At 43.6% G+C, this 288,358-nt stretch overlaps 3 protein-coding genes and 1 long non-coding RNA gene across 4 annotated transcripts; 1 reads left to right on the top strand and 3 right to left on the bottom strand.

The window, feature by feature from the left end:
- Nucleotides 1-68,243: 68,243 nt before the first annotated feature.
- Nucleotides 68,244-176,289, bottom strand: ANO6 (anoctamin 6). The gene is made up of 20 exons (XM_044986778.1): nucleotides 175,990-176,289; nucleotides 127,343-127,422; nucleotides 116,369-116,497; nucleotides 103,853-103,918; nucleotides 102,165-102,443; nucleotides 101,164-101,277; nucleotides 99,890-100,005; nucleotides 99,370-99,504; nucleotides 97,523-97,628; nucleotides 96,801-96,861; nucleotides 93,409-93,554; nucleotides 91,272-91,349; nucleotides 87,865-88,090; nucleotides 86,860-87,029; nucleotides 85,898-85,995; nucleotides 81,944-82,074; nucleotides 80,911-81,116; nucleotides 73,955-74,157; nucleotides 73,418-73,523; nucleotides 68,244-70,433 (listed from the first exon to the last, which is right to left on the bottom strand). The coding sequence occupies exons 1-20, from the start codon at nucleotides 176,063-176,065 to the stop codon at nucleotides 70,227-70,229; spliced, it is 2,733 nt and encodes a 910-aa protein (XP_044842713.1). The 5' UTR covers nucleotides 176,066-176,289; the 3' UTR covers nucleotides 68,244-70,226.
- A 32,180-nt stretch (nucleotides 176,290-208,469) lies between these two features.
- Nucleotides 208,470-213,255, bottom strand: LOC123374736. The gene is made up of 3 exons (XR_006581185.1): nucleotides 213,191-213,255; nucleotides 212,310-212,474; nucleotides 208,470-208,994 (listed from the first exon to the last, which is right to left on the bottom strand). It is a non-coding gene; the product is annotated as an uncharacterized LOC123374736 (long non-coding RNA).
- A 22,908-nt stretch (nucleotides 213,256-236,163) lies between these two features.
- DBX2 (developing brain homeobox 2) lies at nucleotides 236,164-261,963 on the top strand. Its single transcript, XM_044984625.1, has 4 exons — nucleotides 236,164-236,819; nucleotides 252,231-252,326; nucleotides 256,897-257,084; nucleotides 259,825-261,963. Exons 1-4 carry the CDS (start codon nucleotides 236,504-236,506, stop codon nucleotides 260,152-260,154), a joined length of 930 nt encoding a protein of 309 aa, XP_044840560.1. The 5' UTR covers nucleotides 236,164-236,503; the 3' UTR covers nucleotides 260,155-261,963.
- A 7,870-nt stretch (nucleotides 261,964-269,833) lies between these two features.
- On the bottom strand, nucleotides 269,834-277,382 carry LOC123361277 (prolactin-like). Its single transcript, XM_045001362.1, has 5 exons — nucleotides 277,103-277,382; nucleotides 276,829-277,013; nucleotides 276,268-276,375; nucleotides 272,401-272,580; nucleotides 269,834-270,343 (listed from the first exon to the last, which is right to left on the bottom strand). The coding sequence occupies exons 1-5, from the start codon at nucleotides 277,119-277,121 to the stop codon at nucleotides 270,149-270,151; spliced, it is 687 nt and encodes a 228-aa protein (XP_044857297.1). The 5' UTR covers nucleotides 277,122-277,382; the 3' UTR covers nucleotides 269,834-270,148.
- Nucleotides 277,383-288,358: the final 10,976 nt, after the last annotated feature.

The following is a 288,358-nucleotide window of genomic DNA, read 5'->3' as shown; positions in this document are numbered from 1 at the left end:
TTGTTATCATTCATATGTGTATTATGTAAGCAGAGTCTGAATGAGCTCTCCCATGACATCTAGTGGTGAGCTGTGGAAAAGGACTTCATTTGCATGGACACACCCACCCTGCCTAGGTGCTCAGCATGATGAGATTGCTTGCCCAAATGATCACTTGTGACTGGTGTTGGATCCCCAGTCTCCTTATTATTGGGGCAAGAGTAATAAAGGGTAGTTATCCTTGTTGTGTGAACCAAGGGGAGCAGAACTGTTCCTGGTATACCCCCAATGGAGGAACTCACCCTCAACGAAATAGCACTCACTAGGCAGGGGCCATGGGTTCCAAAGCCCAATGAGTTGAGAAAGAGTGGGTGTTTAACTCTCTTGCTTGTCTATCATGATATACAGTAAAAGAGCTAATTTTGACTTCATGGGGAGTCTTGTTGCATGCTGTAGAGCTGACATCACTGATATCTAGGTATTAGATCTATTCTGGGACAGTGTCTCTATTGCAAGAGACTGCCTAGTGTGCACCAACAGTGACCCCCACTAACAGCTGAAATCATTGAGAGCTGTGTTAAGTGAGGGGCCCTGAAGATATCTTGGCAAGTGTGCAGCTGGTGAAGAGATGTGGTAAGCAGCTAGCAGTGTGGCTGGTAGAGAGACATAGCAAGTGGCCAGCAGGGTGGCTGGCGGAGAGGTGGCAAGTGGCCAGCAGGCAGGCTGGTGGAGAGGGCCAGAGCAGAGCCCTGCAGAGAGGTGTGGCAATCGTCTGGTGGGGTGATGAGTGAGTGCCCGAGCAGTGGAGCATATAAAGTGCTTCCTTATCCCCTGCCCCTTCCACACAGGGTGGGCAGTGAACTCTGTGGATGAACCTCTGAACTCTGGGCTTGCACTGGCCAAGGACAGCAACTGTGAGAAGGGTACAGAGAAGGGACAAGCACGTTAAAGGGACTTTTGGGTTGCTAGACTTAAGAACCCGAGGGGAAAAGGACACTGTCCAATTTACTTTTTTTTTGTCCAATCTTTTGTTCCTGGTTTATGTTTATGAATCCTAGTTGCAGTGTTTTCCCAAATTAATGCTGAGTTACTTCCCTCCTTTTACTAAAAGTTTTTACTACACTCAGACTCTGTGCTTGCGAGAGGGGAAGTGTTGCCTCTTAGAGGCACTCAAGGGGTGGTGTGTAATTGTCCTAGATCACTGGGTGGGGGCTCGAGCTGTCTTTGTGTTGTATCAGTGAAAAGGAACCCCTAGACACTGTACCCGTCACTTGTTGCTGCTGGCTCCACCTGGCAGAAAGGTTACAATTATATAAAATAAAAAACACAAAAAACGATGCAAAAGAATGTTAAGGTTAAGTCAAGCAATTAAGGTTACCTGTACAATCTTAATTGGGCCCTTGTGCATCTGCATTATGACACAATCTTTAATTACATGATCACATACTAATTTTTTGATGGGACCCCGCCTTAATCACTGCACAAGATGGATGGTGCTCAGTTAATGAGCATATTCAATATTCTCTTTTATCCTCATTGCTCAATGTGTAGCCTTCACAGCTTATTTACTGCATACCATTCAAACCCTGCTGCAGAGATGACTCGTGCCTGCTGATATTGGTGGGGGGAGCACAATGTAAAAGGGGAGCCACATGACTGCACCACTTGTTGCCTCTGGGAAGAACATTAGCCCCACCTCCCTGGGCCAGAGCAGTGAATCCCGCTGGCTCCTGGGGAGCTGGGGCCATAGGAGTGGGAGCACACGTCTCTGGGCAAGGCTGGGGCTGTCCCTGGCCTGAGGAGACTCACAGCATCACAGTGTCTCTCTGACCTCCAGTGCCCTCACGGATACCTCAGCAGAGGAGGCACAAAGTGCAGGCAATGCCCCTAGCTCATGTTGAGCAGGGAACCTGCTCCCAGCGCCTTCACTAGTGACCCCCTCACCTATGCCCGGCCCGGGGCCGCTGTGCTCTCCCCGCCAGAGTTACCTTCAGGGAGGACTCTGTCCTTCTCCTGCTGCACTTCCTCCCTCTTTCCCCCCGGCACATTTCTGGCTCACTTGGCCCCTGTCCCCAGCAGCCAGGCCCAGTCAGGGAGTGGAGGGGGCAGGACGGAGCTGCTTCTCACACCAGGTGAGGGTGGCCACTCAGGGTCGCTACCTCTGTGCAGCATGGCGGCTGCCTGAGAGAGCGCAGGTGGGGAGGCGGTGGTGGCCTGCCCACTCTGCTCCCCACCTAAGCCCAGCTGCTGGGAATAGGGGCCAAGCGAGCTGGACCCCCCCCCCAGCATATTTCCAGCTCGCTTAGCTGCTGTCCCCTGCAGCTGGGTCTGGGCGGGGAGCAGAGAGGGTGGGCTACTGCCACCTCCGCAGCTGGGCTCTCGCAGGCAGTCGTGCTGTGCCGTGCTGTACAGAGGCACCAACCCTGATCAGAGTCAGCCGGTGTGAGAAGTGGCTCCATACCACTATCCACCCAGGCCAGGCCTGACTGCTGGAAGGAGGGGCCAAACAGGCTGGAAATGTGCCAGCAGGGAACAGAGTCCCCACCCCGCCCAACAGGCCAAGCAGAGCAAGCTCTGTGAGGGCAGTTCAGTGCTGTGAATACAGAATTATAAATTTCTTCATGGGCTTTCCTATAGCAATCATCCTATTGTATCTGAGCGCCTCATAAACCTTTATTTATTTACTTTCACTACACGCATTTGAGTTGAGGGGGTGGTATTATCCCCATTTTCCAGATGAGAAACTGAAGCACAGAGAGATTAAAGTCTAAAGTTTCTACTATTTTTAGTGCCCAATTTGAGGCACCTAGGGTCTGATTTTTTTCAGAGCAATTAGCATTATATAGCACTTTACATATTCAGTGCACAGCCCCCAGTGACTTCAGTTGCAGCTCTGAGTGCTAAAAATTTCTGCAAATCCGACCCCCAGGTCTCAAGTCAGGAAACACGCAGTTAGTGGCTACCTCTGAAATAGTGTTTTAAATGTATTGCCTAGCATTGGACAAAGGAACTCTGTGCCAGAGGTGAAGGTAGAATCCAGTTCTCCAGGGCAGCATTCAACTTTCTTAACCTTGAGACCATTTTTTCTTCTCCAGCCATTCCCCGCATCATTCACTACACACCTTTTAGCTGCTGATACAGAACAAGCAGGGTTCCTACAAACAACAATCTTCTTCACCAATCAACCCTGATTCATCCCCGGTAAAGGTCATCTTGTGCCGTACATGAGGCTAGGGTCCTATGGAAAAATAGTAGCTGATCATGTAGTTAAAGGCATAGAAAATTTCAGCCCAAACAATTAGTTTGAAAAAGCAACTGAGAACAATATCTTATAATGGGAAGCACTGGGTTGTAAGGTGGGTCTGAATGAGCTCTACCCTTACATCCAGTGATGAACTGGGGGGAAAGACCTCAGGAGCAGATTTTATTTGCATAGACACACCTACTATGTTTTGGGGATGTGTGTTACCACAGTGATCAATTTTGAGTGTTTTGGATTTGACCCTTCCCCTTTGGTATTTAAAGCAAACTAGACCCATTTGAGAGTTCTGGTTCTGTCTCAGCGATTGCTAGAGCTGAGCTCACTGATCTCAGAGGGCTGAATCTTAGTCCTGGCGTGGATAGTGTTTTGGTGAAGAGACAAAGGAGGAGAGGTAGCAGCAGAGAGGTTCCCCATTACACGGTGAAATGATTGACAAGCTGAAATCACTCAGAACTCTCACTGCAAAGTGGTGGCAGTCGTGATGGAGGCAGCTGTGAGTAGTGGTAGTGATGACAATGGTGGTAGTGATAAACAGCGTCAGACTGCTGAGTGGAGACAGAGGCATCAGCCAACCACCTTCTCCCCTCAGGGGTGGGAGGTGAATCCACCCAAATGCACCCCAGACTCTGGGGACGTTGGTGACCTCAGACAACAAGTTGTGAGTGGGGTTCAGTGATGGGAAAAGGGGAGCGGTGTGTTAGAGACATTGATCCCTTGGACTTTCCCACCACCACGTGCGAAAAAGATTCTATACAGCCTAAGACAATGTGGGGCCTGTGTTTTTCTTATTGGTTTTTTACTTTCAAATGGTTTTTGCAGTGTTTTCCCCAAATTAATACTTTTTTTTCTTCTTTTATTAAAAGTTGTCTTTTCTTATACACAGACTCAGTGCTTGCGCATGGGGAAGTATTGCCTCTTAGAGGTGCCCGGGGGGTGTTTAGTTTTCCTAAATTAGTGGTGGGGTCTCAAGCTGGCTCTGTTTTGTATTGTCAAGAGGAACTTCTACATATTGAACCCAGCCCTTGTTGCTGCATATACTACCTAGAAGAAGGATTACAAGTATAAACAGCACTACCAGATCAATCTATAATATGGATGGTAAAAACATACCGCTAAAAACTTAACATATATGCCAGTATATTATGATAACATTACCAGTAGTAATAGATGCTTTTCCTTCAGTACATATAATAATGAAGTCTCTCAGCTAATTTATTTCTCTGTTGAAAATCAGAGAAAATAAATCCAAGTAAGAAGTTATTTGCTTATGTATAAGTGATATAGTGATAACCTCTACTTTGATCATTTTATTTTGCAATCAGTATCAGATATGGCAGATTTAAGATACTTACTGTAGATTGCTGCTCAGCTTTTATTAAATAGGTCTGATGTGAGCAAGATACATACCACAATATTATCAATCTTGCTCTTTAGCTAAAGTTCAGTATGTACTAGTTATAGTGAATCATTTATAGGTAGGTATCTGATGAGATAATGCAGAGTATAAGTGTCATTTCCTTGGCTTGGCTCAATGAAACTCCAGGAGTGCGGTATCAGAACTTACATTATATGCTTCTAATTTTAGAACATGCAGAAAAGAGGTCCAAGTCCTTCCAGGTGTTGAGTCCTTTCAGGTGTGTATACCCTGCAGCTAGGAGTGAGCCGCCCAGTCCTGGTAGACAGACTCGTGATAGCAGGGCTCGAGCTAGCCCACTAAAAATAGCAGCATAAACAGGGTGGCTCTGCTGGAGACTTGGGCTAGCCACTTGAGCTCAGGCCCAGGGGGTCAGGTGGGCTTGAGAGCCCAAGCTGCAATATCCACACTGATATTATTAAGCACACTAGCTGAAGCCCCATTAGTGTGAGTCTGTCTAGCGGGGCTGGGAGGCTTGCTTCCAGTTGCAGTGTAGACATATCCTTTGACTCCAGTTGAAGCCAGAGGCTTGAAGAATCAGATCAAGAATTATCTAACAAGCGGTACAAAATGGTATTTTTTTACATTTTTTGAAGTTTTCAGTCATTTTGTTCATTTATTTCTCAGTCAGACTCCACTTAGAGGCTGCTAGAAAGCATGCTAATAGGAGTTCAAAAATACAGGGTTGAAGATATTATATAGTAGGGTATTATCAGAATAGTTTATGTGTAGATAGCAAGTAGATCCCTTTCATTTGACCTCTTCTGTCTGACCTAGTGATCTTGCTTGTGTTCATGAGGTTAACCCCACTACACTGATTCAAATAGAATTGTCAATGTGATCACATTCTTCTTTTCACTTGTGTGTGTCGTATTATAACAGAATAAAGGAAATCAATTTCTCATGGTGGCACAGAATCTATTGGACATTGTGAAGCTACAAAAACCAGCATCTTGAAACCACATTTTATCCTCTTGTAACCAAATGAAAAATTAGAGGGCAACAAGATATTCTTAGTAAGGTACCAGAAAAGGAACTAGAATATTAAATGGAAGATTTGTCTTTTTAACTAGGTGTTTCTCCCATATTTCAGTATCCTTTATCTTTAAAAATTCTAACAGCTTTCCTAGCCCAAAGGAACAACTTTTTGAATAGCTGTTTTTCATAGTGTTCCATTGCAAAACCACATCTACCCTCAGCAGAAGCAGATTACCTAGAATTTATAATGTAATATTGTTTCTCTGAGTCATTGTAATGAATCGACATTAGTTCATCATCACTTTCACTCAGCACCAGTACATTATCCAAATGGTGTTAGGTAGCTTGCATATCTGAATGTTGAAGTCTTATAAATGTTAGCTGCTGCTCTGATTTAGAACTTGAAGGGACAAAATGGTCTTTTTAATGAGCATTTGTTTATTAAAAGAGTGATAAAATCTTAGGCAAAGCTTTACAACAAGATCAGGATAACTGAAACGCAGTGAAAAGTTGTAAATAAAATCTATCTTAAGTTTTGCTTGAGTGCCTATTACTGTACTGTCTCAGCTGTGGTCAGATTCTAATAGCCAATACTAATATCACATCCATTCCACTAGAACATAAATAAAAGGGCTTGATGTTTGAATTAGTGTCTGGAATCATAGATCAGGTGCCACCAGTAACCCACCATTCAGTCGGTCTCATTCCCTTAATTTAAATCTTTATGGCCTAACGTCACATCACTGTCGACTATTTTCTACATTTTTAGTTTATATTGTAAACGTCAATGCCTAGCTCTTGGCTTTTGTTACTCTAGGCAAAGTGAAAAAGCACGTGCCTTGCAGTCTATAGCCATTAATGCAATTTCTGTCTCTAAACATTTTTCTTCCCTTGATAATCATCTGATTTCTCTGTTTGATAGAGCCAACTCTGCTCCCATGGTTGTCATGCCCTTTTGCTGCTGAACATAATTGCAACCTGCATTTAAAGACTCTTGCCATTGTGACAATTCATACATCAATAACTACATTTGTGGCTTTACATTAAAGATTATGCAGCCACAAACCCTATATATTGTATTATATTAAAGAATTTTGGATATCTCAGCATACGACTGGAAAATTCTTCCCAGCTTGCACTCAAGACATGGTAGATAAAAATCAATATGATTTTTTTTAAATCAAGAAAATTGGATTTTTAAAATTTAAATACATTTTTCTTTTAAAAAATAATTTCAATTTAATCTAATCAACTATTCTTTATTTAAATGATTTTAATAGATACAAATAATATTCTGCATCAATGAGCCATCTTCAAATTTTTTTGAGTTAAAAGGTGCTGCTTTTTTAATTACACACAGAATCAGGGAGAAAACATCTAACAGTTGAGGTCACCTCATGCTTTATAAACATGCCACAATGTCAAGCATTGCATTAAGTATCTATATATTTTGATCTTTAGAATGGCACAAATACCGGTATGTATAGTTTTCCAAATGTAAGTACTTTCAATTTGTTTTATGAGGAAAAGCTTGTGCCATAATTACTTTTATTTTAGTTTAGCTAGTAGGTGCGGAAAGAATATTTTCTTCATTTGGACTACTTCATTCAAAGGTGAGAAATTGATTAGGAGTTTAAAAAGCTGGAAAGCTTCATTTTCCTTTTTCAGTCAATGATTAAAAACCAGATAGTAAAGGAAGAGATTATTAATTCTAAAAACTTGAAGGAGATGGAGCAAGATTTTTAAAGGTATTTAGGTGCCTAAAGATGCAGCTAACTGCTTTATAGGATTATCAAGGGTGTCTAAATAGGTTAGGCCCCTAACTCCCATTGGATGCTTTTGAAAAATCTTACTGGGCATCTTTTTACCCACCTAAATTCCTTTGGAATAGGTATGGCCCATGGTAACCAGAAACAATCTGTCAATTGACTAACTATAGCTAAGAAGAGCCATACTGGATCAGACTAGTGGTCCATCTAGCCCAATATCCAGGCTCCAACAGTGGCCAGTACCAGGGTTTTAGGGGGAATCTACAGAACATGGCAATTTGAAGAGATCTACCCTGTCTTCCGGCAGCCAGAGGTTTAGGGTCACCCTGAGCATGAGATTACATCCATGACCATCTTGGCTAATAGCCACTGATGGACCTATGCTATGGACTTATCTAATTCTTTTTGAACCCAGGTATACATTTAACCATCACCAGGGCCGGCTTTAGGCCTATTCCACCAATTCCCCCAAATCGGGCCCCGCGCCTCAGAGGGGCCCTGCACCCAGTGAGAATCCCTTCCCTGGCTAGATGTGCCTTTTTAATTTTTACTCACCTGGTGGCACTTCAGGTCTTCAGCGGCACTTCGGTGGCGGGTCCTTCAGTGCCACAGAAGACCTGGAGCGAGTGAAGGACCCACCGCTGAAGTGCCGCTGAAGACTCAGAGCACCGCCCGGTGAGTACAAGCCCCATGTGGTGTTTTACATGTGTGGGTTTTTTGTGTTTTTTTAAAAAGTCATCCCTGCCGGGGCCCCGTCAAAACTGTTCGAATTGGGCCCTGTACTTCCTAAAGCCGGCCCTGACCATCACAACATCCCGTGGCAATGAATTCCACAGATTAATTATGCGCTGGGTGAAAAAGTACTTCCTCTTGTTTGTATTAAACCCACTGCTTAATAATTTCATTGGATGACCCCTGTTTTTTGTACTGTGGGAAAGGGTAAAAAACACTTCTCTATGCACTTTTCCCAAACCATTCATGAGTTTATAGACCTCTTTCATATTCCCTGTTAATCGTCTCTTTTCTAAGATGAACAGCCCTCAGAGTCTCTCCTCATATGGAAGCAGTTCCATATGTTGATCATCTTTGTTGCCCTTCTCTGAACCTTTTCCAATTCCACTATATCCTTTTTGAGATGGGATGACCAGACCAGGACACAGATTTCAAGGTGTGGGTGCACCATGGATTTATATAATGGCATTATAATATTTTCAGTCTTATGTTCTATCCCTTTCCTAATAGTTCCTAATGTTCTGTTAGCCTCTTGGACTGTTGCTGGGCATTGAGCTGAAGTTGTCAAAGAACTATCTGCGATGATTTCTTTCTTAAATGGTAACAGCTAATTTAGAACCCTTCATTATATATGTGTGGTGGGATTATTTTTTCCAATATGCATTATTTGGCAGTTATCAATGTTGAATTTCATCTGTCATTTTGTTGCCTAGTCACCCAGATTTGTGAGATCCCCATAACAGCAAATATTTCCTCTATTTAATAAATCAATTTTAAATACAAAACATTTTGATAAACTTATTTTTTCTTATGTATGCAGCACACTTAAGATTGTTTTTATTAGTTAAATAAAACTATTTAAAAATGCTTTAAAAATTTTAAAATTTCCATCCAAATGCAGCTTGAAACACATCCCAAGTAAAAAAGAGCATTTAGTAAATAAAAGCCTTATTCCCCATTTCTTAACATAATGAAAAAAGTAATAAAGAATCTGAATAAATGTATGTTAAGCTATATAATTACCTAAATAAATGTGTATAGTAGATATAGTGTATCCTCCTAGTTAGCAGAACAAAGTACCAGATTTAGTATGAAGACTATATTTGGTTTCAAATCAACATGTTTTAATAGTTGTACCAACCAATGAGAATGAGCCTTTCATTAGAAAGTAACTAAAAAAGTGCAAATGCAACACAAGATTCAATTGACTTAAATGAAGGTTTCCTATTTGCGGATTTAAATCATGATTAAAATCAGTGATTTAAATAAATCCACCCTGACCCAAGAGACAACATTTTAACAAATGTTTTAGGCAATTTTTATTATAAATCTGTACGACTTCCTGAGTTTAGAAAAAAAATTGGGCTTTGGAAATGGTTTCAATCATGCTAGGAAATATCTGACAGCAATACTTTCAGAAGGGGTCAGCAGTTTTGGGTGCCCAATTTGGGATACTCTGAACTTGTTTATTTCAGAAGTGCTGAAGGCCCACAGCTCCCATTTGAGTCAGGTAGCTGGGGGTGCTCAGCACTTCTGAAAATCAGGGTTTGTCTATTTGGTGAGTTTGTGCCTGGCAAGCCAGAATGTGAATCCACAGAGTGCAGTAGGCTGATGCACCAAGTGGCCATGTCAACTCTGCTGCTGTGCACTAAAAGTTCCATATGGTGCTTTGATCTACTGGAATAGTAATAACTGTTTAAAATATTATGCAACATAAAATAATTTTGAATGTGGATGTTATGTTACGATTTTTGTTGTATTTTTAGTGTTTTATGTAACTACTTGTGAAATAGTATCAGAATGCTGGAAATGAAGATTTGTAGGTTCTCTGCCTGGCTCTAAGAACAAAATAGTCTCATAGTTAGATATAGCATAGCCAAGAGTTATGATACTCCTGTTTGGGTCATCTGCAGGAACTGAATGTAGGACCTCAGGATCAAAAAGTACAAGCCTTCATCATTTGAGCTAGAGGACCAGATTTAATAGCATGGAGAGAAGGCAGGTGTAGAAGGGGACAAAGACATATATTGTGTTAATGTGGGTACACAAATATATAATTTGGTATATTTCTTCTTAAAGGCTGTGTGGCAAAATAAATGAGAGTTGGGTCTGTTTAGCTTAGAGTTGGGTGTTCTATTTGTAGCTCTGCCTAAAGTGATATTGCAGACACACTTATATTTCTTATTTGTAAACAGGTGAAGGATAATTGCCTCTCATAAGTGGAGATATAAAGCCTTGGTTAATAATAAAGTTTGTGAAATATGCAGAAATACTAATTACAATCAGTAGCTGAACTGGCATGAGTGCTGATGGATTCTGACTTTACATGTTAGCCAGTAGTCCAGGGGAATATATGTTATCTTGTAGATGAGCCTGACATTTTCCAGTTCTGTAGGAATGCATAACATGCCTATCAAATGTGAGATATGTGACACTAGGCAGGTCTGCAATGCCACTGGCCTACTTAGGGATCTGCAGGGTTTGGAATTCTCTGTTGGAGTCAGTTATTTCCTTCTGCACTGAGGGAGGAAGGGCTGAGGGGACAGCAAAGAAACTCTTGCGTTATTAGGATAAGTTGTTTTACAATCTCTGTGGAAGGGAATGATCTGGGCCCACCAAAGGACGACCCAGATTCCCACAATCTAGTAGTTATTACAACCCTGATGACCACACTGCGTTATTAAAGTGCCACATTTCCAGTAGTATTGGCTGCTGCTGATCCTCCCTCACTAAACGTGACTTGTTACTGTCAGAGGCAAGATCTTACTCAAAGAGAAAAAGAAATGACCTGCTAATTTTTAGACTGAACCAAAGGCAGTTCAGGCAGCAGTTCAAACCCTCTCTGTGGTTAGTGCAATGAGATATTGAAAAACTGCTTCACTTGTGTGTCTTCAATGGGATTTCAGCTGCTCCTTGCATTTTTTATTTCCTCTCTTGCTTTTTTCCCCATCTCCCTGACAGTGTTCTTTTCTCCCACTGAACCTGGCTTTCTATCAAGTTTCTCTCAGGGCCTGCTTCCCCTGTCTCTTCTCCTCACAGGGATCCAGTTGCTGCTGTTTGGTTATTCTCTCCAGAACTCTCCTATCTAATCTGAAGATCACTCAAGTCAACAGAGAGTCTCCCATTGACATCGGTGGTCTTTAGATTGGGTCCTAAATGACCAAATCCAACTTCCATGGAACCTTCTGACCTAACACTTTGTCGCATACCCTTTTACAAAGGGATAGTGCAGAAAGAGTCTATCAGCTGTTTAAATACCAGAAGAGAGGAAAAGAATCATTCCTTGTGCGGTTAGTGTATCTTTCTGAGACCAAAATGAAAACTGACGTTCTTCCTGTCCCCCGCTCTCATCCAGTTAATATTGCTATATGTTGATTTGCCTGCCTGGCTTAGCTCAATTTGTTTAGCCCCATAATCTACTTTGGGAAGAGTGTGCCTGACTAATTTTTATGTGCTCTCCATAGTCATTCTGTGGCATATACAAAGATATTGAGGCGTTACCATTTTTCACTTAGCTTCAAGAGGGTGATGCTAGTCAGCTATTATACCTGGGATCTTCGTTTCCATAGTTTATTCTTAATTGCATCTTTCTTTAGGACACAGAAAAAAGTAATACAAGTAAAATTCACAGACACTGTACAAATACTCTCTTTCCTCATTGCTAGCAAGGAACGATTTCAAAATCATTATCCTAGATAAGACACTTGGGCAGACAACCTGCTGGACTCCTTCCAAGAAACACTGAGACATCCATCATAACACCAGAGTGTAATTACTTTAATTATGTATTCTAATTAATCTGAAAACAGTCCAGACATTAAAGAAGTTCTCATCTGGCTATTTTTTATCGACACAATGCTCAGGACTGCCTATAGAATTGGATGTCCTTGATTTACCTGATTAAACAATGGGCTAATCAAGTCTTGCCTTTCTAAAAATACTTCCTGAGTATTGCAATGTGGAGGTGGTGAACTCCATCTCTTGAGGTTTTCTTATCCATGTTGTCCTCAAAGTTTTTTCTTTACCTGGCCACAGTACTGGTACACAGTGTATAATGTCAATATTTTACACATATCTTTCTTTAGAAACTGATTTCTGCTGGAAAATGTCCTAAAATGGAAGAGACTTTTTTTATTCAAGTGTACAGTACCTTGTTATGAACCGAGATCCAATCTAAATCCAGCTTTGGACACTTGCAAGATTTGTGTAAGACCATACCCTTTTCAGTAAACAGGAAAAGACGGTTACTCACCATAGTAACTGTTGTTCTTCGAGATGTTTTGCTCCTATCCATTCCAGTTAGGTGTGCGCGCCGCGCGTGCACGGCATCTCGGAACTTTTTTACCCTAGCAACTCCGGCGGGCCGGCTGGCACCCCCTGGAGTGGCGCCGCTATGGCACCCGTTATATACCCCAGCCGGCCCGTCCGCTCCTCAGTTCCTTCTTGCCGGCTACTCCGACAGTGGGGAAGGAGGGCGGGTCTGGAATGGATAGGAGCAACACATCTCGAAGAACAACAGTTACTACGGTGAGTAACCGTCTTTTCTTCTTCGAGTGATTGCTCCTATGCATTCCAGTTAGGTGATTCCCAAGCCTTACCTAGGCGGTGGGGTCGGAGTGAGACGTGGCGGAGTGTAATACCGCGGAGCCGAAGGCTGCGTCATCTCGAGACTGCTGCACCAACGCGTAGTGGGAGGCGAAGGTGTGGACCGAAGACCAGGTGGCCGCTCGACAGATGTCCTGGATGGGAACATGGGCCAGGAAGGCAGCCGACGAGGCGTGCGGTCTCGTGGAGTGAGCGGTGAGGCGGCATGGTGGCACGCGAGCAAGCTCGTAGCAGGTCCGGATACACGCTGTGACCCAGGAGGAAATCCGTTGAGAGGATATCGGCTCACCTTTCATGCGGTCCGCAACCGCTACGAACAGCTGGGGCGTGCGCCGGAAGGGCTTAGTCCGCTCGATGTAGAAAGCGAGCGCCCTGCGGACGTCGAGGGTGTGCAGCTGCTGCTCCCGAGGCGAGGTATGCGGCTTCGGGAAGAACACCGGGAGGAAGATCTCCTGGTTGAGGTGGAAGGCTGACACCACCTTTGGGAGGAAGGCCGGATGTGGTCAGAGCTGCACCTTGTCCCCGTGGAAGACGGTGTATGGCGGACTAAGCATCAGAGCGCGTAGCTCAGAGACTCGTCTCGCTGATGTAATGGCGACGAGGAAGGCCATCTTCCAGGAGAGGTAGAGCAAGGAGCACGTGGCTAAGGGCTCGAACGGAGGACCCATCAGCTTGGCCAGCACGAGGTTCAAATCCCAGGTCAGGGCAGGACGCCGCACCGGTGGATACAAGCGGTCCAAGCCTTTAAGGAAGCGGGAAACCATCTGGTTAGAGAAGATGGACCGACCTTCCACGGATGGACGAAAGGCGGAGACTGCTGCCAGGTGAACTCTCAAGGAGGAGACCGCAAGACCTTGTTCCTTAAGGTACCAGAGGTAGTCCAGGATGGTCGGGACAGGGACTACAAAGGGATTGAGGCCTCGCTGGTCACACCAGAGCACGAACCGCTTCCATTTCGCCAGATAGGTGGAGTGAGTGGAAGGCTTCCTGCTCTCTAGGAGGACTTGCTGAACTGCCGCTGAACAGTCCCTCTCTGCGTGGGTCAACCACTCAGGTACCAAGCTGTAAGATGGAGGGACTGGAGGCTCGGATGGTGGAGCCTGCCGAAGTCCTGAGTAATGAGGTCCGGCCACAACGGGAGGGGGATGGGATCCCGAACGGAGAGCTCTAGCAGCAGGGAGTACCAATGCTGCCTCGGCCAGGCCGGAGCTACGAGAATGAAAGTGGCTCTGTCCCTCCGAAGCTTCTGTAATACTCGATGGACGAGCGGGAACAGAGGGAAGGCATAGAGGAGGTGATCCTTCCAGGAATACAGGAAGGCATCCGACAGGGATCCCGGCGCGTGACCCCGGAACGAGCAGAACAGGTGGCACTTCCTGTTTGCCTTCGATGCGAATAGGTCTACTTGGGGAAACCCCCACCTGCGGAAGATTGTGTGCACGACGTCGGGACGGAGAGACCACTTGTGGGAGAAGAAAGACCTGCTGAGATGGTCGGCCAGCGTGTTCTGTACTCCCGGAAGAAAGGACGCTTCTAGGTGAATAGAGTGGGTCACGCAGAAGTCCCACAGGAGCATCGCTTCCTTGCAGAGGAGGGAGGAGCGGGCTCCGCCATGCTTGTTCACGTAGAACATTGCTGTTGTATTGTCCGTGAACACTGTCACACAGCGGCCTTGCAGGTGGGTGCAGAAGGTGCGACAGGCCAGACGGATCGCTCGCAGCTCGCGGACATTGATGTGCAGAGTGAGCTCCTGGGGCGACCACAGGCCCTGGGTGTGAAGGTCGCCCAGGTGAGCTCCCCAACCGAGCGCTGAGGCATCCGTGGTCAGAGTGGCGGACGGGCGAGGAGGATGGAACGGGACTCCCGCACAGACAATCTCCGGGTTGAGCCACCAGGTGAGGGACTCGAGTGTTGGCCTGGAGACTGTGACCACCATATCGATGGGATCTCGATGCGGCCGGTACACCGACGCGAGCCAAGTCTGGAATGGGCGGAGATGAAGCCGCGCGTACGCGGTGACGTAGGTGCATGATGCCATGTGGCCCAGGAGGCGGAGGCAGGAGCGCACCGTCGTGGTCGGGAAGGAGATGAGGTCCCGGATGAGGGAGACCATCGTCTGGTGTCGAGATCGAGGTAGGCAAGCCCGGGCTAGCGAGGAGTCGAGGACCGCTCCAATGAACTCTACCCGCTGCGACGGGGTCAAGGTGGACTTCTCGGTGTTGATGAGAAGACCGAGTCGTCGGAAGAGGGACAGTATGCCTGTCAACTGGCCCATCACCAGTTGTTGAGACTGTCCGCGAACTAGCCAGTCGTCGAGATACAGGTAGACATGTATCCGACGACAGCAGAGGGCTGCGGCAACCACCGCCATGCATTTGGTAAATACCCTCGGTGCGGTGGAGAGCCCGAATGGCAACACAGCGAACTGGTAGTGTGTGTTGTTGACCACAAACCGGAGGTAACGTCGATGAGGAGGATAAATCGCGACATGGAAGTAGGTGTCCTTCATGTCGAGGGCGGCAAACCAGTCTCCCGGATCCAGAGAGGGAATGGTGGTCCCCAAGGTGACCATGCGAAACTTGGGCTTGAGCAGGTACTTGTTCAGCTCGCGAAGGTCCAGGATAGGACGTAGCCCCCCTTTCGCTTTGGGGATGAGAAAATAACGGGAGTAGAATCCCCTGCCCCGCCTGTCTTGAGGCACTGCTTCTATGGCACCCACGCTCAACAGAGTCTGAACCTCTTGTAAGAGGACTTGCTCGTGAGAGGGGTCCCTGAAGAGGGACGGGGAGGGTGGGTGGGAAGGTGGGGGCGAAACAAATTGAAGGCGGTATCCCGACTGGACTGTTTGAAGCACCCAGTTGTCTGTTGTTAATTGGGACCACGCCGAAAAGAAATGGGAAAGGCGGTTGTAAATTAAAGGGGAAGGATCCGGTAGGGAGAGTGATGGGCCGTCCTCGAGCGTCCCATCAAAAGGCCTGCTTGGCCCCCTGAGGGGCCTTGGAAGAGGCCTGGCCCTGGCTACGCCGATTGCCGGAAGGACGACGGCGATTTTGAGCCGGTCGCCGGCTATTGTACGGTCGATAGCGCTGCTGGTAGAAGGGCCGGGAGGGTTGCTGCCGGAAAGACCTGCACTGTGTCGCCGGCGTGTGCATCCCCAGGGTGCGGATGGCAACGCGACTGTCCTTTAGGGTCTGGATCTGGGAATCCGTCTTCTCGGAGAAGAGACCCTGCATGTCAAAGGGCAGGTCCTGCAGTGTATATTGCACCTCCGGTGGCAGGGTGGAGGACTGCAGCCAGGCGATGCGCCGCATCGACACGCCGGAGGCCAAGGTCCGAGCTCCGGAATCCGCAGCGTCGAGGGCAGCCGTGATGGAGGACCTAGATGATTTCCTTCCCTCCTCCAACATCGTCGCGAACTCCTGGCGGGAGGCTGATGGCAGGAGCTCCGTGAACTTCGCCAGGGACGTCAGGATGTCATAGACGTACCTGGCGAGGAGGACCATCTGGTTGGCGATGCGCATCTGTAGGCCGCCTGCCAAGTAGACCTTGCGGCCTAGCAGGTCCATGCGCCGGGCGTCTTTGGACTTAGGCGCAGGGGCAGGTTGACCGTGCCTCTCGCGGTCGTTAACCGATTGCACGACCAACGAGTCCGGGGTCGGGTGGGTATAAAGATACTCATAGCCCGTCGGGGGAACTGAGTATTTACGCTCAACCCCGCGGGCCGTGGGAGGGATGGATGCGGGTGTTTGCCAGAGCGTGGTGGCGTTTTTCTGGATTGTCTTCACAAAGGGCAACGCTACGCGCACGGGAGCGTCCGCGCCAACCACGTTGGTAATGGGGTCCTCGTCCTCCTGGACCTCCGCTACTGGGAGATCCATGGCCGTCGCCACCCGGCGAAGCAGGTCCTGGTGGGCCTTCAGGTCAATGGGCGGCGGCTCCTTGGCTGAAGCACCGGCCACCGCCTCGTCTGGGGAGGACGATGATGACAAGCCCTGCACGACGGCCTCCGCCGCAGGGGCTGCTGACTGCGCCTCGGCTGGGTCGTGCTGCATGGAGGACTGGTGGTCCGGCGGAACGGAGGGCTCGCGTCGAGGTGAAGGGGCCGGCCGGCTAACCGTTGCCTCGGGGACCCTGCGCTCGGAGGCCAAGTGTCTCGGGGGAAACGGTACGCCCTGCGTTTCATACTGGGCCCAGGGAACCCAGTAGCCCCACCGTTGAGCCCCCTGATGTTCGCCGTGTGGGGTCGGTGGCAGGTGAGCGTTGCTGTCAGCGCCGGAGGCCACCGATGCTGGGCGGGATGGCCAAGGAGGCGCTGAGGCGCTGACGGATTGTACCGCCGAAGGCGGCAGTCTGTCCGCAGACGGTGCCGAGGAATGGTGCCTGTCCATCCGGTACCGGGACAGTGACCGAGACCGTCGGCCACCGCGGTGCCGGGAGCTCGACCGGTGCCGGGAGCTCGACCGGGAGCGGGATCCGCAGTGCCGGGAATGGCTGCGGGAGTTGCGGTGCCGGGAACGGTGCCGGGACGGAGACCTCCGGCGGTGCCGACGCGACGGCGATCGGGACCTGGATCGGTGCCGGGAGTGCGACCGGTACCGGGATGACGAATGGTACCGGGACTCCGACCGGCGTCGGGATGGCGACCGGTACCGGGACGGCGAGCGGTGCCGAGATCGGGATCGACGGGATGGCGACCTTCGTCGGGACCGGGAGCGTGACCGGGACCGGGAGCGTCGTTTGTGTCGGCGGTCCGTGGAGGGCGGCCGGATCATCATCGCCGGCTTTCCTATGGACGCGACAGCCCACACCGGCGGTGCCGGGGGCCGGAGGCTCGGTGCCTCTACGAGCTGTATCAGCTCATGCGCCGCGGAGAATGTCTCCGGCGTCGACGGTAGTCGTGGCTCAACCGCGGACGGTGCCGGGGAGCGTGGCGGTGCCGGACTCGACGGCCCTTGCGGCGCCGGAGTCAACGGGCCGGTGCCCGCCTGGTGCACGGCCACCGCGGGAGTCGCCGGTGGCGCAATAGTTTTGGCTGAGTCCTCAGCGCGGGACTGAGCGATCGCCTTCGCCAGCCTGCGCTTCCTAGCAGGCGAAAGGGAGCGGTGCCGGGACTTCGCAGTTGCTGGCTGAGGCTGCGGTGCCGCGGTGCCGGAGTGGCTTGGAGCAGCCGGTGCGCTCTGCACTGATGAGGCTCTCGGTGCCGGCGCGGCCGGTGCCGGGGGCTGCAGCGACGCCTCCATGAGGAGCTGCTTAAGTCTATTGTCCCGCTCCTTACGCGTTCTCGGCTTGAAGGCGGAACAGATCGGACACTTGTCTGTCCGGTGACCTTCGCCGAGGCAACGAAGACAGGCGTCGTGCGGGTCCCCGATCGGCATAGACCTCTGGCAGATTGTGCAGGGCTTAAAGCCCGGTGCCTTGGGCATGAGCCCGCACCGGGGGAGGAAAGGGAGGGGAAACCCCCCTAACCTTATCACTAAAACCTAACTAACTAACTAACTATAACAACTATCTACACGTACTATGAACGAACTATATACAAAAAACCTTTAGCGAGAGCTAGGGTAGTGGAGGACGGAGAGCACTCCACAGTTCCAACTGGCCGTCACGGGCGGTCAGAAGGAACTGAGGAACGGACGGGCCGGCTGGGGTATATAACGGGCGCCATAGCGGCGCCACTCCAGGGGGCGCCAGCCGGCCCGCCGGAGTTGCTAGGGTAAAAAAAGTTCCGAGATGCCGTGCACGCGCGGCGCGCACACCTAACTGGAATGCATAGGAGCAATCACTCGAAGAAGAACAAATATTCTCTTTAGGATGACAGGGGGCACTGAAAATCAAGTTATCTTTCTCTGAAATTCCCTCCATGAGAGAGAGAATGTATTGTAGTCACATGCATGTTGAGCATTATTTCTGACAGTCTCACTTTCAGGGTTCTCATTAATTTTGATTTTCTTCTTTATCTTAGATAAATCATTATATATTATATGCATTATTTGTTTCAATACTTGTCTTCATCTCTCCCAAAGGAATTTTTCACCCAAATCAAGTTATACATATCTAGGTTCCTTTGGAAAGGGACCCAACTGCTCTCTTTTGAGTTAAGGGCAGGTAAGACCATTCCCCTCTCCTGATCCCAAGGGTATTCTGGGAGCCAGGAATTCCATTCTGTTTAGGGTCTTATATCATGCCTATTTCTGTGGTGTCTGAGCAACTACTAGAGTTAAAAAGTTTCTAATGTCAGCCAAATGAAGTTTCTTGTACACTTTCCCCCTATGTGTGAATCAGGAACAAATCAGTGAATTTTTCATTTGGACCAGAAAGTGGTGTGGTTTGCAATCATTCTGGGCCAGATTCTCCGCTTTGTCAAGCTTATGTTCAGTGCAGCAAAGAGGATCAATTAGAGAGATAGAGAGAGAGAGTGTGTCATGGTGCGCTGATCATCTGTCTGCTTCTTGTGCATGTTACAGCAGCAGTCTGAACTAGAATACGTCCTTCTACATCAGGGACACTAGCAGTGTAGTATGCGGATTCTTGTACTACAGTGTCCACATTATGGTCCTGATCTTGCAGTTTTGGTCTACATGGGCTGACCCATGTCTCTCTGCAGAGATCCAGTGAAGACTATGAAGTTCTGCCTGCGTGGATCAGTTTGCAGGGCCGTATAACTCTTCTGTGGATAGAGAGAGGACATAGTTCTCTGCTTCTATTAATTTTGCACCTTCACAAACACTAAAGTAATTATGACTTTAATCCCTTCTTTCTACTGCATTCTCACTCATACCTTTGCTTGACCCCTCTCCCCTGATACCCTGGTCTATTCCAATGCTTAATTACTTTAACTGTTACACTTTGCCTTCCTTAGTTTTAGGCCATTACTCTTTGTTTTGTCATTTTTTGGTAATGTGAATAATCCTCTTCCTTTGAAAGTATTTATACAACATGATCTTTTCTCCCCTGAGTCTTCTCATTGGAAGTCTGTAGAATTTGAGCTCCTTCAGTCTAACCTCCTATTTGATACATCATTCACTAGATAATTATTTTTTGCTGTGTGTGTATTCTTTAGCTTTTCAATGCCCTTCTTAAGCTATGGGTCCAAACTGGGTGGGGTCACAGTGATTTTCCGAGCTCCAGTATTCTATAACCCAGCATCACTTTTATGATGTTAGTTTAAATTCAGTCACCCCTCTTGAACTCTCTCTACATATCTCCAAATGAGGACAAGGAGGAAGGAAAAGGGAGCATCCATTAACCCATCTGCCCTTAGCTAATGTAAAGTTTATATAAAATATACAATTGATTATAGCCATCATGCACCTCTCAGATCCTCAATAATGTATTAAGATTGAGAAATGTAAATGTATATATTTAAGAGTTTTTGGACTGAGCCTTATCTCACCTACATTGGCTAACTCTGTTGATTTAGGTGGATTTATGCCAAATATGCAGTAGTGTTAAACAGAATTAAGCCCTTTGTTTCATAAATAAAACTATTCTTCCAAAGTATAATTAGATAGAAAGCTGATCTCTTGTGAGTAGATAGGACTTTTGGTGAGGATACAGTGAAACTCTAAAAAAATCAGAAGCACTGATATCCCCCCCATGTGCTGGATTTTTCCCAACAGGGAAATTTGCAAAAACTTTTGAAATGTCTTCATTGATAATGACAATATGGATACCCAGTTATTCTGCCTCTTTGATAAGTTTGGATGAATAAACTCTGGCCAGAAGATGAACAATAATTTCTGATGTACACGTGTATTTACAGCAAGTGCTAAACTAATGTCTCTGCTGGGTATCCTGGGGCATTGTGTCTTATCTATGTTTATTTTTGGGCCCTGATCCTGTAATCGGCTCCATGTGGACACAGGACTCCACCTACATGGAGCTCACTGCAGGATCAGAACTTTAGACTGTAAGCTCCACAGGGCAGGGACTGTGGTCATGTGTGCTGGGTACACTGCTGAGCATATCACCTGCCCTTAACAAAATAAACGTTCAATAGTATCAGGTATCTTAGTTACCTTGAATCAGTCAGGACTTTTAAAATCCCTCTTGGTCCAAGTGCAATATACCTAGGTAATCAAGAAGCAGCCAATTACATTTCCAAAAGGCATGAATAAAGCTTGTTTAAAAATGTTTTATATATACATATACACGCACTCAATGAGCAATATTAAGTATCTCTGGAAGAAAAGAAAACTTGAAGCAATTATTTTTCTAGTATCCTTGTTTATCTCAGGACATTTGTGCTGCATTACCTTCTTTTAATATAGTAAGTGATAATTACACCCCTTGGGTACATCTTGGTGGCTGCCTAAAAGACATCTAGAGTTGTTTTCTTATTACTATGAAAAGTATTGGAAATGAGAGGCTATATATTCTTTAATATCAGGAGCACAAAAGGACACATGAAGAAACCTCCATCTTTTAAAAATGCTAAGTGCCTCTGAGATATGCTAAATACTAAAAATGAATGGTTCACCCCCCCCATTACTATACCTCCCTGTTTATTACTTTTATTATTTTTTTCACCTCTGCTTTTTAATCAACTTTATGCACTAGGAAATCTAGTACAGATGAGAAATACCCTGTTGAATACCCCAAATGTTTATGATCTGGCATAGAGATGCAAGCATTTCAAAATTTCCCACCATAGTGTTCAGTGACTTCAGTGGAGCCAGGATTTCACCTTAAGAGACTAACTTGTCTACAGAAATTACTCTGATAAAAGCCCCTGCCAAATAAAAGAATGTAATTAAAATTGTTTCCTAGCAAAATGTGGTTACATATTGTTTGGAATGTGTATGCTTCTGTATATGGGGTGAAATGTACCCCGATGTGGCTGGCCAGCACTAGGCTGAGATGCCCACTTACACCCTATTTTCAATGGTACTTAAATGGTGCATAGGCCTTTTGCTGGCACCTGCACGGGATGAATTTCATCCAGTGTAATAAAATGGCACATTCAGTCTATCTTAAGTTACAGGAGATCAGTAGCCAGCTTACGTCTGTCTTTCTAGAAAAGCGAGAAAGTTTTATTACTGAACAACAACTGAAGCATTCTTTACTTATTTGCAGGTCCGGCTCCAGGTTTTTTGCTGCCCCAAGCAAAAAAAAAAAAAAGGGCTGGAATGCCGCCCCTTGAAAAGGGCTGCCTCAAGCACATGCTTGGAATGCTGATCCCTAGAGCTGGCCCTGCTTATTTGCTAGTTTATTTAAATCCAGACTTAACGTGGAGAAATAGACAGTGGTATTTACTAAAGATCAAGGCCCCATGGATTCTGTGGCACGATGTGACCAAACTCCACAGCAACCACTTCTTAATTCTATGGTGACATTAATTTATTCTATCACCTTGAAGCAGGCTTCACTCGCTCCTCTCCTGCTCTTCCCTGCCCCTCCCCCCCCCAGCCCTGGTTCATAGTTAAAAATACTTGCTGACATAACATTGGTTGATTTTTCCACCACGATTATTTCTGAAGACGGGTTTTTCGTCATGGTCTCTTGGCAGCCCAGCTGCACTTCTCTGGCTTTGGTTCCCATGATATTGTTCAGGAGACCACTACCCCCTCAGAGCCTCTTTCTCTCCATGTGCACCTGGGAAGAGGGAAGCTTGTAGCTACCTTCACCAGCTCTTCAGCGCAGCTCCCAGGCTTTGGCTGCTGCATTGTTCTCCAGGCTATCTAGCTTGCCAGCCTACACATTTGTCTCCCCAAATCCCTGGCCACAAGCTGGATTCTAGCTCTTACTCCTCATTAAAATGGAGCAGTGCAGGGAGCATAGCTAAATGGTACAGGGCCAGGAGCATTCAGAGTAATCCAGTTTGTGACGGGATGGATCACAGAACCCCCCTTGGGAGCTGTCACCCGATGTGCTAAGACTACTACTACCCCTGCTTTCCCTGCCAGCTCGGGACTCCAGCACCCTGTCTTGCTGAGCCAGACACTCCTGTCTGCTCCAACAAAGACCCAGGGTCTGAATTACTTGCCCCAAAGCTGCAGGTTTACCTGAAAGCAGCTAACAGAAGTGTTCCTGTTTTTAACACTCAGATGCCCAACTCCCAATGGAATCTAAACCCAAATAAATCCGCTTTACCCTGCATAAAGCTTATGCAGGGTAAACTCATAAATTGTTCACCCTCTATAACACCGATAGAGAGAGATACACAGTTGTTTGCTCCCCCAGGTATTAATACATATTCTGACTTAATTAATAAGTAAAAAGTGATTTTATTAAATACAGAAAGTAGGATTTAAGTGGTTTCAAGCAGTAACAGACAGAACAAAGTAAGTTACTAAGCAAAATAAAATAAAATGCGCAAATCTATGTCTAATCAAACTGAATACAGATAATCTCACCCTCAGAGATGCTTCAGTAAGTTTTTCCCTCAGACTGGACACCTTCCAGGCCTGGGCACAATTCTTTCCCCTGGTACAGCTCTTGTTCCAGCTCAGGTGGTAGCTAGGGCATTCTTCATGATCGCGTCTTTCCTCACTTTGTTCTGTTCCACCCCTTTATATATCTTTTGCATAAGGCGGGAATCCTTTGTCCCTCTGGGTTTCCACCCCTCCCTCACTGGAAAAGCACCAGGTTAAAGATGGATTCCAGTTCATGTGACATGATCACATGTCACTGTAAGACCCCAAGCCTTCATTCCCCCCAGCCTGACTCAAAGGAAGGCTTGCCTGCAAACAGAGCCATCCAGTCAATTGTCCTGGTTGATGGGAGCCATTAAGATTCCAAACCACCATTAATGGCCCACACTTTGCATAATTACAAGAGGCCCTCAAGTTATATTTCATATTTCTAGTTTCAGATACAGGAGTGATACATTTATACAAATAGGATGACCACATTCAGTAGACAATAAGCTTTGTAATGATACCTTACAAGAGACCTTTTGCATGAAGCCTATTCCCGTTACATTATATTCACTCGTTATCAATGTTTTATAAAATCATATAGACTGCAACGTCACACCATTAACTCCCCCTGGTGGGGAAAGCTGCAGAGTAAGAGGCAGCTGCAGACTTGCAATGAGACCAAATATAAAATGGCAGATGCAGGGTGACAGCAACATTGGGAAATCCATGGCAGAAATGCTGGATTCTATGGCATCTTGGGAAAATATAGAATTGTTTAGTCCACGGGACCCTAACTGAGATGAACAGGCTGGTCACACCCCTCAGAACTATTTTTTCAGTCCCTCTGCAGACATGGGCATATAACATCACATTGGTTTACACTCAATTCACGTTGGAGGTTTCCTCTGCTACTATAAGGGCTAAAAACATAACCTTTTAAAAATGAAAGGTCTGATTCTGGTGCACAGTTCTGCAGCAAGGGGGCCTGGGTGGGAAAGGATTCTTTGGCAAATTGCATGGCCCTGACTGTGTGGAAGTCTTGTGGCCCTGCACATGATTAATTAGATTATGGAGTCAAGATTTCTGTGAGTTTGTTCTTACTCTTTAACAGGTTGCATACATCTCCAGCCTATCAGGGAAAAACCACCTTATGTGCACAAACCTTGAGAATTCAAAGAATAATGCACATATAATATGACAATCCATTATCTGCTTGCCACATAATTCTATGTTTTAGAAACTTACCCCCTGCACATAGCTTTCAGAGTCTGAAAGCCAAGAAAAAGCAGATGCAGTGCAAAACACAACCTACTGTTAAGTGAAGAAAAAATCAAATGTGAAAATAAAAAATTATGCTCAGTGAGCTGATGAACACAATTTTTAAAAGTTGGCTGAAGAAAGTATGTGATGTTGACTTCAGTATAAAGACATATTGAAATTGGAGAGCTGAAATAAGTGCAAATGAACAACTGTCTAGAAGCTAATTGCGCCTGTTTCCATATAATTCACAGTGATAACATTCACAATAGTTACTTCATCACAGAAATATTCCAGAAAAGAGGAAGAGTTCTGTGAAACTGAAAGAAGGATTTTGCCCTAAATCTCTCAAAGAGCCTTGGGCCTCCGTGCTCTCCTGTTAGGGAAAAACAATAGGGGATTGGAAATGCCACTTATTTGAATTCACTCTTTCCATAAAGGGTGGAATTTGCCCCATGAAACAGCAGGGCACTTGGCCCCCAAACTCTGTGGATCTTAGATGAGCTAACAGAAGAAAAGGTCTATCCACAAAGAGGTTCCTTGCCTCTACATAGCCACGTGCCTATCCCAGTACCTGCAAATGGTACACAGCTACCTGGCTACCTGCCTCCTCTTGACAGTATGGTTCCTGCAATCGGTATCCATGCTGCTAGGGACTCCCTATACTGCCTGCTGTTCCCAGAGTCCCTTGGAGTGTGTGGGTGGCACTCTTAGTGATGCATTGTAAGTTGGCAGGTGAGGGGAAAAGAAGGAAAAGGTAGCGCATGATGACACCCACAGGCCTGGATCAACATGAAGCACCCACACAGGGACTACACAGGAACTGGGGAACATGGTGTTGAGCTGGCACTCTCTGTCCCTTGAGCCTGGATTCTGGGTTTGAGGTTGCCTCCTATCACAAATGTGGAGGAGTGTCTCTTGGGTCTCTTGGGCTTAACAATGGAATTAGATCACAAAGAATACTGTGGAAATCAAATACCTGATAAAAATGCAAGTGACATTAGCAGATTGTCTGAAAAGAGCAAAATGACTTTCTAAGATTAATGGACTAAAAATGACAGCGAAAATAATCATATTTAGTCAAAAGCATATATCAAAATATGTTTTCTTTAGAAATCAATAGCAATTAATCCATAACCACAGTGACAGTATAAACTTAATAAAATCCAGAGCACCAAAAACATGGTAAGAGTAAAGTGTTAAAATATTAGTCAAGCGAATACAGCAGAAACATTAAGAACAAGATTTAAAAAATGATAAAATCAAGAAGAGAGTATGCAGGCAAGGGTTCAAACAAAGCATTTTCTCTAGTTCAAACCACATTTTGTGGGATATAATTTTGACCACAATCCAATTTTATGCATCTGGCAAAAAAACTTTGAGTGTTTTTTCTTTAAAGAAGAAGCACAGTGGCAGAAAGGAACCAGTTCTGATCAGGGCTCACTGGAGGGGCCTTCAGAAATGTTAAGGTCATAAGGGCCTGTGTGTCTGGTTCACCTCTTGTATCCCCTCTCACACCTACACTATAAAATGTGTAGGACAGGTACCATCTTCTTGGAGTCAGTGACCTAGGGCATTGGACTGTTACTCAGGAGACTTGGGTTCTGTTCCCAGCTCTACCATGGGTTTATTTTGGACAAGTTACTTTCCCTCCATGGGCCTCGGTTTCCTGATTTGTAAAATGGGAATAATGATGTTGACCTCCTTGGTAAAATGCTTTGAGATCTATGGATGAAAAACACTGTGTAAGAATTAAGTTTTATTATTATTGTTCGTTACTAGTTTGCACAGTGCTCCCCTGATTCTAATACTACCATAATAGAAATAAGAAACAACAACAGAAGGAATCCTGATGATCATCTTGTCAGACCTCCTAAATATCACAAGCCATAAAATTTCACCATTGAGTTTGATCAGAAGAACAGTAGACCTATTTTTCATTTATGTCTTTGTTTTAAGAACAAAGGCCCTATAAGTGGGTGTTGGGAAATTATTTCTTAGCTCTGAAGATAGAACCCAATATGCAGCAGGTGACGTGAGTGAGAGCAGCATGTCACATTTCAAGCTGACTACCTTTCTCACTGTATTTGCCAGTGGGTATGTAGGTTTTGATATACAGCAAGGAAAATAGCGCTATGTAAACGTAGCTCCCTTTCACTTCTTCTTTCTCCAGCTGGTCAGCCACAGTCTAACTGTTCCTTCTTTTTATTTCTCAGCACAACCAGGACCACTACAAAGCTTTTACCCTTCAGGGAGTAACTCCTCCAGTCATTTGAATCAGAAACGTAAGGAGGTCTGAGGCCTCCTCTGCCCCCTGCTGGAGGCATTAGTGCCCTGACACCTCCTTGCTTAAAAAAAATCCACTCAGCCTGGGCTACCAATGAGACTTAGGCTTTGGCTACACTTACACTTCAAAGCGCTGCCGCGGCAGCGCTTTGAAGCGCTAAGTGTAGTCAAAGCGCCAGCGCTGGGAGAAAGCTCTCCCAGCGCTGTCCGTACTCCACCTCCCTGTGGGGAATAACGGACAGCGCTGGGAGCCGCGCTCCCAGCGCTGGGGCTTTGACTGCACTGGCGCTTTGCAGCGCCGCAATTTGCAGCGCTGGAGAGGGTGTGTTTTCACACCCTGCTGCAGCGCTGCAAATTTGTAAGTGTAGCCAAGACTTTTGTTTTTGAGGCCTAGAAGGGAATGGAGGAGATGTGGACTAGTAGGGAGGTGGCAGTCCAGTTAAGAAGGCTTGCCTGGTTTCCTCTAGTGCTGAGTGAGCATGGGATGAGAGAAGAGCTGCTTAGTGCTACCCCAGGACCCTGGGGCCTTTGCTTAAGCACTGTGACAAGGCAGTCACCATTTGTGTTTGTTTATAGTTTAAAGGCACAGACAGCCAAATCTTGCATTTGTTTATTGTTAACCATTTAAGCCTGACACTGAACTCATAGCACAGGTTGATTTGCTCCAGCCTGGGTGCCACAAGGGGCAGGGAGGCTATCCTTTTTTTAACACCCCCCCCCCCCCAAAAAAGTCCAACCAAAAACCATAGCCTCTTCGTTTCATAAAAACACGATTTTAAGTATTACTAACAGGAAAGAAGGAATTTTGCCACCACCCCTTTTCCCGTCCAATAAACTGACCTCTTCAGGGTTATAGCTGCTAACTAAGGTTGACAACTATTTAATCGCACAAACCCAAACACCCTTGCCCTACCCCTTCCCTGTGGCCACACACCTGCCATGCCCCTTCTCCAAGGCCCTGACCCCTGCTCATTCCATCCCAGGGCTGGCTCTACAGTTTTCGCTGCCCCAAGCAGTGCGCCAAATTGCTGCCGTGGGCGGCAGGGGCAGTCCATGTGCCCTTAGGGCGGCAGGCGCGTTTCTGCGGCGGCGGCAATTCGGCGGCAGCTTCTATGTTTAGCTGAAGCCACCACGGACAGCTAAACATAGAAGCTGCTGCCGAATTGCTGCCCCCGCGGAAACGCACGTGCCGCCCTAAGGGACTGGCCCCACCGTCCGCAGCAGCAATTCGGCGCGCTGCTTGGGGGCAAAACAACAGGGACTGCCGCCCCTTGCAGATTGCTGCCCCAAGCACCAGCTTGGAATGATGGTGCCTGGAGCCGGCCCTGTTCCATCCCCCCTCCCTCCATTGCTCATTCTGCCCCACCCTCACTCATTTTCACTGGGCTGGAGCCGGGGGTTGGGGTGTGTGTGGGGGGTGCAGACTTTTGGCTGGGGGATGGGGCCAAGGGGTTTGAAGTATGGGAGAGTGCTCCGGGCTGAGCCTGGGGCAGAGGGTTGGAATTCAAGAGGGGGTGAGGGGTGCGGGCTCTGGGAGGGAGTTTGGGTGCAGGAGGGGGCTCAGGACTGGGGTAGGGGGTTGGGGTGCGGGCTCCAGCTGGGCGGCGTTTATCTCAGGAGGCTCCTGGAAGCAACTGGCATGTCTGGCTCCTATGTGCAGAGGTGGCCAGGCGGTTCTGTGAGCTGCCACTGCCTGCAGGCACTGTCCCCACAGCTCCCATTGACCGCGGTTCCTGGCCAATGGGAGCTGCGGAGCCAGTGCTCGGGGCGGGCAGTGCGCAGAGACCCCTGGCCAACCCTGCGCCTAGGAGCCAGAGAGATGTGTTGCGGTTGCTTCCGGGAGCCATGTGGAACCAGGGCAGGTAGGGAGCCTGCCTTAGCCCTGCTGCACTGCCAACCGGACTTTTAGCGGTCTATTAAAATCTCCCAGATTGCTTTCAGTAGCGAAGAGGAGATCAAGGCTGATTCCAGAAGATTCCTGGCCAATCCGGGAGGGTTGGCAACTCTACAGCTGACTGAAGTTATAACTGGAACAAAAGGAAGTGTCTGTCTGTGCAAAGGCAAAACTTTGGCTAGAGAAAAGCAGACAGACGCAGTCTGTAGCTATTCAGCAATTGGAATCCTGCTTGGTACTTTATAAAGCAAACACTTGCGCTTATCAAAATTATTATTGGTTAAGGTGTGAGTATGGATGTTTCTTTTTTCTGGAGGGAGGTGGGGAGGGAAGATTAATAAATGGCTTTGGGCCTATTTGGTGCCACAGATGTGGTGAGCAAATGCATGTGAGCTGAAATCCCCTTGATTTAAAAGGGAAGGAGCTGTTGCCAGGGAATTTTTCCACAACAGCCCCAAGATTTTAGCATACACTCTCCCACCCTAGTCTGCAACAGCCAGATCTCTCAATCTCCAGGGCAAACCACTAAGTCTTATATCTTCTCCCAGGCTTTTGAGGAAGGAGGGGTGAGTTGATGTTTGGGATGAGAGTATTGTGGCCTCCCATGACCAATCTCCCCAGTATTTTTGGGTTGCATGTGGAGAGGAGACAGTTTTTTGGGAAAGTTGTGTTTTGTTCCTGATTTTGGAAGGTCCTAAAAAACCTTGTTGCATCCAGAGAACATTTTCCTCAAACTTGAGTTTGAGCAGAATTCACTTCTTGGATCCTGGGTATCTTATCTTGGTTTATGGCTTGGGAAGATAAAATTTATACTTCCTTAGTCTTGGCCTATGAATTTTCAGTCCAAAAAAAGCTTTAATGTCTTTAAGTTTAACTTATTTTTTGGAACACATTAGTAAGGTAAATCAATTTCTGCTTGTTCTCTGATATTGCTCTATCTCAGTTTCTTTTAGATTATTTTATAACCCTTTTATTCAATTATTTTCAGATCTGGGTAAAAGGAGTACGCCTTTGAGTAATAAGACAGACTATTTCTCATTCTTGATACTTGCATTTCCTCCAGTATTTGGGAGGTTATTTAACTTTCCTCTGATTTAAATCTTTGACACCTTTGTTTGTTTTTTATGACAGAGAGATCCAGTACATTATGCTTTCTTAGCTACCCAAGTTTGCCTGATAATAGCTGTAGGTTTTCAGGATTGTCACCAATAAAGTTCAAAAGGAGAAAATTATGTAGATGTAGCTAGCATATGAAAAATAATCACATTCCCTAGAATCCCCTTGAACAAATTTTCTCAGCATCTTTTACAGAGCATACTTTAAACATACAGCCACATTATCAGTGCCAGAATGGTAAGAGTACATTTGTGGTTGTTTGGGGCCAGATTCTCAGTTGATATAAGTTGACTTATTTTTCACTGACTTAAATTGTTCCTATGCATTCATACCATTTTTATTTAATGGAATTATAGAAGTTGCCTGGCTCCTAATCTGTTAATTCAGAGGACATTTCTATCTGAGCAAAAAATTGTACTTTGTATTAGGGATGGAAATATTTCTGGAATGCATCACCTTTGAATATTTAATCATTTTAATAATGAATACCAAATGCACCAATTTCCCTTCTCTTCCTTTTTTGGAGAGTAATTATTTTTGCAGTTAGTTAAGCTTGAGAAGCACACACCTTTCTTTATACTTTGAAAGACTGATGATACAAAGAATCAAAAGAAGAGGAAAAGATTACAAGGAATGGTGGTGTTTAGAGAAAGGTTAATGAGGTCAATTGTGCTTGCTGTAGATGTGTTTTAAAAGCCCTAGCTCAGGCCTAATCAAAGTTTAAAGACTACCTAGGAAGATAAGCAGTTCTAACCAAGTGTCCATTGATTTTTACCTGAGTAGTTCAACTGTCAAAGTGGGTTAAAATCATCATGCCAACTGTTTCCAGCATTGTACTTCTAAGTGCAAGAGCTAGAAGTGTAAGTGTAGAAAGGATCACAGGATATGTTCAGTAGTGCAACTTTTTTGACATACTGTGGACTTCCCCATTTAGATATTCCTATGCAGGGGCTGGGCACATTCCAGTTCTTAGGCTTCTGGGGCACAGGATTATTGAACCTTAATACCTTCCATGTGCCTCCTCCTAAAACTGGACTGGCATGGAGAGCACATACTGCACCATGTAGAAGCATGAATGAGAAATCACTACTGAGTGTACGTCCCTAGTGCCATGGAAGCTGCCCTATCTTCAGTTCAGTGTGAGCTGTGGCTAAAACACACAACGAAGCCAGAAATGAGTGCAGGTCTGTTGGCTGTGTGGCCAGCTCCCTTATCTTTCCTATGGCAGAGTGGAGTAAGGTGTTCTGTCTTTGCAAATGGTTAAAAATAGTGTTTTAATTTTGGTGACTCTTTGATTTGCTTCCCTGGGCTAAACTGTATTATCTACATATTGGGGGCTGGGAAGAGACCTGTATAGTCTATACCTCTCCTTTGTAATTGTTCATACTCTTATCACATAAATGGGAAACTCTCCAACACAGAAACTGCTCATTTACCATTTTCTGTTACGTCTACAACTTGGCATGCTCAGAGAAAATTCTCAAGAATTGATCCATGATCAGCATGTTAGAGAATTCTTCCAAGCTTTTATTTTCAGACTATTAAATAAATAAATAAATAAATGAAAATTCAATCTTGCATAGCTTTTCTTTAAGGGCATCCACTTGAGAAAACGTGAATTCATGGAAACCCTGCTGTTAGATCTCTTCATTTACATCAAAGTAGATGTACATCTTATACTCTTTTTTACATGAAGTCACGAGACCTACTCTGGCACTGGCCAAAGTAGCCATCTACAACACCAGGAGGAGGATGCTGGATGGGGAGGTGCTCTGTGACTCTGGGGCCTATTTCCATTCCTCCCTTCTCTTACGTATCCGAGTAGAGTTCCTTTGGGCAGTGTCTGCAGGCTCCTTAAACTGCTTTGAGGAGCAGTGGGCACTGTCCAGCATTCTCTGCTCAGTGTCCCCTCTGGATCCCTAGTTTTGAACCTATGATCCCCACTCCCGACCCTGTTATTCCTTACTTGTCCCACGTCATCAGTTGAGTCCTGGGTCCAGTGGTTCCTTCCACAAGGCTGGGGGAGGGACCTTTAGACATGGGCGGGCTTGTGTCCACCTACCTCCCGGAATTTCAATAAGGATCATTTCCTCCATGGATCATTTCCTACTGGTCTCCTCTTTCCCAGTGGGTAAGGAATCAAGGATAGAATCTCAGACCTTCTGAGAATCACAAGTCTCTTCCATTTGGGCTTTGCAACAGCCAGACCTCAGATAGCAGGCACATAGCGTGTATTTCAGTTCTCCTCCACTGTCTGCTGGCTTTGCAGGAGTGGCAGGGTGGAGCTGCCTCGGCTCAGAGCAGCTGCTTAACTCCATTCTTATTGGTGGGGATTAAGAGTGGGGTCACAAAAACCAAAAACAATGTGATATACATAACTCACCAATACAGCACAAATTTGCAAATTGCTAATCTCAATGTACTCTTCATGGACAATCTCCAGAGCAAGAATTAGTCACAGAAGAAATTGTCAAACAAGAGATATACCTGAGAATTTTGCAATTTGTTTGCGGACAGTTCACAAAAGAAAAAAGTGAATAGTTATCATAAATTATTGAGGTTGAATTATTGGCCCAATGCTAATAAATAACACAGGGACAGAAGAATTACTGTCTTTTGACATACCAGAGGTCCTGTCTAGTCTGTATCCTGTCTCTGACTGTGGCTAGCACCTGATGCTTTAAAGGGCGGTGCAATAAATCCTATAATTAATATTATTTAGCTATCTGCCCACAATAGTAGTTCTTAACTTCAGGCAGTTTATGCTTGGCTTATGCCCTGCATCATAACACCAAACATCTCAAAAGGCTTTTATTTGCCTCCTCCCCTACTATGACCCTGTTTAAAAAAAAATCAGAATAAAAACTAACTTCTAGAATTTACTTATATATTGTGCTTTTTTTTTTTAAGTGAATCAAGGTATTGACTTGGCAGTCCCAGAGAATGAAGTCCTGTATTTAACCAAATAACTGATACAGCATAGGCAATGGCAAAGGAAACCTCCCCCTACTGCCGTGCTGTGTATTTTAAAGTAGTCCTTAAAGGATCAGCTTTGGGAGGGGAGGTTGGTTCGGCTTCCATGATCGCTTTTTCTTTGGCTGCTCAGACTGCTATCTCCTGTGAGATTCATCACCAAATGTCATGGTAGATTTTTGTGATATAGCTACCTGTTTACTATTAGCTGTATTGAGATCAACATTTAATTTCACATACAGGTTCTCTGCCAAACACACACAGGTTGCCAAGCATTAACAACTTTCAGGCACTACTGTGCAGATTCATTTTTCCTTGCTATTTGAAAAACTTTATTAACTTTTTATTATGCACGCATGTGACCTTTTCTCCTGATATAATTCAATTCTCACGTTAGTATTTCATGATAATAAATCTATAAACTCCATGAATTCTCTGAAACGGGACTTGTCACCAGATGATTTGAACATTCTGAACATGTTTTTCTTAATGATCAGTTATTATCATGTGAATTGAGTACTTTATTTTGTGGGTTTATGGTTGTTTCTGTAAATAAATGTTTGAGCACTGGTTAGCTATTCAACTAATACCATGAGTAGACACTGTGGACTGATGGACCATTACAAATAACTGTTTATAGAGAAGATTAATAAGACAAATGTGCTCACTAACCTAAATCCTGATACTCTCCCATTTTATTGAGTGCCCGACCATTTTCATTTTCACTGCAAAGTTAAGGAATTAGTTCTCTTGCTGTAATACATATATATATAAAAAACTTAAAGATATTCTTTACTGTTGAGAACCTATTTTAATGACTGCAAAAACAAATACATATAAATGAACAGAATGTTGCTTGTGCATTTCAGTGATTTCTCTTGTTATGGATGACCTTGATGACTTTTCTTATTTTCTCTAGTCCTTCTTCTATTTTCTGTCTCCTTGGGATTTTTGTGCCTTGTTCTCCTATTCTTCTGTTCTTTGAGTACTTTCAGATTATTTCACTCTTCTTGGGCTGTTTCCTTACTTCTTAAAGATGTCTGGTTCTTAACTCTTTCCGTTGGTGTTCTTTCTTGTGTCTCTTGTAGCATCTTTCCTGTCTCAATGCAACAATCTTAATTAATGAGCAGGTTTTCCTTAATAGATGAAGCACTCATGTCTTTGGAATATACATAATCTTGTTTTAGAACATTGAGTTTTGTTTCCCAACTTACTAGGTAAAGGTGTATTTACTTTCAGCCATTTTGTACTGCTAATGTATCCTGCCAGTATTTCATATTGAGTAATACATGAATGGCAGGCCAAGCCATTCCTTTTGTTTTCCTAAAATTAGATAGGAATTCACATAACTCGTGACTCATTAATAAGAATGGGCTAGATTGATACATGTACACGCCTCCATTTATATGGGTGGAGCAAGCAAGATTGGAGCATCTGGGGTGAGAGCATGGAAGAAGGACAGAGGTGAGTCTGGTGCATGCTATCCCACTTTGGAATCTATGGAAATCCCTCTGTAACTACTGGAGAGTGCATGTTGGGGGAGAGGTAGAGGCACCAATATCTGCACCATGTTCCCTAGACACCTGTTGAATATCCACTGAGGGTGAAATCCTGGTGCCTTTGAGGTCACTGTGAGTTTTGCCATTGACTTTAATGGGACCAGGATTTCACCCCAAGAATTCCTTTCAGAAGTTAATGTTAATGTAGAAGTAGTATTAACCCCCCTGCCACCCCCAATAGCTTCTGCAGCCATGGTGAATTAAAACTGTTCCTGCTAGGCCTTAATGCAAGGGGAGAGGGACAGGATTTGTCTACGCCTCCCCCCTCTTTTAAAGAGCAATCTGTAATTCCTCAGTTCTGTTCCTGCCAAAAGCTCTCCCCAGCCAATATATGACAATAGAGTTAAAAACTGTCCAAATTTTCTCACTAAAATGTTCCCATTTATAAGTTTCAAAAATCGGTAGGTATGGAAATACTGTAAAAAGTCTCAAAGTGATGAAATTTCTGAAAGATAGTTGGATTTAAGGTGAGAATTCATAAAAATGTCTTTAGTTAGGCATAACTGAAAAACTTACAGCTATCCATGACATACATTTATATTGATTTGATTTTTTTAATTAGGAATTTTTTTTCTTTGCATTGTGAAAACCTCTTTGAGCAAAGCATTAATCAGTTGTTTTTGCCTCTAGACAACTACTTGACTGTATTGAATCTGTAGAATTCTTCATAATACAATGCAGCATATCACAGAAAACATTTAGATGTTAAACTGATAATCATTATTAAATGTCAAATACATATCTGAGATAAGACCCTCCAGACTGGGGTTTGGCACTGTGGCCTTTAAATCACCCCAGGGCCTTTAAATCACCCCAGAGCTCTCAGCTGCAGACGTGGCTGGGAGCCCTGGGGCTCAGGGGTGAATTAAAGGGCCTGGGGCTCTGGCCGCTGTGGAGCTCCAGGCCCTTTACATCACCACGGGAGCCCAGCTGCTGGAGCTCCGGCAGGGATTTAAAGGGCCTGGGGATCCCCACAGCGGCCAGAGCTCTGGGCCCTTTAGAGCCCCACCTGAGCCCGGCTGCTGGAGCTCCAGCAGGGATTTAAAGGGCCCGGGGCTCCCTGCAGCGGCAGGAGCACTGGGCCCTTTAAATCCCTGCCTGAACCCGGCTGCCAGAGCTCTGGCGGTACTTAAAAGGGCCCGGGGCTCCACGCAGCGGCTGGAGCCCCGGGCCCTTTAAATCACCACCGTAGAAGCTGGTCCAGTCTGGCATGGTGTACTGGCTCTTGCCGGTATGCTGTACTGGACCGTACCGGCTTACTTTCACCTCTGGGTAAAACACTGCATAATTAGCTTATGGTACAGATTTCCACAAATATCACTGAAGCTAAACGTTTAGGAGGATTCAAACAAGGAGAACTTCTTTGTATGGATATTGAGAATATCCACAACTACATTGGATAGGACTTTATGGCACGAACTGACCACTAGCTGACAGATTAGGGGAAAAGAACCCATGTGTGTAGAATATTTCATGAGTGTCCATTACCGTGTTCCTTGCTCCTTCCTCTAACATGTCTGCATAATGGGATACTGAAGTAGATAGACCACAGTTCTGAACAGGAATAGCAGTTCCTGTGTACCTGGTTTTAACCATGGTTTCTGAAACAATGCTAAATACAGTTATTTGCATTTACAGTAAAACTGTGTTCAGCACCAGTTCAGTTTCACGAATTGCTGACACCTGTTGTCAGGAACAGGTAATTTTCAGGGTTGATAATTCTAGAGAAACTGAACTCTGGCTGGGAACTTAACTGAAGAGGAGTAAATTCATCCTTAGGATAAACCCATTGACTTCAGCGAAGTTACACCAGAGATTAATTTGACCTTAATCTGTTTTGCTGTAGTTCTGTCAGTGGAGCTGCATCTGCTGGCAGCATTGCTGCTGCTTTGGCTGTTCTATCTGTCTTTGTTCAAAGCAATAACAGGAATTAGATGGGGGTCAGAGAAGGGTGACGAAAATGATCAGAGCCACGGGAAAACTCTCTGTGGAGAGAGATTGGAAAGACTGGGATTGTTTACCTTAGGAAGCAGATTAATAAGAGGGGACATGATAAAAGCACATGAAATAAGAAATGGTCTAAAGCTGGGATTCTCAAACTTCATTGCGCCATGACTCACTTCTCACAACAAAAATTACGATGTGACCCCAGGACGGGGGACCAAATCTGAAGCCCGAGCCCCACCACCCTGGGAAGGGTGTGTGTGTGTCAAAGCTGAAGCCCAAGGTGGGGGAACTGTAACCTGAGCCTGGTCGCCCAGGGCTGAAGCTGAAGCCTGAGCCCCTCTGCCCCGGGCTGAAATCCCTGGGCTTTGGCCCCGGGCAGTGGGGCTTGGGCTACGGCTTCAGCCCCAGGCCCCAGCAAGTCTAACGTCAGCCCTGGTAACCCCATTAAAATGGAGTTGAGACCCACTTTGGGGTCTAAATCCTCAGTTTGAGAACCGGTGGCAGTTGGTTTCAACCTGTGGTCCTCAGACCCCTGGGGGGTCACAGACTATGTCCAAGATTTCCAAAGGGGTCTGCACCATTGAAGATCTGGGCCTCGGGGCCTTGGCTTGTGTTCTGAGTGATGCTGCTATTTTTTTCATTAATTTTAACTTCTCTCCTTTCTTCCTAAGAGATTCTTTGAATTTTAGAAGTTTATTCATGTACAGGGACTTACACAGATAACTCCTGTTAGCTGTCACTAATGGGAACTTTGCACTTAAATCCCTTGTGTGTTGAGGCGATAACATACCCTTTAGTCTTTCAAAGCAAACTCTAATTTATGATCATTCAACGGAGGAGTAAATACAAAACTTCTCCAATTAACTAAAAGTATGCAGTGTAGAACCCTAGACACCCAGCTATATTATGCTCATCAATCACTAATGTAAGTGACTAGGTAGAGAGCCCTTACGAAGGGGAATCTGTTGTTAACATTATAGATGTAACCTACAGACCTTCAAAAAAGATATTAACAATCTTCTTCAAAAAAGAATAACTTGCAGGTGTGCAAACTGCTCCCTGTTTTCCTTGTGTCATGAAAACGCAGTCCGTACTTTCAAGATCAGAAGATTCAGTTGCAAACGTTCCCAGGGTACTTTTCAGACAGACTGTGGTCATGTCTGAATCTTGCAGTTTGCAGGTGTGTGAGCTCCCTGTGGACACTATATACGGTTACTGCATCTTTAAAGCCTGGCACTTGCTGGACACAGAGTACAAAAAGACTTGTTAGGTGGACAAACATGGGTGAGGTAATACCTTTTATTGGACTAAGGGTACGTCTACACTACCCTCCGGATTGGCGGGTAGAGCATCTAGTGTAGACGCGATAAAATTGATCCCCAATCGCTCTGCCATCAACTCTGGAACTGCACTGCGGCGAGAGGCAGAAGGGGAGTCAACAAGGGAGCGGCAGCGGTTGACTCGCCACCGTCCTCACGGCCAGGTAAATCTACCTAAGATACACTGACTTCAGCTACGCTATTTGCATAGCTGAAGTTGCATATCTTAGGGTACGTCTACACTACGGGACTATTCCGAATTTGCATAAACCGGTTTTGTAAAACAGATTGTATAAAATCAAGTGCGCGCGGCCACACTAAACACATTAAATCGGTGGTGTGTGTCCACGGTCCGAGGCTAGCATCGACTTCTGGAGTGTTGCACTGTGGGTAGCTATTCCGTAGCTATCCCATAGTTCCCGCAGCCTCTTCCACCCCTTGGAATTTCCGGGTTGAGATCCCAGTGCCTGATGGGGCAAAAATCATTGTCGCGGGTGGTTCTGGGTAAATGTCGTCAGTCACTCCTTCCTCTGGGAAAGCAACGGCAGACAAGCATTTCGCACCTTTTTTCCCTGGATTGCCCTGGCAGATGCCATAGCATGGCAATCATGGAGCCTGTTTTGCCTTTTGTGACTGTCACCGTACGTGTTCTAGATGCCGCTGACAGAGGCGATTCAGCAGCGCTACACAGCAGCATGCTTTTGCTTTTGCATGACAGCAGAGATGGTTACCAGCCATACTGCACCATCTACCAATCCATAAATTGGTAAAAAGATGATCATGGCTACCAGTCGTTTTGCACCATTTGCTGCTGTCATAAGTGCCCCTGGCTGCTCTTAGCCAGGGGCGCAAAAGCCAAAATTGGGAATGACTCCCTGAGTCAATCCCTCCTTTTTGGTATCTAAAAATAGAATCAGTCCTGCCTAGAATATGGGCAAGTGTACTAGAGAACCACTGTATCAGAGAGCACAGCTGCTCTGTATCAGAGAGCACAGCTGCTCTGCATCAGATCCTGCAGAAATTATGAGCTGTATGCTATTCACAGGAGATGCTCCTGCAACAACCCCACCTGTTGAGTCCGTTCTTCCCCCAGCCTTCCTGGGCTACCGTAGCATTGTCCCCCCACTTGTGTGATGAAGTAATAAAGAATGCAGGAATAAGACACAGTGACTTGTTAGTGAGAAATGAGTGGAAGGCAGCCTCCAGCTGCTATGATAGTCCAGACAGGACAGTAAGGAGTGTGGAGGAGAGGAGCCCAGCATCCCTCTGCTAGTCCAGGGGCAATTGAATCTTTTTTTTACACATGAAGGGTGGGGGCTGACGGAGCTCAGCCCCCTGTTGCTATGATGACGATGGTTATCAGCCATACTGTACCATCTACCAGGAAAAATTAGGGCCAGGCGCCCTTGATCGACCTGACGGATGCTAGTCAGCATGGTTACCAGCCCTTTTGCACTGCCCCATGTGCCAATAGGCTGATGATGAGGATGGGTACCAGTCGTTTTGCACCATCAGCCACCCATGGCGGGGGGGGGGAGCAAGGATGTTGGTGTTCAGTGCTGCAGCATCGCGTCTATCTGCAGCATTCAGTAAAGATAGGGTGACATGTAAAAGAGTCAAGAGAGGATTGTTTTCCCTTTCACTTCTGGGGGTGGGTGGGGGGGTGCGTAAATTGCCGAGCTATGCCCTGACCCACCGCGGACACTGTGTTTGACCCTAGAAGCATTTGGAGCTCAGCCAAGAATGCAAATGCTTTTCAGAGAGACTGCAGGAACTGTGGGATAGCTTGAGTCCTCCAGTCCATGAGCGTCCATTTGATTCCTTGGCTTTCCGTTACGCTTGTCACGCAGCAGTGTGCTGAGTCCCTGCTATGGCGTCTGTCTGGAGATTTTTTAAAAATGTTTTTTAATTCGTCTTCTGTAACGGAGCGCTGATAGAACAGATTTGCCTGCCCTTACAGCGATCACGTCCGCATGGTCCATGCGGGAGCTCTTTCTTTATTTTGATTTTTAACTGCATTGCCACACGTGTTGATCGGTGCTCCACGCTGGGCAAACAGGAAATATTCAAAAGTTCGCGGGGCTTTTCCTGTCTACCTGGCCACTGCATCCGAGTTCAGATTGCTGTCCAGAGCAGTCAGTGGTGCACTGTGGGATACTGCCCGGAGGCCAATACCGTCGATCTGCGGCCACACTAACCCTAATCCGATATGGTAATACCGATATTAGCGCTACTCCTCTCATTAGGGAGGAGTACAGAAACTGGTTTAAAGAGCCCTTTATACCGATATAAAGGGCCTCTTAGTGTGGACGGGTGTGGCGTTAAATCGGTTTAATGCTCCTAAAACCGGTTTAAACGCGTAGTGTAGACCAGGCCTTAGGTTGACACCCCTCCACCTCCCATTGTAGACCTAGCCTAACTTCTGCTGGTGAGAGAGACAAGTTTCCAGCTACACAGAGCTCTTGTTCAGGTCTGGGAAAGGTACTCAGAGCATCCCAGCTAAACACAAGGTGGAACAGATACTTTAGCATAAGTAGTTAGCACATATTGTAAGGGACCATTCAAGGTAGAATGGCCTGTTAACACCTCTGCAGTCATAGGACATGGGACATAAAGAAGAGGCTGGTGGGTTACAGAATGTAAATTCAGTGTTAGGTGGAAGCAGTTGCAACTGGAATTATTTGGAGACTGAAATGGGTCTGGATGCAGCTTGTAAACAGGGACTCTCACCATGTTAACTTGGGGCTTGGCTACACTTGAAAGTTGCAGCGCTGGGAGTTACAGCGCTGGTCGTGCAGCTGTGTAGGGACAGCGCTGGTGTGTGGCCACACTCACAGCTACCAGCGCTGGTGTGTGGCCACATTTGCAGCATTTGCAGCGCTGTTGGGAGTGATGCATTATGGGCAGCTATCCCAGCGTTCAAGTGGCAGCAACGTGCTTTTCAAAAGAGGGGGGTGGGGGGTGGTGTAGTGTGACAGGGAGCGGGGGAGAGAGAGAGAGTGGATTTTTGGAGCCAACACTGTGTGTTTAGCTTCCTGCCTTGAAAAATCACAAAATGTTCGTGACCCCTTAGTCTTAACTCTTAATTGCAAACAGCCTGCATCCAAACGGACTCCCCGCTGTTTCTCTGTCAAGCAAACACTCACTCCCTGCCTGCCTCATTATCTCATTTGATTGTTCACAGCCAGGTACAGATTGATCAAAGCAAACAGGAGCTGTGTTATAAGCAGCTCCGGGATCAACGGAGCTCCAGAGCTCCGAGTTCACAACAAAACAAAGAGAGGCTGCATAACAAAGAGAGTAATTTATAAAAGCATTCTGGGATATCTGCTAATACCCTGGAGGCCAATAACAGCGCTGGTGCGTGTCCACACTTGACGAGCAGCGCTGGATCACCAGCGCTGCAATCGTTACACCCCAACCAGACCAGGTGTACAGCCAGCGCTGCAGCCAGGGAGTTGCAGCGCTGGATGTGCCTTGCAGGTGTGGACGGTTACTAATTGCAGTGCTGGAAAGCCTCCACCAGCGCTGCAACTTTCAAGTGTAGCCAAGCCCTTGATTTTGTTTTTACTTTATTCTCTTGTTGCTCTCCTGATCAAATTAGTCATTTTAGTTAAAATGAATTGCACAATTGGTTGATTGGATATTGGGAGGCATAACAGCTCTACTGCTTTATTTTAATTGGCTAGATAATTTTAATTTATTATAGAAGTAACTATTTGGACTGTGACCTCAAATGTTTGTGCACACACTTCATTGAAAGCAAGGGTATCGTTCCATTGACTTCATGGTGGCAGGGCTGGCCTTACCATGAGGCAAATTGAGGTGGCCGCCTCAGGTGCCAGATTGTGGGAGGGACGCCACTAGGACCCAGAGCAGGGGTGGGCAAACTTTTTGGCCCAAGGGCCACATTGGAGTTGCACAACTGTATGGAGGGCCGGGTAGGGAAGGCTGTGCCTCCCCAAACAGCCTGGCCCCCACTATCCGCCCCCTCCCACTTCCCGCCCCCTGAGTGCCCCCCTCAAAACCTCCAACCCATCCAGCTCCTCCTGCTCCTCCCCTGACCGTGACTTTCGGAAATGTGCATGAAATAGTGGTTGGCTTTGCAGAAAAGAGGTTTCCCTAACTGTAGAGGGGCAATAGATTGCACACATATTCCCATTTTGGCACCAGACCACCTTGTGACAGAGTACATCAATAGGAAAGGGTATTTCTCCATGGTGTTGCAGGGGCTTGTGGTGTTTCACTGACATCATTGTGGAGTGGTCTGGGAAGGTGCATGACACATGCATTTGCTGGAACATTGTCCTGTATAGAAAGCTAGAAGTGGGGACTATCTTTCCAGACCAGAAGATTACAGTGGGGAATGTTGAAATGCCCATAGTGATCCTGGGAGACCCAGTATACCCCTTACAGCTGTGGCTCATGAAACCTTACACAGGAAACCTGGACAGAAGTAAGGAGCGGTTCAACAACAGGCTGAATAGGTGCTGGATGACAGTGGAATGTGCCTTTAGCAGATTAAGGGTGTGCTGGTGATGCCTTTATGGCAGGTTAGACCTCAATGAGGATAATATTCCCATTGTCATAGCCATGTGTTGTATGTTGCATAATCTTTGTGAAGCTAAGGGTGAAAGGTTTGCTCAGGGGTGGAGTATTGAGGCAGACCACTTGGCTGCTGATTTTGAGCAGCCAGATACCAGGGCTATCAGAGGGGCCCAGAGGGGGGCAATTCGAATCAGGGAGCCTTTGAGGCTACACTTTGAAAATGAGAACCAGTAATTTATATCACTATGATTGGCACTGCAATGTTATGTTACATGTAGTTTTCCTAGGAAGCAATGGTGATATCTGGGGCCTTACATTCCAGTAAGCAAATGATTAAACTGTCTGCTATCTCAATTTGTAGAAAACAAATAATGATGAGTTACCATTCAAAAACGTTTCTTTTATTGCACAAGAACCAACGTACACCCACAAAGATGCTTGGTGGGAAAGGAGGTACCAGGGAAGGGAAGGGCAGACTTTGAGAGCTGTGTGTAGGTCCAGCTATTATTTTGAAAGTTATCTGAGGAGGTGGAGTGACTTTCTGGGGAAACCGAGAAGTCCCAGAAAGTGGAAAGGACTGTGCAGGTCGAGTTTGGGGGGGCGTGAAAAAGATTTCTGAATGTGCTGCAGGGGAGGGCGGGAATGCATCTGCTTAGCCTGTAGCATTATTAAGGACTTCAGCATCTGCATTTGGTCCTCTGTGACTTTAATCATCTGCTCAGTAGCATCCTGATTTTCCTTTCTCTCTTGCCTTTTGGCTTCCTTCCATTCCTTCTGCTCCTTTTTCTCTGCATTGGAGCAGTGCAGTATGTCCAAGAACCTCTTCTTCACTCCATCTTGGGCACTTTCTTATCTGGCGGAGACACTCGGCTGGTGTGTGTCGGGTGTTCCTGAAGGCCACATCTGCCGAAGCAGAAGGACCAATGCACAGAAGCACGATTGTTATGTGTTCATGCACAGCATTGAAATGTTTCAGTAAACTACACTTTTTGTAACATAACAATCACTTTCTCACTGGCCCTGCCAGCTTTGAACATTTCTATACCCTGAACCCACCTCTGCACTATACAAACCACAGCCACTTACCAGGCGTCTCCTGTCCTGTTTCTTATTCACCAGAAAGCAACTGCTGAGATTGGCTAGACACCTCTGGAGTAGAGAACAGTTCCTGGCTGCCTGCCCGCCCCACCAGGTGACCTGGCCATGGGCTCCACATCATCGTCTAACTCCACCTCTTCATCAATTACTTCGTCCTCCGGGTTAGGTCGTCTTTACTCTGCCTCCAGATCCACCAAAATATTCATGGAGCTCTTGGCGGTGGAGGTGGGGTCGCCACCGAGGACAGCATCCAGCTCCTTATAGAACTGGCAGGTCTTAGGTGCAGCACTGGAGCGATGGTTTGCCTCCCTTGCCTTATGGTACGCCTGCCTCAGCTCCTTTATCTTCACTCTGCACTGTTGCATGTCCCAATCATAGTCCTTTTCGCACAAGCCTCGAGAAATCTGCCCATAGGTATCACAATTCCTACGGCTCAAGCACAGCTGGGACTACACAGCCTCTTTTCCCCATATACTGAGCAGATCCAGCAGCTCCGCAATGGTCCAAGCGGGAGAGCGTTTGCTGTGATAACCTGCCATGGTCACCTGGGAAGATATGATGAGACCTCTCCATGCCGAGCCAACAGAAAATGGAATTTCAAAAATTCTGGGGGCTTCAAAGTGGTAGGGGTGGATGGTTGTTTACCTGACTGCAGGGCAATGGAGGTCAAATTGCTGACCAGAGCAGTCACGATGGTCATTGTGGGACACCTCCTGAATCCCAATTAAAGTGACAAAATCAAGCATGGTGTCTACACTGGCACTTTGTTGACAAAAAGCCTTATGTCTCTCATTGGGCTGGTTTTATTTTGTCACCAAAATGGGGCCTTTTTGCTGTCAAAAGTCACATCGCAGTGTGTATGCATCCACTGTTTTGTCAACAAAAGCTGCCTTTTGGGGACAAAACTTTGTAGAGTAGACAAGGCCTAAAATCAGAATCAGGGCTGCTGTTTTTCCATTTTGTTAAGCTGGAAGCTGTTAGTTGCTACCAGTATGCATGTCTTTGCTCTATAGGCAATCACAGAAAGTGTTAAAGCTGATGAGCACACTAACCATCCCCCCCATTCACGCAATTAAGCCCCTTTTTCAGAGTAAGCTGAAACAATAGCATCCACCATCCAAGGCACTGGGCCACATGGGAAGGCTTAAGCAAGAACTAACTCATAGAGAATAAGAGAGCGGTTGCCCTGGGGACTGATTGCAAATAAATACAGGGAGTGGGTCGTGGATTTGTTGGAGCTGTGTGTGGTGTTTGTGCCTTCTGTGTTTAGGGAAACAGAACTCTGTGTACATGCTTTGTAAATAAACAGGATTGTACCAAAGAATATAACTGACTCATATAATCAATTTCTTCTCCTGATGGAAAACTACCGGCAAGGCCCCGAATATTGGCTAAATGTTCACAAGTGTCTCTTTGCCTTATGGACCTGGTCTTCCCATATGTGTAGGAGTGTTCATTACTTGCATAAGTAAACATTTGTAGTACTGCAATGGCCCTGACTCTACAAACATTTGTGTTTAACTTTGCATTTGGAATCTGATTGCTAAATGAAAGAGGCACTCCCTCTACAGGACACTGTATAAAGTGAAAACCCTTTTTTTAGGAATAAGCATTCATGTTTCTTATTGGCAGGAAATTTGTGTCACCATGGTATTACTGCAGGTAGTAGGAAGCGCAATATATTCTTTTAATACTACTACAGTTTTTACTGTTACTGAAGGCGTTCTAAATGTAATCCAGTACTTTAAAAAGACACAGTATTGAACATAAAGATATGTTTTGCGTCAAACTACTTTACACTTTCCCCATTTTGTTTGTAATTTTAAAAACTGCTATACAATAACCAAAATGTCAGATGTATAATAACATATTATGAAATATTTTACACCATTTCAAAATTATTTTATTCACATTTTTAGAAAATAGCAAAATATATTTTCCATTTTACTTATTTGTAATTGCTGAAAATGTGCTCTCACCTAGAGTGACCAGACAGCAAGTGTGAAAAATCAGGACGGGGGTAGAGGGTAATAGGAGCCTATATAAGAAAAAGTCCCCAAAATCAGGACTGTCCCTATAAAATCGGGACAGCTGGTCACCCTACTCTCACCTTTGGTAGGTAACTAAGGTCACATCTGTACAGCTGCGCTGGTGCAGCACATCTGGTGACAATGTTCTATGCTAGGGGTTCTCAAACTGGGGGTTGTGACCCCTCAGGGGGTTACAAGGTTATTACATGGGGGGTCACGAACTAGCCTCTACTCCCAAACCCTGAGTGTTTTTAATTTATAAGGGGGGGAGGGGCACACTCGTTGGTTTGCTGTGTGAAAGGGGTCACAATACAAAAATTTGAGACCCACTGCTCTATGTTGATGGGAGAGAGCTCACCCACTGGCATAAGAAAACCACCTCCATGACGGGCAGAAGCTGTGTCGCTATGACATAGCGCTGTGCACACAAGCACTTATGTCTGTGTAACTTATGTCGCTCGGGGGGGGGTGATTCACACCCCTGAGCGACATCAGTTATGCTGATTTAGGCTACAGTGTAGACATAGCCTAAGTCTAGTCCAATCTCTCCCATCCAGTGCCACAGAGAAACTACACAACTCATAGCCCATGATCACATGATCAACACCCATTATCTAGGAATCCTCATATTGCAGTAAGCAATATACAGATTAACCAAGATTAGGCAAAGAAACACTGAGAATTTGGGAGCCATGAAGGGTGTCAAAGATGAAAACAGAAGAGTGTTGATGGAAGATGGCAAAATCATTAGAAGATAGCAGCAGTTTTATAAGAAACTGCTCAATAAAAAGAATCTGAGGAAACTGTTGAGGGAAGTGTGTGTAAGCAACAACCTCACAATTTCTTAGCATGGTGAGTTGTCAGGCAGCACTAAAGAGGATGAAACATGGCAGTGGGATTGGATGGTGTAACAGTTGAGGCATTTAAAGCATTAGGCCATAAGGGAGTCGTGGTGATGATGATAAACTTCTTCCACTTAATCTTGAATTGGAAAAATACCCAACAAATGGATGAAGAGCACATTGGTCCCAATCTTCAAAAGTAAAGGGGATGTTCAAGAATGCAGTAAATACAAACCCATCAAGTCAATGAGTCACATGATGGATGAAATGGGTGGAAAGAATTATGGAGAAAAGATTTCATGAGGAACCAGAACCCCAAGTAAATGACAATCAATTCAGGTTTATGCCAGGAAGGTCAACCATAAATGCAGTATTTGCAGCCTGAATGTTGCAGAGCAGAAGTACAGGGAGAAACACAAGGAATTGTGTTTGGTGTTTGTGGACTTGAAGAAGGCTTATCACAGAGTTCCTAGAGGATTGATATGATGATGTCTGTGGTCATGCAATCTGCTGGAGACATCATAGACATTTACAAGTGTAGCACAATAGCAGTGAGAAGCAGCTTCAGCTACAATGAGCCAATTATTATGCAGATAGGCCTGCATCAAGGATCAGTCTTAAACCAATGCTATTTGTGATTGTAATGGACATGAGAGTCCATGCAGCATGCTTTTCACTGATGACATTATATTGTGTCATGAAGATAAATACGCACTGGAAAAGGATATAGAACAATCGAGGGCTGCATTAGAAAAAAATGGTTTACAAATCAGTCAACCTAAGATGAATTACATGTAATGCTTCTTTGAGAGGGACAATGAGAAGCCAGTAGTTCTAAATAGTATAGAGTTAAAGTCTGTGGAACAATTCAAATACCTCAGTTGAGTGTCAAACTATAATGGGGATGTGGATGTTAGGAGCTGTATGAAGAGCACTTGGTGCAAATACATGGAGCTGATGGGAATTCTCTGTGTTAAGGATATGCCAAGTAAACTGAAGAACAAAGTGTATAAGACCATGATTAGGCAAACCATGACAAATGGGTCAGGATGCTGGCCAATGAAGAACAGAAAACAACAACTACATCAGAGTGCCAAAATGAGAATGCTCTGGTGATGCTGGGTAAAACAAGAGCTGATATGCTGTGCAGTAAAATAGTATGAGCCATGATGCAGGTAACTTTTATCATGGAAAAGCTGTGGAAGCATCAACTGAGAGAGTTGGATCATGTGAAATGACGAGGAGTGGGATGTGTTGGTCAGAGAGTACAAGATCTAGTAGTTATGGGACAAAGACCACAAGGAAGACCCAGAAAAAGATGGTTTGAGATGCTGAAGGAGGACATGAACAAGGTCAGCGTCTGTTTGGAAGATACGTTCAACAGGAATGCTTGGAGATGAAGAACAAGAACTGCTGACCCCGACTAATGGGGCAAGGTGAAGACAAAGAAGATTATATTGCAGTGATCTCTCTGTCTCCACTCAGGTCCATTCTAAATTCTTTGATTCCTTTATCTTCCCTCAGAAAATGAAGGATACCACTAGCAGCTGGAGGTGCCCCATAATTCTGGAGGTCCAGGAAGCAATCCAGAAGACAAGGGCTAGCTAAGCTTTTGGAAATGCTGGTTTCCCAGTAGACTTCTTTCAACACCTATCTGAAACATTTGCCTCTCTGTGTGTATATTAATCTGTGCATGTTAATAAAATCCTAAAAGGAGATGTTCTACTTCCCATCCTGCAAACTGCCCATATTTCATTACTGCTAAAACCCAAATTAATATGCCAGTTACTGCCCACTGTCTATGATAAATACCAACAGTAAAATATTGGCAAAATATCTGCACAGAAACTGAAGAAAGTTCTACCAACCATTAAACATACCAATCAGATGGGCTTCATTAAACCACCTGCAACATTTGATAACCTAATCTTAATCTCTCAGGCCTGCATTGCACCTGTCTCTGTAGATACAGAGGCATTTGACAGTCCCAGTCTATGCTCTCCTCTCCATAGGGTTGGATTTGTCCCCAAAACCTCTATATGCAACTTAACCTATGGATACTTACTTGTATTTGGGACACAAGACAGCAGATACTGAGACCCCATTCTCATTGGGTATCTCTCTATTCACTGATCATGAAAAAGGAGATGGTGCTTTTTTCCATCCTCATACTGAGCATGGAAATGGCTGAGCAGATTTTCCTCAATCTTCCCAACAGAGATAAAAACAAACATACTTCAACTCTTCAACTGACCCCAACTATGGAAAATTCAGCCAAAAGGAGATGAAAACAGTCTTACAATGGAAACTCTTTTTGCACCTATAATAGTCAATCCAGTCACATATTTGGACACTGAATGGTCTCATGAACTGCATAATGTTAATTAGCTTTGTTTGAGTGAGATTAATATAAGAAAAATCATATTTTTAAGATTATGGGGCTCTAGTCAAATTGTGTGAAGGAAAATTATGGAAAATTGGAAGTTGGCATTCTACCAGGATATACTGCATGTATTATGAACTTGTCCAAAAGTCAAAATTTTATTATTACAGTAACTATTTTGGCTGAAAAAATGTATTAACTTTACATTTCATTTCTTTGGAAGTATCTATAGATAAAAATGATTTTATATTTAGGTATTGCCTTTCACATGTTTCTATGGGAGTAAATGTTTTTGCTTTTTCTTTGATTTTTAAAAAATAACTATCATAGTTAAGAAATTGCTATTTTACTCTGAAAGGTGCTTGATATACAGTGTTAGCAGATTGAACTAGCTGATGTTGCTGCTTTGAAGAGAATTACACAGAGGCATTTTAAACGGTTTAAAAAAACTTCTTGGAAATGGCGGCCACAAAGTTAATTATGTGTTTAAACAGAAGGAACAGATTTCTGGAAACCCAAGAGTGCTTTTGAAAACCAAAAGCGGTGCAGAGATTCAGTCCTCAAGTGCAGGAAATTGTGATGTGGCAAATAAGTAAAGAATTTGGGTACAAGGGTGGGAAGAGAATATCTATTTTATAAATGCATAAAGACAACATCACTCTAATGTACTAATTGTACTGTAATAACAGTACTTTGGCCCTGTCTTGAAGCGTACTCAAGTTATATTGCTATTATGGTGTAATACATGTCCTACCTTGTGTTACTGCATACTTGAAATATCTAATAGATTGTCATTGGTGGTGTTTTAGTTCTTTACATCTGAAGACCATTGGCGAGATCTTCAGTTAGGGCTTGTCTTCATTATGGGAAGATTGATGCTGCTGCAATCAATGCAGCAGGGGTCAATTTAGTGGGTCTAGTGAAGACCTGCTAAATCGATGGCAGAGCACTCTCCGGTCGACCCTGGTACTCCAGTTCTCTGAGAAGAGTAAGGGAAGTTGACCGGAGAGCGTCTCCCATTGACGCTGCGTAGTGAAGACAGATTTGTGTCCATTTATTCTTTTGCATAGAGACTGTCTGGTTTGGCCAATGCACATGGCAGAGGGGCATTGCTGGCACATGATGGCATATATCGCATTGGTAGATGTGCAGGTGAATGAGTCTCTGATGGTGTGGCTGATGTGGTTAGGTCCTATGATGGTGTCACTTGAATAGATATGTGGACAGAGTTGGCATCGGGCTTTGTTGCAAGGATAGGTTCCTGGGTTAGTGCTTTTGTTCTGTGGTGTGTGGTTACTGGTGAGTATTTGCAACAGGTTGCGGGGCTGTCTGAAAGCAAGGACAGGTCTGTCTCCCAAGATCTGTGAGAGTGAGGGATCATCTTTCAGGATAGGTTATAGATCTTTGATGATGCGCTGGAGTGGTTTTCATAGAATCATAGAATCATAGACTTTAAGGTCAGAAGGGACCATTATGATCATCTAGTCTGACCTCCTACACAATGCAGGCACCACAGAATCTCACTCACCCACTCCTGTGTCAAACCTGAGTCTGAGCCATTGTAGTCCTCAAATCATAGTTGGGGACTGAAGGTAACAGCTAGTGGCGTTCTGTTATTTTCTTTGTTGGGCTGGTCTTGTAGCAGTAGTCACCTTTCCTTTTAATCTAAGCTATGTTGACTCCAGCTACATTATTCACATAGCTGGAGTAGCGTAATTTAGGTTGACTTACCCCAATAGTGAAGACAAGCCCTTGGTGTAAATAGGCATGGCTATTTGTAAGTCAACTTAGCTCCCTTATACCTGCTGAGAATATGACCCTGTGGTGTATTTAAACGATACAAGATTTATAATCGAAGGTAAAATACAAATTTAAGAGGTTTCCCAACATATTTTTGTTGTCTGCAGTGACTGTTTCTCTTTTTCATTATTACTGTATATATTTCACTTGGGCTTTGCCTTTTAATCTAGTTGGTCTCCCCGAAACTGCTCACATGAGCACATTCTACCACAGAAAGAGACATCTGCTTTTGCATGTATTAATAATATGCTGTTGTATAAATGATTAATATAAGACACCACAGGCCTTGAGTTACGATGTGGTAATTCACACTTAGCTCTTAGATGGCTCTCAGCCTCCAACCTTTTGATTCACAATGCACTAGGCATGATTTATTACACTGTAATTCACACTCTGTTGTTTCTAATTGCTAAAATTTAGTGTCTGGCATGTACAGAATGGATGATACAGTTGATTAGAATGTGCAGATCAGATCTTGCACCCAAAGGGTACAGTTGAAGTAATTCTCCAGATTGGTTAATTATGCAACATTTGAGATGACAACTGAAAGACAAAACAGTGAAGCAGAGTGTAAGGGCTCAATCCTTCAAGGTGCTAAGCACTCAGGACCTGATCCAGCAAAGCCCTTAAACATGTGCGTAAGTTTGATCATGTTTAAAGTTAAGCACATGCTCAAGTACTTGTTGGATCAGGACCAGAGTGCTTAGTATCTTGCAGGATCGAACCCAAAGGAAACCTGTACAACCCTTTCAAAGATGTGTCTGGGAGCTTAAATTCATAACTTTGTTAGACATTAAAAATCACAACCGTAATAAAGACACTGGATTTATGGCTTATTACAACAATCCGTAACCCAGTAACTCCCCTTTTTGTCCTATGACTACAGGGGTGTTGATGGGCACCTTCACCTTGAATAGTACCTTAGACTATGTGCTAACTACTTATACTTCTGCTAAATCACTCATTCCATCTTGTTTTTAGCTGTGATGACACTCTCCCTATCTTTCCCAGACCTGAAGAAGAGCTCTGTATAGCTCAGAAACTTGTATCTCTCTCTCACCAACAGAAGTTAGTCCAATAAAATATATTACCTCACCCACCTTGTCTCTCAAACCCTAACACCCTGGTAAACACATGCAGGTTGAGCATCTGTGTTTATGGGGTCTGACTAACAGAAAGTCAGTAGGATAGGACTGTGCAGCTTTTGAGGTCAAAGGTGTTATTTTCCTATTTATAACCATGGTGAAGGGTGAGAGAAAAGACCATTGTGTGCAGAAAAGACCAAGCCCTTGCTCCTTCTAAATAGAGGAGACAATTACAGTTATTAACTGGCTATGGATATTGAAAATATCAATTGAAAATTGAAAAAAACCCCAGAAAAATACTGCAGATTCCTAAAAAGATAGGTCAGATTGGTTGAGAATTAACTAGCCTCAGAACTCCATGTTTAAGAGCTATCATAATTTCCCTGAATGATCTGTAAGTAGCAGTGTAGACAAAGCCTTAATCTGACACATAGCTGCATGCATTCTGTCCATGCCAAACTGAGGATCTGAATCCTGCAGTGAACTGCTCTCTGGATGTGAGCAGAAGAATCACCTTAAATTGTGATGCATTCTCTGAACCTGAACTACAGAACATTTCTTTTTACAAATAACAGGAAAACAGGGCAGAGGGTCAGAGGGTGAGATGCAAATCACACAGCCAAGTTCCACTTAATCAGCATGACAATCACACTTATTTGTATACATTGTCCTTCACAGAGGTTGTTCTCACACTGATCCTTAATAAAGGGGATAAACAGCTGATGAGAATAACAGCCAGAGGAGATATTTCTAGTCTGCTATTGTTCTTTTACTTGGCCAGTCTCTTTGCAGCCTAAGGGGATAAATAGAGAGACTGTACAGGGGATTAACATACTTTCTTTCCAGCACTACTGATATGCCAAGGTGATGACTCTATTGGCATTGTTTCATTTGAAAGGTTTATTTCACTCAGACTTTCTGAAATCCACCACAAAAGCAAAAACTCAAGAGTTCTGGGGCTCAGTTTCTTCTTCCTTCCCCACGGGAACGAACTAGGCAAAGATTACCTGCTTGGTCACTGAAAGATCATTCAGGATCTAGCCACCCTGTGGGCATTGTGGCACTAGATGTAGCCCTTAAGTCCTGTAAGTGCTGCTTAAAACAAACCAACCAAAGCTCTACCTCACATTTCCTGCTTAGCTCTGCCTAGGGACCAGGAAACCACAGTCAAGATGCATGTGAATATTATGTGCCCTTACAAGCTCTCGATGGATACGAATATGGCAGAGCCACTTTTCAACATACTGTGGGTAATAAGATTGATTTCAGCTTCACTATAAATTGGCTAGTAAAAAAGATAGATGTTCTTGCCCTTCCAATTAACTTTGGGGGTGGTGGTGGTGGAATAGAACAAATACAGCACTTTTTCCCACATATTTCATCCTTGAAGGGAGATCTCTGTTTGATACCCAAACAATTAAACAATGGTGGATGACAAAGCCTGGGGAATTTCTGATCTTATAGAAACTACTTTTCAGCTCAGTTTCTCAGCGTAGCCCATGCCAGCGCAAGACAGAAAATTGACCTCCTGGGCCCCCAACGCTCTCAGCTTTTTATCTGAATGAAGTCTCATATTCCCTAGAAAAGATGAGAATCCTTCCCATCAACAGAATCTGTGTGTTATCTGTCCACAAGGTAACGAGATGCAAGTGCTCTATTACTACTTTATAGAAATGTCTGTGTGCTGATTGTCCCATTCAGGCTGCCACTGAGTTCCTGATCTGCAAAGACACACTTCACGCATGCTTAATTTATGCTGATGGAACTACTCACTGCTTAAAGTTAAAGGGTTGTTTTGGTGAACGAGTGCCTATGGTATTTATGGCACAGTGTTGAAACCAAACAGAAACCAAACACGATTTGTTTGAATTCCGCTCTGCAAACTGCAGTCACTGAGTTTTGCAGAACTCTTTGCTCTTTTTATATTCACTGAAATATCATAGGTACTTTTGGAAGAACAGTGGGGAAAATTGCAAATGGTTTCACTAGAAAAAGACAGTGACTTTCAGGTGGTTGGCATGTATAAAACTTGAAGACTCCTGTGTGGGGAAAATTATGTGTGGATAGCAAGTATAGCCCCCATGTACTCCAGGCTGCTAAATTTAGAAATATTGAATAGATTTAGTGATTTTCTAATCACATTCGACCTTTGATAGTTTGAAAAACTGTGACCAAATTTAAGTTTTCACTCTAATCTTAGACATATAATTGAGGATAAATTATTAGACAACCTGGATTTAAAGGAGTCTTCTGACCCTGTTGCTTGACATTCTTGGGAAATAAATTAATTCTTTGAGCCTCACAGCTGAAAATTTCTAACCCTGCCAATATCAGAGGATCAAACTAGTTTATTTATAGGGCACTCTGACCTTTCCAGTTGTAATACAGTTTAAGGCCAGGTAACAGGAATTAATGAAACCTCTGTGTACAGCAAGACCCTAAATTAGGGGATTCTGTATTCACTGAGCTGTGGGATTCATTCACATGGTTTAATTATAATTAAAGATGGACCAAAGAGGTAGCATCAGATTAGGTTGAATTATTATTATTTGTGTTGCAGTACTAGAAACCCCGGTCATGGATCAGGACCCCATTGTGCAAGGGGCTGTACAAACACAGAACAAAAAGACAGTCCCTGCCCCAATGAGTCCACAATCTAAATATAAAATGAGGTACCAAAGGTGATACAGCAGCCAGGAGGAGCACAAGGAACCAGCTGAATAAACCAATAATGTTTTAAGAGTTTGGGTCCAGGTTTGAGGCTGAATCAAAGCTAGTGCCTGGGTTCAGATTTGGTGGTGCTGAATGGCAGAAATATCACAAGAGCTGCTAACATTGTGAGACTTCCACCATCTTGGGTCAATGTTTTGCAACAGCAGCTGGTCTTACGAGATTTTGCCTGCCCCTGAATTAGACGTGCTAAATCTAGGCACTTCCTGGTTTTGAATCAGAACTGGAACCAAAACTATGGAGTTCAGAGCTGAATATTCTAACTCAACCCAACTATTTTAGACTGGATTTGAGTTCTGGTTTTGGACATCTTTTTCTTAGAAAACATGACTGAGTATAATGTAAACTATAGTGTAAACTTTGGTGGATACTTATGAAGCGGTCTCCTGGACAGGAGAAGAGGGAAGTTAGCGATGACTTGTCAGATTCTTTGATTTAGCTGGACAATGGAAAGAGAAGTGGGATACCTTTAACCACTTTTAATAGTCCTTTAAAGAGAATGGTAGACAAGAACCATAGCTTCTCCATAGATCAAATGACAGCTGGGACTATCCCACCTAGTTTGTTCTAATTATTACCCCTCTCTAAAAATGTGGTTGATTTTTAATCTGCTCCAAATTTTTCCTTCCTTGACAAGTTATCGTTGAGCTGTTAGGAACATCTGGAAAAGGAAAGCTCTTATCCTGAGCCTTCTGTCTGCCATCTTGGAGGAAGGAAGGAGCTGCTAGTGGCACATCACTTTTGAAAACTGAAGTCTCTGTGGTTAATGAATCCATCCATCTTCTCTGGTGACCAATCCCGGAGTTGTTTTCAACTTCAGACTCTCAGCTCTGTCCTTTTTCACTTGCTACTATCCTGGCCTTTGTTTATTTGTATTCCTATAACACATCTGAACTCTAGCTCTGGATCATGACTCCATTGTGCCAGGTGTTGTACAAACATAGAACAAAATGACAGTCTCTGACCCCAGGCACTTACTTACACTCTTTACTTGTTAAAGTACCATAATTACAAGGTAAAAGACATTACACAGTGCCCAGCAGACTGTATATGCTAAATGCAGGACATTAGTCTTAACCTCGGCTTCATCATCAATACATTTAGTATTTATTTCAAAGTTATATTTGATCCAAGATTTATTAAGGATTTAATATTGACTAGATGAGCTTTTTCTTCTCAGTGTATTTTGTTGTGTGTCATTAATGAGAATGTATATATTGGTGTTATAAACATATACACAAAAAAAATGAACAGTACCATCCCCCAGCCCCGAAGCCCCCTTGCTTTTCGGTGAAATGTTCCAATTCTAATAGTCGAAGGCAGCCCACACAGTGTAACTTCTTATCACAATTGCAAGGTCTGTTTCTGTCTATGCCATGTGGTGTGCCGAGTCTTCATTTATTTACTCTAATTTAAGGTTTCGCATGCCTGTAATACATTTTAACATTTTCAGAAGGTCTCTTTCTATAAGGCTATAATATATAACTAAACTATTGTACGTAAAGTAAATAAAGTTTTAAAATTTTTTAAGAAACTTCATTTAAAATTAAATTAAAATACAGAGCGCCCCCCCCGCCCCCGGATTGGTGGCCAGGACCCAGGCAGTGTGAGTGCCACTGAAAATGAACTTGCGTGCCGCCTTCGGCACGCGTGCTATAGGTTGCCTACCCCTGGTCTATGCCATTTGATTGTGAGCATTTTGGGGTAGGGATCCAGTTTTTGTTTGACACTGACCTTCAGTTGTTCAGTGTCACACATATATACAGAGCTAGAGTCTCATTTATGATCTGCAGTAGCCTCTCCTTTGCCCCATCCTGCGCTCTGTCAGGAGGAGCTTGTATGTAGAGAAGAATCTGACCTACGGTGTGGGTATAAAGGTTAAGGCTAGGATTCTGACATGGAGGTCATGGCGTAAATGGTAACCGTCAATTTTAATGATGTCTGTGACCCCTGCAGCAGCTATAGGCCTGGCTTCTACTTCAGGCATTGTGATCTGACCCACGTGGTCACAGCACCACTCAGGTTTGGTATGTCTCTCCCTCAATATAATCCCAACTATACATATAAAATGATGGGGTCTAAATTAGCTGTTACCACTCAAGAAAGAGATCTTGGAGTCGTTGTGGTTAGTTCTCTGAAAACATCCACTCAGTGTGCAGCAGCAGTAAAAAAAGCTAACAGAATGTTGGGAATTATTAAGAAAGGGATGGATAATAAGACAGAAAATATCATATTACCTCTATATAAATCCATAATATGCCCACAGCTTGAATACTGCATGCAGGTGTGGTTGCCCCATCTCAAAAAAAAAAAAAAAAATATATATATATATATTGCAATTGGAAAAGGTTCAGAACAGGGCAACAAAAATGATTAGGGGTATGGAACAGCTTCCTTTTGAGGAAAGATTAATAAGATTGAAACTTTTCAGCTTGGAAAATCGATGACTAAGGGGGGATATGATAGAGCTCCATAAAATCATGACTGGTGTGGAGAAAGTATATAAGGAAGTGTTATTTACTCCTTCTCATAATACAAGAACGAGGGGTCACCAAATGAAATTAATAAGCAGCAGGTTTAAAACACACAAAAAGAAGTACTTTTTCACACAACACATAGTCAACCTGTGGCACTCTTTGCCAGAGGATGTTGTGAAGGCCACGACTATAATAGGTTTTTAAAAAAAACTAGATACAATCATGGAGGATAGGTCCATCAATGGCTATTAGCCAGGATGGGCAGGTGTCCCTACCCTCTGTTTGCCAGAAGCTGGGAATGGGTGACAGGGGATGGATCACTTGCTGATTACCTGTTCTGTTCATTCCCTGGGGCACCTGGCATTGGCCACTGGTGGAAAACAGGATACTGGGGTAGATGGACCTTTGGGCTGACCCAGTATGGTCATTCTTATGTCCTTTTGAGATGGAAGAGCTGCAACCTAACATACAGGGTCACAATGCTCAGAGCGGAGAGCTGGGTCCAGCCCTGTGGGATAGGAGCGGCTATTGTGGGGTATATGCATGATGGGCTTACTCCAGCCCTACCCCTGGGGCGTCTCCTCCTCACTGGGGTGGGTTTGCTCACTAGCCACCGTCCCCTCCCCCAGCCTCTTCTCCACATTAGTGTGTGTTCATTCTCCATCCTCAGGACCTCCCCTCCTCTCTGGGGTGGGCTTGCTTACCAGGACTTTTGGGGCTGCCTCTCCTTGCTGGAGAGGGCCCTTTCTTCTACAATCCCCCACTCCTCCCCACCGCCCTGGGCCATGACCTTTCATAGAATCATAGAATCATAGACTATCAGGGTTGGAAGGGACCTCAGGAGGTCATCTAGTCCAACTCCCATTTTCCTGACTATGGGTACAAATTGAGTACAAATTTGCATAACAAAATTGTCTTAATATTAATGGATTAAGAACAGTAGTGGGATATATTTTCAAAAGGGCAAAGTTGCATGTGCATGTCATCAGTGAAGGGTTTGCTTTCCTTCAGACAATTTTTGGTCCACAACAGTGTTCATAACCATGCTATTTGAATTAATTTGACAAGATATGATCATGAGACAAACGCTAGCAAATTATTTACAACAATAGCTAGAGAGACAAGGCGAGTGAGGGAATATCTTTTATTGGACCAACTTCTGTTGGTGGAAGGGACAAGGTTTCGAGCTTGTAGCTCCTCTTCCCATACTACTTCTTCAGCGCTCTGTGTAGGCTGAAGCCATGTCCCTTTCTCCAATAAAAGATATTACCTCACCCGCCCTGTCTCTCAAGTATCCTGGGCTACAACACTGCAAACAAAAATAATTAGGTAAGGCTGAATCGGACCTTTAACAAACACTTTGCACTCTCAGGCCCCATCACATAAAGTCCAGTCCTGAGACACAGCAGGTCCCCTTATTCAATTATGTTTAGATGGTTAACAATGCCTCAGTGAGCTAGAAAGAGGATTTAAGCACCCCTGACTGCCAAAGGCAAGCTGAAAAACTAGTGAAGTCTTTGATTTAGTAGCAAAACCTGTTTTCATTACTCAGCTTGGAGTCCTGAGGACAACCCAAATTCCTGCAACACTGAGCTTTCAATAAGACACTGTTTACTCCACTGTGCTGTCAATAAGGTGTTATTACTTTAATTGCAAGATACGAAAGGATTTTCTAGTTGCTCCAATTAGGGATGGTGAGTGTCTTATTCTTTTCCTTGCAGCTCACTGGGAACAAACCAGGGAAAGAGAGAAACAGAAGGAAATTTGATGAAACTATTCTCTGGGTTTATGCCTTTCAATTAAAGCATTTAAGATTTAAAGTTGCATGAGGTCTCTTATCTTTAAAAAAATGCTCCTGGTGTAGAACAGTATATAACATGCAACATTATGGAAAACATGGGTTATGCTATAACAGCCTGTGTGTGTGTTTAAAACAAACCATTAAAAGTATAAAAAGCAAGACACATTTTTGTCAGTTAGGGAAAAAGAAATCTCCTAGTTCCTCTGTCATTAAAGGAAAATTACAGTGAATTGTTATGGGGCCATAATCTGCCATTAATCCAGAAGCACAGGTCTTTGAGATGTAGATCAGTGGCAGGATATGGCTTTTACATAGCTAACTAAGTAGTTACTAATTAACAACAGCTATGGAAAGAATTTTCAGTTTAGTTCTTAAAAATACCTGCCACCAGGCTATGGCTCCATAACTGTGACTGGAGCTGCTCTTCCATTGGTGACCAGTGCCCCATTACTGATACTTCTCAGCAGAAATTCTTGTCTGATCTAGTTTGTGACACAGACTTTTAAAAGACACAATAATTAAACATGTCAATCTCGGGACTTTCTCACATTCGCCAATGCTGCTGAGGTACATTTCCTGTCACAGATTCCACCAGCAGGCTGTCAAAATGGCAACTTCCTGTTAGACTCTTGCTTATTCCTTTTAAAACTACATTTAAGGCCCAGTTCTACACACTTGTAGCCATGTATATAATTTTCCCATTCCTTTAAATTGCACACATGACTAATAGGGCTTGTCTACACAAAAATACTAATCTGGATTAAGATAGGGTGAATAGTTCAAGCACTAAGAACAGGAGTACTTGTGGCACCTTAAAGACTAACAAATTTATTTTAGCATGAGCTTTCGTGCACTGATATCCACACATGGAGTTATTTGGGAATAACTATTGCACTTTAAATTCACATTCTACTTTAATCTGAATTAATTTCCATGTGTAGACAAGCGTTTGCAGCAGTGAAGGATCAGCAACTAGAGTCTTTAAAAATCGAGTAGGACTTGGTCAGCAGATTAATCAAGTAAAACACACATGTGGGAATGAAGCTTTCTAAACGTTTCATTCATTAATTCAGTAAAAAGATCCATGGGCAATGGGACACATTGGGCATACTAACTGTGGGAGGAGAGGGATTTCCCAGGTAGAAGAGGTAAAGATTTGCTCCTTCTCAGTGACCAGAGACTCCCTCTTCTCCTCGCCGCAAAAGATGCTGTCTAAACTGCTTCCAGCCCCACAGACCCCAAGGAATTAGCAAATCCCTGTACCATCCACATGCGGATTAGTACATTTCCTACCCATTGACTGCTGGGCTGTAGATATTTGTCACTAACTTTCACTAGTGTTGCACTGGAGATGAACAGAAAAAAGTCCCCACAATTTTACAATGGCTTATTTGTAGATGACTCAGTGTGATTCAGTTCAGTCTGGGCAGGGCAGGGCTAAACAGTCAGACTGGTTTAGAAAATGACTGGCTGAATGAGAAAGGTGTGTCTGTAACAGGAGACAGTGGTTACGCAGGGCTAACCTGGATTGTGTACAGTGGAGGTAATACACTAGCTGGCTGTATGGCTGTGGATATAAGCAGATATTGCTTATTGACTCATGGGCATTAGCCAAGGGAAATGATACAGGTGGCTGGTTAGTAAGTTGATACTGTCAATAAAAACAACTTTTATTAAACAATTGTTATTAATGGTGTAGATTATTAAAATGGAACATTTGCTGAATTAATTTTTCTCCGTTTATGCTGTTAGTTTGGATTTCACGCAGCTTGGACAGTGGGAACAGATGTCTCAAGCTAAACTCATTTAATTAAATTTTTCCATTAATATTGTGTTTTATAACACACACATCCCCTCCCTGTGCAAATCCCTGCACACCTTTCTTCACCACTTACAGATAAAGCTACTTCTTCTCATATTCAAGGCCCTCCTCAACTGGTCTGCTCTTTACTTTTATCAATAGCCCCCTTACTCAAACACTCTGCCAACTGTGCTAGTCTTGTCTACCAATTGATCAGCTCCTTGCATGACTATCTCCATATCTGCCATGATGCCCCTTACACACCCTCACTGAATGAGGGAGTGGGGGGCAAAAGAGACAATTTCCCAGGGGCCTGGGTGATTTAAAAGGGTCCGGGGGGGGGGCCCAGCTGCCGTTACTGGCAGCACAGCACGGCTAAGGCAGGCTTCCTGCCCGCCCTTACTCTGCACTACTCCCAGAAGCAGCCAGCACATCCCTGCAACCCCTGTGGAGGGGGTTGCCACACACTGCCCCCACCCTGAGCACTGACTCTGCAGCTCCTATTGGCTGGTAACTGCAGCCAATGGGAGCTGTGGGGACGGTGCCTGCAGGCAGCGCCGGCTCCAGGCACCAGCATGCCAAGCGCATGCTTGGGGCAGCATGCCGCGGGGAGCGCTCTGCCGGTTGCCGGGAGGGCGGCAGGCGGCTCCGGTGGACATCCTGCAGGGACGCCTGCGGGAGATCCACCAGAGCCGCGGGACTGGCGAGCGGCAGAGCGCCCCCTGCGGCGTGCCACCGTGCTTGAGGCGGCAAAATTGCTAGAGCCGGCCCTGCCTGCAGGCAGCAGATCATGGATACCCCTTGGGCCCCCTGCTTAGCAGCTGCTGCCAGAGGGGTGTGTCGGTCGCTTTTGGGAGCCACCCGAGGTAAGTGCCCACCCAACTGACCTCCTCCGAAGCCCAGCCCCCATCCCAGCGTAGAACCTGCACCCCCAACTCCCTCCCAATGACTCAATGTTACCTGAGTCTGCTAATCGACTTAAGAACACATTTTTTTGTCAGTGAAGCTGTGCCCTTCAAGACCCACCTCTGCTATCAGCCAATTAATAATGCTTATTTGCAAGAATAGCAGCATTTTATTTATAATTTAAAATTAAGCAAATGTGTTTATTTTGGTATCCTTTTCCCCTTAGCTGCCAATGTTTTTTGGGGGGTTAGAAGCTCTTTGGTGAAGGGACAGCTCTTAGCACAGTAGGACCTGATCAGGGCTCTGGCACTACCACAATAAAAATACTAATGTACAAAAACTAAATTTTGAGACTAAATTACCTACCCAGCTGCCCAGTGTACTGACTGGAGAGCCAATCATAGCAAGAATGTGATCCGCACTGATCACAGTTTGATTTTTTGTTTGGAATTTGGGTTATATTTTAAAACTAAAGGAGGAGGGACTGGGAATAAAACATGTATGCAGAGATGGTGTAACCATATTGGTCCCAGAATATTAGAGAGACAAGATGGGTGAGGTAATATCTTTTATTGGACCAACTAAAACAGTAATCTTGAGACTAGACAATTCAGCAAGCAGGCCTCAGTGACTAAACTAAGATGGTGGTGAATTAATGAGGGACCCTTGCACCAAGGGGCTCAGAGTGGTGGAGGCGATTCAAAGCAGTAACATGTTCTGTACTAAAGTTGTGAGTTCTGCAGAGGGGAAAACTGTCCGGGGGGAAGGGCCTTGCCCAGTGGGGGTGCTATTATAAAACACATTTTAAAAAATTGAAAAAACCACCCATGGCTGAATATAAATAGTTTCTCAAAGGGCTGGGGGGAAATTAGAGCGCTAAACACACAGGCTGAAGGAAGAATTCAAATCTCCAGCATGTTGCCAAACACTGTGTGACTTGCACCTGGGTCTTGCTAGCTGGGTGACCTGCAAGGAGTTGGCTAGGAATGAGGGGGGTCCACAGCAAAATTCCAGCTGCATGCCCCACTGTTTGATGTGTTCAACTAGCTCTTCACCAGGTGTGAGTGGCATGTCATGAATGCAACAGTGTGCAGTGCTGGTACGGGGAGAATAGAGCTTGGACAAGGAGGGCTGAAGAACCAAACCCCTCACCCAAGAGTACCCACTGCTTCTATCAGCATACCCACCCTCACCTAGGAGCACCTCCCCCATTACTAACACATCCAGCAGCACCCATCCAAGCACCTTTTCCCACCCAGTACAACTCCTCCCCATCCAATAATCCTTACCAATGCCAAACCAGTCAGATATTTTCTGTGACTACATGCCTTGTAAGGCTCCTAATTTTGGGTGCTATCTTGGTCTTCCAAGTGGCTTCTCATTGGGACAGGGTGCCCCCAATTGGCCTAAGGACTCTACACTTTTGCAGGGGTGACTGTCTCCTCACTAGCCCTGCCTCCTTCCACAAAGCCACAGCCTGGCTGCAGGCTTCAGCAGGAGGGAGGCAAAATCCTTCACCAACAGCCTGGGGAGGGAGCAAGATTCTGGCTTCCAAACACATAACCGAGATGAGACTTCGTAGCTCCACCCACAATGCAGGAGAAAAGGTACTGCTGCCCCAGGGGGAGCCAGAGAGATGGCTGTGTGCAGGGACACTCAAAGTGGGCAGGGGGCACCAGGGAGAGGAAGGGAACACATAAAGGGAAATAGAGCAAGAGGTGGGGGATTTGTCAAATTCAAGGAAGAGAGGGAGAGATGGGGGAGACAAATGATTTGGCGGCATGGAGGTGGGCAAACTGATTAATTTAACTGTGGTTAAATCTATAGCAATATCCATCAAGTATGCAAATTAGGCTCTAGTTGCATAAACTCTCTAGAATCCCAGCCCACATCCTTAACAGGTACCCTGTGACACACCTGGATGATTTTTGGCAGGTGATATGTGTGGATATTGAGTTTTTTTGCCCTCTAATGGCTGACCAACTGAGGCTAATGCACCGTAATACTACAGAGACCTACACAAAATTCTTCTGTAACTGGAGGGAGCATCCTCTGCCATGAAGCAAGTGTGAGTTCTGTTCCTTGAGCGGCATGGCTATGGTTTAGCTGATGACCAGGGTGTACGTGTGCATAGGCGGCAGGTTTGTATAATTTTTGGTGGGGCCCAAAATGGTGGTGCCCCCCCGCTCCCGCCCTGTAAGCCGATATAAAATGAAGCTACAACGCGTCAGTGCCACAAGATTACAAGGGTCAATTAAAAGTGGAAAGTCAGAAGCAGCACTTGCCTACTTCAATATACAGTATTATATTTTGTTGCACCTGTTGTGATGAAGTGGGAATGTTCTTAATATTTTCTCTGAATACTGTGTGGGTACCTCAGTTTCCCCTGCAAGATGCCAACTGAAGGTGTTGGGGACAAAGAGATCAGGTGGCCTCCCTGTCTGGAAGAGACACAGAGGCCAGAGGAGAGAGTGTCAGTTTGGAGCTGGCTGGGGAAATGGGGAGAGACCCAGAACTTGGTTCTGGGCTCCCCACCCTCCAAGATGGACCTGACAGAGGGGTTTTGTTTTCTGTACCAACAAGCTCTGTTTAAACTGTGTTCCCGTCGTGTAATAAACCTTCTGTTTTACTGTCTGGCTGAGAGTCACATCTGACTGCGGAGTTGGGGTGCAGGGACCTCTGGTTGCCCCAGGACCAGCCTGGGCAGACTCGCTGTGGAAAGTGCATGATGTGGAAAGGCATGCTGAATGCTCCGAGGTCAGACCCAGGAAGGTGTAAGCTTCTTGCCCTGGAGACAGTATGCTCCAAGAGAGGAGGCTCCCCCAGAGTCCTGACTGGCTTTGTATGGAGTTGTTCCAAAACATCACAGCATCCCCTTCCACACCGTGCACTTCCCAGAAGTCCGCACAGGCACTGACACTCCCTCCTCCGGCCTTTGTCTCTTTTCCAGGCATTAGGAGGCCACCCGATCTCTCTGTTCTCCAACATCTTCAGTTGGCACCTTGCAGGGGAAACTGATTTGGGAGAAATGAAGTAAAAGCTGCCCAAACTGAACTTGAGCACTCCTGAATTTTGAGGTGTTCAAATCTGGAAGGCAGGTGCTGGGGGTGGGAGAGGGCTGTGGGCTCCATGGGGGAGCATGGCAGCAACTGTCTGGAGCTGCACGGAGCCAGACACGCTAGTCTGAATGGCACAGTAAGCGGTTTGGGGGTTGGAGAGGAGATAGGGGGTTCCGGGGGGCAGTCAAGGGACAAGGAGCAGGGGGGGTTGGATGGGGCAGAGGTTCAGAGGGGCAGTCAGGAGCCAGGCAGCAATTGGATAGGCATGGGAGTCCAGGAGGTTTATCAGGGGACAGGTAGGAGGGTCCTGGGGGGAAGTTGGGTGGGGTCTCAGGAGGGGGCAGTAGGGGACAAGGAGAAGGGAGGCTTAGATAGGGGCTGAGGTCCCATGGGGCAGTTTGGGGCTGGGGTCTCGGGAGGGGGTAATTGGGGGACAAGGACCAGTGGTGCTTAGATAGGGGGTGGGGGTCCTGGGGGGCAGTTGGGGCAGGGGTCTGGGGAGGGGGCAATCAGCGGCCAGGGACTGGGATTCAAAGGGCTCTGGGCTGCTGGCAGCCGCGGGGAGCCCAGAGCCCTTTAAATCCCAGCCACGGCCGGGAGTCAGAGGGGTCTGGGCTGCCTGCAACCACGGGGAGCCCAGAGCCTTTTAAATCCCAGCCACGGCCGGGAATCAGAGGGGTCTGGGCTGCCCGCTGCTGCGGGGAGCCCAGAGCCCTTTAAATCCCAGCCGCGGCGGGGAGTCAGAGGGCTCTGGGCTGCCTGCAACCGCGGGGAGCCCAGAGCCCTTTAAATGTCAGCCGCGGGCCGGGAGTCAGAGGGCTCTGGGCTGCCTGCTGCGGCGGGGAGCCCAGAGCCCTTTAAATCCCAGCCACGGCGGGGAGTCAGAGGGCTCTGGGCTGCCTGCAACCGCGGGGAGCCCCGAGCCCTTTAAATGTCAGCCGCGGGCCGGGAGTCAGAGGGCTCTGGGCTGCCCGCTGCGGCGGGGAGCCCAGAGCCCTTTAAATCCCAGTCGCGGCCAGGAGTCAGCCCAGAGCCCTCTGACTCCCGGCTGCGGCTGGGATTTAAAAGGCTCTGGGCTCCCCGCGGCTGCCGGCAGCCCAGAGCAGGGGAGAAACCTAGCTCCAAATATTGCTGGAGCAGAGCCCCTTACTGTGAATATTCCTGGGGCTAAAGCCCCAGGAGCCCATATAAGTTGGCGCCCATGTACGTGTGTGACCCTGTGTTGTTAATGTAACAGACTAAAACTATTGAACTACTGAATGGTGAAAATATACCAAATCAGGGTGATGAAAAAGCAAGAGTGGTGAGTTAATAAGTACAGTTACGGAGAGCCTAAATCAATTCTTTGCTTCATTGTTGACTAGCAAAATGGAGTTGTATTCCAGAGATTAGTGCTGTTTTTTAGGAGCTAATCATATCAAAGCATATAATTAGCAAATTAGGAAAATAAAAGGTGCCAGTCCTAACGCTGTTTGAGCTTTCAAATAAAATCCAATTTACAGAGCGGGCTCAGGAAGAATTCAATACTGTGCTATTACTAGACTACTGAGAAATATTTCTTTCTTACTAGAGAAATATCTCCAAAATAAATGAAAGTTCACACAGGTTTTGTTGCTGCTGTTATACCAAGTCATGTCCTAATCACTGGGTACATGTACAATGCCTAGTATAATGGGGCATGTGGGAGGGGGCTCAGGGCTGGGGTAAGGGGGTGGGCTCCGGGGTGGGGCCAGGGATGAGGGGTTTGGGATGCAGGCTGCCCTGGGGCTGCAGTGAGGAGAGAGGACTCCCTCCACCCCAGCCCTCTCTTACTGCAGCAGCTCGGGGCCGGGGGAGAGGTGCCTCTCCCCGGCTGCAGCAGCTCTGGGTGGGCTGGGCTGAGGGAAGGGCTCCTCTCTGCTGGCCGTGGCAAGTCCAGGGCAGGTCTGCGCTGGGGCTGGCAGGGTGGGGTGCCTCTCCCTGCTGTGGCAGGTCTGCACTGGGGCCTGCAGGGAGGAGCACCTCTCCCCGCCATGGCAGGTCTGTGCTGGGGGAGAGGCATCTCTCCCTGCTGCAGCCCTAAGCCCCTGCGTGGGGTTTAATAGGCAGCTGCGCGTCCGCCCAGCTTAGAGGGAACTTAGGCCCTGATCCTTGACTGGGTTGCATATGCCTACGTAATACAAGTAAATATTTGCTCCAAGCCACTTAGCGTGTTTTCTTTCCTGAAATGAATTACAGTAACCCCCATCCCCCTTTTACCAGACATGAAATGACAATTGGAGCATTAGGCAAAATCCAGATCTCGTGTAAATTGGTGTAATGCCCATGGCAATCTCTGGGCCAAATTCTTTTGTGAGGGATGGGTGAGATTCTGTGGCCTGCATTGTGCAGGAGGTCAGACTAGATGATCATAATGGTCCCTTCTGACCTTAAAGTCTATGAGTACACAGTGGAGTAAGCTACACAGCTGGAGTATGTTAGAAAATGGGTGCAATTGGTGAAGCAGTGTAACCTGGTATGCAGTGGGTATGCAAAATAAGAGTAATTCACTCGAACAATGGCAAAAAGGGAAGGAGATAGCAGGTAAACTACTAACAGTAAAAGCAACCAACAATGGGCTGCAAAATAACTTATTCTTGCTAATGCATATGAGCTGCTTGAAGTGTGAGCCCTAGGCTCGACTGCCTTGTCTACAACAGGATTTAAGCACATTAACTAACATTTAAAAATAGATCCATTTTCCTAGCATAGACATGACCTAATATGATGCTACAACCGCTATACCCATAGCTTGTAAATTGCACTCAGCATCAGCTGAGTTTATGTCAGTGCAAGTTTATGTCATCACACCACCTGGCCATGTGAGAGCAACAGTGTAGATGGGGTACTGGCATTTTTATGACTGGGTTGTCAGCCTGCTCAATACAGGGCTAGACACCACGGTGGTAAAAACGGCTAAACTAGCACTCTGCTGTTACCACCACCATGGAGCTACACTGGTGTTAAAGAGCAGCTGTGTGGAAAACGTAAAAAAAGGCTAGTGCAGACAAAGTTTGTGTCTGAAATGGCCAGAGAATCTTTGATCTTCAAGCCAATCCATTCTTCTAGGCCTCTGAAGAGGGTATTGTTGGGCTAGAGAGGCATAGGAGAGTTAAGTGGCTTGAAGTTTGAATGGATGATGGGAAGAGGAAGAGTTCATGAGTGCAGTTAAGATCAGTAGATTGTTTCCAATTGTACGTACATGCCTAAGTCAAATAAACACCCCAACCCCATACACAGGGGTATAGGAGTAACAAACAGTAATTCACACTGATTGTGCAGTCCCAGATAGAGGATAAACCTGGACTAGCAGGAGCCACAAGAAGGGACCTAAAGGCTGAATTACCTGGAAGTGGGGTGCTCATTATAGGCCTGATCCTGCTGGAATAAACTGAATTCCAGATCTTAAGTTTTTATGAGTGCATAATGATTTCCCCCCTCCATATCACAGCTCTGCTGTGGAAAAGGAGGAATTCCATCATCCAGAGAATTTAGAAAATAAGCTGATAGTTCTCAATAGCAGTGGCACAACTTCATGGCAAGAACTTGGAAAAGGACAGTAATATGGAAAACAGACAATGTTGATATACTAATAATTTAAAAATGGTACTTGGCAGCTCTATTATTCTGCTTCTAAAAAAGGACAACACAAATGAAGACACTGAATGCATTTTAAAATAATTTTTATTAAAATGATAAATATAAAGAAACATCTTAATGTTCAGAAATTAATAGCAAATATTCTTAACAAAAATACAAAATGTATATTCTTATGTGTCCAATCATATCAACTTCTGAAGAACCTTATAAATATTGGCATTGTTATGTAGTTATAAAGTTGCTCAGATAGACTATTAGAGAGACAAGGTGGGTGGATAATATCTTTTACTGAACCAACTTCTGTTGGTGAGAGAGCCAAGCTTTCGAACTTACACAGAGCTCTTTGTCAGGTCTGACTTCACTGAATTTATTCCAAAGATGATTTTGGCCCACAGTGGATGATGATGTCACAATTTGTGATCTGCAGCATCAAAAGCAAAAAACCTATTTATATTTCAAGCAGATTCTAATTTTCCCTTTAAAAGGCTAGTGAAATATTCTCCGAGTGACCTAGTCTCTAAAGGAGTTACAAATACTGTTGTTTTTCCCCTCCTGAATGTTTCATTCTTATGCTTCAAAAATTCAGAGAGGCCTATCTACTCCTGCTAAATCCCATCTTTAGCAGGAGTAGATAAAGTCTATGTAAACTGCACAGAATGTTAAGTATCTTTTTATTTAAGATGTTCTTTATTAAGGCACCACACTTTTCACTATCTGTAATTCTGAACTGTGCTTAAAATAAGACACTCTCTCTCTCTCTGTATATATATATGATATAATGGATCAAAGGCACTCCTGGCATAATGTTATCCTGAAGGAGGAATAATTGCCAGATGTGGATTAAGACTACTATGTTCAGGAGAATAATGCTAGGTGACAGCAAAAGGAAGAGATAGTACATGCCCTTGGGTATACAGGGATGAGGTCCAGTGGATTGACTAGGTCACTGGGGACCAGGAGCTCCTGCATGTTAATCCTAGCTCTGCCACAGATCACTGTGTGACTATAGGAAAGGCACTTAACCGCTCTGTGTCACAGTTTCCCCATCTATAAAATAGGTGATAAGTGTTGTGAGGTTATTTACATAAGGCCAAATCACGGTCCCGTCTCAGGCTGGTCTCTCTTCCATTCCCTCGTGATTTTGTCCTTTTTCATTAGTTCAATATTCCCCCCCACCCCACTGTTCTGTAAAAGAGTCTTTAAGATTAACATGGATTTTTTTTTTTGGCATGATGATCATAGATGCATGTGGCACTGGGGGTGGCTCTGGCTAGCTGCCCAACCTCATGGGTAGGTACTCACATGGCTGGCCTAAGCTACTGTGGCCACACTGCTCTTTTTAGTCTGCTAGTTCAAGCAGAGCTAGCATGTGTCTGTCTACCTGCCCTGGAAATCACATTTCCTGGCTACTGTGTTGACACATGCTATTTGGTGATGGATTGAATTGAGGCTATCACAGTAGGTCCAACCCTGCATTCCTTGCACACTGAAAACTACCACTGAAGTGAATGGAGTTTTGGTTGTGAAAGATACAAAAGTGAGCCCTCTGTGGATATTGATTTAATGTGTGACAAGAATTGAAACTCTCACTCCTGTTACAGGTAAGAAGCCTCCAAGAGCATACAAATTCAAAACAGAATGGGCAAAATCAACTACTTAATGTACATCAACTGGGTAAAGACACATCACCTGATTCTCCTCTCACTCATACTGCTGTAAAAAGGCAGGGATCTCCACTGATCCTATGCAGGTATCAATGGGAGAAGAAGCAGGCTTGCAGTGCTTCCTCTCATTGTGATTCAAATCCATTCTTACCATGTTGATTGAAATATCTTATCTGTATAATCCCCACTGCGCATTTCTTAGTTTCTATGGCACATAGCAGGCTTATCATGGCAACAGCAATGGCTGAACATCCTAATGTTTAGTTGTCATCATCTTTTTTCTTCTGTCTCTTTCTGATTTTGGCTTTTCCTCTTAGCTTAATTATATAGCCAGTGATTGAATTATCAAGTGACAGCTGCTTCAAGTGATCACAACTCATTCAATGGCAGCTAAAGTGACCAGACAGCAAATGTGAAAAATCGGGACAGGGGGTGGGGGTAATAGGAGCCTTTATAAGAAAAAGACCCAAAAATCAGGACTGTCCCTATAAAATTGGGACACCTGGTCACCCTAATGGCAGCTGTGTTGTTTTTAATACAAATGATTTGGTTTCTGAGGTTTTGTGCAAATTGAACAGCAGATGAAATAACCAATGGCTGAATGAAGTGGAAGGCACTGTGCTGCATTTCAGAATGAATCTGCCCCTTCTTACAAGGCAACAGTTTAGAGAAAACCAGATGACTTATTTTCTGTCCGGCTAAAACTATTAAATATGTCATTTCGCTTTTTCCAGGTTATACTGGATCTCAAGGTTTTGTATTTTCCAGTCCTTGCCTCTATAGCCAATGATGTTCCAGACATAGCCAAGAGTTACAAGACACTATTTGCTAAAGGGAGTTAATCCCCAACTTTTGATTAGCCATTAGTAACATTTTGATTAGCCATTAGTAACCTGTACTGAGCCGGTTAAGTACTGTCTGTGTGTAAAATTCTTAGTCAAATTTAGGTCGGAAAGTGCCATCTTCTCCTTTCCAGATTCTGTCAGCTATTTTCCCCATATTTTTTTTCATAACTTTGAGATGATTCTCATGCAGGAGTGTCTGTGTTAAGTATTTCTCTCGTTTGATCTTGCTCTTCGTCTTTTGTGATACATCCGGAATTACGTATGAAACAATAAACTTCACACAGTATATGACATGCTAGGGAAGATGAAAATCAAGAATGTCAGTCATGCAGAATAGGCTATTATTATTACTAACTAGGAGTTGAAAGCCCATGCTGTCGCACAGGTGTAATTCACAAAGTCATGCATGGTAAAAAAAAGCCAAAAATGACTGAGATCTTAAAAACTGGATGGTAACTGACCACAAATCCCATTTATGATTGAACCTGGTGATATTTTGAACAAAAAGAGCTCTCAACCATGCTTGTAGCTGTGTCCATTGCTGCACACTGACTCAACAGATATTCTAGGCTTCAGGGTGATGTTTGGGGTGACTGTGTGTGCTGGTTGTGTTGTTGTGTGTGTGCTTGTGTTGATTTGTGTATGAGTTTTGTTTTGGGAGAGTTGTGTGGATCTGTGCAGGAAGGAAGCAAGGGACACTGTGCTGCGAGTGTGCTGTGGTGAGAGGCTGTGTATATTTGGGGTTATTGTGTATGCTGGCTGTGTTGCTGTCTGGGTAGTTGATTTGTGTCTAGGGGGAGTGTGCTGGAAGAGTGGTGTTGATTTGTGCGGGTGTTGAATACGTGTTTGTGCTGTGATGTGACAATTGGGCCAAGTAATCCACCCTCTGTGCAGTCTCCTTCATACAACCAATGAAATTGTTGCATGCAAATAGGGGCAGAGTAAGGGTGACGGATGGTTGAGTTATCTCTGCTATCACAATGGCCGAGGCCTCTTGGCATGGCATAGATCCATGCCTTACTGTATTGTGCACTGCACAGGTATAATTTGTATAGTCAAAATGGCTGAGAACTTAAAAACTGGATGGTAACAGACCACAAAACCAGTGATGATTCAACCTGATAATATTCTGAACATAAAGAGCCCCCAAATCATGCTTATAGCTGCTTCCATCACTTCATGCTGATTGTACGGACATAATAGGCTTCAGAATGACACACAAAGTGACTTTCTTGCAATCTTATTATATAGATGAAATGTTACATTAAGGTACATTTGTGTTTTATACCAAAGTAGCTAAATTTTCCAGTGAATACAGAAGTCTGGAAAGGAGCAATGTCCTGGGAAAAATTAGTTGTCTGAAAACAAGAGAGAGCCAGGAACTCCTAATTTGTAATCCTGGCTCTGACAGTGACTTCTCCCATAGCCTTGGGAAACTTGTTACCTGATGACTTCCTTTCTGGGACTGACCTCTCCCCCCTTTTCCTTCCCATCTGGCTTGAGTCTCTCTCTTCCTGTAACTATTGGAGCTGGTGCAGACTTGTCCAGGTGACTCTAGGACTTGGGCACATCTCCTCTGACCTCCTCCCTGGACACTGACCCAACAGCCATTGAAGTCAGTAGGAATCTTTCTATTGACTTCAGTGGGCCTTGGATCAGGCCCTTGATGAATTTTATACAGAAACATTTAACTGTGTCCTCCTCCCACAATCCTGAACAGCTTCATACCTCCCCAAATGCCTCCACAAAAGCCTCCACCTTTTCCCAGATGACTTCCACCATGCAGTACTTCCAAAGCTGTGTGGAAATACAAATGTCTTACTAGTAGATGAAACAGAATTTTTGTAACAACAGTGCTGTATTCCACTCTCTATATGGCCACCCAATAGACTTAGCTGGGGTATACTAGAAGACAGGTCAGTCCCAGAAAGGAAATCATCATTTAATACGTTTTCCATTCTGGATCCTGCCCTCTCCCTGAGACATTTGGGATGTGATGGGCATTAAAGAAAATTAAAAGGGTGGGAGAGAGAAGCAGAAAATAAACTTCCCTAAACTTAATAATATTAGAATATTTTGAATCAACTGCTTGGAATATCTTCCTTTTGAAGGCTGCTTCTGCAGCGGAATAGAGGCCAAGCCTGTATTGTTTTACTGAAGTGCTGATGGATGACAAGGTGGCACTTTACAGATCTTCTGTGATGGGCAATGCCCTTTTTGCCCAGGATGGTACCATGTGTCGAATGGACTGTGATCCCTTATTATTTATTATTTGCATTGTGGCAGTACCTAGGAGTATCAACATGCAAGGCACGGTACAGGCACAACAAAAGAACAGTCCCTTAGGCTTGGAAGTGTTTACAATATAAGGATATGATGAGACAATGAATGGATACAACAGATTTGGAGCTGGTGTGCACAGAACAATGGAGGGGACAATTATGATTAGTGTAAGTAAGCAGTGGTCACTACATACCAGCCGCCTTGCAGTGGGCAAGTGTTTTGGCAGAGACACTGGTGAAAGGGCAGAAGGAATGTGGCCAAATCCCAGAGCTGGAAGAACCAGTCTGCATTGCCTCCAATATTTGTACGAAGGGAGGCACAACCCAACTCTCTTGCACTGTGGGAGAGGTCAGAGTACAGAAGTCATTCAACCTCTCTGACTCAGAACCCCCATTTTTAAAATTGGGATAATAATATTTCCTTATCTGCTATATCAGACATGATGTGGATTAATGTCTGTCTGTAAACTGCTTGGTAGATTAAACATATTCTATAAATTACTATTATTACTAATGTCTGCTCTGCTACTGCTTTTAGCTCCTTACCCATCAGATTTGCAGTTCAAGATTTTATTGCAAGTCTCATGGTATTTAAATCTTTCTTAATCACTGGACTCCAGTAACTGGGGATTTATGTTAGAATCTTTGCTTTTCCTCTTTTTTTAAAAAATAGTACGTTTCTAGCTCACATGATTACAAAGAAAAGCCTGAAAATGCAAAACCTAAATGCTCAAAACCCAGACAGAAAATAAAAAGAACCTAACAAAGTTAGCTTCACACTTGAGAACCATGCAGCTTCTCTGTTGCTCCTTTCCCAGCTAGAATTACAGATGCCCATATCTACCGTATAATGCTACCGAGCAGCTCTTTTGCTGTTCACAAAACAAAATGAATAACTTTGAGTGAAGAACATAATTAATTGCAAACTGAAAGTTCTTTTTTTATTGAGAGGAAGCCTAAAATTATATTTAAAAAAATCAAAACCTAATGTACTGACCTCCATGACAATGATGAAAGACAACTTGGCTGCAATCACATGCCAGTAATATATGTTGTGTTCATACTGATGCTGGTGCCCAGGAGGGTATCGGAAATCACGATATCTAAAGACAGTTCAGAAAAGCCAAGAAATAATTTCAGTAACTCCTGCAGTAATGCACTATGGCCAGGGGATGGAGCAAAATATGTCACATTTAACACATTAAGCCCAGAGTCATGAGCTGTATACAACTGAAAGGATGGGTACATTTTACATCTACAGAATAAGCTGAACTTAATGAAATACATTTTTTCTCCACTATACCAAAAATATGTTTAAATCACCTTTATATTATTTTGCATAATGTATTATTAATTATTGAGGGAAATACAATGAATCAAAGATTTAGAAAACTCCATGTTGTTTTATTTTACCTTCTGACTGTTCTTGAGGTTAGCTGAGTCTTAATATTACTAAAGAGATTTTTATAAACAAAATTAGGATATTTTCTTATGTTTTCCTTTCCAACGACGAGAATAATTATTTGACACTTGCCTGCACGTTGTTTGGTTGCCAAGCCAAGGAAATGAAACTGGTTTGCTTCCATTTTTGAAGTCCGCTATATTGAAGACAGAAAGCGTATTGTTGATATACCCCTTCATGGTGTAATTGCTGTGATCCCCATAGGGAGGGACTGAAAAGGACCAGTAATAAACCAAACGAGGAATCATGTCAGATGTAAAAGCAATTATCATTGCCTGTATTTTAGAAGAGGAAGACAAAAAGGGAGTAGTATTTAACTAGCAGCCTTAATATATACATAGCTTTTCCATGCACTTTAGATTTCAACAAATATGCATTACTGCACTAAAAATCAGAAAGTTTGCACTTTTCCTTTCAGTGGTTCTCTCTGCAAATAGATGTGCAGTCATTCAGTGGCAGAAAACAATCTCTCTGGAATGCACATTCTGTATTGTTTCTAAATTACATCTTTTGTGCAGGACACCTTCAAAAAGTTGTGCAATTAATGTTTTTTTCTTACGGCCACTCTCACCAAATTAAACATATACTACTGTATATTCCACTTCAGTCCACATGTTTCCTATCGACACCTGCTCACCATATATTTTAAACAACTACTGCCTGATGAATTTCAAGTAAAATGACACACACTAAGAAGCCTACCATTACAAATAAATTAAATTTCACAAGGAACATTTTAAAGATAATTCAAACTTAAAAAGCTACAGATTTTTCACCTATAACCTCCAAAACATTCCTTAGGGGTCATACCCAGCCCACATTCATTTCTGCAGCTGCTGGCTCGGAGATTCCAGTTGTCAGCAGATGTGGAAACTGCTCCTGATGCCAAGACAGTATTTCCCATCTTGCTAGCAGCTGCTTAATACCAGTTCACATACTACATGGCCTCTTATTGCCATCCTGTTCCAAAGATTATCCATACCCCACTCAGAGTGAGTGCCATAAACTGTATGTGGGAATCAGCCCTAAGGTTTTTTGTGGGGTGGTTAAAACAGTGACTCACGAAGACCTCCTGTTCTGGAAGAGTCATAGATTCCAGGGCCAGAAGGGATGATTGTGATCATCTAGTCTGACCTCCTGTACAACACAGGCCACCGAACGTCTTCAAAATAATTCCTAGAGCAGATCTTTAAGAAAAAAACCCAATTTTGATTAAAAAACTGTCAGTGATGGAGAATCCACCACGACTCTTGGTGAATTGTTCAATGGTTAATTACCCTCACTGTCAAAAATGTACGCCTTATTTCCAGTCTGAATTTGTCTAGCTTTAACTTCCAGCTATTGGATCATATTATATCTTTATTAAATATGTGTTCCCAATGTGGAGACTTATAGATTGTGATCAAGTCACCCGTGACCTTTTCTCTGTTAAATAGATGGAGCTCCTTGAGTCTAATCATTCTAATGGCTCCTCTCTGAACCCTCTCTAATTTATCAACATCCTTCTTGTGTTGTGGACACCAGAACTGGACACAATATTCCAGCAGCAGTCGCACCAGTGCAAAACACAGAGAGAAAATAATCTCTCTTCTCCTATTTGAGATTCCCCTGTTTATGCATCCCCAGATTGCATGAGCTCTTTTGGACACAGCGTCACATTGGGAGCTCACGTTGAGCTGATTATCCATCACAACCCCCAAATCATTAGATAGGTTCATCCTGGCTAGTTAAATGTTCTCCTTGGCTGCCTGATATTCAAAGGGCTGCACTATGAAGAAGGATCTTCATTGTTAAACTCTGCAATTGAGGGACTAGGCACAGGCCCAGTTTAACAACTGGGCACAACAGGCTTATGCCCAGCACTCTCAGTTCTGGCTGACATCTTGTGCTCCAGAATCTAAAAGCCAAAGAAGTCTTTTGTCCTTATGGCAGCAAATAAAACCTTGTCAATGTGAACAGAGTAGCTGATGCATTGATGGGGAAAGAGAATGGGAGCCAACTGGGGAGACCAAAACCCAGAGTGGGAAATAGAGAGGAAGAGAGAGTGAATGAATGAAAGCCATAGAAAAGGGGGTGGGATTGAGTGAGAGAGCAAAATTAGATATAGGGACAGAGGCAAGATTTAACAAAATCGATAAAGGGAGTGAGGAAAAATGGACAGAAAAGAGGAAAAAGAACAGTGATTACAGAAAGTGGAAAATGGAAGGAGAGAGAAGGCAATAAAGTAATGGAAAGCATAAGGGAAAATGTATAACTTCAAAGTTGGTAAAACTGTATTCTATTTACATTCATGATAGCCTTTATGTTTAGGGATGACTTTCAGGGTGAATTTATATTTAATATACATAGTTCCTCACCTTTGGGGGGAGGAGTGACAAATATTCTTTGCCTAGGAGCAACTTTTGTACCTAAGGGAAGTCTTGATTTGAGGACATTTGTGATGGATACAAAACTCTGTGTATGTGTGTGTGTGGCATGAGGAGGGGGGTTGACGGAAGACTGTGGAGATCTCTCTCATATGCTGGGTAATACGTCACTCACCAAGCAGACCCACTGTAAAGAACTTGATGAGCAAGGTGGCAGGATCAAGAGTCAGACCCTGGTTCCAACTGGACAAAACTCCCATTGACTTCTATGGTACTAGGATTTGGATTAAAAAACCTGATTTCAACTTTTAGTGTGTTTTGATACTTTCAAGTTTAGCTGAGAAAACTCTCATCCATTTGGCTGACAAAAGGGAAAATGGCGGTAGCCTATGCGTAAGGAATCTTGTTTTTAAGTTTTTGAGGATAAATAACTACTTATGAAGGATTTTTGTAACATATTCTAGCATAAATTAAATGTAGGGTATGTCCTTTTAAAAACCATTTTCAAGAAACTCTATGAAATGCTACATTGTTTAAATTTACACTAAGATTAGTTGTTTTTAGCATACAAATTCTCTCCAAAGGGTAATGTTAGAACAAAAATGCATGATATTAACAAGTTTTCTAATTGCAGGGGGCGGGGGCGTTTCCCCTTCTGCAGAATGATCTCCAGCTGCATTGCAAACTGCTACAAGGACAGAAACATGGAAGCTAATTCTAAAGTGTCGTCTAAAAGGAAACACCACCCCCTCACCTCCCCCCCTCCGAACTGTGGGCTGCTTTTTAGAGTATCACGCTGAAAAAGTACAAACCAATAGTGTTCTCCATTTCCCAAGCTACACTGAACGCAGTTTTCCATTTATACCATAACAAATTAAAATCAGTCTTCAAATCAACAACATCTGCTCTGGCATGGTACAACAGCAGCTCTGCTGCTTGAACTGCAAGTCCTAAGACTGATAGTTTTACACAAAAGTTTCTTGTAGCCTTGCAGGTGCTGCAAAGGTAATATATGCAGTGGAAGACTATATGGTGCCTTAGGCTATAATAGCTAATCAGCAATAGCAAAACCAACAGTTGAGTGGAGAAGAGGAGATTACAGATTCTGTATATTCAGGCTAATCAATCAGGTGTGAGGTACAGATGGTGAGGGAAAGTTCACATGTGTATATGTAGAAGCCCGAACCTCAAACAACAAAATAGAACGCCGTCTCCATCCTGTCAAACGCCTTCTCCAGGTCCAGGGACAGAAGAGTGAGTGACAGACCATCCCGGCATAAGAGATGGAGTAGGTCTTGGACCAGATAGAGGTTGTTGACGATGGTCTGGCCTGGAATGGTGTAGATCTAGTCAGGGTGGTGTATGTCAATCAGCATGGACCCCAGCTGCAGCGAGATGGCTTTTGCTATGACCCTGGAGTCCATGCTGAGGAGCAAGACTGGGCACCAGTGCCTAAGGTTGCAGATATTCCCCTTCTTAGGCAGCAGAGCAAGCATGGCCCACTTGCTCGACAGCAGAAGCACCCTGCTTCCTAAGAACTCGGCCCAAATGGAGGTGAGGTCTGAGCTGAGGACATCCCAGAACACGCAGTAGAACTGCATGGTCAGCCTGACGATGCCCGGATATTTGTTGGTTGGCATCACACAGAAGGCTTCCGAGAACTCAGACCGAGTGAGAGACTGCTCTAGCCAGTCCTGGTCGCCTGTGCTGACTGTAGGGAGTCCGTCCCACAGGGTCCTGCAGGCTTCAGCATCGTTTGGCTCTTGAGTCCCTGGTGTTTCCTAAAACAACTGGGACTGGGAAAATTGCAGACGAGCCACTCACTGTGATCCTGCAGCCCTTATGTACTAATAATCTCACTGAAGTGAAATGGAAATGTGTTGGTACTCAAGGACTATGGGATTGATTCCTAATTAGAGGGAGTAAAGATGCATTTTAAATTTACCTGACTAGTGGTGGTTACAAGTATTATACATTTAAGAGCTGTTGCTTGCCTTTTGAGAGAGTGTTTACAACTAGTCTGAGGTAGCAGGATTTGTCTTATGGGAAAATGGCAGACAAGTAAGTAATCAATTGTGGGGGAGAATGCATCTTCAATAATCTAGAACTCCTTGCGCTGGAGAATGTGAGATAGCCCCCTCTTCTGAGTTGTGGAGGGAAAAGAGAGATAGACAGACCAAAATTAGTTCTTTGGGTCAGTCTTCTATAGAACCTAAAAATAGAACACTAACAACTTCCCGGGCACTAAAAGGAATCCAAACACATTAAGGTATCTAAATGCATAGTTAAATCACCAAAACAATCGTAACAATCTACAGCCTGCCTTTGACCTGTAGAGACAGCATACAATAACCATAACGATTATGATGAAGACATTTTAGTGTTTGTGCTCCCAGAGTAGTTTAAACTAATTTTTAAAAATGCATTAGACTTTTTTTTCTTTCATGATATCTTTACAGGGCAGAGTTAAGGTTGTTTGGACGTCCTAACTGTGTGATAACATGTTTGGATTTCTTTTGGTGCATAACTGCATCAGGGTTATATGTGTTTTATTATTAGGTTTGTAGCAGAGTGACCCAAAGGAAGTTACTAATATATACTCAGAACCTTAACTGTAGCTTAATAGAGCTATTTTTGTCTGGGAATTTTCCTATTTTTTTTAATCGAAGTGATTATTAAAAATGTTGTAAATGAACACTAAACAAGAAAGCCAAAAAAACCCCCCTGGTGCCATGAAATATTTCTAATGATATGAAGATATGTACTATCAACTCTGAATCATTTGTATGTTAACTTTTAGCACCAGATTCACCAATAAATTCTAGCTGCTTGACACCACTCTGGAGCAGCACAAATCAGCCAGACATTACTGGACATTTAAGCTGGATTTACAGTTGCTTTGTATCACCAGAGTAGCACAAAGCAACTTGAATGTTTCTATCTCTTATCTTCCACATTTGCTTGTGAACCCCCCTTGCTCTAAATTGTCTTCTTGACTGCACTCCCCTCTACAACCCTTTATGCATCTGCATACACATGCACAGGAGTAATAGTATTTTTTTGTTGTTTGTCATAACTGAAAAATGAATCTGTCAGCAGAGGCTTACACAAAACCTTCTTCTTCAGAGAAACTCGCCACGAATTGCCCTCTTTCCAAATGGCTGCCATATCTGATTGTTCATTCAATAGTAGAGAAGCCAAGCTGCCCTCTGGGCAGATGATAGCACCATATGAAGTGAGAAGTCGCTATCTTTGCTAAGGACAGCCTGAGGCCTCAGTACTATTGAGAACAATGGATGATGGTGGCCATTTTGAGAAGGACATTAACTGAGAACACTCTGTGGCTCAGTCCTGCTGAGGGGGGAAAAGGCAGCCATTTTGAAAGAGGGCAGTTGGTGGAAATTTCTGAAGGATAAGATTATATGTTAGCTTCTGCTGGAGAACAAACTCTTGTGTACTTCATAATGGCAAAAAAGACCATTACCTTTTTTCCAACATAGCCTATGTGTAAGATTTCAGTATGATTTAACTATATGGGACGTTTGAAGAGTCTGCACTTGATTAATAAGACCATAAAAAGATCTGAAACCAAGTACTAAATTTCATAAAGGACTCATTTTTTAAATTAAGTTTAACTCAGACTGATTAATGGATTTACTTGCAATTCTCAGAAAATTCATTTTACATTCGAAGGATAAGTGCTGTAATTTTGAGGCTACATTGTATTTTTCATACCTAACAAAGCTGTTGAATCTCTGCTTTAAGTGCAAAACTGCTTAGACGGGGAGACACGACCATAATAAATACAATAATAATTAATAAAGTTTAATTACAACCTAATTTCTTCAAAATCCATGCAGTTACCTGAAAATTCTTAGAAAATTCATTCTGTATTCAGTGAGTATTGTAAGTTTAGGGAGGATACACTGTATTCTTCATACATAATGGAAGGTTGGACACAGAATTTTCTCAAGGATATCACATTTAGGCCTAGAGTTTTTGAGAGCATGTAAATGACTTTGGAGCCAAAGTCTCATTTTCAAAAGAGACTTAGGATGCTAGATATTTAGGCTTCTAAAAGCCCATGTCACTTGTAAAAATGGGACTTAAGATCTAAGTTCCCTATAAGCTGCGTGGCCACAGGCTATCAAGCGCTGCACAGGTGGGGTGAGGTGCCTCTCCCCCTGCAGCAGTCCTGGGGCAGCCTGCACCCCAATCCCCTCATTCCAAGCCCCACCCCAGAGCCTTCTGCACCCCCAGCCGGAGTCCTCACTTCCTGCACCCCAATCCTCTGCCCCAGCCCTGAACCCCCTCCCACCGCCCAAATCATTCATCCCCGGCCATACCCCAGAGCCCACACCCCCAGCCGGAGCCCTCACCCCCCCAGCCCTCTGCCCCAGCCCTGAGCCCCTCCCACACGCCGAACACCTTGACCCCACCGCCGCCACACGTCACCTCCCTATTGGTGCACATAACAAAATTAATTCCGGACATGGATGTAAAAAATTAGAGGGAACACTGCTTAAGATCCTAAATTACTTAGGTGTTTTTGAAAATGTTACCTCTAGTCAGTCTGGCACGATACATATTAATATTTCACATCCTCGCTTGACTAGAATATTTAGAGTATTCCATTTTTTATAATTCTCAGGTCATACTTACATTGGTCACCACTGCCAGAATTGCTATTCCTTGCATGATTGGCTGCCATGCTCCTATATCTTGTGCTTTTTGTGGCACCATGCGTCTGAACTGGGTTGTAATCTTCCAGGCGTCAACTCGTATTTCCAACAAATTATTAACAAGAGCCAGAAGAGGAGCCAGCGGGAATGATGCCACAAATAAAGTGACAAATCCAAACTGTATAACTGCCAATGAGAATGTGACATACGTTGGTGATGCCTTAACTCTGATGTATATATATTTACCCACACCATGACAACGACAGGAATGCATGTTTTAATGGTTAATCAGAGACTCTCTCTCTCTCTCAAATAGCAGACCTTGTGTGAACAAAAGATAGTGAGGCCTACCAAGAATGAACAATAGACTGTAAAAGTTTGTGAGGTGCACACTCGCACAAAAAAGCCATATCTCATACATATGAACTATGCTGAATATTTAAATATCTGCTTTTTTTATATGCCTTCTTATCTTTCAGGCATGTAAATTTATTTATTAATCCTGTGCTATGCTGAAAAGCCTCAATTAAGAATCACATTATTGGTGTTTGTGTGCTGAAATAAGTATGATTAAAATACTATTAAAGTATGGCTGGTTGCAAAGAAATTAAAGTTTTGACAGCTTCCAAAAAGCAAAAACTTGAAAGCTGCTGTAAATCTACAGTAAACTGGTATAGGAATGTGATGCTGCAGTGCTGGAGTTGAAGATGACAGTCTTCTGGCCCCTGACCTGCGGATAGGGTAATAGATGAAGAGGCAACAGACTGACTCATACAATCCCTAGCTACAGAAGCCATATTGTCTTTGGTTGTAAACTGGATTGTCATTTATTTGATTTAGACTAACAATTTTTTTTATTTTTATTCATTTTGCACAAGCTTTAATCTCTATAACATGTTTACACTATCTATAAAATCATCAGACATTATTCATCTGAAGACTTTAAAAAAAAACCAACCACTTTTGAGTCCTGAAAATACCTCATATGAATCAGAATTGCACTGCTGACTTACCCATTTCCAGATACTCATAAAACAATCCAAGTTTTCCAGCGGGTTGCAGATGGTAGTCCTGCTCCCAGCGGGGAATAGTCTTTTCTGATCTGGCAGCTGAGCAACATCTTCCAATTAGATTCTTAACCCAGCTATCAGTCAGGAGAGAAATGATGACTCACATTGTTAGTCTACTCTGCCAAAGGCTGAGCTATTGCAAAGATCTTACTCTGGTGGTATAGCCAAGTTTGAAAATTGGCTTTTGATCATAACTGAACTACTGAAACTCCTTAATACAAACAATGGGTCTGTGATTCGCTATTGCCTTGTACCTTGTGCAGTCATTTACAGTAATGCAAAGTGGGTGTACAACACTACCATTCTGATCTGTGAGCGTTTCACAACCACTTTGCACTGGTGTAAAAGACAGCATCAGGCGAAAAGGCAACAGAGAACCAGGCCCAATATGTTCCTCAGACTGCACAGTTTTTAATCCCTCCCCCTGAAAAGCTCTTGGTCAAATGCGAGCACCAGAATTTAGGAAAATTGATGATGTAGTTATAACTATTTCTATCTGTCACCTTAGAATAAGGAGCGGCAGCAGATGAGCTTTTAAGAAAAAAAAAGGGGGGGGGGTATTGTTTGCACATAAATGTCCTTCATAATAAGGGAAGAGAAAATTTCCATTTGTAATAAGAGAAATGCAAAATGAGATATCAGCCAAATGCTTTTAAAGATTTGCATGAGGCATCACAGTTTTACAAAAGATGTGTTATTCCTTAAAATATACAGGAAGGATTGCTTTTTCAATAGTGTTCCAAATTTCCCATCAATCCACCTTCTAATGTATCCCTCACTGTGGTATCTGGGCTTAAAGTAGTCCTTAAATATATCCTGAAAAACAGGTGCACTGAGACTGAATCTGAAACCATTTAATATCAAGTAAAATGTGACACACTTCCTTTATACATTATCCTTCCTCCTTTCTCATCTTACCTATAATTTTTGGCCTAATCATTGCAAATAGGAGTTCAATGGAAGCAAGATTTGGGCCTTTTCTCTTTTCCTCCATTTCTAAGTCTCCTTTACCCATATTTTTGTGTTTTAGGTCACTCCCTATTTCCAATCCCCTTCTCCACATTTTCTTCCTGCTCATCTCCTCTTACACTTCCCTCCTGCCCACCAGCCACCTGTTATCAAGGCCCCAGATCTACACTCCCTAATAAGGTTGTCAATATTCTGAATGTTATCTTGTTTAAAGCAGCTTTATTTGTCAGACAGCATGCTCTCTGTCTCCTAATCTTTCTCCTTCATTGCCTTCAATCCATGTATTGTTGTAGCCAGTGTGTATTGCTTGTGTCTGATTTAGATTGCAAGATGTTTGTGTCTGGAATCATTTGTTTTCTGTATTCGTATAGCCTTGAGCATTCTATCAGTGCTCAATAAATAATAAAAGTCCCTGATGCATATCCAACTCACTGCATACTCCACTTGCTCCTCTGAATCACCGTATGTAGACACATTTTAATCTTCACAATTCAACTTTTCTCATCCTAAAGCATCAGTAATGCCTGTTACATTACTGTTGCAATGATTAAAAATGTCAGAATTGCGTGGATCTAGTTCTTTAAGTGCAAGCAATACCAGGCCATGTTAAGAATTGATCTGGGAAGGAAGCATGAACCTAGGACCTGACTACTGGTTGCAAGTGGTGATACATCGAGTGTGGTGATGGACAGGCATAAATAATGGGAAGAACAGATAACTGGCTAAGCAAACTGGGACAATCACTGGCATAAATAAAATCAACTAGCACAATGAGACTTATTGGCTGTCAGCCTGAAGAAGGAAAAACTGACTCCTGTGGCAATTTTTTTAAATCTACAGATGTAAATACACAAAATCAGGCCTGTTGATTCTAAGGGACAGATTCTGCTTGTATTTGCAACAGGGTACACTTGAAGTAACTCTCCTGAAGGCAGTGGAGTTACTTTGGGTTTACACTAGTGTAAATGGGAACAGGATCTGACCCTAGTTTCTAGGACTCCCACCTCCAGTTTTCAAGATACAGTCAAACCTCGCAATAACGCACCCCGCCATAACACGAAATTGCATATAACACGATCATAAGTTGGCTCCCTTTTAAGGCCTAATATCTGTGGTCCCCAACGCCATGGCGCCCGCCGGGACATTGATGTGCCCCTGCCTAGTGCCCAGCAGGGGAGAGAAGCTGCGGCCCCACGCCTGCCGGGGACAGATAGCACCGGCGCCCGCAGCCTCGGAGTTCTCTGTCCCCGGCAGGCGCAGGGCCGCGGCTTCTCTCCCCTGCTGGGCACTAGGCACTAAGCGGCGCACATCAATGCACCGCGTTGGGGACCACTGACTTAAACTGACCGGCTTGAAACCCCACTATACCACGACCCCGCATTTATCGCGATGGAATTTTTTGGACCCCAAACATCGCGTTATAGCGGGGTGTCACTGTAATTGTTATTATTTACGATTGTGCATACTTGAATGGTGAAGAAATGTCATAAATTTCCATTACAAATCCATCAGATATGTGCTGGTTCCCTCTCTTCGCCACTTCCCTTCGCTATACCTTTTCCAGCGTTCTGTACTTAGATCATTCCCTGTCTCCTGACGAGGCCCAGGGCAGGTGCAAAGATGTTTCACGCCCTAGGCGAAACTTCCACCATGTACCCCCCACCCCCAGGCGCCCCCCCCATGGCAGCTCCCTCCCTCCACCCTGAGGCGCCCCCCCCACGGCAGCTCCCCTCCCCCTCCTCCACCTTGAGGCGCCCCCCGCCTCAGCTCCCCCCTCCGCCCTAAGGCGCCCCCCTGTGGCAGCTCCCCACCCCCCCCGCCACCCTGAGGCCCCCCCCATGGCAGCTCCTCCCCACCGCCCTGAGGCACCCACCCCGCGGCACCTCCCCCCGGCCCGGGGAGCCGTGTGGCAGCTCCCCGCCCCAGCTCACATCTGCTCCACCTTCTCCCCGAGCACGCCGTCGCCGCTTCACTTCTCCCACCTCCCAGGCTTGCGGCGCCAATCAGCTGTTTGGCACCGCAAGCCTGGGAGGGAGAAAAGCAGAGCGGGGCGGCGTGCTCAGGGGAGGAGGCAGAGCAGAGGTGAGCTGGGGCGGGGAGCGGTTCCCCTGCGTGCTGCACCCCCCCCTTACTTGCTGCAGGTGGCCCTCCCCGTGCCCCCCTGCCCCAGGTCATTCCACTTAAATGCCAACAATGACCAGGGCGGTGAAGATCCGGCCGGCGCGGTTGCCACCAAAGGACCCAAAATGCCGCCCCCCAAATGCTAGTGCCCTAGGCGACCACCTAGGTTGCCTAATGGGTTGCACCAGACCTGACGAGGGCAATACTATTTAATAACTTTGTGTAAGTTACATAGAAGACATGCAGCCTCCGGTTTTACTGTATCATTTACATTCAACATTACCCTTTGGGAATGTCTGTCATATGAACAGAGCTGTGAATGTCAAAATACAACTACAAAAATATATTTAAAAAACTAAAATAGCATTTTAAACACTTGTTCTGTGGAAAGTCTGACACAGAACAGTAAATACTAAATCGCAGTATGCCATTTAAAGCAATAATAAGGTGAAAATTGTCAGAGCCTCCAGTTTTGGTTGCCTCTGTTTTGGGCACTCAACTTGAGACATGTTGGGCCTGATTTTCGGTAGCGTTGAGCATCCGCAACTTGAACTGAACTCAGTGGGAACTGGGGATTGATAGCATGTTTGAAAAATCAGGCCCCAAGGCGTTTCAAGCTGGGCACCCAAAAATGGCATCCAAGTTGGAGACCATGGAAAATGTTGGTCTTGTTCTCCAGGTGCCTGAGCATATGCTGCTATTGAAATCTAAATGCCCACTTACTTCAAACAGAAGCAGGGCCTCAGCCATCAAATATTTGACTTTTTTGTTTCATTAGGTCACTTTTAAAAAACATTAGGTACTTACGGAAGAAGCACTTCTTGAATGTTATTCCAAATTGCTTTACCTCCCATTATTATTGTTAGCTGCGTTGTAAGTTCAAGGAGACAGCCGCCTGGATCACACTAAAGGTTGAAAGAGGTATGAAAAATGCTGCATAACTCTTCAGGCAAGATTAAAGTGTTTTAAATAAAATATGTACTAAAATTTTAAAAATTACATTATTTTAACCTTAAAAATAATCCGGGAAGACAAATGAGACAAATCCCTTTAATAATTTAGACAAAAGGCCCAACAGACCAAATCTGACGTTGCTATAAGTGGGCAGGATACCAGTGAAGTCAATGGAACAATGGCCCAGATCATACAGCCTCTCTGTGTTGCACTGTCATTACAAGAAGATCACTCTAGTGGAGGGGGATCCATGGATAGTGGAGAGCTGGTGCAGAGGATGTTATACCAGCCTCTATCTGCTGCTGATACAGGTGTTCATGGGAAAGTGACTGTGGCTTGGTCTTTGTTATGCCACAGTGGTCCCTTGTGAGTCAATGACAACCTAAGTCACTTTAAGAAACCTTGAAGCTACTCTAAATTATGCTAAGGGGCTGGCCCAGCACACAGTTGGCCTAGAACTGGGGAAGTGCAAAGGCTACCACTGAACTCTCTTTCTGTGCTGTACACTCCTTGGCAATAGCTGAAGATCTAGGGCTTGTCTACACTCAAAATGCTACAACGGTTCTCCTGTTGGTGGAGGTAATCTGTCTCTTTGAGAGGCAGTAGCTAGGTTAATAGAAGAATTCTTCTGTTGATCTAGCGCTGTCTACACTGGGTATTAGACCAGAATAATGACATTGCTCAGGGGTGTAGATTTTTCACACCCCTGAGCGCCATAGCTGGAATTGACCTAACTTTTTAGTGTAGGTCAGGCCCTAGGCTAACATCTTACATTGTTAATGAAGAAAAAAAGATACACTATAGTGGATTCTTACCTCTTCATTTCTGTATTTTCCTAACCAATAAACTGGGTCCCCAGGGTATCCTACAAATTTACCCTTAAAGAATGCAATGTAGAAACATGAAGAATAATAGTTGACAAACTGGAATAAGAACATCTTCATGGTCAGACTGTTTTCATAATCAGTCTGCGTCCTTGGTAGTTCTGTAGTTAAAAAAAAACACACCAAAAAACAAAAAGGGAAAGAAAATTAATATTTGAACAGCTTTAGTGCCTCCGTCAAAAAATGTGCATGTGCCTTGCACGCTTGAATAGAATTTACAGCACAATTTAGATTGTTTAGGGTCCCTAATACAATGTACCCGTTATGTTAATTATAAGACTATTGTAAAGAGGAAAGAATTTGTCCTTTGACGCTAAAAGAAAAAGAGCAACACAATTCTCTATTGCTTTCATAGAAAGAGAAAATCCTCGCAGACTCAACAAATAACAAACATAACACTTTGACATGATGGAAATAAACCATATTAAAATACCACTACTTTACACATCTAAAGTAGAACAGCTACTTTAATGTAGATGGCCTGGATGGAAAGAATAGTAATATTTGTGAATGGTTATCTGTTTAATAACGAGAGAAAATCATCTAGCATTGGACCAGTGACCATATTCTATTTATTTACAAAAAAGGGGCTGTTCTCTCCATAAACAATAGCTAATGTACTTGAATGTGTTATGCGGTACTGATCTGTTTTCATAAAGCCTGGGTATTATAGTAATCTTCCTAGCTTTGTCTGTTTTGCAAATACAAAGCTGTAAACAATTGATCTTTCATGCTGGATATACAAGGATTTCTTAGGCAAGGAGTAAAATATATTTCTTTGATGAAAGTGAAAAGCTGTATTTGAAAAATTCTAGAAGTCATTGCATGCTATAGAGGGAAAATTCTGAAATACTTGGCGTAGATATTCATTTACTGGGGTCCTTATTATAAGAATGATGTTTTCTGTTACAGTTCCTAGCTAAAGCATAAACTTACCAAAGTCAGTAATCATGATTGCCACTTTTTCATAGATGATGTTCAGAATTATGATGATTATAAAACTGATGATTGAAGCAGTTACTGAAGTGGCTGCCTGGGGAGTCAGGTACTTCTGAATTGCTTCTGTTCCATTAATGTGCCGTGGCAGATTTGCAGAAAACACAAGGAAAACTGAGAGTCTGTAGATGATGATGCCAATAACTGAAGCAACGATCAAAAGAATCTGAAAATAGAATACAATATATATACTGCTGTAAAATCATATGGCTTGGGAAAAACAGTGGTTTGAAATATATATTACGAAGGGCAAAGTGAAACTAATTGGACCCTCTTTCCCCCCATCCCATAATATGAGAGCAAGGGGATGCTCTGTGAAGAGAAAGCACAGTAAATTAAGAACCCATAAAAGAGAAGACTACTTTGTGTAGCATACGGTCAACCTGTGGAAAAAGAGATGGATAATTTTATGACAGATAATGTTTGTAGCTATACAAGCTAAGATAAGGAGAGAGGTAATGAGATCTCATGCTTTGGGGCATATGATGGTCACTTCCTTGGGTTAGAAAAGAATCTTCTTTTCCCAACACCCCATGTACAGCACTGCACAATTGGCAGGATGCATTCTGGAGGAAAAACACTGTATATGAGCCAGGTATTGTTGCTGCGGATTGTGGCCAGTAAAAAGCAACTGCCCCTCAAGAGAAACAGGCACATTTTAATTAGGGCTGTCAATTAATCGCAGTTAACTCACGCGATTACCTCAAAAAATTAATCGTGATTAATTGCACTAACAATAGAATACCAATTGAAATTTATTAAATATTTTTGGATGTTTTTGTACATTTTCAAATATAATTGATTTCAATTACAACACAGAATACAAAAAGTGTACAGTGCTCACTTTGTACTATTTTTATTATAATTTTTACAGTGCAAATATTTGTAAATAAAAGAAGTAGTGTTTTTCAATTCACCTCATACAAGTACTGAAATGCAATCTCTTTATCATGAAAGTGCAACCTACAAATGTAGTTTTTTTGGTTACATAACTGCACTCAAAAACAAAACAATGTAAAACTTTAGTCTACAAGTCCACTCAGTCCTACTTCTTGTTCAGCCAATCGCGAAGAGATACAAATTTGTTTACATTTATGGGAGATAATGCTGCCCACTTCTTAATTACAATGCATCTGAAAGTGAGCACAGGATTTCGCATGGCACTGTTGTAGCCAGCGTCACAAGATATTTACGTGCCAGATGCACTAAAGATTCATATGTCTCTTCATGCTTCAGCCATCATTCCAGAGGGCATGCTTCCATACCGATGATGCTCGTTAAAAAAATAATGCATTAATTACATTTGTGACTGAACTCCTTGGGGGAGAATTGTATGTCTCCTGCTCTGTGTTTTACCTGCATTCTACCATATATTTCATGTTATAGCAGTCTCGAATGATGACCCAGCATATTGTTTGTTTTAAGAACACTTTCACTGAAGATTTGACAAAATGCAAAGAAGGTGAGATTTCTAAAGATAGCTACAGTACTTGACTCAAGATTTAAGAATCTGAAGTGCCTTCCAAAATCTGAGAGGGACGAGGTGTGGAGCATGCTTTTAGAAGTCTTAAAAGAGCAACACTCTAACGCGGAAACTACAGAACCCAACAACCAAAAAAGAAAATCAATCTTCTGCTGGTGGCATCTGACTCAGATAATGAAAAAGAACATGTGTTGGTCCGCACTGCTTTGGATCGTTATTAAGCAGAACCTGTCATCAGCATGGACACGTGTCCTCTGGAATGGTGGTTGAAGCATCAAGGGACATATGAATCTTTAGCGCATCTAGCATGTAAATATCTTGCGATGCTGGCTACAACAGTGCCATGCAAACGCCTGTTCTCACATTCAGGTGACACTGTAAACAAGAAGCAGGCAGCATTCTCTTCTGGAAATGTAAACAAACTTGTTCATCTGAGCGATTGCTGAACAACAAGTAGGACTGAGTGGACTTGTAGGCTCTAAATTTTACATTGTTTTATTTTTTAATGCAGTTTTTTTTTGTACATAATTCTACATTTTTAAGTTAATCTTTCATGATAAAGAGATTGGACTACCATACTTTTATTAGGTGAATTGAAAAATACAATTTCTTTTGTTTTTTACAGTACAAATATTTGCAATAAAAAATAAATATAAAGTGAGCACTGTATACTTTGTATTCTGTGTTGTAATTGAAACCAATATATTTGAAAATGTAGAAAACATTGAAAATATGTAAATAAATGGTATTCTATTATTGTTTAACAGTGCAATTAATCACGATTAATTTTTTAAATCTCTTGACAGCCATAATTTTAATCAGTCATATCATCTGCATTGGTTGAAATAATACTTTCATGTTCAGTATTGTCTTTTCCCTTGTTTTTTGTCGTATCTGCTTCTTTCCCCATTTTAATTTCTTATTAGCGATCTAGTTTTTATTTAGATTGTAAGTTCTTCAGGGCAGCGAGTTTCTCTTCTTATACGTCTGTAAAGTGACATTTATCCCCTGCCCCCCCCACCATAGACATAATACCACAGTAATAAACCAAATCACAATACATGTTACAAGATTCTCTTAGCATTCTGAATCCCAACCAGCCAGTTAGTTATTTTCCTCACTGTGCTTGAGACATGAAAACCCACAGCATAGCCTCTTCCCTGCTGGCCAGCCAGCATTCTGTACAGTCCTTGTGCTCCAGCTTCATTTCCCATCACTGGTGATGGTTTTCCGGCTACAGGATGTTGTACAAACTCTGGGAGCATGCAATATATTAGAGCCCTCAGCTTTTAGAGATGGCTTTTCTGGGCCGGCCCACCATGTTACATATTGTTTCATGGATGGCTGGACTTCTTTCAATTTTTAGTTTTAATTAAAGTAGCAAGATTGGGAAAATCAAAGAGCTCCCAGCTTTGCTCTTTTAAGTGAAACGAAAAAGCTGAAAGAAGCCCAGTCGTCCATGACACACTATTGAACTGAATGGCTGGAACAACAATGAAAGAAACTGGGAAGAAGGGAGGGGGAAAGTGCAGCCAGGTCTGTCCCCAAGTAATCCATTGTTCCACCTACCAACAAAACATGTGGTAACATATTTTCAAACATAGCCCACAAGTTGTAGCCACAAAATATGCATAAGTATAAACTTATATGCACAAATATCTTTTTTGCATATGCAAATGTATGGTTGGTGTATGCAGTTTGGGCATGTGTGCAGATGCTTTTTGGGTGCAACTTAAACATCCATATTTGAAAATTCAAAACAGCCTGTCACTTTATTGACTCATATATAGTTTAGTTTTTCATGAAGCTATTATTTGTCAAGAGAAGTACATTATATTAAAGAATAAGATCAATAAAATTTTACCCAGAATAAGACTGCACTTATACCGAAGGTCATCCGTACACATTTTCCACAGGCAGTGTATGGCACATGCTCTTCTTGCTGGAAAGAGAGTTGATTTAGAAGGGGATTAATCATACATCTGCTCTTCTTTTAAATATATTTTCATGTGATCTGTTAAGCACTTTGATACGTTTAGGGCACAAGAATGGGAATCAGGATCCTAGTTTCTATTCCCAGACCTGACATCTTTGCCAGGTCCCCCTGGCAATTCATGTGGGCCCATGCTTTAAAATTTTTTTTTTTAAAAAGTGTTCACTGATTTTGGGTGTTTCAGTTTTTGGGTGTCCAATTTGAGAAATGTGGGACTTGATTTTCAGAAGTGCTGAGCTCCCACTGCCCACATCAGCTGGATGAGTGGGTGCTTAGCACTTCTGAAAGTCAGGTCCCTATGTACCTGAGATTTGGCATCCAAAAACTGTCACCCAAAATTAGTGGACACTTTGAAAATTTAGGCCTCAGCCTCTGTGTCTCTCAGTTTACCGCCCTCTAAAATGGGGTTGATGCCTACCTCATCCAGGTGTAATGGGGCTTCACTGATGTTTTAAAAAATCTTTGAGACACTCAGATGAAAGGTCTATATAATGGCAAAAATATTATTTTTTAGCCAAATCTTCTCTATCTAAAAATACCTTAAGAATTGTTTAGAATTATCCTTGTGTAGTAAAGATAATGTAAATTTTACAGGCTTATTAATAAAACCAGGTATCCTGTAGCACAAGATTATAACACAGAAGGGGCCACTTAAGGTAGATTTTTAACCATGTCAGTCTAGTTTTGGAACTTTTCAAGTCCTCTATTATAAACATTAATATAGTATGACTAGAACATGAAAGCAAAGCAAATGATCAGGTAAACCCGGTAGTGATGCAATAACAAAAAATAATAAAAACCTGACAGCTAAGCTGGAGTGAACCGCTAAAGCCACTTGAAAACGTATATAAAAAAAGGAGCTCTAAACTAAGAGCCTCATAAATGTGTATTGTGTTTCACTAGAATGAGAATTATTCCTGTCCAGGTGAACTCATTAATGTTATTAGCATCCATATATGCTTGGCCATAATACCTGTTTGTGCTTCTCTCATTCAGACACCTGTGGATAACAAAGTCTGAATACAGTATGAAATGCAACTTCTCTTCCTCCATTTTGTCTTGTTTTCCTGGCATGTCTCCAGGCTTTCAAGAACAATGAACAATCAGCGAGTCTAGGGTTGCCAACCCTCCAGGATTGTCCTGGAGCAGGGGTAGGCAACCTATGGCACGTGTGCCGAAGGCGGCATCCAAACTGATTTTCAGTGGCACTCACACTGCCCGTATCCTGGCCACCGGTCTGGGGGGCTGTGCATTTTAATTTAATTTTAAATGAAGCTTCTTAAACATTTTAAAATCTTATTTACTTTACAGACAACAGTAGACTTATAGAAAGAGCTCTTTTAAAAACGTTGAAATGTATAACTGGCATGCAAAACCTTAAATTAGAGTGAATAAATGAAGATGCGGCACACCACTTCGGAAAGTTTGCCGACCTCTGTCCTGGAGTCTCCAGGAATTAAAGATTTAAATAATTAAATATTATGTCATGTGATGAAACCTCCAGGAATATGTCCAACCAAAGCTGGCAACCCTATCAGTGACCGCTGTGGACTTCTCACAACAAAAATTATTCAATGCCAGGCTGTTACCTGGGTTTAGAGGTACCATTTTGTGGCACCAGATCACTGTACTGCAGTCCCTCTGGCTGTTCGGAAACTGCCCTTTAGTAATCACCCCCTCACTTGGTGTTATGAATTACAGAAAGTTGTCAGTCCCAAGGTTGCAGTAATTGGTACAACCAGCTGCAGTGATAAATTTGATTTCTGTGAACTCCAGGCCTCACATTTTAGCCTGATACAGATTGGTGTATGCTAGGCCTGCAATTTATTAGATCAACATAATGGGTCAGATCCTCAGCTGGTGCAAACAGAGGTAGCTCCATTGACTTCAGTGGAGAAATGCTGATTTATATCAGTTGAAGATCTGGCTCATCACTTTCATGAGGTCTTTGTTTGAATTTCTAGCTTTTACAGTTTGCAGTATGACCAATTCTAAAAATATTCCTTACCTGTGTGATTTCATTTGTTACTACATGAGTGCATTGTGCTTCGTATTCTGGACGTATATATTCTTCCTGCTCTAAAAATTCAACAGTGTCCCATTCATATTCCAGTTCAGCCTGACGTCGCTTCCAAAACTCCAGAAACAAAGTAACTAACCAAAGGATAAACAAACAGAACTCTATCACATGTGCACCGAACAGCATTTGAACTCCTATGCTGTAACATGTGAATCATTAATTTTTTAGATCACTTTTCGGAGACATAGAATATAATCTTTACTGGTTGGTGGGATAGTGCCAAGACTTTCTCAGGGAGAAAATAACTGGATCTATTTCTTTACCTAATTACTGCTCTAATGATGGAGGTGTTTTTATTATATCAACCTGTGGATTCTTTATGCTAAAGAATGCACAAAAGTTTATTTTTCCTTTCTGAAAATGTATAGAATATGAACAATTTGGATTTTATATTGCAGGATGGTTTTTCAAAGCAGATTGTTTGATTAATTGAAGGACAATAATTTTGGAGAGTTATGGATGTTTTTAAAATAAAACCTTAGCGCATATAAAAAATTGCCATATGGAAAAGGCTAATGCCCTTTTATTATTCACTATGGAGTTAGTGCCACACCTACTAAAGGTTTTCCAGAAACAGTTACAGTCAATTCACCAAAACCAAGCATGCAATAAACAGACAGATTCTAAGGGCCAGCTTGGGAGAGGCCGTTGCATGAGCGCATCCATGGATGGAAGGTTCCTACCTTTACATGGCTTCACACAGGCCTCTCACACTGGCAATCCCTGTGCTCCCTGAACTCTGGGGAGCACAGAAACTACTCTTTCCAAGCAAGAGGCCAAAAAAGGGGAAGTGGGGTCCTCACCTTCTGTATCAGCCTGCAGAGCAAGGCCAGTGAACCAAAGAGGCACAAGCTCCCCTATCCCTACATTGGGCCACTGGTCTGGTCCCCAGAGTAATTTAGAGAATCTCATCGGTGCTCCAATTAGCACCAGCTTCAAAAGGCCCTCAAGGACTGTTCCAGTAGCTGGGAATTATTGGTTGTCCTGGCCTTACAGCCTGCTGCCCCTCACTCTGCCACAATCCCCGTGCTAGCAACCAGGAAGCGAGTGTGGCCCAGGAGATGCTGTGATAGCTCGGTCACTGAGGGAGCTGCCTACACAGAGGGAATCCTCCAGGTGTGATAACTTTATAGCTGTTTTGTACCGCTCAGGCCTCAGAGCAGGGCAGGTTCTTCTGTCTGTATTTTAACTGATCTTTTCTTTCATTTATTCTAAGGAGGCATTCTCTACTGGTTAAAACAAATGACTGGGAGTCTGGAGATCTAGGTTTTAATCCTGTCTGGCCTTGGACATGTCACTTAATATAATTTAGTAGTCCAGACCCACTTTACAGGAGATATTGTGAGGCTGAATTCATTCATGTTTTGTAATTATTTGAGTTCTCTGAAGTACCTTTATTAACAAGTATATTAATAGTAGCAATGCAATTATAGGGCTAAAAATGTATCACTCCTCAAATTATTTGGACCAGTCTATCTACAAAAGTATTATAATTCAATGAAAATTACAACTGAAATGGCATCACTTGGATTCAGTACAATTTTGATTGACAATTCACCTCCTTATAGAGCGGGTTTATGACGAGAATACTAACAGACCCTTGTAAGCATTATTGTAGTTATGCAGTTTAACTTTCCATTTATCATTTTTGGAACAACTCTCCAAAACAGAAAATCACAATTTTTAATTAAGAGGCAAATTACAAATAAGTTAACAACAGAAAAAGGATCAAATTAACATCAAACTGTTCTAATCTTTGATTTAGGGAATTTCCTGCTGGTATCTTGAGCATAGTATACCTTTGAAAAGTTCTTAAAAGAATCACATTTAACTTAACAATTATTTTATTGAAATAGTTACTTTAAAGCACTTTATATTAAGCTCATTATCAAAAGATCAAGGTAGAACATGTTTTACAATAACAAGCACATTAATCTTTCCTTATCAAGCTGACATATTGTTCTAAAATGTTACAGTAGTTGTCTTCTGTACGCTACCCTTCATGCAGCACCAATGATAACAAATGAAACTTACTTCTGTAACTAGCTTCCAAGTCAACATTACTTGTTAATCACCAACTAGTAATCACTCTGGTTAAGGGGCTACAGTTAAAGCCAATTAGCAACCTGGGTAATATGGACAATCCACAGAGGCTTAATGAAGGTGGGGCCCTCAGGCTCCTCCCTTGGCCATAGACAATGCTGCTACTACTATTTCACAGTCCCCATCTCTCTGATGGGAGAGGAGGGGTGAGAGGAAATGTCCTGACCGCTCGCCATCTCCCTGGTGGGAGGGGAGGTAAGGGAATAGAGGTCCTGGCCACTCCCCATCTCCCTGGTGGGAGGGGAGGAGCAGGGAGAGGTCTCAGACCTGGCTCCCCACTTCTCTGAACCCAGCTGCCATCTCACGCTGCCTCCTCCACCACATCCACTTCCAGGCTTGCTCTGGAAGAAGAGATTGTGGCTTGGTGAGGACATGGGTGACACTATGAAGCGGTGGTGGAGGGGAATGGGAAGGAACCCCATACACATCTGCACACCTCCTGTTCAGGAGTGCATGCGTAAAGCAGAGTCCTGTCGATGAAGAAATTGGGAAGTAGCACATACTACTACATCTCTGCTACTTGGCAGGTAACATGGGCCCCCTTGTTAAGAAAATTCTGGTTCTGCCTCTGCGGTCCAGTGAAACAAGACACTTTCTGGAAAAATAAACTTTGCCTTGTCCATTGAATCCAGTACAGAATAGAATCAGTCAGTGGGAACCCCATGATTAAAGAGACACTTTCACTGCCACAAGATGTCCCTAGTGCTTGTAATTACTGCATGTTTAGTGTATCAATTACGTAAATGAAGAAGGAAAGAAATAATTACTAGAGTATATAATAAATGGCTTTATTTTTGCCATTGCCTTTCTCAGTCACGCAGCTGCTGGTAGGAATAGACAGCTCCAAGAGTCCTTGGAGAATAACAAGTCCTTTGCCAGACATGTTTAAGCATGTGGCTCCTGCTGGCTTAACATTGGGCAGTTCTAATCCCTTCTTCTTACTTTTCTCCAAATTTAAAAGGATGAAGCAAACACTGAAAAAACCCCCCAACATTCCTATCTGCCCCTGGAAGTTCTCAAATCAGTCTCCAAATGATGCTAAAAAGAGTTACTGTCATGCTTAATTTTTTCATGTGAAATCCCTTTTGTAATATTGCTGAACACTAGAAACTGAAATAGTTGTTCATTTAGCTATACTTTTTGGCATATGTCTTAGGTCTGCCCAAAATTAGATGACAAAACTGTAGACAGAAAGCAAAACCTTGAAATCGACTTACCCCATATTCCCATAAATACTGCAAATACTAGTGTTCCGAAGCTATCGAATATACACAGTTTCTGTAAAGAATTAAAAAATAAACACTTCAGCTGTAATGGGTCAGTAATTTTTCTACATGGGATAAGAATGCTGACAGAATGTTGCACATTTTGATTTTAGTTTTACATGGTTTAATAAAGAATCTTCACCTTTCCTCCTAGTATTTTTCCAATATACAAAATCAAGGAAATTAAATGCAGAAAACCTACATTAAACCTACAAGCCAAATATGCAGCAAAAGGATATACAACTGCTGTCGTATCAATGTTCCACCAATTCACTGTACTGGAAGAGGAGAGACAGTACTTCAGTGCTAGGAATTTCAGTTGACACGACACACACATTGTATTCTCTCTCTCACATACACTCACAGAGCAAATGAACAAGTAATTCTGACAAACAAGAAGTGACACGAAAAACATTAACCTATTTAATAAGAAAACACTGTTTTGATATGGTAATTGTGGGGTTGCCCTCTGCCTTTTCCTTCCAACATTTCCCTTTTCATGTGTTTCTCTCTTATGCCTTTCATATTTCTGTGCTGAAGAGACATTAATCTTGCACTGGTGGGGGGAATAACACTGCTGCTACTTTACCCCATGGATGGTGTAAGAGAAAATACAAAGGCTATTGTAAGTGAACTTAGAAGCCCATTTCTGCAGGATGTAAATGGCACGTTACCTTAGAGGATTCACAGGTGATAGTGAGGTTCCAGTATGTACATTCACGATCACACTGCGGGCACATTATGATGTTGCCGCCGATGTTGGGATCACACACTTCTTGGCTAAAAATAAAATCAATCAATTACACAAACACGAAACTCAGACTACTGTTAATGCTTGTAGATGGTGTGATAACTCAGTGAAGTAAGGAATAAGTTGCTAAGTGTGCTGCTTTCAGACAATGTGCCTCCTCCACTTCCACTCTTAGCCTTCAATATACTGCAAATCAGACTATGAAGCTGGAAGGAATTATCTCCCATTACTCTTGGTGCTATTCTCTAAAACAAATCATGTTAAGAAGAAAACAGAGATCTTAAAAAATCCTATTGTTCACATTTTCAGGATTTCAGGGTGACTCTTTTACCTGATTTACAATGGGCAAACCCACCCTATAATGTTCAATCTGAGGATGGTGGTAGGGGAGGTCTGACCCGGAAAAGTGAGGAATTCTCTTCAGGCCAGGGAGTGGCTGCAGAGTCACTTGGAATAGCCAAAGTGGCTGAAGTAGTTCTAGCTACAGAGGGCGCAAGAGGATCAGGGGATCTGAGTAAGTGCAGATCCAGTAGCCCCTTCCCACCAATGTCTCTTTTCAGGGTGTAAAGGGGGAGTAGCATTTCCCCTGTGCTGCTGTTCTGCCTATTCTCCTATAGAAGAGGGGGGGGAAGGAATGTCTTGAGTTCCAAGCAGTGCCTTTTAGCGGGCCCTCCACCCATATGTGAATTTCATCTATGAGAAAGGTTTTTCTCTCCCTTAGGGAGTAGCAAACATAAATGGACATGCTATGGTAACCTGTGTTGAAGTTTTGATTTTTCACTGTTTTCTTTACATTTTTACATTATATGTGGATTCACATAGAAATGTCAAACTATAAAGAATGAAAAAACCCAAAATCTTAAATACAAGTCATTCGTAACCTCTCATGTCTGTCTATTACTTTTTTGCCCTGTACACTACATCTTTAACTTCAGAACCAAGCCAGTGGCTATTCTTATTCTCTGTATTTGTTTCTCCATTAACTTGATTTTTGTTCGGGCAGGGATTGATCCACCACTCACTGTAGTCAATGGGAATCATTTCAATGACTGACTAAGTATTGGATCAGGTCCTTAGTGAGCCCTTTCCATCCAGTTTCCTTGATTCTGTTTCAGATGCTGTGCTGTATTCTTTATTTTCTCCCCAGGATTTATTGTGATTTTCTTTCCCTGTTTTTTAATTTCCTTTTATGTATTCTTTATTTTGAAGGCAGAAAACTGATTTATATTTTGGGATGCTCTTTTAACGTTTTAGTTGCTTTAATCATTTTGCTCATCTGCCCCTTTCATTCCATGTCCTTTTTATTTGACATGAATGTCTCTGTATATTCTGATTTGTAAAAGCCTTTGGGCCATAACGTGCCATCAGATTTATAGCACAACTCCCCACTGATTTCAATAGGGAGTTCCGCTTAAAAGCTGATGGCATGATATAGCTCTTTGCTTACAGGATGTCAGGAACGAGAAGGAGGACAGAGAGTAGAGGAAGGAACATGCACAATGAGAAAGGAGGATGCAAGGGAAGTAGAAGAAATAAGAGGGCGTCAGAGGACTTTCATGTCCCTTGGACTAGATGACCCAGGAATGTTCTTGTAGCTCTGATATATACTTGTCATTTTCTTTTCACAGTGTTCATTCAACAGCACCATGAACTTCAATCTGGGATCACTAACAAGGTTCCCTTTTTCTTATGCCTAGAAAACTCTATGCTATTTGTGAGTATTCAGAACTGTGTCAATATGAAAATATATTTGAACTGTCCATCCGGTACCTCCATGTGCAGTTGTCCTTTGTTATGTATCCATACAAAAAACAGGCAAGTCCTACTACTGCTGCCACGATCAGCATGTGAGTGTAAAAACCAAGCCAAGCAAAATATATTCCAATTTTCTCTCCATAATATTTCCTGTGGGGGGAAAAATACTCTTTGAAAATGCAAATAACTCCACATTTCTTTCTCAGACAGCTGTCTATTCCAAATATTTAGGGCTAGACTCTATTTTCATATTTTTACACTGTGTGACTGCAGAAGTACAATAGCTAACCATTTCTGTGAATTTGCATGATTTTTTATATTTGCATGAAATACCTACTTCTCACTGAAGCTCAGTTTTGATTGGTTACATGTATCTTATAAAGTCAGAAACAGAGCATGCTCAAATGTGTGTGCAGATATGGGCGTACATATCTGCAATTAGAATTGAGGCATGAATCTTCAATGTACCAAAATATGAAAATGTTACCTGAATTCCTAGGTCCTTCTGAATTGTACTGATCATATGCATACCCACCTGACAAGATCCAATGGCTGCAGTTTGTAAAAACTTAGAGGGTGAGCCCATTCCTTGTAAAGAAGATACCGTTCACTAGGGCATTTGGGGTCCTCTAACCGGCGATTGAATCTAGACTGCAAAAGAGAATGAATATGGAAACACTGTCCCATAAAATAACCGTTTATAATACCCAAACTTTATGGGCGGCTGAACCAGTTTATATGACTAGACTGTAACTGTACCAACCAGTGCCTCTTCAGCCCCACTGGCTGTGTGAAATCTGATCCCTGTGGAGCTACACTTATGAGACTAGTGTCTGGAATAATCTCTTAGCCCAAGTTCCATTGCAAATTACAAAAAGGAGTAGGAAGTAAGCAAGCAGTGACAGTACAGAGGCTTGTCATTAAGGACCCATTCTTGCAAATACTTATGCACATGCTTCATTTTAATTATGGGAGTCATCTAATTGAAAATAATGGGGTTTAGTCATGTGCTTAAACATGCATTTAAGCAGTTGCAGGCTTGGGGCCTAGAATTGGGAAAAGAATCAGTTCTAATTAAAAATGAGACTTTAAGTACCTCTTACATACTATCAGGTGCTTTCCTCAGGACAGTGATGTACTACAATGAAGGCTGAAAACTCTGGAGAATAAATGCAGGGCTTTCAGCATCTGTTTCAGATTCAAAAGAGGGTACAGATGGAAACAACCCTTCATTTCCTTGCTAGGTTGGTTGTAAACATATTTGGTGAAAATGTGAACTTGTATTAAGAATTTTTAATGGCGTTTTCCATTCTCATTCTATAGTGCAACAAGAAAGGTGATGAAGAAGAACATTTGACTTTCCCCTCTTTGAAAGGGAAGTGATGCATCCTGGGAGTTTCTGGCCATGGAGCATCATAGAAGATATAGACTGGCTGGGGAGCCTGGCCCATAGAGGACAATAGGGACACGAGGCAACTGAACTACATACAACTCCCATCAGGCACCTCTGCAGCATTTCCAGATAAAAATATTTCAGTTTCTGGGTGTTTGGTTTTTTAAAGGAAAATTGAAATCTTCTGTGAAAAGACACTTTTTGTGGCAAATTCTGTTTACTGGAAAAATCAATATTCCTCTGAAAAAGAGTTTTGAAGGAATATTTTCTTCCAGCCATTGTCTCCAGCTATGACAGTCAGTGAACAAATAAAATCAATGCCCATATGTATTTTGCTATAGGAATCATACATATGTCTTCAATCAGCATACAAATTTATTCCCAACTAAGATACCTGTTCCAAGCATTGGACTTACATCGTGAAGAGGAAATGCTGCCTTGTAGATCCCAGAGTCCAGGAGTTTGTTAATACCAAACTTTTTCACATTGTCTTTTACTGCATATTCCACACGGGAAAGAATAAAATGAACCTGAAAAATACAAAATGCCCTCAATCTCTTGCAATTTGTAAGTGAGGAATATAAACTATAATTGTCATAGAATCATAGATTATTAGGGACCTCAGGAGATCATCTAGTCCAACCCCCTGCTTAAAGCAGGACCAATCCCCAAATTGGGCCCTCAAGGATTGAGCTCACAACCCTGGGTTTAGCAGGCCAATGCTCAAACCACTGAACTATCCCTCCCCCCTGAATCACAGATGTCACCACATCTATGATTGTGACATAGATGTCACCACAGACTCAGACATTAAAGGGGCAAGTTCTCTACATGAAATTCACTGTACAAGGCCACTGCCCCATTTAAGTCCCACTTAAACTCTATTTTGGGGCATAAGTGGAACCCAAGTTGGACAAAGGTTTGGAATTTCACCTCATTAGATCATCCAGTCAGTTTCCTAGTCAATGTAAGATTGTTCCCTACATTTCTAATGTGTCAGGAGGGTTGGTTGTTATTGGTGATGGTGGTTGTGTTGCTCTGATTGACTTTGGCATCGTCTACACTGTGGGGGAGGGGGATCGATCTAAATTACGTAACTTCAGCTACGTGAATAACATCGCTGAAGTCAATGTACTTAGATCGACTTACCGTGGTGTCTTCACCGCGGTGAGTCGACTGCTGCTGCTCCCCCGTCAACTCTGCCTGAGCATCTCACCGAGCTGAGTACAGGAGTCGACGGGAGAGTGCTCGGGGATTGATTTATCATGTCTAGACTGGACACGATAAATTGATCCCCGCTGGATTGATGGCTGTCTGCCGGTCCGGCCAGTAGTGAAGACATACCCAAAGGGAAATAAACAAATGTCTTTGTGTGGGTTTAGAGACAGAAAAGAAATAAATCTTTATATTGACTTACAATTCGGCTTCTGGTTGCAGGGTTGAAGAAGATGTCTTTGTCTTTAATGTAAAAATCAGACATACGAGCCTTTTCAAATGGGGCAGTGAAAAACTCTTGCTCTGGTTTGATGATATTTTCATCCACTCGGAGGAGTCTGCTAAACCAGTTGAAAGCTGAATCTCGGGTTTTCAGGTCACTGGGCTTCAGAGGCAATTTGATGTGCATAACCTCGGCATATGTGCATAGCACTTCCCAAGGCGCGTGCACTTTTACAAAAATAAGCTTTTCATCTAAGACCTAAAGTGAAAGAATATTAAAAATATATGTGCACAAAAAATGAAAGTAAGGAGCCCTTCATAATACTTTTAAGTAACACAGATTTTCCCTTCTTTTTAAAACCCGTAGAAGATCAATTCCAGGGTATATTCTTTATCCAATTTAGTGAACATCTCATTAACTTCTGTAAAGACACTGAAGGGAGATGAAAACTCTGGAGAGAATGGCATTTTAAAAAGATCACTAAATTGTTGCTTTAATGGTAACACCTTGCAAAATATTTTACAAAGCAATTTAAATTTTAACACACGTTACCTATATGGATTTCTTAATGCTGTTTATAGATCTAGTCCTCAGGAAGCTCACTATTAAAAAAGATTTTGAACCATGAGCATTGCAGGATTACCAAAACCTGCACAAATTTACAATGTAGCAATATATCCATGCTGGATTTTCTCCTAACAGTTCTCCATGTTGCAAGCTGAGGTACATGCTATGGTCAGAGGGCCAAATCATGGGCTGGGATGCACAAGTGGAGCTTCCACTGCAAGTTTCTATCTAATCAAAAGCCTAAAGATGTGGATTTTGAGCCCAGTTTGTGAGGAATTGGCATGCTCCAGAGCTCATTATATTAGAAAATAATCATAAAAATACTTTGTGCCAGATTCTGTGCAGCATCTGCTGGGAGCCACAGCACAGAAGATGCAGCCCAGGAAGAAAGGAAGGGAAGATCCATCTTTGTGCTGCCTGGATTCTGGGATACTGCGGTGGCTAACGTGGCCTCCATTGTAAATAAGAACATCCCCAGTGGCTGCTTCATCTTTTAGCAGCCTATCCAGGGCTGCCTACAGACTGGAATGAAGCCCAGAATCTCCACAGTGCTGAGTGCTACAGCTACTCCCACTATGCTGGGACTTGCAAGGAGCATCCACCTAGGGCCACTTATGTCAGATCTATGGCTGCTCTTTCATTAGGCGAATTCTCCCCAGCCCCTGGTGTCCCAGTTACAATTTCTATATGCCACAAGGGCAGGGGGCAGAACTGGCCCCTTAGAATGTTTATAGGGCTTCATGTTTTCAAAGTGCTGAACAAACTAACTATTTAATTTTCCCAACCCCTCTGTGAAGTAGGTTACTACTACCTCCATTTTGCAGAGAAAGAAACAGACACAAAGCTTAAGTGACTTTGCCCAAGGCCACAGAGCAAGTCAGTGACAGATCCATGATTTCAGCACAGGGACTCCTGGCTCCTAGCCAAAGAATAGGGAAAGAGGCAGCAGGGGGAACCTCTTGTGACCCCAACATTTGGATCTCATAGGAATAAAGAGGGGGAAGAAGCTACAGTGCATTCATGGACTTCATTTCCTTTTCCATATGGAGCCAAAGTCTTCCTTCAGACACATTAGTCCACACAAAGGAAAGGATACTCACCGATCTTGTTGCTTCAAGTTGCAAGCCATTGCTTATCAGATTAGACTCATATGCTTGCCTCTTCCTCTGTTAAAATCAATTGCAAATAGTAAAATATCTTTGTTTGCCAATTTATGTCATTCGTATAAAGTAGTGTACATAAAATAAAGGAACAGTATTGTCAAACAAAAGTGAAGAATCACTCAGATGCTAAGTTATTATCCTCAATATCTACATTATAATTGCTATGGCAATCAGTGCTCTATTAACCACTAGTCCAGGCCTGCACAACATGCGGCCCACGGGGGCTCACTGTGCGGTCCGTGGTGGGTGAGTAGGTGGGTTCACTGTGCGGCCCGGGGGGGTGAGTAGGCAAGTGGCGGGTGAGGGAGGGGGGCTGAAGAGGCGGGTGGGCAGTGGCGGGGGGTGAGGAGGCGAGCCGGAGGGGTGGGGGGCTGAGGAGGCGAGCGAGGAGTCAGTGGCTGACCTGTTCTACTGATCTGGTTTGGCTCCCATCCCCTCTCCAAGAGTTGCAGCTGTCCTGAGGTGCCTGCCTTCCATGCCTTCCTCAGTCACACCTCATTCATTCAACAGGTCAATTGATTACAAAGTGGGGGGAAGATCTTATTCTACTTCTAGCAAAAAGACATTTTTCTTTTACCTGAATTATACTACCTTAGGGGCCTGCTATAACATATTACCAAGGTACAATACCGCTGTTTCAGTGGGGCAGCGCTGGGGAAGGAGGGTTTGTTTCCGTGGGGCAGGCAGTGCTGGGGGGGGGCATGGCGCTGGGGGTGTGTGTTGTTTTTCAGGTGGGCTTGGCGGCGCTGGAGGTGGGGGGTGGGACTGGGGGGGGTTCGGCCCGCAGCTGTTTTCTTTGGAGTAATATGGCCCTCGCCGCTTTATGAGTTGTGCAGGCGTGCACTAGGCTTATATTTTTTTCTAAAAGCAATAACACTTTAAAATGCAGTTTTGTGGAATACCTGCTCTCTTGGATTGCTGAAGGCACTTGACCTTTAGCCCATGTTTTACAATTACAGGTGGGCCAAGCCACAAGTTCAGATCTTGACGGTATCTAGCATTTTAGTCTGATGCATCACAGAGATAGTAGGTCAGCCCCAAATTTTGTCTCTGTGAAAACGGTCATCCACATTGGCAATCTTCTCCTCCTTTTCGCATCTAATTTAACCACTGAGGGAATCCCTCCCAGTAGCAAATATTCTTCCCTTCCAAAATCTTGCCATGACAACCAATCCCCATTTCCCTGCCAATAGTCTGCAATTTTTTCCGTCTTTCACAATAATGACATAACCTTATATTATGATTCTAACTAAATCCTTACCAATCTCACAATCCATAAATGCACCATCCTAAAATTGAAAAGCTGGTGGTTAGAGCGGCTGGAGGGGAAGTGGTGTTGTCCCAGCAGTCCTCAGTGTCCCTAGGTGGGGGCAGAGCCTGGTTTCATAGCCTTTCCTCATGTAACAAAGGAGTTGGCTGATGGGGCAGCTACAGACCCCACGGTGTCTACAGTGACAGCAATTTGTTGAAATCCGTGAGAAATGTTAATTTCACTCACAGAGTGTATCTCACTTGGCAATCTATCCAGAGGCTCAAAAATCTGAAATCTGTCTCTGATGCTCAACTCTCCTCTGTGAACTTCCTCAAAAAATCCTGAATAGAACAAAATAAGGAACTCACAAAGAGATTTGTATTTTTACTAGATATTTTAAAAGTTGATGTGAAGTAGACCAAATTAAAGCTACTTGAAGCCCACTATATAATTCCTCTATGAGCAGCTTGTTCATATAATTGATCACATATTCTAGGTGAAGATCCATATTTAGTCTTCTGGGTTATTAAGTGCAATAGATTGTTTTCGTACCCCAGACCATTTTCTTAGTTGTTTGTATTGTCCTGTGCTTAAGGACTTCTGGTCTCAAAACTTCTCAAACAAGACTTCTCAAACAAAAACAGCCCAGATCCACCTACTCTGGTACCCTGCATCCAGCTGTAACCTCTGTACTTAAGGTCCAGTCCTACTCCAACCATCAATGGCAAAACTCTCATTGACTAAAGTGGAAGCAGAAGCAGAACCTTGATAGGAACATGGGAATTGGCATACTGGCTCAGATCCAAGATCCACCAGTCAGTGCCAGACACTTCAGAGGAAGGTCTAAGAACCCCACAGCTGATGTTGGATAATCTGCTTTCAATTTTGGTCTCATCCTAATCACAAATAGTTAGAGATTGGTTTAAACCCTGAGGTTTAAAATTCCTTCCAAAATTTTTGTTAGCATTAACTATGATAAGTCTGGATATTCTTGACAGCCCTATAAATATCCAATCCCTTTTAAGAACTTGTTCAATTCTTGGACTCAACAATTTCTTGTGGTAACACATTCTACAGTTTAATCCCATGTGTAAAAAAAGTATTTCCTTTTATCGGTTTCGAATTTCCAACTTTTATTTAATTAAATTGAATATTCATCCCGTTGTTCTTGTGTTATGAGACAAGGATAACAGAACTATCTTCTTTATGCCATTTATTATTTTAATTTATGATGTCTCATCTTAGTCATATTTCTTCTTGATGCCTGCTGTCATTTAACCAATACATGAAGCACAAAGACAGAAAGCCTCTTTTTTCTAGAGAACGTAAATGTTGATACTGTGCTTATTTACATGTGTCTAATCCTTTTTTTAATCTTGCTAATCAGTTTTCTTCAATAATAATAGCATGGCAATGAGTTCCACAAGTTAATTTGGTCTTCAGAACATTAAAGGGAGATCTGTCAGTCACCAAGAGAACATGGGCTCATCAGGCTTAAGGCATCCTGCTGATAGTTGGGTGGGGGAGACTAGAAGAAACAACCCTCCAATCTTATTATTGCCCTCTCTCATGATTTTTTGGGAGCTTTTCTTAAAGCTGCTAGTTCTGTCATCAAGAGATTCTCCATTTCGTTTTTTTCTTTAAAAAAGTAAGTTTCTATTGCTCATGGTTGCAAGACTAATGCTTGAAAATGTGAAGTGAGTGTACCGTAAAGGCCCATAAACCTGAAGGCAAAGAAAAAAGAAACCCTATATAGTGGAGTTATATATATCGTAAGTTTTAAGCCAATCTCATGATTTCTGCAGGACTGACTCATGATTTTTGAACACTTGGGACTGGCAACACTGCTGACTCCACCCTGACTGTCAATGATAATTTTTAATAATTGTACTTGGAAAGAAGTTCTGGAACCATCTCACTGTACCCATTTATAATTCCTGATTTCTCTCCTGACCCAGTAGGTGAGGTGAGAAAGTGGGAGTAGGATACAAGTAGGGCTGCCACAGGAACAGAGACTTTATTTCCAGGAGTTCCTCACTACCCTCAGCCCTGCCAAACAAATCTCTCTACCAGACTGCAGAACAGGTGTGGTTGCCCTCCTCCCTTAACTTAATGGGCTCATTCATCTTTCTTACCTCATTGCAAGATAGGTCATCTTGGCACACAACCAGTTTATGTAGCTTGCTGTCTTTTGCAGACCCAAGCAGTGGCATAAAATGGACCTAAAATATGATATTTGTTTGTAGTGTTTATTTTAATAACACAGATATTGTTCCTTTTCTTCAGGCATGACACATTCAAAAACAATGGAAGAAGTAATGTTTTTTTAAATTGTTCAAACCAATTTTCTGTTTGTCAGGTAGCTAAACTAATTTAGATGAATAATATTTGATTAGCAGGAACAATTTAGAAAAAGATTGTTTACTTATGAAATCAAACCTCTCATATCCTGCTAATCTAGAGTTCTCTGTAAACTCTCTGTAGAAATTGCTGAATATCAAATATTTGCTGTTGGTTGTTTCTTTGTTGTCTGGATAAAGATTTTTTTTTAAATTATTTTTATGAAGCATGGATTGTTTTATCTTCATTGGTGACCATGATCAGAAACGAAGGTTCTGATCCAACTCTCACTGAAGTCAGTGAGAGTCTTTCAATGTAAATTGGATTAGGACAAAAACCACATTATCTGTTAATTTATTTTGAATTTACCTTTCTGTTGCTGCCTCATTAGTTTTCAACTACAAGCTATTTAAGGATCCCAGCAGGAAAAAAAAAAAAGGCATATTGGAACACTTACTGAAACTCTAATGAGTTGTAGCAGAAAATAGTCCCTGGGGTCTAAACTGAGCACATCAATTGCGAGGATTTAAATTCATACTTCATGGGAGAAATTTTAATCTCAGACATGCTCAGCACACCCTCAGATATCTTATAAAATTTACATGAAATGCATTCCACCCATTGGAGTTTGGAATCTAGTCCTCAATTGTTGTGATTTTCAACAGTGCTTGCTATGTTAGTTTAAGGTAAACTTCAAAGGGCTCAAAGTTCAAGTTCAGATGCTTATATGAAGCTTATCAACTTCATATATATTAAGTGAATTGAAAAATACTCTTTTTTATTTTTAAAGTGCAAATATTTCTAATAAAAATAAATATAAAGTGAGCACTGTACACTTCCTATTCTGTGTTGTAATTGAAATCAACATATTTGAAAATGTGGAAAACATCCAAAATATTTACATAAATAGTATTCTATTATTGTTTAAGAGCGCCATTAATCACAATTACGGTAATTTTTTTAGTTGCGTGAATAATCACAATTAATTTTTTTAATTGCTTGACAGTCCTTAAATTAACATGGGTCAATTTCTGCCCTCAGTTACACTCATGCAATCCCATTAGAATTATTAGGGATGTGACGCTACTGAGCTGTCACACTGCAAAGTGACTCTGGTGAAAATCCCTTGACCAGGCTTACTTTCTCCATTACAAATTCATTCTCTGATCATTCAGTTCTACCATCTTCCTACCTAAATAACTGTCCTACAATGGGATGTAGGCAGTGTGACCTACTGGTCAGAAGAGGAGCCTGGCCTACTGGGTGGAGAAGAATCAGAGGGTAGAACCGGAGGCGTGGTCAGAGGCCCAACCAATGGCTGGAGCCAGCAGTCAGAACAGAACCAAGGTCAGAAGCCAAGGTCATAGTCTGCAGATTCTAAGACAATGGTTGGAGCCCAGTAGTCAGAAATTATGAGGAAGATAGGAATGAGGGCTGGAACTGGAGCAGGCATAGGTTAGAGCAAGGTCCAGTACAGGAAGCAGGCCTGGAACAGCTGCAGGCAAAGAGCACATTGAGCAGCCACTGTGCAGCTCTTGCTTCAAGGCTTGAATGGTGATCTGTTGGCCCTTTTGTCTAATCAGGGAGTATAGTCACCTTGTGAGGCTTTAATGGTCCCTGCTGAGCTCAGTGGGGTGCTAGGTAGGTGATCATTCCTGGAGCTAGCTGAGGTCCTGACAGTACCTCTACACCGCCCCTTGAGGGCTCCTGCTAGGGTCCTTCAGCCCTGGCTTGTCAGAGTATCTTCCATGAAATTACTGCAGGAGACAGGGAGTATGGACGTTTTCTTTTGGTTTCCAGAATCGCTCCTCTGGTCTGTACCTCTTCCAATCTATCTAGAGCAGGGGTTCTCAGGACAAATTTTTTGCTGGCCTCAGAGTGCGGCCACCAACTTTTGCTGGTGACCGCTCTCACACTTTTTCCTAGAGTACTTAATTAGCTTTAGGAAAAACAAATAAATATGCACATAGATATGTCCAAATCATTGTAATTTATTTATTGCTAACTAGTAAGTCTGCTGTGAAAAGTGATATTAACCAACATACCAGTATCACTTTTCACAGCAGACTTACTCAGCCCTGCCAAGCCTGGGGACAAATTAAGCCCTGGATATCCGGAAGGACGGGGGAGGCAGCCAGGGGCTAGAGCCTGAAGCCCGCAGCGGGATGCTGGGGCCTGCCGCCATGCAGCCAGGGCCCAGGGCTGAAGCCCAAAGCCTGAGTCCCACCACCCCGGGGAAGGTAGGGAATTCACCAGCTGCCAGTTCCTCCAGTGTTGTGCCCCAGGTGTCGGCCCAACCCGTGTTGGCAGCCCCAGCAACCAACACCAAGGAAGCACATCCAGGAGCAACAGGGAGGGGGAGGGAATGCTGCTTTGCCCTCCCCTCCCCCCCAATCAGAGCCCAGGAGGCTGTGGCCGCAAGAAAAGCCCCTGGTGGCTGCATGTGGCCAGAGTGGCTGCATCTGAGAAATGCTGATCTAGAGCTTCCCCTGACCCGCTGGGAGTCAAGGACCAATGAACTTCGTATTCCTCCTATCCCTGGACAGTAACTGGAGCGTGGATGGAGAAGATGGTCTATCAGGTTGGGGAAGGAGGTTGTTAATGAACCATTTGGGGAGACAAACTTAAAACACGGGTGCATTCTGGGAGTTGAAGTTTGAAGGCCACTGGGTTTAAATCAGTGGCCACTTCTGAATATATGGATCCTAACTCTCATTAATTTTAATGAGTCAATGACCTAATTTCTGCCCTGATTTACATGTCACAAAATAGGGTTGTGTGGAGTGCAATTCAGGTCAGAACTTGTCCCAGTAGGTATTATCCTTACCTATCAAGGGTGAAATCCTGTTTCCATTGAAGTCAATGGGAGTTTTGCCATTTTCTTCCATGAAGCCACAATTTCACCCCAGGAGAATATACCCCTTTGGATCTATTACTCTTCAATAAACCAGAGTTCTAAAGCTCTGTACACAATAAACCCTTGGGTAATAGGTATATAAAGCTGCCAGGAGAGTCAAAGAAAGAGTAGTACAAACAAGGAAACTTTCAGTCTTTAAGCACCTTGAATTACACAATGTGCTGGATATAAAGTTTGGCTTTTTTTCAGTTTATTATTGATCAGGGACAGACAGTGAATATGCAGTATTTAAAGTTGATTATAAATGACAACGTTTCCCATTTTGGTTACTTGTAATAGTATTGCATCATAAAAGTAGTAGTCAATTTGCCCCAAATGAAAATATAAACAAATAAGTAATAGAGCATGTAAAAGACAACATAAAGATTAGAGATTACTCCAAGGCAAATAAAATCTTTATACATAAAATATTTCCACATCTTTCTGGGAATTCTGATAGGCCAAAATGCTAATTCTGTCATTAAATTTTCTATTTATTAGTATTTTCCCAGGCTGCAAAATTGCATAACAAATAAATAAGCCGTCCTCCTTTCCACCTCTTAGTTACTGAAGCTTTTGTTTTATTCCTCCCCTCCCCCATTTTCAATTACTCTAACTCCCTTTATTTCTTTGTTTCTCTCTCTCTCATAGCAGGGTGCAGTAAGACCCAGAGAAAATCCAGTGCATTGCTTGGAAGGAAACAGGAAGTTTTACATGTCTATACATAATTTGCTTATGAAATGAAGTGGTGTAGAAGGCTTTGGCCTCAATATTCTCTGCACAGCAGGTGCTCTGAAATGAAAACAAGCATCTATGCACTGGAGATACCTTTGAAAACTGGGTTTTAATAGTGCACATTTCAGCAGAGATTTTTTTGTAAAACCATCTAATAAACAAGTGAGGTCTAATTGCACAGAGTGAACAACAGAGTTGATGAGGGAGGGACAGCCCAGACAAATCCCGCCTTTATCTCAGGAGCAAATGTACTTGGAGCTGGCCCTCATCTACTCTATCATCAAAAAGGCAGAAACCTCTCACCTTTTAAAGCTGCCAGAATCCTATTCCTTGACTAACAGATAAGGAAAGTGTATTATTAAATCCATGACAGCAGTATTTGATGTGTTTTTCAACATTTGGAGAAATTCACCACAGGATTCTGGTCACATTGAATAACTCACTTCCTCTCACTCCACAGTACAAAAACTTCCCAGATTAAAAGGGAAACAGTCCATTTTTCTCTACCCTCTTCTTCCTCCTCCTCCTCAACCTTTCACTGTCCTCTCGCTTCTTCCCTTCACTCATCCATCACCTGGTCCATATCACCTCCCAGCTTTGAATCCTTTTACTGGTTCTCCATCTATGAATACATCAGATTCAAACTCCTTGTTCCGGGCTTCAAGACCCTGCATAATTCTGACTCTCCCTAGTTCTCCATCCTTGTCTCTTTTTGTGTCACCAGCCATCTCCTTGGCTCTACTGATACCAATCTCAACATAAAGAACGAGGAGTACTTGTGGTACCTTAGAGACTAACAAATTTATTTGAGCGTAAGATTTTGTGGGCTAAAGTCCACTTCATCAGATGCACGTTTGTCCTAAGCTCCTATAACATTGCTGTGCCTTCACACTGTCCCTATTCATGGAAGGCCCTTTCCTAAAGGCTACTATCTCTCTACGTTCAAATCTTTCCTGGACACCCACTTCTACTGTGAGTCCTGCAAAAACGTATCAGACTGATAATGGCAGAGTTGATAAGTGATTGGAAATAGTGTGTATATATCATGGAAAATACACCCTCCACACTAGTCTCCACCATGGCCACTTGTATCCCACTATCCCCTTTTTTTTTGTGTCCTATGGACAATTACAATGATTTGGACATATCTATGTGCATATTTATTTGTTTTTCCTAAAGCTAATATGTAGGTGTATTACTGCACGTACACAGAGCCTCACTGACTTCAGTTGGGCTCCACAGGGGCACAGCAGTCTGGGCACATGCAACAAATGACAGGATGGGGCCTTAGATTGTAAGCCCCTGGGGACAGGAGACTGAATCTTCTTTTATGGATGGAAGGCACCTAGCATAATACTGATACTCTTACTGGTCTGATAATTCAAGAGTTAATTTTATCCACATAATAAAATACCAATAATTTATTGCACATGTTTAATTTTCATAACTATTTGGAAAAGACACTCATTTTAAAAAAATACATTTGGGTTCTGACCAAAAATGACAAACAAAAACATAAAAATGTAATTGATACAACAGTGTTTCCAAAAGGGCAGCGTTTTGTTTTTAATTACCTCCCCACTTCATTTTATTTTTGGTACTTGTGACCATGTGTAAAGCTACATCCACCCACTGTTGTACTCTATTAAACACCACTAATGACATTCCTTATGGCTGCCTCAGCAATGCCAACTGCAATCCTGTGCAATGAATATCAACCCATCTAGCTACAAGGCTTTTTACTCCTACTCCTCCTTTTCCCTAAGGCAAGTCATTATTCATAAACCTGCTGCTTTTGGTATTGTGTTGTATCCTTGCCCGTCTCCAGCAGAGTCTATTAAAACTCAAAGATTTAAGAGAGAAACGTTGCTCAGATACAAGAGTGAAGTCCTGTGTTAAACAGGGCTGCCTGGCGGTGGGCAAGTGGGGCAATTTGCCCCAGGCCCCGCAGGAGCCCCATGAGCCCTGGCCCGGCGGCGGTCCGGGTCTTTGGCGGCATTTCGGCGGCGGGGGCCTTTCAGTCGCTCCGGGACTTCGGCGGCATTTTGGCGGCGGGGGACCCTTCAGTGCTGCCGAAGACGCGGAGAGACTGAAGGGCCCCTCACCGCCGAAGACCCGGACCTCTGCCGGGTAAGTACAAGCGCCGCAGCTCCCCCGCTTTGCCCCAGGCCCCCGGAATCCTCTGGGCAGCCCTGGTGTTAAAATGCACCTTTCAAGTTTAGGGATGTCTATATAATCCTAAAATTAAAGGGACAATATCGAGGAGTCCAGGATTAAAATGTGACCTACAATGCCTATGCGCTGTAATAATATGGCTGGGAATGTTCTCTTGGTTCTAGAGATCTCTATCAACAAAATCTGCTGTTGGGCATATTGAAGACATTAAATAGCCATGTTTGACCCTTCTCTGTAGCAGTTCATTAGCACTATTCCTACTGTAGCACTAACAAGACACTGGTGTGAATAGGAAGCTGACGTATTATGGGGATCATGGTGGAGGATCAGACTGTTGGGGTGACATGGGAGAAGAAAATATTGGGGGAACAGTATTGCTGAGGGAGGGACACGGAGAGACGTGAGTGGGGAAGGTATGGTGTCGCTGGAGTACATTTGTGTGTATGTATGAGAAACAGGTGTTCTAGAGCAGGCATGTGGAGTGGGAAAAATGGATGGAACAGATTAGAGCAGGGGATTTAAGGCAAAGTGGGAAGAGGGCGTTTCCTTGACCTGTTTATCTCCCTCCACACCTCAGGCTTAGCCCTTTTGTATTTTGTCCTGATCCCTTTCTTATGTGCATAAATTTAATGCTGAAAACTTTATCTATGTAAATGTTATACACTTTAAAATATGTTGAGGTTGGAGTTCATTGAAAAATAGGATGCATTTTTCATGAACATTTTCATGAAAAAATTATCCTTTTTTTCTTGTTGAAAACTTTTGGAATTTGAAACTTTTTGACTAGCTCTTTCTGGGGCAAAGGACTGTGAGGAGAGAGACATAAGAAGTGACAATTTGCTCTCTTTCTTCGTGCTCCTGCCCTAGTCAAGATTATTCTTTTTAACACCCTATTTCTCCCTGGTGCAGAAAAGAGCAACAGGGATGATTAAAGGCCTGGAAAAAACTTTCATCTAAAGAAAGATTTAAAAGATTGGGGTTGTTTACCTTGGAAAAGAGATGAATAAGAGGGTAATTATATATGCATATAAAATAATAAATGATATCAAGAAGGCAGATCAGAAACTTCTGTTCTCTCTGTCTTATAACACAAGAAGAAGGGAAAAATTTAAAAAGTGGATAATTCAGAACTGATGAAAGGAAATACTTTTTCACGCAATGTGTAATTAGACTGTGGGATTCAGTGCCATAGGAAGTCATTAAGGCCAAGAACTTGACAAGATTCCAATAGGGATTGGGTATTTATATAGTTTTCAAGAAAATCCAGAGTTGTCATAATTAATGATGACTAAAACTTTGGAAGGTCTATTAAACTTTTTGCTCCTGGGTTTAGAGGACTATTAGAGACTAAGATGAGACCTATATTTGGAACAGACTATTGAACATCTGTTTACTGCTGGGTTCTAATACCTTCCTCTGAAACATGTAGCTCTGGCTACTGAACTAGATGAACCTCAGATCTGATCCAGTCTGGCATTCCTGTTTCTATGTTCCTCCTCCCACCCACTCGTAACACCCATGTTTTTCCTATAACTCCCAGCAATGCCCTCTCTTTCCCATTCCTCTCCGTGCCCCCACAACTGTTCTCCAAATTAACCCCTCCTCCACATCCCCCAAAATCCTGGTCCTTCAGGACACCCGAGTTCTCTGCCAATCATCTACTACCCCTAGTGATCCTTAATATGTATCAAGTCAGTGATGAAGCCCCAAAGCACTCCAGGTGCTGATGCTTTTGTTACAGAAATCTAACCCTGTGAAGTGCACAGATGGATCACCAACTGCAAGCTTGGCCCCAAGCTCCGAGCCATCTGGGAGCTCAGTCATGGAGCTCACCACTAATCCCACAGTTTATGATCATGCCTCACATTCAAGGCCAGATCCTTGGCCCTACTGCTGGTTGCTTTGTGCTAAAGCTGCCCGTATGGGGCTGATGGGGATTTCCTTTGTGTAGGCATAGCCTTGAGCGGCTTAATGCCAGGACAGCCAACCGTATGCTCTCTATTCCCAGCATCTTCCTCCTGCAGCATGGTGGGGCATCTCAGGAGCAGGAGGGAGTGTGCTCAGAGTACGCTATGCCATCCTGTGCTACTGAAATGGCCCTAACAGGTCATTCCAGCTGGTGCAAGCTGGGGTAGTCCTGTGACTGTTACAGCTTGTGCCAGCATCCAAACCAGCTTTCACCAGTGCTCAGGAGAGGGGGAGTGGAAAAGTGGTGGAAAACCACTCCCCTCAGTGTGTAAAGCAGAGCTCAGCCACACCTGAGGATCTGGTCCTCTCTATCTATAGGTTTCCACAGTGAAGGCCTGGTGTGCTCCGGTGCTCACTTGGGTGTCTAGGTCAACACAGTGACACTTCTGGCTTTGGTACCTTTCTAGCAAACTTGTGGAGGAGCCAGCCTACAACAACAATGATGATTCCTTGATTGTTCTCTCAAGGGAAGTGGTCTGTGAATTAAAATTGCCCTATTCTTCACTGCCTAAAAATCAGTCTTTATGAGTGAAACTTGGGAGTTCAGAAAACTTGCTGCTGCTGAGAACATGTGGGCTGAAAAATCAGCAGCCATAGGGAAAACACATGTAATTTTTGACTAAGCAACATATGAACATCTCTATTCCTACTCTTTCCCAATTCCCTGATAGAAGTTTCACAGGCTAGGTTAAGCATTCCAATACGCAGACACGTTGGTTACTCAAAACAAAAGTGAGAAATAGTGCTTAAAATACAAGTCTGGCTTCACTCTGAGCTATAGAATGGATGACCTTTTTTGGCAAATAGTAAATTCACTGAAATATGCAGTTTTCAGGGGCACCGATACTATTTGCCAAACTTCATTTAAATAATAGTTTCAGCCAAAAAAAAAAAAAAGGGAAAAACAAACAAGGAAAAAAGGGACAAAAATACTGAGAAAGTCAAAACGTTTTGTAACATTTCATTTTGACCAATTCCTCTCCCGTCTTCCCCAGCTTTCAGTTTGGCCTGAACTGAAAAATCAATTATTTTTTCCATGGTAATTATGACCAATGCCTCCATGAAACAAAACTGAGAAACACCTTACCATTTGCTTTTTATTCACACTCTTCTTGCGATTCTCATTTTTGCTCTCATCTTCATACACCAAAACAAAGTCAATTCTTCGTTGGCCATCGTTAAAGAACAAGGAGTCAGGTTTTTGATCAAACTCTGCCTGTAAGGAGTGCAGAACATTTTAAATATGAAGATCTTTACAAGCCAGTTCTTTTTGTTTATTGACTACGTACAGAAGTTGAGGAGTAGAAAAACTCAATGTCAAGTCATTACAGTAGCAACAAAACTCAGGATCATACTGTTCTCTTTTGTAAAGAGCCAGGTCTCTGTATGACATAAGGACAGCAGAACTTCTACCTAATTTTCTCCTTCAAAAATTGCAGATTAACTTTTGCAAATATGGCAATGGAAGGATCTTAGGTGACAGTACCATTACCAAATAAGGCATCTGTCAAGTAACTTACATACCATTGTGATATACTGTTACGGATAATACCTGGCTTCCCATCTTTCCCAGAAACTTTGCCAGAAGTCTGAGCTTCTCAACAACTGAAAAATCCTTTCATGGCTCCATACACACTAATATCTATAAGAACCAGTGGCACATGCATGACCCTGAATCAGAGAAGGATACGGTCACAGTGCAAATGCATTCACAAAATGTAACACCTCCCATGTGGATATACTTCTTATTTTTATTAGCAAAATCTCAGCAGGCACAGAACATTGTTAAACGCCACACATCCATCATGTTATAATATATGCCAAACTCAAAAAGATTAATATATCCATAAACCATCACCCAGTCCCTAGAGGAACATAGGATAGATTGTCATATCCACTAATAACATCTTAATGTGTTAATTCATGTGTATGACATTTTAGGCACAATTGATGATGGGTTTGATGGAGAAATTTGAATGCTGGAGTTACATTTTTGCAGTTAGTTTGTGGGAATACTTGTGGGCATCACCACGTGTAATCATGCTTAAGGTTAACATTTCATCACGGTTATTTTTAGTAAAAGTCACAGACATGTCGTGAGCAATAAACAAAAATTAATGGAAGCCAGTGACCTGTCTGTGACTTTTACTAAAAATCACAGGGGAGTGAGGGGCTGAACACTAGGGGGTAGGACTGAAGCCTGAGCCCAGCAGAGGGGGACTGACAGCTGCAGGGCAGAAGCTGAAGAGGTCTCTTACAGTCACGAAATCCGTGATCTTCATGTTGAAATTGTATCCTTAATAATGCTCATCCTCATGTCCATTTTGTTAACAACTAAACCTTAATGTCATTAGAATTCTCACCCAGTTTGAAGAAGTGGGTGTCTGCGTGGCTTAGGTTAAACTGGAAGATGTTCATGACATCGGGCCAGATCCTCAGCTGCTGTAAACTGATATAGCTCCACTGAAGTCAATGGAACTACGTTAACTTATTCCAGTTTAGGATCTTATTTCCAAAGTTGTATGAGAGAAGATATGTATTCCTGAAGGCTTGCAAAACTGCTGAAAACAAGAACTTCTTTCCCTGACTTTCCTATATTGACCCTGATATCAAAGTAACGACTTGTATGAGGCAAGATAAGGTTATATTCTTCCTCCTTAAGCAAAATAAATACACCTCTACCTCGATATAACGCTGTCCTCGGGAACCAAAAAATCTTATCGCATTATAGGTGAAACCGCGTTATATCGAACTTGCTTTGATCCACTAGGCGCAGCCCTGCCCCCCTGGAGCACTGCTTTACCGCGTTATATCTGAATTCGTGTTATATCGCATCGCGTTATATCGAGGTAGAGGTGTATCTCTAAACAACAAACAGGGGTACAAAGGTATCTGGAATGGTTTTACTCACTGTTGTTTGAATGGTAATGTTACTTATTATTACTAACGAGTTTAGATACAACTGTTATAAATTACTCCAGGCTTTAAAGGTTTGGGATAATTCATGTTTAAAACTTCTTGACATCCAGCATCTTTAGCTTATTGCAGTGACACAGAGTATCTGTCTGAACCAAATCAATCAGCGGTTCTCATTTCTTAGAATTATAGGAGTTAGAGTTGAACGCGACCTATTAGATCATCCCACTTGGCCATTCAAGGATTGTCTGCAACAGCAGTAGTTTTAAATATAAAATGCAGCACTGCTAGTGCAATCTCCAGACTAGTTTTAAATGTCTTGTAATTGGGCTTAGCTGCATGGTGTCTACATTCTAGTGTGGAGTTAAAATATCAAATTACTGTAAAATAGTTATGTTTTGTTTATTAATTAGCACCCTCTTTTCTCCTGAAGCAGAACCTGATCATACTTTTACAGCTTATCACGTTTCTTGGAATTAAAATAAACAGTGGAGTGATGTTAGACATTGGATTTGTATTTTTATCATACTGATTCTACCTTGACAACTACACTATCATTTGCATTTTTAAAAAAATGAAACAATATGAACTTGGGAAAGAGCCAAATGACTAAAATCAACTCAGCAACCAGGTGTTCGAAATATAACAATCATACTAAAAAGAATGTATAACATTCCTGTTACTTAAGGGATAAAGACAATAAATACTAAGTGGGCCAATCTCTATGCTCATAATTACAATAGACTCTCATGTATCTAAGTCTATAACAGAAAGGGGAAGATAGAAGTGACCCGTATACTTAGGTAGCCAAACTCCTTCCATTATAAAAGGATTCTTGTAATTTTTTAAAGAGAAATTCTAACACCTCTATTGTTTGCAGAAGGCCTCAGACATTCAGCAGAGAGAAAAACCTCAGGTTAGAGAAGAGCCTTTTCTTTGTCCCATGAAATTCTGTTCAGGTTTTCTTGAGATTTAAACTGTTGAAAATTACTATTTCCCTCTTCTCACTTGCATTCCTCAGGAAAATTCTGGCAGTATTTCAAAATATCTGAACATGAACATTCTAAAGATCTGGGCATTCACCCCCACCGAAGCAGCAGCAGATACAATACTGAAAATGCAATTGAAGTGAGCTGTTGTAGCAGCTGTTGCAGTGGGAGTGGGGGAAAGGGAAGAAAGCCAGGCCAGATTTCTGCCAATCATTCCCCTCTTTCTCCCCCTTGGACCCAACACATGGCCCAGCAGACTATGCCCTCCCCTGGGCAAAAAGCTTTTTTCAAACTGCTGGCTGGTTTGGTCCTGTAGCTCAAATGGTAAAAGTCCATGTTGCAATGCTGAATATACAGCGTTCAGACTCTTACGATGATGAATAATGGGGGGGATTGTTACGGTTGCACATAACAAAATTTTTGTTTGTTTGAATAGGAAATTACATTAAAAATCTAATGTTAAAATAAAGTCATTTAGGTTGCAAAGTTAAGCTCTCAAAAGTAGGGCCGGCTCGAGGTTTTTTGCCACCCCAAGCAAAAAAAACCCAAAAAACCCCAAAGCTGCGAAAGGTAGCCAGAATGCCGCCCCTGAAATTGTGCCGCCCCAAGCATGTGCTTGGTTTGCTGATGCCTAAAGCCAGTCCTGCTAAAAAATTAGGAAATGACAGATTTAAGGTTGCCCATGCCACCTTAATTTGGCCCCCTCGTGTGCATGCATTACGAGGCAGACTTTAATTACATGATCACTGAGGCCAGTGTTTTCCAGCAATGAAAACAGAGTAATTTCAGATTTTTCAAGCGGTATATTTTGGAAATTTCAGATATGAATTATAGTGATACAAAAAATACACGTATCGACAAACCTGAGCAATACGTAATCCTCTACAGCAGGAAACTGCACTGGGGAAGGGGATAGGAGACAGTTGCACAGGAGAGGTGGAGGACAGATGCTGGGCACTGAGGGCTAGAGCCAGGCCAGCTATGTGCTGGGGTGAGGGGGTAGGAGCCAGCTGTGTAGGGGAGAGGAGGGACAGATCTTGGGCACTGACAGCCTAAAGCCAGCTGTGTGGTGGGGGGAGGAGCCAGCTGTGTGCAAGGAAGGGGAGCGGCACTGTGGATGCTGCCAAGAGTAGGCGCAAGCGCCATCCGCTCTGCAGCATGGTGAGGGAGCCCGGCCCCATTGCCAAGTGCCCTGCCCGCCCAGGAGAAGCTCCACAGAGGTTTTTCCAAGCACAGGCCTGTGTAAGAATGGGAGAAGCTGGCGACGAGCCTCAACAGCAGCCAGCCCCCAGCTTCTGCCCTGTGCCCTGGGGATGAGTCAGGTGTCTCCAGCCAGAAATTGGAGGGGGGGGGAAAAGGGGGCAGAGGGGAGGGAGAGAGAGGGAGGAGGCCTGACATGAGCCCGCATCCCCACCCCTCCTTTGACTGGCGATTCCAGAATTGAAGAGTCATTTTGGAAAAAATTGTGGCAATAGCAGCAATTTCCAGAAAACACCGGCCCTAATGATCACATACTACTTTTTCCACAGGACACATGCCTCATTCAGTACGCAGGACAGATGTATAAAGGGGCCAATTGAAGACTGCATGGGCAACCTTAAATCTGATATTTCCTAACTTTTGAGTGCTTCACTTTGCAACTTAATTTTCTTTTAATAATGTGGAGGTTTTTTTTGAACGTAACAGTATATAGGGGCAATAACACTAGAAGCATGCAGAGGCTGGCAAAACATTCCCCAGTGTCCTACATTTCACTAGCATGCATATGTATCACCTTTTATGTAGCTGAAAGATTAAGCAATTTTATTGCAACTTCATGAATCCAGGTCCACAAAGGGTTCACAGTTGTGAAAATATAGCTGGAAGCCCATTTTTCAAATGTAAGCCCACCGGGAAGCCTTTGTTTAACTTTTGTTTTTAGCTACTGTAAATAGTGTCCAGTTTTCCCCACATTACACACTTTATAAAGCATTAAAGTAAAATAACAGATTAAACATGGATATTTATCATTTTGTTGTAAAATCAAAATTATGAAACACAAAAATCTACATTAATGTAATATTAAGTGCTACAAAGTTAAAATGTTTAAAGTTGGGAAATGCAAAAACTCAGGTTCCAATAGTCACATTAACTCAGTTGTATTGTACATCCCATATATTTTATTGCATAGCTTTTGTAATGTACAGTAATAGATTAAGCAACACATTTAATTGAAAAAAGAGGGAAATAGAAAATAGCATATCTGTGTAATGCAGCTAAATTAACAAAAAATAAGATTCGAACAGAATTGTTATTTCATCTGTTCAACCATAATGTTATATTATTATACTTTCTTACTTTTCACTTTCAGGTTTAAAACTGTTAAAATGATGCTTCAAAATGCTGTTATCAGGGATTAAATGTGAGTGGAGGGGATGTGGGGGGGCTCCAGGAAATACTCTAGAAGAATTTAAATTTATTATTAAAATTAGTTGAACTGGGCTGCAAATTTAATGAGTTCTGCTTAAACATCAATGGCTTAATATAGCCCAAACATTATAGAGAGGCCCTTTGTATCTGACAGCCCTTTGTTTGGGAAGAAATAATCATGGGTCCAATTTTCACAGCCTCAGTTTAATCAGCATTTTAAGTAGTGATGCAGATACCGCTCTTCCAGTCTGACGTTATAATGCCCTAATATATAGCAGACTGATATTGATCAATAATGTTAAACAGTATGAAACAATACATTTACCTGGTGAATAATTACATTTAGCACATATTATGTCATGTTTTTGAAGACTCAAAGCACTACACAGTACACTCCAATCAATCAATCAATCAATCACCACAACACTCCTGTGAGGTAGGTACTAGTTATCCTAATTTTATACATAAGGAATCCGAATGAGAGGAGACGGGCTAGATTGTGGGTAAAAGTTTCAAATGCACCGAAATAATTTAGGAACTTATGTTCCATTTTCAAAAGTGATTTAGACACTTAAGTCACTGAGGTGCTTTTGGAAATTAGACCATGTAATAACAATTGCCCTGAATAAAGAGTGGTGTGTAACGTCTATGCCCTAGAAGCCAGACAAAGGAACAAATTGTGACTCAGAGTCACAGTCCTCTCTCTTTTCCTGGCTCTGTATTTAGTAAATTACTGTCCCCGTGAGCCTAACTAGCTTCTATGGTAAGTGAATTAAGGGGCACTGAGGCAGGGCTGTGCCCTCTCCCCATTTCTCTCCACTTCCTTCCCATCTACTTGCTAATATGAGTGAGTATCAGGCGAGTAGCCCTTGCTCTCTCATCATCAGGACAAAACTGCAATCTGAACAGGGAAATAAAGGGGATTTTATCCTGAACAGCTAAGTAAGGTCTGGGATAACTTGGCTGGCAGTGACTGGACCAAGGCCACGTGGCGAATCAGTGAGAATCTGTAGTGGAACTGAGGACATCCTGACTCTCGGTCCTGTGCTCTAGATCACTGTGCCTCTCTGGCACAGAATGCTATTTGAACGTTTTGTCATACATATATCATACATATGTGAAACCTCACTGCACGAGACTTCTCCAGCAGAAGACGAAAGGATAACATTCTAGCAGTGAGCATTCTTCAGCAGCAGCTTACGCCTATGCTCCAGTTTCATGGAAACAATGCCACATGGCATTAGCCAGCGTGAAATGTGTCTACATTTACAGCAGTATCTCAGGACACTCAAATGGTCTGTGGGTGGAGGCATGGAAGATCAGTAAAAAGATGAGAATGAAGAAAAATGAGTGAACTAATAAAAGCCAAGATTGTTGTTTATTTATCTTTTACTACACCATGAACAAGCACAATATTTTAAGGTCAGTAGATAATCTAACAGGAGTACTTGTGGCACCTTAGAGACTAACAAATAAATTGGTTGATTAAAGACTCTGGCAGCTGGGAGGCAGCAGGGCTTTCCCTGCTGGAGCCTTTCCCCACTACCAGAATCTTTCCCTGCAGTGGGGAAAGACTCCAGCAACAGGACACTACGTTGCTAAAAGAAGCAGTGTAGACAGGGAAGCACTGCTTGGGCAGGGAGAGAGCTGTCCAGGGTATGTACTCGGGCACATACACACCCTTCAGGCATGTCTTGCCTCACAGTTTACCCTATTTATACTGGGCTAGGGGAGCTACCCACGTATATACTCTACACGCTTCTTTCGGCAGCGTACAGTGTAGACGTACCCTCAGGCTGAAAGGTATGATCTGAACGGGTACGCTAATTTACTAGTTAGAGTTTTTGGGATGATTCCTCCCATGAAGTTGTTGAACTTAACTCTCTTACAGATTACAGCCTTGACAAATTGGAGAATTGGTCTGAATTCAACGAGATGAAATTCAATAAAGACAAGTGCAAAGTACTTTTCTTAGTAAGGAAATTTCAGACACACAGCTACAAAATGGGGAATAACTGGGTAGGTAGTAGTACTGCAGAAAAGGTTCTGGGGGTTAGAGTGGATCGCAAATTGCATGTGAGTTGACGGTGTGATGCAGCTGTGAAAAAGGCTAATACCTTTCTGGGGTGTATTAACAGGAGTGTTGTATGTAAGACATGGGAGATGATAATCCCACTCTACTTGGCCCTGGTGAGGCCTCAGATGGAGTACTGTGTCCAATTCTGGGTACCCAGAGGTGTGTGCAAGGGAGGGGAAGCAATCAGAGCAGGCACAGAACTCCTCCGGGGCCACAGGAGAAGGAGGGAGAGCCAAAAGCAGCCAAATTTTTATTCCTGTGCACGCTCCTGTGGGTACCACACCTTAGGAAAGATGTGGACAAACTGAAGACAGCCCAGAGGAGAGCAACAAAAATGATAAAAGGTTTACAAAATCTGACCAATTAGGAAAGATTAAAAAAAGTAGGAATATTTAGTCTTGGGAAGAGAAGACTGAGGGGGGACCTGATAACAAGCTTCAAAAATGTTAAGGGCTGTTATAACGAGGACATTAATCAATTGTTCTCTGTGTCCACTGAAGGTAGGACAAGAAGTAATGGACTTAATCTGCAGCAGGGGAGATTTACATTAGATATTAGGAAAAACTTTGTAACTATATAAGGGTAGTTAAACTCTGGAATAGGCTCTCAAGGGAGGCTGTGGAATCCCCGTCATTGGAGGTTTTAAAAAACAGGTTGGACAAACACCTATCAGGGATGGTCTAGATTTACTTGGTCCTGCCACAGCACAGGGGGCTGGACTTGACAACTTTTTGAGGTTCCTTCCAGTCCTACGTTTCTCTGAGTCTATATTATGGCTACTATTACATCCAAAACAAACTACATTAAAGACCATTAAGGTTGCAAAGTCAAGCACTCGAGTTGAAAAATACTTCAATTAAGACTGCCTGTGCAACCTTCATTTGGCCCCTCTGTGTGTATGCATTATGATAGGCCAGGGGTCGGCAACCTTTCAGAAGTGGTGTGTCGAGTCTTCATTTATTCACTCTAATTTAAGGTTCCACGTGCCAGTCACACATTTTAATGTTTTTAGAAGGTCTCTTTCTGTAAGTCTATAACATAGAACTAAACTATTGTTGTATGTAAAGTAAATAAGGTTTTAAAAATGTTTAAGAAGCTTCATTTAAAATTAAATTAAAATGCAGAGCCCCCCGGACTGGTGGCCAGGACCTGGGCAGTGTGAGTGCCACTGAAAATCAGCTCGCGTGCCGCCTTCAGCACGCATGCCATAGGTTGCCTATCCGTGTGATAGGCTTTAATTCCATGACCAGTTACTATTTTTTCCCCCACAGGATCCCTGCCTCATTCAATGAATAGGTAGTTATTGACTTATTTTTTTATCCTCCTCATTCAACGTCTGGCCCCAGGCTTTATTTACTGCACACCATCCAAACTGTGTAGTGAACACGGTATTATTTTCCTCCTGTGTGTTTCTATGGTACCTAGGTACTTCACGAACATTAGTGAATTTATCTTCACAATACCCCTCTGAGATAAAGTGGCACTATCTCCATTTTATAGACTGGGATGGGTGCATGGGAATGAGGCACACCGAGATCAAGCCAAAATTGACAAGTGTCTACTGGGTGCCCAACTTGAGATACCACGGGCCTCATTTTTTTCAGAGTACTTAACATTTTTTACAGCCCTTTATTTGTTCAAGCATAGCTTGAATCTACTTGCAATTGTGAATGCTCAGCACTTCTGTAAATCTGGCCCTTGTCTTGCCTGATACACCCATAAAATAGGGAACACACCAGTAGTGGTCACCTTTGAAAAGCTTGGTTTAAGTGACTTGCCCTGCATCACACAGGAACTCTGTGGCAGAGTCAGGGGCAGAATCCAGTTCTCCAAGGTTCCTTGACCATAAGACCATCCTTTCTCTTCTTCAAGCACCTTGCCTCATTCACTACACACCTTCCAATTTTCCTAAACAATGGAGGAGGAGTCCTACACATAATAGGTTTGGTCTCTACACAACCTTGATTCATTCCTAGAGCACTGTCCAGCCTTTGTATTGAATAGAGATGGGCTCTTGAGGAAAAAAATAGTGTAGGATCATGTAATTAGACTTTATCATAATGTATATACAAAGCACAGGAAGCATTATTTCTGGCATTTTCTAACTTGAGTGGTTGACTTTGCAATCTTAACAATTTTTAATAAAAAGTTTTTGGATGTCACTTCCCCTTTTTTTAAATAGGAGAAAAGGAACCATATTGACCCCCAACTTGGGTCATCATCAGAGCTTGGACTTTTACATCCATAGCACAGACTTCTACCACTTGAGCTACTAGAGCAGGGGTGGGCAATAATTTTCGCAAGGGGGCCACTCCATGAATTTTGGTAAGTCATCACGGGCCGCACATTTCTACTATATTAATGGAGGGGGTGCAGGGTCTGGGAGGGAGTTTGGGGGCAGGAGGGGGCTATGGGTGCAGAAGGGGGTGCAGAGTCTGGGAGGGAGTTTGGGTGCAAGAGGAGCAGAGGCAGGGGGTTGGGGTGCGGGGAGGGGGTGCAAGGTGTAGACTCTGTCTGGGACGTGCTTACCATGCCGCTCCCAGAAGCAGCTGCGGCTGGGCGCTGCTGGCATGTCTCTGCGCAGCCCTTGGGGGGCAGTGGGTCTCCGTGCTCTGCCTGCGCCCACAAGAACCACCTCCACAGCTCCCATCGGCCAGTTTCCAGCCAATGGGAGCTGTGAGAACGGTACGGGGGGCAGGGGCAGCACACGGAGATGCTTCTCCCATTCCCCCCACCGGCCAGGGACACGCAGAGACATGCCAGCAGCAGCCACCCGCTTCCAGGAGTGGCGTGGGGCCACAGCATGCAGACAGCCTGCCTGAGCACCCCGCTGCGCCGCCAGAGTCATGGCAGGCGGACAGAAATGTTCGACAGGCTGCATCCGGCCCATGGGCTGTATTTTGCCCACCCCTGTACTAGAGTAACTGGTAGCAATAGTAGGCTGTTATCCTCTGTGGGCCATCCACTAGACTGGCATGACCCACACACTTTGCTAGTAGAATCCACAGCTTTAAAAGGAAAGTGTTAAGCAACTTAACTATGGGCAGCTACCAGCTTCCCTTATGATTACTTACATTTATTTCTTGAACTGATTCCTCCGTTACTGAGGATGAAGTCAAGAATCCTTTTGTGTTGTTCTAGACCTAGCTGTTGTTGCAAGAAGCAATCCTCAAAGTTATCTTAAAAAATTGCTCCTCTACTCTTTGTCATATAACATTTGACCAACATATGTATGTTGCTTAAAGCGATAGGCACCTTGTTAACACCTAAATCCAACAGTATTAAACATGCTTAGTAGAGTAATGAAACTCAGAACACTTCTTCCTGGCTCATTCCAAATTACAGATATCCTAGAAATTAAGGGGATATGTTTTCAGACCAGTTTGAGGCCTGACCTCCATATTTATGTGTGTAATCTGAGATCACATTTTGCACCCTAAAGTGAAGTGTCAGTGCAAATCTGAGTAGCTGCAACTCCAACTTACATGAATCGTGGCCACAGTCTCGTTAGAGAGGCAGCTATTCAGACTCATGCATGAATCTGAGCTGCAGGCACTAACTGCAACTGCAAAAGGAAAGCCGCTCTTCTGGAAGCCTACCCTTAAATTCTACAAAACACTTTAATTTCATTGGAAATCCAAAGGTAAACTTAAAGTGAAAGAGTACTCACCCACTCTGGAGTATGAAGCTTTTGCTGGTCTGGCGCTGTTCCATAGCTGGGAATAATAGTCTGTGCCATTTCTTCCAAGACTAAAAAGTAAACAAACAGAAGTATAACATATTGTAGTGCATCTTTTGTAGCTTTTAAATAAGTGGCTTGGTGGCAAAGAGCTTTAGGGCACTTCACATTTTCAGGATTTGCTTCGTTTTGTTCTTCCACACTTTCAAATACAGTCAAGCTTGATTAATCAACATACATTTATACAGTTGGGGTGATTCTTGACTCCTTTTTTCTGAATTTGTTTATGGAGTTACACTAGCAAAACTGAATAAAGAATAACACCCTTCATTTTTATTTGGAGTAGAAGACTTTCTACTGTTCATGGTGGAAGAAAGGTTACCATTAAGTCTAGATTCCACCACCTTTACTCACATGCTAAATAGTCCCTTACTCTGCAAGGAGCCCTGTTCACATAATATAACTGAAAAGTCAATGGGGTATTTGCCAACTTGGGCCTGGTCTACACTACGAGGTTAGGTTGAATTTAGCTGCGTTAGGTCGATTTTATAAGGAATGCGGCTACACAACCAACCCCATTCTGACGACCTAAAGGGCTCTTAAAATCAACTGCTATACTCCTCCCTGATGAGGAGAGTAGCGCTAAAGTCCACATTCCTGGGTCAAATTTGGGGTATTATAGATGCAGCGCTGTGCAATTTGATGGTATTGGCATCCGGGAGCTATCCCAGAGTGTGCCAATGTGACCGCTCTGGACAGCACTTTCAACTCTGATGCACTAGCCAGGTACACAGAAAAAACCCCAGGAACTTTTGAATTTCATTCTCTGTTTGGTCAGCGTGGCGAGCTCAGCAGAACAGGTGACCATGCACTCCCAGAATCACAAACGAGCTCCAGCATGGAGCGAATGGGAGACACTGGATCTGATTACTGTATGGGGAGAAGAATCTGTGCAGGCAGAACTCTGATCCAGCAGAAGAAATGCTGATATATATGCCAAAATCGCACAGGGCACGGTGGACAGAAAATTAAGGAGCTCAGGCAAGCCTACCAAAAGACAAAAGAGGCAAACAGTCGCTCCTGGTCACAGCCCCAGACGTGTCACTTCTATGATCAGCTGCATGCCATTCTAGGGGGAGACCCTACCACTACCCCACCACTGTCCATGGATACCTGCATGGTGGCAGCCTCACGCAACATGGAGGAGGATTTTGTGGATGAGGAAGAGGAGGAGAATGAGGAGAATGCGCAGGCTAATTATCAGATATTTATGAAAGGTGACTCATTGTGAGCCATCAGGATTGTGACCTTCCTTAAGCTTTTAAATATGAATTTGACATTATTCCCTTTTCGGATTCTAAAAAGAAAAGCATTAAACAACACACACATTTGAGGTTAGAGAAGAATGGGTGAGGGGAGAAGGTTACTGTACTCTCCCCCATGTGGGCCACCTGCTTTGGCTCTTTCTGCTATTTTTCATGCCCTACATGCCTTAAAAATGGAAGGGATGGCCTTCACCATGGAAAGGGTCACTGAGGCACCGGCACAGAAGTGCTGAGTGGGGAGTCTGGGCCTCAGCATCAACCCTCGCCAATGGTAGTAGGCAACTTGATTAGATGGTGCTTTTAGAAGGCTATTTAAACAAGTATCAGATAAACAGGCGAGACTCACCAACCTCACTAGTACTTAAACTACATTATACATGCCCAGATCCTCAGGAGGTGTAAATAGGTGTTACTCTGTTAACTTACGCCAGCTACGGATATGGCCCTACAGTGCTTGCTGATCCAAGATGTAAAAAGACTGAATAGTGTATCACAAAGGAGAATAATGTTTATGGTTCCAAAGCTGCACATTGTTAAAGTTAGTTATAGTTTGGTTGGGACTTTGTACTAGACATTGAGCCATCAGTTTCTAGAGCACTAGTGTGGTGATGGTATTTACTCCAGGGAGTAAAGCAAAAACAACTCCATGAATTTTCCATCAGCCTAAGCTTCAGAAACATTTGAGTCATAACCTAAATATTGGCCCAGTTGGATAATCAGAGTTGGTCAGCTCTCAAAATAACCATTTCTGAAGCTGATGGGGGAATTACAGAAAAATCTTAAATGCTGGCCAGCAGAGGCAAACATAAAACAGGAAGGAGCCTAGCAGTGCAGTTGAAATATCAGACACATGCTAAATCCTATTACGGGTAATCAGATAACAATGATACAATTCAGCATTTACTGTAAGGTTACCACATATGCCCATCATTATTCTTTTTGTAAAGGCTCAATCCAAACCAGTGTGTGGAAATGGGAATTACATATCTCCTACATAAGGCTCCTGTTCATCACTTATACTCCTAAACATCAGTGCTGCACAGAGTTAAAGGCCTCTGCATATTCTATCTCTGTCTGTGGAATATGTCTGAAATCCTATGGAGAAGAGAGGGCAATTGCCTATACTGCAAAAGGGCCAGGGACTACGTGGAGAGTAGATATTTTGTACAGTCATCCACTCAAAAATTTGCATTCCATTATATTGAGCAAGCAGATGTGCAGTGGAAGCATGTGACAAGAAAATTTGCTCCAGCCACTGAACTGAAGTAATGGGAACCATGTGTTAAAAGTGAGCTTGGTGCTGGGTACTCGTTATGTGTAATTACACAGCACGCCTCAGTGCTGTCTAGAAATCACTTCAGCCACAATTGGAGAGAGACAAAAGTATGATGTTCATGGTGGAAAGGGTCACACTTATACTTGCTCACAAGTACTAATAGTCTGGGACTCATCAGCAATAACCATCAGAAGTAGCACAGAATATCACTGTACAAACACATATATCTGAGGGCTTGTCTACATTACCGTCTGGATCGACAGGCAGCGATCGATACAGTGGGGGTCAATTTATCATGTCTAGTCTAGACGCACTATATCGACCGCCAAGTGCTGTCCTGTCAACTCCAGTACTCCAATGGAGCGAGAGGCACAGGCGGAGTCGATGGGGGAGCGTCAGTCGTCGATTTACCAGTGAAGACACCGCGGTAAGTAGATCTAAGTACGTCAACTTCAGCTATGCTATTTACGTATCTGAAGTTGCATAACTTAGATTGATCCCCCCCCACCCCCCGCCCCCCGTGTAGACCAGGCCTGTCACACCTTTTGTTGGAAGATTGTCCAGTACAATGCCTGGGCCACTGGTAGGCCACATGCAAAGAGGACCGGACCACTCCCACCAGCTGGGACACTGGCCCATAATCCCTCTTACTTCAATTTAAACAAGCATTTTACTGCTGGCACAAACCCCCAATATCAGAGTACCCATACTACTGCTTCACTGTGTACTTAATGTGATCACCCCTTCGTTGCACTGAGCCTTTAGTAAAATAACATTTTTACCTTTTTATTACTTCAGTAGCATACTAACTACAGTTCATGCTTAGGTTAGAGTTTGTCAGATACAGTTGTTTGTAATATGTTGCTTGCTCAGCTAACTAAGGCTTTGTCTACGCTAGAACTTTTGTTGGTAAAACTTTTGTCAGTCAGGGGTGTGAAAAAATACAAAAGTTTCACCGACAAAAGCGCTGGTGTGGCAAGTGTTATGTCGGTGGGAGATGCTCTCCCACCGACATAGCTACCACTGCTTATTACGGGTGGTTTAATTATGCCTTTATAGAGTATCTACACTGCAGACCTTACAACGGTGCAGCTGCAGTGATAGAGTTATGCTGCTGTAAGGTCCATAGTGTAGACCAGTGGTGGGCAACTTGTGGCCCATCATGGTAAGCTGCTGGCAGGCCGTGAGAGAGTTAGTTTACATTGACTGTCTGCAGTCACGGCCGTCTGCAGCTCCCAGTAGCCGCGGTTCACCGTTCGCAGACAATGGGAGCTGCAGGAAGTGGCGGCCAGCACGTCCCTGCGGCCCACGCCACTTCCCGCAGCTCCCATTGGCTGGGAACGGCGAACTGCGGCCATTGGGAGATGCGGGCAGCCGTGCCTGTGGACAATCAATGTAAACAAACTGTCTTGTGACCTGCCAGTGGATTACCCTGACGGGCCGTGTGTGGCCCGCGGGCCGCAGGTTGCCCATCACTGGTGCAGACAAAGCCGTAGTCTCAGAAAGAGAACACAAGAAATCTGATAGGTTTGTCTGGCCTGTGATCCTGCTTTGTTCTGATTTTTTAAGTGGCCAATCCACCAATTCTTCTAGTTTTGGATGGTCCTTTTTGGCAACGTAATTTTTCCGTGTTTTTACATGGACAAAATTTCATCTTAATTTTCTCATTTTTATCCTAGTTTGAGTTCATTGCTCAATGACACTCATTGCTTTATTATATTCCTTCCAACAGATCCTACATCTCACTCAAACTATAGTTCCTAGATTTATATACATTACTTTATTAAATATCCTAACAGTAGCTTACAAGGAAGCATGACCTACAAGTTAAAGACCAGGGGGTCAGATTCTGTGCTGCATCTCCTGAAAGATGCAACTCGGAAGGCACATTTCAAGAAGAGGGGGGACAGAAGTCCCTTTATGGCACCTTTGTGTTGTCAAGATTCTGGGATGCTGTGAGGGAGAAACAACTTGCAGCGTAAGGTAGAGGCAGAGCCAGGAGTTGCTCTAACTCACAGTGTCCCCACAGCTGTCTGTCTATAGGTTACTCTGCAGCCACGATTAGCCACACTGCAGAGTACACTGACCATATCCCTGAATGTGTCCTTGACATTCCCTTTCGCCAGTATAAGACACTTATGAGGCTCTTTTACAGCCAATATACTGCTGTGGACAGGCTGTGGGAGGGGTCAGAATTTGGTTTCAGCACTGCATCAGGAGGCCTGGGTTCTGTTGTTGGCTCTGGCACAGATTTGCTATGTAATCCCAGGGAAGTTTCACAGCCTTAGTTTTCTCATTTGTAAAATTTGGATATTTGCCTAACTCAGAGGCATAGTGAGGCTGGATTTACCAAGGTATGTAAAATGCCTTGAGAGCCTGTCACAGGGTAGCTGGCCCTTTGAGGGAAAATGGGGCCTCAGCTCACAAGTGACAAGATCAGTTCACCTCCCCAGGTGGGTAATGAATGAGGTAATGAGATTAACTCAGGCCAGGTGTCAGAAGGGAAGGCATGAAGGGACGGATTCCTGGGTAGTCCATGGAGAAGGGAGTTTTGAGTGGGAGCCTAACACTCCAGGTAGGAGGGCTGGGCCTGAGAATCCCAGGCAGGACAGAAGCCTGGAGAATTGCACCTGGCTGGATAAAGCAGCTGTAGGTGAGTGCTGCTGTGAATTAACTGAACTGAAGACAGTTCTGGGAGGAGGACCTGGGGCTCCTGACTCAAGGAGTGTGAGGGACTTGAGTGATAACCAGAAGCTGGAGCAGAGAAGAAAGTGTCTTTTTTTATTTTTTGTTTAGTTTATGTAGATTCAAAGTAGGCCCCTGTCAGAGGATTACATTTCATACCTTTGGGACTGTGTGGTGTTGTTTGAATGTTGATAACGGTAAACTGAGGCAGGGTGCTAGCAGGGCCACCCTGGACTCATGAAGGAGTGACTAGGTGGTGGCTGACCCTGTTACAGAGCCTGAGATGGAAGGCACTATGGAAGTGTAAAATATTACTGAAATACAAAGTGTGTCATTTTATCATTTGGCTGCTTTTGTGTTGCAGTTTCACTGAAAATTAAAAATTTCTATTATGCAGCAGCTAGTTGATACTAACTGTAAGCTGTTTATCTGCTTTTGTAGTCTCTTTGCCTCATTTTTCAATCAAATAATTCAGTTTTACGTAGCATTACACTATTTCCATTTTATGATGGAAGATGGGTGAAATCTCATTGAATCTGATGGGTATAATAACCATCCTTCACTAAGGATAAATGGAAGAAGTGGTTGGAGTAAGATAATTGAAACAACAGTAGACACCACCTGAAACACAGGCCAAATGCAAGCCTGGTCGACGGGGTTTTGCTAGGTATCATTTGATGGAGGTGTGCATTGTTGAGCAGAAGCACATTGAAGGAGCTTGGCTTATTTATCCTAATGAAACAAAGGCTGAAGGGAGCTCTGATTGCTGTCTATAAACATGAGAGGGATAAGCAGCAGGGAGGGAGAGGAGTTATTTAAGTTAGGGGTCAATGTTGGCAGAAGACCAAATGGATATAAACTGGCCATCAACAAATTAGATGGTTTCTAACCATCAGGGGAGTGAAGTACTGGAACACCCTCACCAGGGGAATAGTGTGAGCAGAAACCCTAATTTGTTTTAAGACTGAGCTTGATAAGTTTATGTAGGGGATGGTATGATGAGACTGCCTATATTAGCATATGGACTATGACTGCTATTAGCAAATATAGCCAGTGTTTGGAGATGGCACGCTACGTGAGGAGGACTCCGAGTTACTATAGAGAATTCTTGCTCAGGTGTCTGGCTAGTGGGTCTCGCCCACATCCTCGGGGTCTAATTGATTATCACATTTGAGTTGGAAAGGAATTTTCCCCCAGGTCAAACTGGGAGAGACCCTGGGCTTTTTTTTTTTTTTGCATTCCTCTGCAGTGCGGGGTACAAGTCACTAGCTGGTTTGAACTAGAGATCTCTAAAACTAAGTTTTTATATCAAGATTTGAGGAGTCCAGTAACTCAGCCAGAGGTTATGGACCTATACAGGAGTGGATGGGTGAGGTTCTGTGGCCTGCGATCAGGGGCGGCTCTAGGCATTTTGCCACCCCAAGCACGGCAGGTAGGTTGCCTTCGGCGGCTTGCCTGCGGGAGGTCCGCCAAAGCCGCGGGACCAGCGGACCCTCCGCAGGCAAGCTGCCAAAGGCAGCCTGCCTGCCGCCCTCGCGGCGCTGGCAGAGCACCCCCCGCGGCTTGCCGCCCCAAGCACGTGCTTGGCATGCTGGGGCCTGGAGCCGCCCCTGCCTGCGATGTGCTGGAGCTCAGACTAGATGATCACGATGGTCCCTTCTGGCCTTACACTGTGAGTCTTGTGAGAAAGTGGAGAAGTTTTTGGGGCGAGTGCTAACTGGAAAGAGGCTTGCAACAGAGAGCAAATAAACTGCCACCTGTTTGATTCTTACTGAGTTTGGGGAAACAGGATTTTGTGCACATTCTTTCATGCAATCCTCTTCACTTACAAATAAATACCTGAGTCATCAGTTTCTCCTTTTAATGGAAACAATCAGCATGACTGTATATTGACTAACTGCTTGGTGAAAAGGGGAATGATTATTCAGGCTTCTAAATCATAGCAGGGTGACAGCTCTTCTATACTTCAGGGTAAGACCAGCTTTCTGTTTAAAACTCGGTTGTTCTAAGTGTTCTAAAATCCATACAGTTGATCAGACTTGCTTGAATTTTGGTGTGCCTCACACGGGCGTGGGGAGTAAAACAGCTTTTTTCTTAAAGTTGACACATTCTGGCAATTTGTGTGGAGCTGTGTGTTTTCCCCCCACCCCCTCAGAGATGGAGATCAAACTAAGGCTCATTGCACCAGGGTCTCAAATACTTGATGCTTACCGCAACAGCGTGCATGGCACCCACCAACCCTTTGAGGAAATCAAATTAAAATGTTATTTGAAAAAGTTTGCTTTTCTGTTTAGGCACCCTGAGGCTTCAGCATCTGTTCACACATCGAATGCACGACACTGAGCATACATTGAAAGAGAGACTAACTCTTTGGAAAACAACTCAGGACTTATACAACCTGTGTGGCTCTGGGAGTATGCTATGGACTTTGAATTCAAGTCCTATATGTTCAAATCTGGCTCAAGGCAGAAATCTGAAGGGGAGGGGAAAGGCATATTGCCTTTGTCAAAGGGGGATTTTTATTTTGGTGAAATGTTATTTCAGTACAGAAGAATATTCAGAAGGCACTGAAATAAATAACGTCTATAAATTAATATAATGTATTTAAATGAAGTATACTACACAAATGCTTGCTGGGAGTGCAGGGTGATTAGGGGTAGAAGGATATGCAGGGAGATGGGTTCAGAGAATCACATGATGGGGACTAGACAGAGTGATGGGGCACTGAGGGAGACTAGGGCCAGGGGTGCCTGTAAGCCCCACATTCCACTCCCATGTGTGCCACATTCGGGGGGTCACGCAACCAATCTCCAGGGGTGTAACGAAGGTAAAGTCGCCCTGTAATAGCTAATACCCTTCCAAAACACTGAGCTCAGCAAAACTCAAGATATCTGAAAACCAGGAAATACAAAATGATGCTAAATGCCAACATAACTTTAACTCTGCCCTCTTTGAGCAATGCCCCAATACACACATCAATTTCTTTTTCCCTGTCTTTTCACTACAATGGATAGGTGTTACTTGCACTTGTCCTTCTAGCCTCAAACACTAAGCCTACTTCCCTGGCAGAATACCATTCTGGTAAAATTTAACCATCATTTTATACCCTTTTATACCCCCTTCAGACTTGCACAGAGGATACCGCCTAAACCTATACTTCCCCCTACCCATCACAGAATCCACAGATTGCTGTAATATTCCACTATACTACTGACAGTATCCTTGTCACGAAGACCCCAGTGCCCTGTTACTGACACAGCCTACACAATTCTGTATTGAAATGAGGTAGACTGGAACCTCAAGGTGCACATGCACTGTTGATAACAAGGCGGGGGGTGATGGTGGTGCTCAGACCCAGACCTCATAGCACAGATCTTCCAAACTGCTCCAGCTTATCCTTCCACTGTTCAGTACAGCTACACCTGAGGGCTTGTCTACATTTACATTTTATAGTGCTCTAACTTGCTGGCTCGGCGGGGGGTGGGGTGAAAAAATCACCCCCCTGAGAGCAGCAAGTCTGAGGGCTTGGCTACACTGGAGAGTTGCAGCGCTGGTGGTGGGTTTACAGTGCTGCAACTTAGTAACTGTCCACACCTGCAAGGCACATCCAGTGCTGCATCTCCCTGGCTGCAGCGCTGGCTGTACACCTGATCTGCCTCAGGTATAACGAGTGCAGCGCTGGTGATGCAGCGCTGGGGAGCAAGTATAAACAGTGATTAATCTTACTATGCTGTAACTGACCTCCGGAACCTTCCCATAATGCTTTAAGTACTAGATAACATTCTTTGTTTTGTTGTGATGCCTCTCTTTGTTTTGTTGTGAACTCCGGGCTCCCGGAGCTGCTTATCTAAAAAACAAACACAGCTCCTGTTTGCTGGAGCAGAGGCAGGCAGGGGAATTCTTTTGGAATGCGCACAGCTAGTGTTTGCTTGAGGAGAGAGATAATTTGCTTGAGGAGAGAAGCGGGGAGAGGGGGGGTCCATTTTGAAACAGCTGCTTATGTGGTCTGAAGGCTATTTGCATTTAGTGAATAAGAGAGGGGTGGGGGAAGGGGTCGAAAGTTTTAAAATGATTGAAGGTTGGTGCAGTGTATCTTCCAGTCCTTAGAACTTGCAAGGAAGGGAGCTCACACAGTGTCAGCTCCAAAAATCCACTCTCTCTCTCTCCCCCATGCTCCCTGTCACACTCCACCCCACCCCCCTCTTTTGAAAAGCATGTTGCAGCCACTTGAACGCTGGGATAGCTGCCCATAATGCACCACTCCCAGCAGCGCTGCAAATGCTGCAAATGTGGCCACACTGCAGAGCTGGTAGCTGTCAGTGTGGCCACACTGCAGCGCTTTCCCTACACAGCTGTACGAAGACAGCTGTAACTCCCAGCGCTGCACACCTGCAAGTGTAGCCATGGCCTGAGTGCTTTAAAGTGTTAGTGTAGACAGGCTCCGAGCACTGGGAGCCGCACTCCCAGCACTCGGAGCTAATCCCCTCGTGGAGGTGGATTACCAGGAGCACTGAGAGAGCTCTTTCCCAGTGCTCGCGAGTGACCACACTCACACTTCAAGCGCTGCTGCGGGAACGTTCCCCCGGCTGCGCTTTGAAGTTTCCAGTGTAGACATACCCTAACACCGTGAATGCAGCTGGAATGCATGCAGATAATTCCCAATGGTGATTCCCAGCTTCAGGGATGTAGTGAAGGTTGTGTGGGTGTTTACCTTAACTCTGCATTTCCTGGTTTTCAGATGTTTGAATTTTGTGGCACTCAGCACTCTGGAGGGGCACTCTGGGATAGTGATAACTTACCTCTGTGTTACTGAAGTTTTTTGCCATTCAATTATCTAGAGAAGCCAAACCAATCAGAACAGAACTACTCCGAGCACCAAGATCTCTCTGCACAATACTGATCGCGTGCAATCTTAAAAACTGAGTTCTTTGCTTCAACCCTGTCAGACACCCCAAAGGACAAAAACTCAGGCACGGCAACGAGTAAGACACCTACTGTGTAATCACGAATGCAAGGCCAGTCTGCCAGTACTTTCAATTCCCCAATGTCCTCAAACATTGTTACCTTGCCATAAATGTCATCTCTCACTTTCCTGAGAGTACCTGGTAAATGAGAGCTTTGACTGGTTGTCACAGCAGTTTAAAAATAACAGAGTCCAAATCCTTCACTCATAGGGGGGGAAAAGAAATGGAACACTGCACTCTCATGGGGTACAATCCACTCCTGAGCAAAGGGTCAATACAAAGCCTATACGCCAGTCAGCACCCGCTGAGCCTTTCAGTGGGATTTGCCTGCTGCACAGGCTTTATACTTGTGCCCTCTGCACATGGGAAGAATTACAGACAATTATTTAGGGGAATTCACTGACTGACTGAATAAAAACATAATCATACATTTTGAGACAACTGGGTATCACCAGTTGAAGGTTTTGGAGGGAAACAGAGGTACTTACTAACCTAACAGAAATGTCACAAATTAAAAAACCCAATAAATATTTACAGTTAGTAAGTAAAATACAATAAGTTTTTATGTGAATTTAAATATTCCCCTGCAGTGTTCAGTCTAACTGCGAGAAGCAGTATATAAAATGGATTAGACTTAATTGTACAAATTGAATGAAATAACAAAATAAAATAAAGGGGTTAACAGATCTAGATTTGCAGCTACTGAATGGAGTCAGATGGTCCTGGCTCTGTTCTGTTCATCTGGTATAAGCTGCAGTGTCTAAATGTAGTGGAATCCTAGGGCTTTCTTTCAGGATGCTCCTTATTAAGGAGTGCTAATTGTGTGACTGAGTTCCCTAAAAGAGGGACGGATGCTCCTCATGTTGGTATCCGATCACACCAGTGGAAGAGTCTCCATCAAGGAAAGCTGATGGGCCTACCTCTAGGGCACAGGCCACTGATGCGCAAAGAAGCAAAGAGCCTTCTGAAGACTGCCCCTTGTTCACAAGGCCACATCTCACAGGCACTGTTTCAGGAGCTCTGGGAAGGGATAAAGAATGATACAGGGATACAATCTGGCTCCTGAAATTAAGTCTATTCTGCAGTTTATTGTCTAAAAATCATATGTCACTCCAGAAGACCGTGGGATGACTATGAGTGGTCTCTCCCCGATTCTGAGGAAACCAAAGGTCCACAGATGAATTACTTTGACCTGGGATAGGACAAATACTCAGGCAAAGGCATCTCCTAGCAAAGGATGGCTATCCACACATCAGACATGAGGAACTGACAATTGTTGTTTCTATCACAGAAGAGGTAATGCAAATATCTGCCAGTACATCTCTACTGGAGTCTGGCTTCCTCAAAGTCTACAGAGCACATGTAGTATCTGGGGAGAGATTGGTGCACTGCCTGAAATGGGCTTTATGCATCTGCTCACTCTAAAGAGGAGACCCAAGGCTAAGTCTGAAGTCCCCTGACATTTTGGTCAATAGAAAAATGATATTAATTAAAGCCTAGAACCTTGTTCTGGCATTTTAGAAGGTAAACATGTCTTGTTGCTTTAAGCTAGGATCTCAAGCACACTTGAAGACCAGTGGTGGGAGAGGCTGAATCTGAAGATGTAACTATCCTGGACTACTGAAGAAATTCCCAGTGAAATAAAGGGGGGTCTAAACATGGGAGGATTTCCCTTTTCCAAGTACCAGTATCTAACTGTGGAAGGCTGAAGATGCAATTTTAAAAAAAAGCTGTGCACCATAGGGCCATGGAGTCAATTGAGCTGTGCATGAGCAAAGGATGAGCTGAACATATGCTGATGTAAGGTAACCTGACAGAGTGTACCAACCCTGCATTGGGGCGATGGGGGTTAAAGAGCTGTTCTGGGCCTAGGAGGTCACACCCCCTTGCCTCTGCTGGGCATGCTGCCAGTGGAGGGAGCATTTAAAAGGTAGTGACTCAGATCAGTCTGGGCTGACTGCAGCAGAGAGCAGTGGGGTGCAGCAGCCTCCTGCTGGGAAGCTGCCAAGCCTCCATGCCACCGGCACTGAGCCTCATAGCGAAGCCACTGGAAGAGTGGAGGGTGATGACTCACCAGGGCCAGTGGGAGAGACACCGGCTACATACTGGAGGAGAATACAAGAGAATCCCATGTCCAGCTCATGATGACCCCAGAGTGACTGGAACAAGGGTAGGAAGTGACCCCATAGCATGCTCCTGGGGTATCGGGCCCTGAGCCTTGCACGAGGGCTACTGCTGCAAAGGGCCATGGGTCGGAACCTGCTGGAGTAGGGTGGACCCAGGTTCCCCTATCCCTCCTTGCCAGTAGATGACGCTACCCCTGAACTGTAGCCACTGGGTGGAGTGACCTTTGGTATCTTGCCAGTGGGCGACACTACCTTGAGCTATAACAGACAGAGAAATCGACCCTTGGACTCTCACCATTAGGCGTTACATCTTGGAATACTTGGCATTCTGCCAGCCTGGACCACACAGCCAACTCCAACATGTAGGAACTGGAGCATTTGCTTCCAAAGCTTCAACATTTGCTTCAAAATTATAGGATGGGGTGAAGGGGATGATGACCTGAGGAAGACTTCCAGAATACACTCTTTTCCCAGTCATGGCTGAAACTCTGAATTCATAGCCACCAAAAACTACTCCTTAGTTCAGGAGATAAGATACTCTAACTTACTGTCTGGTTTTGGGACTGCGTAGATTTGGTCGGGGGGAAGATACTGAATTAGGACTAAAGTAGTGAGGCGTGATCTTTACCTTTCAAAAGAAGGCAAAAAACCCTAAAAACCCGAGGAAGAGGGGTGGGTTGCAATATCAACACCAGAAGTAAGGGAGTCTTCTTTCCTCCTTGTTAGGTGGACATGTAGCACTATTTGTCAGGATCTTCTCAATTGTTAGATACTATCTGGGTAACAAGAACAGTTGTTCTCTGGGATAAACTATTTTCAGAACTCACCTGTGAGCCCGGCCATTATGTCAAAGATTACAAAGGGACCTTTATCAGGAGTTTACATTGTTTGCTTTATTACACTTGTGCAGGTCTTAGCTTAAAAATACATGCTACTAAACCTGTGCTCCACTTTGTATAGGGGCATGTATTTAAAAATGAAATTGATCTTTTTCTTTCTAATGAGCTGTCTTATGTATGCAGTATTTATAGTTAACAAGGTCATATCACTTTTTAATATTAAAACTTAGTTCTCTCCTTATGGTCACTTACAGCTCCTAATAAGGGTGGGTAAGAAACAGATAGCAATTAGTAATGCCACAATGGCTTTTAAACTATTGGTAAATGACATTGTTAGCATAGTCACAAACCGCATGTGTGTAAGTATTGTTAAACCAAAGACTAATCTACATCACCTAATAAACATTTATTTTAGTTTCAGAATATACAACCTGTATGTAGTCTCTCTCTCTCTCTCTCTCTCACACTCACACACACACACACAACTCAATCTTAAAGGAAGTGCAATGGCTGTCTTGAGAGACTCTTCTTTTTTGTTTGGAAGACTTATTTTTAAGTTGTTTTTCCCCCCACTTACAGCTGTACAAACAGAGCACTGAGAACAGATGATCAGAAATCCAAAACTAAAATATCTGCTAAGACTAGCCATAAAGACAGAGTCAGTTGTGCGTTGGGAATATAAATACAAAGAACACCACTATAAAGCCCTGTTGCTTGAAACTGGTCCGAGCCAAGGTAACTCTTAAGAAAAGGAAGATGCAACTAGCTGATTGTTACAAAGTGACAGATGAGAGAAATGATTATGCTAACTGTAGTGCTTGTACATTAAAAAGGCATGAGACTGGAACGTTTGGGGATTCAGTAACCAATTATTGCTCAATTCTTGTGTCCAAACCTTGATTTGAAAGTTGGCCACTTGCCCAAAGGCTGGGAAAGGCTCTTAACCGCTGGTTTGTAGGCAATGCTGACTCATCAGAAAAACAAAGGGCCTGATTCTGTTTCCATTGAAGTCCATGTCAAAACTCCCATTTATTTCAATGGGAGCTGGATTGGGACTGATGTTAGTTTATATAATGGACTGTGGGCCAGAGTCCGATTAGATCCACTGCTATAAATCCAGAGTAACAGCAGTGAAACCCAAACGCTGATGCCAGATCTTCACTGGGGTAATTCAGACCAGAATTGAAACTCCAGAGTAAATTCTACTGATTTATACACCACACAATCTCAATGGGGTGCACAAGGAGTAAATTAAAGCAGAAATTGATCCATTAGTTTGGCAATAGTAAAGACTCATTTTAGAGGCGAAGCAGTTATTCTTCCTGCAATGTGGTTAAGAATTATTACAAGTTTCATGTATCACTAAGGCCAAATCTAGATGAGGAAAACAGCTTGTTTTAAGATCTGTTTAACACTATTTAAAGCCTGTTACAAATAACAATGCAAGTAATGTTTAAAAAGATGTTATCTGGTGTGGTCAAATCTAGGGCATAATGGACTAAACTGATCAGGAAATTCAAAATCCTTCCTGTTGACATAGGCCTGCCTTGCTCCCTGAGAGCAGCGCATTGAGAGAAGACCTCCACATGTGGATCTCCCTTCAGCTGTGTGTGAGCTCAACCGTCTCTGTGCCATGGTCCTCGAGTCTTCAGTGATATGGGGCTGGGGATATGGACTGGAGGAGGGTAGAATAGTAGCCATGTTACCTGACTCCTTTCCCCTGAATACCAGAAAGAGTCTGCTGAGATGCAACCCAGTCTTCTCTTCTCCAAATCACACTCTGCATCATGGAGACCACCTCCATTTTTAAAGGGGATATCTGAAGTAGTGGGGAGGTCCTGGCCAGGCTGCCAGGAAGCTGGCGGATTAAGGATGTGAAGAAAGGTGCCCAGAGCTAGTACAGAGGGCTGTGAGCTTCCGGGCTAGTGGACACATGAAATTTGGGAGCTGAATCAAGCACCAATGCATGATTTCCACCTCCAAGAATAAATCCCCTAAGGGGAAGACATCTTCTAGTCTGGCCTTGTGGGGATGGGATTTCATTTCTCCCATTCAACTACCTTGGGAGTGTTGCCGACCTAAAAGGCCTGAGGCAGCAAACAGTGGTTCTTGCCCGGTGTATCTCGCTCCAATAGACACACCAAGGTGGAGAAGCAGTTTAAATGTTTATTTGAGTACTCAAATAACAGGATGCTCGGAGGCACACACACATCTCAAATCGAGCACACCAGACATAAGCTGTGTCTCTCTTCTTATACACAAGTCCAGCTAGGTATCCCTATTACCCCCCACTATCTACTCCCCCCTCCTATCCTATAAGTCCCCTCCCATATAATAGACACATTGTATAGCTAAGGATTACATTAAACAGGTTAAATCATTCTTGACAACAAGCAATTCATTTTCTTAGTAACTTTTCAGGGCTGTTAGGTTAGTTTACTTCTGAATTTATTACCGTTCCTCCCCCCCTCCTCCTCCTCCTAAACCAGAGACGAGTGGCCTCTTTTTACTATCTGCTGGTGCCAGTTACACTGATAAGAAGCTTTTACACATTCCATTCTCACTTCTAACCTAGGAGTTCAACTGAAGTTTAACATGGAGGGACTTTGGACAAGCACAAAATAACTTTGGCTCATTCAGGCCTAGTATAAATGCCTGATGCCACCAACAATTCCCTCCTTTGAGAATACTCAACAAACCTTTGGCTGAGTGTTCTCATATACTGTGGACAGGATGTGAGTGAGTGCCCTGGAGCTGGGGCTCTCAATGAGAGGGTACATAGGGACCTTCGGGGCACGAGGGGCACAAAGTTTATGAAGAAGCAGTTTAAAACAAGCAATCAAGAGGAGAGTGACTAGGCACAGTACAACACCTGTGAGGAGGAGACGCACAAGGCCATTTCCCAATCCTCCTAGGTTGGGCAACCAATTCCAAAGGGAATCAAAAATTGTGGGTTCCCCCTCCTGGGCCTTCCACTGCTTGAAGGCCTGTTCGGCTGACAGGATGTGTTTATTAATGTCCTGTGAGTTTTCTGGGACATAAGTACAACATTCGTTCCCAATAAGGGCACATACCCCGCCCTGAGAAGCTAAAACATAATCCAGGGCCTGTCTGTTCTGCAAGGTCAGCAACCGGAGCTGATAAAGCTCTGAGTTAAGGCTTTTCTCTATGGCCAGGGTCTCATTGGCAAACTTGGTGAGAAACATAGAGAGCTTACGGTAAATTTGAGACAGCCGTCCCACCCCATAAGATGGGAGGAGAATCATACCAAGTCTGTCTCCCTCCTTAATAGGCTCTGGGGTGGCATACAAGGACCTGCGCTGCCTGGGACGGCCAGGGGGCAGCTTAGGGAGCACTCGAAGGGGAGGGGCAAGATATCCTACATAACAACTTCCATACCACCGATGCGGTAGCCACTTATAGGCAGAGGTACCGCAAATGTAAAAGGAGTGGCCATTTCCTACCAACCCATTATTCCCACTTCTCCATTGTTCTGCTCGGGCACCACTAAGAGCTCCAACTCGGGCGGTAGAATTAGATTTGCCATTAACATAGACTGGGAGAGAATCATTCCTGTCAAGGGAGAAATAATACTGACAGGTGCTATTTCCAGCGGACCAGGTGTGATTATCAGATTGGAACTGTCGATAACACACCAACCCAGGGTCCACTGACCGCAACCTAATAGGGGTAGGAATACGCGTCGAGTTGGCCTGTGGTTCCCAGGGGTCATCCCTCAATGCATACTGTGATTCAATAGTACAATTTTGTGACAAGAGGGTACCCGAAGTGTTTCTTCCCCTACTAAACCATCCCCAACAAAGATCTGACCAATTTTGGGGAACTGCCCTCCAGGGCAACCCAGCTGCATGGTGCGGGATTTGGGAGCATATCCAACAGTTAGAGAGATTAAACTCTTGGGCAAAACAAATCTTCAGGCCCTCGTACGTATTTGCTTCTAATTTGTTAGGGATTCCCCTCCATCCCGCATGTACCTGGGGAGAAACGGGGGTTAACAAGAGGAGTGTTCCCATAGCAAAGAATAACACTGTGGCAAACCTTAGGCCTAAATCCATACTGGGCAAGTAACTCTAAACTAACAATTACAATTCCCCAAATACCCACAAAATAACAACTACCAATAACAAACAGATTAAAAACAAAAGAAACCAGGCCCACAAGTTAGGCTGGCCCTGTGAAAATAAACACAGCCAACGCTCAGAGTTTTCACGGGGAGTGCGCTGTAACTGTCCAAAGGGGTCACAGGGCATTCCCAGCAGGCCTTACTGTCGCCTGAATAACAGCTTAAGTCCCAGATCGTCGCTGGCAGTCTTCTCCGCGGGCTGGACAGTCCACCGTTCAGGAGCTGGTACTGCTTTCAGACGAGAGTGGTGGATCCAGTTCTTGTATCCCTCGACCTTTGCTGCTGTGTGGGAGATCAGCAGGACGGTGTGGGGTCCCTTCCACTTCTCTTGAAGAGGCTCGTCCTTCCAGGTACGAACGAGAACGGAGTCACCGGGCTGCAGGGAGTGGACAGGGGCATCCAGCGGGAGAGGCTGCAAATCTTTGGTATACCTGTGGAGAGAACAAAGAACAGCAGACAGAGAGCACATGTACTGAGATAAGAAACCGCAGCCTACCTCCCACTCCCCTAGCAGAACCGGTGTACCATTCATAGGCCATGCCCTCCCGAACATAATCTCAAAGGGGCTAAGCCCTAACCTGCCCTTTGGGAGAGCACGAACTCGGAGCAAAACAAGGGGTAAGGCATCAGGCCACCGAAGAGAAGCCTCTTGGCAGACCTTTGAGAGATGCCGCTTGAGTGTCTGATTAGTGCGTTCCACTACTCCACTGGCCTGTGGTCTCCATGGAGTGTGGAGCTTCCAGGGGATCTGTAAAACATCTGAAATCCCTTGAATGACTTGCGATGTGAAGTGTGTTCCATTATCAGACTCCATCCACTGGGGGAGTCCGAAGCGAGGAATGATCTCCTTGACAAACTTGAGAGCCACTGTTCTGGCAGTGTTGTTACGGCATGGGAAGGCTTCAGGCCATCCGCTAAATCGATCCACTAAGACAAGGAGATATCTGAACCCTTGGGTCCGGGGGAATTCAGTGAAATCTATTTGCCACACCAATCCTGGTCCTGGGGTAGGTTCCAGAGTGGCTGGCGGCACTGACACTCCTGGCCGAGGGTTGTTCTTTTGACAGACTAAACACTCAGCCTGTACTTGGGAAGCCAGGGGTCTAAGTCCAGAGGTTAGAAAATACTTATTCATAAGCTGGGTGAGAGCTTCCCTTCCAGCGTGAGTAGTCTGATGTAGTTTCTGTAGTACTGGCCGTATTAGGCTTTTAGGTAGGAGGATTTTCCCTTCTGTGGAGTGGAGCCATCCCTCCTTTTCCTGGAGCCCAAGTGAATTAGCCAAGTTCCTTTCTTCGCGAGAATACTGAGGAGCTGGGAGCTCACCCACTGATGGGATGAGAGCATGCATATGGGCCTCCTCAGCTCCCAATGGTTTCAGGGTGGCAGCTCGCTTGGCTTCCCTGTCGGCCCTAGCGTTGCCCTTGGCTACGTTCTGATCCTCTCGTTGATGAGCCTTGCAGTGTACAACTGCTACCTCCAAGGGGAGCTGTACTGCTTCCAGAAGCCGGAGGATCTGTGTCCCATATTTAACTGGAGAACCCTCAGCTTTCAGCATTCCCCTTTCCTTCCATAAACCAGCATGAGCATGCAGCACTCCAAAGGCATATCTGGAATCAGTAAAAATGTTAACTCTTTTTCCTTTTGACAATTCGAGTGCACGGGTTAAGGCTATCAATTCAGCCAACTGGGCTGACGTTCCAACAGGCAAACCCTCTGCTTCCACAGTTTCGTGGAGAGTTACAACAGCATAACCCGCCCTCCTTTGTCCATCTGTGACAAAGCTGCTGCCGTCAGTGTAACACTCATATTCTGCATTTGGGAGTGGCTGATCTTTTAAGTCTGCACGGCTGGAGTATTGGGCATCTATGATTTCTAAACAGTCATGTTCCTGCTCCTCTGTTTCTGGCAACATAGTGGCTGGGTTAAGAGAGGGGCAGGTCTGCAGGGAAACCTCAGGATTTTCTAGGAGTTTAGCCTGGTACCGAGCTACCCGAGCCTGGGTGAGCCAGAGTCCACCCTTAGTATCCAGCAGGGCTTGGACCATGTGAGGGGTATACACCTGCACAGTTCCCCCCAAAGTCAGTTTCTCCGCTTCACCAAGCACTAGGGCAGTTGCTGCGACCACTCGCAAGCATGCTGGCCACCCCTTAGCAACTTGATCCAGTTGTTTAGAGAAATATGCCACAGGACGTCTCCAAGTTCCTAATAATTGAGTAAGTACTCCCAGGGCTACTCCTTTTCTTTCATGCACATACAGTTGAAACGGCTTAGAAAGGTCAGGCAGACCGAGGGCTGGAGCTTCCATTAGTTTTCTCTTTAACACTTTAAATGCCTTGTCAGCTTCTGAGGACCAGTGAAAGGGGTCGTGGTCTGCTCCCTTAACACATTCATACAAAGGTTTAACCCACAATCCGAACTCTGGGATCCATATTCTGCAGAAGCCTGCCATGCCCAGAAAAGCCCTAAGCCGTTTACGATTGCTGGGGACAGGGATTTGACAGATTGCTTCCTTTCTTTCATTTGAAAGCTGTCTCTCTCCCTGCCGTATGTGAAACCCTAAGTACTGTACTTCTAAGAGGGCAATTTGAGCCTTGCTCCGAGCTACCCGATATCCTCGTAGTCCAACAAAATTCAAGAGGCTCACAGTAGCCTTAAGGCAAGGAGTCAGACCCACAGCTGCAATTAATAAATCATCTACATACTGCAGGAGGAGGATTTTGTCCGCATTATCCCATTCTTCCAAATCTCTAGCCAGAGCCTGGCTGAAAAGGGTAGGGGAGTTTTTAAATCCCTGAGGTAACACAGTCCAGCAAAGCTGTTTCTTAACTCTTTTCTCATTCTCCCATTCAAAGGAGAAAATCTCCTGAGATTGAGTATCAACCGGAATTGTGAAGAAAGCATCTTTTAAGTCCAGGACCGAGAAGTGGGTGTACTGCCCCCCTATAGATGCCAAAAGTGTATATGGGTTTGGAACAAGGGGGTGCAGAGTCTTAACCCGTTCATTAACCGCCCTCAGGTCCTGGACCAACCGATATGTGCCATTGGGCTTTCGAACAGGCAGGATGGGGGTGTTCCAGGCTGACTGACATTCTCGCAGTACCCCATACTTCAAAAACCGATCTATAGTTTCCTGCAGCCCTTCTCTGGCTTCCCTTTTGATCGGGTACTGCTTGATCCGCACTGGACCTTTTCCTGGCAGGAGCTGAACCTTAATGGGGGTATGATGGGCTGCCTTTCCTGGGACCCCCGATGCCCATACTAGAGGAAAAACCTGGTCCTCCCACTGGCTCCACTCTGGGGCTTGCATGGCTGAGGGCTCAACTGCAAGAGTCATTATCCAGGCATTCTCTGGGGGTAGGGTGAGAGTGATTTCATCTTGGGTGAAATACAGGGTTGCACCTAAGCGACAAAGCAGATCCCGTCCTAGTAGAGGCGTTGGACAGTCAGGGAGGTAAACCAGCTTGTGGGAGAGAGTTCTGTCTCCCAAAGCACATTCTGCTGGGGCATACACTGGACACTTGGTTCCTCTCCCTGTAGCACCGACCACAGTGAGGGAATCTGCCACAGGCAGCTGAAGGGGTTGATTTACAGCGGTTCGAGCTGCTCCAGAGTCTATTAAAAAGTCTATTTCTGAATTTCCCACCCGCATTTTTACTCGGGGTTCCGGGGGCAGGATAGTCCGTCTCCCCTGACACCCCTAGTCTTGATTCTCTGCTGCCATCATAGGAATATCTTCCCTCTCGGGACACTCATTTTTCCAGTGTCCCTCCTTTCGGCATATGGCACACTGATTGCGACCCAAACGCCTTTCCTGTGGGCCAGGGCGCCCACGTCCACGGCCTCTCATTCCCCGGCCCCTTCCACCTCCTTCCTGAAACTTTCTTCTGCCACCAGCCTGTACTGCTGCAACCATCATCTTCACTTGCCTCTTTTCCTTCTCTCCCTCTCTAAGGCTATAAGCCCTATTTGCAGTTTCCAAAATCTGAGCCATAGACATTCCCATTAAATCCTCCTTTTTCTGCAATTTCCTTTTAATGTCAGGGGCCGCACGGCTGGTAAAGATACCTTTTATAATTGCCTCAGTTGCCTCAGCATCAGGGTCTGCATTAGTGTGTTGCCGAATGGCATCCCGAATACGCTGCAGAAATGCGACCGGACTTTCCTTAGGCTCCTGTATGAGCTCATAAGGCTTGGCCCAATTGTTATGGCGAACAGCTGAGTGTCGGAGTCCGTGCAAAAGCAGCTCCTTGTACACAGTGAGGCGGGTCTGACCATTAGGATCATTAGGATTCCACCTAGGATCTGCTGTGGGGACCATGTCGGCAGGAATGGGGACATTAAGCGGATCCCGATCATGCCTCTGCTGTGCCTCCTCCCTTGCCTTGGCTATAACCTGATTCCTCTCCACTTCAGACAACAAGGTCCTCATAAGGATATTACAGTCATCCCAGTCAGGCTTGTGACTGGCAAAACATCCCTCAAAAACCGAAATAAACTTGCTGGGGTTCGTTGAAAATTCCCCTGCCTGTACCTTAAAGGCTGCTAGGTCCACCGGATTAAAAGGCACATGCGTGTAGACCTGCATAGTAGTGGCCTGGCGCCCCTCCGCTCCATGTCGGGCTACCACAGTCTCAGTAATCAACGGATAAAGTCCCACTGAGGGGGAAATCCCCGGAGCACAGAGTACCTGTTCTTTATATGGTGGGGGTGTAGGAGCCGAAGGGGACACCGACTCTGCCATTACAACCAGGGAGGGGTTCGGGGAACTAACACTAGTGACTACCGAACCTGTCGGAGTCAAATTACACTTTAACAAGAGATCTGACTTATCTCTTAACGTCATAAACAACTGTACATACATAAATTCATTCCACTTATTCATTTGCTGACAAAACAAAGCTAATTGAAGGATCGTGTTGTAATTAAGTGATCCCTCCGGTGGCCACCTCTCCTGGCCCTCTAGCTGGTACTGAGGCCAGTCTACTGTACAGAATCTTTTCAGTTTACTTTTAGTCAATGGATCTTTTTCAAACACTTTCCAATTCATCAGAATGCATTCTAAGGGTGTACACCGTACCCTGCCTGTACTCTGTTCCTGCCCCATACCTATGGGAAGACACTGGGCGTCCCCAGGTCTTAACAGGCAAACAAAAGGCTAACAGCACTGGACTGTTCCTACCTTATCCACGAGACCGGTTCCCCACCGTCGCCCGTAGCTGCTTCTCCACTATTTGAGCGCGTTGCACCGTAATACCCTCCGGGGTCGACCACACTGCGTCTTCGCCGAGGCCCCCGATGAAATCACCGGTGCGCGCTGAGCATCGGTCGTCGCCGCAATCCGTCGACCTCCAGGAGGGGTCCGGGCAAGGCTAAATTTTAGCCTCGAGCCCACCCAGGGACGCCAAGACTGTTGCCGACCTAAAAGGCCTGAGGCAGCAAACAGTGGTTCTTGCCCGGTGTATCTCGCTCCAATAGACACACCAAGGTGGAGAAGCAGTTTAAATGTTTATTTGAGTACTCAAATAACAGGATGCTCGGAGGCACACACACATCTCAAATCGAGCACACCAGACATAAGCTGTGTCTCTCTTCTTATACACAAGTCCAGCTAGGTATCCCTATTACCCCCCACTATCTACTCCCCCCTCCTATCCTATAAGTCCCCTCCCATATAATAGACACATTGTATAGCTAAGGATTACATTAAACAGGTTAAATCATTCTTGACAACAAGCAATTCATTTTCTTAGTAACTTTTCAGGGCTGTTAGGTTAGTTTACTTCTGAATTTATTACCGTTCCTCCCCCCCTCCTCCTCCTCCTAAACCAGAGACGAGTGGCCTCTTTTTACTATCTGCTGGTGCCAGTTACACTGATAAGAAGCTTTTACACATTCCATTCTCACTTCTAACCTAGGAGTTCAACTGAAGTTTAACATGGAGGGACTTTGGACAAGCACAAAATAACTTTGGCTCATTCAGGCCTAGTATAAATGCCTGATGCCACCAACAGGAGGAATGGGAGGCATGATTTACACTGCAAGCACTACAACACAGGGTGAAATCCAGAATCAGTTGAAGTCAATAGCAAAATTTCCATTGACTTAATTGGGCCAGGATTTCAATCTACACTGCTAGATTAGATAGCGACTGGGTTACTAGACTTCCATATAATAGGTGGTGCATGTATCAATGCCCATAGTTAAGGTGCACAGAGGATACCGGTGCTAGAGTATGGACAGGACCATTGGTTAACAACCAGTGCCCTCCCCCAAAGGAAAGACTGCACGTGGTGGAGGCTCAGGTTCTCACACCCAATGGGGACAGCAACTATGGGGGAGACCTGTCCCCTCCAGAGGGAAGGGCACTCCCGGGGCGGGGCTGTAAAAGCTGAAAGGGAAAGGAAAGAGGATTGCCTGTCTTCCCAAGTGAAAGGTCTGGGCAGGGCCAAAAAAGGGGAATAAGGGTGGGGACAAACAAATAGACCAAACAATCACAACAAGGGAAGGGAGATCCTCAAACAAAATGCACTAAAATGAACAAAGGGGAAGGGCACCAAAATGGAGGGCAGGCCACGCCACAAGCTGGAACTTGGGAAACAACAACACTGACAAAAAGCTGCTGCTACTAGGAGACTACAGGCAGCAGAGGGGGAGCCTCGCTGCAGCAACAGCCGCAGTCAAGACAATCTCCCACCACCAATGCCTGAAAGAGTAGTATGAGCAGAGCAGCCACACACCCTCCTCCAGCTCCAGCAGCTGGAGTGGCAGCAATGGCAGCGCCACACAACAGGGAAGCGTGCAGGATGCAACTGCTCTGGAAATGAAGCTGGGTTGGGTAGTGAAAGAGGCTGTTGTTTATAGGGCCCTGCCTCATTTGTGCCAGAAGCTGGAAAGTGTGTACCTATTGTGGTTCCCAGGGGACAGCATGCCTAAACCTGCCCAAAGCTAAAGTCCCACCCCTTCAACAAAGCGGGAGAAGCCACTGAACCTAGGCCACAAGTAAATACTGGGGACAACAAATTAAAAAACAGGAACAGGAGTGAGGTCAAAGGTTGAAAATCAGGCATCTGGGGGGCGGGAGGAGACACCAAGCAGAGAACCCCTGACAGCACCCACTGCTCCTCAAAGGTGTCTAAAGAGTCCATGGACACTGCCTGGAAAGCATGTTGTGATGAGGCAGGGGATTAAAGGAAGAGAAAGGATGGTTTTATGGTTAGGATAGTTTGAATGCTGCCCTGGAGAACTCATTCTAGCCCTGCCTCTGCCAGAATTGCTATGGGATGCTAAGGCTAGGCAAGTCACTTAAATAACATTTGTCCCAGGTGGCTACTAATTGTGATTCTCATTTTCTAGATACTCAAAGTGAGACACGTGAGACTAGATTTGCAGAAGTGCTGAGGACTCTCAACTGAAGTTTGTTCAAAGCACTGCTCTGATAAACTAACAAAAAAATGTTATGTACTCTGAGAAATCAGGCCCTAGGTGTCAAGTCAGACACCCAAAAGTACTAGACATGATCATTTTGGCCTCAACCTCTGTCTCTCAGTTCCCCAGCTGTGAAATGGGGATGATGATGCCATCTGATTTCACAGGGGAATTACAAAGTTAAATTCATTCTTTGTGAAGCCCTCAGATACTACAGTGAGAGGACTGTAAAAAACATCCTTGAGGAAACAACTATTCAGTGCAGGATTTTGGATAATACGTATTAAATAAAGTAGATGGAGGGCACATATCTTTTGAGGGTAAAAGAACACTGTACTAACTACTAATTTATTGAATGAGGCAGCAGACCTGTAGGGAAAAAAATAGTGTGATTACTTAGTTAAAGACTGTATCATAACATATGTGCACAAAGAAGGCTGAATTAAGATAGCACAGACTAGCTTAACTCTGGCACTTCCTAACTTCTGTGTGCTTGACTTTGCCACTCTAATATTTGGATGTAATGTATGACTGTCAGCTGTTGCCAATAAGGAACCAATGGGAGCTATATTAAACTGATATCTGCATTTGAGCTTACACATGTTTAAAGGCCTGTGTCTTTAACCAACAAGCTGATCCAATAATAGATATTACCTCACCCACCTAGCATCTTTAAATTATTGCTGGCTACACACAATGTAATTGAACAGCCAGTTACAAACAAACAAATATTGAAACATTTTAGAGGTGCCCCTGACCAGAAATGATGTAGCAGTAATTGTTCCTGAGGGAGGGGAAACTTTGTTAAGGCTCTAGAATTACACCTAATCAAGTGATTTGATTAGTGGAAATACATGTAGAAGCTATAAAATACACTTCTTACTGTTTGATCATCTTAAAGTGTGGGTATTATGAAATACGTGACTGACACAACTCTTCAGCAACTTGCATATCAGATTTGCTAAGTTTTCAAAGTCAGTACAAAGTGTCTAATTTAATGGAAATTTAACTTAATACCAGAAAACAAAGCTGTATTTTGGCTTTGCACAGTCACTATTAATAAAAAGTTTTGGATCCTGTTGACAATTCATGAAACTCAATGACTACAGCTTGTTCCTAGCTATGTTTTGATAACTTAATGCAAAACAGCTGTGGCTTTGAAGACAGTGCATGTAAGCTATCTTTTCGTGGAAAGAGGCAAAGAAGGACCAACAGGAAGGATATACTTGTGCTCACAGCCTTCCATTAATGTTCAACCAAGTACGACAGTAAAAGTAATTTATTTTTGACTACAGCCAGAGTGTTGGGTGCACTGTACAACAGAACAAGAACAAACTAAACATGACACTAACATACAAAAACAAATTTGGAAAATGTGAATAAAACAAACAACACAGGGCCAAGAGTGATTAAACAAAATCCCACCCTGAAGGTGTGGGAGTAAGGGAAGTCGGATGATAAATGGCAGGCCTTTTATAAAATGGGGATGGACCAAGGCAACGGATGTCACTGGAGAAAGAATTTTACATTATAGACCCCACCACCTTATTCTGCCTGATTGTCTGATGACCTTAGTCAATGGTGGAAACCATAAACTTTGGGTGATGTGTGAGTGCAGTGATCGATCAATACTCTGCTAAATGAGCAAGCCTGAAATACAGCCAGGGCAAATAATGTTACAGGCTTTAAAAGCCGATACTGCCAATTTAGTTTACAGTTAGCTAATATACAGAATGGAAAACAGGAAAAACATAAGTCACCTCAAACCAGGGAACAATTGCGCTCCTGCAAAAGATGCCACAACCCTTCTGAGAGCCATGAAGTGAGGGGATTACACCAAATGAATCTTATGGTCACAAGGCCAAGTGTGCTGTTGCAAGGTCAGCACAGTATAAATAAAGACATGACTGACAAGTTATGCAACTAAAGAAAATTCCAGGACACATCATGTGGAAAGGCTATCGTGTTTCACCCTGCTCCTCTCAGGGCTCTTTTCTTTGCTATATGTGAACAATTCTCATTGTGAACAGATGTAGAGGAGTGAGCTTCCTCTATGGACAACCACTACCCAACAGCAAAACTATGGTCTTCTCAGGGTTGAGGACAAAATAGCTGCAATGCATCCAGCTGGCAACATTCATTTTTCCAGTGCAAAACCTCAATTTACAGAATACACAGCCCAAGAGGTACGTACAGAGCTGGATCATTGCAGGCCTTGCATACTTACAGAGTTAGCAAGAAGCCACCAGCTGCAACTTAACAACAGTCTCACACAACAGAACGAGCACAGGGACAGTTTCCTTCTTCCTGCCCCTGCTCCTTGAAGCTGCAGAAGGGTGGGGCAGGGACAGGATCATGCCTTCCAACCCCCTCCACCCCCCCATGGATTAAGGCTGGTGCACTAGGAGGAGCAGTATGCTCCATCCAAATGGGTAAGCGCATTTGCACTTCATGCTCAAGGAACAGCACTGGCAAAGACTATATCCTTAGTGCTCCTCCTGGGGACAGTGCAGGATCTCAAGGACTCTAAGCACAGATGAGATCCGAGTGCCACACTCTAGCCCACAGCTGTGTACAATACTGATGTTACTCCACCACAGGGATACTCAGACTGTAGTTCAGGAGCCACAAGTGGCTCTTTAATGTGACTCCTGTGACTCTTTACAGCATCTGATATTAAAACACTGTGTGATTTAATTATTCACCAACCTAAGTTATTAACCAATCAGGTTGCTTTTATTATGTTATTAACGACTTGTAGTTGATAAAATAATAATACTTCATCAGTCATTTATATACTAAATATTTTTCCTGTCACACTGTTTAAATATGACTATACAGTACTATAGTTAAGGCTAAGATTTTGTTGCACATAGTTTTAGTAAAAGTCGCGGACAGGTCATGGGCAATAAAGAAAAATTCATGGAAGCCCATGATCTATCCATGATTTTTATTAAAAATATGCATGACAAAATGGGGAGTTGTGGGGTCCCCACACCACCCTGGGGGTCCCGGCTCAGAGCTGCAGAGTCCCTCACCACCCATGGCTCCGAGCTCCGGGGTACCCCTGCCGCTCATTGCGACTGAGAGCTCAGTGCCCTGAGGTTCTCAGCCACCACAGGAGGCAGGGGGACCCTGTAGCTCCCATGGGCTCAAGTCATGGTATCTGACTTGAGGTATGGATTCCATAACTTCCGTGACCTCCGTGACAAAATCATAGCCCTAACTATAGTAAACGAAACAATGAATTCACACTACTGTGGGTCTTTTGGGTAATGTTGATCGCTAATTTGGCTCCTGAACCACTGAGGCTTTAGGTATCACTGCTCTAACACATGCTTAGAAATCTTCTCAAAGGGCTTCTTTTGTGCACTAAACAACACATGCACGTTTCCTATTCCATAGTGATGAGATGGCTGACTTCTGTCTTCTAGGGCTGGAACCAGTGAGGCAGTTTTAGACACATCAAAGCACACAGTAAATACACTACAAAGGTGCAATTTGTAGACTCCAGCAGTAATTTTACCCTCCCACAGGATTGGGCGGGAAGATGATCAGAAGACAAAATAAGACCTAATGTAAAAAGAACATGAGTAAATGTGAGTCTATAGCTGATTAAAATATTTATAACATGAAAATGTGGAAAATTCATGTTTTGAGAGTTTCTTGGGGCGGGGGTGGGGGGAGGAGAAGATTGTGTGGAAAGGGTAGCCAGAATCACATGCTGACTCTTGGTAGCGGAAAAAAATCTGGCCTTTGACTCTGCATACCACTCAGCCCTAAGAAAGCCAACAAATAAATAAATAAAGACAGAAATGAGACAAGCCAGCTTTGCTCTGGATTCACTTTTACTTTGACTGAAGATAAGATACATATTGTGGGTGTTTTGAAACTATTAGTTAATAGTATAAAAATAACAATCTGAAATATGTTGGGTTTGATCTTTTCATCAAGTGTTAGGGAGATGTTCAAATAACTATGTCCATGAGAAAGCAAAAATGCTTTTCTTTCCAAAGTTATTTCTGTTTCTATTATAATCCATTCATTAAAAATTGGAAATGGGAAGGCTGTTAAAAACCACACTTTTCAGCTCCAGGCTCCACAGAATTGTTTCTCATCTAAGTAAGAAGGTCTTTTATTTCATCACTGTTTTATTTACACATCTTATTATTACAAGTTTCAGCTAAAGTGACATGTTTTTCACGGCTGTGAATTTGATAGGGCCATACACATAAGCCCTGAGAAGAGCAGCATGGCAGCCAGACATACAACTCTTCATACACAGACTGAAGAGCCCATGGCAAACGACTGTCCTTCTTCCTCTTACTTTGACTATGATTAGATTTATCAACAAAACCTTCCGAGCCACTACATTTGCAGTTCTGTCTAAATTTCCAATGTAAACTTCATTTTGAGGAATTTCTCATTCAAACATTGGGCTGAAAGTTGTCTTAAATTCTTAGAACCAAGCGAGGTATTATTTGATGTGGTTATAGTTTCATATTATGCACTTTCCACTGTCTTTTTATTAGAGTGGTTAAAGTATTTTAGTTTCTTGTCCCATTATCTCTTTTTGTACAGCTGGAAGATTTTTCCTTGGCCAGACCCAGGAGCAGTGTCTCTCAACCTTTCCAGACCACTGTATCCCTTTCAAGAGTCTGATTTGTTTTGCATATGCCCAAATTTCACCTCACTTAAAAACTACTTGCTTACAAAGTGAGACATAACAATACAAAAGTGTAACAGCACAGTATTACTGAAAAATTACTTACGTTCTCATTTTCACCATATAATAAATCAACTGGAACAGAAATATTGTACTTACATGTCAGTGTACAGTATATAGAGCAGTATAAACAAGTCATTGTCTGTATGAAATTTTAGTTTGTACTGACTTCACTTGTGCTTTTTATGTAGCCTGTTGTAAAACTAGGAAAATATATAGATGAGTTGACGTAACCCCTGAAAGACCTCTGAGTACCCCGAGGGTACATGTACCCCTGGTTGAGAACTACTGCCCAGGAGCACAGTTGGGGGGAAGAGGGGGAGGGGAGTGGGTAAGGAGCTTGAGCAGAACTGTCAAAATAATGCACTGACCACTCCTTAATTATTGCCTCAGGAAAAGCTAGTGCCTCAAAGGGGGCAGAGACTAGGTGGAGACGTGTCCACTATATGCTAGCCAACAGAGTTGGCCTGCTGCACATTACGTAGCATGCTACGCTCTTTAATGTACATATGTATTAGGGACCTCTGAGACAGAATGCCTCCAGTGCTCCTAACACAGGGCTGTTTCTACCAGGAACAATCTAGCCCTGAATGAAAAACAAAAATACTGCACACTTGGTGTATATTTTGGAAGAAAGAGGAAGAGAGAAACCAAACCTAAAACCACACAAGATCAGAAAGCAAAGGATTAGGTGTAGAAAGAATGATACAAATATGACCCATTGATTTACACAATACTCAATATTACATCCTAATAAGCGTTGGTGATGCAACCGTATGCGAGAATGTTGTTGAGTGTGACTATTCTTATACTATCCCTTACCAAAGCTAACAGAACAGCATGCTGATGCATACCACCTGTAGATATGAAACAAGCTACATTTTAAAAAAGTGTTGGCACATTCTTTTTTATTGTGTTTAAGAAATGAAACCCAGATGTTCAGGAAGAAATGGAAAATTGTGCTGATACATTCATGGATAATGGGAAAAGATGCAGAGTTGTTTCCTGATGCATATATATATAATATTTCAACTACCCTCAAAGTAAACTTTGCTTCCTCAACTGCAAGGTATTTTTATAATGTCAAATATATACACTTTCACTTTTGTTAGCTTTAGTCATTGTTTTTAAGCACAGTTAAAAATGGAGGCTCTTTATCAATGCTTTTTAATTATAGCTGTTCATGGTCATACTACTTATGGCCTGATCCCATATTCCCTGTGTAAGAAAAACTCTCCCCTAGGAGTTTTCTTAACATAGAGAATATGGCAGGGATGGGCAAACTATGGCCCGCGGGCCGGATCCGGCCCTTCAGGGCTTTGGATCTGGCCCGTGGGATTACCCCTGGTGGTGTTGCGGGCCCGGCGCTGCTCTCAGAAGCAGCCCCCGGGCCGGGAGGCAAAGGGCTCCATGTGCGCACGCAGAGCCCTCTGCCCCCCCCCCCCACCCAGGGGCCGCAGCACTTCCTGGAGTGGCGTGGGGACAGGGCAGGCATGCAGGGAGCCTGCCCTGGCCCTGGTGTGCGCCACTGCCACCCCGGAGCCACTTTAGGTAAGCGGCACCGGGCTGGAGCTCAAACCCCTCCTGCCCCCCGCCCCCCAACTTCCTGCCCTAAGCCCTCAGCCTGTACCTCGCACCCCTCCTGCATCCAACTCCCTGCCCTGAGCCCCTTTCTGCACTCCTGTGCATTCCAACCACCTGCCCTGAGCTCCCTGCTGCACCCTGCACCCCGTGCACCCCAACTCCCTGCCCTGAGCCCCATCCTGCACTCCGTACCCCTCCTGTACCCCAACCCCCTTCCCTGAGCCCCCTCTTACACTCTGCACCCCTTCTCTGCCCCAATCCCTTGTCCTGAGCCCCTTCCTCCACATCCCGCACTCCACCCGCCCTGCCCCGGCCCTGCATACAATTTCCTCACCCAGATGTGGCCCTCGCCCCAAAAAGTTTGCCCACCCCTGGAATATGGTGTCATTGCTTTGTTAGACTTATTACAGATGAGATGTGTTTATGCTGAATTTACATTAGTAAGATTTTAATGATCACCCTCACTCCACTCACTTGGCCAACAGACTGTGGTACACTTGACGTAGTTCAGTATGAGAAATTTAGGGTTGCTTCTGAGGTCCAGAAGTAGGTCCGATTTCAGGACAGAGCTCTGTCTTTTCCTACAGGTCAGCCTATGCTATGTGCATCTCAATACTGAGTGCACCTTGTATCACCCTGGACTAATTTTCTTCTGGTTGATATTTTGCATAGCACTGATCAACTCTACAGGGAATCACATTCTGCCCCTCCTAAGGTCAGGAGGGCTACGGGGGGAGGTCACTTGAAGTGGTTGAACAAAGAGGGAGAAAGTGGAGGGGAAGCTGGATGGCAAAGAATTGTGCAAACTCCTCAGAGAGTCAACAATGAGATCTTTGCTTGGCTGCAAAACAGGATGATCAGAGTTTGTTTCAGTGAACTGCATATGTTGAAATGTACAGAAAATCTATGTAGCTGCCACATGCATTTGGTCTTTAGTTTTATCTTTAAAATATAGGATAAACATATACTCCCAAAACATTTAATTAAACTCTTTCTCCACTGAAAGCAGCCATAATGTTGGAAACTTCTGAGGGAGACCAGGGCACAATTCACAGGTTCACATAATACCATAATTAACAATCTCTTCAAATGTGGTTTCTCTAATGATCTGCGTGTAGATTCAGTCAACTTCAGACTATGTCACATATCCTTGATGAGTACCCACTGATTTACTTTGATGGCAGTCTACAGGCTTGTCATCTGGCTGATGATGAAGCTATTAAATAGCTTGTGATTTGGAAGTTAAACCATGGCTGATAGTGATGGAGGGCTAGCTCAGTGGTTTGAGCACTGGCCTGTTAAATGCAGAGTTGGGTGTTTGATCCTTGAGGGGCCACTTAGAGATCTGAGGCAAAATCAGTACTTGGTCCTGCTAGTAAATGCAGGGGGCTGGGCTCAATGACCTTTCAGGCTTCCTTCCAGCTCTATGAGACAGGTATATCTTATATTATATTAACAGTCATGGTACCTGGCCCAGTAAACATACATATGAATAAATTTACTCATGTGGATAGTTCTGTTTCCAGGACTGCATCAGTGAGTGAAGTCATTTATAGCTAAGTGTTTGTGTAATAAGCTTGTAAAATGTCTGGTGTGTCCTTCTGTAGGGGCTGGTACACAGACGATAATAGCCTGTTGCTGCCAGTTAGTGGAATTACTCCTTTACTCAAGCAATAAAGGTCTGGATTCTGGTCTGAAGATCCTAGATTCAAAGCCTACTGACAATCCTGTAAACATAATAATGCCTACCATGGATTGTGCCCCATATGAGGGGAACAAGCAATGTTTCTACACATTAATGAATAACAAGACATTAGAAGCATTGTGCAATTCATGTCAAATTACATAGGCTGTGATTGCTTTTTCCAATGTGCTTTCCTGGGAAATGTCTAAGGTGACAGTCGTTACTGAGATCTGAAATAGCCTAGCACAAATTCACAACAATTCTGTTTTGAGGGTTGCAAAGGAAACAAGTAAGCAGCAGCAAGAGCCGTTTGTTATTTGGTGTGTATATGTACTATAGCCTGTCTATCATAATCAAGAGGCTGCCCAGAACCTTGCCTAATTAAAAAACAGATATAGTGTATGTGTGACTTATTGAATCACTATTGTCTCAACTTCTAGAGGGGCTTGTATAAGTTAACCTTATAGTCAAGTGTTTGGCAAGCTGCTTCCTCCAAGTGTTATCTGCCCCAGAGCCAAAGAGTATCATTTCCAAATGCACCTGAGTTATGTCAGCTCAGGGAGCTATTCTTAAACCTGTGTCTAAGTATGTGTCACCAACGCCAAATCTCCAGGCAGCTGTGAAACTAGATTTTAATGAGAACTGAAATCATAAAATATCAGAGTTGGAAGGGACCTCAGAGATCATCTAGTCCAGCCCCCTGCTCAAAGCAGGGGCAATCCCCAGACAGATTTTTGCCCACATCCCTAAATGTCCCCCTCAAGGATTGAACTCCCCATCCTGGGTTTAGCAGACTAATGCTCAAACCACTGAGCTATCCCTCCCCCCACTGTGGTATCCCCTAAATTACATGGTATTCTTTCTGTTCCTGACTAGATGATGTAACTGTTATAAGCAGGAAGAGTAATTCTTGGCCCATGAATTACCCATGAGCAAGTTGCCACTTTTATGAATTCATTCACTATGTGTAATTATTTGTGTCTTCTAAAGAGAGCTGTGACAGCACTTCTGCTGCTGCTCTTTATTTGCATTAGCATTTGCAATACTTTTGAGTTCCATGAACAATCTTGGGAACAAGAAAACACCCATTTGCTTAGGAGTACGTGAACAAGGGGTGTGAGCGGCAGTGAAGTGTGTTGGTAGGTTGGAAGAACAGTTTTGATTCTTTTTTTTAAACGGTTTGACTTCTGAATCTGGATCTTCGCCAATCCATCATATCTTTCTAGTGAAGCCTCCTCTTCAGCCTCCCTGCATATTTTCAACTCTTCCCATCTCACCAAACTCTTCAATCTAGATCCTGCCCCATACTGTGGCTTCTCTGCATTACCTAAGCCCAGAGCTCTACCCTCTAGTTCAAATGCAGGGCTTACACTGATGTCGACAATACTCCCCAGCTTGTATTTGAGAGCAAAAGTGGTAGATCACTGGGCCACACCCTGAGAGCCTCACTCTATTTTTACTCATACGCATTCTAACAAGTGGTTTCCCAGTGCTGTACTGCCAAAGCTTTAACAAGGGGCTCATTCAAAATTTCCACCTCAATCCGTGATGCATGTGACATTTCCTGGGTAAAATACTCAACTCCGCCACAAAAAAAGTCTATCCATTCCACACTTTCTTCTCTCCCCACAAATACAACAACTCCATATCCTCTCCCTGCCCAAACAACCAGTCCCCTTGTCATCAAACCAGGAGAGGTGAGTGCCATTTAACAATTGTGCTTCCTCCTCCTTAGCACCTCCTCAAGGCTCCTCTAGATGGCTCCTTTACTTGGCAGCCATTCCCTGCAGCAGTGATGTCTGAGGGATTGTCCTGTGGCTTCTGCTGGCAGCAGTGGTGACAAGCACCGAGAGTCTTGTTTACAGGCCCAAAGGCTGGCTCTGTTAACAGGGGCTCCCCTCGAGCCCCGTCCAGCTCACCAATGAGCTCTCCCCATGAAAGGGCTAAGAAGAAACTGAGCGAGGTCCTCTGAATTTGACACAATGTTAATCTATAACTTGGTCCTTTCATTCGCTCCACAGAATAGAAATAACACCGAACACCCAAATTGTCATACATTTAGCTCACTATTATCCATCACCTGCAAGGGCTCTTTTCAGCTGGTGCTTGTGCAGAAAAGGGATGCCTGCAGTTTTTTAATGCAAAGAGAATAGCGGAGTGGGAGTTTGTTCTGAATTAAGTGCTGTATTATGTAAATATTTAATGTCCCATGGTGAACCACATTTAAAAAAATCCTGAAGAACTTGATTGACCAGATTAAAGTGGCAGGGGGAGAAAAAAATCACTCCACACAGAACTGAAAGGAACAGAAACTGTAAAAGAAAAAAACACACCCCACAACTGGTGGCAGTCACTACAAACCCTGGCTTTTCAGTTATTTCAAAAAAAGAATAGTAACTAATGGTTTAGATGGAAAGTATTTAATGTAAATGCTAAATGAGGGCGTTGTTCTTATTCAGTCTTCTTACAATATTTTGAAAGTGAGCCGCAATTTCAACCACATGAGGCATGAAATCAATTAAAGAACGTTTATGCCTCAGCACACTTGTAACTACACTGTTTAAAGTTGTCAATTTACGCTTTAATACATTTTTGTTAATTTCCCAAGCTGGATGTGTAATAACTAAAGATATGAACACACAGCATAAGCTTGTCTCTCTAAACCATTTAGTCTTCCTAGATTTTCCTGATAACGGTTTGAATTTTACCCCTGTACTAACATGACATGCAAATTTAACTAATATATCTACTACTGCAGACAAAACAACTAGCCTCTGGCCTTTTCATGACCCCCTTCTGATTAAATAGTATTATGCACTTTTAACAGTTTCATTACTGTACAAAGACTGTAGTGGAGCAAATACAGTAGGACATTTATATCAATAAGGTTTAGAAGTGACAGTTTTATAAAGGAGAAACATAGTTGGACATAGTATTGCTGTAGGTGCAGACAAGGGGTACAATCATAGTTCCTGATCCACACGTGGGCGATACTCCATCTACAGAATAGGGAGGAGGGCAGCTTCCTCTACAGCACCATTTCTACTATTAACTTGGATTCTGCGGAGTAGGGACCAATCCGTGAGCCCTGGAATGAAATCCTGGCATTACTGATGTTAATGGGAGTTTTGTAATTGACTTGAGTGAGGCCAAGATTTCACCCCTGAACATCACAAGGGGAGCAGGCACATTGTTCTCTCCTCCAGCTGTGCAGTGCTCGGCACTGAAAGAAGGCACAGCTATACCTATCATAGCAAGCAGAAATGTATTTCAGTTGTTCATATAATTCTCCAAGAAAATGCCAATATATCTATCCTGGAGTGAAGCAGAATCACATGGAAATGACAGATGCTTGGGTTAAAGCATAAAGGGTGAACCCGATGAAGGATTCTGCAGGAAAATATTTGTTTTACATAGGGCTTGTCTACACGGAGAAGCAGTGCACACTACAAGGATGTGATTTCTAACACACCCATAAGATTGCACATTAATGGATCTATACAGACCCTGCCAGTGCACACTAAAGGTTCAATAGCAAACTTTAACATAATACTGTTTTAAACAGGGAACCTTTAGTGCACACCAACAGGGTCTACATGAACCAATTAATGAGCAACATGTCAGTGTGCTTTAGAAATCACCAACGGCAGGGTACATTACCCTGTTATTTAGACAAGCCCATATATAAACTGGCAGACAAAAACTATATTTAGTGACATTTATGTTTGCAGGAGGACACAACCCACCCACACAAATCTTTAAAAGCACAACCATAAGAAGTTGGGAGAACAGACTCCTTTCTGCCTTCATATGGCTTACAACACTGTCAATAAAACACTCCAGTGTGCCATTTCCATTTCCAACAGATGCCCAAAAGCAACATGAACCTCAGCGCCATCAAACTTGCACTCTAATGCCAAACCTTAAGATTGACCTCATATGTTTATATATTAGTTCTATCAACAGATCAGCACACTGATTGTCACACAGACCATTCAGTGGGGCAAGTTCTTTCAATTCTACCCTGCTGAATGCTGAATTTGCATAGCAAACCTGTCAGAATACGACTGCAGGTACAAGTGATCTCAGGGACATTACCATAGGAACTGTTTCTCATTTTAGGTCCATTAAATGCTTGTGGGTCAAGAATCTGTTTAATAGTACATCTATACTATAGACCAACACTTCACAGTTGTTACAAAGGACGATGCCAAAGACACATACTGAAGCAATGACTACAGCACAGAAAATGAAGTTCTGTTTTTCATTATTTTAGGCTACAAAGCTCAACAATTGCATTGAGCCTCCCACAATTCTTCTCTTCTGACTCTTGCACTCCCAATACAAAAACAACAAACACAAACCCTCTGTGCTTCCTATTTCTGTTCACACACTATTAAATTCATGTCTTGTTAAAATACACACCTGCAGAGTCTTTATAGTCTTAATGTCTTCTACACTGTTTAGAAAATGTTTTTTCTTATATCAAGTACAGCATGCTTAGTTTCTCTAGCGTACACTTAACTATTTCATAGTGGAATGGATAACCCTTTTCCTGACCTGCTCCTGCTAGGCCAGACTTGTCTAATGGTGCTTCTCCCCTGCCCCCACCATTGAATACAGAGTAAGTCATCTCACACTGCCAAATCCAAACCACCAAAGAAAATTCTTTCAGCTGTCTGTGCAAAAAGGAAAAATGGGAAATCAGTGCAAGGCCAGTTACATTTGCTATTGGCAAATGCTCTTACACACAGCTCAGTGGTTAGTTCTTGTTTTTTAAATGCAGTATTAGAAACCTCAGGGTTGGAGTTAGTTACCCTCTGGGGTTTGGCACATCTCTAGTTGCAAATCAGACCATTTGAATCCACAGCATCCAAGACATCATTTTCTATGAAATTACAAGCCTGGGTGCCAAGAAATGCTAGGATGAAGTGGTTTAAAGGATATGGTTAGATGTACTTTAACAAGAATGGTGTCCTTTAAAAAAAAATCATTTTATTTTGTCATTAACATACCTGACCTTTCCATGCATGTATTTTTAACAAACCTTATTCATAACCTGTATCTGTTACTTTTAAAAGATCCATTGATGTTTCATCAACCTCTTATCATCAGTGTATATATTCTGTTCAAAGTCCAAAAATGGTCACCACACATTATAAAATCTACTTGATACTGAAATAAGGCTGTCATTTTTCCATATAATGGGTTTCCCGTACTTTATTTCTCCATGCCACTGACGTTGGGGGATCTGTCCTTTTCCAAAACAAGCTATCACACATCGGGTAATTGTGTTATCAATGGGTCCTTCCTCAAGTCAGTAATCTCTAAAGTAATAGAGCCGGTATGTGTTCTGTGGGTAACCTAACTTCAGTTGTCTTGAAAGTTCTATTTGTTATTTTCCTCCAAAATACTATTGCCTTAAGGCATTCCCACCATAATTCGGGAAGGTCCCCATTCTTCCACATCCTTTTCAGCACTTATGACTAAAGCTGAGCAAATAATGGGGTTTTTTGGTTCAAGAACCAAACCAAAAAATCCAAAAGAAAATCCAGTTTGATTCAAACCAAATCAAAACCAGAGTCAACCAAAAAAAATTTTTTTGATTTGGTTGTTTTTCACTCTTTGTGGCTTTTTAAAAATAGGCTAAATTTGAAATAAAAATACTGGTTTGATTAAAAAAGTTGAAACATTTAGTTTCAACTCCCTCTCTCCTCCCAACCAAAACTATTAGGCAAATTCAATCCAAATTTGGCCAATAGTTTCTGGCTCTGAAAAATGCATTTTTTGATGGAAAACCATTTGTAAATGTAACAGGGCGGCTTGCCTCTTAAAACGCTGGCAGGTCTGTGGCTAGCCAACTCTGATTACCAGTGAGGCACTACTGGGAGAGATCAAGTGATTTCCCTATAAAGAGAAGCAGGAGGAAGTTCAGGAGATGAGAGGCTTCTACAAGGAAAGACCCTGACATCAGGAGAGTTTGGAGTCCAGTGAGTGGGAGGCTCCTGGGGGAAACTCTGCTTGGCTTTGCACCGGGAGGCCAGAGCCAGAAGGCTGAGCTCCAGCTAGGAAGAGCTCGGAAGGCTGGCTGAGAGAACAGAGTGGGGCAGAAGAAGAGCTCCGGTTATGATATAAGATGCCAGAGCTATATATGAACATTAGTGTTCTTGTTTTGTGGTTATTTTGGGACCCTGAGGATTGTTTTGAACTGTTACTGTTATTAAACCAGTCCCAGGCAAGAGTGGAAGCCTAATGCAGTTCTAAAGGGGCTGTGAAGGAGGGAGAACAGAGGCAGGGTGCTGCAGAGTAACCTTTGGGCACAAGAGAGCACTCAAGAGGCAGCAGCTCAGTTACAGTCAAATTTTGCCCAGCTCTATTAATGACTCTTTTAAATACATTTTATATGAAGTAAGGTACCATTCATAAAGTATTTATAATATTTTTTCTTAATGATTACACAACTAGATGAGTCCTTCCTCCAGCTATTTCCCCAATCATAGAATTGGAGGATGGGAGGGGACCTTGAGAGGTCATCTTGTCCAGTCTCCTGCACTCATGGCAGGACTAAGTGTTATCTAGACCAACCCTGACAGGTGTTTGTCCAACCTGTTCTTAAAAATCCCCAATGATGGAGATTCCACAACCTCCCTAGGCAATTTATTCCAGTGCTTAACCACCCTGACAGTTAGGAAGTTTTTCCTAATGTCCAATCTAAACCACCCTTGCTGCAACCCAAGCCCATTGCTTCTTGTCCTGGCCTCAGAGGTTAAGGAGAACATTTTTTCTCCCTCCTCCTTGTATCAACATTTTATGTACTTGAAAACTGTTATCATGTCCCCTCTCAGTCTTCTCTTCTCCAGACTAAACAATCTTCCCTCGTAGGTCATGTTTTCTAGACCTTTAATCATTGTTGTTGCATCTTTCCTGAAATGTGATGCCCATAACTGGACATAATACTCCAGGGTGATTTCTTATTTCAGATCCTTTCCCCATTTTTCTATAAAGGTATTCTTATATTCTAGATATCTCAGTAACAATTCGCTATACCTGTGTTTCTTAACCTTTTGAGGTTGGTGACCCCTTATTCAAAGTGAAAAAATTTCACAGCCTTTATATTTACTATAAAAGATACTAAAGAGTATCACTGATAGGCCTGTATAATTTGTCTATGTTTTTGCAAGATGTTGACAGACTACTTGACCTTCAGAGGCAAGGGGGTTCAGGGAGTGAGTTTTTCTTTGTTTCAGATTGTACTAAAATTTCCAACACCTTGCAACCCCCTTGACTGCCTTTTGTGACCCCTTCTGGTTCACGACCCACTGGTATAGAAATACTATTATACTATGTGGAGATCAGGTCCTTTGAGGTGGCCTCTTCGGAGTTAGGGATTTTATCCTTGTTAACGGTCTTCTGAAATCTGGACTTTCTACATGGGTTTTGATATAATGCCTTAGTTGCAAAACAGCCAGTGCTAGTGTATTAATACACAGCATGAGTTCTTTGATGTTAATTTCCATAATTGAATCATTATGGAATATCTGGCCAATGGTTATATAGCTTTTTGTCTCAGACATGATATTGTATTCAACAGAGCTGGTTGTCTTTAACTGCCTATTATGGTAAGTTTTCTTTATGAATCAGAGCTGAGAAAAGCTTGCTTATTTTACTTCAGTTCTGTTTTAGCCAATTAGGTGCTTGGGGCAATTAGTGAAACTGGAAAAAATGTTGTGAATAATAATGACAGAAAAAAACTCTACTACCTCTGGCATATTCAGCAGCAAATTCTGAGAAAAATTTTATCTTAAAAAAACCCCTTGTGGAATGTGTTAAAATAGTTAAACCTTTAAGGAAGCCATTGTGATATACATATTTAATAAATATCACAGGCACATAAGAAAACATAAAATAATTGCTGGTAAACTTATCAAATAACACAAGTTAGTTGAATAAATAAATTGAGATATCCTATCTCCTAGAAGTGGAAGAGACCTTGAAAGGTCATTGAATCCAGCCCCCTACCTTCACTAGCAGGACCAACTACTGATTATTGCCCCAGATCCCTAAGTGGCCACCTCAAGGACTGAACTCACAACTCTTGGTTTAGCAGGCCAATGCTCAAACCACTGAGCTATCCCTCCCCCACAATGGTAAATGACAGATCAGTTCTAAAGAGTGATCTGGATTGCATGCTAAACGACTCATTTGAACAGCATGCAGTTCAATACTGCTGAATGCAAAGTTATTCAGTGGAGTCGCATGATAGGCGCATTTAACTTACACGATTTTAATTATACACACTCGGCAAAACAAAACAAATTGAAAAACAACAATACTGTACCTGTAGTGCGGGCGATTCCGCCTGCCATTCCACTCAATGAGCATTTGACTATACGTGATTTTCGCCTTACGCGCTGACTTCACAACCTAACCCTCGCGTACAATGCGACTCCCCTGCATACATCGGACCCAATAAAGTATTTTCACTTGCAAGATCAGGGAGTGTATTTTGGAGAGCCAGGACTTGAGGGGTTATGGTGGATAACCAGCTGATCATGAGCTCCAATATGGAGCGTGACAGTGGCTAAAAGAACAAATGCTATTCTTGGATATTTAAGAAGATGTTATTTTAAGCATATACAGCATTAGTAAGACCATTACTGGAATGCAATATTCAGTTTTGGTGCCTTTACTTCAAAAAGGATGTCAACAAATAGGAGAAAGTTCAGAAAAAAGCTACAAGAATGATTTTGAGTTCTGGAACATGTCTCTAAGAGTGGGAAAAACTAAAGAAACTTGATCTATTGAATTTTTCCAAGAGATAGTTAAGAAGTGACTCATCATTGTCTGTAAGTGTACATGAAGAGATGGTATTTATAGAGGGCTCTGATCTGGCAAACAGTCAAATAACAGGATTAAATTATTGGAAGCTGAAGCTAGATGAAGTCAGACTGGAAATGTGGTGAAAATGTTTAACAATGAGGGTTACAATTGGAATAATTTATCTAGAGAAATGGTGGATTTTCCATCACTTAAAGTCTTTAAATTAAGGCTAGATGTAGAAGTTGCCTGGTGAAATTCTATGGCACATGTTATTCAGGTGACCGGACTAGATGATTATAATGGTCCCTTTCTGGCCTTAACATCTATGAAGATACGTGAACGGTGTTTGTATTTCAATTGATTTTTACAGAATACAAATTCTTTAGTGCGCTGATCGGTACCAAGGGTTTAAAAAGGGTGCAGAACTGCCAAAATTCTTCCCACTCTTTCACTTATTTAAGTTGAAGAATCTTAAAGAATCACACTCAACATTTTACTATCTCTCAGTAGTGTTTTCCCAGAGGGCCAACACTCCATGAAACTAGAACTATCCAGCATCTAAATACTGGCATATATATAAGTGACTAATATTAAAACACTACCAAGATCAGACAAGCATTCCAAATCTATCATAGACTCACTGGACAATCTCATCCAAACATTAAATGCATAACATAAAGCCTTGTATTAACTGGGTTAACTATTTCATGGCTACTAACCCCTCCTATCCATCCTAAAGTTTTATCCTGCTGTCCCTCTCCATAATATCTAAGGGCCTTCCATGAGACATAGGCTGGGAATAGTGAGGTCCTTAATGGATTTCATAGAATATACTCTGTTTAAGGTAGGGATTATTTTTTGTTTGGCAATTTTTGAATTTGTTTAGCTTGTTGATTTTCTTTGTTTTTATTTTTTTGTACATAGAGGGGTGCTGGTGGTGTTAACGTCAGAGAGGGAATGTCATTCTGCTAGAAAGGTGGAAAGTCTTTGTCATTCAGAAAGAAGGTCTTGTAAATTCCTAATGTTTGCCAGACTCTTGATTCCTTTTTGTTTCTTAAATGTTCTGATATCATCCAGAGACTGTAAATTACAATTACTGCAAAGCAGTAGTTATGCTGTAGTTACATATGTATATTCCCACTTACATGTATTTTAGAAGATTTGTGGAAAAAATAATAAAGACTATTTAAAAAAAAATAGCGAGGTAGCATTCGTGTGAGGGAGTTCAGGCATGATCACATTCTATTCTATTTTGTTGCTGGGATGCTGTGTAGTAAGTGAAAGTAAAATAGGGACAGAGTAAGATGGTAGAAGGAAGAGGGGAAGAAGAGATGCATGTAAACTAAAGGGTAAGATGAGTAGAAGGATAAGCAGGCAGAGAACATGAGTAATAATTAACAATTGGATGGCTATTACAGGGATGTTCATTGTTCTGTGTTTGTACAGAGCCTAGCACAGTGGAGTCCCAGTCGATGACTATGGCTCTTAGGTGCTATAATCTACATAAGCTGATAAAAAAACCAAAATAAGCAAGAAATGCAGCCATGTTATCTTTGACATGTTATCTTTGTCAGTGGTACATGCCAGTGGAAGAGATTGGATATCATCTTATCCTGGATTCATAAAAGGGAGAGTGAGTAGATTTCTATATGTTAAGTTTTAACAAATAAATAGGATTCCTGTTTACTAATATTCAAAAGCTAATGAGTAGTTCTAATGTCAATTACACAATGTTGATATTTTCAAAACATTGGGATTGAAATTCTGTATTTGTAGAAAACAGCAAAAATGAAGGCACGAACACTGTTTGATCCTCACGATGTCACAGTTGTCTGTAAACACTAACTGTTGTGAAGTGCCACTAGAACTAAAGCACGTTACTAGCTTCCTGGGGTTTATTATGTGTTCAGTACAAAAATGCACAGATTTTGGCCCTGATCCAAAGTTCATTGAAATCATTGGGAATTTTTCCACTGATGTCAATGGACATTGAATCAGGCCCTTGGGAGTATTTGCATAATACTAAAGGGAAGAATGCAAAACTAGTTTTCCACTTGGAAAGTTTGTAATCACTTCATGACTTTTCCTTTCCATCCTGTCCCTCAGAGAACAACTCAATTGTTTTCTGTTCAGGATTGTATATCAGCTCTGGATCTGGGCTGGGTTCAGCTCCCAAAGCCAGCTAGCATGGGTTATGTACTTGCAGGATACGCCAGTTTGGAACAACAAGGATATTTTGGAAATTTAACTACCAAGTGAGTAGGGGTGATCTCCTAAATTGTTACACAGAGAAATTCCATCACAGAGTTTTGCTGAGACTGTTATTCAGCCTTGTGAAGTGCATGTTGTTAATACATGAATATTCAGGTTACATGTCTAAGGCCTTGGCTACACTTACAAATTTGCAGCGCTGCAGCAGGGTGTGAAAACACACCCTCTGCAGCGCTGCAAATTGCGGCGCTACAAAGCGCCAGTGTAGTCAAAGCCCCAGCGCTGGGAGCCGCGCTCCCAGCGCTGTCCGTTATTCCCCACAGGGAGGTGGAGTACGGACAGCGCTGGGAGAGCTTTCTCCCAGCGCTGGCGCTTTGACTACACTTAGCGCTTCAAAGCGCTGCCGCGGCAGCGCTTTGAAGTGTAAGTGTAGCCAAGCCCTGAGGTTTTTTACAGTAACTGTAGAGCTATGTATGGAGAGGATGTTTACCATGAAATATAACTGCTAGTCAGAGAAGTCAGCAGTTCACATGTTTGCCTCCAGCCTTATCATGCAAGTGTGCACATGCGTTTACCAAAAAAGCAGCACCTGCTCTATATTAGTATTAAACGAGCCTTCTCTTGACATTTGTAGTCATGCAATACTCCCATTGAGTGAGTAGGAGTTTTGGCTGAGTAAGGACTGCATGGTCTAGTCCTCTGGTTGGGCTTGTAGCAAGTTGGAAGGATATTTTTCCAGTGCATGGACATCTCTATATTTTAGAGGCAGGAGCTAAAATTCCCAAAACAATTTTTTTTCTAGAAACCACCTTAAATGATTTACTATGGACAGCTCTGCAAAATGTTGTGTTCTTTTGCTAGTGCCAGACCACATGTTGCATCAAAATTGGTTTGTATATATGTGTGGGGATTTCCTAAATTTCTCAGTGTTCTCCCTAGAGGAATTAACGTTAAAGGCAATTTTCACAGATGGAAGAGCCATTCAGCAAAGCGTCCTTGTCACTTGCATGGGGCAGTTTGCTGCAGTATCAGGCAGTTCGTTTTCTTCTTTTTGCTCTGTTCTAGGTGTACTTGTGTGTGATTGGGAATAAATAGGTCTTCTTCATGACAGTGCCTTTTACTAGTCACTCATTAGCCCCTCTCTCTCCTCCCTACTGATCTCTTTTCTGAATTTTAGTTTGGGTATTCTTTCTCTGCAGATATACTCAATTCACTGTTCAGCCTGTCTTGCCTGCCTCAATCTCATTAACTCCCAAATCTACCATAACAACCTTAAGCTTGTCCTAGCCAAAACTGATATCCAATCGATAAGGTAAGCATTATTGGCCCAAACTCCAACATCTCTTCTCCTGCCAACTCAAATCAAACACTTGTCCCCTCTTCGAGAACCTAGGTGCATTATTTGAACCTGAACACTAGCCTCTCATCTGTCTGGTCTTGAAAATGTGCTGCTATAACCACTGAAACATCTTTTGCAGGATGCTACTTTGCATTGTTCATGTGATGTTAACTACAGGTGAACAAATCCATATCTTTTTCTGCTCATGCCTGCCAGGTACTTTTTTTTTTTAATATTTCATATTTGATCCAGTTGTTTGTCTTAAATTTTTCCTAGCTCTTAAGCCACTGTTTCTAGTTAGTTCTCCCTACCCCATCCTGAACAATTCTTCCCATTCGTCCTTAATGGTGTTGCCTAAGTTCATCACAAATCTTCAGCAGCTTCCTGCCCATTTCTGAATCCAGCACATTTCTCTCCTCGTCTTCAAGATCCCCTGTAGATCCTAACTTTTTCTTATGTGTTGTTCAGCATCCAGCACAGTGGAGCTCCTCGCATAACTGACCATCTGGGTGCTACTGCAGTACAAATACAGAAGAATAATTACTGTGATTCCTCACCTCATTACTTTTGCTTTTAATTCTGTTCTCCCAAGAGGATGCACTAATTATTTTCTCATACTACTCAAAGCTTCCCATTTCCCACCCATTCTCATTCTTCTTCTCTTGCTATTCAAAATCTCACTATATTCTACGTAAGTAAGTAAAGTTAGAGCACCATAAATTGTTTTCTAAATAGTTTACTTACATAAAATATTGTGTACACACTATGATGTTCTGTAATGCACTCCAATACTTGGGCCTGAATGATAGTATAGAAAGATAAATCATATATACATGTGCCAGATTCTCCAATCAGCAAAGGAATTTGTCAATTGTCAGGAGATTTCCTGACCTACCAAAATATAACTTACTTTCTGCTATAGTTTACTGCAAATCACATAGTTGTGGAAGATTTCAAATTGGTCTACTCTGCACTAGGTGCTAGTATTGGACTCAGTGACCTAATAATGCATCTGGTCTTTTAACAAAGTCAACATCATTTTCAATTTTATTTTCATACGGAGATATTTTCCCTTTGTGGTTTACATGTGGGATATGAATCCCTACAGTACAAACCATTGTCTGTTCTGCGCCACTCCTGTCACTTCTGTTATTCTTCAGTTTGTTTCTCTGTTTAGTAATCTAACTAAAAATCAATTAAGGTACATCTCAGTCAGCCCTCATCTTGAAGCACACTACAGGCTGAATGTCTGTTGCAGAATAATTGGAGATGGATCATGAGGGTAATTTGGTTTGCTGTTCAGCCAAAACATATTAGGCTGAGCATATGCATAGAAGGGTTAATATGCAGCTTGCTCTGCTCTGCTATTTATTGCTGTACTAGGCTCATGCTGCAATACTAAATGAAGCGACTGGCTGGCACAAAGCAATGACAACCACCAAAAAAAAATCAAATAGAAGAAAAATCCTTTTTTCACTGAAGCTACAGGAATTGCTTTCATATTTAATAATACTTTTTATACTGCAGCTTTGGTACTCTTTGAGTATTTTGGAGAGCAAGACTCTAGAGATAATGCAGGAACCATTCAGTATGACAACAACAGTTCTGTTGCTGTTTCCACAGGCAGTTTTTCTCCTAACTTTGTCAAAACACTGAGAGGAACTTGTTGACAAACTTAATCTGAAAAACACAAATTCTTAGGTTAGTTTTAGATTTGATTTACATATTTTGCATGTATCTGGGATCTTTCATGTGAGACTCTCTCAGGTGGGTAAGTATTATCTCTGGTCTGCAGATGGGGAAACTAAGGAACAGAGATGAAGGGCCTCACCCAGTGCCACATAGTAAGTGGCAGAGGTGATTTAGAACTAGTGAGTTTCTGGTCCCCACTTCCATGTTCACTGCCTCTCTAGCATATGAAGACAGACAGAAGTTGGATTTTTTTTTTAACATATTTGTATTAAGTGGAATTTCTTGCACGTTCACAGACAAATATGGTAGGAATTCAGAAATTTTGGATTGCAGTTTTTATTTATTATTGTACTAGAACAAAAGGCTTCTGGATGCCATGGCTATTATCATCCAAAAACATAGGATCAGATCCTCAGCTGGTGTAAATCAATGTATTGCCATGGAAATTAATGGAACCACATCACTTTACACCCGCAGAAGATCTAGTCCATTATGTCTATAGTCTGTAAGAGAGATACTCTGACAGAATTCAGTCCAGTATTAAATACAGAAGAGAGAGCTCTGGCGAGTTGCTGTTGGTACAGAAACTAGTATATACTGTAATCCTAATGGACATAACATTCTCCAGTCATTTTACTATCGGTAGTATACATGTTCCAGTGAAAAGTCATTCTCTGTTGGGCCAGTCTTCTCCCTGCTTTGCTCATTGCTTCTTCCCCATCCCCGCTCTCCCACCTCTTGTTCGGCTGCCAAATTAAGGCACTTAAGCCTGGCAAGGCGAATGAGCAATCTGCTTTCTCAGGACAGGTATGCCAATAGCATGGGCCAGATCAGCCTCAGGGGATCTTGTGTGTGGTGGAAACTGAATTATTTTCATTATCCAAAGGTACTGGGCCAATCTCACCTCCACCTTCCTCCAAAATAGGCTCTGTCTATGATCTGGGATCCTAGCTACATCCTCATGGTTACTGCAAAGTGCTTCCCTGTGTCATCAAACTGAGGTCCTTTTTCTCTTCAAAAACAGGCCAGTTTATGGGTAAAGTTTTCTATATATTTATGCACACTAAAATAGCTCAATATTGTCTTTCACATGAAAGGAGGAAAGATTATTTTCAGACTAACTGTGGAAGACAACCCATTTCTACATGCATCACTTGTGCTGACAAATTTGTGTTTTCTGTCTCGCCATTATCTGGAGAAGTCCCAGACCTTGCACTTGAAACGTGCAGAACAAAAGCAGATCATAAACCTAAACACTGCAATTCACACGTAAGCCAGGTACCTCTCTTCATTCATTCCAGTAAAATCTCAGGCCAGCATTTTCAAACGTCGTATCTAAATGTAAGCGCCTCAGCTCCATCCTCAGGGCAGGCATCTCTTTGGCCTCAGCTCTTCACACAGTTCAGAGCAAAACCGAGCCGTCAGGGAGTTTAGCTTTCAACGTGAGCGGAAAGAGCACGCTGGGACAGAAACTTCGCCAGGTATGCAGCAGGGCTGGCAAACGGAGATTTTCAATACGCGAAAGCAAAAAACCCCACGTGCCATTGAAGCCCCCTCTCCCCCCGTACAATCCTCGCCCCTCCTCTTCCTCCCCAGGAGGAGACTCGAAACCACTCTCTTAAAATTAATCGCAAGGGGCGCTTCCTCCCTTCCTGAGGTGTGGGGTCAGGACTCTCACACCCGCTCCAACACGACCCCCTCCACGTGTCTGGACTTAGCTCCAGGACTCCCCCGTCTATTTCTAGGGTGCCGGCCACTCATCTCGCTCCCGCCCGGCCGTGATCCAACTCTTACTTACCAACCTCCCCATCCTCTTCTTCCTCCTCGTCCTCCTCTTCCACTTCCAGCAGCACGTCCTGGTTCTCCGCTGTCATCCTCCCGAAAGTTTTGTCCCCACTTCGTACCGACTCGGCCTCGCACACAAGTTCGGTCCGTTCCCTGGAGCGGGGGCTCGCGCGAAGCCGCCCTGGCAGGACCGAAAGCCGAGCCCAGCCCGGCAGCTGCGCTGAGCTCCGCCCGCTAAGTCCCAGCCGCGCAGCAGCGAGCTCCGGCTGGGCGGGGCAGGAAAAGGGAGGACGCCTGGGGAGGCCAGATTCGTACAGAGCCAAGGGCGGGCAGGGCTGCAACCCCCCACCCTCCTAGCGAGCGTTGCTCAAGGGGGGAGAGTCTCTCGTTGCCCTGAGAGACAGGACAGCAGAAGGGAAAGGAGTGACTAGGCAACCCTCCCCTTTCCGAGCAACGCCCGGACAGCCAGAGGCTGACACCTTCTCCCTCCCCACCCCTGCCAAAGCAGAGCCACCTCCCAGCTGCCAGAGCACTGACTCCGACTGCCGCAGGGCACGTGGTTTCCCTGTCTAGCAGCCCAGGGTTATGCCACCGCTGGCGGAGGGGCAAGGGAAGGTCTCCCACTGAAACTCTGGTGGGCCCATTGCCACCCTGAGTCCTGCCCTTTCCTGTGTTCTGAGCCCAGACAGAGGCAGAAGAGGAGTTAACCAGTGCCGGTACAGCATCAGCTCCTACGGCATCAGCCAGTTCTTCCTTCCTGGGTTGGATGTTTATGAGATTGTTTTCAAAGTGGTAGCCAGGGCAACGGCCATGGCGTGTTTAAAGTTTAAGGCCCTGCTTTGAAAAAGTAAGAGCAAAGGTGGCCAATTTCTAACTAGTAGCAAATTGCGACCTGCATAGCCAGAAAACAAAAGTGTGTGTAACAAACATGGCCACATACATGCCTACCCTTCAGCCATTGCCACTGTACTGAAGACTGGATTTTAAAGACTGTGGCCTATGCTGAAATTGGTCAGATTCCCATTAGGTCTGACTATTCCTTATTTCTATGGGAGTAGCACACAGAGGTCCAAGTCAGAATCTGGGTCCTCTTAGCTAGGCGCTATATCACTGAAGACAAGGTTCCCACCCCCAAAAAAGATTATGGGGCTTGTCTTCACTGCACTGTTAGCTCAAGCCAGAACTGAAGTTTGCTCCTAACCCAACTCCTGTCCACACACACAAATCTCTGGCTTCAATAGTGCTTTAAACTTGAGCTAACTGGCCACCGTGTCAGGGTATGTGTGCTGAAGCTCCACTGCCACTGATGCCGAAGCTACTACATGCTGTGGGGGTGCAAAAAATCAAGTTACAGCAGCTCATCTGCTAATCCAGTTACTCTGGGTATGGCTGCTTTGAAGTGTGGTCACTCTAAGGACTTGACTACACAGACAGTACGTGGCGAGTGAGGGTGTGAATCTACAGCACACTAGTTTGCCATGTTGACCCTGCTACCACACACTAATAGTTCTGCAGTACACCTACTCTTAGTGCGGTAGCACTATTAACAGCCTATTAACAGCCAGTTAGTGCATGGCTGTGGCTTCATACTCTGGCTAGTTGTGCACTAAGGGTATGTCTACACTATGAGATTACTCCGATTTTACAGAATTCGATTTTTGGAAACAGATTGTATAAAGTCGAGTGCATGCGGCCACACTAAGCACATTAATTCGGCGGTGTGCGTCCATAGTACTGAGGCTAGCATTGACTTCCAAAGTGTTGCACTGTGGGTAGCTATCCCGTAGCTATCCCATAGTTCCCACAGTCTCCCCCGCCCATTGGAATTCTGGGTTGAGATCCCAATGCCTGATGGGGTAAAAAACATTGTTGCGGGTGGTTCTGGGTACATGTCATCAGGCCCCCCCTCTCCCTCCCTTCCTCCCTCCGTGAAAGCAATGGCAGACAACCGTTTTGTGCCTTTTTTCCTGGGTGAACTGTGCAGATGCCATACCACGGCAAGCATGGAGCCCGCTCAGCTCAACGCAGCAGTCATGAACGTTGTAAACACCTTGCGCATTATCGTGCAGTTTATGCTGAACCATAACCTGCAAAACCAGGCGAGGAGGAGGCGGCAGCGCGGTGACGAGAGTGATGAGGACATGGACACAGAATTCTCTCAAATCGCGGGCCCCGGCGCTTTGGCGATCATGGTGTTAATGGGGCAGGTTCTAGCCATGGAACGCCGACATAGGCAGCAGGTTATATACACCTGCGGTGCCCGGGCTCCAGGAATATTCAGGGCCGGGTGCCCTGCTCCAGCAATATTTGGAGCTGGGTCTCTCCCCTGGCCCTGCCTGGATCGGCCCTGACCCCCACGGGTCTCCCCCCCGCTGCGCCGCGTCCCTGCCAGGAGCAGGTCCCAGCCCCCGCCTGCCACCCCGCATGTCCCTGCCTGACAAAAAGCAGCCGCGCCTCTCCCCTGCCTGCTGGAGCTGTCAGAGATGGGCTCGGCAGAACGGCTGTCTGCTGCCCCAGGGTCCTAGTGCCTGCCCACCACTAATAGCAAGGCAGGCTGACCTTACTCTGTCCTTCCGCCCTCGTCCTGAGCCTCCCCAACGCCCCAAACCCTCATCCCCAGCCAGAGCCCTCATCCCCCCGCACCCTAATCCTCATCTCCAACCAGAGCCCTCATCCCCCCGCACCCTAATCCTCAGCCCCAGCCCTGAGCGCCCCCGCATCATGAACCCCTCATCCCCCTGCACCCTAATCCTCAGCCCCAGCCAGAGCCCTCATCCCCCCGCACCCTAAACCTCAGCCCCAGCCCTGAGCCCCCCCGCAGCATGAACCCCTCATCCTCAGCCCCAACCCTCATCCCCCCGCACCCTAATCCTCAGCCCCAGCCCTGAGCCCCCCCGCAGCATGAACCCCTCATCCTCAGCCCCAACCCTCATCCCTCTGCACCCTAATCCTCTGCCCCAGCCCTGAGCCCCCTCCTGCATCATGAATCCCTCATCCTCAGCCCCACAGCCCTCACCCCTGTACTCCCTCCTATCCCCAAACTCCCTCCCCAGAAGGTGCACCCCCTCCCCCTTCCCACACACCCCTTCCCAACCCCAAACTCCGTCCCAAAGCCTGCACCCTTCACCCCCTCCTGCACACCCACCCCCTGCCCCAGCCCAGAGCCTGCACCCAGCACCCAAACTCCATCCCAAAGCCTGCACCCTGCACCTCTCCTGCACCCTAATCCCCAGCCCAGGATCTGCACCCCAGACCTCCCCCGTCGAGCCCCCTCCCAGAGCCTTAGGCAGGTGGGGGCGGAGTTGGGGGGCAGGTTCTGGGCACCATCAAAATTTCTACAAACTTGCCACCCATGAATGCCGATTCTGGGCCCAGGAAACAAGCACAGACTGGTGGAACTGCATTCTGTTGCAGGTGTGGGATGATTTCCAGTGGCTGCAAAATTTTCGTATGCATAGGGCCACTTTCGTGGAAATTTGTGACTTCTTTTCCCCTGCCCTGAACCGCAAGAATACCAAGATGAGAGCCCTCATAGTTCACAAGCGAGTGGCGATAGCCCTGTGGAAACTTGCAACGCCAGACAGCTACTGGACAGTTGAGAATCAATTTGGAGTGGGCAAATCTACTGTGGGGGCTGCTGTGATGCAAGTAGCCAAAGCAATCACTGAGCTGCTGCTACCAAAGATAGTGACTCTGGGACATGTGCAGGTCATATTGGATGGCTTTGCTGCAATGGGATTCCCTAACTGTGGTGGGGCGATAGATGGAACCCATATCCCTATCTTGGCACCAGAGCACCAGGGCAGCCAGTACATAAACCGCAAGGGGTACTTTTCCATGGTGCTGCAAGCACTGGTAGATCACAAGGGACGTTTCACCAACATCCACGTGGGATGGCCAGGGAGGGTTCATGACGCTCGCGTATTCAGAAGCACTACTCTGTTTAAACGGCTGCAGCAAGGGAATTACTTCCCAGACCAGAAATTAACAGTTGGGGATGTTGAAATGCCTGTCGTTATCCTGGGGGACCCAGCCTACCTCTTGAAGCCATACACAGGCAGCCTGGACAGTGGTCAGGATCTGTTCAATTACAGGCTGAGCAAATGCAGAATGGTGGTGGAATGTGCATTTGGCCGTTTAAAGGCGCGCTGGCGCACATTACTGACTCGCTCAGACCTCAGCCAAACCAATGTCCCCTATGTTATTGCTGCTTGCTGTATTCTCCACAATCTCTGTGAGAGTAAGGATGAGACCTTTATGGCGGGGTGGGAGGCTGAGGCAAATCACCTGTCCACTGATTATGCGCAGCCAGACACCAGAGAGATTAGAAGAGCACACCTGGAAGCGGTGCGCATCAGAGAAGCTTTGAAAACAAGCTTCATCAATGGCCAGGGTACAGTGTGACTGCTGTGTTTGTTGATGAACACCCACCCCCCTTGATTGACTCATTCCCTGTAAGCAACTCACCCTCCCCCTTCGAGTACAGCTTACTTATGCAAATAAAGGTACTATATTTAAAAAATCATGATTTATTTATTAATTCATTATAAAAAGAGGGAGAGAAGTAAGGGTGTGGTTTGGGAGGAGGATAGGAGGGATGGAGAAGGGCAGTAAAAAAATTTCACAGTAATGACAGCCTTCTGGTTGGGCTGTCCACGGGGGTGGAGTGGGCGGGTGCACGGAGCCTCCCCCCACGCGTTCTTACACGTCTGGGTGAGGAGGATGTGGAACATGGTGAGGGTTGAGGGTGGTTATACAGGGGCTGCAGCGGCACTCTGTGATCCTGCTGCCGTTCCTGAAGCTCCACCAGACGCCGGAGCATGTCAGTTTGATCACGCAGCAGCCCCAGAGTTGCATCCCGCCACCGCTGATTTTCCTGCCGGTCTTCCTGCCGCCACCTCTCATCTCGGGTGTCTCTCCTGTCCTCACGTTCACTGGCCTCTTTCCTGTAATTTGATACCACGTCCTTCCACTCATTCAGATGAGCTCTTTCCTTGCGTGTAACAGGGTATACCAGGCCCTCTGAGACCCCCTGCTGGAGGTCTCCTGGTCCTACCTCATCCCAGAAAAGAAGCAGTGAAGATAGGTCCCCCAGGCTGGCCTAGAGAGGCTGCAGGGAAGCAGCCAATCAGAGTGCACCAGGCCCAGTTAAAAGTTGCTGCAGGACTGAGCAGCTCAGTGGCTGGTTGGGACCAAAAGTGTGAAGGACTAAAAGACTGTAGAACACCACAGGTAAAGAGATGGGTGAAGCCCTGCTTAAGCAGCGATGGGGCTGGGAAGATATCCAGGTGCAGAGGCCTGGGAGAGAGAATGCTGATTAAAAAGGGGGTGGAGGCTGTTAAAAGCTCTCCAGGCAAAGAGGCCTGAGTGAAGACCCTGTGAAATCAGGACAGAGACTGAGAAACTCTCCAGGCAAGGAGACCTGGGGGATGCCCTGCTCAAACTGGGAACAGACAGAGACCCAGGAAGAAGAAGGGGCTCTGAGGTAAGTGGCCCAGGGAATAGTAGCAGCAACCATTACAGGAAGCAGCATGTGGCTACTATTTATAGGGTGCCTGGGTTTGGACCTGGTTTCCCCCCTCAGCCATTGAGGAAGTGGCCTAAGCCCAGAGAAGGGGACAAGTTTCATTTAGAAGCCCAAGCACAGGGCTGTAGGATGGGACTGAAGACCCTCCAAGAGGGCCAACCATTTGTTGAACTTTGTTACCCCATGGTAGGGGACTGAAGTTAAGGAGTGACCTGGCTGCAGAGTTGAGACACCACAGAACTGCTAAAGGTCAAGAGTCTCCAGGGAGAAAGCTCTGGTGGCACAGCTCTATAACAGGGCAGAGACAGACTTAAAGCTAGCCCAGAAGGGGCTGAGAACTGAGCCTAGAGGCAGGCAGAAAATACAGATAAGGGCACAATTATAGTCCTTGTTGGCCCTTTGCACCTGGCCAACAGAAGGTGCTCACATGAGGTGAGTGTCCCCTGTCACAGACTCCCAAAGGGAATGATGGATGGAATAGCTGCCCCCCCTCCCACTATTTTGTCTACTGGTTAGGCCTAATATCTGACACAGCAAACTTGGTTAATTAATTTCCACTTCAACATCTTCTGTTTTTACCAAGCATGAGTTTAACATAGTGCTAGATCATATCAATAGACTCTTTTGTTTAGACTAATTCAGTCTTTCTGTCTCCTTTTTGTATTTTTCCTATCAATATTTATTATAGGTCGGTGCTCTCAATTTCATTGCACCTTGACCCATTTCTGACAACGAAGTTACTACAGTACAGACCCGTTTACGCGCGGATGTCGGGAGTCAAGCTGTCACGACCACATGTTAACAGACCACAGGTTAAGCGGGCCATGCCGAAATATTTTAAGGTATCTATATATACATGTATAATTATCTAGGATTACATATGTATTCACAGGATCTCAAATACTGCAAGGCTATCTGTTAACAGCGCTTTGCAAGAATATAAATTCAAATGTGTAATCTAATAAAGCAGCAAAGAATCCTGTGGCACCTTATAGACTAACAGACGTTTTGCAGCATGAGCTTTCGTGGGTGAATACCCACTTCTTCGGATGCAAGCAGTGGAAATGTCCAGGGGCAGGTGTGTATATATAAGCAAGCAAGAAGCAAGCTAGAGATAACGAGGTTAGATAAATCAGGGAGGATGAGGCCCTGTTCCAGCGGCTACCCCTCTGATACTAATCTAATAAAAAGATTATTACTACACAGGGGTGAAAGTAACTCAGGACATTTACCGATACGGAGCGGGGGCAGCTCTGCCCCCTGGAAGGGGTGGGGCCTGGAGTGAAAGGGGTGGGGCTAGGGGTCAGCATCCCCCAGCCAGCCCTTTCAGGCCGCCTGATCCACGCCGCCGGGGTTCCTGTGGCGATTTAAAGGGCCCAGGGCTCCGGATGCTGCAGCTGCGGAGCGGCGTCTGGAGTCCTGGACCCTTTTAAATAGCTGGCCCTGGGGCAGCTGCTCCCTTTACCCCCTTCCTGTTGGCAGCCGAGGGAGGGCAAAAGGGGCAGGGATCTTAAAGCACTGCAGGGTCCCTTGCTGTGGCAGCGCTTTAACGTTGCTGCGCCCCCTCCCCCGTTGGTGGCCCAGTGCTGCCGCAGCAAAGGACCATCCTTAAAGCGCTGCCCTTTTTGCCTCCTCTGTTGGCGGCTCTGCTGGTAGGGTCCCTATTGGCAGGGCTGCTGATCGGGGGGAGAGTGGAGGGAGAAAGGGGCAGCAACAGCAACATTACAGCGCTGCCATGGCACCGCTTTAAGGACAGTCCTTTGCTGTGGCAGTGCTTTGAGGATCCTTAAAGTGCTGCCGCAACAAAGGACCGTCCTTAAAGTGCTGCCATGGCAGCATTTTAACTTTGCTGCTCCTTCCCCCCTGTCGGCGGTAAAGACGTAGAACATGTTTCCGCTCCGCACTTCCTGTCGATTTCTATGTCAGTGATTAATAAGCAAATCTGTAGCGCTACATAGCAAGTTCCTGTACCGCGTGCTAACAAGTCTCGTGTGTTAAGTAGGTAGCACTGGGAGGCATGGCGTTACCGTGCGTTAAGCGGATTCATGCGTAAATGGATCTGTACCCCAGGAGGTGGGCCGGAGCCGGAGTCAGAGCCCTGCCGCTCCGGGTGGGTCGAGAGAGGACTACAGCCTGAGCCCCGCTGTCCCGGGTGAGGGTGGAGCTCAGGCTTCAGCCCTGGGTCCCAGCAAGTCTGATGCTGGCCTGGTGACCCCATTAAAATGAGGTTGTGACCCACAGTTTGAGAATTGCTGTTATAGGTTATTATGACATCTTATGAACTTACACATACATTTCCCAATTAATCTCACAATTAGAGCAAATTTGTAGGCCCAGTGATTACAACAGAGGAATACTGGGCCATGGGGAGGACAGAAAGGAGTGAAAGCTGAAAGAGATCTGGCTGAGTGATGGTGGGGATGGAGAAGGGGAAAGGGCTGCACTTAAGGCATAAGAGCTAGTGGTAGTGAGGATGAAGGGAAACAGGTTAGCGGAGATGGATATTGTGGGTTGGGTCAAAGCAACCTGGTGGCAAGAGTGGCAAGAAGGAGACCACTTTGAACCAGAACCTTCTTTTCTGCATCTGAGTATGAAGTTTCTCAGAGTACAGCCTGTTGCAGCTTACATTCATCCTTTGCTTTGCAGAGCAGATAGGACAGTCTGCCCATGATATTATGATGCTTAAGATGCTTGTAGTCTGCTAGCCTTTCTGGTAAACTTTTAATTTGAGCAACCTGGCAAAAACAGAGGCCATTTGTGTCAGAGGCCTCTTCTGCTCCCTCAGAGGATATGAGTACATTGCATCTGTGAGCAGCCTCCCAGCCCAGGTCCACAAACCTGTTAGCTGGGTTCATGCTAGCACGCTAAAAATAGCTGTGTAGATATTGAATTGAGGTTGCTGCTTGGGCTATCAAGCTAAGGAGGCAAGAGGGGAGGTGGCTTGAGTCACAATGTCAAAACATTTCTCTAATGTATCCCTTTCTGTAAAAACAGAATCTTTAAGCTTCACTCAGTCATTAAGTCCTGTACATTCAGTTTCACACATTACATTTGAATTACACTTATATTAAAGACAATGGGAGAGTGTAACTTAAATCCTACAAGATTCTTTGAAAATGTACGGGTATTTATTTCTTAATTTTTACACCTGTGGGTGCAAATATTTCTATAGATACTCTTAGCAATGAATCAAAATCCCAGCAGGCTGGTTATGTTACTTTTGTGAAATAGTTATTAAAAAGCAAACCAAGAGGGGCCGGGGGAAATAAAGCAACAGCACCACCCAGCTGCAATCCCTTTGTCAAATAGATAACAACAGGAAATCTGTTAAATCAAATCTGGTTTTGTAAACCTTGGGCCAACATACAAAAGTCAGATACTGTGATGAGGATGAAGTGTTTAAAAATATCCTTTTCCTAACTCTGAGCAGGACTGCTTTCAATTTTCTTTTTTGTAATTCAAGCAAAACAAATCTGTTAACGTTCCTGGCAAAAGAAGAAGCAATGCAATGGAACTAGGTAGAACCAGTGGAAGAATGTCGGGCTATTGCTGATGTGAGTAAGAGGTTGCAGGACAAGGCCCATTTCTCCACTCCACCCCTCCGCCCCCGCAAAAGATTACATGGTTACATTTTTCTTTTTCTTTTTGCAAACTCTGCCATGTGAGTCCAGTGTGGGAAAGGTCATATGAACACTGGAGCATTTATTTATCAGATACTTTATTTAGAGCTGCAAAATGATTTGTTCTAATTCCCTGATCGCAGCTGCTCAAATGCTTTTTAAATCCCATGTTTGGACTGAAATTATTGATGTTTGATTTCTGCTTAAAAATTTAAGCAAAATCCTTTCAGACAGTTTCAAGAAGAGAGCGGAAAATGCACTTTTCCCCATTTAAAAAAACAAAACAAACATGAGTTTGCAACAGCCAAGGTTTGAAAAATGCTGTCCCAGAAATCTTATCTGAGGAGTAGCAGTATATCTGTCTAGGTACTTAGATGGCCCTTATCACTACTGTAACTGAACACCTCACGTTACTCCTGTGAGGTAAGGAAATATTATCCCCATTTTAGAGATGGGTGTACTGAAGCCAGGATAAATTAAGTGTAAACTTGGCAGGATTAGGGTTTTTGGCAAATGCTGGTAAAAGTCAATTTCACCATACACGCACAAACCAATGAAACACTATTTCTACTGATTATCAAAATTTACAGATAGGCAAGTTAAGAAAAATACTGCTTGAGAGCTTAGTTTGATTTAAGAATATTTACTTTGTATACTTCAACATGTGATGTTGACAAATTTTGTGTGTTAATGGTTATAAAGCTTCAACTTTTTTAATCTCAATGTCTTTTGCAATTAATTGTCTGATCCTCCATAATTTTCTGCAATTGTTAAAATTTAAATGGATTAAAAAAATCTTAAACCCCATAACTTTTTGCCATTTTGAAAATTTAAATAAAAATAAACATTGACATTGTAAAAAAAAAAAATTATACAAAAATAAAACTGAATTCCGCCAAGCCTAATTAAGTGACATGCGTAGGTCACACAGGAAGTCTGTAGCTGAGTTAGGCATTGCACCCATGTCTCCTGAGGCCAAGTCCCATGCTCTGGCCACTACCCCATTCTTCTCCATCATAGCCCTCATTTGGAGGAAATTAGCTCTGATTTGACAAAGCTATGACTATCTGAAAACCGCATGCTAGCCATTTAATATAAACTCAGTGGGAGTGAAATTCACGCTGGCACAGAAGGCCTTTCTAACCACTGAAGCCCTACATTGGGACTCTGCACCAAGGTGACTACTGCATACATTTTGTTATACAAATTGGAATAGTGAAGGCATTATATTGGTGTCCGTTAGCATCTGTAGGTCCTACAGAAAACTATAGGCCAAATATCTCGACTTTACAAGGGTTACCGCCCTTGTGTTGGCAGACTGGTACAACATGACTTTGGAGCAGCATGTGATGATTCCCCAAATAATATCCTATTAGTTTTACTACCAGACTGTTCATTAACTCATGTCCATTGCCTGCATCCCTGTAACTAATTTTCAGTTAATTGTTGTACAGTGCACCTTCAAAGAATACAGTAATACTTAATGTACCATGATTGTCATAAAAACCTTGATTATTATTGCAGCAGGATTTTCAGTATTTGTGGTATTCCACATCCTAAATTCATGAATGCTACAAATACCATGGGAAAGCATCTGTAATTGGCCATAGCTAAAGGATACCAATCTAGATCAACACTTGGTCTGCTCTAGTGAGGCAGTTCTTGAGATAAACTGGTAAGGTTGCAAAGGGCTCAGATAATGTTTATGAAGCCATATCAATACTTACATAGTTGGAAGTCTGAACATGTTACATATGCCACAGTTGAAATCCTGACTCCACTGAAGTCAAAGTAGCTTTTGCTGTTGACTTCATAGGACCTGGATTTCCACAAGGTATTAATGGTTGACAACACTTCTAAGCTAGGAGATAAGCAAGAAGCCATCAGTGGGACAGATTCTACTCTCAGAACCAGCTCCCATTTTCTTCACTGGACTTTAGATCAGACCCTTAGTTACAGCAGTGTAAATTGGGTGAAGCTCCACTAAAACCAATGGATTTAATTGGGATTTACACTGGTATAAATGAGATCAGAATTTTGTCCAAAATATTTAGATTCTCCTCACTTGTCCCTGTAGGACTTTCACAGGTCATCTTCTGTCCCACCCACCCAGACATTCACATCCTGGACGTGGTCTTTGGATTACATGTTAATACAGAGGATATCTAAACCCAGACACTATCTTGGACACCTCATTCAGGTATTAGTCAGAGTTCTCCCAGATCTCATCTTACAAGAAAAGCCAGCGTTCCTAACTCTGCCATGAACCATCAAATTCCAAAGCACGCTAAAGTACAGCAGCACTTCATGTAAAAGACAGAATTGAGGATCTGCTGAATCGTTACCATAGCACATTGGCTCCCAAATGGCTCTTCTCTCTCTATCATCCCAACAGAATTCCTTGGGTTCCTGACCCTCACCAGATGTAGAAAGAGGGACCGAAACGTGAGTGCCAACGATATAAAACTACAGAGGCTGCCAAGTCCCTCCCTAAAGAACTAACAAGAGTTGTAAAGTGGCTAACTATCCCTGACTGCTTGCCTTCCACAGCAGAATCCAGCATCAAGTGCAGTAAAGAACTGTCATCCCACTGAACAGAAAAATATACATGAATTTGGGGAGGCTTCTCAGCAAGCTTGGATCCATTATGTCTTCGCCAGCCAGTAAACAATCCACCTGCATTCCCAGAGTTCAGTGCATTCATTCTTCAAGGAGCACTGGACACTCTGAAGGAAACTCGACCTCTGAATCTGACTGCTACCCTTCCTGGTTGATGAGAGAGTCATGAGCAACTGGTGCCACTCATGACTGAAACAGTGAATGCCTCATTTGGGAAAGGAATCTTCCCTTCCCCCTTCAAACATGCAATATCTAGCCAACACTGAAGAAACCCACCCTAGGAAGATGGAATCTAGCTCACTACTGCCCAGCATCAGCCTTCTGTTCCTTAGCAAGTTCATAGAGAAGCTAGCCAAAGTCCAACTACACAGTCATCTAACCAAAGCAATATCCTAGACCCAACATGATATGACTTCAGGCCTGGACATGGTATGAAAATGGCTTTGGTGGCACTGATGGATGGTGTCCTGCTGTCAATAGATGGAGGGCAGACATCCATCCTCAGCCATTCTTCCTGGACCTCTTGTCAACATTCAGCACTGTTGACCATGAGATACTATCTTTCCTGAGAGAGGTTGCAGGGGTTCAAGGGAATATGTTAAAATGGCTTAAGTCCTTCATGGAGGGATGCACCCCAAGAATAGTGATGGGGGAAACTGCACTTCCACCTCTAGACTTGTGGAGCCTCACAAGGATCAATTCTCTCTCTGAACCTGGTTAACATCTGACCAGTTCACCTAGTGCTACATGTAGATGACATTGAAACAAGTGCTAGCCATACACAGATGATACAGAACTCCACATACTATACCACTACCACCAAGATGGCCCAGTGCTTGAATAAGATCAGTTCATGGATGAAGAACAGCTTGTTGTTGCTGAGCCGAAGCAAGACAGAGGTGATGCTGGTATGTAAAAAGAAAGCACTCTGAGAGTTTGAAGCCACTATGCAGCTTCCTTTGGTTGAAGGCACACATGCACAATTGACCAAATTTAGTCTTTAGTTTGAGTGCTCTTGTATTCCTTGCTGATACTAAACTCAATATATAGAGCAATATATAGGAGTAATGTTTTCTACATCTCCAGTTGGCAAAGAGACTTCACCCCATCCTGGCAGGTAATGAACTAGCCGCAACTATACATGTCTGTCACCTCCTGTCTGGATGACAATGCAATATAGCTGGGTTCTGAGCCAGCAACCCATAAAGTCTAAATAGTACAGAATGTGGCAGTACATCTCCTCAGTAACATGGGCTACCATGAGGACATCAGACCTGCCTGTAGCTCACTACACTGGCTTTTCATATAATATTGAGATTAATTACATCAAGAATATAGAATTAAGTTCACCATCTCAGTCTTTATCGTCAAGACACTGAATAGCCTAAGCCCAGGTTATTTACAAGATCTCCAGAATCTCTAGAATAAGGAATGTGGTCAGTAACTCCCCTTCTCAAGCACAATGGAACTCTCCACCAAAATGGAAAGTTTGTCTATGCAGGATACTTAGGTTCTCAGTTTCTGTGTGTAGGTTTTTATATTACCCTCACCACCACAGAGGAATAGCTTCTTCAGTGAGCCCTGTATGTAAAGATCAACCCACTTGCACGGAGCAATATTGAAGTTAATAGAGTCCCCCTACATGGAACTCATTGCAGGACTGGGGATTTAGGCACCTAAATACCTTTGAAATTATGGGTCTTTGTGTTCCCTCTGCTTTACATTTTTATAAAGAAAAATGGAAATAATTCACTTTAAAACCAGCTGAAGTGTGTCATTTAATGTTTAATAAAGCATTGTCTTTTCAATATAATTGTCTGGATATTGGTCATTAGTTGCTGTAAAATAAAATCATCATTGAAACAGTTAGGCACTGTCATAAGGTGGCTGGACATTTAAGGGCAGATGGACTCCAATTCACCTGAAACAAGCTTCTATCACCGCCCCTAGTGGAAGAAATTATTTTGGTCATGTGACTAACTCAGGCCAGGCCAAGGGATATAAAAGAGAGAGGCATGAGGGAGCATAGGGGGTTGTTGAAAAAGGAGCTGCTGAAGGAAAGAAATAAACTACCACATAGGAAGGAGGGCCATGCAAGCCCTAAACTTGAGGGATGAGTTAGTCTGTGGAGAGCAGGATTTAAAGCCTCAGACCTAGGAAGGAGGGCTAAGACTTTAAACCTGAGGGATAAACAGGAAGGCACCTTTATGGGAGCTGATTGACCTGGAATAAATTAAACCACAAGAAAAGGGGAATGTTGTTTCAAAGACCTTGGGTATGACTAGATTGTTTTGAGGGAACTCAGAGGGGAAAAGAGGCAGAATGTCTTTAGGGTGACCCCCAGGCCACAAGGGGTGATGTTGGGTGGTGACAGCCCTACCACGGGTGCTGATTTACAGAAAATTGTGTATTTTAAACTATCCACATTAGGTATCAATGAGAGTTCCTGTCCTCTTATGAATAAAATCAGATAGAAAATAAATACAAAACCAAACTATTCATCAGTTACAAGTAGTTCCCACAAACACATCTAATTATATTGGAGCTTGCTGCATTAAAAATATCAAACCCAATAAAGGAAATGCTAAGGGAATGTAATTTCTTACATTTTGTCCCTACTTGTATATTTCACAGTGCTCAGCTGTGCACTTCCAATCTGCAGTTCTAGAGACAACATATTTCTAAGAGACTGAATAGAATTCACTTCCTGCCATCAGGTGCTTTTGTCTCTTTCAGTGTTTCAGTGATAGACAAAGGGGTGGGGCATTAAAGGAAATTACAATGACTATCTTAAAAAATAAACCATAAACCCCTGCAGTTCCAGAATTTTTCTTTCACTTTAGTCTTGTTTCCTACTGTATTTAAGACTTACTCTTGCATACAATTTTCAGTCTGTGATGACAGCTTCAAACTTTTGCCCTCTGTTGAAGGTAATTGGTAATAACAATTACCAATAAAATGAGTTACAGTATGTAAATAGAGGGTATAAATAGATTTTTAGATTGGTGGTGTGTGTAATTACTGCTTGGAGGAAACCTTATGAGCACTGCCAAATCTTCTATCGGCTGTACCTACATGTTCATTTAACCGCCTTCTCGATCTGTCCTTATTGCAGGACCTGGGCACTGTAATCCTATGGTAATCTTTTCATTTTATACTTTGGGAGTGTTTAATACAATTGTTTTAGTGATTATCGAAAATGATGGCCTATTTAAATCTTGGAATGGTGGATTCATTTTTTTAATAGCATCAACAAAAAAACAAAAAAACTTTAATGGTTCAAGATACTTGAATTTCAATGACTTAATGGGTTTGTTTGTTCAGATTTAGTACAATTAGTAAGATATAATATCTCATTTACAGCATCCTATATTAGATATTTGTTTTATTACTCTTCAATTCTACTCAGAAAAGACAAGGTCGCTCAAAATCTGAATATCCTTAACACAGTCTCCCCAAAGCGACTCAATTAAATCTTACCAACTAAGAAGAGTGACAGCTCTGTTACGCTACTGAAATCCAGTGAGACTATATTTGTGTAACTGAAAATATATTTTGTTTTCAAAAGAGACAAACAGCCAAATTCAGTGCTGACTTGAACCTATGTAATTTTACTGAAGTAATTTGGGTTTCCTATGTGAATCAGTAGCAGAGACCACAATCTTGCTTAATATACAAATGAACAATTCACTTCCTTTTACTTCAGTGGAAGTTCATAGATTTTGTTTTGTTTTAAGGCTAGAAAAAGTCATTATAATAATCAAGCTTGACCTCTTGCATAACATAGAACCTCCCCCAGTAATTTCTGAAACAAGGCTGTAACATCTGTTTGAGCTATTTTCTGTTTGAGATCTTATAGGGCTTGTCTTCACTACTGGGGAGATCAACGCTGCTGCAATCAATGTAGTGGGTGTCGATTTAGAGGGTCTAGTGAAGACCTGCTAAATAGATGGCAGAGTGTTCTCCAGTCGACTCTGGTACTCCAACTCCCTGACAAGAGTTAGGTAAGTCAACTGGAGAGCGTCTCCTGTTGACGCAGCACAGTGAAGACACCGGGGTAAGTTAACCTCAGCTGTGTCAACTCCAGCTATGTTATTCACGTAGCTGGAGTAGAGTAACATAGGTTGGCTTACTCCAGTAGTAAAGACAAACCCTTAGAAGAATATCCAGTCTTGATTTAAAGACTTCAAGTGATGGAGAATCCCCCCACAACCCTACGTAAGTTGTTCCAATCAGTAATTACCCCCCTCTTAAATAAAATTGCACCATATTTCTGATTGAATTTGTTTAGCTTCAGTATCTAGCAAGAGGATCTTGTTGTACCTTTTTACGGCTAGAATAAAAAACTGTCAACTATCAGAAATCTCTTCCATATAGGTACTTTTAGACTGTGATCAAGTCACCTCTTAACCCTCTTTTGCATAAACTAAATAGATCGAGCTTCTTTAGTCTCTCATTATGAGACATGTTTTCCAGATCCGAAATCATGTAGCTCTTTTCTTAACCGTTTCCAGCTGTGTGGAGTTGTATTAGGAGTATCTGAAGGAAGAACTGGTTCCAAAGCTAGATTCATGAAGGAACTTAGGGGTGGGAATGCTGACTTTTAGGTGTCTAGAAATCTCAGCGATTGCAGAGCCTGGGTTCAGTGCCTAGGCTCCCTATACAGTGAATGGGAATTATAAGCACCTCAGAATTGGATTCACAAAAGCCAGCACTCTAGGCAGTTCCCTGCCTAAACTAACCAGTGGGCGATATTGAGGGAAGCCCTGCCCCTCACAGGGAGTTCAGTGCCTAAGGCAGGTCTGTAGCAAAGCACTTCCCTCTCTTGTAGTTAGAAGCCTATGCCATTTATTCACAGTGGAACAGTTTCAACAATAGAGGGCTGGTCTACATGGGGGGGGGTATCGATCTAAGATACGCAACTTCAGCTATGTGAATAGTGTAGCTGAAGTCGAAGTATCTTAGATCAATTTACCTCGGGTCCTCACGGCGCGGGATCGATGTCCACGGCTCCCCGTGTCTACTCCGCTACCACCGCTCGCTCCGGTGGAGTTCCAGAGTCGACAGAAGCGCGTTCGGGGATCAATATATCACGTCTAGATGAGACGCGATATATCGATCCCCAAAAAATCGATCGCTACCCGCCGATACAGCAGGTAGTCTGGACGTACCCAGAGACACAGAGCACAACATGAGGATGTCCTATAGCCCAGTGGCTAGAGCACTCTCCTGAGAGGTGGCAGATTCCTATTGAAATCCCTTCTTCCCCTCAGACAGAGGAGGGACTTGAAGCAGGGATCTTCCACATCGCAGGCAAGTACCCTAACCCCTGGGGGCGGGGGGGAGAGAGGGAGTTATAATGGAGCCCCTTTACCCCTCCTTCCCCATTTTGTGGGAGCTCACCTATGTGGTCCCAGTCTGGTAGGTGAGCTCTAAGCACACCTATGAGATTGGGCCCCGCTGGAGAGTTAGTTGGAGGAATACCTATCTTCCCCCGGTTTGTGCATCCCTCTGAGGTGTGGCTGTCCTAGAGGGGAGCAGCAGCACGCATGCACAGAGTCAGAAACTGTAGCACCTAAGGTGCCAGCAAATTTAGGTGCACAGGATTTAGCTACTGGGATTTTGTGAATCCCAGTGGAGCCTGATTCTAAGGTACCTAAAGTTGCAGTTAGGGGCCTACATCCTTTTGTGATTACAGCCCTTAGTTATTTACTCAAAGGTAAAAATTCTGGGTCAAATCCTGTAATTCTTGTACAAGTAAAAATTTTACTGAAGTCAATGAGAGTTTTGCAGACAGAAAGACTGTAGGGCTGAGCAGGGCCAGCTCCAGTGTTTTTGCTGCCCCAAGCGGCGAAAAAAAGAAGAAGCCACGATCGGCAGCACTTTGGTGGCAGCTCTACTGCTGCCGCTTCATTCTTCAGCGGCAATTTGGCAGCAGGAGGGACTGAGGGGCCCGCTGCCGAAGAGCCGGATGTGCCACCCCTTTCCATTGGCCGCCCCAAGCACCTGCTTGCTGTGCTGGTGCCTGGAGCCAGCCCTGGGGCTGAGCCTTCCATTTGGATATTATATTCCCAAATAAATGTAGTGATTTGTCTCTTGTTCAAAAGATTTACAAAGTAAGCACCAGATTCTGGATTCCCAGCAAGGTTGTGTAAATGGCTTCAGGGCTTCCTCATATCTGCCTGATTCATCCAGGAACCTAGTGTTTCTTGAGCTTAATGTGCCAGGGGAATAATAAAACAAAACAACTAGAAGTAGTGCACACACATAGGGTGCAGAGTGGGGGCATGGCCAGAGACTCCTGTTACTGCACTGTGGCTGATGGTCCATGCTGGGGCTGTTTAACTTGCACTAGAGTAACAAAAATTATGTGCAAGTGCTATTTTTGAGCACCCTCTAGAAGTATTCTGCCTGTTTCAGCAAGCTAAATGCCTCCAGTAACTGCGGCTGTGCACCCTCCCCTGCCACTGCTTGGCATGTGTCTTCAATTTGATTTTGAAAAAACTTAAAATGTTAAATGCTCAAAACTGAAATTAATGTTTCATTTGACCTGAAATGAATCCCCCTCCCCCACACCCCAGAATTGCCAGTAAACCAAAAAACCTGTTGTTTGCCCCACTTGAACTTAGGGATATATATATCTATATATCGGTTAAAAAGTTAACCAGTTAAATGAGTAAAATGATATTGTTTAACCGGTTAACTGTTAACTGAGGTAACTCTGGCGGGTCTGGCATGGCGGCGGCTGGGGAGTTGCTCAGGCTGGCCGGTGTGGCCAGCCCAATGTGGCCAGGACTGCTCCGGCTAGTACAGCCGGGGCTGGTGTCCCTCCAGTCTGTGCAGGGCCGTCAGGGTTAATGGTTACGGTTGGTTAACCGGTAAGCCTAATCAGTGACCTTCTGCTAACAAGGATAGTGACTCTGGGAAATGTGCAGATCATAGTGGATGGCTTTGCTCAATGGGGTTCCCTAACTGTGGTGGGGCGATAGACAGAACGCATATCCCTACCTTGGCACCGGGCCACCTTGCCAACTAGTACATAAACCACAAGGGGTACTTCTCAATGGTGCTGCAGGCACTGGTGGATCACAAGGGATGTGTCACCGATATCAACGTGGGATGGCTGGCAAAGGTGCATGACGCTCGCATCTTTAGGAACTCTGGGCTGTTCGAACACCTGAAAGAAGGGACTTACTTCCCAGATCAGAAAATTACCATTGGGGATGTTGAAATGCCAATAGTTATCCTTGGGGACCCAGCCTAACCCTTGCTCCCATGGCTCATGAAGCTGTACTCAGGACAGTAATAAGGAGCAGTTCAACTGTAGGCTGAGCAAGTGCAGAATGGTGGTAGCATGTGCCTTTGGACGTTTAAAAGCTCGCTGGTGCTGTTTGCTGACTAGATTAGACCTCAGCACAACCAACATTCCCATTGTTATTGCTGCTTGCTGTGTGCTCCAGAATATCTGTGAGAATAAGGGGGAGAAGTTTATGGTGGGGAGGGAGGTTGAGGCAAATTGCCTGGCGGCCAATTTTGAACAGCCAGACACCAGGGCAATTAGAAGAGCACAGCTAGGCACGCTGCGCATCAGAGAGGCTTTGAAAACCAGTTTCATGACTGACCAGGCCCCCTTTGTTGAATTTACTTCCCTGTAAGCCAACCCCCTCCCCCTTCAACCACAGCTGGCAAAGAAAATAAAGTCCCTATTGCTTTGAATCCAGGCCTTCTTTCTTTATTTAAAAAAAGGGAGATCGCTGACAAGGTAGCCCAGGTGGGGTGGGGTGGGGGAGGAGGGAAAGACAAAGGCCACATTGCTTATTGTAGCCACACTGACATTCAAACAGCTTTGATTTGTAGCCTTCTGTTGCTTGGGCCATTCTCTGGAGTGGAGTGGCTGGGTGCCCGGAGCCCCCCCGCCCTGCGTTCTTAGGCGTCTGGGTGAGGAGGATATGGAACTTGGCGAGGAGGGAAGGCAGTTATACAATGGATGCAGCAGTGATCTGTGCTCTTGTTGCCTTTCCTGCAGCTCCACCAGATACCTGATCATGTCCGTTTGCTCCCCCATTCGCCTCAGCATCGCCTCCTGCATGTTCTGATCATGCTCACTGTATGCTTTCCTGGCATCTGCCACCAAATGCCTCCATGCATTCAGCTGTGCCTTATCAGTGCAGGAGGACTGCATGATCTCGGAAAACATGTTATCGCGAGTGTGGTTTTTTTCACCTTCTAATCAGCAATAATCGCAAGGACAGAGATGATACGGGGAGCATAGAAACATTTGCACCTGCAGGAGGGATAAAAAGGGAGAGTAAAATTTAAGGCGATACATTTCTGAGAACAAAAGGGAGACTCTTTCGCAATAAATCAAGCAATTCACATGTGCTGTAGGTACAAGGTCGCATTGTGCCTTTTATATTGAGCGCCTGCCAGTATGGTGACATATCACACATGGCTGGGCAACAGAATTCGGTTTCCAGACAGCCATGGTAAGCCCAAGGGTACGTGGGGTTTGCTTCTAACGCCTTCATAACATGTGGGAATGGTTTCAAACTGCAGCGCCCTCCTTTCCCATAGCAAGCAATGCCAGCTGGGTTTGCTGTTTAAAAGGAAGGGCTGTGGTTTTGGATTGGTTGTGCAGCACATCCCTCCCTCTACTGCGTGGTTATTCTCCGGCATGATCCTTTTAGCCAAGTGCAAACAGCCCAGCATGAATGGGGTTCTTTTACTGTTCCCTTACAAAAATTCCCCTATTTCAACCAGGTGACCATGAATGATATCACTCTCCTGAGGCTGACACAGAAAGATAAAGACCAAATATTGCATGAATGTGACTAAAACCCAGGACCATTCACTGCCATGCTTTGTGCTGCAATGATTCCAGACTACTTGCTACTGGCTTGGCGTGGTAAAGTGTCCTACTGCAAAGGCTTTCAGAGTACCTCCAGGAGAGCTTCATGGAGATGTCCCTGGAGGATTCCCGCTCTATCCCTAGACACATTAACAGACTTTTCCAGCAGCTATACTGGGCGTGAATGCATCCCAATTCTTCAGGGCAAATCAAATATTAAACACAATTGCTTTTAAACCCTGTAGTGTAGTTACAAATGTGCACTCACCAGAGGTGCCTTCTCTGCCTTCAAGGTCTGGGAACCCACCTTGGGAGGGTATTGGCTCCAGGATGATGAAAAGGTCCTGGCTGCCCGGGAGAACGATTCTCCGCTTGCCTGTTGTGCATTCTCCTCCTCCTCTTCCTCATCCACAAAATCCTCCTCCATGTTGCATGAGACTCCCTTCTTGCAGGTGTCCACGAACAGTGGTGGGGTACTCATAGAGTCCCCCCTTAGAATGGCATGCAGCTGATCATACAAGCGGCATGTATGGGGCTCTGACCTGGAGCGACCGTTTGCCTCCTTTGTCTTTTAGTAGGCTTGTCTGAGCTCCTTAACTTTCATGTGGCACTGCTGTGTGTGCCTGGTGCGATTTTGGCATATATATTAGCATTTCTTCTTTTTGATCAGAGTTCTGCCTGCACAGATTCTTCTCCCCATACAGCAATCAGATCTAGTGTCTCCCGTTCGGTCCATGCTGGGCTTGTTTGCGATTCTGGGACTGCAAGGTCAGCTGTGCTGCTGAGGTTGCCACGCTGACCAAACAGGAAATGAAATTCAACTCTGATGCACTAGCCAGGTACACAGGAAAAGCCCCAGGAACTTTTGAAAGTGCTGTCCAGAATGGTCACATTGGAGCACTCTGGGAGCACTGGCTCCTGGAGGCCAATACCATTGAACTGCACAATGCTGCATCTGCACTACCCCAAATTCGACCCAGGAATGTCAATTTTAGCACTACTCTCCTCGTCAGGGAGGAGTACAGCAGTCAATTTTAAGAGCTTTTTAGGTCAATGGAATGGGGTTAGTTGAGTAGCTATATTGCTGTCTGGGGGAGGGATAGCTCAGTGGTTTGAGCATTGGCCTGTTAAACTCAGGGTTGTGAGTTCAATCCTTGAGGGGGCCATTTAGGTAAAATGGGGCAAAAATCTGTTGGATGATTTAATTGGGGATTGGTCCTGTTTTGAGCAGTGGGTTGGATTAGATTTCCTGAGGTCCCTTCTAATTCTATGAAAATTGACCTAACTCAGCTAAATTCACCCTAACCTCCTAGTGTAGACCAGGGCTGAGTAACAAGTAGGCATGTTGCCTGCCCTTAAATCCATCTTGCTGATGTTCAGCAAAGGTCTAATTGTCTGAACCAATCACATCACATAATGCTGCTTACCAAGCCTTTGCAGATAGGATGGCTGTTTGTAGTGGAAGAGTGGGCTGGACAGTTCAAAGACATTATGCTCTAGATCTGGTAACAGCAGGAGGCAGAGATGTGTTTGTATAATTCCCAGCACAATGGGACCCTGATCCATGACTGCAGCCCATAGGTGCTATTATTACAAGTAAATAACACTAATCTGTTGCTGGGACCTAGCTACCTGCTTCTGAACTGAGCCCCAAGTTCATTGTGTAAGACAGGCCAAAGACAAGAGAAGGCAGGAACTGAAAATCAGAGGGAACAGGTAGTCAGGTCAAGAGAGCACAGGGAAGGGAGTAAATGTTGCACCAGCTTTACTGAGCATGTGTTGTCAGGCACCCTCATATAGATTCATCCAGTTAACAAAACATCCATATCACCTAGTGATAAGTGCCCCTCCCCTCATTTTAGCCATAACATTTCTGTAGACAAAACCTCCCTATCTCCTTCTCTTTTCCGGACGATAAATCTCTTAAGAACCTTGGTGTGTTATAACTGACCAATAATGTTATTTTCACTTAAAGGGAAACTGTTAAATAGCTTGGACATCAAAACACCTGAGTTCTTCTTATCATTAGCAAATGCACAAGTGGTACAATAAAGATGGAAAAAAGTTCAAAATACAAATTATAAAGTAGAGAAAACAGTGATGTACAAGTCAAAAAAAGAAGAAAATGTCCAAAGGGCTTAGGTAGTTATCACACGGTTTAGCCTTGGGGTCAGTTGTGTGGAATCTGGAAAGTCCTTTTGATAGACCAGCCCAGGATAAACAGCCATCTAGTAAGTGTGTAGCATCCTCAACCACTTTGCAGCTAATCTAAGTGATGATATCTACTTGCTTTGTGGCCTTGAGCTAATACTTAACTCCTTTGTCTTAGTTTCCCATCTATAAAATGGGAATATTGATAAATTCTTTCTATCTCGTTGGGCTGTTGTGAGTATTCATTAGCTAATGTTTGTAAATGAAAGTGCTATTATTAAGAGGGATTCTTCAAACCTTTTTGTAGAAAAAGATGAATATTGTTATTTGGTACCAGCATTTTAACATTCCGGACTGCAAATGGCCTGGACTAGTCTATTAATTTTAAGATGCCAATATCTAAAACTAACAAAAGCAGCCTTTTGGAGCTATAGCTTTGGACAAAATTGTAAAATGAACAAATTCAGACTGCAAGGCGTTATCTGTTATTAGAGAGAAGGTCAAGTTTTCAAAAAGAGATACTTCAGTTACACTCAAAAAACTTACATTTCTGTGGACAAACATATTTTAATGTGTAAAACTGGTATCTAATTACATATGCAAACTGGCACAAACAGGTGTGCATATAAATTTTGCAGGGCAGTTTAGTTTTCATAAGCACCTGGGGCTTCAATTTAGGTTGACAGTTTTCAAAAACTGACCCAGTGCCTTTTTCTCTTTTTTTGGACTATAATAAAGAATGCAGGAACTAAAGAATATGACAACTCCCATACTGTGCCCCTTTCAAAAATAAAAATTTTAATCAAATCAATCAAGCCATGGAACTGCTTTAAATTTTCAAATTCAACTCATCCTGCACACCTTCTGTTCATGTGTGGTAGCCCGTTTAGTCACCCTAGCTTTCCCACAATTCATGGAGGTTATCTTTCAGTAATTGATACTGCATTCTGTGCCAGGCTGTCAGAACATCTGGGATGCCTTTTACCATCTTGCTATTGCCATCAGCAAAATTGTTTCTGCTGAAAGCACGAAACTGTAAGGAACTGTAAGTAACTGCAGCTTGATTGAAGCATTAACTTCTCCAGTGCTCAATTTTGTGCAAACCCTGTGGAGTCTTTGACACAGGACTTTTATTGTTAACAAGTAAGAAAAATCACCTGAGTTTTCATCATCGCTTAAGTTTACTCCATAAACAACTACCTGACATATCTAGTTTTTGCTGCTTCACCAGAACTTTCAGTATCATGTTAATTATGAAAGTAAGGGGCTATCCTTAACAAATACTCTGGAAATCTAATAGTATAGCTTTACTCATGCACAGTGTGGTATCCAGTGAAAAGCTGAACCCATCCATGAATTCCAAGAGACGAACAAGTACTTGCAAATCTCTCATTCATTTTCTTTTTTTTTAAACAAATGAACTATGTACACCTCTACCCCAATATAACGCAGTCCTCTGGAGCCAAAAAATCTTACTGCCCTATAGGTGAGACCGTGTTATATCGAACTTGCTTTGGCCCCCCTGCTCCTTGTCCCTTGACCGTCCCCTCCAGAGACCCCTGTCCCTAATCACACCCAGGACCCCACCCCCTACTCAACCCCCCTGCTCCCTGTCCCCTGGCTGCCCTGACCCCTATCCACACACCCCGACCCCTGACAAGCACTTGCCGGCAGCAGCGGGAAGCGGAACAGCCCAGCCCCAGCCAGCTCCACTCCGCCAGCTCCCAGCTGCGGCGCTCCGCTTTCCCCCGCCAGTGAGTGCGGGGAGGTTCCCAGTACTCACCTGCTGCGGGAAGCGGAGCGCCGTGGCCCCACCCATTCCACTTTCCTTGCCCAAGCCCCAGCCATGTCGCTGGGGGTGGGGGCGTGAGGAAAGGTCCCGCACTCACTGGCAACGGCGGAAGCGGAGCAGCCCAGCCCCAGCCCGCTCCACTCTGCAGGCTCCCAGCCACGGTGCTCCGCTTCCCACCGCAAGTGAGTACGGGGGGTGTCCTTTCCCCAACCTCCCTGCACTCACTGGCTGTGGGAAGTGGAGCGCCGCAGCTGGGAGCTGACGCGCTGATCCTATGAAGTGCTGCTTTACCACGTTGTATGTGAACCTGTGTTATATCGGGTCACCTTATATTGGGGTAGAGGTATACTATGTTAGCCCTGGATGTGAGCTATTCCAGCACAGGCTAATACTTGACTTGACTCACTAGCGTCGGTTAGTTTGCTTGTTTTGTGAAATGATCCATTTTACAGTGACCTGTCCCCATACTGTTTGCAATATCAGGATCCCATAACGTCTCCAGTTTGACTAAACCTGAATAATACTGATGTTCTTAAAATGCCATTCTCAAGCTATTGTATACTGGGTGGTCATTTAGCAGTGAGGAACTCTCCTTGGTCACAGCCTACTCTTCCTAACCTAGTGATATCAGCATTTTGTGCTTCCCTGTTTGCCAGTCTATGTAATATTACATGGAAAAATAACATCAAAGGAACATTAATAGGCTGTAAAGTCAAGCACTCAAAAGTTAGGAAATGTCAGCATTAAGGTTGTCCATGACTTGTGCATACCAATTCTGTTAGTCTTTAATCATATGGTCACATATTATTTTTTTTTCACAGAACCCCTGCATCATTCAATACGTAGGCTGAACTGTGAGCTGGGGGTGAATCAGGGTTGTGTAGTGAAGGAGAAAGTTGTTTGGAGGATCCTCGCGCAAGTTGCAAGGAGTGTAGTGAATGAGGCAGGTGATAGGCTAAGAAAAGTTGGTCTCATGATTAAAGGCAGTTGAATACCGGCTTAGACAATGGTATTCTATCTTTGCCTCTGCCACAGAGTTCCTGTGTGATACTGGGCAAGTTACTTAAACCAAACTCTTCACATGTGGTCACTAATGTGCCTCATTTTCTGGGTGCCTGATTGAGACCCTGATGTCTGATTTGCACAAGTGCTGAGCACTCACTGCTGTAACTGAAGTCAAGGGGAGCTGTGCTTTGAACATATAATTCTAAGTACTCTGGATAAAATCAGGCCCTAGCTGTCTCAAATTGGGCACTTAAAATTAGTGGACATGTTAAATATTAACTGTGCCTCTATTCCTCATCAGTAAAATGGGAATATTACCATCCCCCCACCTCACAGGGTTGTTGTGAAGATAAATTAATAAATACTTGTGAAGCGTTCTGGTACTATAATGAGGAAATTAATAATTCTGTATACAGCACTCCATTTGAATAGTGTGCAGTAAACAAGGCATGGGGCCACACTTTGAATAATGAGGATAAAACAAATTTTTTAATGGCTGTTCATTCCTTGAGGATCGTCCATGTTATGCTCTGAATGAGGTAGTGGTCCTGTAGAAAAAATAATATAATAACCTAATCACATAATTAAAAGCTGTTTCACAATTTAGCCCTCTTGTGGTTATGAATTAAGGTTACACAGTCTTAACTTTGGCACTTCCTAACCTTTGAGCACTTGACTTTGCAACCTTAATGTTCTTTTATGTAGTATTTGTGTGTGTAATACAGTTTAGTCTAGCTTGTACATACAATATCTACTATATTTGAAATCTGTTGTGAAATATATATATACCCTAATTTAATAGGTTTCTCTAAGAGTGTATCTTCTTTGAGTACAGATCTTATATGTCCATTGAAATACCACTGAATTTAAGGGACCAGTTCTTTTATTTTCAGCCACTGATTATGAACACTTTGCTTCACTCCTAATCCAGCAGCTTTTGAATTTAGGGGCAGATCCCCTGGGCTGCAAGAAGGTGCTTGGTAGTTCTAGGGAAGTTATGTCGATCAATCCTCACATACTGCAGCTACATGTGGACATAGCAGTATTAACTTTTTTGCTATGTTCCGCAGTTGCCACTCAGAACTATACTCTGACTCGGCTGATCCACACACATTTCAGGGCTGACTGCTCTTGATAGGAGTCATGCAGCTCAGGATCAAGCTTTAGAGAAGAAATGCCTTTGCATCCTAGATAATCACATGACCAAATAGCAAGCTGCCTTGGCACTAATCCATCCATTCAGTTTGCCATACAAAGCAATGTCCTCCCAAACCCCACACATTCTTCTGACCATTTCATGTGAAGTGAAAGTCGTTTTTGTTTTTTGTTCATTTTTTTTGGGGTGGTGGAAGATTTTAGCAACTACTATTGCAACAATGTTGAACTTATAGAAACACAAACACCTGCACATAAAACACTGCAAAGCCCATATCGGGGCAGAACACAGCACTCCTCTACACAGCTGAAATGGAGAAGCACAACGCTGGTGCCACCAAGTGGTAAATTCTGAATTATACCAGGAGGTATCCTAAGTTTCCCTTACTGAATGCTTTGGACCCAGGAAGTGGGACTCTTAGTGCTTCTGTCACTAGTACTACCTGAAATGTCTTTGCCTTTCAGTAACATGATACAGCATTTTGTTTTGATTTTATATTTCTGTGGTTGAAGAGGGAGAATATTTTCTAATTCTTTAGCCTGGAGTTTCTCACCGTTGCATCTGATTAGTAGAAAAAGGAACTTCCCATTAGCTTTCTGCAGGAAGCACAGATATTGCTAAAGGTCTAATCCCAAAGTCAGGTCTGCAATTATTTCATGCTGAAACGTGGCTTGAATGAAGGCTGTGGTGGGCTGAAGCATTTAATGTGTGTGATGCTGAGGGTTGTGGTGAAATCTCTTTGTAGCTCCTTCAGGTTAAATGTAAGACTCAGTTAAGCTCCTTTATGGAATGCAATAGCTGAAACAACAGGAGCCACTGCCCAAACACAGGCCATATACAAGACAGCCAGCACAAGCACTGGGAGCATGGCCCTGAGAAAAAGCCAAGTGAGAGCTTTTGGGATAGAATGCTGGCTGGAAAGAAACTTGGAACTGTGGTCAAAGAAACTGTCTTCTGCTGTTTTGATTCCTACAGTGTTCAGGGAAACAGGACTTTGTACATTCTCTGTAAATAGGATTGCATCAAATGAAATACCAGACTCCATCAAATGTCTCCTCCTAACAGAAACAACCTTCAAGACCCTGAATATTGGCTAATTCATCAGGTCAAATGGAGTAACAAGTGATATTCTCCAGGCTACTGCCCCATTCCAAAATCCAGCTCCACTTGGCTGCTGTGTGGAGGGAGGACTCTGGAAGTCAGTCCTGGTTAGAGGTTTGTTCTACACAACTCGCAACTGAAGCCATTTCAGCTGTTTAAAAACTTCTTAAATGAGGCCCAATATACAATAATAAATTAGGTGTGGAATAACTTACTTTGCATTTATGATATAAACAAGCATTATCTGACCTGGAATAACAGTCTCTATCCCCCTTTTTTTTTCATGTGGAGCCAATAGAAAACTGATGGTCAACATGTGGCTTTGTTAGCACAAATATAAAACTAAGTTGGACCTTTAAAGCACTGCCCCATAATATGGGGTTGTTGAGGCCCATGGCCGAGCAGAAGCTGTGGGTACCATATTGCCTTAGGGAGGCACAATTCCTCTCTGGAGCAGCCCCTCCCCAACTATTTAGAGGATGCACCATGTGCATTCCCTATATGTAGGGGCAGCTATAATGAACAGCCTGGAAGAACTCCACCCTCATGTACCTTTTGGGGAGATCATTGTTGCTGCCAGTGCTAGCCTTGAGCAATCCTAGTATTCCTTGAGTACGAGGAGCAGGATTGTGTCTGGCTCTGCAGGGGGCTGGAGGAAGCAGAAGTGGCATAAATGGTCAGTCGTTACTGTACTATTGAGGAGGACCTTTCATTTGAGTCCTGGAGGCTTCTTTCCTCTAGCAGATCATGGGAAGAGGGGGATTGTGACATTCCCCAGGGTACAATCTGGACTATTGAATAGTGGTGACCCCTTAACTCTCTAGCTTGGGTGCCTTTTACACTGCTTTGTTGCCAGAACAGCCTTCAGCATGTAAATTCACTCGCAGCTAAATACAGGTGCACTCTCGCTAGTTGCTCATGAATTACAAAGAGGGCGACACCCGCAAATTGTTAGTAGCAGACTTTCCCCCAGAAATGTAGATCTTGTACTGCACAGTATCCTCCTGGACAGTACAAGCTCACAGTAAGTCCATCATTTCATCAAAGGAAAATGATAATGCACCAACCTTTTTATCCCAAGTGAAGTTTCCCACACACTTTAATCCAAACACATTGGTTAATTGATTACAAGTGGTAATGCATAAATGCATTATGCTTAGAAGTCCGGATTGGTTACAAAAGAAATAAGAGCAATATGCAAGCTAATACCTAATTTAACAAGCTAAGTGAACTTTAAAGCAAGGTTTTGTTATCTCCCCATACACTGTTGTAAATTTCACAGGCTGGGTCTCCTTCCAGCCTGGGACCACTCCCCCTTTAGTTCAGTTATTTGTGAACTGTTGTCATGAACAGAGAGATGGGAGGAGGAGAGGTGAAGTCAAGTGTTTTCCTCCCCCTTTATAACCCTTTCTTGTGCTAGAAACATCCTTGCTGAGTCATGGTGACATGTAGTCTGATGTAGATGTGAGGTTTGAAACATTGCTGTGATACAATCTAAATTTCTTATTCACACCTTCCTGTTGCTGGAGAATTGCTGCTTAAGTAAGTGATAGCCCACTTAACTTTGTTGATACACTGGCACCCCAAACAGGTATTTTTGTCTCTTGAAAACTGATATGGATCTGCGTTTCTAACTCTGGAACATGTTATACAGTAGCAACTTATAACTTTACATACACTGTCGATACACATACTTTACCAAGACAATAATGCTCAGCAGATTATGAGTTGTCAAATGACATCTCAAGGCACACTTTGTACAAAATTTATCATAATCTTGTAAAAGTGGTGACCATAAAAGTATAGACCATTATAGGGGTGGGCTGATCTTTCCTCTCCATGACTGACTGACTTGTAAAACAGAGCTAGAAAGATAATATATCTCTTCTTCAGACAAGGAGAATAGTCACTGTAGCTTTTGTGCCTGTGGCATCACCTGTGGAGGATCCTTTTGACTGGATCAGCCAAGGCTTGAAGTGGGTCAGTAAACCACAGTGCAGAAAAGGAGTAAAAGGGCTTCAGGGGCTCTGTGCAGGAAAAAGGAGAGATGTGGGAGAAAGAATCTACAAGAGAGTCTGTGCACTGAAGTCTCAGCAGAAGTGAAAATAGGACGGAACTCAAGCCTGGAAGCAGCGACCAACTCCTGTTTATTTGTTTTCGGCATTTGTTAGGCTGATCCTTATGGGGCTAGTTAATCCTCTAGTTAGTTTTGAAACTTTCTGTAGTTATACTCATTAAAAAACTACTGAAGATTCAAGTCCTACTTATTTTTTTAAACATGTTTGTTGTATCTGGACTATGGGAAGAGGCTGATGGCACCAAAATGGTAGAAAAAGAAAACAAAGCAAAATTATAATTTTCTAAACAAATGCCTTCATTAAGAATGAATTTCCAGATGGTTCCGGCTGTTTTAGTTGCAGATAATGGTACAAAGCACTCAACAATTCAAAAGAGATTCACTATCTCTTGTGAATAGGAGGAAAATGGATTAGTAGATGAAATATTCCCAGAATAATCAATATCATTAGAGAAGGCGGCCGGGGGTGGGGGTGGGAGTCCTTCTGTCAGCTTCTAATAAAGTTAGAAAATAATTGATTGTTTTAATAAGACTGAATCGTGATCTTTGGAATTTGCCCACCCCAACTAGAATACAGGTTTTGGAAATCAAACACCACTTGCATATTTAAATAATTATGGCCCAAGCCATCTCCTGTGAGGGTTATTGGCACCTAAGGGATTGGAAATTCAAAATTTTCTCCCTCTTCCCATCCAGAGCAAGGAGGGAAGGTGGGGGGTGTCCAGCTTCAGCCCACCAATGTAGCAGATCTACTGAGATCTACATGAATCTTGCAGGGGTTCACTGGAAGCCAGAGTAATCTGGGCTCACTGGCACTGTGGCTGCTGGCATTCAGGAGCCATAATGCTGATGTCTCCATATTTTGCTGCCTTCCAATCTCCCCACTTAGAGAGGAATTCACTGCATAGCAGAGGATCTGATGTAAGTTAACACTGATAGGGTCAGAATTAACATACCGTGTTTTGCGGATCCCTGTGTGTTTGGGGGATGGGGTGGAGAAATGATGTATCACCTTTATAGGTACTACTAAGGACTGTCCATTTGTCCACCCTTCCTCCCCCCGCCCACAGAGTACCTGTAGAAGGTCTTCCATGGAATTGTGAGTAATATTGACTAGTTATCATTGGGACCTATAAAACATCCTAGTCATTACTAGATGTAAACCCATTTATTCCATAACGTTACTTTTGTTTGAAAAGAGCTGTTACTAGAAAAGCTAAGCAGATGTTATTTTAATTACTGTAGGAAAGTGTGGCTATTATGTGTTTGTTTTAAACTCCTTTAAAATTCACAGAGATACTAATTCTGCATACTCACGTGGCCACTTTTAATCTGAGGATCTCAGGGCACTAAATAACTTCCCCGAGTGAATGACAGACCCAGAAATTGGAAAGGAAAAGGGACCCCCTATTCTCAACATTAGACAACACTAGACAAAAACTAGTGTTTTTGTTTGTTTAAAAAACAAAATACTAGTGTTTTTCTATAAAACTTGATCTGTCTCTCCTGGGGAAAGATGGACTGGATAGTGCAGGGGGCTGGATATTATATAAACCAAAGGGGGAAAAGGGACCCTCTAACTTTTTGTGCAAAATTTTGCTTTTGGAAGTGTACATCTATCGGAGCAGCAGGTTAAGGGACAGATCCTCAGCTGGTGTGTATTGTCATAGTTCCATTGACTTCAGTGGTGCTATGGCAGTGCTGTATATATGGTGCTGAGGCTCTAACCCCATATATAGACATAAGTAACTGACTAGGTTCTATTACTCTGAACAAGGTCCCAGTGTAAATACAGTTTTTTATTTATGAGGTTAACAATTAATTGTCATAATCACATAAATAGAAATATATAATTGTATGGACACTTCCTGCTTCCCTGATCCTATTTGGGAAGAGTCCTAGTGAAGATGGAACCATTACTTTTCATTGTCGTAATTAACAAAATATAGCAGCATGTTACTGCAAAACTCACTCGCACATGCCTAATGTGGGCGTTAACAGTCACTTAACTAATGTAACTTTTAGCCATAATTTAGATACAGCCCTAGGGTAGCTCATTAGTTCTTTCCCATTGCTATTTATGTCCCCAGTAGCTTTGTGAAAGGCTCTAAGATTGTTTATAGATATTTGTGGAGCAGAAGTCAAACCTATGAAGTGAAACACAGAACATGTCATACAAAGTGGCCTCGTGGTGGCAGCAGTGTCTCAAATTACAATTTGAACCAACAGCTGTGGCAAAGCGGGAGGATTACTAACTATTCTCTACAACTGACAAAGATGTGGCAGTATCTATCTGAGCAAAACCAGGATTCTCTAGTTTTTGTAGCAAAACTCACAGCATTTTGGTCACCTTAATTAAATGTCCCAGGCCATATTTCCTTTCTCCTTTAAGATATATTTTTTGTTACATTTTTAAGGGACAGAAACCTTTGGTAGCAGGATGCCCTATAAATAAAATGCATTGTGCATTTATTACCATTATGATAATGATGATCAAGAAGTTATTGTCACCACACATAGTATAAGAGTGAAAATGTTTTATATGGATTATACCTCAGCCTCAGATTTTAGGATGTACTGATTTCTTTTCCCCCGTGCCTAAGATACCGTAGTAAACAAAGATTAACTCGTCATCCTGAAGTTGGAATGAATGATGATGACCTACTATCTATTCTCCTGTAAAGGATTAATACACATGATGAAACACAAATGCTGGGCCTGATTCTGCCTTCAATTATTCTTGTGCAGCCTCCTTGATTGCAGTGTCAAATGCATGATCTTTCAGAGGAAGAGGAAACCCCCACCTGCAGAAATGAACTTGAAATATTGTGAATTTAGGTTTGGTAGCCTTGCTGCCATGATACCATGTTGCAACATTGTGTTACAATTGTGTCACTTGCTCAGGAGAATGCAGGCTCCAGAAATTTATCCCTAAAAGAAGGTCCTAGGAGAGAATCCTCCATATGGTGGAATAATCAGACCTTTTCCTGTTGTCTACACTCAGCGATGAGCTTCCAGATGATCACATCTCTACTGTCATTCTGACTTTAATGGAGGTTCCATTCCTTCCTCCTACTGGCTCCCACTTGATCTGGATGAAATTCCTACCTGCTTCTCCAATCCTAGAGATTGTATAAAAATATTAAAACTTAGTTTCATATGTCATGTTAGCAAAAGGGATGGGAGGAGGAGAATAACACTCCTGGGACAATCTGCATGGATTCTACTACTGGTGTATGGTGGGAGTGACATTCCCAGGACAGCATGCAGGAGCATCATACCAATTGGAGCTGGCCATCCTTGTGGTAATGTGAGTTACCTTGAGAATTAGCATGGTAGTATAAGAGCATGTTTGTGCTACTAAACTAATGTGGCTGCTGGAGAACACTCCTAGGTTTTCAGTAGAAGTCCTTAGAATAAAAGACACTCTTTGTTGTCTGGCTCTTTCCTCCACCTTTGTGCCTTCTTCATTCCAATGCCAAAGATGTAATAGACACAAAACAACCTCACCCCAGATTCTGACCCTTTATTTCTTTCCCTTTGTTTCTTTTCCTTTCTAATTTGAGAAAGAATAGGCTGGGACGAGAGTTCCCACTCTGCTCTATCTCAAATATTTCTTTCAGTATTGGGATAGATCTCTGTTCTTTCTTTCCCTCCTTCCTTTTGTGACAGAATATTTATATCCAGAATCTATATTCTGGATGACATTCCAGGGTAATTCTGCTGACCCATCTGGCAGCCAGAGCAGGTAGGTCTCATTGGCTCCAGTTCAATTGAATTAGAGACTGAGGGCTTGAGGAGGAGCTCTTGGGCAGCTCATCACAGCAATCTTATTCTCAATCACGTGGCCCCCTGGTACAGGGAGCAGCTTTAATTGATGCTATTGAAGTAAGGGCTCTCAAGGACTTTTTGTCACTGGAGAATCAGAGGTAGTAGAGCTTCACTTCACCATTGCTCTCCTTCCCTGCCATGTCTCTTCCCTGACCCTGTTCCAGACCAAAAGACATAGAAGCTGCCTCTGTCAGTTTTATGCCAGTGGAGATTTCTGCGCCAAAAAAAATTAAATTCTGTGCACAATATTTTAAAATTCTGCAAATTTTATTTGTCAAATAAATGTGGAGGCTCCAGCCTGGCATTGGGGAGCACAGGCCCCTGGCTGCACAGAGGTGGGAGATCACTGTGCAGCTCCCCCCTGGGACAGGGACTCAGCAGTGAGGCTGCACCCACCCTGACACAGCACAAGGACCCGGCCTGCCCCAGAAACACCCCAGGTCCCTGCCCTTCTGTGTGGGCAGGCAGGTTCAGCCAGGCAGGATCCAAGTGTGGAGGGGCATAATGTGGGGGGATCCAGGTGTGGATTGAGAGGGTTCTGTGTGGGACAATCTGGGTGCAGGCAGCTCAGTGGGGGATCTGGAGGCACAGGGGCTTGTTGGGGAGTTCTGAGTGCAACAGTAATGGGACTCTACAGGGGGTCCAGGTGAAGGTGTTTGGAGCTCATTGGAGGGGTCTTTGTGTGGGGGGAATAGAACTTGGTGGGGGGTTCTGGGTGTGGGGGGCTTAGTTGGGGGGTCCAGATGCTGGGGGAGTGGGACTCAGTGGGGTGGGGATCCAGGTGCAGGTGGCTCATCAGGGTGATCCAGGTGCAAGGGGAGTGGGGCTCATCAGCAGGGTTCTGAGTGCGGGGGGGTGAGGCTTGGCAGGAGGGTCTGGGTATGAAGGGGTCTAGATGCATGGGGGTTAGGTGGATGGGGGAGCAGCTCAGTGTACAGGGATCCCTCCCCCTGAAGCTGAGGAGCTATGGGTGCAGGAAGCAGGAGAGGGGAGGAGTTTGTAGAGCTTCCTGCAGCCGGTGGAGAAATCTGGGGGTTGGGTCTGACTCAGCCCAGACAGCGTGCAGGGGAAGAGCAAGTCCCGTCCTCCCCAGCCCAGCCAGGACTAGCAGCTGAGCCTGGCGCAGGGTAGAAGCCACCAGCCAGGTCTTCCGCAGTCCCACCTCCTGCCCCACAGTGATTTCCTGCTCTGCCGGCTGCCCTGGGCACCCAAAACATACTGCTGGGGAGGGTCACATGACCACTCTTGTGGCTTCCTTTTGCTTCCCTGTCAGAAAGTCATTTTTCTGCAGGGAAGCAAATACATCTGCATGGGACATAAATTCTGCGCATGTGCAGTGGTGCAGAATTCCCCCAGGAGTAATACAGGTGGCATTTCACAGGGACAATCTCATGCCTGGGAAGTCTAAGCTAAAATGGGACTAGGATCTGCTATAAGACTTGTAGTGGGGGGGGGGGGCACAACCTCCCCAGAAACAGGCAGCTAAGGAGGAAACTTGGACTAAGATTTGGGGCGGGGGTTGGTCTTAAATTAGGACTAAGGGACAACCTCAGAAAGGGGAATTAGTGTTTTTTTTTTATTTTATTTTTTGTATGAATTGGGTATGCATGTGTGCAGAGTTAAGAGTGGAGTTAGGACTCCAGCCATTCTTCCCATCCCCGCCCCCCACCCCTTTCAGGCTCTTTCTGCAACAAATTATTTGTTTGGAGAAAATAGTCCAAATTGGAGGTTATCCTTTGATAGAATTATCCCCATCCCCACCAAACATACACTAGGAGGAGTTATGCTAATTAGTGGGTGGAGCTGGATCCCTTGGATGCAGATACAGTATTACTGCTGGTCTAAGCCTTGGTAAGCATTTGAAAACCTCATTTTGTAATAGAACTACACAAGCTTGGTGTGTTGTAGTAAAACATCTCGACGCAGAATGGTTGTTTACTGTCCTCTCTTCTCTGCCCCCAGTCATACAGGAAGTCTGATATCTTGGTCTCCACTGTGACAGTCTGGCACTTAGGCTGACACACTGTACTGTGCAGATCCATTTGTAAATAAAATAAAACTCAAAAAGGGATGTAGCCTTTATGCAACAGAAATTTAGATGTTTGCTTTTTGCATGTGAGGAAAATTGTGTCTCAAGGGCTACCAAAAAAAAAATGGTTCTCAGAACTATACACTAAAGATTCAGAATTTCAGTGGGGCTCTCCTCTGAATTTATAAAACAGACAATAACTGAAGTTTAGTTATTCTATTCAGATTGTAGAAATCAAAGACCCTTTCCATATGAGGGACCAGATGGGAAAATGTGTGCAGTTGTGTATCTGGAACAGAAGATCCATGTTGCTTATACTCTTGGTGGAAAGGCTTGGATATTTGCTTAGGAAAGATGTTCTGGTATCGTTAAAAAAGTTTGTTTCCTCATTTGAAGGCTGTTACTGATATTGCATTTGGTGGGATCTGTCATTGCAAAGGAGTTTCACAGGGCAATAGACTTTACTATAATTTACTGTTGACAAATTCTTACGTGACACAGCTGACATATTAGCTGACAAACTACAATATTGTTAATAATTACTTAGATTAATAATTACTACAACACCAGAACATACCTGACATTCTATATCTCTTCTGCACAGGCAGGGTTTTGGGGACATCTGGCCTTTGTATCTCCTCTTCCTCTCCCAGAATCAGCATGGGTGGACCCTTACCAACCTCAGTTATCTTGGTAATATCAGGTTTGGACTCTGAACTGTTTAGTGGAGCTGGGAATTTGACTGTGGGTATGGGAAAGAGTGGGTAGGTGAGTTAATGGACACAACGAATTATTGAGACAAATCACCACCATGTGGACGCAAGAGGACATCAAGGACAAATAACCAAAGAATGCAGGATATATGTTCCAGAGAGGTTTGCATATAATAAGCCAGACTCTGCTCTCACTTACATTGGTGTAAATCCAGAGTATCTCTTCTTAAGTAAACTGGAGGTAATTCAGATTTACAGCAATGCAAGTGAGAGCAGCGTCTGGCCCCCTGAATGTACACTTTTTTAAATTATAAAGCTTAAGTGATGACTCATGAGTTTCCCCTATAAGCTGCATTAGGGACCATTGAAAAAGGATATTAATTGGAGTATTCTGATTTATCACTCCATATATTAAGTGTTGGTAGGATGTTTGATTTTTAAATGGGCCAGTTCCTGTGAGGCCCTGGATAACTGAACAGGTAACTGTCACGGTGTCTGCAATGGCTCATGAGCATGAGTGCCTCCCTCAGGGTAGACTGTCAAAAACATGGCAGACACCCATCAACTCAGTAACAAATGTGAGCTCCTGGATCACTATAACAATTTTACCATGGAGTCAGAGACAGTCCCCATAGTCTATTTTGCCACCCACTCAGATGATGTGACTTAGAGATGAATGGTCAATTACATCAAAAAATCACAAAATATTCCCATGGCTTCCAGTCCCAAGAGACCAGTCACTTACTTCAGATCAATTGGTATCTTAGATCTCACACCAAAGACAATTCCTGAAGCCAATTCTGTAATAAACTAAATAAGGTTTATTAGCAAGGAAAAAGAAATAAAACTCTTATTTACAGGTTCAAGAAAGCATATAACACAAAGGAGTTCCAATCTAAACCCTAAAAGTGACAGAATTATAGTGATCTGTCAATTCACGCTGTCTTTCAGGGCAACCTGAGTGATCTCTTGCTTCAGTTTAGAGTCTCCAGCCTTTGATGAGAGGACATGAAGATTTGTCATCTCTCGACAACTATTTTTATTTCCCTCTTCCAGCATTCAAACCAATAAGAGGAGGCCTTCCACAAGTATTTCTCCATGGGTGGATGGAGGCATTTAACAAAGCTTTTGTTTTATAACGACCCACTTAATTTTTGATAGTCCTCCTGGATGGGCAGGGAAGGGAAGGAATGATTCCTGTGACTGGGTTTACAAGTTCAGAGCAAACATTTTCAAAGTGATAAAGCAAAACTTACATATTTCCTTATAGCATGGAATACAGACATTACAAGTAAGATTAATGCACACAGCAATTTACAAACATTTCATAGAGTCTAAACACTCAATACATTTATGAGACTAATACCTATTTTGAACAAAACTAATATATAGATGAGCTGGTTTGGTTTTCAGCTGTGAGTTTGTCCATTCTTAGCTAATACCTATGGCCTTGGCCAGAGCTGGCATGTGGTTTACCAGCATCACAGTAACATTTTCCAAAATGCCTCGGTCCCATTTCAAAAGTGACACAGGCATTTAGCCTCATTGGAAATCAATGGAATTTAGGCTCCTAAGTCCTAAATATCTGTTGCTTTTGAAAGTGGGACTTAAATTCCTAAATCACTGAAGCACCTTTGAAAATTCTGCTGTGACTTCTACTGAATGTTAATGGAAATTAGGCTCTAAATCACACAGGTATTCTTTAAATTTTTACCCCAAATCAGAGGCTTCACTGCCATTGACTGCAGTGGAGTTGCTCCAAATTTACACAGGTGGAACTGAGATCAGAATCCAGTTCTGTAGCCACACTTGTGGCATTTCTTTTTCTTTATAAAGTCAAAATAATATTTAATGTTGTAAACTGAATTAACTTTTAAAATTACTAGATTGACCAGACCTTTACTTTTGTATTCCAAACACTGTACCTCACACTTGTGCAGGGGCTTCCTTCACAACAGCTTCATCCACCCATCATTGAGTAGTTTTTAACTTTAATTCTTAGTTAAAATGCAAATTGGAAAGTGTTCAACAATCCCCATCAATTATTAAAATGCGAAAACAGGGCTGAGACAAAAGAAAAAGAAAAATTGCCATGTTTGCAAGTTTCACTAGTAGCTCAGAGACTACACTGCTTTTTGCTACTTCTTTTTAAATTTCTGTAGCAAGCCAAACTAGGGAAAACGCCTTCATTTAAAAAAAAAATGAAATGTAGTATAATTTCAGAAGAAAAGGTAAGCAGCTTCCTCTACACCAACATTGGGGGAGAGGGCTGAGAAAAGGTTTATTTGTCTACAAATATAGTTCTGCTGGTGACCTGTGATGTTGCTCTCCATGTCTGCAGCACTCCTTGTTATGAAGGCTGCCAATTTTATCTCATTAAAGAGTACTATTTTATCAGCTCAGATTGTAACGTTTGTTACATCTGAATCTAGATGGCTCAGATCTCATATTGGTTCATAGTTTAGCACATGTTGTTGCACCAGCTCGTAGGTCAATGGGAATCTTATACAAGAAAGAACTGCAGGATTGAGCCCAAGTGAGCATATCTGATTCTTCTGTTTTCTATAATCCTGCAAAAATGCTCTCATGAACAGATTCAGTAATACTAGAATCTCTTTCCAAAAGAATCGTTTTCTTCTCATATGCAAATTTTGTATTACTTGTATCTGGAACATTACAGAAGTTTTCTATATGAGATTTTTCAAGGTCTTAAAATAATGAGTTGTTACTCGTCAAATATGACATTTAGCAAGTACTGATATTCATCATTTAATGTGTGTAGATAGATTCTGGTTGTTATAATGGAAGGATGCATTGCAGAGTTATTTCATATGTGGGGTATTTTCAAAGTCCTGCAGTGATGACATTGATGTAGTGCGACTACTCTGTTATAATCTTTGTATATTATTTAAGTGTAACAAATACTTCATTCATTGCCTGCCCTAAACTTTGCATTTGGTGACATTCTTGCTGCTGTGTTAATATCGGGTCTATTAAGCTGGACCTCATGGTCCATTACCCTTTCTTTAGGCCTGACCCCAAGAAGTTTATGGGTCTTGAGCACAGTGTGAAAAAGCAAAGGGTTTCACTCTCACCCAAGAAGCTCATTAGGACTTTATAGAAACACAAAAAATACCCCCACAGTACCAACATTTGCACTGAGGGATACTCACCAGACAAACAGCCTGGTGTCAGGAGGTGTTCATTGTTCTCTTTTTCCAGTCCTGCACACCAATTTAGCAAGCTAACTAAAGGGAGTGCTCATTTGTAATCCAGCATTTCATCCTTTGTGGTAGAGATTCATTTACCAGCATCCCTTAACTTTGCTTCCTGAAATTCCAGTTTCATTTAGAGCAACATTTTAAATTAACTGACATGCTGAGGACAGGACTATGCTGCCACTTGTTAATGCGGGATTTAGTAACTGTGTGTGTTTGTTCCAAAGGCAATAAAACAATAATTCAGAGCCTATTTTTAACAGACTTTTCCGCAGAGCATTTATAGAGGAAGGGCTATGTTCTGTTGTTTACTCACCTCCAATGGCACTGTACTGCTCCTTGACTTCAATGGGACTATTGAGGAGCCAGTCACTACTAAAGGGGAGTAAGGATCCCAGAATCTGGCCCTGAATATGGTGAGAATATAGAACTGTTCTTCTACCATTAATAAAACAGGCTTTTTCCTTCTTGGTCCATGTTCCATCTTCTCTGTCTCTTTAAAATATCAACATCTTCGATACATTCAGTGTATGTAATTTTTTAGTATGTATACAGCAAAAGTCACTGTTGGTTTTCATTCACTATAAAAGCCTCCATCTCTAAGGTACTGAGTGCTCACTGCTGAGGGCACTCAGCCCCATGCAGGGTTGGCACTCAGCTCATAACAGTATAGCCACTGCCCTAAGTATATGTTGAATTGTGCTTTGATATTTAAGGCACCGAAGAAAGGTCTGGTTTTTAATCAAATACAATATTTTCTTTGAAAGGTTGAGCTCATTGCCCTGTAGAAGCAGCCACTTGCAGATCCTCTATTATTTTCAGAATTGCCACTCTCTAGGAAGCACAGTCACAACAAATTTGCAAACCCAAGTGGTCTCACTTTTACCAATCAAGCATTAAGTGTTGTGTGTTTGTGGGAAGCAAGAAAATGTAAAGATAATTTTGCCTTTAATATTTCAACAGAGATCATCCTCCCCTAATAAAAACTTTGTTTACCTGGGGTAAGGGTTTTTGTCAAACTCATGCAGCAAGACAGTGATTTAAGAAAATAAAAATGGCCATGGATGTTTATGGGACTGCATTTTAACTTCCCACACTAGTGAAAAGCGAAATGAGGGAAGTTTTATTTTATGTACAAATCAAAGCTAAATGGGGTAGTTTTCACACCTTTTTATCTCAACATGTATAATATAGGGCAAGCGTTTGTTATTCTGTTTAATAGATCTACAACACATATCAAAAATTGAATTACACCTATACGGCCTGAGAGAAAAATAGCTTTGTTAGTCCAATTGAAATTATTTTTTTTTACTTCTTTAGCGTTGCACTATGAATTCGTTTGGCCCAATTAGCAGAGTAATCATACAAAATAAACAAACAAAAAAGCTAGACCCAGAATATGCTAGAGGAATGTCAAATCCCTGCAATTACACTGAGATGGAATTGTATCAACCAGAGAGGAGGGATATTGTATGCTAACTGAGTTATACATTGACATTTATTTCTCAGTCCATGCTCTCTGACTGATGGAGTGGAGTCAATTTGTATAATGACTATATAATTTATCCTCAATAACTGTATGATACACAAACTCCTGTGCACTATCCAGCTGGGAGCCATTATAAACCAGAATACTGCAAGGTTAATTTTTAGTAACTATAACATGATTCTATAATTCTCTCTTCTGATACACAGCAGCTCTCAGATTTGCTATCCATTTGCCCATGCAAACATGACCACCTCAGCTTCCAATTCTCACCGTCTTTCCATCTAACTCCAGATATTAAATATAATTTTTAAAGGCATTGTATGGGGAGAGGGATAGCTCAGTGGTTCGAGCACTGGTCTGCTAAACCCAGGGTTGTGAGCTCAGTCCATGAGGGGGCCCCTTAGGGATCTGGGGCAAAAATCAGTACTTGATCCTGCTAGTGAAGGCAGGGGGCTGGACTTGATGACCTTTCAAGGTCCCTTCCAGTTCTAGGAGATGGGTATATCTCCAACTTTTTTTTTTTTTTTTTTTTTGAAGTGGGAAAGAGGGGCCTTCTTCAAAGGGCAAATATGAGTAAGAGAAGTTACTGAGAAGCAGGGCTGGCTCCAGACCCCAGCGCGCCAAGCAGGCGCGTGGGGCGGCATTGTCGGGGCAGGGCGGCATTTGGCTCCGGCGGACCTTCCGCAGTCATGCCTGCGGGAGGTCCACCGGAGCCCGGGACGAGCGGACCTGCCGCAGGCATGACTGCGGCGGGCGCGCTGGTCCCGCGGCTCGGACGGAGCTCCCGCAGGCATGCCTGCGGATGCTCCACCGGAGCCGCGAACCAGCGCACCCGCCGCAGACACTTCTGCCCCGGCCGCGGGACCGGGGAAGGGTGGCGCAGCGCGCCGCCCTGCTTGGGGCGCCGTAATTTATAGAGCCGCCCCTGCTGAGAAGGCCACTCTTAGATAGTGTGGTGGAGTAAGGACGAGGCCAAAGGTTGACTTGGCCAAATCTCCACTAGCTTCATGGATGGAGAATTCTCACGGTAATAGCCAAGAACAGTTTTATAGTAGCTAAGAGGAACATGGGGCTGAAAGGACAGTGCACGCAGTTCAGTATAATAATAACTTGAGGTGCCTCCTCAATTTGGCAATAACTGTATCTTGGGCTAATTAAATCCTTGACCTTCTAATGTACTTAATCTGAGATTTGGCTATTCCCCTGTAAATAGGGAGCACCTTCAATTTATCACTTTAACAACATGGGACTTTCTCTTGGTTCATTTAGGTATAGTGTCAACAAACATTTTTATAAATTGTACTTCCAGCTGCTGTTCCTCTTCAAGGCTGAATAAAGACCAAAAGCCAAATAGTTAATCTAACAGAATCCACTAAAAGTCATTGTTCCTTTAACAGTAAAATTATCCAACTTCATGGCTTGTTAGATAAAACCTAGCATAAAAACATTAGTAGGTTATTGATTGTTTTAATGTCTTGTGTTTGAAGTTATTTGCATTCTTGAACATGAAGGGGTGATTTACTGTTTTTGGACACTTTCAGTGCACTGTACTTTGGGCAAAATGATTAATCCATGTTTTTGGCGAGGGCCTGCTTCTCATTCTGTTGTGGCTTCTAACCACTGCCCCAGAGGAGGGTGTGGAGTGGAGCTGTACTAGCTCAGCAGGAACACTGGGTGGCAGTCTCCCTGAATTCCTTAGCATAAAAAGGGAATGCAGCTGCTGCTAAACCCTATAGGGAATGCAGTATACTTTTCTCTGCATAGGCTAACCAACTCTATAGCTCCTTTGGAGTAGCTATCAGCATAGGTGCTGACTCCCTGGGTGCTCCGGGGCTGGAGCACCCACAGTAAAAAAAATAGTGGGTGCTCAGCACCCACAGGCAGCCCCTCCAATCAGTGCCTCCCCATCCCTCCCAGCACCTCCTGCCCGCCAGCAGCCTTGTCAATCAGCATCCCCCACGCACTGCTGCCGCCCACTGTGGATCAGCTGTTTAGTAGTGTGTAGGAGGCTCTGGGGGCAGGGAGGGAGAGGAGCGAGGGCAGGGCACACTCAGGGGAGGGGGTGGAATGGGGCAGGAAGAGGTGGGGTAGGAGTGCAGGCTTGGGGGAAAGGGTGGAATGGGAGCAGGGCCTGGGGTGAAGTGGGGGTTGAGCACCCCTGGGAAAGGACAAAGTTGACCCCTGTGGCTAGCAGTGCTGACCTTGCTCTCCCTGAACACGATTGTCATTTTGCTTAGCCCTTGCCCCTGGGTGAGGGTCCTTGTGCCCTTTCCCTGTGCACACTTGGGCAAGGCCCAATCTATTCCTGGGTCAGCAAGATAAATCATATAAGGGAGAGGAGCTCACCAAGGTGAAGCAATGCAAGAGAACATCAGAGTGAAATCCTGGCCCTATTGAAGGCAATGTCAAATACTCACATTAACTTCAATGGGGCCAGAGTTTCACCTCAGAAATATTGGAGCAGTGAATGGTAAAAATGGAGGTGTGAAAAACAAGTCTGAAAGTTAACGCAAATTGCCAATATATACAAGAATGAAATTGTACAAATAAGATGGGGCCCTGACTGCCAGGTTTTGAAGGTCCATGCTGTCCTGTAGGACTTCACATGTTGTTTCATGTTTAATTTCTTGAAATAGAAATGTTTTAAAATATCATCCTTGGGACATCTAGAACAATGCACCTATCATTGAGTAATACTCCTAAGGGCTGTCATTTTCTATCTGTACAGTGCCTAGCACAATGGGGCTCTGACTTGGCTACCCTGTAGGTGTTACCAGGATGTAAATGTTAAATAGTAATAATAATAGGGAAACTAAGATATGTTTTAAGAGAAATATCAGCCTGCAAGGGCTGCAAAGGTTAACTGTAAGGAGAACAACTATTGTGCATAGCACTGGACATTGAATAGAACCAACACATAACCAGAAAAAGATGCAAGTGATCAAATCAAAATAAGATGGGTCTAAAAGGCATAATGATATAAAACTACTAAAATCCATGCTAGAATGTAATACTTAAGAGGAGAAAGGATTTTAATAAGGTCAGAAAGAGAGGTCGCTGCATAAGATGTGAATGGAAAGACAAGCACATTGTATGTGGAGCAGGAGGCTGGTGAGAGAAACTTAAGGTTCCCCTGTGAAGAAAGGGTGAATGTTGCAGGTAGGGTGAATAACTTCTTCACATCAATGTTTGCCAAGCAGAGATGTAAAAATATGCTACAATACAGATACATCTTTGGCAGCTGGGGAAGAAAACAAACAACAAAAAATCTGGAAATGAGTCAAACCAGAATAAGATAAGTTGAAAAGTAAACAATAATAAAACAGACCACTTGGAAACAGATGAGGCTGCAGCAGTGGATGATCTGTACCCTGTAATTGTCAAAGGGAAGTCACTGTAATGGTGATCTTTAACTCCATACCACGTAGTAGCTGGAGAGAAGATAACATGATACCTCTGAGGCAGGCATGAATGGCACAACCAGACAACTAAACACATATAGAGCTGGTCAAAATCAGAATTTCTGTTCTGTAGGAAATTCTGACATTTTGAAATTTTCTTTGATCTCAACCTGGAACAAAAAAAGTCAAAACTTCCCGTTAAATGAAATTTCTGGAACCCTTAGCAAATATTGAAATGATCTTATCAAAGCACTTGTTTCTATCAAATTGAATATGATATAATAGTTGAAATAAAGTCAAAATGAAGTGCTTTGATCTTATTGAAATGAAACACTCTGATGATTTTTCATTGAAATTTTTGACTAAGTTGATAAGTTCCTACAAAACAGTCAACTGCAGGTTCAAGGCTTAAACAAACCAGACAGACTGACAAACAGTAATAGATAAAAACACATTCAATCAATATCAAAACATTCATTGTCACATTTTTAAAAATTAATTCTCCCCTCCAATCTTTCACCACGACACAATACTATTCCATATAGCCTCTACATCCATTCAGGATAACAAATCTCATCAGCCTTAAAATATTTAAGGAGCTCAACCTCAACAACCTGACTGAAAGAAAGTTGTCTCAGAAAAGTGTTCTCAAGGTTTTAAGACAAATAATAGTCACCAAAAAGATGGGCCAAGCATCTAGGCAATACATTGATTAACCAACCAGTTTTGTAAACTTTTTTTAAACAAACTAGTTATTTGTATTCAAATATCAAAATGGCTATCACCCAAAGTTAAAAGGCAGAGAGAGGTATTTAGCTTTCACCTTTGCCTTAGTAAAGGCTGTGAAACTGTGTTCATTTACAGTGATGAGCCTGAAAAGCATTAATGCTCATTCAGGCTGAAAGTACATTCATATTCTTTATATACAACTTAAATGTACACATTGTGGTGATTATGACACAACAAAGATAGATAGGGGCTATGTTAATACCCCATATGGAACTTTTAGTGTGCACCAGCAAGGTCCATACAGCCTTGTTAGTGCACAACATACTGATATGCAGTAGAATTTCCCCTCACCTGCTGTGGACTAAGGCACCATAGAATATCAGGGTTGGAAGGGACCTCAAGGAGATCATATAGTCCAACTGCTCAAAGCAGAACCAATCCCCAGGCAGATTTTTGCCCCAGATCCCTAAATGGCCCCCTCAAGGATTGAGCTCACAACTCTGGATTTAGAAGGCCAATGCTCAAACCACTGAGCTATCCTTCCCCCCATATAGACAGGACCTCAGATTACTTGCCCACACATAAAGGGATTAAGACCCTTTAGGTTACTGAGAATTTAGGTCTGGGCACTCAGGAGGAAGTGGGGCTATTTGCTCACTTAGTTCTTCCCTGGAGTAGGTGGGGTGTGGTAGAAATGGGTTGGAGTCTTGGCTACTCCCTTTCCCCTCCCACCCCATCTGCTTTCCAAAGTAGCTGAGCCAACATGCAGGGAGCAACTAGTTCACAGCTGGTATAGGCCAGCAATGAATTACTACTCTGTGGGAGCAAGGTTAAACAGGGATTGTGCTGGGGGTAGCACACATCAGTGGTGTGTCTGAGAGTATGTTTATGCAGCAATCACAGGGTTAGATTGTAGTTTGAATAGGACATACCTGAGTTACCTTTAATCTATTTAGTTTGGGTCCCAGAGCAGTGAAGCTGTGGCAGCAAGTGCCTCAGCACAGGCTTTACAAGCTGTCATAGGTTTTCTCCCCCACTTGGAGCTTTTGGGTTCCAAGATGGGGACCTGCATGGACTCCTCTAAACTAAAATCCTAGTTTAGATCTGGTTCTCGCTGCCACCAGTCAGTTTTTAAGTGTCTGACACACTCCCTGTTCCCCCAAAACTTTCCCTGGGGAAACACAGATTCAAACCTGAATCTCAACACAAAGGGAAACAACCCATTTCCCTCCTCCCCTCTCCTAGTGCTTAGGAGAGATTGTTTGATTCAAGGAGTTTGAATCAAACAAAGAGGGATTCACTTTTTCCCCCTCCCCTTCCCCTGAAAATCCAAACGAGGGAAGAAATCACTCAGGTTCTAAAAGAAAAGACTTTATTAAAGAGAGAAAAGAAGTACACTATCTCTGTATTACCAGGATGCAAAAAATACAGGGTCTAACTTAGAAGCCTGGAGAGGCTTTCTCCCCCGCCCTCCTCCTTCCTCAGAAGAATCAAAGTAACAGCAAACAGAAATAAAGATATTTCCCCAGCAAACACACAATTGCAAATACAGAAAGTAACTCAAAAGACTAATCCGCCTTTCTAATACTCACTATACTGGATAGTAGGAAATACTCCAGGAGAACTTGGAGACATGTCTGGCCTCTCTTAGATCCAAAGAGAGCATACAGAGCAACCAAGCAACACAGACAAAGCCTTCCCTCCACAGAGATTTGAAATTATCCTGTCCCTTGATTGGTCCTCTGGTCAGGTGTTCCTCAGGTTACTGAGCTTGTTAACCCTTTACAGGTAAAAGAGACTTTAACCCTTAACTATCTGTTTATGACACAAGCCCACTTGGAAGCCTGGGTAATTACTGACAGGCTAGCCCATGCTGAAGCATGAGCTACTGTGGTGTCACTGCTCCAGTACCCAAGCTAGATGAAAGCAATCTTGTGTATGACTACTTGAATTGCAATTGCACCTCATGATTGCAATATACCGGTAATTACAGTGCCTCCCAGGGCTAATCCTGGAGTGCTACAATTTATGCACCACCCCTTGCTTAGGTTTGTGCCTAAAGTCACAATCTAGCCCAAAAAGGCTTTTAAGGGAAAGAGTCTTGGTTGAAAGTCTCTCAGAGAGTATGAAATGTCCTTAATGGGGGGAAAAAAGCCAGGTATAGGTGGTAGCACTCAGGTTCTGTTGTTTTAAGTCCAGTGGTGTTTCTTCCTAAAACTAAACAAGATAAATGCACACAAAGAGGGAGAGAGAAATGAATGGCAAATGACAGGAACATGCACCTTCAGTCTCTGAGGCTTTCAATTACTGGAAGACAATAAGCACAGTATATGACCCATATAGCCACTCCTAGACCCTGGGTTTGTTTCTCTGGCTCAGGAAGGTATTTGGCTAGGCTGCCCTTGTTTTCTTTTGGCTAGGTTGTGGCAAACAAAACTTATTACAAAGATCTGTTTGCTTGGCAATCATTTTAGTAGAAGACATGATATATCTTGATTTTAGTAAGGCTTTTGATACAGCCCCACATAACACTGTCATAAGCAAACTAAGGAACTGTGTTGATGAAATTACTACAAGGTGGATGCATGACTGGTTGAAAAACTGTATTCAAGAGCAGTTATCAATGGTTCACTGTCAAACCAGGAGGACATAGCCAGTGGGGTCTGTCCTGGATCCAGTACTAGTCAATATTTTCATTAATGACTTTGATAATGAAGTGGAGAGTATGCTTATAAAATTTGCGGATGACACCAAATTGGGAAGAGTTGCAAGCACTTTGAAGAGCAGTCTTAGATGATCTTGATAAATTGGAGAATTGGTCTGAAATCAACAAGATGAAATTCAATAAAGACAAGTGCAAAGTTCTGTACTTAGGGAGGAAAAATCAAAGCGCAAATACAAAATGGAAAGTAACTGTCTGGGTAGTAGCACAGAAAAAAGGCTCTGTGGTTTGTAGTGGATTCCAAATTGAATATGAGCCAACAATGTGGTGCAATTGCAAAAAAAGACTATTATTCTGGGGTGTATTAACAGGAGTGACATATATAAAGCATAGGAGGTAATTGTTCCATTATATTCAGCATTGGTGAGGCCTCAGCTGGAATATTGTGTCCAATTTTGGGCACCACACTAAGAAAGAGTCCAGAAGAGGGCAACAAATATGATAAAAGATTTAGAAAACCTGACCTGTTAAGAAAACTCAGCTTGTTTAGTCTCGAGAAAAGAAGACTGAGGGGGGACCTGAAATAGTCTTCAAATATGTTAAGGGCCATTATAAAGAGAACAGTGATCAATTGTTTTCTATATCCACTAAAGGTAGAACAAGAAGTAAGAGGCTCAGGCTGCAGCAAGAGAGATGAAGATTTGATATTAGGAAAAGCTTTCCAACTATAAAGGTAGGTAAGCTCTGAAACAGGTTACTAAGGGAGATTGTGGAATCCTCATCATTGGAGGTATTAAAGAACAGGTTAGACAAACACCTATCTGGGAATATGTAGGTTTACTTTGTCCTGCTTCAGCACAGGGGTCTGGACTAGATGAGCTCATAAGGTCCCTTCCAGCCCTATTTTTCTATGATTTTTAACTTGCCAAATTGACCATGGCAAAGTGTTAAAGTTAGATTTGTCCTGCTTGCCTAACGAGGATTATTATTAGACAGAAGGCAAAAAGAGAGGAGAGAATGAGGTGGGAGAAATAATGTGAGGGTGGAAATTGACACGATAGGGGTTCACATCTTGGATACTGCTGAGACCACAACCATGGAGATGGTCATCTGGTCCAGTCAAAACATATTTCTAGATCTGGAAAAACAGTGACAAGGTCCCAGTATGGAATAATGGTGGACAAATGATGATGCCAGTGCTGATCAGTATGGTGAGGATGCTGCTATTCAAAGCTCCCTGCCACGTTCAGTAAATCACCAAATGCTCCACCCAAAATAAATGCCCCAAAGGGTGGCAAACTGGTTGCATTAATATTGTACAATTAAAGCACATTCTCGTAGGCTATATGAGGAGATTTCCTCTCATCTTGACACAATTCTGCTTTGTTGGTAGAACCGGTTTGCAGAGTTTTGCCAGATATCTTGAAAATCCCAGTTTAACAGCTTTTTTCATCCAGACAAGCTCAGAGCACACTGTTTATTGGAGTTCGTTCCATGTTTTCTTTCAATGACAATTGTACTTAACGTATGTATAGATTAAAATAACATCCTGCCACATTTCACCCATGCTGGACAATTTAATTTTTAATCAAAGTTTGGGTTCAGCACAACACTGTTTCCCCCCAACCCCGCTTTCAGCAAAGATTGAAATATTCTGCATATGGAGGACCCCAGTTACAACATTATTAAAACTCGGTTCTGTCCTGTAGTGTAGATTAGAATGAAGTATATGTGGCACTGCTTCTGAATCATGGTACATCCTTCAACTTTTAGCAAGGTTTAGGACCCAAGTTAAAATAGGGTTTGCAAGACCAAACCATGGGTTAACTACATCAGGGAACAACACGTTGTAACTGGGCCCCGAAAAACAATAGATGAAATCCTGGTTCCTCTAAAGTCCATGGCAGAACTCCCATTGTTGACAAAGGGGCCAAGATTTCATGTCACAGGATTTACAATGTAGTTGGGATTTGACTTCATTGCTTTGAAGCATTATCAGTAAAACTGAACTACTTTTTAAAAATAAATTAATAAAGTATTTTTGATTTTTACAAGTCATGTTTGTTCACACAGGGCCTGATCCAAAGACCATTAAAGTCAGTGGAAAAAATCCTGTTGGTTCCAGTGAATATAGGATTTAACACTTTCTTTGCAAATTCCCGTATTTAACTAGTTTTACTTTTATAATCTGCAGTGGTCTCCCATTCATTACACCAAGTAACTGAGGTTCTGCTGTACTGTGACATACGTCTCTCTATTATTTTGCATTCTTTTATCTGCAGGAGAGTTTCAAAAGAGAATAATTTTGAGCTGGTTCAGTAGTTTCCCAGTTAACCTCAATCTAAATCTAAAATCTTTAGATTTTATTTCTGGGGGAATGCTTGTGCTTAGTGCATTGTTTTACCTTTGTAAAATCTAAATGCTCTTGTATCTGAAATTGTCTTTCTACCTAGCAGCAAAAGAAATCCTGGGTTCCTGTAAGGATTAAATCAGGAAGCAGTTTTTAACAACAAATTGAAACGTTTACATAAGGAAGTGTTGCTTTTATAAGTGATGGGAAACTTCAAATTTGATTACAAGCAACCTTTGGCTTCCTATCTGTTCAACAATAGGCCATGTTGTTAAGGGCAATTTCCATGCACAGCATGTGGGTCCCATTTTTTCATCCTTAGACATGGTTGTTTACTGTTCAGAACTGTTTATGCATTTTAATCAGGCTTATTCAGCAGCCCTTAATAAATCACTACTAAGTGGATGTACCAAAACAAGAACTATTATGCAGTTTTTGTTGCCCTTATGCAGTATTCACTGCCCTCAGTTTCCAGTGGATATGAAAATAAAAAGCAGAAGGGTAAAGGAGTCAAAAGAATAATTATTAGACATATGATTTTAATGCCTCTTTCTGAACAATCATTTCCAGCTACTTCTGTTAACGACAGAAGCCTGACTTTAAATTCAGTCCAGGCAAGAATGACTTAACAATTGGAACCTGCCTTCAGCTCATGGCACTGAAAGTATTTTTGATGGGATGAAGCTGACAGGCCAGTTCCTGCCTGGCAGACTTCTCTTGAGACAAGGCTATATTTGTATAGATAAATGCTTAAACATTCAGGTATCTTGGTGTCTGGAGACAATTGAGACAAATATTATTGGTAAGACATTGGTTTGCAGAAGTAAATGTGCTTTTTCTGTTATTCATATTAGTAGCAAGCAGGACAATAACTGCCTTTTACTATCTGGCAAATATGCAGTACAAGAGAAACAGTTGAATCAATGCAACGGTGTTTCTGTGGTAGTTAAAGTTAATTAAATGTAAAGCACATCCAAAAAATAGTGTTATTTAATTGTAAATAAGCTATAAATGAGCAATTAGCTTTGAAAAGTTTTCCCCCATGTTTAATGCCAAAGTTCTTACTGTGAAAAATAGGGGATTTTAAATATATTTTGAACATGTGCAGAAAATATCTGAAGCTAACCCCACATGGGGCATTATGTCATTAAAACAATTGTTTGTGCAAAATAAAACAAATTGAGTTTGGAAAAAATGTGCAGATTTGCCCAGAAAGTGGGAGTTGAATTGCAAAACATCCTTTCAGGATTGTTTAGTAGCATCTAATCCTGTTCTCTTTACTCTAGTGGTTAGTCCCACTGAAACCAATGGGATGAACTTATATAAGCTGTATTTGATCCCTATGATCTTCATTTTCAGAAAAACTGTCGTCATCTTAAAGGCGTTACCCGGTCAGTTCTGTGTTTATGGAAATAATAGCCTTGTACAGGTGGCAGGTGTTATGCAAGATCCCCAACCTATTTTACTGTTAGGCCCTCAATCGTGACCGGAACTTTACAATAATTTTTTTTCACTGCTCATGAAATATTTGTACTTGCTTCATAAGAAGTAAGACATATGCAGTCTCTGCCTCAAGTCCTTTGCTTGTTTGCATGAAAATGAAAAGCAGGTTTGTGAGGGGAAAAAAACTGCTCTATGTAGCAAAACAATTATAAACGCAAAATTGTGAGATTTCCTTTGGGAAATTATAAGACTCAGTCTTGCAAAGCCGAACTCATGTGAGTAGTCCCATTGACTCTAATAGTGTTCAAATGCCTTGACAAGCATGGTATAAACTAGCTAGCTAGTTATGTTTGGGTCTTTCATATGTGCCAGAGAAAAAAAATACTATTTTCTCATGGACCAAAAAGATGGCCCTGAATTGTGCAGGTACAGTGATCAGTTACTAATGTTACCTTAGCAATTGCACTATACTCACTTTGAAAATATATCCCAGTTTGTTCGCTGGCAGTAACAGAACAACCTTGTGCTGGGTCTAATGAGTAGATTATTATGAAAAAATTGTGCAGACTTCAGCTTTCACATGCAAAATTCACAATGAGAAAATAGCTCATTTTGTCCATCTCAGCTCCCACTGTCCTGTTTGCTCTGATCTTTGCCAACCATCACCTGCTATTCTGGTAATGGACTTCTCTAGAGAAAAAACGCCAACATGCTAAGTTAGAGACAAGGTGGGTGAGGTACGATATATTATTGGACCAACTTCTGTTGGTGAAAGAGAGAAACTTTTGAGCTCCACAGAGATCTCCATCAGGGCTGGGAAAGGTAATCATACAACATGCTGAATTGTATGATAGTTTTGTGGTACAGAGAAACTCTCACTAAGGGCCCAATCCTGCAGTTCTTTACTCAGGGTAAACTCCTACTGATTTCAGTGAGAATTTTGTCTGAGGAAGGGTTGCACCATTGGGTGCTAAGGACTGGGATGAGATCCGACTCTCAAAGTTTTGTTTCCTTTGGCAAATTGGAAGTCAAAAAATAAAGAGTTATCTGCCTTTGCCTCTCTCCATTATTCTTCCCGAGTAGTAACACCGCCACCTCCAAACCCATAGCCATTTGGAACCTAATCAAAATTTGAACCTGGATCTCTAAAGGTGAAATGTTAATGCAGTAACCCACCTACAGTAGCTCCCTAGCATATGTTACTAAATATAACAGAAATTAATTAAGTAGGTCAAATAAAGCAAGCTAATGTTCTCCTCCTTTTACCACAGATGGACTTTGATTCTCTGCTATTTTGGGAAACAATTATTTCCGACATTTAAAGGTGTTTTAAAAAATAAATTAATCATGACTGTTTCAAAGAAAGTGTGAAGAGTTTATCTGCTCTGAGAAGCGGCCATGCGCATACAAATCATAAAAGACTTATAGTGGGAAGATAAAGTATGGAGCATGCATATACTTAACACAAGATATAATTTTTCTAATAAGTTTCCTCCGAAAAGTTAAGCACTTGTGGAGAACTTTCTTCATATTAAAAAGCCATGGGTTACGTATGGAATCCTACATGTCCCACTCTATACCTCTACCTTTATTGGCAACAATCCTATTATCCTTACTCAGACAAATTTTCAAGTTCCTTCAGTGGGAATTTTGCCTGATGACATGCAACATAGGCTGAGAAAATGTAAATAGAAATTGTCTACCTTGCTCTATCGATCTGGATACTTTGGTCCAATCAGAGAGGGCCCTAGGTATTTGTGAACAGTACAATAGCCCACAGAGCCCTCTTGTCTACTGAGCCTTGAGTGTGGCTAAAGCTCAGGAAATGGTAGCTGTGGTGATAAAATAGATCATCTTGGAAACAGGAAGAAGATAGAATGAGCAAGAGCACTGGAGAGAGGCAGGGGAACGAGCCTCCTGGTGGGAGATGGAGACTGGAGACATTGGTGATTCTAACACTTCCTCTACACTATTTGAATCTGGCACAGATTATTATAAGTATATTTAATAATTCATATATGGCTAAAAATACAGTAAAAGATACATTCCTCTAGAAAATTGCCCTGCTCTGACTACAAGCACAATGCTACGTGTACTTCATCTAATTAGTCCAATACCTAAAATACCTTCACTAAAACAATCACACTCCCTTGCAATAGCTTCACTTTCCTCAGAGTGAAAAGGTAAACAGTTCTAGCTTCTTGAAATACATGAGACACTGAAAACCTTCAGGAAATGTTTTCTTATAACATCAGCAGACTAGTGGGAAAAACAACACACCTCTACGTTGGCAGTAATTCATACTGGTGTATATTAGGCTATACTGAAGGCTGTCACATAAATGTTCCTATTTTTGACTCTGCTGACATGAAATGCGGTTACTATCGGGAATGTAACTCATCTTCAGGAATACACTGTATGTTTCAAATACTGTCTACTGAGCTTTTTATGTTATAGTTGGACTAGCAGATCTTGCTACAATATAGTTAAAATTGGAATGCAACTTTCATATATAACCTCCTTTTCAGTTGCTCATATTATTCTGATGTAAAATCCTTTTGGACTGAAATTTTTCATATGTGGTTTCTGCCCAGAGGAACATCTAGCCATCCCTAACTTCTGCCAGGGGTTTGTTCACAAGAACTGTTATAACTAAATGAAAACTGTGTCCATTTTGCCCAGCTGAAGAATATTAAAACTCACTTGGTAGAAGGCATTTCCCACTACATTTTAAAAGATTCAGCAACATTCATGTCGGTACAGTTCCGTGTGTATTAAAATCGCACAATAAACTTGTTTCATGTTTCAGTAAGAAATATTGTGCATATATAATATATCACCAGCGAACCAATTTTTTTTCAAACTTGGATTCTTTCTTCTTGTTTACAGTTTGTTGAGATCCAAGGAACAAGCCAAGTTTGAAGGAAATTGATTCCATCATTTGAAATTAAGAGCAACAAAGCTTATCATGGAATTGCAGTAGGAGTTCCTGTTAAGTATATTTGTTCAGGTGCAATCTGACACTTTTGGAGGCTCCCATCCCCAGTAGAATTTCCTGTCCAGTTCTTTTCTGTTCATCCCAAAGTGGGTATGCTACCTGGGGTGATGTGAAATGCGTCAGCTAAATCTAACCTTTCAAGGGCTTGACAAACCTGGCAAACCTTATACAGATTTCAACATATCAGGGCTGTAAAAGCCAGGCAGGGAATAGGAAGGGAAGGAAGAAGAGGGGCATAAATCAAGAACAACTCTCTGGAAATTATATTGCCTACAAGAATGAGTACAGGGCATTGAGAGCCCAGACTTCTTGAATTATATTCACATTTGCCACTGACTGAACTGGATAAAAGTTTGGGCATATAGATATCACTTTACAAACATTAATTGGATAGTTCTGACAATGTCTCTATAAAACAGATAAATAATATTATCCTCATTTTACAGTTAGGGAAACTGAGGCTCTGAGACCTGCCAAAGATAATACAGCAACTCAGTGTTAGAACCAGTATTAGAACTCTGGTCCCATGATTACTAAACACATGACTAATCCACTACATAACGACACCTCACTGACAAGCTGTTTAATTTTCCTGTACCTCACCTTTCAACAGCTGTAAAATGGGACTGATGCTACTTTGTTATCTAGCCTGCCAGGGTAGCCACTCCATGACTCCTTTGCTTAATGGAAAGCTGGAATTCACTTTGTTCTCATATTCTGACTTAGCGTACGTCTACATAGCAAAAGCCTGAGTTAACTTGAATCCAGCTAGTGCAGGTAATAATAGCAGCAAGCTTCAGTGCAGGTAGTGCAAGCCTGACACTGATCCTGTGTATGTATTCTACTCACTCTGAAGCCCATGCTGTGCTAACTTTTCACCTCTGAGTGCACATGTAGATCAGTTGTCAGGTCACTGACTCTATGGTCCTGATTTTCAAGAAGGTCTCAAGCCAGCCTTCAGTACTGCAGGCCCAGTTTGAGGTTCACAAATCAAATATCTGAAATAAACCCTGAGAATAGCTTAAAAAAATCATTTTCAAAGTTGTTCACAAAATCCTGTTAACAGGTTATAAATAAATAATAGTGGCAAGTGCCATTACAGAGAAGGCTCCATACTGATTTCCAGTCCTGTTTTTACTCTTTCATAACTTTCTGAAATTCTCACCTTTCATGCTGATATTTTTCAGGCTTGGTATTTTATTAATGGTACATTTTGGGAGAAGTTTGAGCAAAAACATTTCAGATATTTGTATATAATAAAAAATATAGTATTATATAAGATAAATAGTTGCAACCTATTGCAGCAAGTGAGGTTTAGGTTGGACATTAGGAAAAACTTCCTAACTGTCAAGGTGATTAAGCACTGGAATGAATTGCCTAGGGAGGTTTGGACTCTCCATCACTGGAGATTTTTCAGAGCAGGTTAGACAAATACCTGTCAGGAATAGTCTTGATAATACTTAGTCCTGCCATGAATGCAGGGGACTGGACTAGATCACCTCTCAAGGTCCCTTCCAGTCCAATGATGCTATGATTTTTGAATAGCTATACAGCTGAAATGGTTGAGATTTGAAAGCTGGAATTTCATAGGGACATAGCTCTCTATAAGGATCCATGCACAACCTTGTTTCAGAGTAATTGGTTTTGATTTGACCAAATCATGAAAATTTAATAATTCCCTACTGGGCATGCATAATATTTCATTAAGCTTGTTAAATTACATCAAAGTCACAATTAATTTAGCTGTGCAGTAGATTATATCATTGTCAGAATGACTACAAACTGTCCAGGGGAAACTAAAGTTTTGGCAAATGGGATCCACTCCTGTGTATGGATAAGCTCTTGAGAATTTTCTAAGCACTTCTGGAGCAAACTTCCTGTACTGTTGTGCAGCATTTTAGCTTCAGCTCTGCAGAGTTAGGAGCACTGAATTGAAGCATGCAGGTAAGTTACTTTCCAGATCTAAAGTCTTCAGTAACAGGAGTGTAGTTTCAATCCTGAGGGCTTAATGAGCCATTGAAGCATACAGGTAAGTGAAGAGTTCCTAAGCTCCGCAGAGGCAGAGCTCCTCAAGGCCTTTGGATGGAGACTCTGCAGCAGTGATACATGAAGATAAACTCCTGACCAAATGCTAAATTCCTCAAGTGCAGGAGTTTAGCTTTGACACTGGTCTGCCAAGAACCTATGATAATGCTGCTATGTTCACTCTATTATACTTCATTATATTATATAGTATATTGTGTAAGGTACTTCTTCACTGCAGAGTTAGCTTGGGTGAGCTGCATCTGGGTTAGTCTAGTTTGGGTGTGAGCAGCCAAACTGCATAACTGTACCTGAGTTACTGTGCCCTTATTGCTGCTACACTTTGCCATGTACGTTGCTAGAACATCTGGGAATCCCATGACGCTTTGTGCTGCAGTATGCTGAACTCCGGCAACTTCCTGTGGGGAGGAAAGCTCCAACAGCGGGGAACTGACAGAACTTTTCCTTGCTGCCTCCCCACTGCCAGAGCCTTTCACTGCAGCGCAGAAAGGCTCTGGAAGCAGGGAGGCAGTGGGACTACACTGCTAAAAATTGCTGTGTAGATGTGGGAGGCTTGGGCATGTAGTGTGCTGTGTTGGGTATCTACTTTACGGTTCTGGCATATCTCTCCTAAACAGTGCCTCATTATCTACACTGCCATTTGTACACATGCTAGCTAGGTATGCTGTGCTTGTACTCTATGTGCCACTGTAAGTGTAGACATAGCCTATGATTCTTTCCCAGTGAATTGTGGGGACAACTTCTCTGTCCTTCTAGGCATGTGGGGGGAATTATGTGAAGGCATTGGATGACTATCAGCAACTAAATGACTTAGCCCCATCCTCATTGCAAAGCGTGTGTTAACAGCCCAACTGAAAATGAAACCAAAGCTCTAATCCATATGCACAACCATGCCCAGTACCCTGTGTTGAAAGCACCACCAAACTCAGATGAGAGGTTTTTGTGCATGGATGGGAGGCGGGGTTAGAGGCAATGCCTGAGGAAGAGCCCAGACTAACTTCATAGTATAGACATATATTAAGTATGGCATTATTTGTATTTGTTTTAAATTACTCTTGCAGACTTTGTCCAGTACCCTCAGAGCAGTGTACTGCAAGAAGATACAAATACTCTTGAGGCTACAGTGAAATACTATGATATTTTAATTGAGAAATAGTATGTGATCATGTTATAAACAACTGTACTATAATGCATATGTAGAAAGCATTTTTTGTGACAGAATCTCCATGATAAGTACAAAGATGTTCTGATACAATTTGATGGGAATTATGTATTGCTGGTTTGGCTGGTATATGTGAGACTTTCTTGCAGGAAAGAAGACACATATTTCTGCAGGAGAGAGAGTGCTATACCCTATCAGGAATCCTTGATGGTTAAGAGAAAATATAGGGGTAATAAAATGTATTGCAAATAATCCATTAAAAACTCTGAGTCCGGGTAGGGTAGTATTAGTGTTTCTAGGCACAAAGAGCATTTTAGAAAGTCCCCATTACCTCATCTCTCTTTCTGTTGTCTCTCTCTTTCATCTATCTATCCCCCCACTTTTGGCTCTGCCAAATGACACATCAGTTTGAGAACCTGAGTCTGCCAAAGGGGAGTGTTGTGTGGTGGCAGAAAGCTCCCATCACAGATGCCAACGGGAGCTAGGCCAGTGTATCTGTGGGCTAGATGTGGCAGAGTGTAAAGAGCATTTAAATTATTTAACGTTTATGAAATTATGATTTTTGGTGGTGACATTTTATCCACAACTCTTGGAGGTTTACATTGGAGACAACTGCATAGGTAAGATGCTGAGTCTTGCATTTGGACTGGATGAGGTAGGCCTACTCCCTGATTTGCTGGTGATGTCATGTTTTATTCATGAGTATTTTTTATGAATGCATTCAGAGACATATTAGGTGATTTCTAAAAGAATTTTCCCAAGTGCTGACTTGTATGTTTTTAGAGACTTTCAATGTATCAGCCCCCTAATGGGAGTTTGAACTATGCAAGAAAGGCAAGGATAAATCTTTCAATGTGGACAGATTCATGAGGGTTAGTTGGTAAGGCAGCTAGCTACCTGTCTTGCTCAACATCACATACCCTCCTGGGAAGACTTGTATCTCCAGGCTTTTTAAAATGATAAAAATAAGTCTGTCTATTATTATTTATATTACAATAGCATCTAGAGCCTCCCCTCCACATAGGATCAAGTTAGGCTCTGTTGAAGTCAATGGCAACCCCCTCCTGACTTCAGTAGGGCCAGGCTCTCACCCAAAGTGCCCCAGGACACATAAGGAGCCTTTGCGAGAGCTAGGAATTGAACACACTTCTTGTGAGTCCTAAGCTAATGCCTTAACAATGAGGCCATTCTTCTTCTCACCTACCTGAAGATATAGATGAGTCCACTATTGGGGTGATTATTGTTATTTGGTGTGGTAATGCCTGGAGACGCCAGTCAGGCATCATGGTCCAATTATTGTTCAAACACCTATTAAAAGACAGTCCTTATCTGGAGGAGCTTACAAGGAAGGACTGTAACAGGAGAGATATTTTGCTGCTGCTTAAAGTAAAAGAGTTCATATGAGTTTGGTGATCCCCTTCAATCCACTTTATTAATCTTGGGAACAGATTTTTGGCTCTCTTTGTGTTTTTTAACTAAGAAATTATTGTAGGATTGTTGCCAAGTTTTCTTTTATATAGCCTCAAACAATGAGAATCAGACAAATTCAGTCATTGTACCAAAATATTTTCATCACCCTAGAAAGCACCCTTCAGATTGCTGAGGAGTATTAATAATGTAGTTTTGATTTTATTAGCTTTATTGATACAAATGTTTAAAAAGTAAACTAGATGCAGCAAGCAAATATAAATGCCCAGGAGAGAACTGTTTGTGAGATCATGAGATTGAAGCAAGATCACTTCTTTGTTCCTTATAGATCATCCATCTCTAACCTAGTAACAGAGGCATCTTTCCATAATGATACAAGCAACAGGGGCCCGATGCCCATCTCAGCTACAAAGGTGGACACCAGGAGTAGTTCCTTTGGAGGTACTCTCTCTGGATTAAGTGAGGTGAAGATTTTGGCCAGGTTTTAAAATATTAAAACGCTGAGGATGGGAGGTGATTACATCTACTGAGTCTTGATATAAAACAGCATAATCCCCCCTCTCCCTCCCATCTTCTTGTAGAAAGAAGCTTGCAATGGCAGGGAGCTAGGGCGAGTATGACCCTGTAGCTCCCCCAGCCTTTGCTCCATACCGGGTTTGTTTGAGCCAGTTTCGGAACCCGATGGTTGTGCCTGGACGTTGACACGTCGCTGCCCATCCTGCCCCGCGGGAGCATTTCCCCCAAGCCGGGATCGCTGCTGCCACTCCCAGGGGAGGGCCGGGGGGAGGGGGGCAGCAGGAGTTCAGCTCCCGGGGGAAGCCCCCGCAGTCCGGCGCGGTCGGCTCCGCCTGGGCTGGGCAAGGCCGGGGTTGTCCTGGGCGCTCGTGCCAGCGGCCCCGCTCCCGCCCAGCGCGAAGGCCCGTGGAGGGGCTGGACGGGCCCCCTCGCTCCCCCCGCCCCCGGGGCTGGGGCAGCCCTTTATTGTGGGCCGCGTCCCTCCTGACACGCCGCGGACACACCTTCCCGCCCCTGCGCCTCCTCAGAGCGGCCCCCGGCCCAGGCGCCTCAGCCCAGGGGCCGGGGCCGCGCGGCGGCCGGATCGGGCCCCGGGTGCCAGGCGAGGCGCGGCCCCGCGATGCTGCCCACCGCCCTGGGCTGGGGCGTCGCGGGCTCCTCGGCGCTGCACGACCTACCGGCGCCGCCTGGCTCCGGCAACCTGGGCAAAAGTTTCCTGATCGAGAACTTGCTGCGGGCGGCCCCGCCGGGCCCCGCCCAGCCCCTGCCCGGCCCGCTCACGCTGTGCCCGGCGGCGGAACCAGCTCGCCCCGCGGGGGGCCCCGGCCCGGCCCGATGGGCTTGTCCCCGGCTTCACCCCTCCGCCGCGGCCAGCAGCGGGCCGCCAGCGCGGGCTCCGGACAGAGCCACCGGCATCTTCCCTCCTGCAGCCCCAGGTGAGCGCGCTCCCCTCGCCCCGCAGCAGCAGCAGCAGCAGCGCCCCACCCGGGGCCGGCCGCCGACAGCGCCGGCCAAACCTCCCCTTGGGAGCTCGCTGGGCAGCGGGCGGAGTCATTCCTCAGCTGGAGACACCCTCGACTCCAGCCCGGTCCAGAGGCTGAACGCCTGGCTCTGCCGCAGCCCCTGGGGCTGGGATGTTCCCGAGGGTGTTTCGCAATTTCATCGCCTCCCCGCGCACAATAAGCTTTGGTTTAATGTTTTAAAATTGCTCAGATAAAGCCCCCGACCCTTGTGCCCGGCTGTGTAATTGCCCAGCCCTTGTCTTCCATTTAGCTGCTAATGCGGATGACTGGTGCTTTACTTGTGTGGCAAACACCTCGCTGGAAGCGTTTGCGGAGTGTGGTTGGCCAGTTCCAAAGTACTGGTAAATACAGTTATACAGTTCAAAGAAGTGCAGCTGCATTTTAAAAAGCATTTTTTGTACGGATTGGAAAATCAATAATCAATTGCTGTAAATTCCCCCGTTGTTCCCTTAGACATATCTAAATAAATAGTATTCCTTAGGCAGAGTCCTACTGCCTGAGTAAAAGGAATTGTAGTTTCTGCCCTCAAATTACTATCTATATAGATTATAGAGAGGGGGTGATAGATATTCAAGTGCAATTTATAAAAAAAATGCTTCCCCCCCAAAAACGACTGTCTTATAACCAGAGTGGCTATATCAGTGAGGTTATGTTAAATATTTTTTTCTTCTATTAATATTTTTAGTGTTTTCAAACACCTCTGGGGAAATCAGGATTGATGCTATGAAAATTGAGAACTATTCATTGGGCTGCTTCTGCTCCCACTGAAATCTCAATGGCAGTTTGGATATTGATTTCATTGCAGCACTGTCTACCAGGATGGATTAAAAACAGAGCCTTGTGTTCGAAGTAAAAGGTTGAATCTGCTGTTATATGACAGAATATATAACTATAAAGGGGTTTAAATCTTCTTAAGGAAAATTTCCCTCTGTGCAAGACCAAAGTGTTCTTTAAATCAGTTCTGAATGGCAGGGTTATGAAAGAAGGTCTGTTGTGGTCTTTTTTCTCTTTGTTCAAGAGGGTAGTACAGAATGACCAGTAAACATTAATCTGTCATATTTGACCCATTTCCTCATATAACATCTGATTAAAACAAGGCTACTGTCTTGCATGCCTGTGGATTAATAACCACAGCAAAATGTGTAACAATTTTTGACACTATAATGAGGACTTTAAATCTTCTTTAGTCGTTGATCTTTCAGTGCTGCTAAATGATTGCAATCTGAAATGATATCAGAGGGTTAAGCATGAACAAACACACATGATAGACCTGAAATCCTTCTGAGTTTAGGAAATACAAGAAAGATCAGATGCTTAGGTACAACAAAGGATGCAAGATTGGGCCTTTTGTAGCAAAAGGAAATTGAACTGAGAGGTAGCTACAATTTTCCTGAAGTTCTGACAAAACACTAGAGGCAAAATTCACCACAAAAACTTTATTAGAAGTTTGCAAAATATGTCTAATGCTATAGTCACTTCTACATTAAAATAAAAGCCACTGCTTTATTAGACTATAGAGATACTGAAAGGTTTGTCACTTAAACTGGTAATGCTACTTGGCAGTAATCTGAACCATGCAAAGTTTTGCTGTACTATTTGGCAATCATAGTTTTTTATTTGTTATGCCCAGGTTTAACTGTACTGCAAGTTTGAAGCATACAAAGCTTTTCCTGACAAATTATGCTTCTTTAGTGTGTTACTTTACATGTACATTTTGTTGTTAGAAATTAAAAAAAAAATAGGTTTGAGGAATATATACCTTGTCCAGTTATGGAAGTGTTCAAAGCTGGTTTAGAAATTAATTCATTATAATGAATTAAATGTATATCTATTAATTTAAATTCCCACTAGAACATAGCTACTTGTTCTAGACCAATACAATATTTTCAGAGTCTTACATTTTTTTTTATTTAAATATACTATATTTAAAATCAAAGTAAACAAACAAAAATATTACTTGGAGTACAGCCTTAAACTAGCACTGCAAAAGGTGTTTTTGTTTTTGGTTTTAATACACATGGTATATTCTTTTAAAATGCTTTGGAATATTTTTTATTTTATTTTAAATGAAATCCTACAAGTAGCTCCTACTTGTAGTTCCATTGACTTCAGTGAGTCTACTCAAAGAAATTAGCAGGACTGGGCCAGGTAGGTGCATGTTTAAATATTCAAATAATAAAAAAAAATTAAAACTATTTTAACTTACTTTTCCCCCTTACTTTATACTAACTCAGTTAAAAGCAGTTAAGGAAATGGGAAAGGATGCACATTTCACCTGATTTTGAGTAAATGTTGTCTATATTAAAAAAGGAAATGAATTCCCTAAAGATCATCTCATCACTATTTCTAATAGTTAGAAACTAGGTGGAAGTTTCTGAGTGCCCAGTCTTGCAAATATTTGCATGATTAGTTCTTACTCTTGCCAGCAGGCCATGGGGACATGAGTTCTGGATACTCAAATGAGTAAAGGGTTGCAGGGTGAGACTCTCCAAGTGGCAATGGACCTGATCCAAGTTTCTCTTAAGCTCAAAGTTTCCATTGACTTCAGTAGGAACCTTGGGTTGAAGGATCTGTCCCTTATTACTTGAAACAAGGAATGCTGGGTCCAATCCTTCCTTATTTACTCAGGCAAAATTCCCAGTAATGTTTTTAAAAAGCCATAAACATTATATGGACAGTTTCTGATCTCAGTTACATCCGTGTAAATGCAGAAGCTGTTGCCTTGTAGAAGGTGCCCATAACTTTAATAACTGCAAATTAGTTCAGAAACTGGTCTTTACTGCTGGATTTTACAGCCCATATTCAGGTAAGGAGTCCTTTCTCATTAAACTAATCCCAATGGAACTACTCACTTGATTATGGGCTATATTTCTGAGTAAAGGTGCCAGGATCAGGCCCTTATGTTATTTTTCTTGTTGATGCAACCGTTAGAAGGACAAGAATTTTGTTGGAGTAAGGATGGTAGGAGCAAAATAAAGATGTTTTAACTAGAAGGTTTATACTATATACTATTCTTACTGACTGATTTTTTTGTGGTATCTAGAGATACTTACTTTTTTCCATTTAAAAAGCTATACGCTTGGGTAATGTCACAATGTTTATTATAAGATTTTTCTTCACATAGATAATGTGCATGGAAGCATTACTATATATCCCAGTAGGATAATTTGCAGAGGTCAAAATTTTCAAAATGACCACTGATTTTATGTTTTTGGATATGCAATGCGAGGTCACTTAAAAGGGCCTGATTTTCAGAAAGTGCTGGGCACTCACCCTCTGAAAATCAGACCCCTTTAAGTTGTCTCAAGTTCAGCACTCAAAACCAGTATTGATGAAAATCTTGGCCCAAGTCTTAACTAAAATGAATGATCATGACAAAAAAAATTGAACTCTTACAGCTTTATGTATACTTTGAGTTAGTTACTGTCGCAGAATTTCTTAGCATTCAGTTATATTTAAAAGGAAAAAAGTATACTTTTCAATGAAGGGGAACTGAAATGTATCATAAATATTGTATTAATCCTGTATTGCTTATGTGTCCAAAACTTCCAGTGAGGTTAATGGGAGTATTAGGGGAGCAAGGAATGCACAATCAGTCTGGAAACTGAAAATCTGAATAAACTGAACCTTTGCTACAGTTCTGAAAATAACAAGTATCCACAACTTCTATAAAAAAATTAACAAATGGGCTTGATTTATAAAATCTTCTAATATTGTGTAAGAACCCAAATCCTGGTTTCTGTCTGAACCATAAAACTCCCATCAGTGCCTGCAAGGGATGCAGGATGACACCCTTTATCTGTGACATCTGGCCATGGCAACATCTGATTGCATTAGAGCTCGGTCATTGACTGCCTCAGCCATTGTGACTCTCCATCAGCGGTGCTTTATCATGTGCCTTTTCATTCCTGTTGTGAGTTAGAAAGGGTCTACATTTATAGTTCCATATTTTTAGCCCCATGTGTACTTTAATAATAGCGCCAAAATGTCCCTAGTGAAAAGCTGGATGACGAACAGTCATCCACAAAGCATCACGCTATGAGATATGTCACACTGTGAACAGTGTTCAAAGAGACATCCCTTTACTGGCTATGAGGCCATTGAAGGGTTAAAATGAATGCTTGCCTTCGCTGTATTGATTATATAGTTGTACAACTGAATTATGGAACTTTAAGCTTATTTTAAATTATTTTGGTCTTTAATTATTACTATTATGTGCAAATAGTATACTATATAAAAGTTAAACCGTAAAGGCAAATACAATGGGATCCTCAACTGGTGTAAACTGGTTGTAGTTCAATGGAGTTATGTCAATTTACACCAGCTGAGGATCTCTTGCACCACAATTAGTAAAGAAAAAATATTTTAACTGTTGAATTTGACTGCTTAAACACCTGGCCATTAATTCTGGAATGACAGGCCTAAGTAGTCTTTGGAACTCATTACCACAGGATATAGTTGTGACCTTGTACTTAGTAGGATTTTAAAAAGGACTAAACATTTATATTAATAACAAGAGTATCCCAATAAATATTAAAATAATAAAGAGGAGTTTTGGAGGCATATAAACCTTCATTTTTCAGGGCATAAGCCAGCCATTAACTACTGGGAGTTATGAGGGAAGATTCCCTGGAGGTAGGTTATCCCATAACCACCTACTGCTGGGTTTCTTACAACTTACTCTGAAACATCAGAGGATAGAATTTGTCCTAATCTGTATACTATGGGCTTGATCCTGATGCTCCACTGCTTTGTGTAGTTGTTTACACCTGTATAAAATGCTACCCTTCTGATCCGGTTAAAATTGACATCCACTTTGCACTCACAAGTCTAAATGACTGCACAAAGTGCAAGGCAGTGAAGAATCAGGCCACCTCTTTAAAACACTGAATTACTGCAGTGTGTGCTACGTGGGGCTATACCCTCTAACCATTACAAATTACAGCTGTTGTAGAACCTGGTGGCATGCTTAGTAGGCAGTGTTTTACCCAGTGGAGCACTTTATAGCTATGCACTATCCATTACTATGGGGGTGAAATTTAAGATCCTGGTTCTTCTGACCAGTCCTGCTTTAAATGGGAGGGGGCTGGTAAGAGAAGGTGTTCCTTGGCTCTTGGAATTTGCTTCTGCCTCTAGTCCACCACAACCTGCGTGTGGTTCCCTTTAGACTATACTGCAACACTCATTTGTTTTCCCAAGCATTTTTTGGAGTGAGAGAGTCAGATTAGGGGCTGATGGGATGTAGTTTGTTTTGGGGCTGGGAAGGCTTTTAGGAGGTCTGTTTGGCAGGTTTTCTTATGGCCTAATTTCCAGAAGGGCCAAGTGACCACAGCTCATATTGATTTCAGTGAACGTTGCAGTTGCTCGACAGTTGTGAAAATTAGTCACTAGAAAGCTATGTACTTCTCAAGTAATCCACACCGTGCAGAATGACAGCAAATCCATTGGAGATTATGAATTTTCACTAGGGTAAATGTAACCAAAATCAGGCCCTGTGCTTTTACATTTTGTAATGTGCCTAGAGTATTGATAAGCACATCTGATATATATTGCAAGGAAATAAATAAATAAAATGCAATAGCAGGCATGCTTGCATTACAAACTTTGCTGGGATACTGAACACACGGGAATTTTACCTACAGTAAAATATATACATGTATATACACAGAACATATATAAGTATATAATAAATCAGACACATACTAACACAAATCTAGCTAAAGTACTTACAGGATTCTATTAACATAGTATCTGAGTACCTCACAGTTTTTAATGCAGTTATCTTCAGAACCCCTTATAAAATAGGGAAGTGCCAGCACTATCGTTTCCTCAGATGGAGAACTGAGGCATAAAGTGACTTGCTCAAGGTCATATAGGAAGCTTGTGGCAAATTCACATTTCACTCCTTCTAGAATCTAGCCATTGGTAAATATTTTTACTGAAATTAAATGATTTTTCAGTCCATACCACTTTTTATGATTTACACTAATAAAAGCATTATTAATTATTTCTTCCAAACTGGCTGACAATCAGAATGTGTCCTCAAGTGACATGTAACTCTGTAGCTTTCACTGAAATTAAAAGAAGAAAAGAATCAAGTGCTTTTAACTATCAGAACTCTCTGGATTCTCACTAGGTAACGTAGCCTCTCTGTTATAAGAGTTAGGGACTCTCACAGACACAATATTGCAACCATGATTCTCTCTGGACATGCAAAGGATTCTGTGGTGACTAGGTACATGTAACATTAATTTTCACATTATTCAGGACCTCTTCTTGCTCCCTTTGCAGTCTGTGGGCCAGTTCCTAAAGGCAGGTCTTTAGGTACCCAGCATAATGCAGTAGAGTGGGTGCAAAGATGGCTTTACACTATCTTTGCTTTCCCCCTATGCTGGGGCTGCCAGGCTAGCCTAATGATGCTGTTTAAGTACAGCCCCCAGGGCCCATTGCAGCAGAGATCATCAGAGCATAGGGATAGTCTGGCCATGTCTTCTGCCTTGCAGTCTGAGGAAAGGATTGGTATTGGACCTGGTCCTTTAAGCAAGGTTTAAGCACTGCTGGAGAAGCACAAAGCAGCATTAGCAGGGTCAAGGATCTGGGTCTGTAGGAGAAAAAACAGGTTCTTAGGGGGGAAATGATGGAGTTAGTCATTTCACTAAATTTAGTGAAATCAGTTATTGTAACATGGATTTTATATTGCACAATGAGATGCTTCTGAAACAGGAACCTCAGGGCATATGCTTATGTTTATTAAGAAATAGAAGAATGAAAAGGGATAAAGATTAATCTGATCATGTAAGTTGCTTAAATTCCTGACTGCAAAATTATGGCTATTTCATGCCATGATTTTTTGTGTGAAAAACTCCCATTGATTTCAGTGGGGGTTCTGTGCATGTATTGCTTGCCGAATGAGGCCCTCAGGAAACTTTCCTTGGAGAACTCAGCTCTGCAAGCTAACAATTGCTTTAACTGTTCCGAGTTGCACTTTTGTGGCTAATAACCCTTGACAGCCTTAAGGATGAAAACATATTCCAATATATTAGACACTAGGAGGCTTTTGAAACATCAGACACTTACTTATTGGGGTAGGAGAGTGGGTTTTAAATAGGAAAGGGCCTGATCCTGCAATCCTTACTCCCACAATTCTCCCGTCAACAGGATGCCTATTTCTGTATATTACCAAATTATGCTGGTCTACCTAGGTTGTTATACAACATTTACAGTGTTGCCAGATCTCACCATTTTATCATGAGTCTTGTGATATTTGGTGTCTTTCCTAAAGCCTCAGTTCCCGAAGTCATGAGATTATGCTGAGAATCTCAGTTTTCATTTTAACAGGTGTAAATACTAGCCCTTGTGGTTGCAGCGAAAAGCTTGCAAACACGAACCATAAAGTCTTAAAACAAGGCAAATAAAAATAATCCAATATTTATTATTATTATTTTATTATTAAAATCTCATGATTTTTAAGCCTGATTGGCAAGTTTTGACCAAGAGAGACCCAGGACTAGAATAACAGGTGCATTTCAGTTGCACATGGTGAGAATCCTTTACTTTCAGTTGTAGCCCAAGACAGGAGTTTAAATCAGGTCTGCGGCAGCAAAAGGCAAGTTCTCTAATCAATTGTACCACATAACCCCAATTTCACTGGGGTTTAGGGAATTCTTTTTAAACAAAGACGTTTTATGAAGAATACAAGGAAAATCTGTCAGTCCATTTATGGCTGAATTCTGTTTTGCCTCTTACGGTTACAAGAGAAGGATATTCTTTTGCTGTTGTACATGGGTGCCTGTGTGAGTGAGCGAGAGAGTGGGTGAGGAGTGGGCAGGAGGAACATTCCCACTGAGAACTCTAGTGTCACAATAAGACAATAGATAAGCAGCAGGGAGCCCAGGCACAGCCGTACATAGGTAGTATGTGGGAGAAAAACAAGGGGAGGATGGGCCTGGCGACAAAGCCAATGGATCCACCACTATGTAGATCTTCTGTTTAGGCTGTGTAAAAGGAATTGCCAACATTGCATTTCCAAAATAAGGGACTGTTTTCTTAGTACCACCACCTCACCCCTCCTCCTGATATTATTTATTTAATTTAATTAATTATTTTTTAAATTTGATTACTTGTTAAGTAGTACTCACCTACATTCACCAAGGATATTTCTTGCTGCTTTTTGCAGCACTCTGCAACTCCTGATCTTGTTATACAGAGATTAAAAAAAAAAAAAAAGGGATGGCCATTGTAATAAGGGCCTGTTGGCAATCCTAATTTCAGCCAATAGATAGAAATAGCTTCCACAGAGCATTGCCACAGCTGTTTTGTGGCTTGAGCAGGAGGTTTTCTTTCCTTCAGACATCTGGCCACACTCTAGCACAGCTACTCTAATGGATGTGATTGGTCTCTAATGTGCTAAAAGCAGTAGCTTCATGAGTATCAGCAGACAGTGCTGAGACTGTTTGCCTAAACCATGCCACAAAATCTATATGTTCTACTATTGTTTTGCATTCTACATGTGGTGTTAAAATTTGCAGAGTACCTAATATTGGCACAGAAGGGTTCTAGTTCCCATATGTGAAATCCATGCCAGCTATGCCATTGACCAAAGCCTGCCCACATGGCATGCTTCCAGTGCACCCTTCTTGCCATATAGATTGTCCCCAAGATAGAGGATACATAGAGAAATGTGCAAAAATGTGCATAAGCACCTAAGGTGATAAGGAGCTTACAAAAATGAAAGAGCCTCAGATGTTGTTACCTAACCTTAGGTGTGTCCTTAACATCTGCCTGATTTTTGTGGCTGCAAGGGAAAGATCATTTTGCTACTTGCATATTTCAACCCCTTTTGGGTGACGTTATCTTTTTTTTTCTTTTACAGTGTCTAACTGGCTAATTTTTGAAAGCCCTACTGAAAACTAATAAAATAAAAATGAAAACATAATTATTTCCATTAACTTTCTATGCAGGATTTTAAAATACTTTTTTGGGTGTTTTTTTAAAAAAGAATTGCAAAATACTTTTGAGGAATATTTGCTCACATTTTTAAATAGATCTATTTCTGCCACACATGCATTGCTTTTATGTTTGCTGTCTGAACATCAAGTTTTATTGACCTGAATATTCATGGAAAGAAGGGCATGTGTGAATATTCACAGAAACCCAAATTTAAATTTGCAACAGTAAATGCATCAGAACAGCTTTATTCCTGGGGGAATTCTGCACCACTGCCCAAAGCAGAATTTTGCAGAAAATAATGTGTGCAGAATTTCCTTTTCCCCACAGAAACGGGATGCCACTAGGGGCCAGTGGATGCGGCAGAGCCCAGCTCATACATAGAAGACACTGCCGGGGGGAGTGGGAGGAAGCTAGAGGGTCCCTGGCAGCTGCAGTTCCCCCACACACCCTGAGGGAAGGAGACAGTGGCATGCAGGAAACTCCACACAAGCCTGGGATCCAGCATCAAGCTGTTTACCCCTCAGGGCCCAGAGATCCAGAGGGAGAAAGAGGGGCTGGTGTCTGGGCAGCGGGGGCATGGCTGAGCTCTGGATGAGGAGGGGGCGGCTGTCTGGGCTGGGGGGGCCCTGCGGCTGGGCTCTGAGGGAAGGGGGTGCAAGTATCTGGGAAAGGGGGTGTCCTGCAGCTGGGCTCTGGAGGGGGTGTGGGTATTTGGACTATGGAGGCCCTGCAGCTGGGCTCGGGGGCGGGGGGCGGGGAGAGGGGGCAGAGAAACATGAACTGGGTTGTCATAAGGGTTTCTTTAACTTTCTACTCCTGGGAGAATTTTTGTGTGTGTCTGTATTGTCACAGACGTACTTGCTGACAGGTATTTTGAAATAAATTATTAAAATAATTGAAATTGGTGTGGTTATATAGTTTATTTTGACAAAATTTGCAGAATTTTTCAGTATTTTAAAATATTATGTGCCAATTTTTTTTGGCACCAAATTTTTATTTTTTTGGTGCAGAATTCCCCCAGGAGTAGAGCTTGCACAATACACTAGCCAAGTGCATGTGATTGTGATTCCCTCTGGTGGCAGATTTAAGCAACTCGGCAATCTGCTGCTGTCTCACAGACAGGACGTTCACCTTTAGGTCAGGTGGTGAAAGCTTGTACTTTTGGTGCTGAAAAAGTCTTGGGATTGATCCCCTCTAATGACCATGGTGTGTGCAGCTGTGGTCCCTTAGACTTGAACATTCATCCAATCTGTGAACAGAAACAACACCGTGTGACTTATTTGGCCAATCACAACTAACCAATTCCCCTGGACTATCCACTATTGGCTATTTGCAGAGAAGTGTTCATGATTATTCTATAGAGTTAAACTCTGTTTATTGAAAATGTGTTTTAATTATTTTGAAGAATGAATAAATGTGAGGAAATCACATTTTTTTAGTATCTACTCCATGGGCAGAAAAAGAGGCTAAATTTATCAGATGAATTATTTATTCAGGTCTAATATTTTGGAAAGGTATATTTTCAAATACATTTATCTAGGTCTTTAATCATGCAGAAAGGAGAGTCTCAATGCTGCAGCTGAAAGAATTAGGACTCCACATAGATGCAACACAGTGAATTGTAGAATTAGGGCCTAGAGTACTTCCTAATGTGTTTCAATGTGCTAGAGTTTTAAAAAAATACCCTACCCCAGAAGCCCCTTGAAAACAAGTCACTTTAGAATTTCATAATGATTTAATCTAAACTCATTTCACATGAATTGTACTTAGAAACTTGACTATGGAAAGGACTGTGTTTTGGGACCTCTGTCTGCATTGTAGACATGAGTTTCTAGTGTGGCAGAATTTTCAGTTTTAGAACTATTTTGTTTTCAGATTTGGAAAGCATTTTAGAATGTCAGTGTCTGAGATAATGTCTAAGTTTTACCCTTTGCTGAATGCTAAGGTTCAGTTTACATGTACAAGTATACTACAGTATATTTAATTGCTTAGTATTTGTAAAATGCTTTGGGTTTATATAAAGCTGAATATAAATAAGCATTATTAATTATATTTTGTATTCACCATCCTGTTACAGTATAACAAGAATGTATCATCGTTTCAAATACTAAATCCTGGGAGATTTAGGACCAGGTACTGTCACTTTCAAGAAAAACGCGCATAAAATAATTTTTGAGCTCTTTCATATGTAATCAGGGCAGTGGAATTTATTCCTTATTCTGACTTTTGAGTTTCATGATCTGTGTGACGAAACCTGCAACCCTTACACCGATGTATAGTGCTGCTTAGTCCTGCACATTGTCCCATTTAATTCTATGGGAATGCTAAGGAGAGAGAGGAGTAGACACATGAGTAAAGATTTGTGGGATTGGCCCAAGGTTAATGTTTAATTCACAGATGGGTCTGTACATAAGCAGTTTTATTGCTACCATGTGCTTAATTCTGGCTATCAAAAAAAACCCAGGTTTCCTAGCAACCAACCAGCATTGCAGCTGTTTTTGGCCTTATGTAAGGACTGAAAAATGTTTGGTTGAAATTGCTTGACCAACAAATAGATTGATTTACCATTTCGTATATGACAAGGAAATAAAATGTATATAATATTTTTCCCATCCTTATATCCAATATTTGTTTTACATGATAGCTACAGTTACAGTCATGCTGCATAAAATTTATGCATAAAACCTGACCAATATGTATTGCATCATTTTGCGCAGACAGTTTCCATTCTATTATACTATTTCACACATGGTACTTGAAAAAAGTTTAATAAAATGAAAACTATTTACTATATCTGTCATACATAAAAATGTACTTGTCTGAATCAAGATAAACCATCCATGGGATTGTTTAGTCTGCAGAAGAGAAGAATGAAGGGGGATTTGATAGCTGCTTTCAACTACCTGAAAGGGGTTCCAAAGAGGATGGATCTAGACTGTTCTCCGTGGTACCAGATGACAGAACAAGGAGTAATGGTCTCAAGTTGAAGTGGGGGAGGTTTAGGTTGGATATTAGGAAAAACTTTTTCACTAGGAGGGTGGTGAAGCACTGGAATGGGTTACCTAGGGAGGTGGTGGAGTCTCCTTCCTTAGAGGTTTTTAAGGTCAGGCTCGACAAAGCCCTGGCTGGGATGATTTAGTTGGGGATTGGTCCTTCTTTGAGCAGGGGGGTTGGACTAGATGACCTCCTGAGGTCCCTTCCAACCCTGATAGTCTATGATTCTATGTTTTTATGGACCCAGGGTCCCCCGGGGAGTGCTATACATCTCCATAATGGACCTGAGCCTGAGCTGATGTAAATCTGTGTAGTTCCCACACAATGATTTCAATGGAACTACACTGATGTACACCTCCTGAAAATCTGGCCCAGTGTCTCTAAGAATTGGCATGTAGATCTCTCATAGCTGAAAGATTTAAAGATGTTTAGTGACCATTGGCTATACATCTAAGGAAACTCAGGACCATTGTTTATCCCACAAGATCTGGAATAGATTAATCTAAAAAAACAGCCCCAGAAGCCACCTGTTTGAGATCTGTGGAAGGATGTCATCTGCATCTTATTTCTGGGTGCATCATCACAAATACAACAGAGAGGCAGTTTTTGGGCCTGATCAAAAGACCATTGAAGTCAAAGGAAAGATTCTCACTGACTTTGTTGGACTTGAGAGCAGGCTTTTAGAGATCTTCTCTTTTTGCATGATGGCAGAATCCCAGCGATTCAGGTGCTGTCCGCAGCTTTCATGCAACTGCATAGATTATTTCAGGTTTTATAAGGCAGGATTGTGTTTTAGTTTCTGATGCTGCTCCCATTGAAGTCAGTGGGAATTTTAACATTTACTTCAATAGACATAAAAGGACATAGACATAAAAGGAGCAGGCCTTTTATGTTTACAAGTCATATATAGAAGCATAAAGGTTTAGTGAATGGAGAGAACTCTATATGCAAGAGTATGCTACCCACCTCTCTGAAGTGATGGTATATTCAATTGTGATATATCCAGGTGATGGGAGTATAATATTGCAAGGGCATTCTGGGCACCGTGTTCTCAAGAAGATATTAAGAAATTAGAGGGAATTCAGAAATAAGCAATAAAAAAGATCGCGGGACAGGTGGGAATGACTTATAAAACCTTAAATAGATATAGGATGGTCTAGGGTGGGGAGGGCATGATAACAGCCCACAGATTAGATATTTGCATGATTTAAACACCAAGGAAGTGTGGTGCCTGGAGTTCAGTGAGGACTAATAGGCTGTGATTCAGAAATAGATAATTTAGGCTGACTGACAGAGAATACTCTCCAACAGCAAGACCTATTTGGCTGTAGAATAGTCTCCCAAAGAAAGCAGTGAAATCCTCTCACTTGGGACTGTGAAAACTATAGTGGACAAAACATTAGCAAATGTACTGGAAGGAATAGGCCTGCATTTTCAGGGAGATGGACAAGATGATCTAATAGGTCTTTTCCATCTCAGTCTTCTGTGATTCTGTAATTAGTGCCAAATCCTGCCCATCTTACTTGCCCCAGTAGTTCTGTTGATGCCCTGTACTCTAAGGTCATTGTGATGCCAACGGGACTATTTGGATGAGTAAGGTGGGCAAGTTTTGACTTTATATTTTTGATGTCCTTTAAACTGCCTACCATAACTGTTTCTGATGGTAAAGAGTTCCATGTCTGATGATCCTGTCTGTTTGTAAATGCCTCCAAAGCACCTCTACCCCGATATAACGCTGTCCTCGGGAGCCAAAAAAAATCTTACCACGTTATAGGTGAAACCATGTTATATCAAACTTGCTTTGATCTGCCGGAGTGCGCAGCCCTGCCTCCCCGGATCACTGCTTTACCGCGTTATATCCAAATTCGTGTTATATCGGGGTAGAGTGTAATTAATATCCTTGTAGCTGTATAATCAAAAGAGAAGAAATTTACAATAAGGGTTGTCATGTTTTAAGATAAATTTTAACATAAAGGCCAAGATTTAAATAATGAGTTCTTAAAGTTAGGCTTCTAAGACCATATTTGATTACAATGGGAGGTGTACAGCACATTTGAAAATCAAGCTACTTATGAAGGTGTCTGAATATGGAATCAAGAGCCTAATTTTGAGTGCTCATTTTAAAAATCATGTCAAATTTTTTTAAAAAACCATATAAATGACGCAGATTGATAAGACAAATGCACTCATTTTGACCAGTCTTTACTTCTGATTATTCACTGCTTCTTTATAGTAAAAATAATCTTGTTTGAAGTCTTTTTAAAATAAGCAGTTTATTACAAAATATTTTTTTCAGATGTGACACTGGAGATTTAGACAGATTACAACACAAAGAGGATTTTTTCCCCCCTACAATAAGTCAAGCAACTGATGTGATGGTTACATTGCAGATCAAATTTTGAAAAAATATTATTTTTTCAACTACAGCATGTCTGCCTTCAACATGGAGGGGAAAAAAAAGAAGAGAAAAACACATTTTAATCGTTCATTGGTGCTGGCAAAAATATGAATGCAATCAAGAGTATGCTTAGAAAAAATATCTTTATGGAAATATCCTATAGAATTTACTACAGAATGTGATCTTTTTCTATTGTGCTTTTTTTCGGCATTCTGTAGATATTAACACAGAATTCTATAGGCTGGTTAAAAAAACCCTATAGAGATGTCAAATTCTCTGAGCCCAGTTCTGCAGCTCTTAGTTGTATTTAATAGAATCGTCCTCCGCAATTTCTTACAAATAAATGGGACTATTTGTGTTGTGAGATGCTGTTTATCAGAAGAATGGCAGAATCAGGCCGTGTCATTTTAGAATAATTTCTATAGAACTTAGTTGATTTATCTCTATTACATTTTACAGGCATTTTCATTAAAAGCTTGTTTATTGATTTCCTTACTCCATGTGAGTAAAAGTACAAAAACTGACCTGTAAATAAGATACTTATTGCCAGGCAGTGCCTGTCAGTTCTGTTTTTTTTTTTAAGGTATCCCTCCCCAGTACGTTTTACCTAGCAAGGTTGTATAAAATAACTTTTGGATTTACAGTTAGTTATGAATTTTGGCCAATGTGTTCAGATATATTACTTAGGATGTGTGGCACTAAAACAAATAAATATTGAATCCTCGGAATTGCAGTCTTGCGATAAATTTACTGTGATGCTTCAGTATGTCATAATTGAAGCAATAAATGAGTTAAAACTAGCCTTGATTAAGTTATTTAAAGATTACTTGGCTGATTGTCCTTTGCTATAAAAAATCTCTGCTTAAGAAAAGGGAAGCAGGGTTTGTGAGGCAGGACTTCAAATGCTGACTTTTTGAAAATTGTTGTTGTGAATATCACTTAAGATTAATGGATAATCAATTAGATCTATGCTTTATTTGCAGTTCTTTCCAAACATTTTTTTCTCCGAGCCCCACCATTCTACTCAGCATGCTGCGGTGGGTCCTGTCAGCACCCTGTATCCCCCACTGCTTTTCCAAGTAAGTTTTTATGCTTCATCAGTAATGCTTGAGTTATTCTGTAAACCAAAGCAGCAGGATTTAATGTGTTCTGGAAAACTAATTGGTGATGCAATGGCAGCAGCTAATTCCTCAGTAAAATCACAGCAATCCTATTCAGAGGGTTTCCAAAGATTTATCAAACTTAAGTACACTGAGCAATTGTGAGAGATTTCTAATGGCATTGAGACATCCAGACAGCTAACTAAGGAACGCTCCTTGTTTTCAGTTTGCTAGAAAAGATCCTTTAAGAGTCAATAACTCTTCTTAAAATCTGTATCAATACGCATTTGCAAACAGGAAAAGAAAAGAATTGAAAGATTATAAAATGGACACTGCATATTAATGTCTGCTTGGCATAAATTATGATTCAGGAAACATTTAAAAACTCCTCAAAACCCAGCCATTCTGTTCATAGCAGATAAACACCTGTATTAATTTAATTTTGTATTAGATTATAATGTTAAAACTGGAAGACATGTGGAAGACGATTTGGTCCTAGTATTATACATTTGGGATGAAAACTTTGTTTTATATTACCACTTAATCCAAGTCTAAATTTAACCTTGATTTTTTGAGATTTGTGCATCATATAAGATTCTTTATTAAAGAGTTTTGATGTTCATGACTAAGGAAGACAAGCAGAGGATACATTTTAGTTCCTCAGAATTGAGTAAAAAGAACAGAACTGTGTGTCAGTCCAAATGGAAATTGCAAGTTATGCATTCTGCAGCTATATTTTTATCACAGTTGAATTCAAACCACTGCGGACTATGTGTATGTGTTGTATGAATGTTTCCGAAGGGCAGTTGCTAAGTCGAATGATTCCTGACAAGTGAGGCAGCAAATGCTGGCAGTTTAATGAGCTGCAAGTTTCTGAGCACCTCTTTAGGGAGTTGACACTTTCCCACAGAGCGTTTTACATGGCCCCGGCTCCATCACAATGGTTGACAGCACCATGACCAATCACCACTTTCACTTTACTCATCCACACGCGACCTCACCACAATTTTTCACTGTGCAGATGAACTTTAGGAACCATTTCACATTGAAAAGGCCTGGGCAAGGGTCAGTTGCCCTTTTGTATGGTCATAAAGCAATGCTCTATGTGCCAGTCTTTTCTCCTGTCTCACATTCCAAGAGAATTTCTGGACAGCATTTAAAGCACTTGACTGAAAAATAAAGCAGTGAATGAAACTGACTTTTATAGACTCATTCTAGCTCATCTTCCCATATAACCCTGTCTACCTGAAAAGGGATTTAGTGGATGAGTTGCGTGTATACAGGGACTTGCTGAATACATAGGGCCCATTATCAACTGTGGGGATTGTTTATTAACCAGGACTGATACACTACTATTTTGGAAGTGACCTATTAATTGTCCATTTAACTAGAATGTATTGAATTCAAATGAAAAAATGGAAACCATGACTAAAGCTTTTACTCGCTCCTTCAAGGTGGTCTCTGCCATGAAGGCAAATTAAGATTGTTCCACAGATTAAGAAGACATTTATCACCATATATTAGGATACGAAGGAAAGACTTAAAAAAACAAAAAAACCCATGCCAAACATTTGGTACCATATTAGCATTTATGTCAACACAGTATTAAACCTTTCAGTGTCTGTTCAGCAGGACAGAGTGCAGACTTGCTTTGCTTAACTCATTTTGACATAACTGTTGTGCTGTGTGTGTAAGCTCATGCCTCCAAGTATCAGAAAAATAGACAATGTACACTCGGTGGATTTCACTTGTACGATTAGCGTATTCACTCCATCGACAAGATCATAGGTTGGCTTTTATGTGTACAGTTTTGGTGTATTTTATATTGTTTAATATAGAGCAGTTAAAACAAAATTCCTAGACCATCTTCTTAGCTGAATGTTCACCTCCCTAAAAATGTTAGGTTTAAAATTTGACCAAGTGGCTGCTCCATTTTTCACTAGTGCTTGTCTGTGGTTCTGCTCACTGTTAGGTTTTGTTTACCTGGGCATTTATAGTACATCCATTACTGTGGTATACAAAGTCAGAGAGGTTTCTCCCCAAACTGGGTGGGTTCTTCCCTACTATATCATTCTAATATTGGTATTAAAACAGTCACCTACCTGCTTCCTGTGTATGGCAGGTAGGTGCATGAACTCAGTGTTCTAGTGGCTGTTTCTTAGCTGAGTGACTGCCAGTCAATAATCAAGGAAAGAAAACTGTCACAGATTAACTGTCACATAATCTGACACCCTGTCTTTGGCTGACAGTTCCATTTTGGAGCTCAGCAAGGGAGGTGAGGTGAGGACCAGCCTTGTTGGCTAAGAAATTATTTTCTTCCTCCCCTGTGGCAATTGTGGGGCTGAGAGGAGAGATCTCTTCCACCTGTTTCACTGGAGGCTGTACAGACTGGTCAGGAACTACCACCCCAGCTATTTTTTAAACTGCAGCCCAGACTTAACTCTTTCCCTCCTACTGCAGCCATATATGAGTTGACTACAACTTTAAGGCTGTATCTCCCTGCTGTCTATGCTTACCTGTGGGGGATGGAGACCATCCTTGATCAGGAACGTGTAGTATATGGGAGGCAACGTTTGGATTTACATGAGGTTCTTTTTCCCCCAAGAAGCTCTCAGCAGCAGAATGGGGTTTTAGAGGGTTCTATGCACTGTGTTGAAATTTTCCATGAATAGCTTGGCCTTCTTCAGAAGTCTCAAATATGACTTTCTGGGGCTTGTATGCCATATTCAACATATTTGAGTCTGAACAGAGTCCTATTGTGTTGCATTACATACATAAACATAACAAAAGTATCCAGTAAACTCTGATGTTTGTGTCTGAGTGGTTTGAAATATCAGTTTTAAAGTTGAAATGTGGCTGTACCAAGTTGTAACTTCATATATACCAAAATTTAATTTTAAAACCACTCAAACACTCATCACAAAAATATCTAATAAACTGCGATATATACAATGGGGACATGTTAGGACTCTATTCAGACTAAAGTGTGCGTGTGTGTATCTATCTACAAAAACACACACATAATCTGTATATATAATGTGTCAAAGTTAAAGATTAGTACACCCCCAATTAGTGGTTAGTGAAAGCTGCAGCTGAATTTGACTAGCATTTCAATAGGGACATGTTTTTTGTGGAAAAAATTTGTTGAAATTTTTTTCACTGAATTTTTTTTAAAAATTGTCAGAAGAAGGGATACATTTTCTTGAATTGTTTTGTCAAATAATTCAGTTTTTTGTTGGAAAATTTCAAAACCTGAAATTATTTTGATCATCTCTACATAGGATTTTTTTTCACTGAATTCAATGGGAGAATGATCAGGACACTGTACTAAGAAGGCAATAATTCTGAAGCTTCTGTGAGAGAGAAGGTTATATCTAAGATGTTTGGATTGTACCTTTAGGGTCTAAAATGACTGTGATTTCAAAACAAAGCCACCTCTGTGACTGCTGGCCCACAGGAAGTCCACAGGTGTCTAAGGCTTTGTGGATGTGGAAACTGCTTCTTACTCAAAGAAAGCACTTTCCTGTAGGTAGTGATTATGGAGTATATTTGTTCTTGCCCAAAAGCCACATATAATATTGTGGGTTCAGCACATATTTAGTGGGTCTCTGGTACCTCCCCCAAGCCCTTCTCTCTGGAATTTGGTGCTGTTGGAGGTGCACTGCCAGAGCACTCCTAGCCAGCAGTTGCTTTGTGGATTCCTGTGGAAAATGGATGGATCCTTCTTTGGAGGTGGGGGAAAGGGCACATGAAAAAGTGATACAGGTCTAGGTTTTATCATCATCTTTTTGGGGCTGGCAGAGGGATGATGTGAATGCCCCTGCTCCATGAGTTGGATAAGCAGAAGGTCCCCTCAGAGCACAGATCAAAGGGGTGTGACTGGGCCCAGAATAAACTGCCATACAAGGGCTTGCTGAAAAGTGTTAAAGGATTAAAAATTAGACTGAATGGAATAAATTCAAGTACTCCAGAGAGCTTTTAATAAACAATCTATGGTTTCCATAATAATCAAGATGTGAATGGCCAATGATTTTCTATGGAAAAGTCTACTACGAAAGCCTTGTCATTACAATATATAAATAGCATTGCTTACTTAGCCCCATCCTTAAGCTATTCTTATCCCATTATGCATTTTATACTGGGGCAGAATGAGCACCCATGAAAAACTCACTGCAGTTTGCTCACCCAGATCATATTGTGTAAGTAAAAGTGTAGATGTTTCTCCCTGACCATATCTGGATTTCACACTAAAAAGAGCTCTATATTCAACCCCCTACATAGACTCATCTGATTATGCTTTTTATCACTCCAAAGAGCAGAATCTTGGCCATCTATAACACATCTAGATCCCAGCATTACTGAAGTTGATCAGAGCCGTATCCAGTGTAGAATCTGACCCTTATTGAACATGACTGAATCATCGTGACACATTTGTAACACCAACAACTCAAAAGTGAGACTCCAGTCTGATAGTGGTGTAAAGTATAATGCTTAATTTTCCTTTGATATATGTTATACATAGCGTTACACTATCTTCCATTTCCTCTAGGAGAGGAAAGTGTTCTGCCTCTGTTGACCCAGGACTCCAACTCCAAAGCCCGGAGAGGTATTTTAAGAAGAGCCGTCTTTTCTGAAGACCAGAGAAGAGCTTTGGAGAAGATGTTTCAGAAACAGAAGTATATCAGCAAAACAGACAGAAAGAAACTTGCCATTAACTTGGGTCTGAAAGAGTCACAGGTATGGAGGGGTGGGGAGACATTGTACAGCACTTAGCACAATGGGGTCTCAGCCCATGACTTAGGGCTCCTAGGTGCTACTGTAAGACAAGTAATAAATAATAATAATTCACAGCTTTCTGTCTTTGAAACAAAAATCTTCAAAATAGCTTTGCTGGAGAGGGGTGGGGATATAAACAGCCCAGGACCAGTCCAATAGTCTTTACGTAGGCAAAAGTCTCAGTGAAGTCAGTGGTAGTTTTACCTGAGTAAAGAATGAATAAAAGAGTCCCCATCCTGTAGTGATCTGCATTCAAAAGTTAATATCTCCATTTCCATACACAGGGGCGGCTCTAGGTATTTTGCCGCCCCAAGCATGGCAGGCAGGCTGCCTTTGGCGGCTTGCCTGCGGGAGGTCCCCGGTCCCGCAGATTCAGCAGCATGCCTGCGGGAGGTCCACCGAAGCCGCGGGACCAGCAGACCCTCCACAGGCATGCCACCGAAGGCAACCTGCCTGCCACCCTCGCAGGGACTGGCAGGGCTCCCCCCATGGCTTGCCGACCCAGGCACGCACTTGGCGTGCTGGTGCCTGGAGCCGCCCCTGTCCATACAAGGGTGGAGGAAAGTCTCCTTTGAACATCAGCACTCTGTAACCCCATTGCCCTAACTGATGGCTGCTTTTGGGCTCTGCATGCACAAAGCTCCACAGGGATCTGGGAGCAGGGCACCATCTTCTGCTCTGCTTCTAGGTGTGTGCACAGAAATCCAGGCTCAGAGCTGTTTTAGTTTCCTCTGTTTTTGTACCTGTTACTGAGAGCCACCAGGGAACTATGCTAATGGCAATGCAACTGCTACTGGACTCATGCCATCTAGGGAGATGGGCAGTGGAGGCAGCAACCTTTCAGCTGATCCTGGATCCAGGCAGAGGGAGACCTATGGGGTTGAGAGAAGCGTTAGAATGAAAATTCCATGAGGTGACCTTACTGGAGGTTCCCAGCTCTCCTACTTGGCCACCTTACAGGGGTTTTTCCTTATGGGAGTATGATCTGTCCCAGAATAGGACTTCAGGATTTGGCTCAGTGTTTAATATCATTATAGTGTTACTTTTACCATATACATATAGTAGGATGGTACCCAGAGGTGCCTGTGAGCTTTGAGACCCCAGTGCATTGATCTCTATGCAAATATAGCTAAAGTGATAGTACCTGCCCTGGAGGGCTTGCAGGGCAAACAAAAGATGGGGACAGGAATAGAACACACAAGAAAATAAGCTTGTGTGATTGGCACAATTTCATTAATTACATGGAGGTAATGGTCAGGGAGAGGGGAAGTGGCAGGAATGGGAGGGGAGAGGTGAATGAGAGAAAGGGAATAAGAAGAGGAACAGTCCTAATATATCACCTGCCTTGCCATAGTCAGCAAGCAGGGTTTTGAAGGCATCTTGGGAGAGGTGAGTCTTAAGGATGAATTCAAAAGAGGCAGAGATAGTGGCTGTACACTTTTAGAATGAGCTTTTTCCATGCATAAGGGGCATAAGAGAAAGCCCAGAGGTGCTTGAGGGAGAAGATAACTGGTGGGATATAAAGGCTAGGAATGGTGGTGGAGAGCACTGTACATTACTGTAATTTTTAACTTGAACACTTCAGCCAGAACCAATAAAGAATGCACAGACTGAGACCCTTTCCAGTCTATTAGCTGAAGCAGAGTAGTAATCACCGTAGGACAAACTGTTTCTTTTCATGCTGACAGTGTACAGTCACACTCTGCAAAGAGCTTTCTAAAATCCTCACAGTGTGTATTCACATACTGTATGTTGCAGGTATTTCCCTCCTACATTCTTTTGCATTCTCAGGAGTGCCGCCAGCTTTTTTGCCGCCCTAGGTGGGCGGAAGGCCCTGCCCCCGAAATGCCGCCCCCCACAGAGGTGGCAGAAGGTCCCGCCCCCAAAATGCCACCCCTGACAGGGGCAGCGGAAGGTCCGGCCGCCACAGTCGCCGCCCTCCAAATGTTAGCGCCCTAGGCAATCGCCTAGGTCACCTAATGAGTTGCGCTGGCCCTGTGCCTTCTGGATATTCAGTTGAGCCCAGGGGAATAGGAAATGGACTGAGAGGGAGTTTACTACTAATACTAAAAGAAAAACAATTTAATAAAAATAATGGGGCATCATTCCTCTCTAGGTTTTTCCTATATAAAACACAGGAGAGACTGAGATTGTCAGTTTGTAGTTTGGCTGTACCTTTTGGGGGCGGGATTTGCCATCTAAGGACTAGGAAGAGGATTTTGTCCCCAAACCCACATGAGAGCCACATGGATCCTAGGAGATCCCTGGAGCCTGCAGTGCCACCACTCTGCCTTCTGGCCTGCAGCCCACTGTCAATAGCCATGTTGTTCCTGCAGCTAGGCCGTGGTCAGCTGCTCTTGTGGGTATAAGAGCCACAGCTCCTGTAGCTATGCTGTAGAAAGTTGTTGTCTCCTTGGCCACCACCTGCCCTCTTTCCAGTCTGCTGAGCCAAATCCTCACCTCACTTGTGCTGGCGGAAGTAGAGGGGAGTGTTTGGTCTGACTGTTGTTAATAATAATATCTGAATCCTCAGCTGGTGTTAGTCGGCGTAGCTTTGCTGATTTCACTGGAGCTACATTGAACTTGACTTCAGTCAGGCCCAGAGAGGAGTGTGTAGAATTGAAGGGATTTCAAGAAAAAAGGGATTAAGGTAAAATTATTTTAAGAAAACAATAATAACCTCCAATTAACTTGGGAACAGGTGAAAATTTGGTTTCAGAACCGAAGGATGAAATGGCGAAACTCCAAAGAAAAAGAAGTGCTTTCAAACAGGTGCCTCCAAGAAGAGGGTCTTCAAGAGAACTACTTCTCAAGATCCACTCTGAATTTTACTTCCCCATGCCCGTCTATATGGGAAGTGTCTCAACAGCAGGCAAGTCTGAGATGGAGGGAGAATTCTGCAGAACCTTCAGAAAGACTGAATAATAGAAATAGCGCACAGCCACCTCAAGAAACAGATTCATTTCAGGGCACATTGTATTTGTACCCTGAACAAGACACTGGAGACAAGGCAGTTACATTATCAGTATAAAGGAATGATGGAGTTCTGAAAATTGATCAAAGAACATAGACTTTAAATGGGTGTTTTTTTTAAAACTAACAATGTTTGAACGTTGTAAAGCTAACTAGTTTATACCTCATCACTTACTAAAATCTAACACCATTAAAATGACAAACAATTAATGCTGCAAGAAATATTCTTTAATATTCAATCTTCTCTCATGTCTTTTCTGGTCTTATCCTGAACTTATAAATGAATTAGGAAGGGATGGTAAGTAAAATGAAGCGAAGAGTATGAAACTGACATTTTGCTTTGATTTACATACTGTGCTATATATACATATTCATTAAAACACACTGATACCATACTTTTTCTCTCTTACTATAATCAGACTCATTAAGCTCTTTTTGCCCATAGGATAGAGGAAAAACCCTTTCTCTAAAGCGCATAATTTTTTTTTAAATTGCTTACAGCGTGTGACATTCACAATAGGTTTATACTGAAAACATCTAAGTATTTTTAGTGGTATTTCTCCATCTTTCCTCATTTATATCGGGATCCAGTTGTGTATACAGTACAGTGCAACAACTCAGATGAGTTATCCTAATGAAAGAATTGAATTAAAAAAAAATATCTCCATGTTTACTTCACTTTAATTTGGACACAAGCTGGGAAATGCCAGGAAATGCAATTTACTGAGTCAAGTCTTTTCGCCTGGAGATGAAAAATACAATGTCCTTAGCTTTAGTACCCTTTGTCAGATTGTCAGTAAAGTCTCTTGTATCGTGTTTTGCATTTAAAATTGATGATAGCACAAGGGAAAATTAGAACCCACATGGAATCGGCAGCAGTACTATAATTGTGCAAACTGCCACTCTTACTCTCTATAAAAAAATACTTGACAGCTAACATGCTGTACCAGACTTATTCTTGACTGTTCATTTAAGCTGGTTCCAGTGGGTATGCATCTGTTCCTAAATTCAGTACAGTATTTTATGTGTATAACTAGCCTGAAATAGTAGTATTAAAATAGCGTTACTTTAAATGATTTGCTTGCTTCATCCACTCTAAGGAAATCACTCTGTTGGATTTAAGAATCAATTATTGTTCAGTTGAGAAGCTTTTTCGTTCCAAAAAAGAGGAATGTGTTTTCTTATTGTATGTTTTTTGTGAATGTGTTTGTTGAGGAGACTGGTTAGAGATCTTTTATGTCAGATGTAATACCCTGTTTGGAGAAATTTCGAACATAAAAGGGCACAGCTGTTTGACTCCCTTCATAGATTTTTTTTTTTTTAAGGCCAGAGGGGATCATTATGATCATATAGTCTGACCTCCTGCACAACACACTATAGAATTTCACCTGGTAATTCCTGCCTGGACACCTATAACTTGTGGTTGAACTAAAGCATGTATTTTATATCCAGGGCTGCCAACTCTACATGGTTTGCTCTATAACTTGCAGGTCTTCAGTGCCTCTTACCAGGGATATAGCCATAGAGTCTGATTGGCTGCCTTCCCCACTACCCTGCCTCTTGGGGAAGAGTAACCAATCAGACCTAGGCTATACGTTGAGGGACTGACCACCTGGACTAGGCAGAGTTCTCGCCCACCGTGGGCCAGCTCCAGCATTTTTGCTGCCCCAAGTGGCGGGGGGGAAAAAAAAACGTGATCGACAGCAGCTAAATTCTTTGGTGGCAATTTGGCGGTGTGTCCTTCTCTCTGAGAGGGACCGAGGGACCTGCCGCCAAATTGCTGCCAAACATCCAAATGTGCCGCCCCTTTTCGTTGGCTGCCCCAAGCACCTGCTTGCTGCGCTGGTGCCTGGAGCCGGCCCTGCACCCACCCTTCTTCCCCTAAAGCAGGGGTCCCCAACCCCCGGTCCGCGGCCGGGTACCGGTCCGCGGCCTCTTAGAAACCGGGCCGCGAACCGACCCAGTGCAGCTTCCGCAGGCATGCCTGCGGGAGGTCCAGCTGAGCCGCGGGACGAGCGCTCCCTCCGCAGTCGTGCCTGCGGGAGGTCCGCTGCTCCCGGGGCTCAGCTGGAGCTTCCGCAGGCACGCCTGCGGAAGCTCCACTGGAGCCGGTGGACCTCCCGCAGGCGTGCCTGCGGAAGCTCCAGCTGAGCCCCGGGAGCAGCGGACCTCCCGCAGGCACGACTGCGGAGGGAGCGCTCGTCTCGCGGCTCAGCTGGACCTCCCGCAGGCACGCCTGCGGAGGGTCTGGCAAACGAAACCGGTCCCTGGACCTAAAAAGGTTGGGGACCCCTGCCCTAAAGGACTAGAAGTGCTGAACCCACAAGCTGAATGAAACTCCTCCTCTCATACATACAGCGCTGGGAGCCAGAGACTCCAAGCTGCCCCTGGGCTTGGTGAGAAGGGAGGAGGAGACTCAGGTGAATTGCCACTCAAGATGGGGTACAAAGGTATCTAGTCACTGCAACACCTAACCCTTAGGCACCTAGCTGCCGACTGGAATTCACAGCCCTGAGTTAGGTGCACAGGTTCCCCATTTAATGCATGTAGGAGTCTCAGAATCCAACAAGCTGAGTGGGGAGCCACGTAAGCCAGCTGAAATGCAGAGGATAGGGCTTAGGGTCAAATCCCATTGATTTCAGCTTTAGGAGCCTGATTCCTGGGCCTGTGGGAGGCACCTCTCTCTGCTTGGGATTCTCAGCTATGCCACAAGTATCCTAACCACTGGGTTATTCTGACATTTGTGCCTATGTTTCTTGTGCAGGGCCTGAGCCTATAATGGTATGTCTACACTGCACACAGAAAAACCCCAAACCTGTGGCAGTAAGTCTCAGAGCCTGGGTCAACTGATTTGAGCTTTTGGGACCTGTGTATTGGGGCTAAAAATAACAGTGCAGACATTCCCACTTGGGCTGGAGCCCAGGCTCTAAGACCCATCTTCCTTGCTGGGTTAAAGAGCCTGGGCTCCAGCCCAAGTGGGAACATCTGCACTACCATTTTTAGCCCTGAAGCACAGGCCCAAATCACTTGACGTGGGCTCTAAGACTTATTGCTGCAGAGGTTTTTTGCAGTCTAGACATCCCCTCAGTGTACTCAGAGCACAATTAAAGGGTCAGGCCCCACTGGTGAGACAGACAGGGGCAATGCCTAGTTTGAGAATCCTAATAGTTTGGAGCTGCTGGGGCTCTGTCTTGTGCCAGTGCTCTCTGAGCAGCTTGTTAGCTGTGGAGTTGGTGTCAGGACTTAGGTGGCTTTGTGTGTGCCCACCAGAGGAAACATAGGCACCTACAGGGTTAGACAGCAGCAGCTGAAAGAGGCAGTTAATCACTTCAGTACATATTTGAAGATCTGGCCATAAAATACTCTAGGTGTGCAACAAGACTTCCAAAAAGCAAAGGGAAGAGTTTCAACATGTTGGTTTTAAATGTACTGTACAATGTCAATTTGATTTTCTTTAGTCCCCCAGAAACACTGTGAATTTTGGACCATAACTAGAGTGGTCTGAGTCCTTAACACTAAAATAAAGTTAAACCTGTAAAACATACAACCTTGATCCTTCTTAGTTAATGCTATTTAAAGTGGAAATTTCCCTTCAACCTGCACTATGAAATTTCAGCAAAGAAGCACCACTTATCATAAATGTTGTAAATATCACAAGACATTTACTTTGCCATTCTCTCCTGAAATGTCATACGTTAGCGATGGATCAAATAGTATACATGCATTTTCTTTAAATAATTTATAAACATCAGTTATGCCGGAACAAAGGAGAACAGAAATGGGTAATACAAATTTCCAGCTGCATCTCTACCTTCCCCCACTCAATTCACTCTCAGCCCTGCCAACTCATCTTGTCCCCATCCTAGCTCAGAACCTCCCCAGCCTCTCTCCACCCTTTGCTCATAGACATTCTGCACACACCTGAGCCCCAATGCTGAGAACTCTTCCAATTCCTACCAAACATCTTCATAACTCTAAACCACTTCCTCAGCTCTGTAATTTCCCCTACTCAGGCTCAGAATACCCCTGCCACACAAACTCCCCAGGTCACAAAACCCAACCCCAGCCCAGAACCCTTCCCCTCCCTAGCTGGCACCCACCAACATCACCCAGCTCAGAACCCCTTGACTAGCCCACAGTCACTGCCTTGCCTTCCCCTATTTCATGCTGGACCTGGAGATGCTAGGTAGGAAGAAAAAACTGGCTGCTGGGCGCATGTGCAGGGAACCTTATAGGCTGTCTCTGTGAGGATATAGAGTGTTTGCCCTACACCTTCTAGTGTTGCCACCTGGCCAGATTTTACCAGGACCATCCCTTTTCTGAGGTAGCCATCCTGGGATATCTGTAAGGGTGCTTAGTACACAGCCAGGTGTCCAGTTTTATGGGCTCAGGGTCATCTGTGTCCTGATTTTTTGTATCTCAGTGGTGGCAACTCTACCTCGGCTCCTTGCAGGCCCTGTGTTGCGGGGACTTGAGGGGCTCTATGCTGTGGCATTCATGTGCAAAGAGCCAGGTATTCTGCCTCTGGAACTGAAGGAAATCATCCCCACAGAAGCCTGTATTCCCTGTTCTGTGCCTCCTTCTGCTGCTGCCTGCAGTATTTGTGCTGCAGGGCCCAGAGACCCTCATGGCAGCCAGGTGCCCTACAGCCTTCAGGGCTTGGAACGGTTTCACCCTCTGCAGGAGTCCCTCAGTGGCAGCAAGTGATAGTGCACCCTGCAGTGCATCAGTCACTGCTACACACACCTACAGTGTATCTGGCAACTGTGGCATTATTGGTGAGGCTTGGCCTCAATCGCCCCACTGACCAGCTGCCACAGAGGCTGCCTTCCTCAGTGTCCTGTAATAACATCCTGGGCTTGATTCTGATCTCATTTACCTCCATGAAATAGTAACTCCACCACAGCCAATGGAATCACATGGGTATAAAACCAACATAGGAGAGATCAGAATGAATGAATTCCACTGTCTTAGCTAATTTCATATTTCACTTTGAAAATCCACCTAGTCAGAGCATTTAAATGACAAGTGAAGGAGGGGAAAACATTTTGGCCTGGCTCTGACACATTTCTGGCCTTGCAGCAATGGCAGCATGAGTGGAGGGAGCCAAGGATTACCTGAAGCACAAACAAAAAGATTAACTAAGAAACAGGAAATGAATCCCACCTGACATCTGTGATGTAAACAGAGGAGTGGGGACAGCATTCCAAACAATGTTTATTCAAATACAGGCAGCTTGGGCATCACATCAAAGAGAAAATCAGATTTGTTCCCCACTATGCCCAGTGTACATCTTGTCTTTCTTTTAATTAGCCCATGCTGGTTTGAGAGAGTCCTTTGTACTTAGTCCCTTTATCTGGCTGTTGGCTTTGGGCTTTGCCACTTAATAAAAGAATGGCATTCTTTAAGCCTTCCAAAAGGTGAGACAATGTATAGCCTCCTTTCTCATAAGATTCAATAAGATCAAAGAAGTCGAAATATTTCTGTGTGTGGCTGACACATTTGTATTATATGCTTCATAAGTATGCCATTCCTTCATGCTGCACCTTTGCTGGTTCCATTTTTGATGATTTAACCCTTACAGTGTTTTTTACCTTTGGATTCCTGATGTGTGATACCTGTACTAAAGTACAAGCCTCTGACTGACATGAACTTTGCAGAGAGAATGTTGGTAAGTGGGCGGATTACATAAGAGAAAATCTTTTTGCCTTAATCAATGTGTGTTCCTGTTGTACTCTCTCTTTATTGGCATCACAGAGAATGGGATCATCCCTAATTGGCACAGTATATGCCACACATTCATTAGAGTGCTAGTACAGGTAAGTAAATGGCAATACTGGACCACAGCTTAGAGTGATTTTTGCCCATAGTACAGTGAAAATTTGCTGTATTGGTTCATAGCTGTAACCATATTTTTGATGACCAACTTTCATATTTGCTTGATGTCAACAGCATGTAGAAGAGGGTGTTGCGAATTGCTTTCTAGACCTGTTATTCAGGTAAAAGAAATGAAATCACTAGATCAGTACTGTAAACAATCATAATGATGGTGCACTTGTCAATAGTTACTGAATCTTGACAGTCATGAACACACAAATTGAGTTTTGCACTATAAGGGCTACATTTAGTAGGTGTCCATCTCCAATTCCCTCTCTTAACATTTGCTCTGAGGATACATTGCCTTAATATAGAAGGATGCCTATTACATTGAACATTTCAATGGGTTTTCCTCTTTTTTTCTGTTTTCAGTTTTATGCGGGTATCTTGATTTATTTAATTATCTATACAACAAAATCTAATTGTGATAGATACAGTATTGTTAGTGAGAGATGATTTAAATGGCAATTGATGGGATTTCCTTCAACTTCCTTTTGCTGATCAGTAAATAGCTATTCCCGATTGGTGACAGAGGCAATGTCACTGTTGGGAGAGAGGGGAATATAAAAAGGCATTGGGCGCATGAGAGAGGAGCATAGCCACAAGCCGTAGTTTTTCCATATGCCTACATTTGTTGGTCTCACAAATCTCTAGTTTCGTTATTATAAGAAGCCTCAGTTCCTTTAGAAAACACTGGAAATCAGAAATAATTTAGTTTTGTATTCTATAATATATATGTAATATCATCTTGTCTAAGGAATTATAGCGAGTAAGATCTTCAGAGCAGGAGCTATGTGTTCCTGTGTGTTTGTACTATGTCTAGGACAACAGGATCCCAGTTCTGCTTGGGGCTTCTGAGTGCTTATATAATATAAATAGTCATTAATAATTGCTATACTCCCTGCAACTGGCAATGTGAGCTCCATTCAATTACTGATAACTCCGTGAAAAGTGGGAGCAGGAATAAATGGCATGACTTGCCTCCTACCTCTGTCTAACCAGCAAATGCAAAGGTGGTCCTTGTGCAGAGCAGAATGGGCTGGGAAAGGAGAATTAATTGACTGTGCCTAGTTCTCTCCAATCAGAGGAGATACACAATGCAGAGCATGAAAAGGTAGGAGATGAGCAAGGGCTTAGCCATAGAAAGCCTGATTCACGAAGACCATCTCCATCCAAGCAACTCACATCCCACTAGTAGATAAAAACAGCATTCAGGTGCCCTCCTTGGTTGTACTGTTACAAGAAGAGGACAAGTGGCAAGTTCAGGGAACTTCTTGGTTGAGTCTCTTCGCATTTACTGCATTTGCTATGGTAGTATAAGACATTGTACATTTGTTGTAATTAGCTGTAAGTTTTGGATATTCATAGGCTTAGTAAGAGCTTTGGATTTTGGCTCCTTCACCAGTTTTGCAATAACTTACCAAATAGCGAAGGGACTCTGGGCTGCTGCAATGCCTCATTTTTAGATGCCCTGTTGCCCAGTGGAATTCACAACCCTGAGTTAGGCACCCAGGCTCCCTGTACAATGGATGGGGAAAGTTATGGGATTCACAGAAGCCGGCACACTGGGTAGGGAGCCATCTGAGCTAGCCCTTAGAAAAAGTCACGCAGATGGCTGTGGCCTAAACCCTGCCCCTCTCACAGAACTAGGTCCCTAACTCTGCTTGGGATTCATAGCTGTGAACCCTCTCTTGGAGAAGGTGCCTAAGCCACTTTTTGCAAGAAATGTAGAAGCAGGTACCTATAACCGTTAGCCCAGTACTTAGGGCCCTCAGCTGAGTTGTGGGAAGCCTGTTTCAACCCCATTTTCCTCGTCATGCAAAGGAGGGAATCAAATCTGGGTTTCTAATATCCCAGATGCATACTCTACCCACTGGCCTAAAAGGGGGCTCTCCTGGTCAACCTTGTGAGGCCTTTTTGTGTGGGTTAAGGCAGAATACCTCATTTGTGAATCCCACTGGGGCTTAGGCACCAACCTGCTGGGTGGCATCAGCGCTAAGACTGTGTGCATGCTCAGTTGCCTAAATTTAGGCCCTTTGGCAGGCCCTTAGGTGCCTAGGGATGTTGGGCGGCAGCTGAGTAGGGGGTCTGTGAATGCCAGTGGTGGCTAAATGTTTGACTTAGGTGCTTTAGTCCCTTTGTGAATCTAGCTCTCTGTGGATAACTAACATTATGCTATTTGAAATGTGACCTTTTCCACTCTGTTGTTTGAAGACAACCTGAGGAAAATCACTTGGGCTGTGTTGCAGAGATGCTGAGTTCTCGCAGATATCCTCTGAAAAAGGCCACCTCTGCATTATGGACGCTCAGACATAACTTGACAAGTTGCTGCTCGGTGTTCAGTTCTAAGTCATCTCTTTGGTTTTCTATGGTTTCCCACAGTAAATGTGCATATGCTTGCAAACTGTGTCCTAATTCCTGCAAAAATGTACTCGTAGTCCAAATGGCACTGCTCCCAGTAATAAAGTTAAGCACATGCATGAGTATTTGCAGGATCAGGGCCCAGGTAATCATGAATGCCAACACTGAGTTCAAATCAGTTATAAATGCCTACTCATGCATCATCTGGACTCAGAAAGCAAAGATGTTTTATTCCCGACTAGTGTAAATTCAAATTATGTGCCATTCATTCGTTATAGTTAGGAAAATATAAAATAGCTCCTCCCATATCTTGGCACTGACTCTGGATATGTGTGCAGGAAACACACCCCATCCACCATCCAAACTTGGCACTGAGACTGAACCAGTAATTGGGACAGGGGTGGGCAAACTTTTTGGCCCAAGAGCCACATCGAGGAATGGAAATTGTATGGCAGGCCATGAATGCTCACAAAATTGGGGTTGAGGTGTGGGAGGGGATGCGGGCTCTGGGGATGAGGAGTTTGGGGTGTAGGAGGGTGCTCTGGGCTGGGACCGAAGGGTGTGGAGGGTGGGAGGGGGATCAGGGCTGGGGTAGGGGTGTGGGTTCTGACTGGGGGTGTGGGCTCTGGGGTGGGGCTGAGAGGTTTGGGGTACAGGTGGGTGCTCTGGGCTGGGATCGAGGGGTTTGGAGAGTGGGAGGGGGATCAGGGCTGGGGCAGAGGGTTGGGAGAGGCTCAGGAGGTGCAGGCTCTGAGCGGTGTTACCTCAAGCAGCTCCCGGAAGCAGTGGCATGTCCCTTCTCTGGCTTTTCCGGAGGCGCGGCCAGGCGGCTCTGCATGCTGCCCTATCCACAGGCATTGCCCCTCCAGCTCCCATTGGAGCGCGCAGGAGCCGGAATGGGCCCATGCTGCGGCTTCCGGGAGCCGCATAGTGCGGCCCTGCACCCCAGCTGGAGCGAGGCCAAGCTGCGTTGTGCGGCACTTGACCCAGCACCCCAGCTGGAGCGCTGCCGAGCTGTGTGGTCCAGCCACCGATCCAGTGCCCCGGCCAGAGTGGGGCTGAGCCGCATGGTGTATCTCACGAGCAGGCTTAAAATGGCTTGCGGGCTGGATCTGGCCCACAGGCCCTAGTTTGCCCACCCCTGAATTAGGCCCTTACTCATGTGCCATAGTATTTTTTTCCATAAGAGTTCTCAGTGGGACTACTCATGGAGTAAGGTGCTACTCAGTGTCAGAGTATCAGACTCCAGAAACTACATCAATACTTGTAAAAGCCTGCAGCAAGTTAGGAAAAAAGTTAGAAGTTTGATGGGGAAGAAGGGTAGTCAGAGGGTCATGTATCCTCCTAACCCCATCAGTAATACCATACGTTCCTTACTCTTAAACATAAATACTTTTGTCACATGATAATGAATCAACTTTTATTATAAAAATATACATGTTTTGTACCAAGACTTAGCTAATTTATTGATGTTTAGCTTCAATGACAATATGTACACCTGAAAATGTGTGAACTATTTAAATTGCAGTGTGACATACTGTAGTAAATACAGAAACTGATTTATGCACTACCACTGAAATCCACTCTCCTTGGTGTGTGAAACCCATATACACACATTATGCCTTATTTAATATTTCAACTGCGTAGGTTAACAGTGTAAAATAAATAAGTGGCAAAGCCATTCAAAACTAGTTTTCTTTGTTAATAATTTACTATTACTGTAAATGGCATAAAACCTTTATAAATTATTTTGTTCCAACTTTGCAAACAACATGTAGCTTTAATTTTGAAAATTGCCTGTCAGAGATTAAAACTCAACAACTATTTCCTGGCCAAATCCTACATTTAAGAATTTTTAAGTAGCTTTGTACTTTATTGGAGTCTCTCCTGAAGCAGTGAATAAACTCATAGTCACTCATCACATTTGCTTCATTACTAATGGATAAACCAGCTGCTTCTGATGATCCCATTCCATTCAATGAATTGCTGATGATCCCCATTGACTGCATCTGTACTGAAAACAGAATACGTATGACTGTAACCTGTCAATGGATATAAACGTGCATAGAACCAAAATCCTCAAAATGCTAGTGTTGAAGCTAACAAAATCAGGGTTTATAGAACACCCACTAATGAAATCATCAGCTAATGTGGACTGCTCACCTCCAGGTTTTTTATGAAAGTACTGAAAAAAGTTGTGCAAAGTTCTCTAGAGAACGATGGTACTGCATTTCCTGCTACCCAGGGCTTACATAAGAGTCTGACTAGTCGGAAGTGGTCTCATATTGTTTCAAGAAATTCTGCCTCTGGAAGCAGAACTTTGGCAATGCTATCAAGGACATAACACTCTTTGAACATGGAGTAGGTAAAGGCCACTCTTCAGTATGGCTGCCCCATCTCAAGACAGTACAGTGGATCAGTTTTCTTCAGACTTGTAGCCTTATTTAACGAGCTTCATCTAGAAAGGTGCTAGGGCTTCTAGCAGGTGCTGATCACCCCCAAGAGCTGTTAAAGTCAATGCAAAATGAGGGCTCTCACCACCTGGCAAGATCAAGCCCAGACTCAGTGTAATATGGAAAAATACTGTCACATGACACTGTTTATGCAACAGGTAGTTTCAATTTGATATTGTTTCCTTCTTATACTTTACTATTTGTGAAACCTTGGTAGCACGTACAGAACAATATGGACATAGCTGCCATTCCCTCAGAGAGCCTCCCATCCAAGAATTTCCCCAAAACATGTTGTAGAAATGGGCCTGAGCTACAAGCCTAGATACAAATATCCTGAACTTGGGCGAAGCTTGAATCTGTTTTTGAATTTTATGTTTGGCTCCAACTCTATGATGAACTAAACAAAAATCCAGATATTAAATGCCCCTGAATTCTGGGGAAGTTCTAATCCATATTCATAGCAAACTGAAGATTGGGCTTCCCCGTTTATAGCTCTGTCCTGTGAGGTGCTGTTCAATTTCACTTCACTGGTGGCTGCATTTCAGCAGTGGATAAAATAACCCCTCTGCTGTATATGCTGAGTTGTATGTCCATTTCAATTTGTATCATCCTGTGGTGAGATAGTAAGGTTTTTTCTCTTAGTTTTTAACTGTTTAGTGGGATGTCTGTATGGGAATAAACATGTTAATTGTCAGAGACAAAGAAAATAGGCCTGATTCTACATTCCTTGTTCAGTCACAGCTCCAGCTGAGTTGTGAGTGCACATGGAATACAAGATCAGGCTCACTATCTGGTAATTAAAAGTGAGAGAGCTGCAAATATAATCAGATGCCACAATGTACATTTACCAGAAAGCATTTGTCACAGGGCTTTAAAATAGTTATTTAAGTAGCTAGGGGTGAAATCCAGAAAGGGGCTTAGGTGTTGTGACACTCAGTGTTGCAATGCCTAACTTTTAGGCCCCTAGCAAATCTCAGGAACAATTTAGCGATCCACAAAGCTGAGTTAATTGACCAGGCTTCCTATACAATGAATGGGGAGAGAAAGCCACCTAAGAATGAGATCCACAAAAGCCAGCATGCTAGGCAGGAAGCTGCCTAAGCTAGCCAATGGGAGATGCTGACCTGCTAAGACCATGCCCCTTTCTCAGAGATAGGTGCCTCAGTCCAGGATGCAGGGAGGTGCCTAGCTCTGCAGGAACAGGAACTCTTCCCTTGGCTTAGGCACCTAGGTAGTTTCTTGCTGGAATGAGTTCAGTGCTGGCCTTGTGCCACACAAAGCATCCAGAGAAAAATGGTGCTGGGGCCCACCTGATCACTTTTAGTCTAGTACTCCACTGAGATGTGGGGGAGACAGGTTCAACTCTCCTCTCTCCGGCAGGCCTGGGAAAGACTGGAAGTGGGGTCTCCTACCTCTCAGGAGTATGCTCTAACCACTGAGCTATTGGATAGTCTGATGTGGGGCTCCCTCAGTCTCTCCTGTTGAAGCTGTTCCACTGTAAACACCTATGCTAGGGCTATATCTTTGTAACTGAGAGCCAAATTTGGCCTCGAGAACCCTTTGGTGATTCAGTATAATTGATATTAAAAAAAAAATTAGGTTGAAAATCTTGCCTTCTCTGTTACTTTCTCCATTCCAGTCTTCAGCTCATGCACCATATTGCTGATTTGCTTTGCTTTGCTCAGGCTGTCACTAGATAATTCTTGATGATGACCAATATTCTGGTCAAAGTGAGAAAGTGGTTCCTTCCAGGCTTGCAAGAGTCTCAGTATCAACTGAGTTAGTTCTTCTCTCTTGAAAACAAAATATGAAAGAACTTTCCTATTAGTGGCATCAAAGCGTATGAACAGTTATGTTCTCATTGGGCACAGTATACTTAAACAGATAATGATACTTAAAATCTGGGCACACTTAAAATCTCTATGCATACAATTCATAACTAACTTTCAAATGTTTAGCAAATAACAGTTTCATGGGCTTCTTCTCTCTAGTTGTACATTAGTATGAACAAAAAACCAAAATGACTTTGCACATGCAACTTCTTCCCAAATTGCTTAGGATCTCATTCTGTAAATCAAATTCTGCATCAAAGTGGTGGTACTTCTTTAAATAGTGCTAAATTGATATCAGATGCTAAACTGCTGAGTTGTTAGATGGGAAAAAAAAGTCTTAAGGGAAAACTTTTAAAAGTGCCTAAGGCCCAGCTCCACAAAGGGACTCGGGCATTGCAATACCAAGCATTGCTGCTCTTAACTTTTAGGTGCCTAGAAAATCACAGGAACAAACACTCAGATGCACAAAGCCTGAGTTAGGTGCCTAGCTCCCTACACAATGAATGGGGAGAGACAGCTGCCTTAGGGCTCCTCTACATTGGGAGCGTACATCAGCATAGCTACGTCTCTCGGGGAGTGAAAATCCACACCCATGAGAAATGTAGCTATGCCTTCCTAACCCTCAGCGTGGACAGCACTAGGTCAATGGAAGAATTCTTCCATCGACCTAGCTACTGCCTCTCGGGGAGGTAGATTGCCTACATCAATGGGAGAACTCCCCCATTGGCATAGGTAGGGTCTATGAAGCACTACAGAGGCATAGCTGCAGCTGTTTCACTATTGAGGTATAAGTGTAGTCTGCAATCCACAAAAGCCAGCATGCTAGGTGGAGAACCACCTAAACTAGCCAATGGAGAGGCTAATGAGAGGGGTGTGTGTGATGAGCCTGGCCCCTCTCAGGAAGATAGGTGCCTATGCCCAGCCTGTGGGGAGGTGCCTATCTGTGCTTAACAATTTACAAAGGAAACCCCCTTGCCTGGAATCAGGTATCTTAGATGTCTAAGTAGTTTCTGGTGGGAATAAGTTAGGCACCTGCCTTGCTCCACACAAAACACCCAGAGGAGGAGTTGCTGGTTCCTACTGTCTAACTTTTAGCCCAGTGGTTGGAGCATTCCTTTCGGATGAGGGTAATGCAGCTCCAGTCCCCCACCCCAACCCCGTCTGAGTGGGAGAAGGGATGTGAACAGGAGGCTTCCACCTCGGAGCATTCTAACCACTGAGCTATGGGATAGTTTGATGTGGGGACTCACTGAATCTCTCCTTTTGAAGTTCTTCCACTGTGGCTAACTAATGAAAGAGTGATTGGAGCAGGGGGACTAGATTCTGGGTCTCCCACCTTCCACGTAGGTGCCCTAATCTCTAGATTACAAAGTCTCTGTGGCCCAGTTACATTTCCACTGTGGATAAATAAATAGTCTTTGAGCAAAAGTGCAAGAATGACTGGTTCAGTGCTTAGGGCACTACCTGATAGGTGGGAGAGAGAGGTGCAGTTGCCTTGTTCCAATCGCCCTTTCATTAGTTAGCCAAGTGGAACAGTTTTAACAGGAGAGATTGAGGGAGCCCAACATCAGAGTACCTTGTAACTCAGTGGTTAGAGCTTCCCTTGAGAGGCGGGAGACCCTCCTGGTCAAATCTTTTACTGCCTCTCAGGCGGGGGGGCAGGGGAGATTGAAGCTGGGTTTCCCACATCCCAGGTGAATGCTCTATCCACTGGGCTAAAAGCTGGGAGGCTGGAAACCCTTCCACTGGTGAGATTTTTGAAGTGGACCCAATGCAGTAGGCGACCTCTAAGCACACCTTAGGTGGCCAAATGCCTGTGTGTCCCCTGGTTCATGGATTGCTCCAGAGCTTATGCAGGAGATAGGCCTCTGGGTGCCTAGGGAGGCAGCAGTGCACATGCTCAGAGGCAGGAACTTCTATACCTAGGGAATTTTTACACTGAAAAACATAGGCACCAAGTGAGTATAGGCACCTATAGGGTTTGGTGGGAGTTTTGTGGATTGTAGTGGAGTCAAAACTGGGATTTAGGCACCTAAATACCTCTGGGTCTGGGGCTATGTGACTTAGGAGCCTAAGCTTCTGACTTTCCATGAGATTTAGGCTCCTAAATGCTTAAATTGCTTTTGAAAATGGCACTAAAGTCCCTTAGCTGCTTTTGAAACTGTTATCCTTCTTGTCAGCTGTATGTATTCTGAGCCAATCTGTTTTCACTTGTTTTCCCCATTATTTTAACTGTCAAAACCAAAGAGAAAAGTTGCTAAATAACACTTTTGTAGATTTTTTTCTTTTCTCCCATTTTTTCTTTGTATCCATCCCCCTTTTACAATATTTTTCACACCTGTCTTTGTGTCCTTGGCTTTTCAATGTCTGCTTTTCATCACTATTTTTAAAATACTGATTACTTTTCTTAGCTTTGAGCTCTTACAGTTTCTTTGCTTGATTTCTGTTCTTCACTATACTTTTTCCTCTTTGAAACATTTCTGTTTAAAAATATTTGCTTCTCTCCCCATCCCCCCCATGGTTTTCTCAAAATGGCTGTCTAAGTTTTACAGTGGCACTGATTAATCAAATTTATTTGTAGAGTTCACAGCTAATTCCTAGATTTGTCTTTCATTGTGCCAGAGTAAATTAAAGGGAAAATGTATCCCTCTCTGTCCTTTGGGATGTCTCACCTTTGCTTAAGTATTTCAGTGCCGTTTTTTTAACTGATGATTGTGAATTAATCTTATAGAGGCCCACAAACATTATTTCTTACAATATAGAAGGAAATTGGGATTAATTGTGAGATCTCAATTTCATCAGCCACCCTGCTTACACTCTGCAAATATGTAGGATGCAAGAACTTTAAAGAGGAAGCATCAGCTATAACTAAGGCTATGATTTTGTCACAGAGGTTGTGGAAGCCACGGAATCCGTGACTTCCAAAGACTTCTGGGACTTCAGCCCTGGCGGCTGAGAGCTGCAGGGTCCCACCAACTCCCGCAGCAGCAGGGAGCTGTAAGATACCCCCACCACCTGAGGCAGTTAGGCCCCCAAGCTCCCAGCTGCCATGGGCAGCAGGGGTACCCCATAGTTTCCAGCCAGCACAGGCAGGGGTACCCCACAGCTCCCTGGCCACCACCATGCAGGGGGACCCCGGAGCTCTGAGTCCCCACAGGTGGTGGGGGCCCCGGAGCTCCCAGCCAACCCACAGCTGCCCAGTCCTTTCCCATTTTATCATGGATATTTTTAGTAAAAGTCAGGAACAGGTCACAGGCAATACATTAAAAATCACGGAAGCCCCTGATCTGTCCCTGACTTTTACTAAAAATATCCATGACAAAATCTTAGCCTTAGCTATAACATTCCAAGAGTACAAAAATTCCCTGGCTGGGACTATGGTGAGAATTCACCTATTAGCCACGTGGGGGTCCCTACCCGCAGATGCTGAGCGTTTTCAACTTCCTTTGAAGCCTGTGGGGAGTGGAGGGTGCACAGCACTTTGCAGCATCGGGCCTGCCTCTTCGGTGATGACCTTCCTTCCTGCTTTAGAATCTGGCACACCTCAGTTTGACAAACTGTCCCCTTGAGTTTCCCCATACAAATTGTGGCTGTACCTTTCATCACTGCATGCCATATCAAATCCAGTGCAAGCTAATAGGGCCTTACCGGTATTTTTTGGACATACTCCTTGCCATTAGGCGTTAGCATCCTGGAGGTGTGGCATTTACCTGTCCATTTGCCCAACTCGTTTCCATTGGGTAGAAAGTTTTTTTCCTAAGGGAAAGAAAAATAACCCAACACACCAGATGTTGTAGAACTGTAGTTTGTAACTTTGGTGGTTTTCAACAGCCACTTTGTCACCTTGCATATTTCCTTTTGCCAAACCCCCACATTACAATCAAAACACGGACATACAGCGGGAAAACAGAGCTAGCCCATGGAGCTACTATGTCACACGTGGTGTGAGTAAATGAACACCGAGCAGGCAGTGCCAAGGCTTTCCTGCTGCTCCCGTCGGTGATCAGCGATACAGAACGGAGACAGCAAGCAACAGACAGACCGCATACCCAGCCCCGGGCTTGAACCGTCGGGAGGAGAGAGGAAGCCAGATGCTTTGGCAAACATGCCCTGAGGTCAGGGATCGCTGCGTGCCCAGTTCAGGTGGGCAGCGGAGGCGATCCCTGGGAGAGCAGGGGAGCCTGTGGCGTGGCAGGACGGGGCACTCACCAAGTCCAAGTAGAGCGCGGTGGAGAGGCTGTGTAGCCTGTCCGAGTGCTGGATCACCCGGTCGAAAAGATCAGACACGGACAAGAAGCGGCAGCTCGAGTCTCCCTGCCGGGCACAAATTGCCACGAAAACGGCTCCGGGCGGCTTCCCCAGCAGCCAGAGCAGGGCGCACAGCCAGGCGTAACCTGGGAAGAGCGGATGGATCAAGGCCAGCCCGCTACCCGGCAGGCAACGCTGTGGCGCGACTGGCGCGGGGTCGGGGGCAGCTGCTTACCTTTGCGCGCGGCGCGCATGGTGCAGGCGGGAGCGGCGGGCGGACGCTGGGCCGGGTGGCTCTGGGATGCCCCTGGCGCCCCTATATATGCGCGCGTGGCGCTGGGCACCAGGGTGAGCTAAGGCCACGCGGGTGCGTGCGGGGCGGCTGCTGTTCGTCACGGCTGGGTTCCTCAGCGCGGGCCCCCGGGCTTGCGGGGTTAGCAAAGGGCGCGGAGCGGGGCCCTGGCTCCGGGAAACGCCGAGCTCTGAGCGCGCTCCCCTGGGGCGGCGAGTGTTAACTAGGGGCCTATGGGAGAGCGAGGAAACGCTGGGCGGGGGTATTGGCTATTTCACACCAGCGCACACAGCCTGTGTGCCCCTAATGAACGGTCACGGGACTGGCCTCACCAGTCACTCCCCTGACTCAGTGTGGAATGAGGCCTGATCTATACTGGCACAAGGCAGAGAATAGGTCCTTTGTACATAGCACCTACACCGCGGGGGGGATGCACACTGTGGCCTTGGCCTCCATCAATGCTACTCTGGGCAGCACAGAGAACCACATCAGGCATGTTGGTGATTCCCCAGCTACCCCAGGCCGGCACAGAAGCGGCCATACTAGCCCCATACCATCCCCCTCTCTCAACCTCCCCCCTCCAGGGCTGGCCTTAGGGAAAACGGCACCCTGGGCAAGCTTGTATTTTGGCACCTGGCACTTGCAGGCACCACGCCTCCATTGACTGTGGCCCCTGCAGGCTCCATCGGCTCCCCTCCCCCCCCATCACCCACTAGAAGGGCTGCACAGGCAGGATCCCCCGGCCACTGACTACTCTGCCACAGGAAGGGGGAACCCAGGGTCTGGCCCACTGGCTCCACAGGGGCAAGGCCTGCTGCCTGCACCTCCCCACCAAGACTGGTAACTCGGGGTGGTATTGCCTGCCCTCTGCCTGTCTGGCCAGGTGCTCCAGCCCCGGGCTCACCTGCACTCACCCTGCTCTGGCAGCCCAGGCCCACCAGCTTGCAGAACTTGGATGGTGCCCCCCTGACCAAGGTGCCCTGGGCGGTTGGCAGGTTGCCCATGTTGCTTACCCCTAAGGGCAGCTCTGAACACCCCCATAAGGAAGGGGATTTTCAAAATTCCCAGATAATTTGAAGGGCAGGTCTGATGATTGGTCACCTGAGGGCAGGGAAGTAGAGTTCAAAGTGATGACCAGAGTGGTTAGAACAGGCATTGTGGGATACTTCTGGAGGCCGATCAGAGTGCATTAACAGATCAGGGCGTCCACACTGGTGTTGCGGTGCTCCAGCCATGGTGCACCAAGTGTTATGCCTCTCGCAGAGGTGGATTGGCAGGAGCGCTTCAGCCGTGGAGTCAGTGCGCTCTACGTGCCTTGCCAGTGTGCATGTGTCGTGAGTTAGAGTGCACAGGGCTGCTTTAATGTGCTCTAACTTGCAAGTGTAGCCATGCCCTCAGTGTTGTTCCAGTGATTTTTCTACATGCCTAAAAGTTAGGTGCTGTGGCGCTCAGCTTTGCAACACCCAAGTGCCTTTGTAGATCCCACCCATAAACTCCCCTGTACAATGAATGGGGAGAGATAGGTGCCTGAGAATGCAAGCCACAAAATAGGCAGCTCCCATCCTAAGCTAAAGGAAGGTGTCTCTCTTTGCTTAGGATCCCTAGCCATGAATCCTCTCCTGGAGTCAGGTGCCTAAGCTGTTTTTTGCAAGAAATGTTAGAGGTGGAGACTCCCTTATATCTTTCAGACTAGTGGTTAGCCCACTCACCATGGAGATCGGAGATGTAGGGTAAATTCCCCCTTCTGCCTGTTGCAGAAAAAGGATTGAACTGGGGGTCTCCTAGCCAGTGTTTAATTTGTAATGAAAGAGGTGCCAGAGCTCAAGCAATCAGATGCTCAAGCAATTTTTTTACTTTCATAACTGATGCGGCAAGCCCAGAGGTGCCAGGGCTATGAACTGCCAAGCTTAGAGGTGCCAGGCTCAGCTCTGGCAAGCCCTGACACAAATTAAGCACTGCTCTTAGCTCTCAGGAGTGTGTTCTAATCACCAGGGTATTGTAATGTGGGGCTCTCGCAATGATTCTTGTTGAAGCTGTTCCACGCTGTACACTACTTAGGTAATCATTGAGGTAGAATATGAAAATGACTAGGATGGTGGTTAGAACACTCACCTACAAAGAGGAAAGTCTAGGGTCCAATCTGGTTCTGTAATTACTATTTAAGTGTAAGCAGAGTCAGGATGAGCCCCACCCTGACATCTGGTGGTAAATTATGGGGAGTGCGGAAAGTGTTGCATTGGTATTTCGGTTATTTGCATGGGCACTCCCACCCCACTTAGCATACCGCAAAGCAGCATGGGATGGTTACTTTCACAGCTGTGGGAGCCCCCAATTTCGTTGTTATTGGGGCAGGAGGAATGAAATGTTGTCACCCTGATTGGGTAAATGGGGAACTACAAAATTGTCTTGTGATGGGGGGTTTCATTGTCAGCTGGATAGCGCTTGCTAGATGGGGCACATGGGTTCCAAAACCCACTGAGAGGAGAGAGGCTGGGGGCCAGTATCTGTACTTGGTGGTGCAGGCTCCTTGTGTGAGCCAGAAGCACCAGTTCCACCTGTGCCTCTCTCCACTGTGGAATGTCAGAGTTAACTTTTGATTCCCTTAAGAATCTAGATGCAGGTTACTGAGCTGAATTCACTGGGGCTCCCCTACTATGAGCTGAAATCACTGAAGAGCTGGCCTTGCTGAGCTGAGAGCACTGTGCTAATGAGTGGAGCTGAAATCACTGAAGAGCTGGCCTTGCTGAGCTGAGAGCACTGTGCTGATGAGTGGGGGAGCCTGAAGCAATACTGGCAGAGCAGAGTGGAGCAGTTTGTGCAGCCACTGGGTGAGTGGAGCTGAGCAGCTCGTGAGGACGGCTGGAGCGGATCGCAGGACAGCTGGTGGACCAGAGCAGCTGGCAGAGTGGAGCAGCCCACAGAGTAAGCGGAGCTGAGCTGTTTGCGGGGACGACTAAGGGAAGCAGAACCCCACGAAGAGGCAGGGCAGCTGGCCCCGAACCACGTAAGGTGCCCCTTTCTACCTAGGCTGGGGAGGGGGACCTCTGCAAAGAGACTCTTGAACTCTGGGCTGCCTGACCCGGGACAGAGACTTTTGAATTGTGGGACTTTTGGGACTGTGGGTGATTTAGGGGGGTTGCTGGACTCAAGGGCCCAGAGAGAAGGACACGGCCCAAGTTGCTGGGGTGGGTCTTTGCTCATGGTTTGACCTATGAACTCCAGTTGAGGTATTTTCCAAATTTCATGCTTGTTGTTGTTTATCTTATGTAATTAAACCTTTTCTGCTACACCAAGAGTCTGTGCTTGCGAGAGGGGAAGTATTGCCTCCTTGAGGCGCCCAGGGGTGTGTGTAAGATTTTCCCAGGTCACTGGGTGGGGGCTCGAGCTGGTCTGCATTACGTTGTGGGGAAGGGACCCCTAGGTATTGAACCTGGCCCTTGCTGCTATCGTTTCAGCCTGGCAGAGGGGTTACATAAGTATGAATACAAAGTGGAACAGCCTCCTCAATCTCTCCTGTGGGAGCCCTATATAAGAATAACCCATCTCCCAGTGGTGAGAGTTCTTCTGAAAGTCCCCCTCAGGCAATAAATGGGGGGAATTGAACCTAGATCTTCCATATCCCTGGTGAGTGCTCTACCCACTGTGCTAATGAGAGGTCACACCACCAGCTTCTCCACCAGACAAATTTTTATGGGGTGCAATCTGGTAGGTGTGCTGATTACTTGATTGGGCAATATAAGCAGGGCAATGCTTCCCACCTTGACCTGGTTTGAGGATCCTAGTGGGGCTGAGGCACAAGTGAGTCATGCAGGCATCTAGAGTGACTTGTTAGTTGCATGCCCAGTGGCAGAATCTTAGGTGCCTAGGGAACTTTTACAGCAAAAAGTTAGGTGTCAAGGGATTTTAGGTTCCTACAGGATTAAGCAGCACCTGAGTGGGGGTTTTGAGAATCTCAGTGATGCCTAAATCTTGGATTTAGGTGTCCAAAGTGGAAAGTTAGGCACCTACATCCTTTTGTGGATCTGGGCCTTATTGTGCCATAGTTAAATTTTTCTGGATACCATTGATACCACCCTCATCCACAAGGTAAAAATGTCCTTCAGTCTATTCATCGCCAACATCAACAGTGCTTGAGTTATCTTTTGCTGATGCATATTCATAATTCTTTATTTTTTTCAGCTTCAGGTTGAATACATCACCAGGCAAGAACCACGGATAATCTTAAAAAATAACAATCCAGGGCAAGCACATGGAATGCACAAAATAAAAACATTAACCAAATAGAGAAACATTAACAGTAAGTGTAGGTTACAGCTTCTCATTTTGTTGTTCATTTGTATTCCAGAGCCCTGAGTCTCCATGGTGTAACACCAGTTTTATTACAGTAGAGCTCTACTGACAAAAAACTGGAATAACACAGTAGAGAATCAGACTCTATATATAACTCTTAACATGTTCACTAGCATTTTATCCCCTTTGAAAACTACATGAGAGAATCAGGGAGGCTTCTGCTGGCGGATTTTTATACAGCAGGACACCCAAGTTATCTCTGTTTCTGCTGACCTATGCTTATCTGTCACTTACATAAATTAGCCACAGCTAGGTTGGCTGGGGGCTAATGGAAACCAATGATCAGAAAATGGCGGAAATCAAGTTCAGCCTCTTTCTGGAGGCAAATATAGAGAAAAAAACAACCATTGATTCTCCATGCTGGTAAGAGCCTCTGCTTTCACTAGAAGACTTCCAGCTTTAGCTAAGCTCTAGTCTCTTCGTTAATAGATAAATCCTTAAAGAGAAAAAAAGAAGAAAATTAGATTCCTTTCTACTCTGAAGAAAGGTTGAAAAGATAGCAAGCTGTATGATTTGAACAAAAGGATAGTAAAATGCCTTTCATGGACTATCTTCACACACTACCCTCATAAGAAGATGACTTTTCTCTGTGGAGAAAGAACTACACCTCTATCTCGATATGACGCTGTCCTCGGGAGCCAAAAAATCTTGCGCGTTATAGGTGAAACCGCATTATGTCGAACTTGCTTTGATCCACTGGACTGTGCAGCCCCGCCCCCCCGGAGCACTTCTTTACCACGTTATATCCGAATTTGTGTTATGTCAGGTCGCGTTATATCGAGGTAGAGGTGTATATATGAACATGGAATAGTCCTCGGGATTTTTCTATATTGTACTGGTTTAACTAAACTACTTTAAAATTGATTTAGTTAAATAAGTGCAAGCCCCTTCTGTAGATGGACTTAAACTGATTTAAGCAAGGGGTAAATTGGTTTAGTTAATGTGGGTAAATATAGGAAATCCCCCACCTATGCTTAATCCATGCTGCCTTTCCACACTCTCCAACAGGTCCACATTTAGTAACACAAATCCACATATCTTTGAGTCCATCAGTTTACTTATGGCTCTTGGAATTAGCTTGGAAGGGTTGGTTGTGGCATAGGTCCGCATGATACTTTGTTGCAAGAACTTGTGCCTTGTTGGGAGGCCTTAAGTTAATTTTTAAAGTGGATCATTAAAGTCAACATGTTGCTCTCACTTTCTTAGCTCTGCTGTATCTTTCAACAATGAAAAGGGATCCTAGTTTTCTGTGATTAAACAAACCAAAATTCTCTCCTAAAGACATCAAAACCCACATTTTTTTGCACAATTCAAATGAAACACTGAACTTTAACTCCCCTAGCCACAATATATATAGCTATCAGCTGAACACATTTTACTGATATGCAGTAGAACCCCAAGCCCTCCTAGCTTAAAATAAGGGATAGAAAGCTCTTTGCCAATTCTCCTGATTATCCCAATTTTTGATTATCTGATCTGGCCCCAGTCCCAATTAGATCAGATAAACAGGGTTCCACTGTAAATGTAAAGCATATTAAAAAATCAACCACAAGAGGGGGAGGTTGCACACATTGAATAAGTGACACGGGTACTTTCAGTATAATTTAGTTAATACATGTTTTTATTGTTTCACAAAATGTAAAAACTAAAGATTCTCTGCATTTTTCCATGGCAAACAGATTTCTAGGATCCCTGCTAATGAATACACTTGAAAGCAGTTAATTTTAGTGGTTAGAGTAGTGGACTGCCATTTGTTCATAGGAATAATGGTACAATAACTTTTGGTAACTGAATTGAGCTTCTTTGGTATCATGCTTGTTTGTTGCATGTGATCTAAATATTGGTTTGAATATTAGCAGCCAGTCACTGCAGGGAAAGCAATAGTCATGCATATGACAGGAACTGATGGTCACTGCTAGTATGTGTTAGGGGGTGGAGGGGGCCTGTCAATAAATGGGCACATGTAGTTTGTCTTTACTGGCTAGCAACCTTTTTATTTTGTTTATAGTAGGTCTGAAATGTTCAGGTCTTACTCTTCAGCAGTTTCCCTGTACATCTTAAGAGAACTTTGGAGTTTAGGAGGAGGAGTTTGATTACGTGAAGGGAAAATCAATTTAGCTAATTACACAGCTAATGATATGCAACTGGGAGAGAGATGGTCTGCAGTGAAAACAACAAGGAGTCCAGTGGCACCTTAAAGACTAACAGATTTATTTGGGCATAAGCTTTCATGGGTAGAAAACCCACTTCTTCAGATGCATGGAGTGAAAGTTACAGATACAGGCATTATATAATGACACATGAAGAGAAGGGAGTGGAGAGTGGAGAACTAGTGTTGACAGGGCCAATTCAATCAGGGTGGATGTAGTCCACTCCCAATACTAGATGAGGAGGTGTCAATTCCAGGAGAGGCAAAGCTGCTTCTGTAATGAGGCAGCCACTCCCAGTCCTTTCCAAGCCCAAATTAATGGAGTTAAATTTGCAAATTAATTTTAGTTCTGCTGTTTCTCTTCGAAGTCTGTTTCTGAAGTTTTTTTTGTTCAAGAATAGTGACTATTAAATCTGTTATACAATGACCAGGGGAATTGAAGTGTTCACCTACTGGCTTTTGTATATTACCATTCCCGATGTCCGATTTGTGTCCATTTATTCTTTTACGTAGGGACTGTCCGGTTCGGCCAATGTACCTGGCAGAGGGGCATTGTTGGCACATGATGGCATATATAACATTAGTAGACATGCAGGTGAATGAGCCCTTGATGGTGTGGCTGATGTGGTTGGGTCCTCTGATGGTGTTGCCAGAGTAGATATGGGGACAGAGTAGGCAACGAGGTTTGCTACAGGGATTGGTTCCTGGGCTGGTGTTTCTGTGGTGTGGTGTGTAGTTGCTGGTGAGTATTTGCTTCAGGTTGGGAGGTTGTCTGTAAGCAAGGACTGGCCTGCCTCCCAAGGTCTGTGAGAGTGAGGGATCATTTTCCAGGATAGGTTGTAGATCGCTGATAATGCGCTGGAGAGGTTTTAGCTGGGGGCTGTACATGATGGCCAGTGGTGTTCTGTTATTTTCCTTGTTGGGCCTATCCTGTAGTAGGTGATTTCTGGGTACCCATCTCGCTCTGTCAGTCTGTTTCCTCACTTCCCCAGGTGGGTATTGTAGTTTTAAGAATGCTTGATAAAGCTCTTTTAGGTGTTTGTCTCTGTCTGAGGGGTTGGAGAAAATTTGATTGTATCTTAGGGCTTGGCTGTAGACAATAGATTGTGTGATGTGTCCTGGATGGAAGCTGGAGGCAGGTAGGTAAGTATAGCGGTCAGTAGGTTTCCGGTATAGGGTGGTAAGTATATTGACTTATAGGTTCTTATAAAATGGATGATGTGTTAGCTTATGCACTGTGTCTACTTTTTAAAAAATGTTTTCATGTAATTCTTTCCTGGCTCTCCAATGCGACATTCTGATGTCTTTCAGGTCTATTTAACAGCTTTGTACTCTTGGAATTCCATTGATAATATTAACAACCCAGGATTAGTACACCAACTAGATTTTTATTAAATCCCATTCACAACATACACCTTGTATGAGTAAAGGCTGAATGGTTTTAAAGGTGATCTGAGATGGCTTTGCTCCAGTCTATACCTGGTTTCAGAGTTTGTTTATTTATTAATTTTTTCCTGCAACCATTAATGATATATACCAGGGGTGGCCAACCTGAGCCTGAGAAGGAGCCAGAATTTACCAATGTACATTGCCAAAGAGCCACAGTAATATGTCAGCAGCCCATCAGCTCCCCCACCCTGCTCCCAGTGCCTTGCACCCACCGGCAGTCCTGCTGATCAGCCCCTCCCCCTCCCTCTCCGCACCTCCAGATCAGCTGTTTTGTGGCATGCAGGAGGCTTGGGGGGGATAGGGGGGAGAAGTGAAGGCACTGCAGGCTCAGGGGAGGAGGTGGAAGGGGTGGAATGGGGTCAGGGCCTGTGGCAGAGCCAGGGGTTGAGCAGTGAGCACCCTCCGACACATTGGCACCTGTATCTCCAGCCCTGAAGTCGGTGCCTATACAAGGAACCACATATTAACTTCTGAAGAGCTGCATGTGGCTCCGGAGCCACAGGTTGGCCACCCCTGATATATACATTTAACAGTACAGGAAGGTACATTCCATGCACCCCGATCTAAATGTCAGTGATGTCAGCTCTCGAATAAGAAACAGAGAATAATGAACATGGGTCTTAGCAGTTAAGTAAAAGAGAAATTGTCCACCCAGAGGAGGCAGCATTTTCTAATGGTTGGAGTGACAGTCTGGGAGTCTCAATAATTCTGTAAAGATAGATATGCTATAAGTTCAGGCATAACTATGCAAATGAAATGATGTAAATTAGTATGGGAGTGATTATACATTCAGGTTCTGAGCATGCCCAGTGTTAGCCTGATGATTCCAGAAGCCTGAGCCATTTGCTTGTGTAGCTAGTAAAAGTGTGCTAAATGCTCTACATATGTACAGGGAAAATACTGGGTTAAATCCATTTTGAAGTAACTCTGTTAGTTTCAATTGCTATCCATCTCTCAAACTCTCCTTGGGAGGAAAAAACAAAAGCATTAAATAAATTTCAATATTTTAAAAATCCCACTTGCTTTTTGGACATTAACTAGCACAAATGTATATGTATGTCTTTTGGAGGACAGCACTTCCCCCATTCTGGATTGGACTGTACAAGAGGTGTTATCTTCACATCTCCCATTCCTGCCTCATCCCACTTCTTCCACATCTCTCTTCCCACTCTTTTCCCTCCTTTGAGTAGCACTGCTTCTGACTCTTCTCTCCTTTTCCATCCATGTTGCTGTCATCTACCACCCACCCAACTCCTTCCTATCAGCGTTCCTCTCCGATTTTGATTGTTGCTTTTCTCTCTTCCTCTCTTCACAATCTCCCACAGTCATCCTCAGTGATTTCAACATCCATTTTGATGACTCACCCTAACCCTTAGGTGCCTGGTTCCTCACCCTCACTTCTTCTTTTGATCTGCAGCCTTGGTTCAAGTCTCCCTCTCACCAAAAGGGCCATTCACTTGACATAGTCTTCACCAAGCAATGCTCTCTCACTGTTGTAGAGCTCTCCCTTTCTGACCAGCACCTGGCAGTGCTGAAAGGGACCAATCAGCACCCATCCTCATGCCTCATCACTTGGTCTTTCATTGACTTCCAGTCCATTAGCATTGATGACTTCTCGTCTGATCTCAGCTCTCTCCTCCCTCCCCTTTCTTCCCTTTCCTTCATTGATATGTTTTTTGATTCTCTCCATGCTTCACTCCCCTCTGCCCTTGATTCTTGCCCCTCTCTCCCATCATAAGGTTCACCTGGCCAATCCGCAGCCCTGGCTCACCTCCAACACCCACTTCCCCCATTCCTGCTTTCGTGCTGTGGAGCATCTCTGGTGGAAATTACATGACCAGGACGACTTCCTCCCCTATAAAATTGTTCTCTTCTCTGTAATTTCTGCCATCTTCCTAGCTAAGCAACTCTATCTCTCCATCTCAATTGAGTCTGACACCCACAATCCCAGTCACATTTTCACCACTTTTGACTCACTCCTCAACCCCTTCTCACCTCCAGCCTCCAATTCTCTTTCTGAAGAGGATCTAGCCAATTTCTTCCAGGAAAAAATTGACAAAATATGATGTGGCCTTTCCTCTTCCCTGAGCTCCTGACAGGGTTTCTAAAAATGACTTAGTTAACTAAGCTCAGAACCACAGGGATTCTCAAACTGAGGGTTGGGACCCGTCAGAGGGTCGTGAGGTTAGCTGTCAGCCTCCACCCCAAACCCCGCCTTGCTTTCAGCATTTATAATGGTGCTAAATATGTAAAAAAGTGTTTTTAATTTATAAGAGGGGTCTTACTCAGAGGCTTGCTGTCTTAAAGGGGTCACCAGTAAAAATTTTTGAGAACCATTGCACTATACCATTCCCATCTTCTTTGATCTGTAAGCTGCCTTTGACACAGTCTACTATTCTCTTCTTCTTGAAATCTTGTCCTCCTTTGGCTTCTGTGACTCTTTCTTCTCCTGGTTCTCTTTATACTTGTCTACTTGCACCTTCAAAAGATTCTCCTTATCTCCCCTCAAGTTTTCTCTGATGGTTCCAAAGGGCTCTGTCCATGGTTTTCTCCTCTTCTTCTGCTACACCTTATCTGTAGGTAATCTCACATACAGATACAACTACCATCTCTATAATGATGTCTCACAGATCTACATCTCTGTCTCCTCCTGCTCAAACTAAAATCTTAATTTGTCTGTCTGACATCTCCTCATGGATGTCTAGCTGTCAGCTCAAGTTAAACATGGTTAAAACAGAGCTCCTCATCTTCCCTCCTTTCTTCTCCCCGCCACCTCCTTTCTTCATCCCTTTGGACAACACCTTCCTGCCTGTCACTCAGGCCCATAACCATTCATTGTCTTTGACTTTGACCTCTTTCTAGATCCTCACATCCTTGAGTCTCTTTCTGCATAACAATCTCTACGATAAGGTATTTCCTATCCATCCACACAGCTAGAATTCTTCTCTAGGCTCTTATCACACATCATGATTACTGCCGCTGGCCTTGACCAATGGAATCTTACCCCTCATATCTATTCAGAATGCTGCTGCAAAAATATTCTCCAATCCTGTCACTTTGACCATATCACTGCTCTCTTTGAATGCCACCACTGGCTCCACCTTCTGTATTGCACATCAAACATATGCTGCTCATCTCCAATTTCAAGCCCCTCCATGACCTATCCGAACCTTACCTATCATCTCTCCTTGACTATGGAAATGTCGACTCCCATCTCTGGTCAACCAACTATGTCAGCTTCCATTGCGCAA

This window comes from Mauremys mutica, chromosome 1 (genome assembly GCF_020497125.1).
Source record: "Mauremys mutica isolate MM-2020 ecotype Southern chromosome 1, ASM2049712v1, whole genome shotgun sequence".
NCBI lineage: Eukaryota > Metazoa > Chordata > Testudines > Geoemydidae > Mauremys > Mauremys mutica.
The sequence above is the reverse complement of the archived record's forward strand: the minus strand, read 5'-3'. Positions and strand labels throughout refer to the sequence as shown.

Bases quoted from the DNA above. Each gene is read 5' to 3' on its own strand.
- ANO6 (XM_044986778.1), bottom strand. From the start codon at position 176,065: ATGACAGCGGAGAACCAGGACGTGCTGCTGGAAGTGGAAGAGGAGGAC. The intron at 100,006-101,163 runs GTAAGTCCAATG...TCTCTTTTGCAG, and splicing joins CAGCATTTCCTCTTCACGAT to TCTAGATTCAATCGCCGGTT. The intron at 96,862-97,522 runs GTAACGTGCCAT...AATTCTTTACAG, and splicing joins TCACCTGTGAATCCTCTAAG to AAACTGTGTATATTCGATAG.
- DBX2 (XM_044984625.1), top strand. From the start codon at position 236,504: ATGCTGCCCACCGCCCTGGGCTGGGGCGTCGCGGGCTCCTCGGCGCTG. The intron at 236,820-252,230 runs GTGAGCGCGCTC...CTTTATTTGCAG, and splicing joins CTTCCCTCCTGCAGCCCCAG to TTCTTTCCAAACATTTTTTT. The intron at 252,327-256,896 runs GTAAGTTTTTAT...CATTTCCTCTAG, and splicing joins ATCCCCCACTGCTTTTCCAA to GAGAGGAAAGTGTTCTGCCT.
- LOC123361277 (XM_045001362.1), bottom strand. The intron at 276,376-276,828 runs GTGAGTGCCCCG...TCTTTCCCTTAG, and splicing joins CCGCGCTCTACTTGGACTTG to GAAAAAAACTTTCTACCCAA. The intron at 272,581-276,267 runs GTAAGGCCCTAT...TTTGTTTTCAAG, and splicing joins AGTATGTCCAAAAAATACCG to AGAGAAGAACTAACTCAGTT.